Here is a 232,932-nt window from a genome sequence, read left to right as displayed (position 1 = left end):
CATCTGTGAAATGGAGATCCAAATACATACCTGCAAGGTCTTTGAATGGATTAAAAATAATTAGTGCAAAGCACCCAAGAGGAAGTAGGAGCTCACTACATGGATGTAATTAGTAGAAGCAGCCGCTGTAGTTACACAAGTCCAATGTGGACACCAGGTATTACTATGATTATCCTCATTTTACTAGAAACTGAGCCTCTGAGAAGAACCTTCCCCAAGGTTACACAGTGGTGGAGTGGGGACTCAAACCCACGTCTTCTAGCTCTATATCTGCACTGTCCACTAGAATTTTCTGCGAGGGTATACTATATCTGTGCTATCCAAAACAGTAGCCAGTAGCCACATGTGGCTACTAATAAGCACTTGAAATGCGGCTGGTTGAAATTGAGAAATGCTGTAAGTGTAAAACACACACCTGATTTTGATGACTTACTACAAGAAAAAAGAATGTAAAATATCTCAGTAACTTTTATATTTATTACATGTTAAAATGATAATATTTTAGAAATACTGGGTTAAAAGATATGATTAAGGTTTATCTCACCTGCTTCTTTCCTCCCCACTTTTTTTTTTTTTTGGCCACACCCCACGACTTGTGGGATCTTAGTTCCCCAACCAGGGATTGAACCCGTGCCCTCGGCAGTGAAAGCTCGGAGTCCTAACCACTGGACCGCCAGGGAATTTCCTCCACTTTTTAAAAAATGTGGCTACTAAAAAAATTTCAATCACGTCTATGACTCACATCGTGTTTCTATTGGACAGTGGAAACGCTAGAGCTTCTCCAGTAGAACACCTAAGACGAGGAACTGAATATTTTCTAAAAACGCATTTGCAACCCACTGCCCACCAGCCAGGAGCCCTCTGTTCCAGAAGAACGGTCGGAAAACATACCCACCAGAAAGAGACTTCAGGGCCCTCCTCTGAGTGCGATGACCCCTGAGGCTCAGGGTGGGGTGTGACTTTCCCTGGTCTCACAGAGTCAGCGGCACAGCTGTCACCGCGCCCAAGGCTCCTCAGCCTGATCTGGCGGCTCATTCCACCATTCAAGAGTACCTAATGGGGTCTGAAAATCAGTGCTTTCACTTCGGCAAATGGAACCCCGGGCTAATAAAAGAGTCTGAGACCCCGGGTCTTGAAAAGGCCGGATCCCCTGGGATGATTCGCACCCCGGGTCTTGAAAAGGCCGGATCCCCTGGGATGATTCGCTGATGGAGCCAATCTCGAGCTGAGCCCACCGGAGGTGACTTGGGTGCGGGAGCCTCCATGAGCACCTTGGGGCCTAGTTACTCGGAGGGGCGCCTCTTGCTGTAGATGAGGAAGTCCGAGAGGTCATGCCACACGTTGCTGTCCTCGTACAGGTAGGTCATGGAGGACTGCAGAGAGGGCTGCAGCGTGGGCCGGTGGTACTCGAAGAGCCACAGGACCAGCCCCCACAGTAGCCCGGTGAACAACGGGAACGGGTCCCACCTGGGCTCAGGGATGTAGCCCTTCCCCACGCCCAGGCGGCACAGGGCAAACAGGAGGCGTGACATCAGGTACATATTGATCTGAGGGAGGGAATGACAGGGAGGTGGGGGTTACAGGTGGGCCCAGCCACCGGGAACCTTCTGCCACCCTGGGGTGCCACCTGCGCGCCGGGTGACTTGAAACAGTTACGTAGCAGGCATTTCAATGTGACTGTTGATGGCTTTAATTTATTATTCTTTTTCATTAAAAAATCTGAAAAATGAATATATTTCCATGGCTCGAAACTAAAAGGTAGCTCGACAACAAAAAACGCAATCCATAAAAGAAAAAAATTAATAAACTGGATTTCATCAAAACTCAGAATTTTTCCACTGTGAAAGCCCATGTGAAGAGGTAGAAAAGAAAAGCTTGACTGGGAGAAAATATTTACAAACACATATCTGACAAAAACTAGTATCTGGAATATATTTTTAGAAACTCTCAAAGCTCAACAGTGAAGAAACAATCCAGTTAGAAAATGGACAAAAGACACAAACAGTTATTTCACTGAAGAGGTTACACAGAAGGAAAATAGGCACATGTAAAAAGGTTCAACTTCACTAGGCATCAGGGACATGCAAATTAAAACCACAATGAGATAGCACTATACACCTATCAAAATGTCTAAAATTTGAAATGTAATAAACCACATGCCAGCTAGGATGTGAAGAAACTGGATCACGCATATATTCCTGATAGGAATGTAAAACAGTACAATCACTCTGGAAATGCTTCAGCAGTTTCTTATGAAACTAAGTATGTATGTACCATATGACCCAGCAATTGCACTCCTGGGTGTTTACCCCAGAAGTGAAAACTTATGCTCACCAAAAACACGTACAAGAATGTTCTGAGTAGCTGCATGCCTAATAGCCAAAGACTGGAAACAACCCAGATGTTCTTCAACAGGTATATCCATACCATGGAACACTACTCGGCAATGAAAAGGAATGAACAGCTAATACATACAATAACTTGGATGAATTGCCAGGAAATGATGCTGAGTGAAAAAAGCCAATCCTCAAAGGTTACATACTACAATGACTCCATTTATATAACATCTTTTTAAATTGAAGTATAGTTGATTTACAATGTTGTGTTTGTTTCAGGTGTACAGCAAAGTGATTCAGCTATACACACACACATATACATATATATGTATATATATTCTTTTTCAGATTCTTTTCCATTAAAGGTCATTACAAGATATTGAATAGAGTTCCCTGTGCTATACAGTAGGTCCTTGTTGTTTATCTACTTTATACACAGTAGTGTGTATCTGTTAATCCCAAACTCCTAATTTATGCCTCCCCCACCCCTTCCCCTTTGGCAACCATAAGTTTGTTTTCTATGTCTCTGAGTCTGTTTCTGTTTTGTAAATAAGTTCATTTGTATCATTTTTTTAGATTCCACATGTAAGCGACATCATATGGTATTTGCCTTTCTCTGTCTGACTTATTTCACTTAGTATGATAATCTCTAGGTCCATCCATTTTGCTGCAAATGGCATTATTTCGTTCTTTTTTATGGTTGAGTAATATTCCATTGTATATATATATACCACATCTTCTTTATCCATTCATCTGTCAACAGACATTTAGGTTGCTTCCATGTCTTACAAACAGTACTGCTATGAACACTGGGGTGAATGTATCTTTTCAAATTAGAGTTTTCGTCTTTTCCAGATATACACCCAGGAGTGGGATTGCTGGATCATATGGTAATTCTATTTTTAGTTTTTTAAGGAAACTCCATACTGTTCTCCATAGTGGCTGCACCAATTTACATTCCCACCAACAGTGTAGGAAGGTTCCCTTCTCTCCACACCCTCTCCAGCATTTGTTATTTGTAGACTTTTTGATGATGGCCATTCTGACTGGTGTGAAGTGATACCTCACTATAGTTTTGATTTGCATTTCTCTAATAATTAGCGATGTGGAGCATCTTTTCATGTGCCTGTTGGCCATCCGTATGTCTTCTCTGGAGAAATGTCTATCATATAACATTTTTGAAATGACAACATTTTTGAAATGGAGGTCAGAGCAGCTGTTGCCAGGGGTCAGGGAAAGGAGGGGAGAGGGAAGGAGATGGGTGTGTCCAGGATTCCTAGACTTTGGAAGTTCACAGACAAGTGAAATTTCTATCAAAAAAACAAAATTGGGGAAACTTTCCCCAAATACAAAATGCTCATATCCTTAGATTCCACAGTTCCATGTCTAGGAACTTACGGACAGACTAACATAAGTACAGGAAGATGTCTGAACAAAGATGTAGACTGCAGTGTGTGTGTGTGATGGCCAAAAGTTAAGAGCCCCTAAATGTCCATCCAGAGGAGACTGTGAAATCAAGGCTGGTCCATCCCATCAGCCGAGGGCTCTACTGATGTTATAAAGGATAAGGGACTGACAAGAGAGGCCTCCAAGATACACTGACTGTTACATGAAAAAAAACGTAGTATGATCTCAATTGGTGGAAAACTCCTACTATGTACACTGACACAAGCACAGACAAGTTCTGAAAGGCTACACAATACACAGTTAAAGTGATTGTCTATATGTGTATGCATAACTGATACACTTTGCTGTGCAGCAGAAACTAACACAACATTGTAAATCAACTATACTCCAATAAAAATTAATTTTAAAAAAGTGACTATCTCTGGACAGTGGCTGGACAGTTGGTGGGGGACAGGAACTTTCTTTCCAGTTTATTTTCTAATTTTATCATGATGTATCCTAAGCACCCAGAAATGTGCCAGGCACATAGGGGGTGCTTAGTTTGCATTATTTAAAATGTGAAAATAAAATATTATTTTTATAATTTAAGAAATTTGAGGGAGGCAAATTGGAAAGACTGCCAACTTTCGTATTGCCCAAGAAGGATGCTAAAACAGGAGCAGCAGCAACGATTAGCATTCAGTTTCATCACCTCATTAAAAAACAGAACTTTAACCCAGAAAAAAGGGCAAGTTACAGAACCAGAGACAATTCTTTGAATGTATTAAGTTTTGTTTTATGAAAATCTTACTCCAGGGTCATGTTTTTTTCTCACTTCACTGCAGAGTGGTGTTTTGTGTTTTTGTTTTCTTTTGTTTTGTTTTTTCAAATCTTTGCCCCAGAGAGCTGCACACACATTGATTTTGGAAATCATGGAATTCCAACAAGGCACCTGGTTAACAGAGCGGGAAACTGAGGGGGAAGTGACCTTCCCAAGGTCACACAGGGACTGGTGAACCACAGACCCTCGGACATGGAAGGGAACCAAGAGCTTGTCTTCTTTGACTCCCATCCCCAACTCTATACCTGAATCCTGTCCCATGCTCCACCTCCACCCCTCTCCCCAACCCACATCCAGCAGAGGGCCTTTACCTGGCTGTTGATGTTATTGTTGTTTCCAAACACCAGGACGCCCCCAAGGAAGGCAGCCACGAATGAGTGCACCTGGTAGGTCTCGCCCTGGAGGTGGGACTGCAGGGCGCAGAGACCCTTGTAAGTGAACACAAAGCTGGCCAGGTTCCGGGAGTGAGTGTACGTGGCCTGCAGGATAGCCCACAGCTTCTCCCGGAGGCTGCACAAACACAGGGAGCCGCCATGAGTGCAGGCCCAGCCGCCCCCAGGGCACTCACCCACCTGGCACACAAAACTGACCCAGGCAAGGAGCTCATGGGCTGATGCTCATTCAACCCCAGGCCTCTAGGCTCCATCTCCTTGGGGCTGCTCCCTCACTCGATTCCGGCCTTGACTCCAAGCCACTTCCTCCGAGAGGTCTTCCCTGACCACTCTACATAAAAGAACGCCCATCGTATTCTGTTCCCTTACCCAACTTTTCTTTTCTTTCATAGCTCTTATCACCACCTGACATTTATATACTTGCTTATTATCTCCCACCACTCCCACCCCATCCCAATGGAAGCTACCAGAGAGTGGTGTCTACATCTGGCTTGTTCATCCTCAGCCCCCAGTACAAGGCCTGGCACATAGTAGGTGCTCAATAAATATTTTTTTTGGAGTGAATATGTGAAGAAATGAATGAGCGAGTGAGTATGTACTATGTGCTGGATCTGGGGATACAAGTCTGAGAAAAAAGAGATCTGCTTGCTGCCTTCATGAGGTTTATGATCTAATGGGAGAGGGAATTATGAAATGAATAATCACAACACAAAGGTCAAACTTTGACCTTGACAAGACATGATCCTGGGGTGTGAAGAATGAGGAGTCAGTGAGGTCAGGAGGGGAGAGGAGTTGCATCCCAGGGGGTGGATCAGCACGTGCAAAGGTCCCGAGGAGGGACAGAGAATGGGGAGTAAAGGAACAGAGAGAAACCATTAAGGCCTGAGCAGAAAATATGCGGGGCAAAAGCTGTGGGGGAGGGGCGGGGCTATGCTAAGTTTTGTCTTTATCCTGAGAGAAGCGAACATTTAAGTAGGACAGATGATTTGATTTATCTTTAAAAAATCACTAGGGGGCAGTGAGGAGAACCAGGGAGAGGAGCAGACTGTATTCTGGGAGATCAGTTCAGGGCAGGCAAACGCAAGGGCCCTCAAGGCTGGAGAAGGACCTTGAAGTGTGTCTTCTGGGACGTGTGGAAGTCTGCCAGGTGAGTGGAGAGAGCCAGGAGTCAGCTGGCTCTCACCCCATAGGAACATGGGCCCAGCACTGACAGTTCTAAGGCAAGCTGGATTTCCCACTTGTCAAGTGTTGGCACTAATCCTCCCTTCAAAATGTTTCTAGAATCTGAACACCTCTCACCTCCACTGCCACCGTCAAGGTCTGGGCCACCACAGTTACTCAACTGGATTATTGCCACAGCCTCCTACTTTACACCTACTTCTGCCCTTGACCCCTAGCAGCAAACTCTTCACTCTCTCACTATTAAAAGATAAGTCAAATAGTGGCATGTCCCTATACAAATTCTTAAAACAATTTCCTGTTTCCCTTAAAGGAAAAGCCAAACTCCTCTCTATGACCTAAAGCTGGACAGGATGGGCCTAGGTTACCCCTGTGACCTTCCTCTCTTTGTTTTCTCCCCTGCAATCCCTCTGCTGCAGCCTCCTCAAACTCACCAGGCATGATCCCACCTCAGGACCCTTGCACTGGCTGTTCCCTTGGCCTGAAACACTCTTTCCCTTGATACCCACTTGGCCAACTCTTCCATCTCCTTCAAGTCTTTACTTGAATGTCACTTTCTCACTGAGGCCTTCCCTATTTAGTTCTGCAGCCTGCCCCTCCTCCAGCACTCTGGATCCCCTTTCCCTCTTTCCCTGCTCTAATATTTCTTTCCCACAGCCCATACAATTTTCTAACATACCATATACTTTCCTTATTATGTTTATTTTCTGCTACTCCTTGCTAGAATGCAAGCTTTACAAGGGAAGTGATCATTCTCTGTTTCTTTTCACTGCTGTATCTCCAGCACCTAAAAACAGTGTCTGGGGGCTTCCCTGGTGGCGCAGTGGTTGAGAATCTGCCTGCCAATGCAGGGAACACGGGTTCCAGCCCTGGTCCGGGAAGATCCCACATGCTGCGGAGCAACTAAGCCCGTGCGCCACAACTACCAAACCTGTGCTCTAGAGACCGCGAGCCACAACTACTGAGCCAGCACGCCAAAACTATTGAAGCCTGGGCGTCCTAGAGCCCGCGCTCCGCCACAAGAGAAGCCACCGCAATGAGAAGCCTGTGCACTGCAATGAAGAGTAGCCCCTGCTTGCCACAGCTAGAGAAAGCCCACGCGCAGCAACGAAGATCCAGTGCAGCCAAAAATAAATAAATAAAATAAATAAATTTATTAAAAAAAAATAATAATAATCTTTGAGTGTCTGGCACATGCTCAATAAATATTTACTGAATGAATGAATGAGTTCAATTTAAAAAAATGATTCGGAGGGCAAAAACTAAAACAAAAATAAATTTAAAAAAGGAAAAATACAGGGCTTCCCTGGTGACGCAGTGGTTAAGAATCCGCCTGCCAATGCAGGGGACACAGGTTCGAGCCCTGGTCCGGGAAGATCCCACATGCCGCGAAGCAACTAAGCCCGTGCGCCACAACTACTAAGCCTGTGCTCCAGAGTCCACGAGCCACAACTACTGAGCCCATGCGCTGCATCTACTGAAGCCCGCCCGCTCTAGAGCCCGTACCCTGCAACAAGAAAAGCCACTGTGATGAGAAGCCCGCGCGCTGCAACGAAGAGTAGCCCCCACTCGCCTCAACTAGAGAAAGCCCGTGCACAGCAACGAAGACCCAACACAGCCAAAAATAATAAATAAATAAAAATGAATAAATAAATAAAAAGGAAAAATACATAAAGAAAAGATCTTACAGGGACTTCCCCGGTGGTCCAGTGGTTAAGACTCCATGCTTCCACTGCAGGGGACGCAGGTTTGATCCCTGGTGGGGGAACTAAAATCCCGCATGCTGTGCAGCATGGCCCAAAAAAAAAAAAAAAAAAAAACAGAAAAAATCTCGCAAGCTGGATTTGAGTAATAGGGTGTCCACGTGTGATTCTTTTTTTTTTTTTTGGTTGTACCAGGTCTTAGCGGTGGCAGGCGGGCTCCTTAGTTGCAGCATGTGTGCTCCTCAGTTGCGGTTCATGGGCTCCTTAGTTGTGGCCCATGGGTTCCTTAGTTGCAGCTCACTGGCTCCATAGTTGTGGCACATGTGCTCCTTAGTTACAGCCTGCAGCCTCCTTAGTTGTGTCATGCAAACTCTTAGTTGCGGCATGCACGTGGGATCTAGTTCCCTGACCAGAGACTGAACCTGCGTCCCCTGCATTGGAAGGCAGATTCTTAACCACTGAGCCACCAGGGAAGTCCCCCATGTGTGAGTCTTATAAGCTCCAGATGAGGCTACATACATTAAAAACTAGACCACAAAGTGATTTCTGAGAAGTTTCTTGAGGGAAGTTATGGGAGATCAGAGGAAGGCCAAGAAGTCTGAACAAGGGCAGAAGGTAGGTCATGAACAGTTTTCCTGAAAAAGAGATCCTCAGAGAACTGGTATGGGTTGCTAGGAAGGAAATAAAGGTGGGGTGGAAGAGGAAAGGGCATTCCTGGTGAGGGGTACTGCATGAGAAATGTAAGGAGGTAGAACCACATGTGGCACATGAATGAATGGCAGTGAGTCTTGGTGCCAAGGGCACCCCAGGGTGGACGTGGGGGAGTAGGGGGGATGCCCCTGAGGTCAGGCTGCAGAGGGCCTTGAAGGCCACACCTGGAAGCTGGGCTTCTCTGGAGGACAGTGAGGAGCCAGGGGAACTTTCGAGATGGGATAATAGAATCAGACTTGTACTTTAGGAGGTGGTGGTGCAGACAGGTTAGACCCAGCTAGGAAGCTACTGCAACAGTCCTGGCACTGAGGGGTGACCACATTCTCTCCCAGTTTGAAGGGTGTGCAGAGGGGATGGGTACCTGCCACTCCGGAAGAGAAAGGTCATGACCAGTGCGTGAGGGGCCCGGATTTTGACTCCATAGCTGTAGAAACAAAAGAAAACAGTTACTACAGCACCACTGAATCAGTTTCTTTCTGACTCCCTGTGCCCCCTCCCCATCCCTAATCCTGACATCATTTTGGGAGGGAAAATAATGCTGGCTTTCAAGTTAGATCTGGGTTCAAAGTGGGTAGTACAGGGACTTCCCTGGCAGTCCAGTGGTTAAGACTCCTCACTTCCAATGCAGGCAGTGCGGGTTCGATCCCTGGTGTGGGAACTAAGACCCCGCATGCCACATGGTGTGGCCAAAATAAAAAAAACCAAACCAAAGTGGGTAGTACAAAGGAAATAATATTTGGTGCCAAAGCCCTGCCCTGTTTTGCTGTATACACTTGGATAAATCATTTAACATCTCTGAGCCTCCCTTCTCCCATCAGTTAAAAGTATTCTCCATTTCAGAGTTGCTTCTGGCAGTTAAGGACATAGCGCATGTAAAAGTTCCTAATTCAACCAATATTAGTGTCTCTGCCTTTCTTTTTCTTCTTTATTGGACTTCCCCTCGCCCCACCAAGTTCTCCTGCTGTCTGGCCCCAATCTTACCAGGCTACAAGGTCTAAAAATCTTTGGCAGCCTCCTTGAGACAACTGTCATGAGCCCCATATTGTTGTCATATGAGTATCTGTGAGGCTTGCTTGAAACAGCAGAAGACTGAGAGCAAACATGTGTCCATCCACAGAGGGTTACTGGGTAAACAAATAATGGACCCAGCAGTCAGTGGAATGAATACCACACAGCTGTACAAGAACGAGGTGGCTCTATATGTGCTCTATGCTTGGTTAGAGCAAGGTGTGTAAACTTCTCAAAAGTTCTAACTTTTTATGCCTTTTGTGAATATGCTACATAATTTTCAAAAAATAAGTCAAATAAAAAATATGATCAAGTGACAGCAGTGTTACTGTAGTGGTGGCCACACTGAATGGCTTATTTTCTCACTGCCTAGCTGTGGGCAGGGCCCTCATCCTGGCCCCAGCAAGCTCTCTGCCCCACCTCCTCAAAGTCATGTATCTTTCCCCTGAATAAAGAGACCCTCGGCTTCCTCCAGCTGGCCAGGGCTAAAAGGCTCCTTCCTTATACCACAGACACAAGCAGAACAATGCCCCCAACTCCCTACATCTGCTTGGCCCCCTACCCAAACTCCTCAAACTCAGGTGAGTTTACTACCTCTCACAGGATCACTCTGCATCTTGAAAAATGGGATGCTCTGGATTAAAAAGGATTTAAACGATATGCAGGTACAGTGTGATATCCTGGAAGATCCTGGTCTAGACAAACTTGCTATAGAGGACATTTGGGGGACAACTGGAACAATTTGTCTATCAACTGGACAGCAGTCAACATTATAGGATTATGATTAATTTCTTAAATGTAATTACGATAATCTAGCCATATAGGAAAATGCTCTTATTTTCAGAGATGCACATTGATATATTTAGGAGTAGAGCATCAAAATGAGTTACATTTTACACAGTTCATACGTCTCAGTTCTCAGTCATCCAAGTCAGCCTCCCTGAATGGATGGCCTCTCTTGACAAACAGCACATTCTTTTCCACCTCCAGGCCTTTGTTCAAACCATTCCCTCTGCCTGAGATGCCCTTATCACCCACAGCAAATTCCAACTCAACCTTCAAAATGGCACCATCACCTCCTCTGTAAAGCATTCCTGATCATCTGGTATTGTCATGGTAATTTAATCATCAGTCTCCCCACTTTGACTCCAGGTCCTTACAGATGGGCTTGGGCCCACTGATGTTATCTCAGGACCCACCCCACCCTGATCACACCAAAGCAAGACTGATATGATCTGGCCAGACCCAGGGGGAACCACCTTCTCCCTGACTCTGGGTGCCCATGGAAGCCAAGAGCCTGGCATTGAGATCAGGTATCCTTGGGTTTGAATCCTGGCTCTGACCCTGACTAAGTGACTTGACCATGAGCAATGAATCTTCCTCTCTGAGCCACAGTCTTCTCATCCAGAAAATGGGGACAATGGCAATTCCTACCTTGCACATTCATTCATTCAGTAAATATTTGAGAGCCTGCTGGGTACCAGGTACTAGGAATATAGCAAGGAACAAAATAGATTAAACTTTCTGTCCCCATTGTTGCAACAAAAATAGAAATGAGACTTTTCTGATAGACAAGGAAAATAAAGTAACAATGAACAGCCTGGGGAAACAGCATAAACAGGCCTGAAAGAGTTAATCAATCCTAGTTTTATTTTAACTGTTACTAATCTGTAGTGTCTGTAACTAGATTTGTCCTTCACAAAGCTAACCTCTAACATTCTCTGACACTATGTGAATTACATCCTGTACCTATCAGTCCCTAACTCTGTGTTAATTACACACTGCCCCTAACACTCTCTGATTCCCACATGTGAATTACATCCTGCACCTGGTATTTACACTCCCTGCACTCCCTTGTAGCAAATCAACCCTTGTAACCTCTGCATTTCAGAAAGAAGGTCGCAGGCCTACAACCCAGAGGCCAACAGACCCAATTACCAAACAGACTCAATTACCAGGCTGCCTGAGGCCAGCTGTGACTGTTTGGAAATAACGCAAGAAGAAGATAAATGCAAGACCTTAATTACTTTGAGCCTTATCACCTACCAGACCATGAGGCCCGGCTATATAACCTTGCCCTTATCCCCCAGAGAAGGGGGGCACAGTTCTTGAGGTGCTAGCTGGCTGTGTTTCCCCTTTGCCTGGCAAAGAATAAAGCTTCTTCTTTTCCTCCAAATCTCTGTCTGTTTCTGTTTGGTATTGGTGCACTGAGAGCCAAGACTTTTGGCATCACCATGAAGCTCACTTTCCAGTGAGAAAGACAATAGAAAAACAGGATACATAAGTGAACTACTTAGTGTCAGATGGTGGTAAATATTATGGAGAAAAATTCAGTAGGGAAGGAGGTGGGAAGTTCAGGGATGGCTTCATTGAGGAGGTGACAATCAGAGGCCTGAACAAGGTGAAGGAGTGAGCCAGTCAGACATCCATGTGAATAGAACAATAATTACAGCAGCCAACAGTTATATACATACCAGGCACTGTGCTAAGCATTTCACACATACTGACTCAAGCCTCTGACAGTATATAAGTACTATTATCAGCCCCATTTTATAGAAATTGAGGCTTAGAGAGGCTAAAAGACTTGCTCAAGATCACGCAGGTAAGGGGCACCAGGATTCAAACCAAGGTGGTCACATCCACACAATCATGCCATGCTGCCACTAAAATGCCAACTTCAAGAGCATGCAGATCTTCCGTTTGTTCTCTGATGCGTCCCCAGTTCTGGCACAGTAGGCTCTCAATAAATGATAGCTGTTATGCATGAAGTTTAAAGGAAGCTGAGCTCCCGTCCTGGCACCAGCCAGGGGAAATGACCCCAAGACCTCTTCTGCAGGTCTTCAATTTGCTCAGCAAATATTTGCAGCTTCATTTACATCACGACTGAGGCTTATCAGGAGTCCCCTGTGCCAGAAGGGACTTACAAAAGAGAATTGAGAAGCGGCATGAAAGCCCACGCGCAGCTTAATGGAGGGAGCACAGAGAGGCAGGGCCGCCGGCTGGCTAGAGGCCAGAGTCCAGCTTCCCATTAGACCCAAGGGCACACAGCGGCGAAAGAGGGGAAACTGGGCCCAAATGAAGGGAGACGGGCTGCATGGGAGGCAGTCAAGGCAAGAGGTCCAGGTTGCAAAGCACGGAAGACCCAGAAACAGCGTAGTGGGAGCCCCGGCTCAGAAGGCGCTCGGAACCCAAAATCCAGCGCCCACTGCGCCGATATTGGACACCGAGAGACCTAGGGACACACTAGGGCTGCTCAGGGGCGCACAGCGCGGCGGCGCCGGCCCCAGAACCCGCTTCTCCGACCCCATCAGATCTGTCCTTCAGCCCCTGCCCCGCCCCACCGCCCGACTCACACAGCCCCGTTCCGGAAGCCCTTAAGCATGGACAACGCTGCGTGGTAGCGGCGCTTGCGCAACAGTGCGTTGATCGCAAGGAGCAGAGTCCGCAGCTGCGGCGGGGCGGCCATAGTGCGGGCGGCGCGCGGGGTGGCGGGCACCGAGCAGGACGGCCGCCCTGACTGCTCCGGGCTCCTCCTGCTCAACCCTCAGCGCCGGACAGTGCCGGGCAGCGCAGCCGCGTCTTTGCGCCCATAAGATGCGTCTGCTGTCACTCATACAAGGAGAGCCAATCATAGGACTCACTCATCTCACCAGGGGAATGGGACGCAAGCACACTCCCGAATAGCGGTCTGATTGGAAGAGAGGGAGAGCTTGTAATCAGTCACAGTGGGCTCCGCCCGATTCGACTTAAAGAAGGTTAGAAACATGCTCCTGGATTTGTCCAATCAGAAAGCACGTTTCTCTCGGGCTTGGAGAGAGGTGTGTCACCTGGGAGCTTGGAAGGAAGTTTCCTGAAAGAGGAGCTGCCCTCCCTAGAGTTGAGATGGTGGCACTGCGGGGAGCCAGGCCTTATCTTTACACATGACAGTTCTGATTGGTTAACATTGATCATAGCGATCTTCTCAGACCATAAATGCCTTGGCACCCTTTGGGTTTCCATTTATTCTTAAAAACCAAACTCCTTCCCACGGCCAGCCAAGAGAAGGCTCTGTATGATCTGGCCCCTGCTTCCCTCTCTAACCTCATTCCCACACTCTCCCCTCCTCCCGTCACTTGCCTCCTAGGTCACTCCTCTCCAGCAAAACTAGCCTCCTTGCTGTTCCTCGAGCGTGACGCTCCTGCCTCAGCGCCTTTGCACTTCGATTTCCCTGCCTCGTATGCGTCACCGCAAGTTCTTCCCGTAGCTGGCTCCTTCTCAACCTTCAGGTTTCAGCTGAAATGCCACCTCCTCAGAGAGGTCTTCCCAGATATCCCATCTAAAGTAGCACTGCCCACTCTCTGACTCATTACCCTCTTTTATTTCCTTCATAGAACTTTACACTCTTTGAAATTATTTATTTGCTACATGTTCATTGTCCACTGCCCCTACCAGACGGTAAATTCCATGAGGGCAGAAACCTTGTCTGTCTTGTTTTCTGCTGTAACTCCAGTACTTAGCACACGGCTGGTGCCCAACATAGGCTTGCTGAGCAATACAGTTCTGGGTTATCTCCCAGAACATTGAGGGGTGACATTTATGTATGATGTCACTGTGTGGAGTTGTTCCTGGATAACAGTTACACACTGAGTGGTGGCTGTGATTTGTGAGGGTGTCCCCTGGTACATGGGCCATCTGGTATTTATCTGTGACATTATTGCCTGGGTCAGTGTCAGAGGATGTGGTCAGAGGTCAGTGAGGAGGAATTATGCTGGGCCTATTTTATCATTACAACTGGATTTTCTTTTTGCAGGGGGTAATTGTGGACTAATTTATTCAGTTAATCTTCCCCCTGAAAATAGCAACATTAGATAAAATATAAGAATATCCTCTGAAAAACACTGAAATGCTTAAAAGCCTGGGGAATGCTCAGGCCAATTATTAGGTGAAAGCTGGTAACCAGACATTTAACAAGAAGATTGGAATATTGGAGCACCAAAGCTACTTATGACATGAGGGCTTTTGCTAATATTGAACCTGTGGGTTTCAGTTCATCAACCACAGAGGGCAAGAGGGACAGAAGTGAAAGTCTAGGGCCTGTCCAAGGTGGGGAGTCTAATAGAAGAATCTCCTCACATTAGGCTGAGACCCCAAGGGTCTCACCCTCGAGTTTAATGTGATATGAAGCTGCACACTCCACACCACGAGCCCCAAGGGAGTTCAGAAAAGGTTGCCTTGATACTGAGCAGAACAGTTGGAGGAAAAGGAAAGGGGAATATTTTAAAGCTCTTTCTTAGGGAGTTGTGACCATTGATGAGTCCTTTTGTGCCCCAGGGAGTAGAGCCCAGTAGCCCAAGAATTCTCAAGCCATAAACTGGGAACCTAGTTTGAAGTAACAACTGGATTGCCCCTAGTTATCATTGGAAGTGAGTGGAAGTGCCCCCAAAACTTTGACAAAAGCAAATGCAAAGTCTCTCTGAAGAGGGCACATTTATCAATATCTTTGCCTTCAGGGAACCACCACAAATAATTTTTCAAGGTGAGACCAGCACACAGTCAGAGATAACTAGGAACCCAAGACTTCATGAAGAAAAAATAGATACAACAGATGGGAGGAACAGATAAACACAGACTTCAGGTACTGTAATTCACAGCCACAGGTTTTAAAAAATTGTGCCTACAAGATTTAAAGTTAGAAACTAGCTACAGAAAACAGAAAATTATTTTTTTTTAAACATGGAAAATTTGAAAAGGAACCAAACAGAACTTCTAGAAACATCACCTGATACTCCCATGAAGAATCAGTCACCAATCCCTGACACATGGCCGAGCATTAGGAAAGGATATTTCGAAACTATTTGGTTCGGCAAGTACTTCCTGGGTGCACTCTTTTGCTAAGCCCTTTCTCACAGATATTAAGAAATTTCTGCCCTCAGGGAGCCCAGGGTAAAGAGTCACCATATGGGAACACTTACCATTGCCTGGTGCCCCCCCCACCTTTTAAAATACTTTTTCGGCTGCACCTCACAGCATGTGGGATCTTAGTTCCCTGACCAGGGATTGAACCCGCACCCCTGGCATTGGAAGCGCAGAGTCTTAACCACTGGACCGCCAGGGAAGTCCCCTGGTGACCCTTTTTAATTAATTTATTTTCGGCTGTGTTGGGTCTTCGTTTCTGTGCGAGGGCTTTCTCTAGTTGTGGCAAGCGGGGGCCACTCTTCATCGCAGTGCGCGGGCCTCTCACTATCGCGGCCTCTCTTGTTGGGAGCACAGGCTCTAGACGCGCAGGCTCAGTAGTTGTGGCACACGGGCTTAGTTGTTCCGCGGCATGTGGGATCTTCCCAGACCAGGGCTCGAACCCGTGTGCCCTGCATTAGCAGGCAGATTCTCAACCACTGCGCCACCAGGGAAGCCCCCTGGTGATCCTTTTTAATGGTATATAACTCTGAGTTCCTCAGGGTTTGGCCTATTTCTTCACTTTGCCCAGTGAAATTGAATTTATTTATTTAATGAGCACCTACAGATTATTAAGTGTATGTCAGGAGTTGTTTCCTAAGTGCTTTATTAACCATTTCATTCTCATAGCAACCGTATGAGGTAGGTACTATAATTATGCCCACTTAACTGATGGGAACTAAGGCAGAGAAACAAAATAACTTGCTTAAGATGATTTTGCTAATAAGTGATGGATCCCGGATTGGAATTCAGCCCCTTGCTCCAGAATCTTTGATCTTAGCCACTGTATTCATTTGCTAGGGCCTCCATAACAAAATACCATGAACTGGGTGGCTTAAACAACAGACGTTTATTTTCTCACAACTCTGGAGGCTAGAAGTCCAAGATCAAGGTGTCTGTAGGTTTGCTTTCTTTCTTTTTTTTTTTTTTTTGGTTTGCTTTCTTTTGAGGCATCTCTCCTTGGCTTGCAGATGGCTGCCTTCTCACTGTGTCCTCTCATGGTCACCCCTCCGTCTATGTGTACATCCAAATCCCCTCTTCTTTTAAGAACACCCGTCATATTGGATTAAGGCCCACCTATGTGCCCTCACTTAACCTTAATTACCTCTTTAAAGGCCCTCTCTCCAAACACTGTCTGAGTAGTAGGGATTAAGATATCAACATATGAATGGTGGGGGGCACAATTCACCCCATAACAACCACCACACTTTGCTGCCTCCTACCTATACCAATGAACCTAACAAGATGTCAGGGTCCAGCGTTGCTTTGTGTGTCCTTAGTTTCTTCCACTTAAGGCTGGGAGTCTGGTTGAAGCTGCTCATGATTTCTCCCCTCACCATGGAGATGTTAACTTTTCTAGGGTGGCTGGTGCACTCACTGTGAATGGGAACACTGGGCATTTCCCAGACTTTCCTTCTTCCCTGCTTGGCTCCACCCCTGGAATTGCCACATTATTTACCACAGGAGTCTCTGAACTGTGACTGGATTCGGTTCAGTGCCAACGTGCTGGCCCTAAGGGAATGTGACATAGGACTGATAGATTTTGGTGGAGGAAGAGATGGAGGTGAGTGGAAAGTTTGGAGCAGGGGGTAGCCTGTCTGGAGAGCCTGCTGGAGGTAGGGTCTATATCCCTGAAAGCTCATTCAGTTGTTCCATCCGTCAAGTAGTCAGTCAACAAGCATTTCCCATGTTGCCTCTGTGCCAAGCTCTGATGGTTGCCTCCATCCAACCAGAATGGATGAAGCACTTCCGCTTAGAGGGCTCCCTATTGAGGAGGTAGAGAAAAGGGGAACTTCCAATGGCTGAAGAGTATCACATGATAGGGGTAGGGGTGGGAGAACAGCATTTTAGTAAGAGAGAACAGCATGTGCAAAGGCCTGAAGAGCAGATAAAAATCAACATGTGTATATGCAACTGCATGTATCAAAATACAGCCCTGCCCTTCCTTGGACTTACGATGGGGTTACACCTGGATAAACCCATCGATGGTGGAAAATATCATTAAGTCGAAACACCTAACCTAATGAATATCATGGCTAAGCGTAGCCTACCTTAAACGTGCTCAGAACACTTACATTAGTTTACAGTTGGACAAAATCATCTAACACCAAGCCTATTTTATAATAATGTGTTGGATGTCTCATGTAATCTATTGCATACTGCACTAAAGTGAAAAGCAGAATGGTTGTCTGGGAGCAGAACGGTTGTAAGTGTATTGGTTGTTCAGCCTTGTGACTGCACGGTTGACCGGGAGCTGTGGCTCGCTGCCGCTGCCCAGCATCATTACAGATCGCTAGCCTGGGAAAAGATCACAATTCAAAGTTTTTCTACTGAATGCTTATCACTGTCAAACCACTGTAAAGTTAAAAAATCATAAGTTGAGCCATTGCAGGTCAAGAACTGTCTGTACATGGAAAGCTTCCAAGGTCTGGATTAGTGGAATCTTTTAATCCATCACCCTCAGAATAAAACCCACACCCTCTGATACAGTGTCTGGTCCAGAGTAAGGGATGAATAAATACATAATAATAGACATCAGATTGAAAGGGAGGGGAATAATGATTAGAGAATTTCTTGGAGGAATTTGATGCAGAACAGCTCGGGTATCCTATGTGAAGACCAGGCCTCTTCACGGTTATATTTCTGCAAGACCAGTCATGTACAATGTAAAGTAAAAGCAGTAACCAATGTCAAAAAAAGGATCATAAATTATTTTCTCTTTCTACTCAAGAGACTTTAATCAAAGCCCACATCTCTATACTTAATATGAATATATCTGGATGTCAGCCCTTTAGTGGTTACAAAGTTTTTACAAGTAACCTAATGTAATTCTAAATGACACATCATTTTGACTCATACTTAAATTTGTGAGAGTATTACAGCCAGAGAAATAATTGATACTTTAGCCCTTAAAAAAAAAAACAACCCACACCCTCAGAGCGGCCCTGTCTATCTCTCCAACCTCATCCTCCTGTTCCCATACATTGCTTATTATCCTCAGTTGCCCCTTTACAGTCCTCGGCTTCCTTTCATTTTGGCCTCAGAGCCTTTGCACTTGCCCGAGATGATAAAGCTAATAAGCTCTGCCTTTTTGTTCCCTTTTGTCCATCTGATCCCATCTCATTTTTCAGGTCAGCCTCCTCAGAGAGGCCTTCCCTGACCTGTCTAAAGTAGCTTCCCCTCCTCCCAGAAAAAAATACTTAAAGTCATAGAACATGTCTCCTTTTTTTTCTTGCTTATAGCCCATCTCACTTGCATCTCACTATGACTCCATGAAGGCAAGGATTTTTGTCTTTTCATTCATGGCTGCATCCCTAGCATCTAGAACAGTGTCTAGCCTACAATAGGTGCTCAATACCTATTTTTAAGTTAATTAAATGAATGTGAATGTATTAATATATTACTTGAATAATTTAAAAAACATAAGAAAGTTATATTGAGAAACTCTTGCCGAGAAGACATGATGAGAATCTGTGGCCACTGGATCAATGGGGACGTTAAAAGAAGACAGGGAGGAGGGAACTCTGACCTTACTCTTGCCAGACAGGCAATGGGAAGGGGGGCTCGAAGTGGGCCCTGGGTCTCAAAGGTTCCCAGGAAAAGAGGTGGGGCATGGAGTCTGGGAGAGGGGGTGGGTTCTCTGTGGGGGACATTTGCTCAGAGCTAGCTGTGCAAGGGGGGGAATAGGAAGGGGAAGGGTGCTGGTGGTGGGGGGGAGTGGTGTTCAGAACAGGATAGGGGGTTCGTGGTAGAAATGCACCTTTAGGCAGAGGGTCTTTGAGGCAATTTATCAGGAACAGCGGCTAGCAGTGTCCTACAATGACAGTGGAGCTTATTGGAACAGATATATATTTTTTAATTTTAGGAGTTATATATGTAGTGAATATAAGAAAATGAAAACTGTGATTTTTGTGATGGTTGCTTTGGATGAGGCTAAAATAATTATTAAAAAAAAAAAACCAATGAGAATGTTTAGAGTCAACGTGGTAGTCCAGTTGAGGAGGATATGGCTGTGCTCGTGGGAGAGATCATGATTGTTGGCACCTCCATGGTTCCCCTCTCCTTCCCATGCACACCCCAACTCTTCCTTGTGGCCCAAATGTACTTCTTTGAAACTACATCACACCTTAAAATTACACAATTTTTAAGATTTAATGTCTGTTTGCTCCCCCTCACCCCTAACTCCATGAGAAAGGACCACTGTATTCCTGGAGCTATTATAGGACTTGGTACATAGTAAGTCCTCAATGAGGGGCTGATGGAGCATAAAGGAAGATGACAAAGGGGTCTGTGTGTGATGGGGGATCCAAATGAGGGGCAGGAGGATCCCTGAGAGACCTGAAAGGGCTTTCAGTGAGGCTGGGCTGGGGGTTGCTGAGGTGGATATTGGGGGTTTATGTAACAGAAATGGGGTCCCCGAGAGGCAGGGATGAAGGTCTGTGGGAAGAGGAAATGGAGGTTCCTAGAGGGTGGAAATGGGGGGGTTACGTAACAGCCAAGAGGAATCTCTGAGATGATGGGGGATTAAGACCAGGCAGAGATGGGAGTCATGTGAGGAGAGGCTGGTGGCTCCCAATAGGTCGAGATGGTGGTCACTGTGGGAGGGGGAATGAGAAGTTTATGACAAGGGATGGGAATCCATGCTGCACAGCTGGGGCAGGAGTCCTGTATTTGGTGGAGATGGGGGTCCTTGCGACCGAGTTGAGTGGTCCAGGTGAGATGGGAGTGGGGGTTGGTGTTGCAAAGGCGGGGGTACTGTTGTTACCGAATCCAAGCTCGGTCTGCTCGCCGCACGACAGGCCAATGATCGGGAGACGAGGTGCTGAGGCAAGGAATAGCGACTTTATTCAGAAAGCTGGGCACCCGAGAAGATGGCGGACTAACTGTGGTGTGCTCCAAGGACAAAGAACAAGATAAATTCAAAGGGCCAATATTGCCAGAACAAAGAGTTACAGGACTCCTATCACTCTGTCACAGTGCGACCATTGCAATGTCCCAGAGCCCTCCCAAGCTGCATGCCCTGTCCCTTTCCCATCCCATATAAGGAAAGACATTTGCCCCATTTTTCTCCCGCTCAGCACACTGAAAGTATACATACTCTGTCCAGTCAGCAGATGACTTGCAGGTTCCCTGGCTATAAAAACAGACAGGCAACCCATGCTTATTGTCGACTTTCCCTGGCTACCAGGAAGTCAGCCCGCTGTTCTTGCAGCGACCCTTCTCTTTAAGAAACTCTACCTTCCTCACATTCTGCCTTGTGTCTGGAAATTCTTTTCCAACCAGCGCTCGGACCACCACACTAACGTCCCAGAATAGCATCTTATCGGGGTCTGTATGCCAGTTTCTTTTATAGAACAGAGAGGGGGAGGAGGTGAGGAAGTAAAGTAAAAAGGCCATAAGTCTTGCAAACTATCTCATGGCTTGGCCAGAATTGGAGAGGGGATGTGTTAATTTCTTCTTTTCTGTGGCCATTCACAGGTGGGTAGGGTCTGAATGTCTTCCTGTGAGCTGAACAAAGGCACTTTAACATTCAGGCAGAGGGGCAGGGTTCCCCGAGGTAAGCCATTATGTATGCTTACAGCTATAGACAGCATCCTCTTAGTGATGACAGTAACAAAAGCATCCAAAAGCAAAGGTTAAAGTAAAAGATACAGATCCAACATGGAGTCAGATTTTGCTCTTCCCTGTTACACTGTGTACAGTGGGAATATTCAGTCCCTTTTGCAGAGTTGGGGGTCTCAGGCAGTTGGACAGGTCTGTATCACAGAGTTGGAGTCAGGTCCAGAAAACAGGGTTGGGAGGTGCCTGTGTGCAATAGGGATGGGGGTCAGTGCGCAGAGTTAGGGGTTCAAATTGAGACAGGCTGGGACCTGGGACCCTTTGCTGCAATGCTGCAATGCTTGCACCTGGACACACGTCTCCCCGAGCAACAAAATACAAAGAAACTATATGGGACTAAAAATAACTGTGTGCATGCATGCACGGCTGGGGTAAATTCTGGACCCAAAAGATACAAAAAGACAACAAAACCCAACTGCCATTTGTGAAGAACCAGGAACAAAAACTGGGTGTTGGGAGCAAAAGCAGGGTACTGCACATGTCCCCCTGCACACAATACAACCTAAGGGGTGGACGAAACCCCTAAGCCACCCCTCCACCTGACCCCTGGACACACCCCTACCTTCACGCCATATAAGGAACAAGCTTGCCCCCCCTCAGCAAGCAAGCAAGGGAACCTGTCGTTTGCTCTCCCTCCCCCCTGCTGCAGCAAGGGCCCCAATAAAGCCTTGCCTGAATTTCTTATCTGGCCTCTAGTCAACTTCTATTCATTGGGGAAAGCCAAGAACCCTGGTTGGTATCAAAATACTGCAGGGATAGGGGTCCACGTGTCCAATAACTGGGTTATCCAGGTGGGGCTGGGGGAACCCCGGGATGCTGGGGGTCCCACGAGCCATTCCTGGTTTTCTGGGATGGTGGAGGGGCTCCGAGGAGGAAGGAGGGCGCCCCCTAGCGGCTCCGCCGCCGCCGCCGCCGCCGCCACCACGGCTCCCACAATGCTCGCGCAGCCCGGCTTCGGGCTCCAGCAGCGGCGGCTCCAAAATGGCGCAGACGATCTTCGAGGCCCTGGAGGGTGAGCGGCGGCGGGGACTGGGGAGGCGGCTGTTCCGCCTTGCGCCCCCTCCCGCCGTGAACTCGCAGCGCGGGGCCCAGGGCGCGTGGCGCCTGCGGGGCGGAGGGCGCCGGGCCGGAACAGCCAGTGGGGCGGGAGGGCCACGGATGGGAACAGCCGCGGGAGCGGAGGTCGGCAGGGGTGGGGGAGCAGTGAGGCCTGAACAGAAGCGGAGTTGAGGCTCAGTGGTGGTGGGGGGTGCATCTTGGGACCGGAACAGCCGCGGGCGCCTAGGCCCGGCGGCAGCTGCGGCGGCGGGTGGTGGGGGTGGGGTGGTGCGTGCAACCGGACAGGCACAGCGAGAGAGAGAAGGCCCTGGGGGAGAGCACCGAGAGCGGAACAGCCGTGGACGGCTGGCGCAGCGGGAGGGGAGCCTCGGACCGGAACAGCTGCCGCCGCCAGGGCCCGGGCGGCGCGCGGTTGGGCCTGGGGGGCAGTTTTCTGGAGGGAACAGCCGGGGGATGGTGATGCAGGCCAGGCCGGGAACCGCGAGGCGAGCGTGGCTGCACCGCGGACGCGAGGGCTGGGGAGGGCTGCATCCAGGGGGACCGTGGTGCAGCAGCGGCTGCGGGGGCGAGGGGCTGAGCCAGGGGTCCTGACCATTAAGAACTTGTATTGAGCGCCAACTGTGTGCCTCGCGCTCTGACATAGTGTCTTCAGTTCAGACCAGGAAAGGATCGGCGCCACCTGTGTGCAAGGCCAGGCCTTGGACCGAAACCAGCAAACACGGGGTGCCTACTTTGTGCACCATTACGGGGTGCAGAGTATTATAAACCCAGACCAAGAAAGGATGGGTGCCAACGGTGTGGTTGGCCGGGACGCCGAGTTACCAGACCCAAACCAGCAAACAGCGCACCGAGTGGTTGTCCCATGCTCTGCGAGATCCTAGGATGTGAATGGTCCTCAGGATCTGGGAATTGTGAGCTTTGGAGGCAGGTAAATACTGAGAGCCTCCATGTGCACTTGCTAGGAGTTGGAAAGGAAGCCTCAGAGAATTCAGGGCCATGGCACAGAGTTGATGCTGGGGGGATACAGACCCAAGAATGCTCTTGGAAGGATGAGATGAGTATACACATAATTAGAGTGCAAGCTGAAAGTAGGCTGGACCAGTGGTATGTGGCTGAGGCTTTGAGTCCTGCAACTCCCCAGGAGGTCTCAGCTGTGTCTCTTAACATCTTGGAGGATCAGCTCTCTCACCACGAAATGTGTAATCCTCCCCACATCTGGGAAGGTTAAGTTTCAGGAATACTCGTTGGTAAGGGATGTAGAAATTATAGAATTATAGAAAAGGGAAACAGTAAAGATGACCTCAGCTGGTGTTCAGTGCTGTGACGGGTGATGGATGTGGAAGGCCAGGGTCATTGGTGGCTCCCTCTGGGAGGCTAACAGGATGGTGTGAGGCCTGCTTTCTCTCTAGGTTCATGGACTTCCTCAGTGTTTGAATTTTCACTACAAGAATGTGTTCCTGTATTGAGTGATGAAGAAGGTAAAGGAAAAATCAGTTCCTGGGACTGTGTGATGTGCGCTGGGCTAGGAGAAGGGCAGCAGAACTGTGGGGATCCAGAGATGACCCAGGCAGTGGGGACTGCATTTGCAAAGCCCTGTTGGGGAGAGAGGTCTAGGATTCACAGAAGTTCATGTGAGCAGCTAGAGATGAGGCTTCTGAACTTTATCTTGGCATCAGTGTGGAACTAAGAAACGGTTTTCAGCAGGGGAGCTGCACAAGCTAACGTATGTTTTATAAAGTTCACCCTGGCTGCTCTGAGAACAGACAGGAGGGGTCAGAGTGGCCGTGGGGAGGTGAGACCACTGCGGCTGTCCTGCTGGGAACTGATGGTGGCCTGGGCTCTGGGGACAGCTATGGGGATGGAGGAAAAGTGGATCTGAGAAATATTTGGGAGACAGAATAGGCTAGACTTGCTGAAGGACCGGAAATCAGGGTGTGAAGGGAGATAGGTTAAGGGAAGAATCAGGGGGTGCCCCAGGGGCTTTAGCTGGGTGGACAGTGGTGCCCTGTTCTTATTGATGAGGATTACTAGGAGAGGAACAAACTTAGGGATGGGGAATGACACATTTGGTTTGAGTTTTACATAGACAGCATTTTTTTCAAAGACTTAATTTTTTTAGAGCAGTTTTAGGTTTGCACAGTTGAGAGGAGGGTACAGAGACTTTCTGTATACCTTTGATCCTACACATTCATAACCTCCCCTTTAATCAACGTAACTCATCAGAGTGGTACATTTGTTACCAAGGATGAACCTGCATTGACACATCATAACCACCCGAAGTCCATAATTTATCTTAAGTTTCACTCTTGGTGGTGTACATTCTATTGGACAATTGTATAATGACATATATCCATCATTGTAATATTATCATATAGAGTATTTTCACTGACCTAAAAATCCTCTGTGCTCTGCCTATTCATCCCTCCCCCCACCCCCGGCAACCACTAATCTTTTTATTGTCTCCATAGTTTTGACAGGCAGTATTTTTTATTTTATTTAAAAAAAAAATAGTCATTGATTTATTTTGGCTGCACCGGGTTTTAGTTGCAGCATGCAGCATCTTAGTTGCAGCATGCATGTGGGATTTAGCTCCCCCGACCAGGGATCGAACCCGGGCCCCCCGCATTGGGAGCACAGAGTCCTACCCAGGCTGGACCACCAGGGAAGTCCCAATATATTTTTTAAAATAAATTTATTTATTTATTTTTGGCTGCGTTGGGTCTTCATTGCTGCGTGGGCTTTTTCTCCAGTTGCAGGGAGCAGGGGCTACGCTTCATAGCGGTGTGCAGGCTTCTCATTGTGGTGGCTTCTCTTGTTGCGGAGCATGGGCTCTAGGCACGCAGGCTTCAGTAGTTGTGGCTCATGGGCTCTAGACCGCAGGCTCAGTAGTCGTGGTGCACGGGCTTAGTTGCTCCGCGGCATGTGGGATCTTCCCGGACCAGGGCTCGAACCCGTGTCCCCTGCATTGGCAGGCGGATTCTTAACCACTGCGCTACCAGGGAAGCCCCCAATATTTTTTTTAAATTAAACTTTTTATTTTGAAATACTTTTTTTTTCTGTAGATTCACGTGCAGTTGTAGAAATAATACAGAGTGATTCCATTTATCCTTTACTTAGTTTCCCACAATGTAACATCTTGTAAAACTATCCTATAGTATTATAACCAGTCGACATACAGAACAGTTCTATCACTACAAGATGTTGCCCTTTTATGGCTCCACCTACCTCCTTCCCCTGCTCCTCATCCCTGATGTCCGGCAACCACACTAATCTGTTCTCCATTTCTAAAATATTATCATTTCAAGAATGTCATGTAATTGGAATCATAAAGTATATAACCTTTGAGATTGGCTTTTTTCACTCATTGTAATTCCCTGGAGATTCATCCAAGTTGTTGCTTGTGTCAGTAGGTTGCTCCTTTATATTGCTGAGCAGTGCTCCGTGCTATTGATGTACTGCAGTTCGTTTAATTGTTCACCCACCGAAGGACATCTGACTTGTTTCCAGTTTTTTACTATTATGAATAAAACTGCTATGAACATTCACGTACAGATTTGCACACAAATGCTGACATACAGTTTTGCATTAGATGATAGAAGATTTACTGAAGCTCCTTCTGGGGGAGCGTGAACCCCAGGTTTGAAACTCCAGATATTAGGGAGAACTAAATGAGGGCGAGTGAGGATTCTCAGGGAGAGTGTAAGAGGGAGAGGAGAGAGAGCCAGATGGAAGGAACCCTTCAAAAATAGAAACATTTAGGGGATGGACAGGTGAAGAGAGTAAAGGAGGCTGGGAAAGAGCGAGCAGAGAGGTGGGAGAAGACCCAGGAAGGGTGGCGCCCTGGAGCCCGAGAAGGGAGTGTTTCAAAAAAGAATGTCTGATGCTGCCAGGTGGTCTTTGGTGATTCTGGTGGAATCATGGGGGCTTAAGCCCTACTGGAGTGGGTGGAGGAGGATTGGGAGGTGGGCAGAGGAGATGGAGGGTGTAGACAACCCTCATCGGATGCTTGATGTTGAAGGGAGGAGAGATGAGAACATGAGTTCGAGGGAGGCCATTCTAGAGAAACCTAAGTGTGTGTAGCCGCTGCTGGGAAGGAGAAGTTGTGGGCACAGTGTGAGATGGGCCAGCTGGTGGAGAACGGCTTCTGAAGGAGCAGGAGGAGATGGAGAGAAGGGCTGGCCTCAGGAGGCACACAACCTGCATTGTGACAGGGGAAAGTATGGATTCAGTTTGGCTGCAGGAGCTAATGGTTCTAATTGCCTTTCAGTAGAAGCTGGGGCAGGTGTCCAGGTGAGAGGTTGGCTGTGGGAACAGAGAGAAGGAGGCACCCTCTGGGTTACTGGGTGGGGGGAAGGCAGTGTGCCTTGGTGGCCACTTAGATGTGAGGAGGCCTGTCTTCCAGCTGGTGACACGGCTGGACAGTGTGCTACTGAGAACCTCAACAGTGACAACTGGTTGGAAAACATGGACGTAGTCAGCTTCTCAAGAGTCCCCCCGACCACAATCCAGATTACGCTGTTTATTGAGGAACTGAAAAAATAAGCACACCTTGGAAAACAAGACAAGCCCAAGTGCAAACAGATTTGTGGGATTTGTAGGGTGTGGATGGGGAAGACTTAGTAACATGATTTCCAGAGGGGTTTTTGCATTTCGGATTAGACTCAGCCATGAGTAAGAGAGAAGCCCAACCTAGCAGTGGCTTAAACAGGCTAGAAGTTTATTTCTCTCATGTGGGAGTCCAGAAAAAGGCAGTCTAGAGCTGTGACAGTGGCTGTGTTCTACAAGGTCCTCAGAGACCCAGAATCTTTCCAGTCTTTTGCCCTGTAGTGCCCTTGTCCTCATGATCTGGGATGGTGGCTAGAGTTCCCACCATCATCTTCTTGTTCTAGGAAGCAGGATGGAGGATCGGACAAAGAAGGGGGTCACATACCGGGCAGCTTTTAAGAAAACTTCCCCAAAGCTCCTGTTGACCAGAACTTAGACATTCTCTAGCTGCAAGAGTGGCTGGGAAGTGTAATCTTTATTCTGGGGCCATGTTCCCAGACAAAAATCTTGGGTTCTATTCCAATAGAAGTTGGAGAGAAAGCATATCAGGGCACAGACAGACATTTTTGCCATGGGGGCCTTGCAATGGGTCTGGCTTGTAAGGGTGAAGTCAGAGCAGGATGCTGGGCCCACCTTCCAGAAAGGCTGCTTTTCTTTCTTCAGGAATGGACAATCAGACTGTCCTAGCTGTCCAGTCACTGTTGGATGGCCAAGGAGCAGTTCCTGATCCAACAGGCCAGAGCGTCAATGCACCCCCTGCTATCCAGCCACTGGGTGAGTATCTGCTCAGGTTCACCAGTGGGAAGGGTAAGTAGCTTCCTGTGAAAACAGGTGGGGCTGATGAGGGGGTGTGGGAGTGAACTGCCCACTGTGGTTCCCAGGTTGTTCTCTCATGTCTGAAGCCTCTCCCCTTCCTCCCAGCCTGGATCTTCAGGCTCAGACTTTTCTCTGCTTAGCTCTGAGGACAGTCTTTTTCAGTCACTTAGTGAATGTGGGGATCATGACAGAGAATGACTAGGAGCCCCGATGCTTAGCAATGCTTGTACCTTTGACCCAAAGTCATTTCTCAGCTTCCCCTCAATGAGGCTAAGCATGAATCTCTCCAATTTACAGCCCAGGCCCTTGCGACACAGAGAGGGCAAGGAACTTCCTTTAGAACCCTGTGTGAGTCTGTGTGTTCATCCATTCATTCTACAAATATTTTTGAGTACTTGGGAACCATGTTGGGGACAGAGAGACACACACCTGAGTTTGAATCCTTGTTCCCATAGTTTGGCTCTGTGACCTTAGGCAAGTGAGTTAACCTCTCTGTGCCCTCAGTTTCCACATCTGTAAAATGGGGATAATAGTCCTACCTCATAGGAATCTTGTGAGGGTACTTGGGATTCGGTTTTAGCTGTCATAAATAAGAAATGCAAGTTTCTTGTAGTTTGTACAAGATTAAAGTTTATTTCTTTGTTGCATGAAGTCCTGATGACTCAGACCCCTTCTTTCATATGGCTCTGCTGCTCTCAGCATGCGGTCCAAGATGGCTGCTCCAACCTCCCACTTTCATTTCCACACTCCAGCCAACAGGAAGGGAAGAAAGAAGGAAGTAGAAGTCATACCCCTTCCTTTTAGGAGGAAGTTGTGTAGGCAGTATACTTCTCCTCTTCTCCTATTGGTCAGAATTCAGTCACATGACATGTCTAGCTGCAAAAAAGTCTGGGAAATATGGTCTTTAACTAGATGGCCATGTTTCTCACTAAAATTTATATTACTTTTTAAGAAGGAAGAGTGAATATTGAATGACAATTAGACATTTCTGCCACAACATATCAAGAACTTGGTACAGTGCATGGCCTGTGGTGGGCCTTCAATCATGGATGGTGTTAACTGTAGCTAATCATTGATTTAGTTTTTCATGCATTCAGCAGACATCCACTGAAGGCCTCTTATGTGCCCAGAAAATATTGTAGTTATGATGATAAATAAGAGATATTTCCTTCCCTTAGGAAATATGGTGGTGATGGGAAAAATGTGATAAGAGAGGCTTGCCCAGAGGAAGGAATGTGAACACTCTTGAGGAGGGCTTCCTGGAGGAGGTGACGTCTGAGCTGAGCCTTGCAGAATGAGTTGTTCTGAGAGAGGCAGCTTGGCAGGGAGGACAGGGGATGCAAGGGCACTGAGGAGTGTGATCATGCAGCCCATCTGGGGACTGGTGAATAAATTCAGGCAGGATAAAGATTCTGAATGTCTCAACTTTGAAGCGAACCCACCTTACGATTTCCTGATTTCTAATTTTTGATTCCTGGGTGAACCTGGCTGGATATTCCCGCAGGTGCCAGCGTGGTTTGAAAGCTCGTAGGAAGCACAGAGTTGATGCTTGACCCTCACACGTCGAGTCATGGAATGCCGTTAGTTTGCCTTTCTCATGGTCCAGCCACGGGCCTCCCATTCTCACTGTGATGCCCCCTCCTTTTTTCTTGCTTTTTTTCGTTATTTCCCTCCCTCTGCTGCTCTGTGGGCATGACCCCTAGATGATGAGGATGTCTTTCTCTGCGGGAAGTGTAAGAAGCAGTTCAACTCGCTGCCAGCGTTTATGACCCACAAGCGGGAACAGTGCCAGGGGAGTGCCCCGCCCCTGGCCACAGTCTCACTGGCTACCAACAGCATCTACACACCTTCGGCAGCACCCACAGCAGTCCAGCAGGCCCCGCCTCCTGCCAATCGCCAGGTATTTATCCATTCGTTTGTTCATTTATCTAGTCAAGTCTTTCTTGAGTACCCACTGTGTGTCAGCCACTGTGTGGGCACTGGGGGTACAGGGGTGGACAAACAGACCAGGTCACTGCCTTCATGGCATTGAGTGAGATAGATAGTACCCAAACAGATGTGTAGAGATGTACTTTTCCCAGGATAAGTGCAGAGAGATAGGGGATGTCAAGACAGGGATGGGAGGTTTTGCCCTTTTGTATGTGGTGCTCTGGGATGAGCTCTGTGAAGAGGTGACATTTGTGCAGAGACTTAGGGAGGTGAGAAATAGTCATGAAGCTACTTTGGGGACGAATATTCCAGGGGGCCGGATCAGCAAGTGCAAAGGCCCTGAGGCGGAAGTGTGCTGGCTTTATTCCAGGAACAGCAAGGAGGTGAGAGTGGCTAGAGCTGAGTGAGTGAGTGAGGAGGGTGAGAGGTGATAAGGTCAGAGAGGCAATAGGGGGATCCTGGCAAATCGTATCGGTCTGTGGGCTTTTACTCTGCATGAGATGGGAGCCATTGGAGGGTTCTGAGCAGAAGAGGGATATAGTCTGATTTACACTTTAACTAGGTCACTGTAGCTGCTGTAGACAGTAGATTTTGATGGGAGTCAAGAGAGAAATCCAGGAGACTGATTAGGGTGCTACTGTACAAATCCAGACAATGGGTGGTGGTGGCTTGACCAGGATAGTGGCAGTGGAGGTGGAGAGAAGGGGTGAGATTTTTGAAATATTTTGAAGGTGGAGCTGACAGAGCTTGTGGATGGATTGGATGTAGGGTGTGAGATTAAGAGGAGTCAAGGATGGCCAGAGTTGGAGTTGCCATTAACCGAAGTGGGGAAAACAACAAGGAGAAGGTTTTGGGGGGGATGTCAGGAGTTCAGCTGCTCATGTTGAATTTGAGATGCCCATTGGACCTTTAAGTGGAGGCAGTGAAGGTGCAGACAGATATACAAGTCTGGAGGTCACAGGGCAGGCTGGGGGTATCTGGAGAAGCTTGCAGAGTTCTCAGTCAGGAACACAGTTCTGGAGCAAAGACACCCTGGGTGGGAGCTCAGAGGGATTAAAGACTCCTTATAAAGGGGACTGGGCATGTCCCAGGATGCCAGGTCACGGGGTCAGGTTTCCCTCTGGCTTCTTCTTGTCTCCTTATTCCTCTAAAACATTATCTTCACCCATTGTATAGACATAATTCCTGCCATCAAGATAAAAGCGTTCACCTCCAGATCCATAGGACATGTACGTTTAAACTTTTCAAGTTACCATAGACATCTTCTAACACAGAGCAGTCGTTTTCTCACTCCTTGATTATGAGTTTTGTTAGTAGAAAATGTTCCCTCTCCCCCCACTCCCTTTTTTTTTTTTCCGTAGGAGAGAGGGAAATTCTTCCAGTCCTGGGCAAGGAAAAAACTTTAAAACACAGTCGGTTGGTAATGGGCAAACACGAATCCCTCTGCCTAAGTGAGTTGGATGGACATGGAAATGATTTCCCATTTTTTGTCTCAGCCTAATGCATGTGACATTGTAAAAATACATGTCACTGCCTTTCCTGGCCGTGACATGGGGTGTGTCCCTAAACTGCCTGGGTTGTCCTTGCTTGGTTGAGGGCAAGGACATCCTGTTTGAGCAGGAACTCTGGGTTCAGGGGCCCAGTTGCTGCTGTCCCCAGGGGTCCTGCAGACAGACGACTTAGGAAGATGCCAGGAAAGAAAGGCAACAAATAAACAAAACAAAACACGCTTTACATCTACCGACAGGAATAGTCACTGCATGTTTGACACCCTCTTGTAAGGTCTGCCTTTCATCCTTGCTGTTAACCTGAGAGCATATTATTATACTTTCACATGCTTTCTTAAGTACTCACAGGAATTACATAGTAGTATTGTTTTAGATTTTTAAAGATGAGAATATATAATGTACATGTTATTATATAATTTGATTTTCCATGCAATACCTCTTACTTGCTCTCTATAGTATTCTATCCATGACTATATTGTATTTTTTGATCTATTCTCCTATTGATGGACATCAAGGTTACTTCCAGTTTTTCACTATTAGAAACAAGGCTGTGCAGAGTACTCTTTTTCTGTGGACTCCCTGTGGACAGGTGTGAGTGATTCTCTAGGAGAGAGGCCCGGAAGGATTGTTGCTGGGTCACAGGGTATATGCCTTACATGGAGGTGTGACTTATTCTCCTTGTTTGATAGATGAGGAAATGGAGGTTGAGAGAGGTGGAATGACTTTCCCAGGGTCACATGGCAGGGAGAAGTAGCAGAAGTGGAAATAGAATCCAGGTCTGTGGGACTCCAGAACCCAGATCTTTTGCATCATGCCATCTGCTTTCTTCCACAGCCTCAGACATGTTCTTTCTCTCCCTTTCTCTCCCTTCCTCTCTCTCTCTCTCTCTCTCACTGTCCAGATCTCCACGTACATTACCGTGCCCCCATCCCCACTGATCCAGACCCTGGTGCAGGGGAACATCTTGGTAAGCGATGACGTGCTCATGTCTGCCATGTCGGCCTTCACATCCCTGGACCAGCCCATGCCCCAGGGCCCCCCGCCTGTGCAGGTAAGGAGGTGGCCAGTTTCTCACGGGATCTTGATTCTAGGCCTGCATGTTGACTCCTGCAGATTCAGAATCTTGTAGAGAGAAGGGGGCTTGGCCCCAGCTCTCCCTCAAGCTAAGGAGGACTGTCAGCTTCCCCTTGGCCAGCCCTGCTGTGTCTGGGGAAGCTGCCGCATTCAGCTGGGACCCAGAACATGACTTTGGGGTTTCATAGCCACAGTCCAGTTGTTTGGACTCCTATTTTTATTCTTAACAGAAGTGTTCCATGTCCATTAGAAAAACACTAGAAAGTACACAATAGAAAAGTAAAAAAAAAAAATTTTTTTTTTAAAAATTATTCTTAACCTGTAAAGTAGAGAGACATGGCAACTGACTGAATTTACAATTCTTGGTTGGATCCTGTATTGGGTGAGGCATGGGGGAAGTGGTAAAGGCCTTATTGGGACACTTGGGGAGATTAGAATTTGGAGGAATCTGAATTTTTTTTTTTAAATAAATTTATTTATTTATTTATTTATTTTTGGCTGTGTTGGGTCTTCGTTTCTGTGCGAGGGCTTTCTCCAGTTGCAGCGAGCGGGGGCCACTCTTCATCGCGATGCGCGGGCCTCTCACTGTCGCGGCCTCTCGCGTTGCGGAGCACAGGCTCCAGACGCGCAGGCTCAGTAGTTGTGGCTCACGGGCCCAGCCGCTCCACGGCATGTGGGATCTTCCCAGACAAGGGCTCGAACCCGTGTCCCCTGCATCGGCAGGCAGATTCTCAACCACTGCGCCACCAGGGAAGCCCCAGAATCTGAATATTTTATTTTATTTATTTTAAAAAATATTTATTTATTTGGTTGTGCTGGGTCTTTAGTTGCGGCAGATGGGCTCCTTAGTTGAGGCTCGCCAGCTCGTTAGTTGCAGCACATGGGCTCCTAAGTTGTGGCAGGAGGGCTCCTTAGTTGTGGCATGTGAACTCTTAGTTGTGGCATGCATGTGGGATCTAGTTCCCTGACCAGGGATTGAACCCAGGCATCCTGCATTGGGAGCATGGAGTCTTAACCACTGCGCCACCAGGGAAGTCCCAGAATCTGAATATTTTAGATAATAGTATTATATCAATATTCAATTTCCCATGTACGATCATTGAATTGTGGTTATATAGGAGAATGTCCTTGTTCTTAGGAGATGCATCTGAGTACAGTTTTAAGGAATAAAGTGTCGTGATGTCTGTAACTAACTTTCAAGTGGCTTGACAAAGCACAAATATGTGTATGTGTGTGTACACACACACACACACACACACAGACGTTGCAGATGTGGCAAAATGGTAACAACTCGTGAATTAGATGAAGTATAAAGACTGTTCATTGTATTCTTTTTGTAACCTTTCCATAGGTTTGAAACTTTACAGAATAAAAATTGGGAAATCAGGGAATTCCTTGGCGGTCCAGTGGTTAGGACTCCACGTTTTTACTGCCAAGGGCCCGGGTTCAATCCCTAGTTGGGGAACTAAAGTCCCACAAGCCAGACGATGCTGCCAAAAAAAAAAAAAAAGAAAAAATTGGGAAATCAATCAATCAGTCAGTCACCCTTACTCTCTCTACCCAAAGAAAACACTGCCAAAATTTTGGTGTCTGGCTTTCCTGACCTTCGAATGCACATAGAGGGACCTCCCTGGCGTTCCAGTGGGTAAGACTCCACGCTCCCAATGTAGGGGGCCCAGGTTCGATTCCTGGTCAGGGAACTAGATCTCACATCCATGCCGCAACTAAGAGTTCGCATGTCGGGCTTCGCTGGTGGTGCAGTGGTTAAGAATCCGCCTGCCAATGCAGGGGACGTGGGTTCAAGCCCTGGTCTAGGAAGATCCCACATGCCGCAGAGCAACTAAGCCTGTGCGCCACAACTCCTGAAGCCCGCGCACCCTAGAGCCAGTGCTCTGCAACAAGAGAAGCCACCGCAATGAGAAGCCTGTGCACCACAACAAAGAGTGGCTCCCACTCACCGCAACTAGAGAAAGCCCGTGTGCAGCAGTGAAGACCCAATGCAGCCAAGAATAAACAAACAAATAAATAAATAAAAGAGTTCGCATGCCACAGCTAAGGATCCCATGTGCTGCAACTAAGGAGCTGGCAACCCGCAACTAAGAAGCCCTCAAGCTGCAACTAAGAAACCTGCCTGCTGCAACTAAGGAGCCGGCCTGCCACAACTAAGACGGTGCAACCAAATAAAATATTTAAAAAAAAGAAAAGAAAAGAAAGACAGATGTGTATATTTTAAATATATTTATTTAAAAAGCTATTTCTGGGACTTCCCTGGTAGTGCAGGGGTTAAGAATTTGCCTGACAATGCAGAGGACACGGGTTCGAGCCCTGGTCTGGGAAGATCCCACATGCTGTGGAGCAACTAAGCCCGTGCGCCACAACTACTGAGCCTGCTCTCTAGAGCCCGCGAGCCACAGCTACTGAGCCCGTGTGCCACAACTACTGAAGCCTGCGCGCCTAGAGCCCGTGCTCCGCAACAAGAGAAGCCACCGCAATGAGAAGCCCGCGCACCGCAATGAAGAGTAGCCCCTGCTCACCACAACTAGAGAAAGCCCGCGCGCAGCAACAAAGACCCAATGTAGCCAGAAAAAAAAAAGCTATTTCTGGGCTTCCCTCGTGGCACAGTGGTTAAGAATCCACCTGCCAATGCAGGGGACACGGGTTCGAGCCCTGGTCCGGGAAGATTCCACATGCTGTGGAGCAACTAAGCCCGTGCGCCACAACTGCAGAGCCTGCGCCCTAGAACCTGCGAGCCACAACTACCGAGCCCACGCACCTAGAGCCCGTTCTCCACAACAAGAGAAGCCACCGCAATGAGAAGCCCGTGCACTGCAACTAAGAGCGGCCCCCACTTGCCGCAACTAGAGAAAGCCCGTGCGCAGCAACGAAAGACCCAAACGCAGCCAAAAATAAAAATTAAATTAAAAAAAATACGTACATATCTATATATATACACACATCTATATAAATGGGTCAGGCTATATGCACTGTTCTGGAACTTGCTTTTCTTACTTTGCCTTTTGTATAACATCATTCTGTCTCTGTGCCTACAACCCTACATCAGTATTTCCCAAAGTGTTCCTTAGAACTGTGGCTCCTTGGGATTTTCCAATAGAAAAAGGATCCCTGGTCAAACCAGGCTGTGAGGGAGGCATTCTGCCTCTTCCCTTGCTCTGTCCCTGGGTTCTTCCTGCAGTAAAGAAATACTTTTGATTTTGTTACCCCAGATTTTTCTCTAGACATATATGACTATGGAACCCAAGGAACAGCAATGAAGAGAGGCACCCTTTATGAAATATTGATCAGCACCATCACTTTAACAACCGCAAAGGGGTCTGTTCCATTCCATGTGGATGGACCATCCTCTGTTTAGCCAGGCTTCCATGGAAGGACATTTAGGTCATTGCCATTTTTTGCTGTTATAAAAACTACTGGAATACCATCCACGTATGGTTATCTTTGCCCACCTGCTTGATTATTTTTGTAGAATCAATTTCTAGAAGTCATTGGCTGTGTTTCGGGGATCTATGGCCACCAGCACATTTGGTGACTCTCTAGAAAGACTCCCAGAACTCAGGATGGTTGTGCTCACGGCTGTGGTTTATTAGGTAAAAGGATACACAGCAGGATCAGCAAGGGAAGAAGACCCAGCAGCTGAAGTCTGGAGAAAATTGACGTTCTTCCAAGTCTCCAAAATTCTCTCTCTCAGGGAAGTGGCGGGGCTGCATAGGGCACGCATCTTCCTTCAGCAGAAAAGAGCAGCAACACGTGCCTAGTGTTTCTGCCAGGGAAGCACACCTACGACTCTAAGGCCAGGGCTTTTACTGGGGATCGGTCACGTAGGCACCCAGCCACAAACCAAAATTCCGGACCCCGACATGGGAAGGAGGGGTTCACCATAAATTACATTGTTTGTGCAAACAGTCTAGGTGGGTTGTTGTAGGGTCAGTGCCCAGGTGGGCAAAATAGCCTTATCAACCTAAGAAACCTTCTACAAGGCACGTTTTCAGATGCCAATTCAGAGTCAGTCCTACAAGCAAGCCCTTCTAAAGACAACAACATTAGGCCTGCTCTGTGAGCTCATTTCTGCACAAGCTGGGCCATTTTTGCTGACTTTCATGGAGAAAAGGGATAGCAACGCCAGACTGATGGCTCCTCGAATTCTCCCATGACTTTGTTTCCATGCCCCCTCTCAGCCCTGTCCTCTGAGTTGCCTATGAGTGGCTGTTCTTCCCGCATGGCTGGCTAAGGCAAATGTCCTTCCCCACTGATAAATCAGACAGCTGGTATCAAGAGGCTATGACACTTTAATTTTCTCTTCTGATTTCAGAGTAGTCTGAACATGCATTCCGCACCGAGCTACCTCACCCAGCCTCCACCTCCTCCTCCACCCCCTCCACCACTGCCTCCACCTCCACCCCCCCAGCCTCCACCACCCCCATCCCAGAGCCTGGGTCCCTCCGGGCGTCCCAACCCCGGCGGGAATGGCGTGGTGGAGGTGTATAGTGCCACAGCACCCCTGACTGGGAATGGAACGGTGGAGATCCAGGCATTGGGAATGCAGCCCTACCCACCCCTGGAGGTGAGCAGACGCTGGGGCTTGGGGTGAAGGGGGAGAAAGTGGTCATGGTCATCATGGGTAACCTGAACCTTTTCTGAACACCAGCTGTGTGCCAGACACTGCTAGAGATACCGTGGAGGGCAAAACCAGATCGAGCTGTTATACATGTAAATGTAAAATGCAAACCACGAGAAACTGGAATGAAGTAGAGGTTGTAGCAGAAATACAAGCTGCCCTCAGGGAGTGCTCAGGACAGTCAAGAGAATACCTGCCTTTTGGGGAAAGGATTCCAAAAAATTACATATGCGAGTGTCTCATATTTTTTAACAAGCTAGGTATATTGGTTAGCTATAGCTGTGTAGGAAATATCCACCAAACCTCAGTGGTATATAGGAAAAAGTGTTTATTTTTCTCATGTCTACAGTGGTCAGCTTGGCAACTGCTGATCTTGGCTGGGTTCTCCCACATGTCTGGAGGTTGACTGGCGTCCACTGCTCTAGAATGGCCCGGTGTGGGATAAGTCTGGTGGGGTGACCCGGCTCTGCTGCATGCATCTTTCATTCTCCAGCAGTTTAGCCAGGCATGTTCTCACCACAGTGGTGGACGTGCAGTAATGCAAGCAGAAATGCTCAAGACTTCTTGAGGCTTAGGCTTGTAGGTGATACAGTGTCACTTCCGTTGGTCAAAGCAGGTCACAAGGCCAGCTTAGATTTAAGAAGTAGGGAAATAGGTGCCACCTCTTGATGGGAAAAGCTGCAAGTCACACTGTAAAGGGCCTGGGTACTAGAAGAGGTAATGAATTGAGGCCATTCAGTCAATATACAGGCATACCTTGTTTTATTGCACTTTGTAGATGTGCTTTTTTTACAAATTGAAGGTCTGTGGCAACCCTGTGTTAAGCAAGTCTATTAGTGCCATTTTTCCAACAGCATTTGCTGACTTCATGTCTCTGTGTCACATTTTGGTAATCCTTGTAATATTTCAGACTTTTTCATTATTATTATATTTGTCATGGTGATCTGTGATCTTTGATGTTATTACTATGACTCACTGAAGGCACGGGTGATGGTTAGCATTTTTTAGCAATAAAGTCAAAAAGTTTTTTAAATTAAGGTATATACTTTTTTTTTTTTTAGATATAATGCTGTTGCATACTTAACAGGCTACAGGATAGTGTAAGCATAACTTTTATATGCACTGGGAAATCAAAATTTTTGTGTGACTTGCTGTATTGTGATGTTCGCTTTATTGCAGTGGTCTGTAACTGAACCCACAATATCTCCGAGGTGTGCCTGTTCCATAGGTGCCATATTAATTCCCGGCTAAAGAGCTCTGAGCTACAAGCAGTCTACTCTCAAGGCACTAAGAGTTCAGAACCATGCCAGACGCCAGTGCTGGGGGGCATGGTTATGATAGAAAGAGCCTACCTGCACTTGAGGTCACATTATCTCAGACTCACCCTAGAATCCAGCCATATAGACATTCCATGTAAGGTAGCATCTGTATGGAAAGAGAACTAGACCAGTGGGACAATTCCTCCACCAGCCATGTGATGTTATAAGAGCCTGCAGGGGGATTTTCCCTAGCCTGGGGGAATAAAGCAAAAGGACCTTGTTGAATTAAAAAAAAAAAAAATTAAGTCAGTGAGATGCTGAGAGGACGGTGGTGGTCTCATAGGCAGAGGGGGCCAGCATAGGGGTAGCTGCCATTGTTTATTTTCCATGTAGACGAGGGTGCTCTTTGAGGACAGAGCCTGAGTCATCTTTGATTTTGCATCCTTAACACCTGGCAGAGTGCCTGGCCTGTGGTACACCTACAGTAGGTATCTGAAATAGGGTCCTCTGACCTCAGTTTCCTTTCCTCTAGAATGGGAACTCCCCTTGCAGAGCTGTGAGGATAATGAGAGCTAACCCAGTGGCAGTCATGTAATCGCTCAGTAATGACTTGAACGATGAGTGAATTCATTCACTGTGACAGATATTTATTGAGTTCCATATTGGTCAGGAAAATTGAAACCACTCTAGGTATTTCTGGCAAAGGGATTTAATATAGGAAATTAGGTGCTTACAAAGCTGATGGAAGGGCTGGAGGAGCAAAAGTCAGGGTTGCTGAGCACCACTCATTTTCAGGGTCGCTGGTGTTCCTTGGCCCTTAGAACCAGGACACTGCTGCTGCACCCAGAGGTGAGGAAACTGTAGGATTCTGTTGCTGAGGTTCCAGCTGCCCTGCTGTCCTTGGGGCTGGTGCTCAGGAGGGGAACGTAGGGTTCAGCCAGCCACTCCGAAACTCATGACTGCAAGCCCACCTATCTCCCAGCACAGCTGCCAGAGGAGAATGGTTTCTACCTCCCTTCTGCCTTCCAAATCTCATGCAGATGCTTCTCATGGTCAGAACTTAATCTGTGTTCAGAACTGTGTTGGCAAGGATGCTTGGGAATGTGGTTCCCAGCTTCCCACCTCTGCATTTCAGGGGAGAGCATGGGCAGGTGTAGGAATGTTTCCAAGGCCCGACAGACAAGACCCGGCAGAAGCACCTACTGGTGCCATATTAGATGCCCAATACCTACGTAAATGAATTCATTCATTCAACAAATATTTATTGAGCCCCCACCCTGTGCCAAGCATTGCTCTAGGCCTGGGAATAGAGGAAGAAACAAAAGCAAAGCAAAAGTCCCTGCCTTCACGAAACTAGGCAGATAATAGACAAGATAAGTAAGTAAAATGTACAATTTATTAGATAATGATATGTCTAAGGAGAAAAATAAAGCAGAGAAGGATAGGAAGTGGAATTTTGGATAGGCTAGCCCAGGAAGACCAATGAATGGTGAATAGATGAATGAGTAAATGAATTCTTCACACCCCAGTGTCATGATGTAAAGCTTAGTGGTCACTGAGTTTGGGTGGCTCAGAATTCATTGGGTAATTTTCTTGTGGCTTCAGTGTCAATTCTTGGCCGAGGGATGCGTGCTGGTGTGGCATCAGGCAGAGTCGGTTAAGAAGTGGAGTTGCTGGTGAGGGCATAGACCCTTCTGACTTCCTAGTTCTCCTGTGCAAGCAAACTACTACTAATAACAATAATAATGACAATCACAACAGCTAATGTTGATTGGGTACTTACTATATGCCAGGCACTCTTTTAAGCTCTTTACTTGTTAACTCATTTAATCCTCATAACCCCGTGAAAGGGGTGCTATGATTAGCCCCATTTTACAGATGTGGAAACTGAGACAGAAGTTTAAAAGACTTGCCCAAGGTCAGTTAAATGATAAGTGGCAGAGTCAGGATCTGAACCCAGGCAGCCTGGTTCCAAAGCTCCTTCTAGCCTGCTGGCATCATGAAGTTCTAAGAGGTCTTGGGAGTGACTGGGGTGACTGAGCAAGGTGGAAGAGTTAGGATGGTGATGTAGATTGGGGGTGGCTAAGATCAGCCAGGGACACAGTGAGGGTCCCACTGGCTGGGGCAGGTGCTTCCCCTCCCTTCCCAGGGCACTCTTCCTGACTGTGCTGTTCTTATAGGTGCCAAACCAGTGTGTGGAGGCTCCAGTATACCCCACCCCCCAGGTGTACAGCCCTGGCAAACAAGGATTCAAACCGAAAGGACCAAACCCTGCTGCCCCCATGACCAGCGCCACCAGGGGTGCAGTGGCCACCTTTGACTCCCCACCATCGCTGAAGACCCGACGGACCAAAGGTTCCAGTGGACTCCCAGAAGGTGGGCCCACAGCCTGCCATGGCATCTTTCCTCAGCGTGGGCCTATCCACAGGCTGCTTAGTTCCAGTTTTCCCTTTTGTGATAGTTAGGATTAAGTTTGGTTGCATGTGATGGAAAATCCAAAATAAGAGTGACTTCATAATGATAGAATTTTGTTGTTCTGTGCGAACTAAGTCCAGAGGCAGGCAATCTGGAGATCGTGTGCCTATATAATCACCAGGCACCCACATTTCTTCTATCTTTCTGCTCTGCCATCCTAGAACATAGCTTTTGTTCTCAGGGTGCCTCATCATGTAAAATGGCTGCTGGAGATCCAGTCATCAATTTCATATTCCAGGAAGTAAGAAGGATAAAAGAGGAGTCTCCCAGCTCCCAGAAGTTCTGCATGATGCTTTTGCTTACATCTCATTGGTCAACACTTAGTCACTTGACCATATCTAGTTGCAAAGGAAGCTGGGAAATGTCTCTTTTGCCAGGAACATTGATGTTCCCATTATGTAGGAGATTTATGAAGAAAGAAGGAGGGGTGAGTGGTTAATAGGCAGGCAAGCAGTGATGTCTGCCACCCCTTCAGAGATGGTAAACATGGGGTTAGGGGCAATGTCAAAAAGTGGTGGTAGTGGGGAAAGGCAGAGGAATTCAGAATTTTTCAGAGGGTTTCAGTCAACCTTCCTTCCTTTCACAAACGTGTTGAGCATCTGTGTGCTAGGCTTGGTGTCAAAAACTGGAAATCTAGGGACTTCCCTCGTGGTCCCGTGGCTAAGACTCCACACTCCCAATGCAGGGGGACTGGGTTCCATCCCTGGTCAGGGAACTAGGTCCCACATGTCACAACTACGAGTTCGCATGCCGCACCTAAAGATCCTAAATGCCACAGAGAAGATCCCGCATGCCACACCTAAGACCTGGTGCAGCCAAGTAAATAAATAAAATAAATAAATATTAAAACAAACAAACAAACTGGAAATCTAGCATCTTGGGTTATGATTTCCTTACCCTTAATTATTCACAGTTTAATGGGAGAGACAGGGAATAAATTAACTATTTATGGGTCACCCTAGGAAGGAGATTAACAGAGTACTATGAGAATACTGGGGAGAGGCTGGAAAATGATGCTGCCAGTCTATCTGGGGATGAGAAGGAAACAGTCTTGTGACTATCTGAGGGACAAGCATTTTAGGGAAGGGGGAACAGCAGGTGCAAAGGCCCTGAGGTGGGACCATGTTTAAAGTCTTTCAAGGTTAGCAAGGAGTCCGCTGCAGCTGGATGGTAAGAATGATGAGGTTGGAAGGAAGTAGAGGATGCAGAGCCCCATAGGCCACAGCAGAGAGGTTGAATTTTATCCTAGGGCAGAAGGGAGCCTTTGAGGGGTTTGCTCTACTCTCCCAGCCAGAGCGTGTCCTGGGCTTTTCTCCCCCAGGCACTGTGAGAGACTCACCTGTGCTTCTTCCCCTGCCTGTCCACGGGTGTAGATCTCCCAGGGTCTGAGCTGTCTGGCCCAAAGTCCAGGGGGTAGAGTGGCTGGAAGCTGCCCTTGGCGCCTTCAGTTGTGTCCCCAGGCTCACCGTCCCCTTCTTCCCTCTTTGTCTTTTTCTTTGTCAGCTGCAGGGAAGCCAAAGGCTCAGAAACTCAAGTGCTCGTATTGTGACAAGTCATTCACCAAAAACTTCGACCTGCAGCAGCACATCCGAAGGTACCCAGGCATGATGTGGCAGGTGGCTCCTGGGGGGAGGTAGGCTGAGGGATTCACGTGGAAGCAATGCTCCTTTCTCAGCCCCTTCGTCTGGGTGGTGACCAAGGCCCCATCTGGTCTGTCATGGTTCTCAGACCTTCATTCCAGCTCAGGATGATTTTTCCCTTTTCTTTCTCAGGAGCAGTGGGAAGGATCTGTGGGGCATGCCTACTGTGATGGGGAAGGTCCAAGTGGGCTCAGGTGGGGGAGGAATTTACTTGAATGGACAGGGGCTTTGTGGGTGGGAGGCGTGCCTCAGTCTCACTTCTGCAGAAAGGGCTGACCTCGAGGATAGCCATGCTGTGTGAATATGCCTCTACAAGCTCTCTGCTCACTAACCTTGACACCCCTTGTCCCAAGAACCTGCAAGGAGCCCCTCTGGGCCTCAGGTTTTCCCTTGTGAAGTGGAGGGGTGGCCTTGTTCAGTGTTTCTCACAGAGTGGCACATTGGGACATGAGATGATTTTAGGTGGTTTATGGATATTGGTGTTGAAAAGACTTGAAAGACATAGTGAGAAAATTATCTTTTCAATTTCTTTCAGGCAAAGGAGAGAGCCTCAGTTTGGTGTAGTCTGTCTTTAATGCCTCTCATGTACTTGCTCATCTTTTATAACAGAGAGAGAGAGAGAGAGAGAGAGCGCCTGAGATTCCAACCTCGGCGTGCAGCAGCTTCTCTCTAGACCAGGGTCCACCAGCCTGCTGAGATGTTTTACATCACATCATGCTTTTCTCTGGGGGCCGCCTGAGGCTTGGTAGAACGTTTAGCAGCATCCCTGACCTCTAACCATTAGATGCCAGTAGCACCCCTCACTCCTCAGCTGTGACAACCAAAAATGTCTCCAAACATTGCCAGATGTCCCCGGGAGAGCAAAGTCAATCTCTGTTGAAAACCACTGGTCTGCACTAGTGTGTGTCAATAGAACTTTCTGCAAAGAAGGAAAGGCCCCAATAGCCACTGTCCATAGGGTAGCCAGTAAGCATAGGGCTACTGAGTACTTGAAATGTGGCTAGTATGACTGAGAAACTGAGTTTTTAACTTTATTTTGTTTTAATAAGTTTAAATAGTGCCATGTGGTTTGTGTCTACCTTACTGGATGGTGTACCTATAGATCTTAATAATATTGTTTTATAAATAAGTTTTTTGTTATTTTGTGTTTATAAGTGGTTTTCCATATATAATAACAACAGGAAACTTCATTTAAAATTATTAAGTTTTTAAAAAGTACATTGATTTGAAGGAAAATGTTAAATAATGGTACAAGTGCTGTGCTGTGACAGCTAGGATGTCTTCTCCTTCAAAAACCAGAAATCCCTGTTTAAACAATTAGGAAATGTTTTATCTCACAATGTGAGATGGCCACAGAGAAGGTCAGCTCCAGGGCTGGTTGATTCAGCAGCTCAGTAATGTCACCAAGAGCCCAGGGTCTGTCTGCCTCTGGTCTGCCTGCCTCAGCAAGAGGGCTTGTCCTCATGGTGTCAGGATGGTGGCCGGCAGCATCTGGATGCTCTGCCTGGGCCTTCCTGGTGGCTGTGAGCTCCCGGGCTGAGGCCACAGTCCCGTTCCGACACGCGGGCGCTGACAAGCCTTGTGTCTGCAGCCACACTGGTGAGAAGCCCTTCCAGTGCATTGCATGTGGCCGTGCCTTTGCCCAGAAGTCTAATGTCAAGAAACACATGCAGACCCACAAGGTGTGGCCTCCAGGACGCAGCGGTGGCACCGTCTCTCGCAACTCTGTGACTGTACAGGTCATGGCCCTGAACCCCAGCAGGCAAGAGGATGAGGATAGCACAGGTGGGTAGAAGTGGCCGTTGGGCACTGCCCGGCTGGAGCCTCCCTATGCAGCCCTGGGGGTGAGCGGCGCCAGCCACAGGCAGCTAATGTGCAAGCAACATATGCCCACTTTTACATGACCTGCCAGTGGGAACTACCCTACTGCGTTGTTTAGCCATTCTGTGTGTGCCCTCCGAGTTCCTGTGAGCTCTAGAGAAGAAACCATTTCTTTCAAAACTCCTGCAGTGCCTGGCACCAGAGGGTCCACCATTGAGCAGACATTTATGGAGGCCTACTGTGTGTCAGGCCACTGGGCCTACGGACATGAGGTCAGAGGCCCCCGTCCTCAGGGAGGGTGAGGGAAGGGCAACTAAGTAAATGATCGTAATTGGAACAAGGAGCTGGGAGGCATCGTGAGTACAGCTAGGGGTGGCAGTGAGTGCTGTTAACAACCACGGAGAGGTCTAGAGTGTCCAAGGGGAAGGCCTGCGAGGGGAGACTTGAGGCGTAGCTCTTCTGGAATGTTCGTATTCAGTACGCTGGCCCCTGGAACGGCTGTGTCCGTGTGCACCAGCTGAGTGTGAGTGCAGGGCCTCGGGTACAGCATCCAGCCCCGAGCTCGTGGTAGGTGGTGGGGTGAATGCAGGGTAGCCCGCAGGAGGTGCCCTGCGAGTCCTTCCCGAGGGGCGTGGCTCTGTCCTGGCTCTCCCTCTGCCTTTCTCAGTGACTTCCCTCCCTGGCTTTCTCCACAGGGTTGGGCCAGACCCTGTCGAGCGCCCCGCAGCCCCAGGCCTTGCCCACAGCAGGCGAGGAGGAGGGGGACAAGCTGGAGGCCAAGCAGGTGGTCCTCATCGATAGCTCCTACCTGTGCCAGTTCTGCCCCAGTAAGTTCAGTACCTACTTCCAGCTCAAGTCCCACATGACCCAGCATAAGAACGAGCAGGTAGGTGGGTGGCGGGGAGCAGGGGTCGGGGTGGGCGGGCAACAACGACTCTAGTCGTGAGCCTTGACTGCTGCTGCCTAGAAAGGGACAGGAGTGGGCCTCGGCTGCTCTGAGCTACCATGTGACCGTGATGGACCAAGCTTCCCCGTCCGTTCTGCCTGGGTGGGGCCCGCTTACTGGGCCGTTATGGTGCTTGCCCAGGGGAGGAAGCCCACCTCTCAAGGGTCGTATAATGAAGGGACCTGACACAGGAAGCATCCTTACTCCTCTGAGAAGACCTAGGGTCTAAAAACCTACCTATGGGGATTTAAGACTACTGCCTTTTTTTTTTCCATTGAGGCATAATTCATATACCATAAAATTCACCCTTTTAAAGTGTACACTTTAATAGTTTTTAATCTATTCATAATGTTACGCAGCCATCACCCCACTAATTCTAGAACATTTTTATCACCCCAGGAACTTTATACCTGTTAGTAGTCACACCCGCCTACTCCCAGCCCCAGGCAACCACTGATCCGTTTTCTGACTCTATGGATTTGCCTGTTCTGGACATTTAATAATGGAATCATATAGTATGTGGTCTTTTGAGACAATGTTTTTGTTTGTGTTGTAACATGTATCAGTACTTTATTCCTTTTTATTGCTGGATAATATTCTGTTGTATGGATATAGCACATTTTGAATATCCTTTTATCAGTTGATAGACATTTAAGTTGTTTCTACTTTTTGGCTTTTATGACTAATACTTTTGTGGACATCTGTGTACAAGTTTTTGTATGAACATATGTTTTCAATTCTCTTGGGTATAAACCTAGGAGTGGAATTGCTGGGTTATATGGTAACTCTATTCCAGTCTTTATTTTTTTTAAAATAATCTTTATTAGTTATTTTTTTTCTCCTTATAAAGGTATCATATACCCAATGTAATATTAGAAAATTCAGAAAAGTCTGAAGAATATTTAGGTTAACATTTACTATTTATTATATACTGGGTACTCTGCTAAGGGCCTTACATTCAATACTTTATTTACTTCTCATAACAACCTTAGAGATAGGCATTTTCAGTATATCCAGGTGAAGAAACTGAAGCACCGAGAGGTGAAGTGGCCCATCCTAAGTCACACTGCCAGTAAGTGACAGAGTCAGGCTTCAAAGCCAGGTTGGTTTGACTCCAAACCCCATGTCATTAACCACCTTGCAATGTGTCCTCCCATGAATGCAGCCCAAAATGCAGTATGTTTTGTAGATTTTCTGTTTGTTTTTTTTTTTTTAATTATAATTGGGATGTGTACACATATATAATTTTGAAGTATGCTTTTTTCTGAGATAGCTTTTTAAAAGACTTTTTAAAGAATTGTAGGTTCTCAGGAAGCTGCAAAGATGGTATAGAGAGGTCCCTCATACCCTTCAGTCAGTTCCCCTCAATGGTTACTTCTTACATAACCAGAGCACAGTGTCACAAGTAGGAAACTGCCTTTGATATAAAGTGTATGTATAGTTCTTTGTCATTTTATCACCTGTGTAGATTTGAGTAGTCACCACTGCAATCACGATACAGAAGGATTCCATCACCACAGAGCTCCCTTGTGCTGGGTTTTTGTAGTCACACCCACCCTCCTCATCAACATCCCTGGCCTCTGGAAACCACTAAAATTAATCTGTTATCTGTCCTTATAAGTTTGTCATTTTGAGAATGTTGTATATGTGGAATCGTCAAGTATGTGGCCTTCTGAGATTGACTTTTTTCACTCAGTGTAAGTTTTCTTGTGCTTTTTGTTTTTTAATCTAATTTTATATTCTGAGCATTTACTCATGTCACTAGTTTTTAAAAATATTTATTTATTTAATTTTTGGCTGCGTCAGGTCTTAGTGGCGGCGCATGGCTTCTCTCTAGTGGGCTTTTCTCTAGTTGTGGTGTGCGGGTTTTCTCTCTCTAGTTGTGGCGCATGGGCTCCAGAGTGTGTGGGCTCTGTAGTTGCAGCACACGGGCTCTCTAGCTGTGGCTTGCGTGCTCAGCAGTTGCAGCACGCGGGCTTAGTTGCCCCGCCGCGTGTGAGATCTTAGTTCCCCGACCAGGGATCAAACCCATGTCCCCTGCATTGGAAGGCAGATTCTTAACCACTGGACTGCCAGGGAAGTCTCCATGTCACTATTTTAAAGAAAAAACCATAATTTTTAATGGCTACATTTTTTTTTTGGCCATGCCATGTGGCATGCGGAATCTTAGTTCCCTGACCAGGGATCGAACCTGTACCCCCTGCAGTGGAAGCAGTGGAGTCCCAACCACTGGACCACCAGGGAATTCCCAATGGCTACATTTTTTAAAATCCCCTATTATTGAACATTTAGGTTACTTCCTGTGTTTTGCTATTATAAACAAAACTGTGGTGAACATTGTTGTAATCAAATCTTTGTCCACATCTCTGACTTCTTCCTTATGATAGACTCTTTTTTTTTTTTTTTCTTTCGGCTGTGTTGGGTCTTCGCTGCTGCGCACGGGCTTTCTCTAGTTGCAGCGAGCAGGGGCTACTCTTCGTTGCGGTGCATGGGCTTCTCACTGCGGTGGCTTCTCTTGTTGTGGAGCATGGGCTCTAGGGAGCGCAGGCTTCAGTAGTTGTGGTGCACAGGCTCAGTAGTTGTGGTGCACAGGCTTAGTTGCTCTGTGGCATGTGGGATCTTCCCAGACCAGGGATCAAATCCGTGTCCCCTGCAATGGCAGGCAGATTCTTAACCACTGCACCACCAGGGAAGTCCCCTTATGATAGATTCTTAGCAGGGAGATTGATGGAGTTAAGTTAGGATATCTTTGGGGGAAAATCACAGAAAACTTTGACTCAAACTGGCTTAAACAATTAGGAAGTTTGTTATCTCACATAACAAGAAAACCCAAGATAGGGCAGCTCTGGGCCTGAGACAGTCAGTTGACTCAACCCAGCATCAAGGACCCTGTGTCTTTCTAGCTCTTGTCTCCACTATCTCAGGGTGTGGCCTTGTCCCCTGCTGATGGTTTGCCTGTGGTCCTGTGATGGTAGTCACTCTTTCTGGGCAGAAGATCAGACACAGTATTATCCGTGAGCATAAAGGGGTTGTATTTTCTGTGTCTTCTTTAGGAGCAAAGAAACCTTTCCCAGAAGCCTTCTGTAGACCTCTCATTGGTCAGAGCCAGTGCATATGCTCTGTCATTTAGGAATGCATTGTTATGCTGCAAATAATAGATAACAGGCTTACTGGTTAGGGTTTTTTTCCTCTCACATCACAAGAGGTCCATAAGTAGGTAGCATTGGGCTTATATAGCAGGGTTCTCTTGGCTTTCTGCTCTGCCATCTTTAGCATGTGGCTTTCATCTGCAAGGTTGCAGAATGGCTGCTGTACCTCTAGTCATCACATCTATATTCCAGTCAGGACAAATGCAAAAAACAGAGGGGACTTCTCCTAGGAAGCTTTTGCCTTTTTGTTCTGGGAGCGATTCCTTCCCCAAAGACTACTGCCTACTTATCATTGGCAAGAAAGGAGTCACATGGCTGACACTCGATGTAAGGGAGCCGGGGGATCAAATGTTTTAACTTGATTTGGCATCTTGCCACTCTGAGCAAATCAGGATTCACTTTGTTAGGAAGAAAGAGCATGTGGAATTGTATCTGAGTGTGTCATGCAACCCTATGAGGAGTGTGTACTACTTGTCAAAGTATAATTTTCAAAATGTTAAAAAACATCATTCTCATACAAATAACATAGTGAACATGAGTCAGAATTTTACTTAACTCATTAATGAGGGAACTGGGAGGATGACAAAGCCAGTCAAAAGAGGATATGAAACACTGATATCTATACCCATATATAACTATGTCAGTGAAAAAAAGGAATCCTGAAATAAGATTGCTAAGTTAGATACAAATCTGGTTAATGTCCTACAGGGCAACAAAACCTTTGGAGTTATCTTTTCTACATGACAAAAATCATTTACATTGGATCAGTTTTCTACAAGTTGACATTTAACTTTAGAGTCTGGGTCCTAATCAGTAGTAAACAGTCAAAACAAGTCACATCACCCAGAGGGTGAGATGACCCTCAGTGGCTTAACTGCCTTTACCTAACTGCCTGCCAGACAGCAGTTCTCAAAGTGAGGTCCCTGGCCCAGCAGCTTCAGCACCACCTGGGCACTTGGCAGGAATGCACATATTCAGGCCACCCAGACCTGCTGAATCAGATTCGCTGGTAGTGGCATAATCTGTTATTGTGATGCAGGCTCAAGTTGGAGAGCCACTATTCTAGCATGACATTGGAAGGACGTCATGTCATCTTTTCACATCTTTTCAAGACGTTATCATTCCAGGTTTTGGATATTTTTCCTTAAGCATACCCAGACCACACAGAGCCTGTGGGGAGGGTAATGGGGCCATTACCTGGCTGAGAGGAGGGGACCCTCTAATCAAAATAAGACCAGGGCTCCAGCAGCAGGGGAGCAGGGAAACAGCGGTCGGGTCTTCCACAAGCAGTGTTCGAGGTGGATGCCACAGGGCAGGCAGCGGCAGTGGAGCAGCTCTCCTGCCTTCCCTCACCGACCCTGCCTCTTCCCTCAAGGTGTACAAGTGTGTGGTCAAAAGCTGCGCGCAGACATTCCCGAAGCTCGACACGTTTCTGGAGCACATCAAGAGCCACCAGGAGGAGCTGAGCTACCGCTGCCACCTCTGTGGCAAGGACTTCCCCTCGCTGTACGACCTGGGCGTGCATCAGTACTCACACAGCCTCCTGCCCCAGCACAGCCCCAAGAAGGACAGTGCCGTCTACAAGTACGTGCCCTCCCTTTTCCCTCTCCCTGCAGGGAGCCCAGGGATCTGGTCCCTTGGTGGTTCTGACTGCTCAGGACCAGTGGGACATCTCCAAGGGGAATCTGAGGCTCCAGGGTCCAGCCTGGCAGAGTGGGTTCTGTGTCTTGGCACTGAAGGGGGGAAGATGCTGGCCCTCCTTATATCATTCTTCAACTTGGCAGACAGTTATCCTAAAAAAAAAAAAAAAAAATCTTAAAAAAAGGGAAGCCAATCTTTCCTTGTTCATAATGGAAAAAAATTTGTTTTTTTCTAAAGTAAAATATTATGAAAATAGTATTTCATCTGATAGTCTACACAATTTAGGTTGCAGTTGGAATGGTATGCTGATTCTTAAATGAAAAAATGAACAAGTATGTATTTGAAAGCAAAAATCATAAAAATAAGATTAATTTGTTTTATAATCTGTAAAATTTAGGTTAAAGTTGAAGCTATATGCTGATTCTTAGAATGGACAAGGAATGAATCAAATGTAGATTTCATTGGGGGTAGTTTTCTGACAACCCTTTACATTGTTGTAGTTTTCTGTTTCAGTCATAAAGAAGGTCCCTTTGGCAGAAATGATGAAGGGCTCCCTCCGTTTTGCCTCATGCTTTTAGTCCTTAGATCTTCAGATCATTCTCTTTGGAGCCATCGATCCTGTGATCATCCTTGTCATTCTGTTTGGAGCCATAGATCCTGTGATCATCCCTGTAGAGTTTCTCTTCCTCGATTGCTTTCTGGTCCCTCTTCTAAACTCTCATTTGCCGATGGTGTCATCCAGCATCACTTTCATGACTTGGTGGAACCCCTCATTTTTGCTCTGCATTCATTTCGCCGTGCATTTGCCTTATGTCTTTTGGGAGCAGCTGCCTCACAAAACCCAGCACGTAGTGCATGGGGATAGTGAAAAAAAAATTGGAGTGTTTGTCTAGGGACTTCTAGTTCATTAGTGAATATTTTCATGTTAGAATGGCTTTTGCTTCTCTGTACAAACTTGTATCTGCACAGACTTGGCTGATGACCTCTGTTAATGGGGCCTCCCTCTAACTCCTGGGTGAGGCTTCTGGGGTTCAAAAATAAGTAAGTACAGACCTTGTGTTTAGAACGCATGGGCTGCTTAGGGAGACAGGAGTGTATATATTCTTAGGATATACTGTGGTAAAATGCTATCATAGACATATTACCCAAAGTGGGAGGTAAGGCAGTGAAGGTGTCCCAGGAACAATAATATCTGAACTGGGTTTTGAAGGATGAGTAGGAGTTTGTCAGGTAGACAGTGGGTAGTGGGAAGTGCATTCCTAGCAGGAGGAACAGCAGGTGTAGCGATAGAAAATAAAATAGCATGTGGTTTAGAATGACTGTTCTGTAGAATGGAAGTGGGAGGAGATGTTTAGATGGGGCCTGGGAGAGAAAGTGGGGCCAGAGCATGAGGACCTTGTAGAAATCACAAGAGCTTTGAGAAGTTGGCAGGGGGACCGGGGCTCGAGAAATGGGATGTAGGGCAACTGACCCTGGGGGAGATTGGGAAATGGGGCCAGAGAGGCAGGAAAACCAGATGAAGCTCTGACCAGCTAAGGGGTGGAGATTTCTGGATAATGATGAGTAATTCTCATTTGTTCTCAGAGGGCATTGTCTTTTCCTTTTGCCGTTCCAATCTGTGGATATGCTATGAGTCCCTGTAGCTGTGTGGCTCTCTGGAGTGAGATGCAAAATAAAAGGAAGGGAGCAACTACTAGGTGCCTTGGCCTGACTTAGGGACATTGATCCCTGCAATCCTGGGAGGTAGGTTGTATCAGTCAGCTGAGGTGGCTATAACAAAATATTATAGCCACATGAGAGAGAGAGGGCGTCCTTTCTGTCTGGTCTTTTCTTATAAGGGCACTAACCTTATCTGGAGGATCCCACGCTCACGATCTCATCTAAACCTAATCACTACCCAAAGGCGTCATCTGCAAATACCATTACATTGAGGGTCAGGACTTCAACATGCAGATTTTGGAGGGACACAGTTCAGTCCATAGCTGTGGTGTTCTCCCCATTTTGAAGATGAGGACATTGAGGCTCAGAGAGGAGAAGTGACCTGCCCACCAGAGTAACAACGTCCGTACAGAGCTGGGATTCAAACTCTTGTCTTGGACTGTGGAAGCCTCATAGCTCTGGTTTTGGAGTTCGCAGGCTGAGAATTGAGCCCAATGATGGCCCTGTGCCTGCAGTAGATCACTTCTCCCAGGTTCTCTTGCCAAGGTTGGAGTGTCAGAGGCCCCTTGTAGCCATTGGAGCTTCTGGCCCCAAAGTAAGGTGCAGGGAGGCAGGACACCATCTGGATGGCCCAGGGGTGGAATGGTGTAGTGGGTAATGATAAGAGCTCTGGAGCCACCTCCCTGTGCTCAGATCTGAGCTCAGCCGCAAACCTGATGGATGACCTCAGCAAGATATTCAGGCACTCAACTTCAGTCTCCTCACCTGTGAAATGGCGATACGATAGTGCCTACCCTATTGGATTATTTATAAGGATCAAGTAAGATGAGTATGAAGCAGGGTGCCTGGAACATAATAGGTACTCAATAAATATTATTGCTGCGATGTTTATTAATTATATAATTTAAATCTAGGTTTGGTTGCTTGTAACAGGGACCCAAAATAACAGTGGCTTTAACAAGGTGAGAGTTTATTTCTCTCTCATGGTAACATTTGAGTGGGTGTGGTGGTTTCATTCCATTTTCACGGGGGCAGGCCCTGTCAGTCTGGCTGCTCTGCTCCCTTTGGGCCACATTGCCTTGGCCTGCCCGTGGAGTCTCCCCAACTCCCTCAAGTGAATTTCATACATGTCACTATATATGCTGTATGGTTACTTTTTCCTTTTAAAAATAAGATTTTTTTTTTTCTAGTTACAAAAGTCATCCATGTTCAATGCACAGAAATGAATTTTTAGAACAACCCACAAGAAGACAAAAAACAAAACCCTGTTAACCTCTTGGTACATGTCCTTTGGTATATATCTGTAATAAGCATATTTATAGCTATAAATATCACAGGCTATATTTGAGTTAGGTCATCCCAAACACAGTTATTGATTTTGGTGAAAATTCATCACACCTTCTTCCTGTTGCACAACTTCTGACAAACAGTCTAAAATTTAATAGGATCATTCCGTATACTTGGAGTTATCACTTAAAACTATAATGTTTATATCTTTGCACCTCAGCACAAACAGACCTGCCTCACTCTTTTAAACAGCTACTTAGTATTCCATTGTATGTGGATGGGCTGTAATTTATTTAACCCATTCCTTATTGCAGGTTAATTGGGTTATTTCCAGTTTGTCATTATTATAAACAACACTACAGGAACAACTTTGGACATATATCTTTGCTCATTTGTAAATAAGTTCCTAGAAGTGATTTTGCAGGTCAAAGATCAAAGAGGGGTTTAACAAAGATTAATTACCTACTTGAAAAAAATAATTGCTATGTGCATACAATGCAATATTTAAAAACTACGGAAGGGCATAGAGTGAAAAGGAATTCCCTATTCACCCTGACCCACCCCCTCATCCCATAGGCAATTGCTTTCAGGAAGTGTTCTTTTTAAACTTATTTTGACATAATTTTAGACTTCTAGAAAAGTTATAAGAATAGTACAAAGAATTCCCACGTACACCCTTCATCCAGATTTCCCCAATATTACAATACTTACACACTTTATCACATTCTGAGCTTTTTGGGAATAATTTGCAGATATGATGCTCCTTTACCCTTTTTCTGTAGTGTGTATTTTCTAAAAACGAGGATAACCTCTTACATAAGCACAGTGTAGTTATCAAGATCAGGAAGTTAAATCAATACAATTCTGTTACCTAATGTACCTTATTCAAAAATTTGTAATTGTTCCAATAACATCCTTTATAGACAAAGAAAAAAATGTTTTTTCTGGACCAGGATCCAATCCAGTATCCCACATTGTATTTGGTTGTTGTGTCTCTTTAGTCCCCTTTAAGCTGGAACAGTTCTCGTTCTGTCTTTGTCTTTCATGATCTTAATATTTTGGAAGGGTATAAGCCAGTAATTTTGTAAAATGCCCTCAGTTTGGGTTTGTCTGATTTGACCTCAGGGTGGAGCCAGGATTGGCACTTTTGGCAGGAGTATCACAAAGCGACGCTGTGTCTTTCTCAGCGTGCTGTATCAGGAGACACACGACTCTGGTTTGACCCGGTGCTGGGGATGTTACTTTGGGTAACATAGTCAGGGTGGCATTTCTGGCAGGGAGTTTTCATTTAATGGTGTTGTGAAACTGCGTCCTTGCTGCTGGAGCCTGTGCGATTCCTGTCTTCTTCCTCCAACTAGCTCACCAGGTCTCTGCCCTCCTGGTAGCTCTGCTCTCACCCCTCCTGCTCCTTCTTTCTTGCCATCTGGAGGCATTTAGCTTGTGGTTTTCAGGGTGTGGCCTGAGGGGGCGTCCCCGGGGCCCACCACAGGTACAGCCTGACTGCGGGTTTCCCATGTGCCCTGGTGTATAGATGGCAGGGCCCGTGGTTCTGTTTTTAACATGAATTGCCCACCTGCCTCTGGCATTCCTCAGTGGTACTGCATTGTAAACAGACCCATTTGCTGGTGAAGGTTTTGTGTGGGGAGACGGTGGGACCTTTTCCTTAGAGTGGCTTGAGGCCTGAAACTGCTATTTTGCGGGCATGTTAGCGAGTGATGTTTAGAGTAAAGACCATGTCTGTGAGCTTTGCAGTTTATGAGCTGTTTGGCACCAGTGTGTCCTTTGACTCTTGTTATGATCTTAAGAAAAACTGAGGGGCAGGTCCACTTGGAATTCCTACCCCATTTCATGGTTAAGGAAACTGAGGGTCAGAGATGGGAAGGAGCCAGACCTGGATCCTTGTCTGACTTTTTTTTTTTTTTTAATTTTTATTGGAGTATAGTTGATTTACAATGTTGTGTTAATTTCAGGTGTACAACAAAGTGAATCAGTTATACTTATACATCTATCCACTCCTTTTTAGATTCTTTTCCCATATAGGCCATTACAGAGTACTGAGTAGAGTCCCTTGTGCTCCACAGTGGGTCCTTATCTGACTCTTTCATGTAAGAGATTGTCCCTGGTGCTCAGAGCAGGTTATGAACAAGACAAACAAGACAGATATGGTCCTGGCCTCCAGAGCCCACTTACTGGTGGAGGAGACAGAGAAGTAAGCAAATAAATGATTCCAGATAATAATTGCTAAGAAGAAATACAACTGGAGAGCATAATAGGAAGTGGCTGGGGCTGGGCTCTGGGGGGCACCTTGAGACGGGGTGGTCGGGGAGGGTCCCTCTGAGGAGGTGACATTTGAGCTGAGACGTGAAGGCTGAGCAGGTGCTGCCAAGGGGAGGACTCGGGGGAAGAGCGTTCCAGGTCATAAGAACAGCAAGTACAAAGAACCTGAGGTGGGGTCGAGTTTGGTGTGTTCTGGGTGCATTCAGGAGACCGGGGGGCCTGGAGCAGAGGGTGTGAGATGGGCAATGGGGAAAGGTGAAAGCTGAGAGCTGGGACTGAGTCAGGCCAGTAGGGCCTTGTAAGCCAAGGTGGGGATTTTTAAGCAAGGGTGTGACATGGTCTGATTTTGATTTTTTTTTTTAACATCTTTATTGGAGTATAATTGCTTTACAGTGGTGTGTTAGTTTCTGCTTTATAACGAAGTGAATCAGTTATACGTATACATATGTTCCCATAACTCTTCCCTCTTGCGTCTCCCTCCCTCCCACCCTCCCTATCCCACCCCTCTAGGTGGTCACAGAACACTGAGCTGATCTCCCTGTGCTATGCGGCTGCTTCCCACTAGCTATATATTTTACGTTTGGTAGTGTATATATGTCCATGCCATTCTCTCACTTTGTGGCACATATATACAATGGAATATTACTCAGCCATAAAAAGAAACGAAATTGAGTTATTTGTAGTGAGGTGGATGGACCTAGGGTCTGTCATACAGAGTGAAGTAAGTCAGAAAGAGAAAAACAAATACCGTATGCTAACACATATATATGGAATCTAAGAAAAAAAAAAAAAAAGGTCATGAAGAACCTAGGGGCAAGATGGGAATAAAGACACAGACCTACTAGAGAATGGACTTCAGGATATGGGGAGGGGGGAAGGTAAGCTGTGATTTTGATTTTTAAAGCTCCTGCTGGCTCCCCTGTGGAGAATGAATTAGGGCAGGGAGGAGGCTACTGCACGCGTCCGAGCAAGATGGTTTGGATTAGGATGGAGGCAGTGGCAAGCGAGAATTGACCGATTCAAGAATGAATCAGATGTGGGATTTTGCCTCCTGGTGTTGGGGGTGGGGAGTGGCCGGTTCCCACGCCTGCTGGGGCGTCCAGCCCGGCACACACGCTCTCTCACTTCTCTGCTCCTCCCCATGTAGGTGTGTCAAATGCGTCAACAAGTACTCCACCCCCGAGGCGCTGGAGCACCACCTGCAGACCGCCACTCACAACTTCCCCTGCCCACACTGCCAAAAGGTGGGGAACCTTGCCCTTGCTGGCTGGGCGGAAATAGGGGGCGAGAGGTGATGGAGTGAAGACCCCACCGTCTCCTTCTCCCCTCCTGCCTCAGCACACGTGCAGGCCAAGCTTGGGGTTGTCTCCGCAGATGACACTTTGTCTTTGAAGAGCGAGAGCTCTGCCTGGCCTGTCTTACCCGTTGGACGCCACCCGTGGCCATCCCAGGGCTACTGCTGGGCCAGGCGGACCAGGCCGGGCTGACGTGGAGTGAGGCCTCCCCTGGGCCCAGGCCCAGCATCTGAACGGCGGCCTCCAGCTTCCTGATGTCTTATCATCCTTGTTATTACTGGTTCTTCTTTTCAGTGGATCTGGAAGCCCTCACTAAAGCCTGGCCCTTCATATCATCAAATATCCAGGCAGTGTTCCATTTTCCACTTTTCCCAAAAACATAATTTTTGTAAAGTTTGTTTGAATCAGGTCCATATATTGTGATTGGTTGATACGACCAAAGTTTCTGTTAATCTACAGATTCCCCCCCATCGATGCTCCTTTTTTTTTTCTTTTAATGTATTTGTTGAAGAAACTGGGCCATCGGTCCTGTGGAGTTTCCTGAAGTCTGGATTTTGCTGATTGCATCCCCCTGGTGTGTTTAACTGGTTTCTTTGTTCTACTCATTTTCTTACAACCTTACGAGGCAGATTTTCCAGGACAGACAGCCCTGGTTTCACTTCGGCCTCATTGTAGATGTTTCTAATTATATAGCCTAATTTAGGGGTTTGGAATTTGTGGTCTGAATAAAAGTTATCGTGAATTATCAAGAACCATGTGCCAGATGCTGTTCTGAGCATTTTATCTGAACTGACTCATTTAACCCTAGGAGGTAGGCAGATTATTACTACCTCCATTTTATACATGGGGAAACCAAGGCACAGAAAGGTCATCCAGCTAGGAAATGATGGGGCTAGTAAGTTGATGGGTCTGTGTCCTTGACCACTTCTCTATATCAGATGAATGAAAAAATGAATGAATGCTCTTCCTATGCCTGGGGAAGAAGGAGATTTTGCTTTCTGTGTTTTCTGGCTTTTTATTACCTTTCCATTTATTTCTTCAGTTATTTGTTCATTTTTTTATTCATTCCTTTGCTTGTCAGTCATTTGATTCAGGCCCTGTGCTGAGGAATGAAAGCCCCTCTCTGCCCTCTTGGAGATCCCGTACAAGCAAAGGGCTGTGTTTCAATAAGTTAGATGCTGACTTTAAAAATATGGGTGGACATTCAAGGGCGGAATTTGCTTTGCCTGGTGTGGCATTGAGGAGTCAGAGAGGGCTTCACAGAAGCAGTGACCTGAGTTGGGTCTTAAAGGATGAGTAGGAGTTTGTCAGGCTAAGAGAAAGTCTCCCTGGGTAGAAACAACAGCCTGGGCAGAACCTCAGGACAGGCATGTCTTGACTGGGCTTATGGGTGAGTAGTGGGAGCCATGAGGTTCTACTGGCTGAGCTTGACACTGTGGGCCTTGACCCCTAGTGGGCAGAAAGGAAGATGTTTCCGTAAGGGCTGGTAACGAGGGGCCCCTTGAGCTCATAACGCGGTGAGGGCTGGTGAGTCAGACCTGACGCTCACTCCTCTGTCCTGCCAGGTGTTTCCTTGTGAACGCTACCTGCGGCGTCACCTGCCCACCCACGGCAGTGGGGGCAGGTTCAAGTGCCAGGTGTGCAAGAAGTTCTTCCGGCGGGAGCACTACCTCAAACTGCACGCTCACATCCACTCAGGTGGGTACCCTGCCCCCCACCAACTCCTGCTCAGTCCCCCTTCCCCTCCCCCCAGACACCCTCTCTGTTCCCCTTCCCATCCCCCTCTGGCCTTCCTCCCCATCTCCTTCAGCCTTCTTCCTGAGCCCCCTCCTGCCCATCCCCTCCCTCTCTTCATCCCGCCTTCCCATCTCCTTCCTGGCCCCTACCTGCCCCCTCAAGTGAACAAGGGGTTCCCACCAACACTAGAGTGGAGATGAGCCTTGGGAGGTGGGTGGGGGGACTCTTGGCTCTGCCCCTGAGGCCATTCTGAGCCCCTGGGGGTGGGGGCGTTGTGCTCGATGCAAAATTCCCTCCCAAACCTGGATAGAACCCTCTCTCCTTAGTTCCCCAGCTGAGATACATTGACACTTTATTTTCTTTTAAGCTTTAAAATGTTTTTTATTAGTTAAAAAATTCTGTTCTGTTTTATACTGAAAAGGGTCTAAAGATTGAGAAAACCTGAGGAAAAAATCCCTGATAGTACAAAAGCATTCTCCTCAGATGGACAATCCAAATGGTTTTTGATTTTTTTTTTTTTTTTTTACTATGGCCTACGGTAAAAAATACATTTTATATGCAACCCAGGAAACACATACGTACACACAGAATATACTGAAACAGAAGTTTCACAAAACAATATTTTCTATCTGTACAGTTTTAGTTGTTAAAATAACCACCATCAGTTTGTGACTTGGAGTTCCCAGTTTGAAGAGTGATCCTAATTCCCCTCCCCAAAGGTGATCACTGTTAGTGGTCTCATCTGGGACATTCTAGTTTTATTTTACATCTATAGAAAACATGTGCTTACTTTTACACAAACAGGCACATATTATAACTCTACTATGTGCCATTTTTCTTCACTTATCAAGGTACCTTGAAGATGTTCCTAATAGCACCTTCTTTTTCTCAGCTGCATAGTATTCTCCTGCATTTACCATCTTTGATTTAACCATTTCCCTATGGATGGACACTTAAATTATTTTTTCAGCTGTTAGTTTGTATACACAATGCTGTGTGGGTCTCTTGACAAGCTTTTGGGAATATATCTGTAGTGTACATTCCTAGCAGTGGAAATGCTAGGTTAAAATGTATATGCAGTACTGAGTTTTAGTTTGGGATGATGAAAAAGTTCTGGAGATGGATAGTGGTGATGGTAGCACGACAATAAGAATGTACTTAATGCCACTGAAGTGTACACTTAAAGATGGTTAAAATGGTAAATTTTCTGTTACATGTATTTCATATTTATGATAAAAGAAGAAAAAGAAGTAACTTCATTGGCAATTTTGATAGATATTACCAAATTGCTTTCTTTATGGTTTTTAAAATAATCATTATTATTCACAAGTAATACATGCTTTTTGTAAAAATGGAAGCAGTATGGAAGTATGTAAAGTAAAATGTTAAATTCCCCCTTCAAATCTTAATTGCTACTGACAGTTTGGTGTGTACCCTCCCCTACCTTTCTCCCTGCATATTCTGTGTCGATACAAACCCATATGGCCAGGGCTTTTTTGGAGTATGGGGATTGTATTTTTTTCTAACAAAAATGGGACTGTATTAAGCTGTCCTACACTTTTCTTTTCCCCCTAGCAGTATAGCCAGGAGATCTTTCCAGATCAGGAAACAGATCGACCTTGATCTTTTTAATGACTGCAGAACATTCCATTGTAAGGACCAGAATTTCCTCAATCATTGGGTTGACATTTTTCAAAAGTACTTTATTCATCCCAGAGAGGAGAACAGAGAGGAAATAATGGCAGGAAATAAAGCAACCCAGTAATAGCCCTTTTCCAAAGGGCAGTTTCTGACCTCTGACTCCTGTTAGGTGAGAGCTGCTCTCCATGCCACCCCTCACCCCCAGCCCCACGCATGGGTTCTGCAGCAGACGGTCTGGGGCAACTCAGGTGGACTCTGGGTCACACTGCCGGGCTGGAATCTTACTTCCCCCAAACACTAGGTGTAGACCAGGAGCCTCAGTTTTCTCTTCTAGGACTTACCTTATGGTTTGTTGCAAGGATTCAACCAGATAAGGTGTAATTCCCCCCTCCGCTGTGGTGGACCCCACTTCAGTAAATGTCACGGCCATCCACCCAGTCGCCCAGCCCACGCCTTAGATTCTCTCATGCCCCACAGCCAGTCCGTTGGCAAGGGCTGCCGATTCTGCTTTCTGGACATCACCCGTACTTGGCCACTTCCCATTTCTTGTACCAGCCTCCTTCCTGCCTCCACCCTCACGCCCTCAATCTGTTCTCTACACGCAGCCAGAGGGAGCCTGTGAGGCTCTCGAGTCAGATCCTGTCCCTCCTCTGCTCAGCGCCTCTGGTGGCTTCTCATCCGGCTCAGAGTGAAAACCTTGCCTCCCAAGCCCTCCCTCTGGGCCTGGCTGCCTTGCCCACCTCCTCTTCTGCCTCATTCTCCCTCCCCTGCTCCAGCCCGGCCACACGGGCCTCCCCTCAGACACAGGCGGTGCCCCACGTCTCCTCCTGCCTGGGACCCTCACTCCCACATTCCTGCGTGGCTCACTCCCTCACCACCTCAGGTGTTGCCTCGTCAGAGAGGCCCCTCCTGCCCATCCTAACTGAACCAGCCTCCTCTCCTCCTTGGCAAAGCAAAGTCCCGAGGAAAGGGAGAGGCAATATTCCCGCAGGCCACCTCCCTGGAGGAGCTGCTGTCCCCTGATGGAGACCCCTGCGCCCCATATTCACACTCCCTCTCACGGCACCCTCGGTCCCCCATCTGTGTTTCCTCCTGCAGGTGAGAAGCCCTACAAATGCTCGGTGTGTGAGTCCGCGTTCAACCGCAAGGACAAACTGAAGAGACACATGTTGATCCATGAGCCATTCAAGAAATACAAATGCCCCTTCTCGTGAGTAGAGACGGTGGGTGGGAGGGGGCAGGTTTACCCAGCTGTGGGATAGAAGCGGGGGGTCAGGGCCGAGGGCTGCAGGCCCTCTCTCCTTTTGTCCTGTCCTGGGTCCCGCCTGGCTGCTTCACTCCCCATGCTGCTTCCCTGCCCAGCCCTTAGGGTGGATGAGCGAGTCCGTCCTGCCCAGGGCTGGCAGGGCGGCCAGCAAGAGAGTCCTGTGCTGAGTGAGCTCCCCTGACCAGTGTTTTGGATTCTAGGACACACACGGGCTGCAGTAAGGAGTTCAACCGGCCAGACAAGCTGAAGGCTCATATCCTTTCCCACTCCGGTAAGTGGCTCCTGGACGTGCCAGGAGGGTCTGGTTCAGCTCAAGCCCCCTGGGCAGGGACTCCAGAAAGAGCAAACACATCCTGTGAGGCTTATTTTCCCTGCCTGGTACCTTCCAGCCAATAGACTTTTGCCCCGGGGAGCCATGAGCCTGGCCTGTGTTTGGGTCCTCAGGGTGTACGGAGGTGAGTCAGCCACAGTCCCCCAGGCTGAGGAGGAAGCTGACTCAGGAGGAGATGACTGTATATCAGAGAGGCACCCAGTGTGACAGAGGTGGGGTCAGGTGTGGAGGGAGATCCAGTTCTGAGTGGGTCCAAGGTAAGGCCAGGGAGCTTCCTTGGCCCACTCGGCAGAGCGAGGAAGCTGGGGTGTGGAGTAGGGGTCTCCACACCACTCCTCAGTTTCCCGGCGGCTCCACAGAGCTTCTCCTGGGGCTGCTGCTTCCCCAGAGCAGCTTGGCTGGCTTTCCACATACCACTTGGTCTATAGAACAAGGTTTCTCAATATCAACACTATTGATATTTTGGGCTGGATAATTCTTTGTCGTGGGCGGCTGCCCTGTGCACTGTACGATGTTCAGCGGCATCCCTGGCCTGTACCCCACGGTTATGACAACCAAAAATGTCTCCGGGGACAAGCCAAAAGATCCTTGGGGAGTAAAGTCACCCCTGATTAACAACCACTGGTTTGTAAACAGGATCTAGTGGCTAAAGAGAGTGTGAAAACTAAGAGAGTAGATTGAGGACTTGGAGACAGAGGGCCTGGGCTTGATTCTTGGCAGTACCACTGTCCTGCTGGGTGGCCTCGGGCAAGTCACTGCCCCCTCTCTGAGCTGTCATCCCAGGGAGGCTGAGGGGACCATGGCACAGGCTGTGTGTGGGATGGAGTTGACTTCATGGTGGATATGGAGGCACCAGTGATTCATCCAGTGAGTGACTATTGCGAGAATACCATGTGTCAGGCACTGGGGGTGCCATGGGGGAATCAGGCAGAAGCCCACCCTGCCCTCCTGGGGAAGCTTAGCATTTAGTGGCAGAGATCGAAAATGAACAGCAAACAAATAAGTATGTTACACTAAAATATGCTGAGGGCAAAGATGGAAATAAGCAGAGTGAGGGGGCAGAGAAAGAAGGGAAGTGGGTATCAGGGAGGGCTCCCCGGAGGAGGTGACACGAAAGCTGAGTCTGAGAGAGGAGAAGAGCCGGAAATGGCTTCCAGGGTGAGGGAGCAGCAAATGCGAAGCCTTCAGGCAGGGAAGAGACTGGCGGGTGTTTGAGACGAGGAAAGGCGGGCGGGAGGCCTGGAGCTCAGAGAACAAGAGAGGGGAGAGGAAGGGGATGGGTCTGAGAGGTGAAGGGAGTGGCCAGCTGCAGCGACTCTGTGGGAAATTTGGGGAATCACTGGAGGGTTTGGAGCAGGGAGTGTCATGGAGAGGTTTTACCAAGACCGCTCTAGCTGCCCTGTGGGGAATGGTCTGAGATGGCCAGGGTGAGGCAGGCAGACCAGAGAGGAGAGAGATGATGGTGACCTGGCAAAGTTAGTCAAGGTTTAGGGGCTGAGCTTGCTGTTCCAGGCAGAGGGGAAACAGCACAAACAAAGGCCCAGAGGCAGGAGGCTGGCACAGGGTAAGTGGCTGGGAGAAGGTGGGAGATGAGAGTGGAGGGAGCAGGGCCCAGATCACACCCATGCTCGTAGGGCAAGCTGGGGAACTGGGCTTCGTTCCAAGTGCCAGGGCAGCATTGCAGGGTGAAGGGTCTGGGTGCCTCTCACTGCCTTCCCTTTGCTCCCCAGGCATGAAGCTCCACAAGTGCGCCTTGTGCAGCAAGTCCTTCAGCCGCCGTGCCCACCTCGCCGAGCACCAGCGCGCCCACACAGGCAACTACAAGTTCCGCTGTGCCGGCTGCGCCAAGGGCTTTTCCCGCCACAAGTACCTCAAGGACCACCGCTGCCGCCTCGGCCCCCAAAAGGACAAGGACCTGCAAGCCCGGCGGCCCCCCCGGAGGAGGGCAGCCCCCCGCAGCGGCAGCACTGGTGGCCGCAAGGTGGTGACGCCCCTGCCTGACCCGCTGGGGCTGGAGGAGCTGAAGGACACAGGGCCTGGGCCAGTGCCCGAGGCCGCCCCAGGCAAGCCGCCCTTCTCGGAGCCGGATGCCGTGCTGTCCATCGTAGTTGGGGGGACGGTAGGGGGCGAACCTGAGCTGGTGGTGCCCGGGCATGCCGAGGGCCTGGGCTCCAACCTGGCCCTGGCGGAGCTGCAGGCAGGGGCCGAGGGCCCGTGTGCCATGCTTGCTGTGCCTGTCTACATCCAGGCCTCGGAGTGATGGACCCATGGTGTTTGCTCCCACATCCTGCCTGATGCTCACCTTTGGGTCCAGGGCCTCTAGGAGCTGACTAGAGATCCTTCCCAGTGGAAGTGAGCCATTGGTCAAAATCCTTTTGGAACATGCTCTGTAAACCCTGGCCCAGGGCCGCCTCGCTGTGTCCCCTGTCCTTCTGGGAAGCCCTGCAGCATTCTGGGATCTGAGGCAGCTGAGCCTGAATGGCCCAGGGTCTGGCTGGTCCAGGCTGGTGGTCAGGCTGCCCATGAGAGAAGACAGGGCAGTCCCACCCACCCCTCCTCCAGGCTGCCTAGGGGCAGCCTCTAGTTAAGCTGTTCTTCAGGGGCCTGATATGGTTGGAGCCCTTACCTGTTAAACCTTTTCACATGCAGTTCTCCCAGCATCCCCAGATGACTCTGTGATGTAGGCATGTAGGAGGCACTCGAGTGTTGTGGTTAGAGTTCAGCTGTCAGCCAGATCTGGCTTCAGATCCAAGCGCTGACACTTACTTGCTGTGTGACCTTGGATAAGTCACTTGACCTCTCTGAGCCCTGCATTCCTCATCTGTACAATGGGGCTTATGACAGTACTACCTCATAGGGCTGTCATTGGGATCCAGTATGATGAAATGTACAAAGAGTTTAGCATAGAGTTTGGCGTAGTGCCCGGCACTCAGAAAGTGCTCAATAAATATTTTTATCAACATGGCTCAGGCCCTAGCTTTGGCAATTTTCTTAGCCCCTAGGTGGCAGCGTTCCCCCCTCCAAAGCTTGTGCGGGCTGAGGGGTCACTTGGCTCCTCACACAGCTACGCTGCCCCAATTGCCATAGAGAGGTTTGGTGCATCCAGAACAGTTATTTCAGAATATGTCCCATGGAAACCCCTGGAGGAAGGGGTTTATAACTCACTTTTGAAAATGCAGGGTCCTGGGCCTTGCCCTAAAACCCTTTGGAATCAGAAACTCTAACCAGAGTCAGAGGACCCTCTCGAGCAGGCCTCTGGATGGCCATAGGTGCCCCCACATCCAGCATTCCCTTCCCCATCTCCAGCTAGTCCAGGGGGGAAGCAAATTAGGCTCCTGGGAGACAGGGAGGGAGAAAAGGGGCCTTCACCAGTGCTTTCTTATTTGTCTTCACCACCACCGTGCTGGGCCACACTGCCTCAGTTACAGGAGAGGACTCTGAGGCTGAGAAGGAACAGGGCAGGATGCGGGAGGACTGTCGGACTCAATTTGATCACTGAGTTTCCCTGAAGGCTGACATCCCTCAGACATCTGTGTGTGGGCCTGTGGCTGGAACTCAGAGCAAGGTCGAGTTCCCCACATCCTCAGGAAGGGTGTGATGCAGTGGGAGGGGCGAGTGAGGTAGCAGTGCACAGCTGAGAGAGTAAGGCCGGTAAGCGTACCCAGCCCTCAGGAGGGCCAGGGGAGGGGCTGATGGGGACAGGAAGTCTCAGAGGGGGAGGTAACACTCGATCTAGGCGTTGACACAGAGTGTTTGATGGATAGAAGAAGGCATGCCAGGGGGATTGGTTCAAGACGGTGGAGTAGAAGGACGTGCGATCACTCCCTCTTGCGAGAGCACCGGAATCACAACTAACTGCTGAACAAACATTGACAGGAAGACACTGGAACTCAACAAAAAAGATACCCCACATCCAAAGACAAAGGAGAAGGCACAATGAGATGGTAGGAGCGACACAATCACAATAAAATCAAATCCCATAACTGCTGGGTGGGTGACTCACAAACTGGAGAAAACTTATACCACCAAAGTCCACCCACTGGAGTGAAGGTTCTGAGCCCCACGTCAGGCTTCCCAGCCTGGGGGTCCGGCAATGGGAGGAGGAATTCCTAGAGAATCAGACTTTGAAGGCTAGCAAGACTTGATTGCAGGACTTCAACAGGACTGGGGGAAACAGAGACTCCACTCTTGGAGGGCACACACAAAGTAGTGTGTGCATCAGGACCCAGGAGGGAAGGAGCAGTGACCCCACAGGAAACTGAACCAGACCTACCTGCTAGTGTTGGAGGGTCTCCTGCAGAGGTGGGGGGTGGCTGTGGCTCACCATGAGGACAAGGACACTGGCAGCAGAAGTTCTGGGGAGTACTCCTTGGTGTGAGCCCTCCCAGAGTCTGCCATTAGCCCCACCAAAGAGCCGGGTAGGCTCCAGTGTTGGGTCGCCTCAGGCCAAACAACCAACAGGGAGGGAACCCAGCCCCACCTATCAGCAGACAAAGTGGATTAAAGTTTTACTGAGCTCTGCCCACCAGAGCAACACCCAGCTCTACCCACCACCAGTCCCTCCCATCAGGAAACCTGCACAAGCCTCTTAGATAGCCTCATCCACCAGAGGGCAGACAGCAGAAGCAAGAAGAACTACAATCCTGCAGCCTGTGGAACAAAAACCACATTCACAGAAAGACAGACAAGATGAAAAGGCAGAGGGCTATGTAGCAGATGAAGGAACAAGATAAAACCCCAGAAAAACAACTAAATAAAGTGGAGATAGGAAACCTTCCAGAAAAAGAATTCAGAATAATGATAGTGAAGATGATCCAGGCCCTCGGAAAAAGAATGGAGGCAAAGATTGAGAAGATGCAAGAAATGTTTAACAAAGACCTAGAAGAATGAAAGAACAAACACCTAGAAGAATTAAAGAACAAACAAACAGAGATGAACAATACAATAACTGAAATGAAAAATACAATAGAAGGAATCAATAGCAGAAAAACTGAGGCAGAAGAACGGATAAGTGACCTGGAAGACAGAATGGTGTAATTCACTGCCACGGAACAGAGTAAAGAAAAAAGAATCAAAAGAAATGAAGACAGCCTAAGAGACCTCTGGGACAACATTAAACACAACAACATTCACATTATAGGGGTCCCAGAAGGAGAAGAGAGAGAGAAGACCCGAGAAAATATTTGAAGAGATTATAGTCGAAAACTTCCCTAACATGGGAAAGGAAATAGCCACCCAAGTCCAGGAAGTGCAGAGAGTCCCATACAGGATAAAACCAAGGAGAAACATGCTGAGACACATAGTAATCAAACTGACAAAAATTAAAGACAAAGAAAAATTATTGAAAGCAACAAGGGAAAAATGACAAATAACATACAAGGGAACTCCCATAAGGTTAACAGCTGATTTCTCAGCAGAAACTCTACAAGCCAGAAGGGAGTGGCGTGATATATTTAAAGTGATGAAAGGGAAGAACCTACAACCAAGATTACTCTACCCGGCAAGGATCTCATTCAGATTCGACGGAGAAATCAAAACCTTGCTTTACAGACAAGCAAAAGCTAAGAGAATTCAGCACCACCAAACCAGCTCTACAACAAATGCTAAAGGAAATTCTCTAAGTGGGAAACACAAGAAAAGGACCTACAAAAACAAACCCATAACAATTAAGAAAATGGTCATAGGAACATACATATCAAAAATTACCTTAAACGTGAATGGTTTAAATGCTCCAACCAAAAGACACAGGCTCACTGAATGGATACAAAAACAAGACCCATATATATGCTGTCTACAAGAGACCCACTTCAGACCTAGGGACACATACAGACTGAAAGTGAGAGGATGGAAAAAGATATTCCATGCAAATGGAAGTCAAAGACAGCTGGAGTAGCGATACTCATATCAGATAAAATAGATTTTAAAATAAAGAATGTTACAAGAGACAAGGAAGGACACTACATAATGATCAAGGGATCAATCCAAGAAGAAGATATAATAATTATAAATATATATGCACCCAACATAGGAGTACCTCAATACATAAGGCAACTGCTAACAGCTATAAAAGAGGGAATCAACAGTAACACAGTAATAGTGGGGGACTTTAACACCTCACTTACACCAATGGACAGATCATCCAAACAGAAAATTAATAAGGAAACACAAGCTTTAAATGACACAGTAGACCAGATAGATTTAATTGATATTTATAGGACATTCCATCCAAAAACAGAAGATTACACTTTCTTCTCAAGTGCGCACGGAACATTCTCCAGGATAGATCACATCTTGGGTCACAAATCAAGCCTCAGTAAATTTAAGAAAATTGAAATCATATCAAGCATCTTTTCTGACCACAATGCTATGAGATTAGAAATCAATTAGGGGGAGAAAAACGTAAAAAACACAAACACATGGAGGCTAAACAATACGTTACTAAATAACCAAGAGATCACTGAAGAAATCAAAGAGGAAATCAAAAAATACCTAGACACAAATGACAATGAAAACATGACAATCCAAAACCTATGGGATGCAGCAAAAGCAGTTCTAAGAGGGAAGTTTACAGCAATACAAGCCTACCTCAAGAAACAAGAAAAATCTCAAATAAACAATCTAACCTTACACCTAAAGGAACTAGAGAAAGAAGAACAAACAAAACCCAAAGTTAGTAGAAGGAAAGAAATCATAAAGATCAGAGCAGAAATCAATAAAACTAAAAGCTGGTTGTTTGAGAAGATAAAGAACATTGATAAACCATTAGCCAGACTCATCAAGAAAAAGAGGGAGAGGACTCAAATCAATAAAATTAGAAATGATAAAGGAGAAGTTACAACAGACACCGCAGAAATACAAAGCATCCTAAGAGACTGCTATAAGCAACTCTATGCCAATAAAATGGACAACCTGGAAGAAATGGAAAAATTCTTAGAAAGGTATAACGTTCCAAGACTGAACCAGGAAGAAACAGAAAACATGAACAGACCAATCACAAGTTATGAAATTGAAACTGTGATTAAAAATCTTCCAACAAACAAAAGTCCAGGACCAGATGGCTTCACAGGTGAATTCTATCAAACATTTAGAGAAGAGCTAGCACCCATCCTTCTCAAACTCTTCCAAAAAATTGCTGAAGAAGGAACACTCCCAAACTCATTCTACGAGGCCACCATCACCCCAATACCAAAACCAGACAAAGATACTACACAAAAAGAAAATTACAGACCAATACCACTGATGAATATAGACGCAAAAATCCTCAACAAAATACTAGCAAACAGAATCCAATGACACATTAAAAGGATCATACACCATGATCAAGTGGGATTTATCCCAGGGTTGCAAGGATTCTTCAATATATGCAAATCAATCAATGTGATACACCATATTAACAAATTGAAGAATAAAAACCATATGATCATCTCAATAGATGCAGAAAAAGATTTTGACAAAATTCAACACCCATTTATGATAAAGAAAACCTCTCCAGAAAGTGGGCATAGAGGGAACCTACCTCAACATTATAAAGGCCATATATGACAAACCCACAGCAAACATCATTCTCAATGGTGAAACACTGAAAGCATTTCCTCTAAGATCAGGAACAAGACAAGGATGTCCATTCTCGCCACAATTATTCAACATAGTTTTGGAAGTCCTAGCCATGGCAATCAGAGAAGAAAAAGAAAAGGAATACAAATTGGAAAAGAAGAAGTAAAACTGTCACTGTTTGCAGATGACATGATACTATACATAGAAAATCCTAAAGATGCCACCAGAAAACTACTAGAGCTAATCAATGAATTTGATAAAGTTGCAGGATACAAAATTAATGCACAGAAATCTCTTGCATTCCTATACACTAATGATGAAAAATTTGAAAGAGAAATTAAGGAAACACTCCCATTTACCACTGCAACAAAAAGAATAAAATACCTAGGAATAAACCTACCTAGGTAGACAAAAGAGCTGGATACAGAAAACTATAAGACACTGATGAAAGAAATTAGATGATTTAAACAGATGGAGAGATATACCCTGTTCTTGGATTGGAAGAATCAATATTGTGAAAATGACTATACTACCCAAAGCAATCTACAGATTCAATGCAATCCCTATCAAATTACCAATGGCATTTTTTACAGAAGTAGAACAAAAAATCTTAAAATTTGTATGGAGACCCTAAAGACCCCGAATAGCCAAAGCAGTCTTGAGGGAAAAAAATGGAGCTGGAGGAATCAGACTCCCTGACTTCAGACTCTACTACAAAGCTACAGTAAGCAAGACAATATGGTACTGACACAAAAACAGAATATAGATCAATGGAACAGGACAGAAAGCCCAGAGATAAACCGACACACCTATGGTCAACTAATCTATGACAAAGGAGGTAAGGATATACAATGGAGAAAAGACAGTCTCTTCAATAAGTGGTGCTGGGAAAACTGGACCACTACATGTAAAAGAATGAAATTAGAACACTCCCTAACACCATACACAAAAATAAACTCAAAATGGATTCGAGACCTAAATGTAAGACCAGACACTATAAAACTCTTAGAGGAAAACATAGGAAGAACAATCTTTGACATAAATCACAGCAAGATCTTTTTTGATCCATCTCCTAGAGTAATGGAAATAAAAACAAAAATAAACAAATGGGACTTAATGAAACTGAAAAACTTTTGCAAAGCAAAGGAAACTACAAACAAGACGAAAAGACAACCCTCAGAATGGGAGAAAATATTTGCAAACGAATCAACGGACAAAGGATTAATCTCCAAAATATATAAACAGCTCATGCAGCTCAATATTAAAGAAACAAACAACCCAATCCAAAAATGGGCAGAAGACCTAAATAGACATTTCTCCAAAGAAGACATACAGGTGGCCAAGAAGCACATGAAAAGCTGCTCAACATCACTAATTATTAGAGAAATGCAAATCAAAACTACAATGAGGTATCATCTCACACCAGTTAGAGTGGGCATCATCAGAAAATCTACAAACAACAAATGCTGGAGAGGGTGTGGAGAAAAGGGAACCCTCTTGCACTGTTGGTGGGAATGTATATTGATACAGCCACTATGGAGAACAGTATGGAGGTTCCTTAAACAACTAAAAATAGAATTACCATATGACCCAGCAATCTTGCTACTGGGCATATACCCTGAGATAACCATAATTCAAAAAGACACATGCACCCAATGTTCATTGCAGCACTATTTACAATAGCCAGGTCATGGAAGCAACCTAAATGCCCATCGACAGACGAATGGGTAAAGAACATGTGGTACATATATGCAATGGAATATTACTCAGCCATAAAAAGGAATGAAACTGGATCATTTGTAGAGATGTGGATGGATCTAGAGACTGTCATAGAGAGTGAAGTAAGTCAGGAAGAGAAAAACAAATATCGTATATTGACGCATATATGTGGAACCTAGAAAAATGGTACAGATGAACCGGTTTGCTGGGCAGAAATAGAGACACAGATGTAGAGAACAAACGTATGGACAACAAGGGGGGAAAGTGGCGGGGGGTGGTGGTGGTGGGATGAATTGGGAGATTGGGATTGACATATATACACTAATATGTATAAAATGGATAACTAATAAGAACCTGCTGTAAAAAAAAATAAATAAAATTCAAAAACTAAAAAAAAGAAGAAGAAGAAGAAGGCATGCCAAGTAGAGCAGGGCATGAGCAAAGACCTCGAGGTATGACAGTGCTCAAGGTGTGTCGTGTTCTGGGGCTGGTGAATGGTCCAGGGTGACAGAGATTTGGGGGAAGTGGGTAGATCATGATAATCACTAATATGCTTTGAGCCTTCATGTGATTGACACTGTGCTATAAACCTTTTATGTCGTATCACCTCAGCCCCATCAGGTGAGAATTGTCACTTTCCTTATTTTACAGATGAGGAAATGTAGGCACAGAGAGGTAAAGTTTCTTACCCAAACTCACACAGCTAATAAGTCAGAGAGCTGGGATTCAGGCTGAGTGGCCTGACTCCACGTGGCCTTAGCCACTCTGCTCTACTGAAATATGGGTTGATGTCTAATCAGAGAGAGCCTTGGATGTTGGGTTAAGGAATTTTATTCTCTATAATTAATATATTCTCTATAATGGAAGAGTCATGGGTGGCATTAAACATTTTGAAAAAAATTGTAACAGTGATAGTAAAAAATGTTAAAAACCAAATCTCCATCCTAATACAACTATTTAAATTATATTTCTCTTTTCTTCCTGCCAACGTACACATGCATGCACTTACCAGTAATCACGAGGACTAAAGTTTACTAGGCACTTATATCATGCCTGGTGTGTCCTAAGCACTTTAAGGTAGGTGCTACTTTTAATCATATTTTACAGCTGAGATGAGGCAAGGTTAAGCAGCCCAAGTCACACAGCAGTAAGTGACAGAGCCAGGCCCCCAAACAAGGGCCATATCAAGATCAGGTCTAATACTTAACAGATGTGCAGTTGGACTGTGGGGGAGGAGGCTGGGGCACTATTGGGGTTCTCATAGCTGAACGTGTCCCAGGTTGGCAGATGAGAGACTGAGGCCCAGAGAGCGGAAGGCCCATGGTCAAGGGTCACTCAAAGTTGATGACAGAGCTTCTCCAGGACCCCAGAGCCCCTAGATGCAGGACAGGGTGTAGTATAAAGAGGAACTGACCTGGGCATCCAAGGTCCCACAGATTTTGGCATCAGGAAGAGCTGGGTTTGAATCCTGGCTCTGCCTCTTCCCAGCTGTGTAACTGTGGCAAGTCACTTCACCTCTCTGAACCTTGGGGTCCTTATATGTCAAATGGGGAGAATAATAGTACCTACCCAATGAGACTGTTGTTGCAACTGAGGGAGAGAATTCTGGTAAAGCAGAGATCACAAATTGGCAGCCCACAGGTTGATAGACTTTGGCATTCACAATGTTTGAAAAATGAGCCAACATTTAAAAATAATGAAATTGGAGACCTGCAATCATGAAAAGTAAGATTCATTCCTTCTGTGTCAGGAACAAGACCATGGTGCCTGCTATCATGTCTTCAACATTATGTTGGAGGTCTAGCCAAAGGAACAAGGCAAGGAAAATAAATGATGTAAGGATTGGAAAGGAGGAAATAATAGCAAGGATGCTGAAATAATAGTAAGACAAATATATAAAAATTTACTGTGTTCCTATACTCTAGGAGTAATTAGAAAATGTAATTTAAAGTTGGGAGATTTCACATAAAAATCTGGGTTTCTGACTTCTATTGAAAAATGGGGGGAATTCCCTGGTTGTCCAGTGGTTAGGACTCCGACCCTTCACTGTTGAGGGCGTGGGTTCAATCTCTGGTAGGGGAACTAAGATCCTGCAAGGTGCGCGGCGTGGCCACAGAAAAAAAAAAAAAAAAAGATAAAAATGGGATATCTGGTACCATGGGGCAGTAGTCAGGTGGAGCTGGGCTAGCCAGCCCTTTAGGTGAGCACATATATTACATGTGTCTGAAAAGTGGAAAAGCAAGATGGCCAGGCAGGGCCACATGATTTTTCATGTCGCTGGCCCACTTTACTCATTCATCTTATTTATAGACTCTGTGGGTATATGACTTTGAGGAACCCTGTAAATTCTGCTTCCTTTACGTCCAGTCCTCTGTCTGCCTCTAAGCCAGAGCTGCCCTCAGTTTCTCTATCAATAAATGTGGGGAGTTGAGTCATGGTTTTACTGACTGTATACTAAGTGCCACACCCTGTGCTCTGTGCCTTATTTATATGTTACTGAGTCCTCAAGACACCCCTTGGAAGCAAGCTCTCTTATCATGTCCATTTTACAGGTGGGGAAACCAAGGCTCAGAGAGGTATAACAACTTGCCCAAGGACTCACAGCTGGAATGTGTGGAGCTGGGCCTCCAGTCCAGGACTGACAGACTCCAGAACTCCTGCCTAGTCTTAGGATTTCTAAAGCTCTCACCAGCTCTGATGAGATGGTTATTTTTGGAACCACTTCTCTGAGGCTCCAGCCACAGCTCATCTCCTTGGCCACACTACCCTGTCGAGGCCACCAGGCTCTCCTGCATGAATGACCGTATCATCAGCCTTCTCTTTTTTAAAAAATTAATTAATTTTATTTTATTTATTTTTGGCTGCACTGGGTCTTTGTTGCTGTGAACAGGCTTTCTCTAGTTGTGGTGAGTGGGGGCTACTCTTCATTGCACTGCGTGGGCTTCTCATTGCGGTGGCTTCTCTTGTTGCGGAGCACGGGCTCTAGGCGTGCGGGCTCAGTAGATGTGGCACAAGGGCTTAGCTGCTCCGCAGCATGTGGGATCTTCCTGGACCAGGGGTTGAACCCGTGTGCCCTGCATTGGCAGGCGGATTCTTAACCACTGCGCCACCAGGGAAACCTATCAGCCTTCTCTTTGGTCTCCCTGCTTTCTCTATTCCTCCACCATGATCCATTCTCTTGACAGCAGCCCAAAGGATCTCTCTAGAGCCTGGTCAGATTATGCCACTTTCTTGTTTAAAACCCTCCAGTGGGGGCTTCTCTGGTGGCGCAGTGGTTGAGAGTCTGCCTGCCAATGCAGGGGACACGGGTTCGAGCCCTGGTCTGGGAAGATCCCGCATGCCGCGGAGCGACTAGGCCCGTGAGCCACAATTGCTGAGCCTGCGCGTCTGGAGCCTGTGCTCCGCAGCAAGAGAGGCCGCGACAGTGAGAGGCCCGCGCACCGCGATGAAGAGTGGCCCCCACTTGCCGCAACTAGAGAAAGCCCTCGTACAGAAACGAAGACCCAACACAGCCATAAATAAAAAAACAAACAAAAAAAACCCTCCAGTGGCTTCCAATCCTTCCCAGGGTGAAATCTAAAGTTTTCCCTGTAGATTTCAAGGTTCTATGCCATGCAGCCCTCATCTCCTACCACTCTTTTCTTTTTTCTTTAAATTTATTTATTTTGTTTATTTTTTTATTTTTTGGCTGTGTTGGGTCTTTGCTGCCACGCGCGGGCTTTCTCTAGTTGCGGCGAGCAGGGGCAGCTCTTCGTTGCGGTGCGCGGGCTTCTCATTGCGGTGGCTTCTCTTGTTGCGGAGCACGGGCTCTAGGCACGCGGGCTTCAGTAGTTGCGGCACGCGGGTTCAGTAGTTGTGGCTCACGGGCTCTAGAGCGCAGGCTCAGTAGTTGTGGCGCATGGGCTTAGTTGCTCCGTGGCATGTGGGATCTTCCCGGACCAGGGCTCGAACCCGTGTCCCCTGCCTTGGCTGGCGGATTCTTTAACCACTGCACTACCAGGGAAGCCCTCCTACCACTCTTTTCTTATTTCACTCCACTCCAGCCACACCTGCCCCCTAGCTGTTCTTCCATCATATAAACTAGTTCCTACCTCGGGACCTTTGCACTTGCTGTTCCCTCTGTCTAGAATGCTCTTCTCCCAGATTTTTTATGGCTGGCTCCCTCCTTCTATTCACCTTTGTCCAAAAGTCATTTCCTCAGAGAGGTCTTCCCTGGCCAATCTGTCTAAAATAACCCCTACCCACTCCCATCATTCTCTAGTCCCTTAGCCTGCTTCATTTTTATTCATCACCCTTGACGTTATATTAGACGTTTCTTTATTGTCTGTTCCCCTCATTAGAAACCCACAAGGACAAGGACTTTTTTCTGTTTTGTTCACTGATATATCTGCAGTGCCTAGAACTTCCCAGGAATTGCTCGATCAATATTTCTTGAGATATTTTGAACGAACAAGGTCCCCTCCACACATCCTCTCCTCCCACCTCACAGAGGCCAAGGGTAAGTTTCCCCCAGTAAGAATCTGCCACATAGGCTGAGAGAGAATTGGGAGGTAATGTCTGGTTATAAAGGACTCTTTCCTTTGTCTTAAAAGGGAGCTGAGAATATCTGGGACAAATGACAAAGGCGGTGGCTTGGAAGTCTCAGTTGACAGAGCAAGTATCCTGCCTGGCCCAGGAGAACCGGTTGCACCAATTTTATCACCCCTGGGGAGGAAGGAGTGGAGGTGGCAGCTGCAGATGCTCCCAACCCCCAAGGCTGCCAGCAAGTGCCCCGTGGATTCTCAGGACCTGAAGGGTGGTGGTGTCAGGGAGTTTAGTAGATTCTACCTCAGGGTTGGGGGTGACCCCCTACTGGCCAAGGATGGCTGGTGTATGGTCAGGCACAGAACCTGAGGCAGGAGGCCAAGGCCCAACTTCTCTGTATAGAATCACAGAGAGTAAACTGAAGCCCAGAAAGCGAAAGGGTCTTGTCATGGCAAACTGAGTTCAGATCCAGCTCTCCTGACCCCCGGGTCACAGCTACCTCAGTCCATTCATTTATTCACGCAACAAATATTTAATGAGCACCTACTATATGCCAGGCATAGTTCTAGGCATTGGCGGTACACGGTGAACCAAACAGGTAATGATCTGTGGAGTTCCCCTGTAGAGGAAGCAGAAGATAAATAACAAAGTAAATAAGCAAATTATATAATATGTTAGGAGGTGATAAATTACTGTAGAAAAGAGAAAAACTAGAGACAAGTAGAGGTTTGGGGAGTATGGGGTGTGGGGCAGGTTGCAGCATTATTTGGGGTGGCCTGGAAGGCCTCACTAGGAAGGAAACATTTAGGAAAAGACTCAAGGAAGAGGAAATGAGCCATGTGGTTATCTGGGAAACAGCATGTCAGGGAGAGGGCATAGCCCTTGCAAAGCAATGCCCTAAGGTTGGAGGGCCCTGCTGTGTTTGAAGAACAGTAGAGAGGCCAGTGTGGCTGGAGTGAGGAGTTGGAAAGGCAGTGAGGTGACGGGAGGATCATGACACATCATATAGGGACTTGAGGGACATTGAAAGGCCTTTGGCTTTTACTCTGAGGTATGTGGGGAGCCATCGAGGGGACTGTGAGCAGTGGTTCTGACATGTATTTTTTAAAGGACCCCTCAGGCTGCCATTTAGAGAATGTGCTGGAGCGGGTAAGGGTGGAGACAAGAAGGCCAGTGAGGAAGTGTATTAGTTTCCTATTGCTGCTGTAACAAATTACTACAAACTCTGTGGCTTAAAACCACTCAAGTTTATTATCTTTCAGTGTTGGAGGTCAGGGGTCTGGTATGGTTCTCAATGGACTGAGATCAAGTTACTGGCAGGGCTGTGTTCCTTTTGGAGGCTCTTGGGGAAAATCCATTCCCATGCCTTTTCCAGTTTCTAGAAGCCACCTGCATTCCTTGGCTTGTGACCCCTTTCTGGCTTCAAAGCCAGAAAGGTAGCATCTTCCATTCTTTCTCTGACTCTGACCCTTCTGCTTTCTTCTTGTGATTGCATTGGGCCCACCAGGATAATCTCCCCATCTCAAGATCCTTAATTTAATTCTTCTGCAAAGCCCTTTTTGCCACTTAAGATGACATTCTATAGAATGTGGACATCTTTGGAAGGCCAATATTCTGCCTACCACTGGAGGCTACTGCAAAAATCCAGGCAAGAAATGATGGTGAAATGAGTGAGAGTGACAGCAGTGAAGATGGTGAGAAAAGGTGGGGTTCTGGATATATTTTGAGGGTAGAGCCAACAGGATATTCTGAGATTGGATGTGGACCTTTCTTTTCCAGTGGAGGGGGATTTCTAGTCTACCTCTGTGTTGGGCCTGGACCTGGGTGAGGATGTGGGTTTCTCTGGCATGAGGACCAAGGAGTCATCAATCCATTATTGGAACCTATGTGGCTCCCTAGGGCCTGGTGCCTGTTACATGGCCTGCACGTGCTCAGTTGAAGGGATATGAAGTACGTCTTGTAACCCACCATTAGCTCAAGTGCAGGGGTCCCTCCAGGGCACAATCTCCCCCAACTCCCCACTGTACAGGTTCTGCTGGGCCTGACCTATGCCTATTGCTAACTTTGGCCTGTTCCCCAGGAAGGTCACACTTGCTCCCATGTCCATCACACTTTATTTATGTGTTTGTTTCTGTGTGAAACCGAGTCTCCCTGAAACCGAGTTCCCGTACTGAGTTTATGATTAATCTCTCTATCCAAAACTTTATTCCCCTGCTTGTCTCCTCTGACCTCAATCCCTTTTTTGTCCCCTCTGGCCTCAATCCTGTGCTAACTGAACACTAATCAACCAGAGTCAGCTATTGTTGATAACATCATCAATGTACTAAAATTGCTACTATGTCATCATTAACTTACAAGCTCAGGTTGTTTCTCTAGGGCAAGATGAGCCCACAGATCCTCAAGCCATGGACCGCCTGGACAGAGAATTATAAAAAGGAGACCTCCTGATTCCTGAAACTATGATTAAGAAATGTCACAAGACGATGATTTACCCTAGTTCCTTTGTTCTTCCCCCTTAAAACATCCCTAACTCAAAGACCAAGATGAAGTGGATCTGAGACTTGTCTCCCACTCCTTAGCTTGATGCCCTGCAAATAAATCCTTACTTTGCTGCAAATGCCCGCTGTCAGAGTTTGGCTTTCTGCATCATGGGCACACGAGCTCTTGCTCGGTTTCATGTGTATCTCTCTGTCCATTTATTCATTTGGATGTAGGCGGTATAAGCATAGTGGCTAAGCAGGTTGTATTTATAGTAAGAATCCCAGCTCTGCCCCTACAAGCTGTGTGACCTTGGGCAAGCTATTCAACTTCTCTGTTTCTCCAGTATCTAATGTACAAAATTGGGACGATAATAATGCTCATTTCATGCAGTTGTTGTGTGGGCTAAATGAGCTATTTCTTGTAAAATGCTCAGTTTGGTGTCTTGCTTAGAACAAAGTGCTCAATAAAGATTTTCTATTACTTGCTGGGGTATCAGATGCCAGCCGCACTACTTAATAATGGTGTGACCCTGGGCAAGTCATTCAACCTCTCGAAGCTTCTATTTCCTCAGCTGTAATCTGTACCTACCTCATTGAGCTATAGTTGGGATGATTAAATGAGGTATTCTATGTAAGCCATCTGATTCAGCATGAGGGCTCAATAGATGTTATTGACTATTATTCCTGTCATTATTGTTTATTTATTGTGTAAATATATATTGGTTGCATATTCTGTGCCAGGCCCTTTACCTGTATTCTCAATGAATCCTCAGAATGTGGCCTGGTGTGGAAGTTAGTGTCTCTTTCACAGATGGGGAAACCGAGGCAGATGATGCACCTTGCCACATGGCTGAATGGAAGAGCCCCAGTTCTAAACTAGGTTTGTGTGGTAGGCACCAAAACATGTTTTCTTTTTGTTTATGTACAGTATTACATAATTTACAGGCGTACAATATAGTGATTCACAATTTTATAGGTTATACTCCATTTACAGTTATAAAATATTGGCTATATTCCCCATGTTGTACAATATATCTTTTAGCTTATTTTATACATAATAGTTTGTACCTCATAATCCCCTACCCCCAAACATATTTTCTTTTCATTACTTCAACACACTTTTTTTTGAGTTAAAATTCACATAACATAAAATTCACCATTTTAACTACTTAAAGTGTACAATTCAGTGCTTTTTAATTGGGTTGTTTGTGTTTTTTGTTTTTGAGTTGTAATAGCTTTTTTTTTTAAAGATAATTTTATTTATTTTTTTAAAAATATTTATTTATTTTTGGCTGCATTGGGTCTTGGTTGCACGGGATCTTTGTTGTGGCATTCGGGGTCTTTCGTTGCGGTGCGTGGGCTCTTCTTTGGGGCACGCAGGCTTCTCTCTAGTTGTGGCTTGCATGCTCAGTAGTTGCAGCGTGTGGGCTTAGTTGCTCTGCGGCATGTGAGATCTTAGTCCCCCGACCAGGGATCGAACCTGCGTCCCCTGCACTGGAAGGCAGATTCTTAACCACTGGACCACCAGGGAAGTCCCTTTTTAAAAATTGTATTCTGGGGCTTCCCTGGTGACACAGTGGCTAAGAATCTGCCTGCCAATGCAGGGGATACAGGTTTGAGCCCTGGTCCAGGAAGATCCCACATGCCGCGGAGCAACTAAGCCTGTGCACCACAACTACTGAGCCTGCACTCTAGAGCTCGCGAGCCACAACTACTGAGCCCACACGCCACAACTACTGAAGCCCACACGCCTAGAGCCTGTGCTCCGCCACAAGAGAAGCCACCGCAATAGAAGCCCGTGCACCACAACGAAGAGTAGCCCCTGCTCGCCGCCACTAGAGAAAAGCCCGCACGCAGCAACAAAGACACAACACAGCCAAAAATAAAATAAACTAATTTAAAAAAAATTTTAAAAAGTGTATTCTGAATATTAACCCCTTGTCAGGTATGGAATTTGCCAGTATTTTCTCTCATTTTGTGAGTTGCCCTTTCACTTTCTTTTTTTTTTTTTTTTAAATGCCAATGGACATTTTTTTTTTTTTTAATTTTAATTTTATTTATTTATTTATGGCTGTGTTGGGTCTTCGTTTCTGTGCCAGGGCTTTCTCTAGTTGCGGCAAGTGGGGGCTACTCTTCATCGCGGTGCGCGGGCCTCTCACTATCGCGGCCTCTCCTGTTGTGGAGCACAGGCTCTAGATGCGCAGGCTCAGTAGTTGTGGCTCACGGGCCCAGTTGCTCCGCGGCATGTGGGATCTTCCCAGACCAGGGCTCGAATCCGTGTCCCCTGCATTGGCAGGCAGACTCTCAACCACTGCGCCACCAGGGAAGCCCGCCCTTTCACTTTCTTGATAATGGACTTTGGTGCACAAAAGTTTTTAATGTTGGTGAAGTCCAATGTATCTATTTTCTTCTTTTGTTGCTTGTGCTTTTTGTGTCATATTTAAGAAACTGTTGCCTAATTGAAGGTCACAAAGATTTATACCTATGTTTCCTTCTAAGAGTTTTATAGTTTTAGTTCTTACATTTAGGTCTTTGATCCATTTTGAGTCCTTTTTTGTATATGGTGAGAGGTAGGGATATAAATTCATTCTTTTGCATCTGAATATCCAGTTGTCCCAGCACTGTTTGTTGAAAGACTGTTCTTTCCCTATTGAATGGTCTTGGTACTCTTGTTGAAAATCAATTGACCATAGATGTATGGGTTTCTTTCTGGACTCTCAGTTCTATTCCATTGATCTATATATCTATCTTTATGTCAGGGCCACACTGTTTTTGTTTTGTTTTGTCTGGGTTTTGCTGTTGTTTTTGTTGTTTTACTGAGAACTTTTTTTAAATTGAGGTATAGTTGATTTACAATATTGTGTTAGTTTCAGGTGTACAGCATAGTGATTCGGTTATATATTTTTTTCTGATTATATTCCATCATAGGTTATTACAAGATGTTGAATATAATTCCCTGTGCTGTACAGTAAATCCTTGTTGCTTATCTATTTTATGTATAGTAGTTTGTATCTGTTAATGGGGGTGGGCTTTTTTGCATTTTTTATTGAGATATAATTGACATATAACATTATAGTTATCTCTTGCTATCCTCAGGGGATTCGTTCCAGAATCCCCCTCAGATACCAAAATTTGAGGGTGCTCAAGTCCCTTATTATAAAATGGTGTAGTATTTGCATATAACATCCTCTAGTATACTTTAAATCATCTCTAGGTTACTTACAATACCTAATACAATGTAAATGCTATATAAATAGTTGCTGGTGCACAGCAAATTCAAGTTTTGCTTTTTGGAACTTTCTGGATTTTTTTGTTGTTTTTGTTACTATTTTCAAACCTCAGTTGGTTGAATCCATGGATACAGATCCTGCAGATATGGAGGGCTGACTGTATATTAGTTTCAGGTTTACAACATAATGACTCAATATTTGTGTATATTGTGAAACGATCACCACAATAAGTCTGGTTAACATGCGTCACCATATGTAGCTACAAATTGGTTTTTTTGTGTGTGCTGAAGATATTTTTAAGGAGCAATCCCAGATACCCTCCCTCCCCCGAGAAAAAAACCCTCACCTAAATCCGATTCCCCCACATTGCTCTTCATGGGCACCTAGTCCCTCTGAACCACCTGAAACCAAGCCGGTGGCTCACTTTAAATGTCGCTCAGCTTCCGCTCTGAATTGAGGAATGTGTACTTGAACTTTAAAACAGATTCTCTTCTGGAAGGAGAGTCACAGGGCAGCATGCTCAGCAGAGTGACTGCCAGGGCATTGTTTGGGGTAAATAATAACGACCAGATAGCTGCCGCTGGTCATGGCGTGTTCATGAACTTTGGGAGGAGGCTGGAATATTGAGGGCTAGTGCAGGTGTCCCTGTGAACAGGCATATAGAACATGGGACTGAGAGGTGGGCTCCCAGGCTGAACGTGGAGACCCTCAGGGAGATGGTGTCACCAGCACGAGGTGTGGGGATGTGTGTCCCTCTGGTCTGTGAGATCCAGGTGGTCGTGCACCAGATACACAGTGTCACAGTAGGTCAGAGATTCCAACAAGGGAGCCCAGCGAAAGGCATGGCAGGAGGTTGTCCCTACCACTGGGGGCCATCTTGAGAAGGCCAAGTGTGGGTTTTGATGCAGAACCAAAGGTCTGTGTTCCCTGCCAGAATGATGCCTACAAGGTACCATCTGGGTTTTGCCTTTTCCTGAAAGTTCCTGCCACCAGGTGTGCATTTGCTTGTCAAGGAGCAAAACTGTCACCCTGAGCAAGTGGCTAACCCAATCTTACCATCGCCCTCATCCCCAGGGCCAGGCCGTGACTTGGCTTCTCTGCTTGAGCTCCTGGACCACAGGGAGCTTCTCTCTGTTGTGATGAGAGACCCAAGGGTGACTCCTGGGCCCGGTTCCTCTGAGATCCCCCAGTTACCTCCTCCCGCAGTTACCTCCTTCCCCGGTTCTGCCAGCTGTGTTGCAGGGAAAAAAAATAAATAGGGTGCACGAGGATGGTCACATTCCAGGTCTCAGGCGAGTCCCTGGGATGGGCCGCCAGGTGAGGGTCCTTGGCTTCGCTCAGGAAGGAATTCAAGAGTGAGCCCAAGTAGAGGGAAAGCAGATTTCTTTAGAAAGATACACATTCCATTGACAGAATGCAGTCCATCTCAGAAAGTGAGAGTGACCAGGACTACATCGTTTTGATTATTGTAGATTTGCAGTAAGTTTTGAAATTGGGACGTGTGAGTCCTCCAATTTTGTTTTGACTATTCAAGGCCCTTTAAAATTCCATATGAATTTTAAAATGCAGCTTATCCGTTTCTCCAAAAAAAGGCAGCTCATGTTTTTATAGGGGTTGTATTGAATCTGTAGATAAATCTGGGGAGTTTTGTGACCCAACAATAATGTCTTCCAATCCATGAATATGGGATGTCTTTCAACTTATTTAGATGTTTAATTTCTTTCAACAAAGTTTTGTACTTCTCAGTGTACAAGACTTGACTTTATTAGGTTGAACACTTCTCTTCTGTTCCTAGTTTGTTGAGTGTTTTTATCAGGAAAGGGTGTTGGATATATTCTGCTTGGTTTTTACAGCTAAAAATTAGCAAAGTCCTCTGTATTTGACTTGGTATAATTATGTGAGACCAAATCATAATAATTTTTATGGTTCATATTCAAAACCCATTCTTCATAATAGGCTTTATTAATTCAGCTTTTTTTTTACTTTTTTTTTGGCTGCATCACACAGCTGGCAGGATCTTAGCTCCCCAACCAGGGATCGAACCCGGCCCCCTGGCAGTGGAAGTGAAGAGTCCAAATCACTGGACCGCCAGGGAATTACCTCCTTGACATATTTTTAAAGAAAATTACAAATATATGGCAGGGTATCTTTAACCATGTGACCTTGGGCAGTTTCTACTTCTGTGGTTCTCAGTTTCCTCAACTATAACATGGAGATGGTATAGTAATGCTTATTTCATGGGGCTGTGGTGGATGGAAATAAGAGGAGATTTTTGAAGGCAGGGTACTTGGTAAACAAATCAAAACTGCATGCTTCTATGGCTGCTCTTACCAGAGATTTTTTTTTTTTTATTAATTAATGTTTATTTATTTACTTATGGCTGTGTTGGGTCTTCGTTTCTGTGCAAGGGCTTTCTCTAGTTGCGGCAAGCGGGGGCCACTCTTCATCGCGGTGCGCGGGCCTCTCACTATCGCGGCCTCTCTTGTTGTGGAGCGCAAACTCCAGATGCGCAGGCTCAGTAATTGTGGCTCACGGGCCCAGTTGCTCCGCGGCATGTGGGATCCTCCCAGACCAGGGCTCGAACCTGTGTCCCCTGCATTGGCAGGCAGATCCCCAACCGCTGTGCCACCAGGGAAGCCCCAGAGATATTTTAACATTGCAATGTAACGTGTTTAGTTAAGTACATAAGGTATGTAAAGGACACTGACCTTAAGTATAAAAATATAAATTTGTATACACCCATGTGAATACCACTGGATCTTGATACTGAACCTGTCAGCACCCGACAATGGTCATTCTTCCTGGTCTATACTATCCCAGGAGGTAACTACTATTCTGACTCCTATCACCACAAATTATAAATTAGTTCTGCCGGTTTTTGAACTTCGTATAATTGGAATCATACAGGCTTTTGTGTCTAATTTCTTTCAGTCAGCATAATATCTTCAAGTTATTCAAGTTGTTGCAAGTACTGGTAGCTCATTCTTTTCACAAAGTTTTTTTCACAAAGTTTTTAATGAGCTAACACCAGTCGGTCACAGTTTGAAAAGGCTGTGCATTTGCCCAAGAGACCAGAAAAATGAGGACCAGGGAAGCCCAGGGCTCTCCAGTATTGAGCCAATACACCCTGTGGATCTCTACCAAGGCAGTTGAATCCAGGATGGCAGCTACCTTGCCCATGTGTCATTACCTCTCATCCCACACGCTAGGCAGACATCATGAATTTTTTTTTTTTTTGACCACGCTTCGTGGCCTGTGGGATCTTAGTTCCCTGACCAGGGATCGAACCCGCACCTCCTGCATTGAAAGCCCAGAGTCTTAACCGCTGGACTGCCAGGGAAGTCCGCAGACATCATGAATTGATCTCAGAACATTTTTAAGAGATGTCCTGATGCAGACTCAGAATTCTTCTCAACCCAGTAATCCGAGTGACTCACACACCAATTAATTGGGGTTGGTACTAAAGATTAAATCGGAATATTCTGCTATCATATCACCAAGATGTATTTCTGGGCTCCCAGAGTTATGACATGAGGGGCTCTGCTATCATCCCGGCTTACCCCACAGCAATATGAGACTGGTGGTGGTGAGGTCTGCAGAGTCTGACTGTTCATATATTCTTTGGGCCATGGCTCAAACCCAGCAAATGTTTTGCTACCTGTGTGCCTGGTTGCACCATGACTTAGATAAGAGGGGAGAGGCAGATTTCTTAGATATGGAGGGGTTGATGGCTTGATGGAATCCACCTCGTTTTTGTTTTTTATTTTGATAAAAACATTGCAGTGTCTCAATTACAAAACAAACAGAAGTGTGATTTATGTTTCACAAATTCATGCTGCTGTGAATTCTTGACAGTTCTAGTATGTCTCTCACATTTGAAAAATTTCTTCCAACCTGGAAAGTTGGGTGAGATGAACTCTCTCATCCTTTGGGAATAGTTACCTTTAGGTGCAGGCTGGGGTCGTGGCAGATTACAACAACAACGACAAGGACAACATTCAAGGCATATTTTTGTCTATATGTAGATAATAGTCTGGGGAGGAGACTCATATATGTGAAATAATAGAGGAAAAGTTCCATTAAGCTCTCATTTATTTGAAACTCTGTTCCTAAGCAACAGAGTCCAGGAAGGGATAAAAAAGAAGCCAAGTTTTTCTTCATTGGAGAGCACTTCAGAACTGGTTTACTCAGAACTGCTTTACTCTTTGTTTTCATGCAAGGCTAACAAATGCAAACGATTGGAAGCAGCAAATTAGATTGGTGGGCTTGGGCGAAGTATTGGCTACTAGACACAGCCTCAGTGCTAATAGATGGAGAAGTGATTCCTTTTTTTTTTTTTTGGCCACACCGCGCAGCATGTGGGATCTTACTTGCCTGACCAGGGATCTAACCCACGCCCCCTGCATTGGAAGCGCGGAGTCTTAACCATTTGACCACCAAGGAAATCCGGAGAAGTGATTCTTGACAGCAAAAGACAAGGAAAAACAATGAAATGTGATCCCACAACCAGTTGGCCCTTTATAATGCAGGGGCAAAAAAATCCTCAATTCTGCTACTTTTGAAAGTTTTGAGTCTTCTCCCGGTTTAATTGCTATTGTGCATAATGATGACCCAGAATAAAATATACATTTCTGAGCACCTACTGTGCTAGGCCTATGCTAAGTAAGCATCTTACATTCCCTATCTCACACAAGGTTGGAGGTGGTCCTATTGCTATCTCCAGTTTACAGTTTTGGAAAGGGAAGCTCAGAGTAGAGGAAGTAACTGCCCAAGTAAGTATTCAAAGTGGGTTTTGAACCTTTGCAGTCTAGCTTTGCTGTTAGCCTCTACTAGGTTTCGAAGAACGTGTTAGGTGAATACGGAGTAGACAGGCATTGCAGATAGAGAAACAGCATATGCGAAGGCTATTAAGTTAAGCTAGTCAGTCACTCAATTTCTCTGAGTCTTGCTTACTCACCTACAAAAATAGTAACAGTATTATCTCTCATAGGCTTGTGAGAATTAAATGTGATAATGCATGTAAAGCATTTTCCACAATGCCTGGATCATAGAATGTGCATAACGTTAATTACTGTTTTATAAAATATTCTTACTTCTCTTCCTGTTCTTCTACCGCTACAGAACTGGTTCCAAGGAGACTACATTTCCCAGCATGCGACCTCGCCCTTTGACCCTAGCTAGACCTAAAAAGCGCGCCGCCGAGAGCTTTAAGCAGGAAGACTATAGCCTCCCGGCATGCAGCGCGCCACCCTCCGTTAGATTTGAGGGACGGACGGCGCGTTGCCCACCGGGAGTTGTAGTCAGTGGCGTGTTTCCTTGACGCCGGCCGGGCCGGGCGTGGGGGCCTGTGGTAGGTGGCGCGGCCGGGCGCAGCTGCGGGGCGTAGGTGGCGGAGAGGCCTGCGGCGGCAGGGAGCGGCGGAGCGGGGAGCGGGGAGCGGGGAGAAGGCGCCGGAGCCGAGCCGAGCCGGAGCGGGCGGCGCAGGCCGGCACGGCGAGCAGCAACCATGTCGGTGTTCGGGAAGCTGTTCGGGGCTGGAGGGGGTAAGGCCGGCAAGGGCGGCCCGACCCCCCAGGAGGCCATCCAGAGGCTTCGGGACACGGAGGAGATGCTAAGTAAGAAGCAGGAATTCCTGGAGAAGAAGATCGAGCAGGAGCTGACAGCCGCCAAGAAGCACGGCACCAAAAACAAGCGCGGTGAGTCGGCCCGGCCCCCTCAGACTCCTCTGGCCCGGACTCCACCTTCGTGAGACTTGCCCCAGTGTTTGCTCAGGTTCTGGAACTCTTATCCCGTCAGACTCCCTTCCTTGCCTTTCCCGGTCCGGGACCCCTCCCCGTCTGACTCCCTTCAGTGTCTCCCGGAGCCCTGGACTCCTCCATCGTCAGACTGCTATTTCAGCCGTCTCGTCTCAGGCTCTCCCCATTCTGCCAGGCCCTTTCGACTCTAATTTCACAGCACTTCTTCCTCCGCCCTCACTCTATTCGTTTCTCTTCCGCCTTTTCCTCCTTCTTCTGGCCTGCCCTCACCCACCTTCCCAGATACTGCCGCCGCCTCCTTGGCTCATTTCTGCCCTCCATCCTGACACTTGTGTCCTTCCTGGTCCCACCCCTACCCTCTCCCGACCCCTCTATGGAGTCCATGAGCAGTCCTTGGTCCCTCCCCATCCCCCTGACTCAGAATTCTTCTTAAGAAGCCGCCTGGATGGAGAGAAAAAGGGACTGGGGGAGAGAAGACTCCCTGGTTCGGGCTCTATTCACTTGCTGAGTGAGCTTGAGCAAGTTCCTTTTCTTCTTAAGCCTCATTTTCCCCATCCGTCAGCCGGGCTTTGGCCTCCATGAGGCCTAAGGTGCCTTCCAGCCCTGTGATTCACTTCTTGTTGCCTTATCAGAGTTTCACGTAGCGCAAGCCTTTACCCGGTGACTCACCGCTTCCCAGTCCCTGTGTACCAGAAATAAGGATTCCATTCCTCCTTTGGCCCCGACTCCTCCCCCAGTCCCCACTGTGGTTCAGGGCAGGGATATTGAACTCTGAGGCACTTTACTTACTGTTGTATGGCTTTCTGGGCAAGTGCTTTGTATTCTTCTTAAGTGAGGTGAATGTGAAAACGCTTTAGTAACTGTAAAGCAATTCAGGAATATTTGATTTTTCTCGTTGTTATGGCAATATGAGAGTGAGCCATAGCGTAACAGCCCTCCCCCTGAGAAGGAGGAAAGGTGAGAGGGGTTTAGGAGCTTTTCAAACAAGTATTTAACTCAGAAGTCCGCAAGTCACTAGCTGTGTGACCTTGAGCTAGTGAATTTCCCTCTGAAAGGAAGATATGGATTTACAGTGCCCAGTATACAGTAGGGGTTAAATAGATGTTTTCTTCATTTTAACAAAAGCACAAAATAACCCATCCTGAGGATGCTCCTTTGCTGATAGTCAGTGGATACTCTGGACATTCTTTTTGGGGGCTTACTGCATGCACTATATTCACAGGGTGAACAAAATGCAGCTTCCACCCTAATGAGGGAGAAGACAGAGAAATAAATGAAGAAAATTTTGTCTAGTGATGAAAAGTGCTAAAAAAAAAATTGGATGGGGAGTGATGGGGTGGGAAGGGGTGTCACTTTAGATAGGGTGGTCAGGGGAAGTCCTCTTCGAAAAGGTCAAGTTTGAACTGAACCTTGAGAACTTACCAGCTCTGTAGAAATCTAGGGGAGAAGCCTTCCAGGCAAGCAGACAGCATAGAAAAATGCCCGGAGGTTGGCCTCTTTTAAGAAACAGAAGACCTCTGTTTCTGGAATGTAGTGATTGAAGAGGAGAGTGGTATAAAATAAGTGGGTGTGGGGTGGACTTTGAACCTCCTGGTAAAGAGTTTAGATTTTATTCCAAGTGGATGGAAAGCTGTTGGAGGGTGTGACGCGTGTCCTTATCATTCACATAGTTTTAAAAACACCATCTGGCCTCTCTTTGGAAAGTAGACCTGTGGGGGGTGAGAATGGGAGCTGGGAGACCAGTGAGGACACAGGCAGCCATGCATTTGTGGCCTGGAGTCCAGTTGTAGCTCTGGAGATGGAGAGCAGGGTTAGATTTTGCTGTCTCTGGCATTTTTCTGTGATGACTCTCCCTCAGTCAGGATCCTCTGTTGTTCACAGAGGTAATTTAGAGTCAGTGTTTTGACCAGGCTGCATTTGGGGAATGCTTTGCCCATTGCCGGGTGGAGGAGGGCATCAGTTTACATCATCTCCGAACTGAGAGAGCAATTCTCCTGTGGTCTTTTGGTCTGGAGCAGTTTTGTTTCTACCGTTTTAGAGGTGATTAATTGGCTTTCAAGAGGCTTGGAGAGAGGCTGCCAGCAGACTGTGGAGGACCAATCTCAGCTAGTTGTAATAACTTTTTGGAAAGCAGTCTGTCTTCTTGAGTTTGCTTGAGAGGACAGGAGCTACTGCCCTTCTTTTTAGTGTCCTCTCGGGGAAGGTCTTATTTGCTTATAGGAATAGTGCTCAGAGGTGTTAACACCACAACATACCATTCATTTAGTTACTTACTGACTTGAGCTGTGCTGGGACTTGGAGGATCAGAGATGAAAATAACACTGTGCCTGCCCTCCAGGGACTCAGGATTGGAAGTGTGTGTATGGTGGGTTTTTTTGTTTGTTTTGTTTTGTTTGTTTGTTTTTTGAGTTTGTGTGAGAGAGAGAGAGAAAGAGAGAAGGAGGAGAAGGAGGAGGAGGGAGGAGGAAGAAAGGGAAGGAAACATACCAGTCAGTGCTGAAACATGAGTGTGTACGTGGGGCTCAGGCTGCAGAGGAGAATATTCTTGTCTGGAGGGGAAAGGGCAAAGGTGGCTTGGCTGAGGAAGGAGATGTGAAGTGGGTCAGCAAGGAGTTTGGGGAGCCCTGAGTGAGAGCATCTCCTGGTGGGAGTCTGTGGGGCAGGACAGCAGATGGTTAACACTGGGGAGTGACCTGTAGCCTTTAGACTTTGACCTGGAGATGGTGAGGAGCATAGGCTGTCTTAAAGCAGAAGAGACAGACCAGCTTGGATTTCTGAAAGAGCACTGCAGCAGTAGCAATAAAGGAAGGAGTGTCAGCTGACCAAGAAGGGACTGGAGGCAGGAATCCAGTAAGGGATATGGGTAGAATCTCATGGACAGTGCACTTGAGCTGTAGCTTTGTCACTAGCTGTGTGTCTTGGGCAGGTTACTCTGTACCTCAGATTCCTCCTCTGTAAATAGGGGTACTAGTATCTACCTTATTAGATTAAATTATGTTATGCATGCAAAGTTCTTAGTAGAATGCCTGCCATATGGTAAGTGTTCAATAAATGGTTGCCATTATCATTATTACAAGGAGACTCTTCAGGTGGGAACAAAGGGCCTAGAGTAGAAGCATGGAAAACTAGATGAGAAGTAATACATATCAGAGACTTTTCTGAAGGAGAATCAGAAGAAGGTTGGTGATTGGTCAGAATTGTGGGCAAGATGAAGGAGAGGGAGGAGTTGAAGACAATTCCCAAGTTTACAGCTTGGACAATGGGTGGATGGTGATGCCATTAACCAACTTCAGAAACTCAGAGGAGGAGCAATTCTTCATAATTGTGAGTCCTTTGAAGTTTGTACAACTCCTTTTTTCTTAGGAGTCTCATGATATCCACCGAGACTTTGAGCTCCATGAGGCAGGATGTGATAGTCATGTTCATTGCTGTGTCCCCTGTATCTAGCACGGTGCTGGCATGTAGCTAATGCTCAGTAAGTATTTATTAAATGATTGCAAACAGTCTTGGGGGTATGTTCTGTTATTCACATTGTCCGGAGAGGAAAATGAGGCTGGAGAGAGGATGTAACTTGACTCAGAGACCAGTTCTTCTGGTGGCTGTGGGCATCTTGTGTTTTGTTTACTCCCATGATGGCTGAAGGCATCATCATGACCTTTGTCATCACTCAGATCATTAAACACCCACCTGTGCAAGGTGTGGTGCTGAGTCGGGGGGAAAAAGAAGTGAGACAGGACTAGGTCCTGCCCTGTGAAGTGTGTAGCCAAATGTGGATGCTATTTTTGTGACGTAGATGTTGGAAAGATGATAAATTGTCCTTTGAAACAAACCTCTGCTGCTCAAGTAGATTATTTGCATCAGGCAGGTGTGTTCCAGGCAGTGGTTTCAGGTAGGGGCCTAGAGCAAAATTTGGATTGCATATTTTTTCCAAATTTCTTTTTGTTTCCTTTAGCGATGTATTCATTCTTAAGCATGTGGCAGGCTCTTAAACTGTGTCCTAGGTCCCATGCTCAGTGCCTGGAGCTTAGTGCTGGGAATATAGAGAAACCAGACACAGGCCCTGCCATCCAAGGCACTTAAATATTGTCATTTTTCCTTTACTATCAAGTGGAAATAATATTCATCTCACATGACTGTGGTGAGGATTAACTAAGATAATATTCAATATATGAAAGAGTGTGGCACATTGTGGATATTGAGTAAGTATACTTTTTTCCTTTTCTGATAAAGTTATTGTTGATCAAACCTCTTTGGTCAAGTGGAAAAGTTCTTTCACTGAGAAATAGATGGGAACCAGGAATGCAGTATAGGTGAACTGACGAAAATCTCCCCAGCTTAGGTCTTTTTTGGTACCTTTCCAAACAGTGCCCAGTTGGTGTTCTCCTTAAGAAAGGTGATCATATATCAAAGATTATTTTCTTCTTAAGGCATTGTAACTAGTTATGAAATATCTACCCTAGGTGGTTCAGATTTCCCTGTTTTCCCATTTTAATAAAGATGAAACCAGGTTGTAGAAAGGATCATATTTTAGTTTAACAAGAGAATTGTGTGAGATTGGAAAATGGAGATTGGATATCTCACCCTCAACTGGTATATTTCTGTTGAGTTTATGAATGCAAATCAGTTCATTTACAGGTTAATTTAGGTTCAGTTGAAAATGTCTGATGGATGCAGAGAGGCCAGACGCTCATGGGAAATATATCTTCATTAAGTCCTGCTTATTGCTGGAGCCGGGGTGGCTCTCTCATGTTTAATAAAGTTGCTCTAAAATGTTAACACATGGGAAGACATCTTAATAAGTTAAATTTATAGTGAATGTGGCTTTTTGGTTCTCTGCAATCAAGGTGTCAGGTTGAAAAGCACAGCATCTTAATGGTGCGTGTACCAGCAGTATCTCCTATCCCAGAGGCCCGGGGATGGAAAACCCGAAACCCACCCAGGGAACTGAGCAATGAGGATTTCCCTTGGTGATGCTTAAGTTTCTTGTTTAAAGAGCTGGTTGGCCAGATTGGCTTTGGTTTACTTCTGAAGACAGATGGAGTGTCAGAGAAGCCTATGCGTTGGCTGTCCAAACATGCTGGCGCCTCTGATTCAAATTACAAAATCTTTTTTTGCCCCATTTGGCAGGAAGATTAAATATTCTTAAGTGCCTGCCAGTAGGTTTCTAATGTGATTTGAAATTCAGGATAGATTTTGTTTGGAAGTTTAGCTAAATGTGAGGACCTGTGAGCTAGACTGTTTTGCTCAGGGAAGTTCTGAGTTGCCCTGCGTTGGGTTTGAGTGTGGAGAACGAGGTTCTGGAGAAGAGCCTGTGAAGATGTGTGTGAGCCATATACCTCTGGGGCAGAAAGCCAGGACCTGATTTGTTTACAGTGGTCCAGAGCCCTGAGATGGAGCTAGGGTCTACTGGGAGGAGGGGGTGGAGTTCTTGGGGCCTTGAGGGATTCCTTTGGGTAGGAAAGGTTTGTGAAAACTTGGTCCTCTTGCTCTGCCACTGTCTTTGAAAAAGTGAGAGAGAGGATATCCAAAAACAACAACTTTATATTGGTCACTTTGAGAATGGATGGTTATAATTAGAAGGAAAATTTGAGCATAGCAGCAGAAAACGACAACAGACCTAGCTGGATATAGTACTGGCCTGTTTTTTAAGGTGTTTGGCTTAAGTCAGCAGATGTTTGTTCAGTTCCTTCTAGGAGGAGGGCAGCATGATGGTGTAAGTAGAAGATTCCCAGTTTGAGTGGCAGCTTCACCACTCACCAGCAATGCCTTGGCAGTTATCCTCTGAGTTTGTTTCCCCATCTATAAAAAGGCAGTAATAACAATACTTCTTAGGGTTCTTGTGAGGATACGGAATAAGGTGATATGTACAGAATGCATACCAGAGTGCCCGGCACAGAGGAGGCACGTAAATGTTTCCTTGGTTTCCCAGGTATAGTCTTAGGCACAATAAGGGATATAAAGATGGATAAGACACTACAAGGGCTTACAGTTCAGTGAAGATGACACACACATGTACAAGTAACTGATGAAAGGCAAACTATGTACAAATGAAGTGTTAGAGGAAAATACAGCAGGAAGAGATTAATTCATCTCTGAGGGGTGGCAGGTTCATCTCACCCAGTCACCCATCCAGTGCCCAGATTCCCTTTGCAGTATTCCTGCCAAGTGATTAACCTCTGATTGAACCTCTCTGCTGATAGGATTTGTATTAGGTGCTCTATCCTCCCACGCTACAGCATAGTCTGTCTTTGGACAGCTCTGACTATGAAATCACCTTTCTTATTTGGAACTGAGATCTGTCTTCCTGTAGTGCCTACCTCTGGTACAGGTTGGGGTGGTAGCTCTGTAGGGAAACAGTTTGGGCTGGAGGAAAGAATGTGGGATCTGGAGTTAGAAGGTTCACGGGCAGATCCCAGCTCTGACACTAGACAGTGGTGAACTGTTTTCTTCAACTGGGAAAACAGGTTGCTAATTCTGCCTCTTGGGGCCACAGAGAACAGGTCTAATCCCCCTTTGGGAAGACAGATCAAGGAAAATGGGGCTTACGTCTCAACAGGTCTTCTCTGTTCCATTGACGGTTCCTTGCCTGGTGTTTCTGTTCTTTCCTTGTTACCCTCCTCTGGGTGGGCTCCTGTTCATCAGTTTTGCTCTTAAGGTGTGGAGTGGGCAGAGCTGACCATTCTGAATATGCCGGCTGAGGTCTGAGCAGCACAGCCCAGCACACACAGGACTAGCCGTTTGTTAGGAATTAATTTGGTTCTGTGTGCTGTAAGGCCCTGATAATTCCCATATCACTGACACAGTTGTTTTTTTTTTTTTGTTTTAAACAATTACACTTCCCTGTGGCCTTTCATTGGTGAAGGAATGAGCATCTAGGAGCGCCTGAAGTTTGTTTGGTCCTTCTTAAGGAGTCTTAGCTGAAGGATTGAATGATTTAAGTTCTTAACAAGAGCATCTGGCTGGCTTGATTCACCCATAGCTTCTATTTCTAGTTGTCCCTCCTCCCTCTTCCTTACATGGCAAAGCTGGCGGGAGGGCTTATTTGAGGGATGCGGGAAAGCTACACATCTTCATGGTCCTGGATGTTTAGCTGAAAAGATTAGTGGAATGGTATGGTAGAAAAGTCTCTGGGTTTGGGATCAGAAGCCCTGAGTTCACATTCCACCTCTGCTTGCTAGTGGAAGTCTCCTCCTGTCTCTGAGCATCAGCTGCTTCAGCTGCAAGAACAGGATGCACTATTTACTATACAACTTTGCTACTCATACAGAGAACAAACAGGTGGTTGCCAGAGGGCAGGGGTATGGGAGGCATGAGTGAAATAGGTGAGGGAGATTAAGAGGTACAAACTTTTAGTTATAAAAATAAATGAGTCAGTCAGAGGAAATGTACCGCATGGGGAATATAGTCAGTAATATTGTAATAACTTTGTGTAGTGACAGATGATAACTAGGCTTATCATGGTGATCATTTTGTAACATATCGAAATATTGAATCACTGTATATGCACCTGGAACTAATATAGTGTTGTAGGTCAATTATACTTCAATTAAAAAAACAAAAAGCAGCACAGCATTATAAATTAACTATACTTCAATTTTTAAAAAGGTTAAAAACAACAGCAATAACAACAAAACTTGGCCACTCAAAGTGTGGTCTGTGGGAACATTGTGAAATTGTTAGAAATGCAGACTCTCAAGCCCCACCCAGACTTACTGAAGCAGAACCTGCATTTTTATGAGATCTCCAGGTGGTTTGTATGCACATTAAAGAGACAGTTCTCTATAGTTATTGTAGGGGTTACATGAGAATGTTGGGCATTTTTCATAGGTCCATGCCAGTATTCTTTCCTGGACACTCAGGGATGCTGTCTACCTGGCTAATTTGCTCACTCATTTTGTGGCTCAAAGATTGAACTCTTATCCAGCTCAGCCTATTCCCAGATACCTTCAGTAATCTGATGAGGCCACAGAATGGTTGGAGAATTCAGTGGAAGTCTTCCTTCCTTCCCTTGAAAAAGAACTTGAGGGACTTCCCTGGAGGTGCAGTGGTTAAGACTCCACGCTCCCAATGCAGGGGGCCCGGGTTCGATCCCTGGTCAGGGAACTAGATTCCATGTGCATGCTGCAACTAAGAGTTCACATGCCGCAACTAAAGAGCCCACGTGCTGCAACTAAGGAGCCCGTGAGCCGCAACTAAGGAGTCCGCCTGCCACAACTAAGACCTGGTGCAACCAAATAAATAAATAAATATTAAAAAAAGAAAAAGAAAAAGAACTTGAACACATGTCCTCCTGATGGGGTAGCAGCCTTCTTCATGAAAGAAGCCAGCCATCTAGATAATTGGCATGCATTCAGTAAAGCTGTTGGTCATGAGGACCCACTGGTTGTCAGGCACCAACAACTCTGGTGATAGGTTAGGGGTAGTTCACATCCTCAGGGAGCACCACTGCCTGGTGGGGTGGTGAAGAAAGAATTTTCACCCAGTGAGCTTGTGTAGAGTGCCATAAGGACCCCAGGTGAGGAGATAACTCCACCTGGAGTGGGCTAGGAAGTGAATTTTTTAAAGTCATATCTTTTTCCACCAGAAATTATTTTTCAGTGAGTTCTGATTTCTTGGTTCAGTGGCTTTGTGACTGTTTCCTGTTCTGTTTATATGGCATTGATACTGTTATGATCCACCAGTTTTCTGCATCAGGAGGAACAGATGTTCTCTGAGTGCCTGTTCTGTGTTAGGAGCCATCTGAGATGCCATGTGGATTTCCAGGCAGTGAAAAAGACACAGCCTGGCGCAGTGGATCCTACTGTTGGACAGATCTGTGGCTCTCTCAGAGGAAAAAGTTATCCTGACTAAACAGCCCATACATTTTCTGACTGGAGTCTTAGAACCATCCTAGGTAAAGTGTTTCTTTCAGGAGTGTTTCTTTATGGATAAAGTCAAGCTAGAAAATGCAAGGAGTTTCTCAGCTAGGGGAGAGGGAGTGAGGTGGGATGGTGAAACAGGAAATTTCATCATCAAACTTGCCCTATTTAATTCTGTAAAATGACATTTTTCTGGATTTTAAGGTGGTAGTGAATTTTTGAGCAGGATTCCTAATTGGGTTAAAACCCGGCAAAGAGCTCTGTCATCTCCTTTTCACCCTCAAAACCAACCAAACAAACCAAAAAACAAAACAAAACAAAACAAAACACCCCAGGATCAAGCACCAGGTTGCTTAGGATGCTTGCCCTGGAGCTTGAGGCACAGCACAACCTGCTGAGGAAAGTTTTCTCCTGTTGAACAATCAGGGCAGTTGAGTTTGCTCAGAGCCATGAGGCTCTGTGTGTCCCAAAGCAGGAGTTCAGACATTTACCCAGTCAGTGTTTTCTGCTGAAGTGTGAGGCCCTGCCTTACACTCCTGCTTCCTGGAGGCCCAACTCCTGGTGGGGGGATAAACCTCGGAGAGCAGTAATTAAAGTCCAAAATTGGCCATTAGTGCCAACCGCAAGAACACCCTAAATGTAGCTTGGTGGAGATTTGAGTTGGGGAGATTTGCCCCAGTTTAGGGTTGGGGATGACAGTGTGACCTTTTGCGTTAGGCCTTAAAGGAGTCGGCAGTGACCGGGTGGGGAGAGGTGGGGGTTGGGTGCGAGCACTTCCTGTTTGGTACAGGCACCACCTCAGCTCTAGAGTTACAACTGGAAGTTGCAGAAGAACTTTTGCTCTCTTCTAGCTGTGTTGAGTAAAGAGTAGCGTGTATTTGAGGGAAGGGGTTTTGAAACGAATTTGGATATTGTACACTTTCAGGACTCTGACGTTGAGATCCCAATAGACATTTGCATTTCATTTTGCATTTCAGATGGTCCATTTTAAAAGAGGGTTGCTAGAAATGTTTGCTTCCTTCATGCACCCATTTGATAAATATATATTAACTTGAGGTGTGTGCCAGATACTGTCCTAGTTTACTGGGGACATGCAGGTGGAGACAGGTCATTGCCTCTGAGGTGCTCATAATCTAGCTAGAGTGACAGACAAGTAAACAGATACAATCAAGGTACAGTATGATCTGTTCTAGAAGCATATTCAGACTTCAGAGAATAGGATATGCAGTGGAGGGAGTCAAAATAGCTCTGTGTGTGTGTGTTACTTGAATCTGTGTTTTGTTAAATAGTTATTTTGGAGAGTGGTAGAATGTTAAAGCAGTAGGGAACTCAAAATGTGTGAGTGCTTGAAACTTTGAATTAATAGGAAAAGTTTTGAGAAGGAAAACCAGGAACATGGGGATATATGCAGTACCTTTAAAAAGTACTTTATTTGAATCAGAAGCCCCTTTGGTGGGGACATAAGAATGGATAAATGTTTAACTTAGTCTAGTCATAAAATAATTAGCTTTAGAATATTAAATTTAAAGTGCAGCTTATTCTGATGATTATTACTTTGCTTTACAATTTGCTTTACAGTTGTCTTACTTCCTACAAAAGGAAGTAGGAACTAATAAACCTGAGGAGTGGGTTCTTTACTGTCTGCTAAAGCAGGAACTGTAAGTTCTTTGTTTGTAATCTGTGTAAGGCTTGTAACATGTATAAGACCTGATAGTTGTAAAAGCAAACACAAGACTTGCACACGTGTGTAGCGGCTGCTGTTCTCTGCAGAGGTTTGAAGAGGAGTTGCTACTCAGATGAGGCCACCTGAAAGGCTCCCCATTTGGGTGAGGAGTTTGATCAGCTCAGTGTCCCCAGAACTCATTAGACTAGTTTCTTAATTTTCCATCAGCTGGATCAGTTGCTTTCACCTCTCCAGAGCATTTTCTCCTTTTAGAATCTTGCACAAGGGCAGTAATTGGTTGCAGATTGCTTAGAAGATTTGGGTGTTGAGCTGTAGTGGGTGCTGATAGCCCTCTGTGGCCATAGCCAAAGAGGGAGCTGGTATCAGCCTGGCATTCAGCTTGTTGCTCTTAGGAGGCAGGGCCGAAGGGCTGGCGGCTGCTGACTACTCTTTTTTTTTTTCTGGCCTCATCACGAGGCATTCGGGATCTTAGTTCCCAACCAGAGATCGAACACGTGCCCCTGCAGTGGAAGCGCGGAGTCCTAACCACTGGACCACCAGGGAAGTTCCTGACAACCCTTCTTATGCTTAGATTTTAGAGATAATTTTGGAGGTGTAAAGGACAAATAGCATTGTAGAAAACACCCTTTCTTAAGTTATTTTCATCATTCTAAAAAAGTATTTTGAAGCAAAAAAATTTTTTTCAGGACAAAAATCTTCAGAAAATGAAAATATTCCCCCCCATCTTTGGGAAATGCCATGCACTTTACAAACTTGATCACGTTTGATCTTTTCAACAACCTCATGTATTAAGTGGTATTATTCCCCCCATTCCCCCATTTTAGAGATGAGAAAGCTGAGGTTCAGATTACTTGAGTCACTGGGCTGACCCAGGAGCCTTGTGCATCCTGAGGTGGGCTGCATCACGGTGGGCTCTAGTATCTTTGGTGTTCCATAGGGCCAGGACTCCATAACCTGGAGTGCTTATAACTCACCCGTGGACAAAATCTTGTTATTGGAAATTAATTTTTACAATATTCCCTCCGGAGTATGAGCACCTGTTATTCTGCAGGAGAGTACTTCACATTTGTGCTGGGTTCTGTGGCTTCCAAAACACTTTCACATCCATGATCTTATTTTGAAACTCAGAGAAGCTTTAAAAGGCAGATGGGGCAAAGTGATTTTAACCCACTTTGCCGAGGAGGAAACTAAGGCTCAAAGCAATTAAGTGGTTTCCCTAGGGTCTGAGCCAAGGCTAGCCTTCATTAGGCTCCAAGTCTAGTGCTTTCCTGCCACATCGTGCACCATTCAGGCTCCCTCTTATTTATGCTCAATCTCGAAAGGCTGTGTGTCAGTAATGGGTATGGGTTGGGTGGAGGAGGATAAGGTTTCAGGTTCTTAGAGTGACTGAATCATCTTATACGCAGTGGGACTAGTGCCAGAGAGAAGATGGAGAGGAGGCTGTTCGTACGTGTCTGGAATGGTTTGAGAGCCCTTATTCACTGTGTTCGTTCATTCACAGTCCGCTACAACATGGGCACTGTGCATTCCCCAGCCTTTATTTTACAGCAGTAAGCTTCTTTTCTCAGCAGTCTCTAGAGCAGTGTTTCTCAGCCTCGGCACTATTGACAGTTTGGGTTGGATAATTGTTTGTGGTGGGGAGCTGTCCTGTGCATTGCAGGATGGTTAGCAGCACCCTTGGCCTCTACTCACTAGATGTCCATAGCACCCCCTGATCCCCCAGTTGTGACAACCAAAAATGTCTCCAAAAACTGCTAAATGTCCCCTGGGGGCCAAAAGCTCCTAGGGTTGAGGACCACTATTCTAGGGTTGCTGAAGCCACACAGGTACAGCTCTAGAGCTTCAGAGGCTGGCCTAAGGGTAAGGGATCTTAAAGAGCAGAGCTGGGAGGACCTGTTAGAGTGCTTTTTTTTATTTTTGTTTTTTAATTTATTTTATTGAAGTATAGTTGATTTACAATGTTGTGTTAATTTCTGCTGTACAGCAAAGTGATTCATACATATATATATATATACATTCTTTTTCATATTCTTTTCCATTATGGTTTATCACAGGATATTGATTGTAGTTCCCTGTGCTATACAGTAGGACCTTGTTGTTTACCCGTTCTCTATATAATAGTTTGCATCTGCTAATCCCTAACCTGATAATCTCTAGGTCTATCCATGTAGCTGCAAATGGCATTATTTCATTCTTTTTTATGGCTGAGTAGTATTCCATTGTGTGTGTGTGTGTGTGTGTGTGTGTGTGTGTGTGTGTGTGTGTGTGTGTGTGTGTATCTCACATATTCTTTATCCATTTATCTGTCGATGGACATTTAGGTTGTTTCCATGTCTTGCCTATTGTAAATAGTGCCTCTGTGAACATAGGGGTGCATGTATCTTTTTTTTTTCCCTTAATTTTTATTGAAATATAGTTGATTTACAATGTTGTGTTAGTTTCAGGTGTATAGCAAAGTGAATCAGTTATACATATACATATATCCACTCTTTTTTAGATTCTTATCCCATATAGGCCATTACAGAGTATTGAGTAGAGTTCCCTGTGCTATACAGTAGGTCCTTATTAGTTATCTATTTTATATATAGTAGTCTGTATATTGTATCTTTTTGAATTATAGTTTTGTCTGAATATATGCCCAGGAGTGGGATTGCTGAATTATATGGTAATTCTATTTTTAGTCTTTTGAGGAGCCTCCATACTGTTCTCCATAGTGGCTGCATCAATTTACATTCCCACCAACGGTGTAGGAGGGTTCCCTTTTCTCCACACCCTCTCCAGCATTTATTTGTAGATTTTTTAATGATGGTCATTCTGACCAGTGTGAGGTAGTACCTCATTGTAGTTTCATTTGCATTTCCTGTTAGAGTGCTTTTAATCCTACCTTTTTGTTGTTCTGCTGAGGAAACCAAGGTCTAGAGATAGCTCAGGGCATCCTGGCTCTGCTTTCTGGGAGTGTAACTAGTAATAGTGTCCAGACCTGAATCCTTCCTACCCAAGACTTCTTTCATCATCCCAGAGGCCCTCAGTCTTCTCAGGTTGGAGGACCCTTATCTAGATCCAAAAAATATTTGGTACGATCATGTGATAATAGTTGTGGTTTTAGTACCCATTAATTGAGAGGTACATTATTGCGTTCAACCAGTATTTACTGAATACCCACTATTTTGTGTCTTCGTCCTAGGACTGTGTCTGACATGAACAGTAGTACGTGGTCAAGTGGCAGTTGTTTTTGTTATTGTGCAATATATTCATCATTTAGTGCAGGCGGTGCTGGGTCGGCGCATTCACAGAGCAGTGGAGTGATAACTGTGAACCCCATGGGCTCACAATCATAGACTGGGAACCAGTTGATGAATTATACCATGAGATTTGAGAGAACAACAGGCCTAAAACTCCAGGCTTTTCTTGAAACCATGAACTGTCACCACACTTGAGATGGAAGTCTCCACACTCTGTGGAAATAAAAAGCCAACAGGCTACTCAGAGTCCTCACTGTAGCTCTCTCAACAGCTATACACTGGGGCATTTGTGATACAAGAAGAGGCATTTGGCTGGAAACAGCTTTAGGTTCCTAGCATTAGTTGGTAAATGGTGCATGGGTCTAAGGGGAGTTTAAAATAATGGCCTTGAACTTGAGAATCTGTGTTTCCAAAGCCTCTCATCTCGAGGCACTCAGCTTCTCTGACAAGGACTATTACTCTTATTTCAGAGATAAGAGGCAGAGAGGCCAGGCCACACAAATAGTCCCTGAAAGAGAGCCAGCTACTCTAAGGTTTAGGAGCTGGGACTCTAGTTGGCATCCCAGGATGGAGCTCTTTGTTTCTGTCCGATGATGGTGGAAAAGGACAAGGGTTGTTAGATTAAGTCCCACCCAATGTGGCCAACATTTTGAGTGCCTGCTGTGAAAGACTCCATGTGAAGGGACTGTATAGGACACAGCTGAATGGGGTACAGATGAACGGGATTTGGGACAGAGGAGGGGGTCAAGGTCATTCCAGGCAGAGGGGATTGTGGGAGCCAAGGTACTGAGATTAGTGTACACTGTGTATATATGGGAGGGGTGGGAGCATTATGGGGTGTGGGAGAGGGGCGGTGGTGGCTCAGGTGGAGTAAGAGTTGGAAAGGTAAGCTGTGGCCTCCCTAAGAAGGCACTGGATGCCAAGCTGAGGAATCTGTCTTAGGCTCAATTTAGTGAGGCACATACCAGATAGACACAGTCTGTCTAGAGAGCAGTGTGCTGGGGACCAGCAGCCATCTTTCTGCAGCACCCGGTGAGGTTTCCCATTGGTAGGCTTTCTACCCATTATTACTTGAAGGAATGAGGTAGGTATAGGGGCTGTTTCCTTATAAGGGAAGACACATGGCTCACCACCCTTTTTCTCATTACTTCTTCCTGGTTCCCCTTCTGCTTTTTCCGAAGGCCAGCACATCCTGGACAGCTGGGTAGAGGCAGAGTAGCAACTTTTTTCCACTCTGAGAGTATCTCAGATTACATGCCGAAGGTAAGCAGGCAAATAAATATTTCCGACCTAAACCAGCTTGACCCAGCCTCATCAGGTCCTTTGCTGCCTCATATTGGGCATTTCACCCTCAGCTGCCTGGCTGGCTCACTCAATTAGTTGTGATTTTTGTGGTTATTTAATCTTTCCTTTGTTTATCTTTGAGCCAAGAGAGAACTAGTTACTCTCTTTGCTGATGACAAGGACCTCTGTTTCTGAGGCCATACGTTTCAGGTTCAGCCTGGGCTCTCCTATCCTAATCACAGGAATCTGAACTAACTCTTTTTTTCCTCCCTGTTTCCTGAGCTCCCGGCCTCCTGTTATCTTGCCTGTTCCCTGGGCGCTCCCTGCATGCAGGTTGGTTGAACAGAGCCCTAGGACTTAGAGCAGCCTGGTCCTAGTTGTGACTCTGTCCACTGGTATCTTTGGGCAAGTGCCTGCCCAACTCTGGGCATTTGTTTTCTCACAATAAAATGAGAAGGGCAGATTAAAAGAATGCTAAGATTCCTTCCTGCTCTAACATTCTCTGAGTCAACAAGTGCCATATTACAGTGATCTGCCAGAGAAGCAGGTGTTGCTCCAAGCAGTTTTGCTGTGTAAAAAGATGGAGTAGCTCAGCATTCATTTTGTCTGTTAACGCTTTGGGTACATCCCTGCTCATTGTAAAAGTCGGGGAAGCCACAGACTATTTTGTAGAAAGTGCTGGACATTTTCCATTTTGATTCCCTGGTTCAGAGGCCAGAGCTGAATAATGGTTTTTAGCTGCTCCCCTGAGCCTCCATCCAGGTGAACAGCACAGATGCTGGAGGGCATCTCCTCGTTTGGATCAGTAGCCTGTCTCTGACTAGACTGCCAGCCTTTTGGCAAATCAGAGACACAGATTTCTGCTGGGGCTGAGCAGGTTCAAACCCTGCTGGACAAAAACTCAGCACTGACCAGTTAAACATACCGGGGGTGCTTCCTTGTGGTAGGACTTGACTTCCTCACCGACCCACCTTTGGGGACACAGGGGATTTGTCTCCTGTGTGAGGGGAGTGGAGAAAGGAACCAGCTACTAAGGGCTGGCCTGACTTGAGTCATTTTAATTAAATCTACTCTTTAGGATGGCAGTTGTAGATGTAGTTGTAGTCTTAGGGAGAGCCATGGCCTTCTCTGCAAAGGCCTCCTGTGCTTAGTGTAAATCTGGCACCACCACGAGTGGCTAAGTCTCTTAGGGATATGTAAGACATTTACCCACCTGGTTCTAAATTAAGGCCTTTAAAACTTCAAGTGTCTACTAGTGCCCATTAAAACAGTTCTGTCCCTTTTATTAACTTTCACATTACATTCCTGTCTCCTAAACAGTTCTGGAAAATCACACAACTTTAGAGCTCATCTGTCCTGTGTACAGAGGGAAATCCCAGGTCCAGAGAGGTTGGTGACCTATTAAAAGTGACACAGCTCATGAAAGCCAACCTGGGACTGGAACCCATAGCTCCTATCGCCTCATTCCAGTGAGTTGTGCCTCACTGCTTCTCAACAAATGCTGCGGTGGCATGTTCCCAGCCCTGCCAGAATGGTTTTGAAAATAAAATTAAAGTTGCCATGAAAGAAAGCCGGCTGACAGGAGAGATGGAGTAGACAGCTACTATTTTAGAGGGTTGTTTTCTTTTGAGTTATAACTGGCTGTTGGTGGTTTTGTGGGCTGCCTGGAGGATCCAGACCTCAGGGTCTTTTTGTTGCTACATTCCTGACACTCTGTGTAACCAGGCTGTCTTTCTCTGCCTCGCAGGATCCTCCTGTGCAAGGGGTCTGAATGATTCCTACTTCTGGCCCATTTTACAGGACTCTGGAGGGCTAGGAAGTCTATAAAGAGATCTAGGAAAGAGTTGGCACATAAATAGCAATTTTTGGTGCTTCCTGAGTTTTTCTTCTTTTCAAGTTATTGAGGTATAACTTGTTTATGGTAAAGCAGACAAGTCTTAATTAGACAGCTTTGTGAATTTTTACAAACGTAACCACCGCCCAGATCAAGATATTGGACACTTCCAGCTCTCTAGCAGTCTTGATTTTTATAGTATCTCAGGACTTGAGAAGAGAGTGGTATTTGTCTACTCTGGCCTCTTTAAGAATCTCAGAGGCCATTATATTTTCCTTCTGTTACTCATTCAACGTATGTTTCCTAAACACCTAGTAGTGCAGGGTTCTGTGCTGGGAGTACAGAAACGGGTAAGTGTTGGCCTGTCTTGGCTCACAACCTGTCAGGGAGTATGACTAGAATCCAAGGGAGAAAGAGAAGGGCTGTGAGAGGCAGCTTGGAGGAGAGAGGCTGCCTCTTGCTGGGAGAGGAGAGGATGTGTGTATTTATGTAGACACACAATTTTCCCCACTTCCCTCACTAGAAATACAGGAAAGGGGCCGGATTATGGACTTTCAGTCTCTTCTCGGCCAGTTGTTTGCATTCTCAGGCCATGCTGGGAACTTGGAGAGGTGCAGGCCCAGCTGAAAATCCACATCTATGGGGTTTGCTCAGCATTGCCTTCTCTGCTGGGAAGCAGGGGAGAGCTCGGCAGTGTGGAGGAAAGCAAAACCAAGAGGCACTCCCCGCTCCACTTCTTTGGCCCCCAGGCTCTTAGGAGCTGACCTCCCTTCTCTCTTGGGTTTTAAGACTCATAAGGCTACAGGTCTTATGTGAGTTAATTTTGGCCTGAATTTCTCTGCCCCCCTTGGTTGAATAGTTAAAACACAGAAATTTTCTGTCTCTTAAGTGAAAACAGACCCAAGACGGACTTGTCTGATTTTTTTCATGTGTGAGAAGCAAGTTTTTGTTTTGTTTTAATTACTAATAAAGGCATATGGCTCTGGTTGGTAGGAGGGGAGAAGGCCATTCCAAAGTAGACACAAGGTGATTCCTTTCTTTAAATTTAGAGTCTCCTGAAGTAGTGAAGCAATACCTGAGACAAGGTCATCATGAAGAGATAACACGCCAGGACATCTGAACATGACAGAGCTATATCTTGGTCCATGTGTAAATGGTAGCGAGGAAAGAAAGAGGGGCAGATGCCTTAGTCTGGCTGAACCTTGTTCAGAATCTGATGAGTTACTGTATCTTGGAAACATAAGAGACTTAGATCATCTGGGTCTGTTCCCCACCCTCATTTTACAGATGGAGAAACTAAAACTTTGATTTGACCAGAGCTGGAACCAGAACCAGGTCTCATATCTGGTGGACTACAAAGATGTTCTGGAGGACTGAGTGCTCAGCAGGATTTGGAAGGAAGCTTCGCTGGGAGAGAGTGGTGGTGAGGCAGTGAACAGAGTGGCCCGTGCATTGCATGGTTCCCCATATTTGGAGCAGGAGAACCAAAGTGCCAAGGCGGATGGGGAGGTGAGAGTGGAGAGGCAGGGAAGGCGGCCAGTCATCTGAGGGGAGGACCTGGGAGCCCCACAGCAAGGGGGCTTGGGGGCTGCTGTGGCCGTGATTAAGGATATTAACTGGCTGGAGAATCTTTAGTGTTTATCCTCCTTTTTGTTTTCTAATTGACTACTTGGGGACACTTGAGGTACATATTGCTTTCCTTGATAGGAAGCCTGCTTTTTGACATTCCTTTCTTTACATTCTTTAATAAATAAGCAGAATATAGTCTAGTACTGTTGTGTATTGTTTAAGGGAATAGAGGTGATTTTCAGTTTCTGCTAATTCTGTGCACTTTGGAGTTAGTCCTCCACTTTTATTATTCTCACTCACATATATGGTTATAAGCTACAGTGTTCAAGAGGGAAGACCAGATAGCAAGCTCATGAACCCATCTGGGGGTTTTTTTGGTGGTAAATTATATATAACATAAAATTTACCATTTAAACCATTTTTTAAAAATTTATTTATTAATGGCTGTGTTGGGTCTTCGTTGCTGTGCGCGGGCTTTCTCTGGTTGCGGCGAGCGGGGGCTACTCCTCATTGCAGTGCGCGGCTTCTCATTGCGGTGGCTTCTCTCGTTGTGGAGCGCGGGCTCTAGGCATGCGGGCTTCAGTATTTGTGGCACACGGGCTCAGTAGTTGTGGCTCGCGGGCTCTAGAACGCAGGCTCAGTAGTTGTGGTGCACAGGCTTAGTTGCTCCGCGGCATGTGGGATCTTCCCGGACCAGGGATCGAACCCGTGTCTCCTGCATTGGCAGGCAGATTCTTAACCACTGCGCCACCAGGGAAGTCCCCATTTAAACCATTTGTAAGTGTACTATTTTGTGGCATTAAGTACATTCACATTGTTGTGCCTGATCTGTTTTTACTCTTTGAATTTTGGGGGACCCGGATTAACCATTGAGCAGAAAGGTGCTTAAATTTGATGTCTGCCGTTAAGAGAAGCTATTTGTCCTCTCTGAGCCTGTGTCCTCATCTGTAAAATGGGAGGAGTAATAATAAGGGCTCTGGAGTCAGAAAAACTGGGTTTGAATTCAGGCTCCATTACTTTCTAATTGCAATCTTGGGGAAGTTACTTAGCTTTCTGAGTCTCAGTTTCTACTCTGTCCATTTTGAAGGGGAAAGGAATGAAGATTTATTGAGCATCCACTATTATGTATTGTGCTACACAGGTATCTTGCATGTGCTGCCTTATTGCCCCGTGAGATGCAGATGTGATTTTACACATACGGACTGTGAGTCTCAGAGAGGTTAAGTGACTTGCCCAAGGTCAGCCACTTAATAAGTCTTGGGAAAAGCCTTTTAGGGGTGACTGTTATGGTACTTTCTGAAATGGGATTTTTTTTTTTTTCCCTCATATAAATTCTGATTCAGTTAATGTTTGCTGAGCCTCTCTCAGGTGATAGGCATGGTAGTTCATGCCAGGATATTGTCTTATTACCATTTTATTTAATTATTTAAAAAAAATTTTTGGCCGCACCGGGCGGCATGCAGGGTCTTACTTCCCCAACCAGGGATCAAACCCGCGCCCCCTGCAGTGGAACTTCGGAGTCTTAACCACTGGACTGCCCGGGAAGTCCCAACCGTTTTATAAATGAGGAAATTAAGGCTCACCCAGATTGTAAACAATAAAGCCAGCATATGGACCCAAGTCTGCCTGACTCCTACATTATGGTACCTCAGGATTACCTGATTGTGGCCCAGTTGTTTGAAGCAGTTGTTGATAAAAATGAATTTCATTCCAGCATTAGAATTTGGCTAGTCCCAAGAAGTTAATTGCAGTGAGATTTGACTTGAATCACAAAATAATAAAAGGCATTGGAGTCGGGGGGTGTTATAAGGAAGAGGCCTTCCTAGCCATTATTAGCATATCTGTTCAGAAGCTTTGCAAAGAACAGAAATAGAGAAGCTATCATTCTTTTTATTATATTCTCAGGCGGTCAGAGCCAGGAACAGATTCCTTCTTTCCTCTCGCATTGACCCTGGAGGTAGACCTGTGGAGATCTGGCAAGGATAAAAATCTCATTAGAGCTCTCTCCCAGAGTTGTCAGGATCTCAGGCTGTTGTTGGGGATTTTTAGTCCATTGAGGTAGTTTTCGAACTTTTTTAGCAGCTAGACATGGTTCAAATAAACTCTTGTGGAGAAGCAATGATGGCAGGTCCTTGGGCAGTTTAAACCCTTCTGGCTTGGTAGAAAATGTTTGGTTGTTTGAAGAACCTCTAAAACATTTTCCTTAAGCCCAGGGGTCCTTGAAAACCACTGGCTGAGACAGAGTGACTGACCAGACTGTAGACATCGCTTCCCCCTCATTCATTCAAATGACGCTTGGGCTTGAATACCTCATCTGTGTCAGGGACTGTGCCCAGGAAGTTCACTCGGCTGTCTAGGGGGATGTCAGCTACAGCACGGTGTTAGTGTTTTCGGGCACTTCAGTGAGGGCCTGTGCAGGAGCACGCAGGGGAAGGGGCCTAGCCTGGCCTGGGGGAGTGGTGTGATCAAGAAGCTACTGCCTGGGCAGCCCTGCAAGACCAGGGGAAGGTAGCCAGATGAAGCATGAGAAGAGCATCTGGGGAGAACGGGAAGCCTAATGAGGCTGCAGAGGATGAAAGTCGGTATAGTGTCTTCTTGGCAGGGTAGTGAAATGTTAAAGTCTGTGTTTAGAAAGACCACTGGTGGACTACCCTGGTGGCGCAGTGGTTAAGAATCTGCCTGCCAGTGCAGGGGATACGGGTTCGAGCCCTGGTCCAGGAAGATTCCACATGCCGCGGAACAACTAAGCCCGTGCGCCACAACTACTGAGTCTGCGCTCTAGAGCCCACGAGCCACAACTACTGAAGCCCGCGCGCCTAGAGCCTGTGCTCTGCAACAAGAGAAGCCACCGCAACGAGAAGCCCGCGCACTGCAACAAAGAGTAGCACCCACTCGCTGCAACTAGAGAAAAGCCTGGACACAGCAACGAAGACCCAATGCAGTGAAAAATAAATGAATAAATAAGTTTAAAAGAAAACAAACAAAAGAAAGACCACTGGTGACAAGTGGAGAAGGGACCGGAGAGGGCAACCCCTAACCCCATCACACACTCCCCTCCCCCTCCTTTCCCCAGCTCACACACCGCAGTCCGCAGCCTAGTGAGCAAGCACCCAACACAGTCCCCTTGCCCCCAAGAACACACACCCAGCTGACCCCACAGGGCCCTACCCTGGACACAGTCCTCTTGCTCTTGGGTCCTCATTGCTCCAGCTGCTGGGAGGGGCCTTCCCTCGGTGTGCTGAGGAGCTAGAAGCTGCGGCTTAGGCCGATGATCTGTGTGTGGGTAGAGAGGCTTTTTGAGCCCTTAAGGAGGGAGAGTCTGAAGTTGCCTTTCATGTTCCAGCCTTGATCCGGGTCTGCCAGAATTGAGAGGTGTGACAAATGGTTACAGGAGAGGAGGTGGGGATTGCTGACCACCTAGCTTCTCAGGGAGAATGAGTGTAGAAATAAGAGGCAGGAAACAGGACTTTAGCCGAACTCCCACCTTATCCCCCTGACCTAGGTGGCTGGCAGGGTGCATGTAGGGGAGGAAATGGCCCTGTCCTCTTGAGATGCACTTCAGCTTCACTTTCCTTTTGTTCTGAGCCTCAGAACCTTCCCTGTATGCATCTCCCCACCATGGGACAGGATCTGTGACTGGGAAGAAAAGGAAACAGAGAGGTTCTCATCCTGGGAGGTAGGGTGACCTTATATCATCCAAATCAGGACACTTATGAGAGGAGAAGCAGATGCCATTAATATTTACTCTGGTACAGCAGATAAAAACTGGGACTGTCCCGCAAAACCAGGATGTATGGTCACACTACTGAGAACTTGGGGTAACCCAGTTCACACACACACAAAAAAAGTTGCTGAGGGCAGAGGATAGCTAGAAGAAAATGTCAATTCTGTTGTTATCTTTCTAGAGGCAGTAAGATCTGTGCAGAGGCTGTTGCAGTGGTAAAGGCATGGAGGAAATTCAGGGCAGCTGGGTTGGGAGATGGAAATAGTAAGGAAGTTGACCTGCAGAACTTGGTGGACCAATCAAGAACTCCTGATAGGTCCAGGAGGTTCTGGCTTTGGGAATATCTGTCTCCTTTTGCTCTAACTCCCTCATTCTTAACTCGTTGGGGGTCATGGATCCTTTTGAAAATCCAGTAAGTGCTTCAGAAAACTACACATATAGTACATAGGAAATGTTGCATTGTCGTGTTAGGGATTCTGGAACCCAGGTTGAGAATCCCTGCTCCAGATTCTCTCCCCTGCCATTTTTCTGTTCTACCTCATTTCCTGAAATGGCCAGTTTGGTTTTAGTTGCAGGTGAAGGGGGACTTGTTGACCCATGACTGTGGGAAAGGGCAGGGTGGAGCTGGTCTCTTTCTGCTGATTAATTGATTTACTGACTGACTTCTCGTGAGTCTGGGCCATGGCCACAGGCTGCTCTGGCTTATAGCCTTGGATCCTGGGGGTAAAAGAATCGCTACCTCCTTCTACCCCCATTTCTCTCCTCTGGAATCTCCTAGCAGATTTTGGAGAAGGAATCTGATTGGCTGCTTGGGTCATGTGCTCATGACTAGACCAATCACTTATGGAGGAGGGGCTGTTCTGCAGCCCAGCTTGCATCACAAGCCTACTCCACCCCTATGGCCAGGGAGGCAGGGTCTGTGTGCAAAGGCTTGGAGTTTGAGGGGGTTGGTCCTTAGGAAAACAATTGCCCCTGCACTTTTCTCCTTGTCCCTGGTAGAGCTCACTGCTCCTGCTCATCCATTCTTTCCCAGCCCCGGTAGGGCCTGTGGAAAAGGACTGGAGACCTGGTTTCTGGTCCTAGGCCCACCCCTCCACCAGGCTTTGGCTCAGCGGGGGTTTACTGAGCACTTACTCTGTGCCTGAACCTCCCTGGGCCTTAGTTTCCTCCTCTGTACAAACAAGGTTGGATTTATTCCCCAAGAGTGTGTTTGTCCAGCCAACCATCCCTCACTGAGCACCTACTGTGTACCAAGGATGCTGAGATAGAGAGACACAGTCCATCCTCCCAGGAGCTCGCATTCTAGTTAAATTACAGGCAGTGTGAAGATGGAGATATACGATAGGGTTCCAGGACTCTGAGGTTCTGTGCCCAGATTTTTTGTGGACTAAGGCAAGATTGTCTTTTTCCAGAAAGGCGCCAGCTTCCTGTGGCTCCTCTTGCCCTCCATCCCTTGCTGCCATTTGGGTAAGGAAGGTGGTTTGTCTTTACAACCCTCTCATGTGTCTCTGATTCTAAAAGGAGAGGAGGCTGGTTTGGTTTTCTCTCTTACTTTGGAGAAACCCTGAAAAGTGTGTTTCTGCTGGCATTCCCCCCCCACCACTTCCCCACTAAAGACCCCAGCCCCCAGACCTCTGTTGTCATCTGAGTTGCCAGGGTGCTGTCATGGTTGCTCAGGCAGAAGGGGGCTCTTGTTGGCATGGATTCAGCTGGAAGCAGAGGAAGAAAAGACAGCTGGAAAAGAAACATTTCATTCCAGCCTGGGAAAGGAAACCAAGGGCAGGCTCTGCTTCCCGTCTGTTGCAGCCAAGAACCTGGTCAACCCAAGTAAGCCCTGGACCTGGTGGGTACTGGGAGGAGCTCAGTCAATGCCTTCACTCCACTGCGGTACCAGACCACAGTGGCAGTGCCGGGCATTGTTAAGTTGTTCTTAGTAAATGTTTGCTGTTTTAAATAGAACTGCCTTTTCATATCTGCGGATGGGGAAGAAATTGGCTGTTTTATTTAAGTTACTTTTTTTTGTTTGTTTTGATTAGATAGTCATGTAAAGGGTGCATAATTTTTAAAGTGCCTCCTCTGCCCCAGCCATTCAGTGTCCCTTCATGAGGCAACCGATTAAAAAGCCCAGAGATAGTCTCTGCAAATTACAGACATATACCTATATATTTTCCTGACACACATGCAGAAATGGTAGCAATCAGGTTACCTTTGAATCCTGTGCTCTTTACAGTTTTGTAAGAAATTACTTAGATTTGACCCACCCAGAAGTCCTTGAACTTCTTTGTCTTCGTCGTATGGATTTAGAGGACGTTAATTCAAATTTCAGGCACTAATTTGAATTTTGAAGTTCATATCTCCACAGAAAGACCTGCTGAGAATGGTCTTTCCCTTCCTGCCTCATCTTCTCTCCCCTGAGTCACTAGTTTCTCTGAGAAATGATATCTCAGTCACCTGATTGCCCCTGCTGGGAGCCTGGAAGTCATTCCTGACTCCTCCATTTCCTTCCCCTGTATAGTCAAACAAGTGATATAGGCCCATGGAGTCTTCCCTCCTGGTATCTCTCAAGTTCATCCTCCCCTGGTCAGCCCCGCTGCTGTGGCCTTAGTTTAGGCCCTTAAATCCAGACCCTCTGGGTTATTGTAGTGGGTTGCCAGTCCTTTTTCTCCACAGCAGCCAGGGGGCTTTGTGAAGGGCAGATCTGATCACGCTCCTGGCCTGCTTCAAATTTTTCACTGGCTTCCCTCTAACTCTGGGATATTAACAAGACATAAAGCCTGTTCTTGCCTTTCTCTCTTGGGCTTTTCTACTTCCTCCCTCCCTCATTCTCTCCTGCCCTCTGTTCTTCCTGCCTGGGATAGGTCCCTCTTGGCTATCTCTTATCATTCTTTAAAACGTGTAATAACTCCAAACGTTAGGTTCTCCTCTTTGGGGCACCCACAGTTCCCTGTGCTTACCTCTCATCGTATCGCATTGTCCATCTGTCTGCTGGTTTGTGAGCGCCTTCAGCCTTGGGGCTGTATCATTTTTGTCCCTGCTTTTGTAGCAAAGTGTCATGAGCAAAGTGTAATTCCTCATATAGTAGAAGGAGCATGGATTTGGGTTGTACAAGGTATTTGTCATTGTAAGTTGTCAGAATATTGGCATGAAGTTGTTTGTAATATTCCCTTCTTTTCCTTTTAGTATCTGTGGAATCTGTAGTGATGTTACACCTATCATTCCTGATAGTAGTAATTTTTTTTTTTTTTCTGATCAGTCTGGCTAGAAGTTCAATTTTATTCATCTTCTCAAAGAGCCAGATTTTTGTTTCATTGACCTCTATTGTTTCTGTTTTCTATTTTATTTATTTAATTTTTATTGAGATATAATTGACATATAACATTGTATTAGTTTTAGGTGTACAGCAGACTGATTAGTGTGTGTATATGATCACCACAATAAGTGGTGACCCAATAAATGATCACTATAATAAGTGTAGTTAACATCTATCTATTTTCTATTTTATTGATTTTCACTTTGATCCTCATTCCCTTTCTTCGGGTTTTCATTTGTTCTTCTTTTTCCGGTTTCTTTAGGTGGAAGCTAAAGTCACTGATTTGAAGTCTTTCTTCTTTTCTATTATAGGCATTTAGTGCTATAAAATTTTCCCTTTGTGCTTTAATGGCATCCCACAAATCTTGATATGTTGTGTTTTCATTTTCATTCAGTTCAAAATACTTTGTAATTTCTCGTTTTATTTCTTTTTGGACCCATGGGTTATTTGGCAATATGTTATTTAGTTTCCAAATACTTGGGGATTTTCCAGAGATCTTCTTTTTATGATTTCTCATTTAATTTTATTGTGGTCAGATAACATATTTTGTGTGACTTAAATCCTTTTAAATTTATTGAGACTTGTATTATGGCCCAAAATTTGATCCATCTTGGTAAATGTTTTGTTATACACATGAACAGAATGAGTATTCTGCTGTTTGTAGTGGAGTGCTTTACAAATGTCAGTTAGGTCAAGTTTGTTAATTTTATGTTGTTCAAGCCTTCAATATCCTTACTGATTTCCTGTCTACTCATTCTATCAGTTGTTGAAGAGGGGTATTGAAATCTGACAGAAATGGTGATTGTGGATTTGTCTATTTCTCCTGGCAGTTCTATCCATTTTTGCTTCATGTATTTTAAAACTCTGTTATTAGGTATGTAAACATTTACAGTTGTTATATCCTCCTGATAAATGGATCCTTTATCGTTATAAAATGACCTTTTTTGTCCCTGGAAATATTATTTGCTTGTCTGATATATTAATATAGCCACTTGAACTTTCTTTTTAGTAGTGTAACCAAGGTGTATCTTTTTCCATCCTTTTAGTTTTAGCCTGTTTGTCTTTATAGTTGAAGTATATTCCTTGTAGGCACCATATAGTTGGATCTTTTTACTTTATATTTTATTTTAAAAAATAAATATATTTATTTATGTATTTTTGGCTGTGTTGGGTCTTCGTTGCTGCGCACAGGCTTTCTCTAGATGTGGCGAGCAGGAGCTCCTCTTCTTTGCGGAGCGCAGGCTTCTCATTGTGGTGTCTTCTCTTGTTGTGGAGCACAGGCTCCAGGCGCGTGGCTTCAGTAGTTGTGGCACGCGGGTTCAGTAGTTGTGGCACACGGGCTTAGTTGCTCAGGAAGGAAGGACCAGGAAGTCCCTTGAGCAGTTTTATTATGATGTGCTTTGGTATAGTTTTCTCATGCTCAGGGTTTGTTGAGCTTCTTGGATCTGTGGGTTTTTGGGTTTTATCAAATTGGAAAAATTTTGGCTATTATTTCTTGAAATATTTTTTAATTTACTCTTCTCCTTTGGGGACTCCAGTTACACTTACAGAGGCTGCTTGCAGCCATCCCACAGCTCACTGAGCTCTTTTCATTTTTAAAATTATTTTTTTTCGGGACTTCCCTGGTGGCGCAGAGGTTAAGAATCCACCTGCCAATGCAGGGGACACGGGCTCGATCCCTGGTCTGGGAAGATCGCATGTGCTGCGGAGCAACTAGCCTGTGCACCACAACTACTGAGCCTGCGCTCTGGAGCCCCCGAGCCACAACTGCTGAGCCCGCATGCCACAACTACTGAAGCCTGCATGCCTAGATCCCGTGCTCTGCAACAAGAGAAGCCACTGCAATGAGAAGCCCGCACATTGCAGTGAAGAGTAGCCCCCACTCTCCGCAACTAGAGAAAGCCCATGAGCAGCAATGAAGACCCAACACAGCCATAAATAAATAAATAAATAAATAAATAAATAAATAATTTTTCCTATGTTTCATTTTTGGATAGTTTCTATTGCTATGTCTTCAAGTTTACAAATCTTTTCTTCTGCAGTTCTATTATGCTGTTAATCCCATCCAATAATTTTAATGTCTGGAAGCCAATTTGAATCTTTTTAAAAAATATATCTTCTGTAGGTCTCCTTAACTTTAGTCTTTGCTAAGTCTGACATCTGTATTAGTTCTAGGCTACTTGCAACTGATTGATTTTTCTCTGCATTATGGATAGTGTTCATCTGCTTCTTTGCAGGTAACTTTTGATTCAATGTCAAATATTGTAAATTTTACCTTGTTGGGTATTGGATATTTCTGTATTCCTATAAATATTCTCAAGCTTTGTTTGGGCATAGTTTCCTTGGTAACAGTTTGTCCTTTTGGGTCTTGCTTTTAAGATTTGTTAGGTGGGCCCACAGCAATGTTTATCTTGTATAAGGCTAGTTATTTCCTGCTGTTGAGACAAGACCCTTCTGAATACTCTAAAGTCCTCAAAGTCCTGTGAATTATGACTTTTCCAGTATGGCTAAGGAGCAGGCACTATATCTAGCCCCATGTGAACACCTACCTGGTACTGTTTTCTCTAATCCTTTCAAGTGGTTCTTTCCCTGGCCACAGGTAGTTTCTTCATACACACGTACTGATAAGTATTCTACTGAATACTTGATGGGGGACCCTCTGCAGATCTCTAGAGTTTGCTCTCTCTCTGCAGCTCTCTCCTCTCTGGTACTCTCTCCTGTGAACTCTAGCAGTTTTGGTCTCCCCAGACTTTCAACTCTTATCTCTTCAACTCAGGAAGTCTGCCAGGTTCTGCCTGGGTTTTCTCTCCTTGCACTGAAGTCTGGAAACTCAAAGCAATAAACTGGGGCAATTGTAGGGCTCACTTTGTTTATTTCTTTTTTTTCTTTTTTTAAATTAATTTATTTATTTGTTTTTGGCTGCATTGGGTCTTCCCCAAGAAGTTGGCTGCGTGGGCGTTCTCTAGTTGTGGTGAGCGGGGGCTACTCTTCGTTGCGGTGTGCGGGCTTCTCATTGCGGTGGCTTCTCTTGTTGTACAGCACAGGTTCTAGGTGCCCGGGCTTCAGGAGTTGTGGCTCGTGGGTTCTAGAACACAGGCTTAATAGTTGTGGCGCACGGGCTTAGTTGCTCCACAGCACGTGGGATCTTCCCGGACCAGGGCTCGAACCCGTGTCCCCTGCACTGGCAGGCAGATTCTTAACCACTGCACCACCAGGGAAGCCCCACCTTGTTTATTTCTCATCTCCCAGAATTGCTGTCCTTTTTTGCCTGATGTCCAGTGTCTTGAAAACCATTGTTTCATTTCTTTTAGGTGGGGAGGTAGATCCATTCCCTACCATTCTTCTTGGCTAGAAGCAGGAGTGTGGATTTGAGTCTGCCAGTTATTCACAAGCTTTGAGAGTTTAGCAAGTTACTTAATCTCTCCAGCCTCCAGTCTCCTCATCCATAAATGGGCTAAAAAGACTAATTCCTTACTGTGAGGATTAAATGAAGGAATAAAATACAAGGCTCTGAACAGGTGTTAGCTCAGGTTAGTATATGAAAAAAGAATGCAGGGCCAAGATTTGAGCTCCATGCAACTATTAGAAATTGAGAAGAGGAGGGAAAGAATCTAGAAAAAAAAAAAAAAAAAGCCAAGAAGAAATCGTTGTAGAGGCTGGGGAACCTCAGGCTAAGGGTGTCTCCCCAGAGGCTGGCAGAAGAGAGGAATTTCCGAGAGAGGATGTCAGCAGTCCTAGAACTTATAAAGAGATGGAGGATGAGGGCATTGGGGCCTGCAGTCTAACTGCAGTTACCTCTTCTCCCTGAATGACATTTGTGATTGATATTTGTGGCTAATGTTTGATCTGGGTGTTACTTCCTCCACCCAGCTAGAGCAGCAGAGTTCAGAGGCTGGAAGTGATCTCTGATTTTTCTAACTCAGTTTGTGAAAAAGAGATACTACTAATTTCATTGGACAGGAAAAACTTGATTATGTGAAATACTCGGGAAATGTATTGATGTTAATTACATTTTCGGATCACACAGGGTCAATCAGAAACAACCTTTTGTGTTTGTTTCAACCAATCACTGGAAATCTTAGAACTGTATAGGTTCACATATTGTTAGAGCTGGAGGAAGACCTTAGGAGGGAAATGATACACTCTTCTCATATCCTTGATGACGAGTCTGAAGCCCTAAGAAATGAGGGGCCTTGCTAAGTGATGTAATTTGGTCTTGGCAGAGTTAGATCTAAAAGCCGAATCCAGGAGCACAGGACCTGGGTTGCAGGTTCTGTCTAGTCAGAGGTCTCCCTAGAAGTAGTGGAAGGAGCATTGTCCAGGGTCAGGGCACCTGGCTTGGATTCTTCCTTGGCCATTACCTCTAACCATGTGACCTTGAGCAAGTTGTTGAACGTTTGGGGCTTCCATTGCCTGTCTTTAAATTGGGCATGACCTTAACTGCCTGAAGGCAAGGGGTTGTCTTCCAGAACTAAGATGTTGCGGGGTGGTCAGGTGTGAGGTGGTGGGTAGTGGTGGGTGTGGAGGTGAATTGGAGAGTATGTGCCCCTTCAAAAAGCACTGCTGCTACTTAGCTCCACTCGATTGTTGCCAGACAGCAGTGTGGGCTCAGTGTTGCCGGAAAATCTGCATTTTCAAAAGGAAGCCCAAAATCTGGATTTTTGTGTGAAATGTGCATTCAAATCAAATTTATGCATTAAGACGTGGGACAACTAAGACAAATCTGTGGACTGTATGGGTGCGCAGTTTTAGTCCCTGATAGCTGTTTAAACAAAATTCTGTGACCTGGTTGCCATACAGGAAAGAACCTTGCCTTAGATCCCAGAACATAGGCTATCTGACTGTGGCCCTCAAAAACCAAGGGCAGATCACTTTCCTTCCTGGGATCCTAGTTCCCCAGCCTGGCCTCGAGTTACCCTTATCACAAGGAGGTACTTCCTGGATGCCTGCTGTTTCCAGGAAGTGGAACACCTCCTCTTCCTGCCCAAATTGAACCCAGCTGCAGCAGAGCTGTGGGAAGCCATCATCTGCCCTTTCGGGGACAAGAAGATGCAGTCACACAGGCCTTTGCAGTATTCCCCTGGGAGAGCCTGACTCCCCTTGGCCATTTTCTTTTCCTCCTTATGGCCCAGGCCACTCCCACTGGCCCACTCTGGAATCATCTGCTGTTTACTCTGGGTCACTGCCACCTCTCTCCAAATGTAGTCACAGCAGAGGTCCCAGAGGAGGTCCCAGACTCGCTGTCCCTTAAACAAGCCCTGGACCCTTTGGTTTTAGAGTTCTAGGCATTCCAGTTGGGGTTAACGCAGAAAAAGAGTGGACAAGTGACAGGAGTTTGAGAAACCTTACCAAGTTCTTGTAGCTGTGGTCTCTGGGTCTTCTAGAATACAGTGGGGAGGTCATTTTAGGTCTCGGAAAAGATCTGGAGGCCATTACGGGGAGAGAGGACAGAGGGCCCAGCCCACTGGCCTCAGAAGAAATGACAGGGCAACGCTGGACTTTCTGGAATACGCCCCCTTCCCTATCTCAGTGCTGTTCGGCTCTTGAGAACCTTAAGAAGCTTGTGGTCTAGGGAAGAGATAGGGCAAGCACGAGGAAAGAAGACATTTATTCTTTAAAACAAGAACAAAAGCCTCCCTACAAACTCCCTAACTATGTAGAATTGTCATCCCAAATGCAGAGGGGTTGATTAAATGGTTGGATTTTATCACGTGTACGTCTAACCAATTTAAAATCCACTAGAATTTTGTTGTTGTTGTTAGTCAGAGGCTTTTACTGCCTACTCTCATGGATTACCGATTACTTGAGAGTTTCTGGGCAGACTGAGCTGCCCCTTGGATGCCTTTGGTGCTAGACTGCTGGCCTGTAGAATCTGTTGGGTGGGGAAGCACAGAGGCTCTCAGAAGCCCAGACTCAGGCAGAAACAGGCCAGCTGGTGCAGGGTAGATGTTCCTTCATGGAGCAAGAACATGCCCTTTACAGGTAGGCAGCCTGGCACTGATCCCATGCTTGCCACTGCTTAACTGTATGACTTGGGCAGGCGATAAACTCTTTGAACCTCAATTTCCCCATCTTGAGATGGGACACTGCAGAACCTACCACGTAGGGTAGGATTTTTTGGGGGGACCAGTGAGCACATAAAGCACAAGCCATGGTGCCTGGCATCCAAGAAGCCCCCCATAGGTGTTAGCTGCTGTTATATATTTCTCTCCACTGTGCCTCAGCTGTATACTCTTTCTTGGAGGGACACGCTGGGCTGGGAGAGGGACAGGAAGATACAGAGCTCCTCAGAGAGAATGTCAGACACGGGCAAGGAAAGAGAGAGGCAGAAAAGGAAAATACTCACGTTTATCGAGTATTTTCAGAGATTATCTTTCTCACCTGTCCTTGGGGTAGCTATATCACTCCCATTTTCCATTTGATGAAGAGGTGAAATAATTTACCCCAGGCCAGTGTGACCCAGGGCCAGGATTCTGACACCAAGCCCTGTGCTCTTTTCTCTGTGCCCCAGTGCTGGTACGAGTCAACCAGGACAGAGGTTGATGGAGCTTGTGTTGGGTACATAATCAAGGTGGTTTTAAATTGTTTTTTCCCCAAGCTGTTTTGGGGGTGGTGGTGGCACGGGGAGTCGTAGTGCTATTGGTTCTTTTTCTACTAAAATAGGCTCTGAGAAGTCCTGCAGGTAGTAATACCAGTGACCAACATGAACTGAACACGTATGCATGTCTGGCCCAGTGCCAGGAGCTTCACATACATGTCTCATTTTAATCCTCACAGTAACTATGAGGTGGGTTTTATTATTACCTGAGGATTAGTGAGGTTAAGTAATTTGCTTAGGGTTCACTTGATAGTGCAGCTGAAACTCACAGCTGGACAACTGGACTCCGTAAATGACCATTGTAATTTGATGTGAGCCTGCATTTCCTAAGCTTATTTGACTGTGTCTTATCTTGCCTTTACCTTTCTTTACAGAACATACTTTCTGTTTGCTGTTTAAATGATTTTGAAGCAGTTTGTTAGATTGTTAATTGAGTGGGGCTTATTTCTTTCATCTCTGTCCATGTTAAACAGTTAAGGGGCTTTTTTCTTTCTCTCTAGAATTTTCCCTCGCAGGGAGTACTATACTCCCTGTGTGTTTGCTGATGAAGTCAGCCAGGGTTTCAGGCTCTGCTTTCCTGGTCATACACAAGTACTTATTTTATCATTGCTAAATGGAGTGTATTAGCTCCAGGCCATGGAGAGCAAATTAGGGGAACTGGGAGATACAACACAGAGAAGGAGGCTGCTCTGAAAAATGCTGTCTGCACCTCTAGCCTGAACTCTCCAGCTGTGGGGGAATAAACACAGCAGTGTCAGGGACAGCATTCTAAGGCTTTGGCAGGATGAGACCCTCTTTTCCACAGGTGAGCCTGGGACACTGAGTGCCGATGAACACAAAATCGACTCTGTCTGGGCATTTTGGTTTTGGAGACCTTTCTGTAGGTTCCTGGCACTTTTATACAAGGTAGAGAAATGAGAGCCCAGTCCTGCCCCCGCCTTCTGAAACTACAGGCAGGACCAGCAGCACCCATTCTGGGGAGAGTCCTTTGGAACCAGGCAGACCAGCAGCTCTTTTCCGTTCGTTTTTCTTTTTCTTCTAAATGGGGACTTAGGAGAGCATATCAGGTAGCTTTCCAGTTCTTTGATGTGTTAGCATGAGCTTTTATTTTATTTTATTTTTATTTTTTATTTATTTTTGGCTGCGTTGGGTCTTCATTGCTGCGCGCGGGCTTTCTTTAGTTGTGGTGAGCGGGGGCTACTCTTTGTTGCGGTCCAGGGGCTTCTCATTGTGGTGGCTTCTCTTTTTGCGGAGCAGGGGCTCTAGGCGCACGAGCTTCAGTAGTTGTGGTGCCGAGGGCTCAGTAGTTGTGGCTCATGGGCTCTAGAGCGCAGGCTCAGTAGTTGTGGTGCACGGGCTTAGTTGCTCCGCGGCATGTGGGATCTTCCCGGACCAGGGATCGAACCCGTGTCCCCTGCATTGGCAGGTGGATTCTTAACCACTGCACCACCAGGGAAATCCCAGCGGGAGCTTTTAAATGGGGTTTGCAAAAGGCAGAGTTTATGATTGGATGAAAGAGCATTAGGAGACTGTTTTCCTTATGCAGGGGGAACTATTGATTTATTTATAGCGACTTAATTTGTAGGTAACAGAGTTGAGGTGGTAGAAAGAGCCCTGGGCTGCAGACCTGGGTTCTAGTCCTGATTCTTCCTCTAACTCACTGCGGGATCCTTGCAGGCCTAGTCACCTTTTCTGGGCATCATTTTTTCTCAGTTTCTAATGAGATGGGTTGGACTTCGGGATCTCCGAGAGTCCTTCAAGCCCCCTCTGCCTTTGATGCCAAGTATGTAACTCTCATTTGGTCAGGGTTTGGCAGGACATCCAGTGCCATGTGGTGCAGGGATGCTTACTGATAACCGTCCCTGCAGGAGGATGGGCTTCTTTGACATTGGTGGTGAACTTTGTAGTTTTGACTTTAGGTCTTTTCTTGCCCATACACAGGGCAGATGACAGGTGACCCCAGCAAAGCGACTACTGGCTTGAGGGCCAGGTGTGGTTCTCCTGGCTGAGGGCACACTGAACATCTGAGGTTTATTCATGGGCACAGTGAGCAAGGAGCATCTGACTGATTGCTGGAGGTGGGCAAAGCAGGGCTCCCTCAGCTTCACCGGCTCCCTGCCCTCCAGTAGCTCTGCCGTGACCAAGCTGCTGAAGGTTCTTCTGAATTCTCACTTAGCGTTGCATTTGTGGGTAGGTGTCCCCTGGAGTGTGTTTGTGTTTTCTATGTAGTTCATGCTGAGAGTGGGAAAGAACCAGCGCTCTCCTCCTCTCCCAACCCTTGGACCTTCTGCTGCATGAATTCAGATGTAGAATCTTGAGTCTTTGAAAGGACTCTAGACATCTTCATTCATTCAGTGAGAGGATATTACTGGACCCTCCTTCTCCCCAATGCCTGAATCTCAATGTATTAGTCGTTAGTGTACAGTTATGAGATCTTTGCATCTGTTGAGATGCCCTGGGCTGATGTCCTCTATTCTGAATGCCCCCAGATCAGGGCAGGCAAACTTGCCCTCCTCAGCAACTCTTCAAAGATAAGTCTTAAGTCTGCCTTTGCCGAGGAAAAAGGAATGTGCTACCTAGTTGTACCGAACTGATGCATTCTTTGAAAATGGTTTCTGTACCAGTCACTAACAGATGCCTTGCAGAAGGAGTTTCTGGTCCTGGGTGAATGTCTTCCACTGGTCTCTCTGCTTCTTAGGGTATCTCTTCTGTATTTTTTCTTCAAATAGCTGTTTAGAGTTTCTAATGAAGCAGCTGTCTGGAGACCAATGTTTATTTCAACATGGTTGGAGTTGTTTTTGCTTCAGCTTTCAGAGCCAATAAAGCTGGTTATTAGATTCTGTAATTGCTGCTGTAATTACTCTCTTGGAACCAGCAAAGGCGTAATTAAATATGGAGATTCCAAGGACTATTTTTTTCCATCTAAAAGCAACCTTTTAAACTTCTGTTGGCCTGGGTTAGATTTCAGTTGTTAAAGCATTGTGTTTATGAATGATACAGCGGCGGGGGGTGGGGGGGGGAGGTGGCGGGTAGGGGGGTGGTGGCGGGTTCTTTGGCAGAAAAGGGATTTCTTTGGACACCTTCTTTGAATATTTGGTTTAGATGAACTCCTTGTTAACCCAGTACTTGTTTTTATTTTTTTTTCATTCCCCCCACCAGTTTTATTGAGATATAATTGACATATAACATTATATTATTTTTAGGTGTACAGCGTAATGATTTAATGTATGTATATATTGTGAAATGATTATCAAAATACATTCAGTTAACATGCATCACCTCACATGATGACATTTTTTTTAAACCTTGTATTGAGAACTCAGTACTTGTTTTTTTAAACCAACCATCAGGAATTTGGAGAAGTGTAAGGCAAGATACTAAGAGCTAGCACATATTTTTGAAAAACATTGGGTCTGGCCCTTTAGGCTTTGGCTATATACAGAAGCAAATTTTTGTGGTCAGCAATAAGATAGGGATGGGGGCTGTTTACTTGAAGTGGAATGGTCTCCAGGAAGAGAGGCATTTTTACGCATTTAGCTTGCCCTAAGTTATACTTCACCAGTGTGCCACATGTTTGTAAGATACGGGGTGGTTCAAGGGCTCTGAATATGTTTACACATATTCTCGCAGCCCAAAGGCTGACCCCATGTCTAATTTCAGGGTTACTCTACTCATGAACCATGTATGGAAAGGGGGAAACGAATCACGTACCCTTTCACTTTGGGGTTCTCAACTAGCTGAGAAATACACACAGGATTTTGATTGGGGTAAACAAATGGACTGTCTCTGCCAGAAGCGGTCCTGGAGAGTTCACTGCAAGGAGCGGAAGAGACCGTGTGAACCCTGCAGGCAGGAAGGGGAGCCCTGGAGGGCCAGGCTGTTCACTCAGAACCTTTTCCTCCCCTCAGACAGGGCACACCTCATGGCGAGCATACAGGGGGAAGGGTGGGCCCTTGCAAAAATTCCTGTTTTATGGACCAGGACGAATGCAGGGAAAGAATGCTGCCCAATGACTGTTTTAGCCAGTGTTTCAATGAGATGTTCTTTTCTCCATTGAGTAAGAGGTACACAGGAGATAAAATATGGGTGTACCCCACATGAGGAGCCCTGCAGAGTATATGAAAAACTTAAAAAAACAGGTGAAATTGGAGATTCAGTTTAATATATATTAAGCACTTGCTGTGTACCAGTCATTGTGCTGGATGATGGTTTGTAAAGATGAATAATATAAACATTATTTCATTCATGGGGGACTCTTGCTTACCTCCCTGGTATGTTTGGGTGTTTGCTTCCAGATAATTTATTGCTTGGGGGATTTTAGCAGCGGGGTGTAGATCAGAGAAATGCCAGATTGGCATGCAAGGAGTCACTGCCAATTGAAAATGTACTCAAGCAAAAGTTAAAGCTGTTCTAAACCTATGATGTTAACAGGCAAGGAATGGTTTTAAAAATCAGAACATAGCTAACTGTATAAAATCAAGGCTCCCGCTACACTCAGGACACTGAGAAGCAAGGCAAATGTCATCTTGTTGTTCGTTCTTGAGAACTGTCCCAGTGTCACTTGCCATCATCCCGAGCCCATGTGGGAAGAGCAGAGGCCTGGGGGTTTATACAGACTAGTGGTTGAGCCTTCCCCTCCTCTCATAACAGCAGGATGAACCACTCCACCTTTCTTTTTTTTTTTTAATTTGTTTATTTTATGTATTTACTTTTGACTGCGTTGGGTCTTGATTGCTGCTCGAGGGCTTTCTCTAGTTGCGGCTAGCGGGGGCTACTCTTCGTTGCAGCGCATGGGCTTCTCATTGCAGTGGCTTCTCTTGTTGCGGAGCATGGGCTCTTAGGCACGTGGGCTTCAGTAGTTGCGGCGCGTGGGCTCAGTTAGTTGTGGCTCTCGGACTCTAGAGCACAGGCTTAGTAGTTGTGGCACACGGGTTTAGTTGCTCTGTGGCATGTGGGATCTTCCTGGACCAGGGCTCGAACCTGTGTCCCCTGCATTGGCAGGCGGATTCTTAACCACTGCGCCACCGGGAAGTCCCACTCCACCTTTCTGATCCCCAGTCTTGTTGGTGTGGATCTGGATCTGTGCCCCTGGACCATGCGGGAGGATTGAATGAGGAGGCGGGCAAGACTGCAGCAGCCGCCCTGCTTGCTTATCATGCAGCTGGCGCTCAGAACACCTATTGAATCTTGACTGGTGAACAAGTTGTTATAGGCTGGGCTATGCTGTGGGTGTTAGGGGAGGCTGAGGAGGACCTGGAAAAGGAGTTAAGTGTGGGACATTGGCCTCAGAAGGCTTGAGAATCTCTTGTTGATTAGGGTGTGACTAAGTCGGTTTCTGTGGAAAAGCAACACAGTATCAGCGAAGTCAGGAGGAAGCAGCCCCAGGCCCTGAGCATTTGCATACCAGGACTCTCCCCGGATGCCTTCCCTGTGCCATGACGGTCAATGGCAAAGGGATTCGGAATTGGTGCTGGGGCTCCCGGAACCAGACTTGTGGTGAGAATCCCAGTCCCTTGCCTCCCGTGGGGCCTTGCAGGCCACATTAAACCACGTGGAGGCTTTGTCCTGTGGGCAGAGGGAGCTGTTGTGGGTTCTTAAGCAAAGGAATGGCATGGTTGAATATGTACTCCCTCTTCTGTGATCCCACAGTTCCCTGGACGCTCCCTGCTGCACTGGATGGTGCCTCCAGGGCAGGGTCCTGTCTTTTTCATTCACTGGGAGGCATAACAGTTAGCATGGCAGCCCATGGACTTTGGAGTTCCATACCTGGCTTAATCCCCTCTCTGCTGCCTACCACCTGGTAACCTGAGTTACAGAACCTCTCTGAACCTGTTTCCTCATCTTCTAAGAAGGATGGTCATTTCTACCTTAAAGGGTCGCTGTTGTGAGGTACTTACCTGGCAGGCATGGCTTAATACTAGCAGAAGGTGAAGATGTTCAGTAAAGGGTCTTGAGGACCCCTGGGTGTGTCTGCAGGTTGGATTTTTTGGAGTCATAGGCCATCTGGCCATTCATACCAGAATGAGGAAGATAGCAGGTTGAATGGTTTTTCAGCTTTTAATGAGGCACATTTCATTGTTCTTCAGATTTTTAGCAGTGTTTCTTTAGCCTGCTTTATCCTTTGGCTGGAGGAATTTTCCTGGTGGTTTTTGTCTGCTGCTTTTATTTTTAAATTTATTTATTTATTTCTGCATCAGGTCTTCATTGCTGCACGCGAGCTTTCTCTAGTTATGGTGAGCAGGGGCTACTCTTCATTGTGGTGCACGGGCTTCATGGGCTTCTCATTGCGGTGGCTTCACTTGTTGCGGGGCACGGGCTCTAGGCGCACGGGCTTCAGTAGTTGTGGCTCCTGGGCTCTAGAGTGCAGGCTTAGTAGTTGTGGCACACAGGCTTCGTTGCTCCGTGGCATGTGGGATCTTCCCAGCCCAGGGCTCGAACCCGTGTCCCCTGCATTTAGGGCAGGCGGATTCTTAACCACTGCACCACCAGGGAAGCCCTTGTCTGCTGCTTTTAAAGGAACTATGGACTGCTTACATGCAAGCCAAGGCCCTATTCCCTTGACAAATGATTCTCAGGGTGCTATCCTAGGCTAACAGGGAGTTTTAGTGGAAGGAGTACGTGACCTGTTCAGGTGACATATGGAGAAACCACAGCCCTGTTGGGGAGGTGATTGACTGTTGCCTACAGCCTGCAGGAGGTGGCTTTGGTATGGAGCTGGGGGGCACGAGTGCATGGGTGCATATGTGTCTACATATGTATGTGAGGCTAGTGCTGTCCAGGCCAAGGCAGGTGCCGGCAGCCCATTCCTTCTGCTTGATTCTGTGCAGAGCCTCCTTCCTGGCTTTGATGCCCAGCTAAGATGTGTGCTAAAGATGCTTTTCAGTGTAAAGAGGGGAACTAAAATAGTAAGGGGAGGGAAGCCTGGGTTTTGACTCGGGAGATGTGGTTTGGCCCTTGCTCTGCTACCAACTCATCTTGATCAAATTGCTTGCCCTGACTGAACCTTAAAACAAGATTATCTCCTATAGCCTTAACACACCAGGAGGCTGAGAGTGATGATGGCATTGATTTGACCAAATGGTCAGACTCTAGATTAGTCCCTGACAGGGAGTTCTGTCTTTATTTCACTTGTGCTGTGCTTTCTATGATAGGGAATGCTATAGTTATCATCTTCAGGCATGGGGCTTTTTGCTTTTGTTGAATACATTTCCAGAAGGAAATTACTGGGTCAGAGGGCAGGAACAATATTATGGCTGTTGCTGTGTGTTGCCATGTTACTTTTCAGAAACATTATAACAATTTACAGTTGTCGGCTGTGTGTGAGATAGCATTTTAACCCCCAATGATCCAGTATTTGCTATAGTCGTTATTATTTTGTAATTTAGTTGACATAAAATGATACTTCAAAGCTGCTTTATAATAATTAGAGCTGCTGGTTTTTTGGGTGTGCACTATGTTTAATGTTGTGCTAAGTGTTTCTGTTATGTTATCTCATTCACAGTGAACCTATCAGGGAGGCTAAGTAGCTTACCAAGTCTGAGAGCTGGGGTTTGAACCTAAGGCAATTTGACTTCCAAGCACATTCTTTTTCTGGGTGTCCTCCATGCTTTGATTTGTGTGTGTGCAGTTACCAAAGAGTGTGAACTTTTGCTTATGTGCCTGGCTGCATTTTGAGGTCTGTGAATTTTGTATAATTTTCTTTTTTTTACAATTTATTTTTCGCTGCGTTGGGTCTTTGTTGCTGCGCACGGGCTTTTTTCAGTTGTGGCGAGAAGGGGCTACTCTTCGTTGCGGTGCACGGGCTTCTCATTGCGGTGGCTTCTCTTGTTGCAGAGCACGGGCTCTAGGCACACGGGCTTCAGTAGTTACAGCATGCGGGCTCAGTAGTTGCGGCACGTGGGCCCTAGAGTACACGGGCTTCAGTAGTTGTGGTGAGTGGGCTTAGTTGCTCTGTGGCATATGGGATCTTCCCGGACCAGGGATCGAACCCGTGTCCCCTGCATTGGCAGGTGGATTCTTAACCACTGTGCCACCAGGGAAGTCCCTTGTATAGTTTCCTTAGAAAACTGAATGTGCTTTTTGTGTAGGAGAGATTATTAGCCCTCTGTTATAGTGGAAGCAGAAACTGAAGTGCATCCATCACAGTTAGGGAGAAGACTCAGTGAACTCTAGGACATTGCCCTGTGTCTGGGCTCTCTGAAACCCTGTTTTCTTCCCCCTGTGCAGCTGCCCTCCAGGCACTGAAGCGCAAGAAGAGGTATGAAAAGCAGCTGGCACAGATCGATGGCACACTGTCAACCATCGAGTTCCAGCGAGAGGCCCTGGAGAATGCTAACACCAACACCGAGGTGCTCAAGAACATGGGCTATGCCGCCAAAGCCATGAAGGCTGCCCACGACAACATGTACGTGGCCACCCACTGGTGGAGGGGGGCACCCATGTGGAAGGGCAGTGCTGGCCCTGGAGTGCCTCAGTCCCGGGCCATGGCCTTGGGCAGACCCCTTGACTTATCCATTCAAGCACCTGAGTTTGTTTTAATTTGCATTCTTTTTTGGAACTCCTTCTAAAATGGATTATGTGCCCTGCTGCCCTCGGAAGCAGATCTCATGGAATGAAACAGTGTTTTCTGAGTAATTCAGGGTTATTGGGATGAATATAGAGTTTCAAGCTGGAAAGGTCCTTAGAAGGTTCTCTCACCCAAGCCTCTGATCATCAAGGTGGGGAAGTTTGTCCCAGGGAGGGGAGGTGACTTGCCCTGGGTTTGTGTAAACTTGGATAGAACTGGGATTAGAATCAATGCCCGTGACTTTCGCCTCATGCTGTCAGGGGTCCTGAAAAATGTGGTACATTTGAGGGCTTTAACTCCCTCTCTTCTTAGGTCTGTTTTTGATGGAATTTTCTGCCTCCCCCCTTGCTCTTGGGCTTTGGCTATCATGTTGACAGTGTTCTTGACCTCAGCATTCCTTCCTTTATGTGGCTACTTCTCATATACAGTGGCCTAAGAAACTAGATAACCGAGCTTGTTATATTTGTAATTAAAGGCCAGGGTAACACTAGGCTCCAAATGAGGACCTCTCCCAAACAGAACAAAATTCTGCATTTGTTTTAGTGCTTGAACTTGGCATCGTATATTTGGGGGTGCTTGGAGCACTTTTTTGCTTCCTTTGGGTACTCAGCCGCGCTGTAGAACAGGGACTGGCCAAATGCAGCCTGTGGGCCTGCTGCCAATTTTTGTGAATAAAATTTTATTGAAACACAGTTGTGTCCATTAATACATATTGTCTGTGGCTGCTTTTGTGGCACATGGCAGGGTTGAATTTTTGTGACAGAGATCGTATGGCCCACAAGTTCTAAAATATTTACTGTTTGGCCCTTTACAGAAAAAGTTTGCTGATCCCTGTTCTAGAAGTGTGGGATTGCAGGAAAAGTAGCCTTCAAATAACTGAGCTATCGTCTGAGGGGATGTTCACTGGACTGAGCTTCCTGAGTGAGGCCCATGTCTGTTTCATGTCCATGTTCTCCAAGATGCCTGGCGCACAGCACGTCTCAGTGAATACTGTGCATGCCTTGAAGTATACATGTGCATATTACATTGATTAATTGTAAGTTTATATGATTGACAGTGTATAGAAAATAATTCTGCATTGTTTGCTTTTCCTTTGGGGCCTAGTAGAGGAGCCATAAGTGGATCTGTGTAGATGGGAAGGGCCTGTCAAATGGCGTGGCTCTGTTTTATGATTTGTGATTTTACCTCCCCTGGTGCAGAGTTGCCCTTGGGCTTGAAGAGCTACTGGCCCAGGAGTTCAAGTCCCAGGGTCTCATCTAACGTGTTTACCAGCTTGCATGAGAGACCCTGACAATGGCACCTGACTCTGCCAAGCCTTATTTCCTTAGGGTGTTGGACTAGGCGATGTCTAAGGATGCTTCCATCTTCTTGATTCTGTGATCCTCTATTTTAAAGAGGAGGAGGAAGACAAAGTAAAGACAAAAAAGGAATTCCTCAGAGGGAGTAATTGTGGGGCTGGGGCTGGGCAGCAGATTGCGGGGAGCGGGGCTTCTGCTTCTGCCTCCCAGGCCCTCTTTACACAGACTGTCTGACATGACATCTGTCTGTTTCATTTAAAGGGACATCGATAAAGTTGATGAGTTAATGCAGGACATTGCTGACCAGCAGGAACTTGCAGAAGAGATTTCAACAGCTATTTCAAAACCTGTAGGGTTTGGAGAAGAGTTTGACGAGGTGAGTGGTTTCATGCAGATCACACAGGCTTCACAGATGATTTCTGGGCTGCCTCTGATGTGCTCTTGAAGCCTCTCTGGCAAGGAATATGTGGTTTGGAAATCACCAGTTCTCGTCCCTCCAGAGACTTGAACATAGACATGGTACTAACCCTCCCTAATTCTGGGTTTTGAGGGCTGCTTTCACTGTTTGGGGAGCTTAGGTGGAGTAAAGGAACCTTTGTTGGGACCCCTCAGCAGACTTCAGGTCAGTATTGTTTTCAACAAGTAGTTACCTGCACCTTTCCGTGGTGAGTCCTGGGCTCAGAGCTGGGGCAGCTGAGGTCACCATGCCCTGGAGAAGTTTACAGGATTTGCCCTCAGACCACTCTGATGTGAGATAAAGGTGAAGCCAAAGAAGGAACATTTATACCTGATCCCCCCTGAAGGATCCATCTGGAACTTGGCCACCTACCAATTTCTGCTGTGGCAATTAGAACGTTGGGTCTGTTAGGTTTTTAAAATACAGTTACAGGCCCTGTACCTCATTCTGCCTTAGACTTGAGTCCACTGAAGGTCAGGCTCTCTTCATCAAACCTAATTCTTTGTGCTGATTCCCACTGTATAGCTGAGGAAACAGCCTGTGGCTCTTACCCTTGGCTCCCAGCACCAGGGTTTTCATGTTTTCAGACTGGAGTTTGAGGGACTAGTCAAGTTTATTTCAATTCAGCAGACATTCCTGAACATTCACTCAGTGCGCCCAGTTCTGAGATAAAGAAATGGGAATGATAAAATACAATCCCTTTTCTCAGGATGCTCACCGCCTGGTGCAGGGACCCCAGACGTAGACAGCAATAATAGCTCGTAGTGTGTTCACCGGTAGAAGTATGTTTAGGATGTTTGAGTCACAGAGTGTGGACCTGGAGTTCATCTCCCCTCTGACCTTCTCAGAGGGGCTGTGGGGCTTTTAAAAAATGAGCCATCCCCTGAGCCATCAGCTAAGAGGTACCCCTGGAGGGGCTGGGATTCCCAGGTTGTCTCTCATTTTTGTGTTTGCTTTTACCAGGATGAGCTCATGGCAGAATTAGAAGAACTAGAACAGGAGGAACTAGACAAGAATTTGCTGGAAATCAGTGGACCGGAAACAGTCCCTCTACCAAATGTTCCCTCTATATCCCTACCATCAAAACCCAGTGAGTACTTCTTAGCCACAGTCATGACATACCCATGACCCACGTGGTGGGTAATCTTGTGGTTGGTTGGCTTCAGTTTGGGTCCTGAGTTGCCCAGAGTTGAGAACCAGATAGGATCTGTTGTGACAGCTCTAAAGACAGTGTCACCTGCTCTTTCCTAGTTTCTCTGTAGAGCAGGGTTTCTTAACCTTGGCACTGTTGACATAGCCAGACCGTTCTTTGGGTGGGGACTGGGAGGGGGCCCTGTCCCGTGCTCTGTGGATGTCTAGCAGCACCCATGGCCTCTACCCACTAGATGCCAGTAGCATCCCCCTCCCCAAGTTTTTTTTTTTTTTTTTTTAATTAATAGCTACTTTATTTATTTATTTATTTATTTATTTATTTATTTTGGCTGTGTTGGGTCTTCGTTTCTGTGCGAGGGCTTTCTCTAGTTGCGGCAAGCGGGGGCCACTCTTCATCGCGGTGCGCCGGCCTTTCACTATCCCGGCCCCTCCCGTTGCGGGGCACAGGCTCCAGACGCGCAGGCTCAGTAGTTGTGGCTCACGGGCCCAGTTGCTCCGCGGCATGTGGGATCTTCCCAGACCAGGGCTCGAACCCGTGTCCCCTGCATTAGCAGGCAGATTCTCAACCACTGCGCCACCAGGGAAGCCCCCCTCCCCAAGTTTTGACAACCAAAAATGTCACCGGCTTTTGCCAGATGTTGGGGGGTGGGGCGGGTCACAGCCGGTTGAGAACCATTATTGTAGAATGACTTTCCCTGTGTCACCAAACAAGGGGAGAGTTTGACAGCTCTTGCTCCCCATCTAGTACCCTGTGCTGTGCACACCTGTAAAAGCCGGGGCCTCAGAGGTTGCCACGGTAGGAAGGAAACAGCTTTGGCTTTTTTAGAAACCTGGTTCTATAAAACCTTCACTTCCTTCTTCCTTGCCCACACCCCCCGCCGCCCCGCACTGTTTCACCCTTGGGTAGAAGTATTCCACACAGAGCTTCTAGAAAAGGTGAAGCTGCTTGATTTGGCATGGAGGGAGAGGCCAGGGAGCGGGGTGTGACCAGGTGTGTCACCTCACTCTTCCACAGATCAAGGGGAAGTGGCCCCTCTAGTCGAGTCCGCTGCCCGGGATGGGGTGTGGGCGGAGGGGGTCCGGAGGCTGTCCAGCAAGCTGCCGGCAGTGTATAGAGGTGGCTCAAGCCCTTGAGGTGGAAGGGGGTGGCGGGCGGGGATTAGAGCTCTTCCGGGGTCCTTCCCGCTCTCCCCCACCTTGCATGCTCTGGGACTGAGGCCACGCATGGAGCCTGATGGACTCTCAGTGTAGAGTTCTCCCCGCTTTGTCTGGCTCCGGTGTGGGGGGAGGGGAGGTGCTGGGGAAGGTGTGCCTGGTTATCTGGAGTTGCATGTTGCAGCTTTTAGGCGCAGAGAAGCAGTCTGCTGAGAGCCTGGAGGTGAGGCTGGCTGCAGGGGCGGGGCTGTTCTGTAGACGCAGTGTAGCGCAGCCCTGGCATCCAGCCAGAGTGTGTGGCGAACACTGCAGCCAGCCTTCCTAAACTAAACAGCTCTTCCTCTCTTCACACAGCCAAGAAGAAGGAAGAGGAGGACGACGACATGAAGGAATTGGAGAGCTGGGCTGGATCCATTTAACTGGTCCAGCGCCGGGCTGGGCCCAGACAGACTCTGGTGGCCTGCGAGGCGGGCAGGCACGTGCGTGTGTGGGGCAGGCAGGCCGTGGTGCAGGCAGGTTCCATCGCTCTCGAATCTCCCTGCAAAGCAGTAGGGCTGCATCACCGCTCACTCTGCATAGCATGGTCTGCACCCAGCGGTACGGGTTGGGGGGAGGGGGTGGGGGGCTGGGAGGTGCCTGCTGTTTATAATGTTGAATTTCTGTAAAATAAACTGTATTTGCAAATCCAACATTGAGCTTCTGGACTACGCTAACTCCACTGCTGAGCCTCAATGGAAAGGGTCGACCGTTTGCAGTTGAAATGATCTGGAAATGCAGCCTCTGTCCTTTTATGTCAGCTGACTTGTCGCACATCTCTTTGTAAGACTTGTATGGTACTGACAGAAGAGTCATTTTTTTAAAGCCATAGGCTTTTCCTTGTCCTTGGTTGTAATAATGCATCTGATTTTGGTTTCCTCAAGAGCTGTATTTCTGTCCATCACGTGTGTACGGGCCCCTGTGTTTCCCACTCTGTCGCACTCCTTTCTCCCACTCGCCTGGTCTTTTTGGAGTTTGTGACACTGATTTGAAATGGCTGGTGTTCTTTTGAGAGCGTGTGAGATTGTTAGAGTTAAATTCCAGCTATACATTTTTCTAACATAGCTCTAAGGTCCTTGTTGCTGTTTGTGATAACTGAGAGATAACTCATTGGAAACATGTGCATACATTTATATTCAGATGAAGTTATGGTTTGCACCGTCTATTAAATATCTTGATTAATTTTCATACTTTGCCATTGTGTTTAATCAGTCTGTCGTTTGCTTTGGGGGTTGGCCCTTTCCAGGCCAGCGTGGTATCCAGTGGAGTCTGTAGAAACATGGAAGACTTGAGCATGATGTGTATCAACAATTTGAACCAAGAGCAGAGTGTGTCTTACTAGAAATGTGTTTAGGTTCCAGAAACCATGGATCTGTGACCTTCACCTTGCTTGGGGACCCTCTGGGCATAGTTCAGGAGTGAGTTGGTTCTTGTGTGGCTCCAGGGTCTTCCCTAGTTCTCCGTCAGCATCCATGGGCAATGCCAGCAGGACAACAGACCCTCCACCTGTTGGAAACATTGGTGTGCCCACTGACTAGGCCCATCTGGTGCCTTTCCTGTGGGGTGGAAGCGTAGGGCAGTGACTGAGAATCTAGCTCACAAGTCCTAGTCTCAGGTCTGCTGTGACTTGCCCTGTGACTTTGACCCGGCCTCTTCCACTGTCTCTAGTTTTCTTTAGTCTTATACTACCTTAAGAATCTGATGAACACTGTGGACCCTCTCCTTCAGAAAAGTGGATCTATGCCTATTCATCCCTAATTCTGCATGCAAATTGGCAGAATTGAGAGGATTGCCCTCCAGTACCCATCCCCAAACCTCTTGAGATTAAAACCAACCTGATAAACAAGGTCCTACTGTATAGCACAGGGAATTATATTCAATATCCTGGGATAAACCATAATGGAAAAGAATATAAAAAAGAATAGTATATATGTGTATAACTGAGTCACTTTGCTGTACAGCAGAAATTAACACAACACTGTAAATCAACTATACTTCAATAAAAAAATAAATAAGAAAAAAAGAGAAGTCAAAAAAAAAAAGAGGCAACCTGAGTTCACAGTTAAACACGCCATCGCTCACTGGGTTCCAAGCTGTCCACCTGCCCTGGATCACATTTTCCCATGTGTGAAACAGCAGGGCGGGACCAGATCATTTCAGATGTCCTGTCTGAGAAGCTGCTCCTGCCCTGCCCCTCACCCCTCACTGGTCCTCCTCCCAGGGCTGCCACACTTAGAATCAGGACTTGACCACAGTAGCTTGAAAATTCATGACTTGTCTGCGTGTTGGGTCTGGACGTTCTCAGAAGTTCTTTCCACCTCAACAAGAATCTAGTGGCAACGTTTGCTGCCAGATTCCATCTTCTCAGCCTGCAGTTGGTGGTCCGAAGGCATCATTTGGTGTGGGAAATGTAGAGTGGACATTACGCTCTTCTTGTCAACTGCCTCAGGGGCTTCTCACCCCAGGAATAGGTGAGGGGAGCTGGCACATCCAAGCATCCAGCTCTGGCAGGCCTGAAGCTAATTCTTGGACAGTGTCTGGGGCTCCTCTGAGAAGTAGCTGCTTAATCCTACTAGATGTGGGCTTCGTGCCGGGCCTGTGGGATGCACTGTTCAGTAATGCCCAGTCCCTTTCCTGCTCTCTGGAGGTTCTCAGGCTGGAGAGAGAAGCGACCGTATCAGGATTCCTTTGCTACAAGCTACAGAAGATTCAACTGATATAAGCAGTAAAGACATTTACTTATCCATGCAAAACTTATTTATTGAGCACCTCCTGTTGCCAGGCACTGTCCAAGGCACTGGGAGTATATGCAGCAGACCAAGGCCCTGCCCTCAAGATGTTTATATTCTAATAATCTCAGGACAAGACGTCTTAGGTTTGGGACTTCCCTGGAGGTCCAGTGGTTGACTCTGTGCTTCCACTGCAGGGGGCATGGGTTCGATCCCTGGTTGGGGAACCAACATCCCACGTGCCATGCAGCGTGGCCACACACACACACAAAGTCTTATGTTGGCCGGGGGTTTGGATGGGGGCGGTGGGGGCATGGGGGGAGTCTGGATTTGTAGCAGTGGCTCAACCGTGTCCTCAAGGACCAGGTTCTTTGTATCCTTCTGCTCTGCTCCCCATGAACATTAGCTTTTCCTTATCTGGCTTGCTGCCTCTTGGTCATGAGATGGTCCTTTATCACACACCCAGGGGCTAGAAGCAGGAGGGTCAGCACTAGCCAGATTTTCTTTCACCTCTGCCCAGGTTAGCAGGAGGCAAACCTTTCCCAGAAGACTCTACACAAACTACCCCTGTGTCTCATGGGCCATAACTGTCACATGGCCACTTCTTGCTGCAAAGGTATCTGGGAAAGTGGGGACCAGACAAAGGGGTCCAATCAGGATCCTCCACTTGGGGTGGGGTTGGGGGCCTCCCTTCCCGGAGCCCATTACTGCCCACTTGATATCTGGACTAAACTGGGTTTCTCCAGAAACCCAGGAAGGAAGACGAGGGGATGGTTGCTGAGTAGGTGGCATCAAGTATCTGCCTTGGAGGCAGATACCAAAAACCAGACAGATGGGAGATTACGTGCTTCAGTTTCTTCTAAAAAGCAGATTGGATCCTGACGTGTTCCTTTCAAACCCCTCAATCTGCCTCCACCCTCTCTTCTGTGGTTGGAAAACTAAAGGTATATTGGAATTGCCCAGGGAACTTGTTAAAAATTCAGTCTCCTGGGCCCCATCCCCAGAGGTGGGTGGGGACCCCTTGGGTGATTCTGATGTAAGTGGGCTGGGGCTACACTTTGGAGCACTCAAGTGGACGGGATAAGGCAGAATGGCTTACATGGCCCCTCCAGTGACCTGCCCCTGTTTCACCTCCCCCTGTGTCTCCCCTTCATGCAGGCTCCAGCCCCCGGGCCTTCCTCTGCACACATCCCGCCTTGTCCTGCGTGGGCTTGCTGCTTCCTCTGCTCCCACCTCCCCCCCGGCTCTTGTGATTCCCCACTCACTCCCCAGACAGTGAGGTCACTTCATTTCCTGCCTCCTGGATCTCCTTGGCACAGGTCAGGTACTCAAGGGCGTTTGTGTGAATGATGTGTGCGGTCAGAGAGGACTGCCTAGCCAGGACGGGGTGGAATTTGCACTTGGGCTTGTGTGCCTGTGAGGGATGGGGAGTTCTAGACTCAGGGGAGCTTGTGAAGGGAGACGAGGGGGCAGGGAGCTGAGGGGCTGCCTCAGGAGGATTTGACTCCAGGAAGGGCTTGCTTGGGAAGAGGTGGGAGGTAGAAGTGGAGAGGTTGGGGCTGGACAGGGATCTGGAGTGTCTGAGAGTAAGGAGTCTACGCAGTCCTTAAGAATCAGGCAGGGAAGGGAGAAAGGAAGGAGGGGCGGGAGGGCAAGGGGAAAGGAGGAAAGAAAATCAGTTGCTCAGGCAATGATTTGGGGGCCAGAGGAGGGGTAGAGAAGAAGCTTTCTAGGCTGCCTCCCATTTCCCTTAGTGAAGTGAGTGTAGCATTTTTAGAAGCAGCGGTACCGTGGAGTAAAATTCTGGACACTGGGTGGGTGTGTGGACAGACCACCGCAGCAGCAGGCCAAGGTATACAGACACCAAGAGCACAGGGCTCTGGAGTCCGGCGCACAAGCTTCAGATCCTGCCGCTTGCAGTGCCCAGGGACTGTGTGAGCCTGGGGAGGTGACCTCACGCCTCAACCTCAGTTTTTCTCGTCTGTAAAATGCAGGTCATAACACACCTGCCTGTATTAGTTTCCTAGGGCTGGTGTAACAAATGACCACAAGCTAGGTGCTTAAAACAATAGAAATTTATTCTCTTACAGTTCAAGAGGTCAGAAGTACAAAATCGAGGTATCAGCAGGGCCACGCTTCCTCCAGAGGCCTAGGGAGGATCCTTCCTCATCTCTTCAATCTTCAGGTAGCTCCTAGCATTCCTTGGCTTATAGCTGCATCACTCTAATCTCTGCCTCCATCTTCACATGGCCTTCTTCCCTGTCTCTGTGTGTCCTTTTCTGTCACTCACAAGGACACTTGTCATCACGTTAGGGTCCACCCTAATTCAATGTGATCTCATCTTGACCCTTAACTACATCTGCAAAGACCCTATTTCCAAATGAAGTCACATTGTGACGTTCCATGTGGACATTAATTTAGGGGACACTATTCACCCACTGTGCTGCCTCATACAGCTGTGAGATCATGGCCTGTAAAGCACCCAGCAGGGTTTTGGAAGCTCTGTGAGGTATTACAAGCCCCATTTGCTAGATGTGAAAACCAAGGCTTAGAGAAGCTTTGGGTTTCACCGCTAATAAGTGACAGAGAGAAGAAGCTAATGAATTTCTTGTGCTATGAAGGCCATTCATTCAACAACTGTACTTTGGGCACCTTTGTGCCAGCTCTCACAAAGCTCTTGGTGGGAAAATTAGGCCATCGCCATCCTCCTCTTCATCACCATTGCCAGCACAGGCTGGATAATCAATGCAGTGAAACCAGTTGAGAAGGGGGCACCTGACCCAGGAGGGCTTGTGGGAGGAAGCACTCTCTCAGCCAAGAATGAGGGGTGCTAAGGACTCAGCAAAGGAAAAGATGTGAAAGACAGGGAGCCAGGAGGATAGTTTTCAAGAGCATGTGCAAAGGCCTGGAGGCCACCTTGGGCTTGCTCGTGGGTCTGAGCAGGACAATGACACAGAATCAATAGACCTTTCGTAAGTATTTATGAAATGAATTACAGATGAGGAAACTGAGGTGCCAAGGCATTTCAAGTCCTATAGCAAGTACAGGCAGAGCTAAAAGACATGAACTTGACTTGAGTCCCCGTCTCCCCATCCAGGTCTCTTCCTGTCTGCCCTGGGTACCCACCTTGCAGAAACAGCTTCCTTCCTTCCTGCTAAGCTGCATCCTAGCCTTACCCAATAAACAGAGGAAGCAGATGGAGCTAGGATAGAAGCATAAATCTTTGGGTCCCGCAGCCCAGACTCTGCACCCATCCCAGGCTAGATTTCCGTGAGGCTCAGGCTAAACTGGACCCAAATTCCCACTGGGCAACTTGGGCCGCAGTAGGGGAAAGCAGACGTGTGTTCTCCTGCTCACAGTGATGTTACTTGATGTTACTTGCCTGGACTTTTTGGTTTTCAACAAGAATAACAGTCTCGAAAGAATGGCAAACATTAAGGGAGCATTTACTAAGACCAGGTGCTTAATCTGCTTCATCTCATTTAATCCACACAAGAACTGTTTCAGGGCTGGACCACTCATTGTCCTATTTTACAGCTGAGAAAATAGGCTCAGAGGGATAAAGTGACTGGCCCAAGGTCACAGAGCTGGCGAGCTGCGGAGCCACAAGAATCCAGACCCCAAGCCCTTCCCTGCCATGTTGGTGGGAGAGGGGTAGGTTCGCAGGGACTCCCCTGTCTCCTTTAGAAAGTGCCACTCTGAATGTGACCAAGTGCTGAGGTCCAAAGAGGAGGCCAACTCTCTCGGAAATCTTCCTACTGAGAGTAGAAAGGCCATAGGCAACAGGATCTAGAATCATCCAGGTGACCTGGAATGGAGCTGTGGGGTCGGAATCATACAAGTGGAATTGGGCTCCTAGCTCCTTCCACAAGGGGCTTTGAGGATGGGACTCCTTTGGGGCTGGTTTGCCCTTCCCACCCTGAGGCCCCACCTCTTTTCCCCCAAACCGTCTCACCAGTACTACCTCTGTTTCCTTCTCTTCCTCCTCCACTTGGGCAGCTATGGGGGGGACACTTGGTTCCCTTGCAGAAAGTGTGGACAGGGATCCCGTGGTATATTCGATGGCATTTCCGCTTATCTATTGCTTCACAATAAACCACCCTGAAACTTAGTTGTGAAAAGCAACTGTTTCATTATGTTCACGGATTCTGTGGTCAGAAATTCAGAAAGGGCCCAATGGGGATGACTTGTCTCTGTTCCATGGTAATTGGGGCTTCACCTGCAAAGCCCCGGAGGCTGGTGACGTCAACAGCTGGACCGCCTGGAGGCCTCTTCAGTGGCATGGTATGTGTGGCTTCTCCATGTGGCTCGAGCCTCCTCACAGCATGCAGGCCTCAATGTAGTCCGAGCTCAGGGCTCTAAGAGTAGTTGTCCTGTGGAGGTGCCTCACCTTTATGACCTAGTCTTGGAAGTCACACGGAGTCACATCACTGTGTTTTACTGATTACCAATGAATTGCAGACCCACCCAGGTTCAAGGGGAGGGGAACTCCACCACCCAATGAGGGCAGGCTTAGTTCTAAAAGAGCATGAGGGAGGGTGGGATAAATTGGGAGCTTGGCATTGACATATACACACTATGATATATAAAATAGATAACTAATAAGGACCTACTGTATAGCACAGGGAACTCTGCTCAATACTCTGTTATGGCCTATATGGGAGAAGAACCTAAAAAAGAGCGGATATTGTATATGGATAACTGATTCATACTGAAGGGTTAACTGAACTGAACTGAACTGAAGGGTTAACTCGTCAGCCTTCAGGGCAAATGTGCACGGAGAATCTCCAGGGGGCGTTTTCCAAACTTCTCGATCTGGGTGTAGTTTCCACCGAACACTTTTTGGGAAACTCTGCTACCACTCCATCCAGTAGGCGGTGTGATGCTGTGGCGCAGTGCAGGAGCCCCGGCCCCCAAAGAGAGTGGGGTCCTTCCCGCCCCCTCCTCCCCGGTTTGAGGGACCTACGCTGCCGCGCGCCCGGGTGCCTGCAGGTGGCGCCATCTCCCAGGAAGTGAGGCACCGAGCTCCGCTGGAACCTCTGGGAGGGGATGGGCTCTTCCCGGGTGGTCTGCGCCCTTGGAGGGAAGGGCGAGAGGAGGTGGGGTGGGGGAGGTGGGATGGGCATGGGCTTAGAATCCCCCCCACCCCAGCCATCCCCACCTGCCTGCTTTCTGGGGTCTGATGAGAGAGACGGACGCGGGGATACTGGGGTTGGTGGGTGGGTGGGGGCATTATAACCACAACAATCGTAATAATAATAATAATCTACTGAGCCCCAGGGACCGGGCGGGCGAGGAGGTGCGGCAGGTGTGCGCTGCTCCCTCGTCCTCTAGGAGCTCGCTCTGTAGGTCCCTGCCCTCGCCCAGGAGTCCTGTAAAGGAGGTCAGCCCTGTGAGTGACACCTCCTCCTTGGGCTTGGCCTCCACGTGGGAAGGCGGGTATGGGTCCCAGGCCCGGGACTTCAGTTCTTGACCTGAAGCTGGACCCGCACGCTCCCACCTCAGGCGAACTCTGACTTGTAATGTTTGCTGATTTCCATGGTGTAAATACTCCCACCAAGGCCAATTTCAAGCTACCAACAAGACAACAAAATTCCTCAAAATTGAAAAATTGGCTCTCCGAGATGGTACAAGCCCGCTCCAGCACACCAGTGCAAAAATGTTTATGACTCTGAGTGTTTAAGAAAGATTCTTTCTCTGCTTTGGTCAGGACCCTCTATGTAATTTGCCGGGGCCATGCAACATGAAAATATGGGGCCCCTTGTTCAAAAATTATTAACAATTTCAAGACAGTGACAGCAGAGTATTAAAGCAAGTGTGGGGCCCTTCTGGGTGAGGGCCCTGTGCGGTTGCACAGGTTGCACACCGACGAAGATGCCCTGGCTCTGGTCCAGGCCACCAGCATCGCGTGCTTCTCGCTGCCTCCTCACTGGCTTCCCTGTCTCCCTGATCCCCTACGAACCATTCTCCACTCAGCTGCCAGGGGTACCTCTTAATATCTATGCCAGGTGTTGTAGCTTCCCTGCCTGCCTCTTATCCTTAAGAGTGGAGAGGCCCTTCTGCCTGGCCTGCTTCTCCCACCCCTGGCTCCCCAGCTCCATATTCTCATAACTCCACACAAGTCCCGCCTCACTCTCATCACCTTAGAGGCATTACATTTACTTGTCTGATGTCTGTCTCTCCCTCCATACCCTAAGTTCCATGAGGGCAGAGGCCACTGTATTCTTGTGCTCAGCACCACTGTATGCCTGCACTTAGTAGGTCTCCATACTTGCTAGCTGAATAAATGAATTAATTGATGAAAAGGATAATTGGACCAGGACAGGGGTTTTCCAATTTTTTTGGTAACAGAATCGTTTAGTCCAATGAGGGTAGCCCATTATATGATAAAAGTGTAGCTGGCTGCTTTGCCTGCTGTGGGGCAGTGGGTGGGACCAGAGCCCTGACCTTGGGTCCCACAAGGTCATGTCTCTGCAGAACAATGAGAGCTCAATGGATCTGGTTTGGTGACAATATTGCCACTTTCCTTTTCTTCCTACATTTAACCTTAGCCAACCCCTAGTGGTTAATGTTAAGATCTGTTCATAACAGCCAGACTCTGAACTCTTAGCTGTCACATTGGTTATAAATCCGGGTGATGTTCCCATGAAGAGGGGAGAGGAAGTCACCGAGGCTGCCTCTTCTGAGCACCTACTGGACCGCCAGGAAAGGTGGGCTGGGTGTCAGTGGGCGGAGCCTGCCTTCTCCCTGTCCCAGGCCATGCAGATCCCTCTTGGCCACCTCTCAGCTCTCAGCACAGCGGCTGGGGTGTCACGAGCAGAGGATTGGGTGTCCTCTGGGGAGGATGCTCATGGTGAGCACAGGGGCAGGGCCACAGCCCCATCTGTCAGGGGACCAGCCAGCCTCGGCCCACTCTGCTGTCATCCTGGCCTCATGTTGGTCATAAAGTGACCTTCCATGGCCAGAGGCTATGTGCTCCCTCTCACTGGTCCCTAAGCTCAATTTAACACCAGCCAGCATTTATTAAGCACTTACTGGGTGCTCAGTGTGCTGCTAAGGGCCTTGTGCATTTTATTTCCATCAGTCCTCACAATAACCCTAGGAGTGGCTGTTATTATGTCCCCCATTTTACAGATGAGAAAATGGAGGCTCAGAGAGGGGGATTGACGTGGCCAAGGTCACACAGTGGGCGAGTCAAACTGTCTACCCACTCTGACCCGGGCCACTGAGCCACAGACTGGCCCTTTGTCTCCTTCCCCTCTGTATGTGTCTTCTCCTGTCTCTTATGAGACACTTGTCATTGGATTTAGGGCCCACTTGGGTAATCGAAGGGGGATATCATCTTAAGATCCTTCACTTAATTACAACTGCAAAGACCCTTTTCCCAAAGAGGGTCACATTCATAGGTTCTGGGGGTTTGGATGTGGACATATCTTTTGGGGAACCACCCTTCACCCTACTATGGGGTGTGGTCACAGTCCTTTCACCTTCACAGATGCCCTGCCAGAGACAAGAAAGTGGGAAGCAGAGAATTCCTCTAAGGACAGTGCCATGTGCAGTAAGCTCAATAAATGTGAACCCAGGGAATTCCCTGGGGGTCTGGTGGTTAGGACTCCATACTTTCACTGCCGAGGGCTTGGGTTCGATCCCTGGTTGGGGAACTAAGATCTCACGTTGGGGAACCAAGATCCCACAAGTGCGGCATGCCGCCCCCCCCAAAAAATGTGAACCCAACAAAAGAACTCGAGCACGGGGAGGAAAAAGCCACTGGGAGAGCCTGCCCCTTTGGGCCTTATCTTGGAGAGGGTCAAGCTGGCCCTCTGTGGGCCGGGGCAGAGGTGCACCCTCAGCTCCAAGGCCTGTCTCCGGGCCGAGCCCTGGGCAGGTGGGCATCTCTGCAACCCGTTCTGGCAGAGCACTACCCAGAAACATATTTTACCCATAAATGGGCCAATTAAGAAGGCAAATGTTTTCAAACAGGAGGATTTATTGGCATAGAATGTGCCATCTCTCCGAGTGGGAGGAGTGGGTGTGCGTGAGGAGCCATCTGGAGGGGAGTTATTTATCATATTTATTTAGTTACGAGTTGCTGGTTTGGAACTGGCAGGGCTTCATTAGGTGTGAGCGTGGATCCCTGGGAGGGTGCACAGATTCGGGAGGCTCTGGGAACACACGTGGGTCTGTGTCTGTGCAGACACATATGTCTTTGTGCCTGAGCGCATGTGTCCACGTGCCTGCATGTGTGTGTTCTCATGCACGCTCATGTGTGCACACCCCTTGATCACATTCTTCTTTATCTGTGCACACACATGTCTCTGGGTGTGCAGAGGCAGGTACACCATGAGTGTAAATGGCCTGCGTGCATGCTCTGGTGTACATGTGTACATGAATGTGCCTGTGTGCTCGTGGGCGTGTGCACTCTTCTTTGCACGTGGATGTGTGTGTGGCCTTGTGTACACAAACCCTTGTCACAGGCCTGTCATGCCTGTCTAACTCAACTTCTGTCACCATTAGACGTTGCTGATCACGCTCTCCTTAAAAGTCTCTTCTCTGGCAACGCCCCCTGTCGCTCTCCCTGTCTGATCACTCTCTCCCTGTGTCCCTCTTCTCTTCTCCCTCTAGGCCAGGGATTGCCAGCAGGTCCTGTGAATGAGAGAAGAGGGTCTGGCCTGGGTTAGGCTTTTGATGTAGACTCATTCTGCATACTAAAGGCAAAGGAATTGTCTTGGCGTCTGCAAAGATATATGCTCTCCTCTTTTACTTGAAACACTGAACTCTGACTCTCTGAGACTACCCTTTATGATAAAGGTGTGGGGTGTAGAAATCATTGCAAGTGCAATTATAACTGACAACAGAACTACTTAGCCTCAGATTCTATGAGACGATAGGGAAGGGTGGGGTCTGTGGTGAATTCTTAGCTACTTAACTTCTTAGCTACTTCTCAGCAATGGTTGCTCTTAGGGAGTTCTAGCCCATGTTGCCAGATCTTCTGATTTTCCAAGAGAAGACAAAGATTTGTATTTCTAACTGAGCATGGCTTGCTTTTTAACGTTGGCTCAAAGATATTTTAAACACTGTGCAGGTCAAACTGAACTTGTGTGTGGGATGGATGAAGCCCACGCCGCTCATTTGTAGCCTCTCACCCACACTCTCCTAGGTGAGCCCTGCTGCCCTGTGGCTTTAGGGATCATTGCCAAGCTGACAACCAACAGCTGTGCCTCTAAGTTGGGCCCAGACCCACACCTAGGCCAGACCCCCTCCTCCCGGGCTCCGGTCTTGTGAGTGCCAAGAGCCCAGCATGTCCACAGTGCAATGCAGCATCGTCCCCCTGGCCTGTGTCTCCCTTGGGACAGCCCCACCATCAGCCCTGCACACTGGAATCTGGACATCATCCTTGGGTCCTCTCCTCCCCTCAGCCTCCTTGGGCATCCAATCCAATCAGTCGCCCAGTCCTGCTGACTGTGCCTTCATGACAGTCTCTCCAACTCCATCATCTCTCGCCCTGATGACTGTGACAGCCACTCAGGCATCTCCCGGCTTCTGACTCCTGCCTCCCAGTCCCTTCCCCACCCAGCAAGGTCCGTGAAACTCTGTGTCATCTGATCCCTGCCCATAACTCTAGCCTTGTCCTTTTCCTCTCACTGTTGGCACTTTAAGCTGCAGCAATACCAAACTGCTTTTATTTTATTGATTGCCTCTTGCCTTTGTACATACTGTTTTCTCTTTGTGTAATTCCTTCCCAGGGCCCTCCTCTTCCCCTAGCTAACTCCTCTTCATCCTTTGAGACCCCACAGGAGGTGCCCTTTGCAAAAGTGTGATAATAAATCTCACCTCACGGAACTGTTCTCAGGATTCCATGAAATAGTGCCTAGCACAAAACCTGGCACACAGGCGGTGCCTAGTTGATGTGAGTGCCTCCACGGGCTGCTGCTTACTGTGGGAGGGGACGGTTTGGCCCCTGGACAGGTGCGCTCCCGGTCTTTTCCAGGCTTGGACCCTATATAACATCAGTCACAGAACTTCACCAGCACGTGGATTTTTCCAATCAGCCTTCTCCCATTAAATGGGCATTTTAATATTTTCATTGGACATACATTAGTCCCAGAGAATTCTGATTTTTACCACCCGTGTCTTAGAGTGTGGCGTTCTGGGCTGTAAAGATATAATCAGCTCTCATAAGAGACGGTTTCTTGAGTCTTAAGGGGGGGCCAGCATGGCAGCGGCGTGATTGGAACTCTAAGCGTCTCAAGTGACTGTCTCAAGTTCCCAGAGCCACAATTCAATCAGCTGCTGCAAACGGGAATTCAACAACGAGGATTAAAAAGACGGGAGATGATGAAAATGAGAAAAAGGAAACATTCAAGAGGGAATGGAATTTTGAAGTCATTTGATGGAAGTTTTTAAAATGAACAATATCAGCTCCCAAAGTACGTCTTTCCCACCCAGCTGAAGGGGAGAAGGGTTTCCTTTCTGGGATCCTGAAAAACCCTTTCAAGGCTTCTTCTTTTTTTCCCCTTACTCCCTCCTTCCCTTCCTCCTTTTTCTCCTTCCTTCTTTTCACAAATGTTTCCTGAGCACCTACTACATGCCAGGCACCACATTATGCACTGAGGGAATAACAACAGATCGGGCAGATGTTGTCCCTGCTCTTGTGGTATTTACAACCCTCCCCTACTGTTAGGCACTGGGGTTGTTTCCAGTTTTTTATAATTGCAGATAACAGCGCAGTGAATAATTTTGCACACGTACCAGTGTGAGGCGTGGAACAGAGTTTCCTTCCTGTTGCCCCAACAATGGTGGCTGAGACCAAAGCTATAGGCAAAGGTATCAAGTATCTCACATTCTAAAGAGTGCAGTTAAAATTGAGACCAGACATACCCTTCAGGGCTTATGAAAGTCCAGCAAGTTCTGTTATCCCAACTGCCCCGCCCACCCCACCAGCCCCTAACCCCTTGTCCTGTCTCTATAAGCAGAAAATCAGTGAGAGACAGAGAGAAGAGAATTATTGGATTGTAAGTTGTCGGCCCTGGGGGTGGGATGGGGGGTTAGCGGCTTCTCTCGGTGGAGGGGTGAGGGGATCTCCAAAGGGAGCCCTTGCAGAGATGGAGCCCATCAGAAGGGCAAACAGGCATCTCGTGCCACGTTGAGGTGTATGGGGGGTTTCTGCTTAGACGGTCACCTGGCTTCTCTGCCCTGGGCAAGATATAGGCAGCTAGGGAAGAGCTGCACAGAGGAGGCTGTGGTCGGGTTGTGGACCCCGAGGGGGTGGCTGGAGCTGTGGGCTGGGACAGGGACTCAGGGGCAGCGGCAGGTCTGGGATGGGCTGCCAGGGGTGGGAGCTGAGGGGTGGAAGGGCCAGAGCCACGTCCCACGTCAGTATCCCTGAGGATTGCAGACCTGCACCCACCCAGGGACCCAGGGCATGGCTGGGGAGCATTTTCACAAACACTCTTCCTCCCCCTGGCCCTCTTCCCCTGGAAGCTGTCTCTGCTTGCTCTCTCGCTCCCCTCATACCCTCCAGGCTGGGACCCCCCCAGGGTCCCACCACCTCAGCACCAGCCCCTCTGGCCTGTCCCTGCCTGGGGTGTGTCTCTCTCTGGTTGACAGTGAGGGCTTTGTCCCCTTGTTTGCCCCTCATTCACCGCTGCACCCCAGCACCTGGCACAGGGCTGGTAAACAGCGACCACTCACTGTGTACTTGAGGGAGGCACCTTGTTGGAGGAGCATCGAGTCGAGGGAAGCTGCTGGCTCAGGTCCGTGGGGCTGGAGGACGCCCATCCTCTGCCTGCGTCTTTATTATCCCTTCTCTCCTCTTTATGCCTAACCCTAGCCTGGCTTTCCCTTTACAATCGAATAAATAAATGTTCGTCCTCAGAGAGAGCTTTCCTCTGGACGGTGCTCCGAAGAATTGGAAACACTCCCAGCCCACGTTTACAGCAAAAGGAGCCATGGTGTTGCAGGAAGGGGGCCCCTTCCAGGGCCCAAGAGTGGGCTCTTGTCTAACACTCAGAAATGAATTGTCCGAGGAGACACACGTGCTGACAAAGCAAGAGACTTTATAGGGTAGGGGCGCCCGGGAGGAGAGCAGGAGGGTAAGGGAACCCAGGAGGACTGCTCTGCCACGTGGCTCACAGTCTCGGGTTTTATGGTGATGGGATTAGTTTCCGGGTTGTCTCTGGCCAATCATTCTGACTCAGGGTCCTTCCTGGTGGTGCACGCATCGCTCAGCCAAGATGGATTCCAGCGAGGAGGATTCTGGGAGGTTGGTAGGACATATGGACTGGAGTCTCCTCTCTCCTTTTGACCTTTCCCGAATTCTTCTGGTCGGTGTTAGCTTGTTAGTTCCACCTTCCTTACCAGGCCCTCCCGTTGTAAGATAACTCATGCAAATGGTTACTATCTTGCCCGGCCAGGGCGGGCGGTTTCGGTCAGTGGTTCCCCTAACACTAGCATCATCAAAACAGGATTTTAATCATCTGTATCTCTGTCTCTCTCACTAGACTGGGCACTCGCTGAGGGCAGGGACAGTCTGACTCAGTGCTGGGTCCCCAGCACACATTAGGTGCTCACCCCATGTTTTGTACGGAGTTGCTGAGTGGTCAAACCAGGTTGGAAGGTGTGACAGACGTGACGAAGTGCAGAGGGTCTAGCGACGTGGTAGGTATGGGTCTTGAGGATGGGAACATAGGTAGAGAAATGGAGAGAGGGAAGGGTGACCAGAGAGTGGGCACAGCATGGGTAAAAGCATGGCGGCAGGAAATAGCTGAGGCAAGCAGGGCACTTGCGCAGTTCGGTTGCTGCCACAGCCTAAAGCTCCAGGCTCGGAGTCGTGAGTGAGAAGGCTGGAGGGACCCAGGACCTCTGAGTCAAGGGTGTTGATGCCAAGTGAGGGTTGTGGATGTTGTCCTGAGGTCCTCGGAGCCAGTGAAGTGTTGCAGCAGCAGGAGGGAGGACAGGATCAGATGTTGTGTTTAGAAACCTCACTCTGTGTGCAATGACCAGGGAGGGGATGAGCCATGACAGGGGCCTGAACTGGGGCGGGGGGGCCAGCAGACCTGGAGAGCAGGGGACAGACTCAAGCGAGATTCCAGAGGTAGAATCGATGGGGTTGGACATTGGAGTGGGAGGGGAGGCCAGGGCGGCCCCCAGGACCCTGGCTTGCGCAGCTGGGGTTGGGGTTGAGGGATGGGAGCAGCTGTGGCCCCTGCACAGGAGGCGGGATGTCTGCGGGGTGCTCAGGAGGCCTCAGCACCCGTGGTCAGGAGGAAGGTCTGGGGGCCACTAAGACAGACAGAACCCCCAGGAGGAGTGTGGCTTTACCCCAGGCTTACTGCTCCTCTCATAAATTAATCATCAACATTATGGAAAATATAAATATTTATTTTTATATTTAAATACAAGATAAATACATTTAAAAATTTTTAATTTGGATTCAGAAACATTTCAAATAAAGAACAAGAACAGGCATGATATAGCAGCCAGTTATACGCTGCTTTTTCCCAAATATAGTTAAATTAAAACAAACAAAAAACCTTCTCTGTGCTCCCCCTGCCACCTCCATCCCACTCCCCAGAGAGTAACTGGTGTTTGTCCGAAGGGGATTTTCAGTTGTTTGCTGTGGAGTGGGTGATATAAACCCTCCCTTCCGCACCGTGCAGAGATTTTAGTGCTCACGGTGATATTTTAGAGTAAACACTTTTGTGGAAACAAGAAGAGGCTCCTGGGCCTGTGTCACCTGGGGGGGGGGGGGTGGCCCAGAGCCAGAGAAGATGAGGCAGCCTGACATCTAGATTACACAGTCGCCCTGAGAGCCGTGTACTGTTGTTCCCATTGTATGGAGACGGAGACTGAGGCTCAGAGAGGTGACTTGCCTAAGGCCATGAAGCTAAGAAGTGTCTGAACTGGGATTCAAAGCCAGCACTACCTGGCTCCAGAGCCCAGGTTCTTACCCATATTTATAGGTGAAAACAAAGACCAAGTTTGTTTTATACATCAGGATCCAGAGGGATCCCAGAGCTCTTGTGGCCATTTCACAGATGGAGAGACTGAGCCCTGAGAGCAGCCATTCAGCAAGTCCACAGCAGAACGGGGAGTAGAACTCAGGCCTGCTGCCCCTGAGTCTGACGTTCTCACCATCAGCCATCCCTCAGGGGGAAGGGAGGATTGAGTGGCGCAGAGGAAGTGGCTGGAAGGAAGGAAAGATGCCAGTTTGACAGGACCAGTGTTTGAAATGTTGTGCAGTGAGGGTTTCAGAACCTTCCCCATGGTGTTGCACATGATCCCCCCCGCCCCCCTCCCCCCACCAGGTCCTACATCACCCACTTGGTCCTCTGTGAGACTACAGCTTCTGCTGGGAGCCGGTGGCCAAACCAGTGTCTTTGTTGCAGATGAGGGAGTGAGCTCTTCCATGAAGAATCATGCCCTTCACCTTGTCCCCTGCATTTTATGCCACCATGTAAAATTTGCCATTAATTCCTCAGAATAAGATGTAGTGGCTGTTAATTTTTGATGCCTGGGAAGTAGCCAGCTGAATGCTTTTTTATGCCTGAAACTATTTTCCACCATTAGGAAAGTGTAATAAAAAGTTTTCTTTCTCTCTTTGATTTTATTTTTTAATTAGGCCAGAGGGTTTTGGTGGTTCTGCCGTCAGAGCTATGGCCAGCAGCTGGGAGCCTAGGAAGTAACTGAGAAAGGACACAAACATTCACTCCTCAAACGCCATCCCCACAGCCAAGCCTCGCCTCTCTGAAAACCCAAATCGTATTAAACCTCACATCTTCACCGTTTTTCCAGAAAGGGTGTTTGTGAGAGAAACTTGCAAAAAGTTTCTATTCTCTGCTTCTTAAATTTTCTTCTTTAAAGCTTCCCTTTGGATCGATCAAGTTTTCTTTATTTAGCTATTTTCATCTATTTGTTTGGAAGTTATATATGTTATTTTTATTCTGTTTCATGTATCTTTTGCAGCATAAGTCATCCCACATGAGTGGCTTAAAACAACAATTTATTATCAATTCTTTTGCTTTGCGTGACTGGGGCATTGAGACAGCTAAAGGGTCCAAAACAACCTCACTCACATGACTGGCAATTTGTGTTGGCTGCTGGCTGGGAGCTTGATTGAGGCTGTTGGTTGGGTGCCTTGGTTCTTCTCTACTGGTCCTTTCCACATTATTGCTTGAAATTCCTCACAGTATGGCTGCTGGATTTCAAGAAGGAATGTTCCAATAGCTGTAGATATCTTAAGGTCCAGCTTGGAAGTTACCAGTATTACTTCTGTATTCTTTTGAACAAAACAAATTATAAAGCCAGCCCAGATTCAAAGGGTGGGAAAACAGACTGCATTTTGCAATGGTAGGAGTTCAAAAGAATTTGTGTCCATCTTTAATTCTGGTCAATCTAAACATTATTTTAGAGGCTACACTTGAATTTCATACTTGTACTTAACATTACAGATTTCTAACAAAATCCAAAATTGGTAAAAAAAAAAAAAAAAGTCTCAGAATGCATTGCCTTCCTTCCAAATACCCTCTTCCCAGCTCCTTTGTTATTGTTGTTTAGTATTCTGGTTCCATCTTATTTATAAAACCTGAGAGTTTAAGTATAATTTTTTTACAATAAAAACTTATTTAGATTTACCATCATGTTTTACCAAAAGCTTTGCTGACCATTTCACCTTGCATTCCACCTCTCCCTCATGGGTTCATCTTCCTTCTTGTCAAAGTGCACCTTTTAATAATTCTTTCCGTGAGAACCTGCGAGTAGTAAACTATTAATCTTGTATGTCTGAAAATATCTTTACTTTGGTCTCACTCTCTAATGGTGGTTTAGCTAGGTATAGAATTCTAGGGTAAGTATTTTTTCACTGTGTTTAGAGATATTATTCCACTCTTTTCAGGTTCCAATGGTTGCTGATTAAAAGTCTGCTTGTTTAATTGTTGCTTCTTTGAAGGGGATCTGTCTTTTTCCCTTCTCTGGCAGCTTTAAAGTTTTCCTTTTTATTCTTAATATTGTTCACTGCAGTAAAGGGTGGATTTGTTTTTAATTATCCCCCTTTGAACTCTATGAAGACTCAGATCTTTCTTCAATTCTGAAAAATACATATATATTATATTTTCATATATTTCCTCTCCCACGTTCTCTTTATTGTCTCTTATAGGAATTCCTAATAGTTGCATGATGTATTGTCTCATTTCATCCTCCATTTTATTTTATTTATTTATTTTTGGCTGCGTTGGGTCTTTGTTGCTGCGTGTGGGCTTTCTCTCTAGTTGTGGTGAGTGGTGGCTACTCTTCATTGCGGTGCACGGGCTTCTCCTTGTGGTGGCTTCTCTTGTTGCGGAGCACAGGCTCTAGGCACACGGGCTTCAGTAGTTGCAGCACGCAGGCTCAGTAGTTGCAGTGCGCGGGCTCTAGGGTGCATGGGCTTCAGTAGTTGTGGTGCGTAGGCTCAGTAGTTGTGGCGCACAAGCTTAGTTGCTCTGCGACATGTGGGATCTTCTCAGACCAGGGATCGAACCTGTGTCCCCTGCATTGGCAGTCGGATTCTTAACCACTGTGCCACCAGGGAAGTCCCATCCTCCATTTTAACTTATCTTTTTTTTTTTTTGGCTGCTCCACGTGGCTTGCGGGATCTTAGTTCCCCAACCAGGGGTCGAACCCGGTCCCATGGCAGTGAAAACACCGAGATCTAACCATTGGATGATCAGGGGATTCCCTAACTTATCTTTCATATTTCACATCTCTTTATTTCTCTCTGTGTTATATTCTGGGTGATGGTCTCAGAATACCTAGATCTGCTAGGTAACAGCTGTGCCCAGACTACTGTCAAACCCATCTATGGAGTTTATTTTAATTTCAGTTTATCTTAGATAACTTTTTTCCTTCCATGGCCCAGGGTAAGAAATTTACTTCTAGGCTGTAGTGCAGGGTTATTTGGCGGTTTTTATCCAGTCACCATTCAAGGAAGAAATAGCTCATTTCCAACTTCTACTTAATATAGGGAGCCTAGTTCCCGCTCCTGGCCTCTCACAGAGTCTAGAGCTTCATCTTCCACCCTCACAGAGACGTTAAAACCCCAGCTCTTTGCAACTGGAAGTCCAGATACGGCAGCCCTGGGCTGATGTGGGGGCTCCATGAAACTGCCAGGAACTCATTCACCTTTTTTTAATTATTTTATTTTATTTTTTAAAAATTTATGGCTGTGTTGGGTCTTCATTTCTGTGCGAGGGTGTTCTCTAGTTGCGGCGAGCGGGGGCCACTCTTCATCGCGGTGCGCGGGCCTCTCACTGTCGCGGCCTCTCTTGTTGCGGAGCACAGGCTCCAGACACGCAGTCTCAGCAGTTGTGGCTCACGGGCTCAGTTGCCCCGCGGCATGTGGGATCTTCCCAGACCAGGGCTCGAACCCGTGTCCCCTGCATTGGCAGGTGGATTCTCAACCACTGCGCCACCAGGGAAGCCCTCACTCACCTTCGATTTTCCCACCCCATCACCTCAGAGGATGGTGTTTACCCTCTTGTTCCACTTCCAGGCACCCCATCTTTGAAATGCCCACTGTGGCTTCTGTCTCACCTCATTGTCCAGAACCGCATCACATGGTGGCCCCTACCTGCACGGGGAGCTGGAGGAGTGAGTGTTTTGGTGGTACTTTTTCCTTCCCACCATGAAACAATCGCGGTTCTCTTAGGACGGTAGTAGAGCAGGCGGGTGTGGAGCTGCTAACTTGTAAGGTCTGCCAGGCAGAACGTCATCCTCGTTTAGGTGAGGAAGCTCCGAGCGGTGTGGTGATTTACACAGCTCAGATTCAACTGTTCTGAGCCTGTGTTCTTTCTGCTGAGCCCTCCCCACTCTCACCCTGCTCTGACTCAGGGATCCTGGCCTGGATCTTGGCTGCTGGGTTTTCCCTGGTCACAGTGCACTGGCCGTGCATGATGGATGGGGAGGGAGCCTCATTAAACACAGGGTGTTTTTGGTTCCCAAAGCCCACAGGACCAGCAGGGCCTGGGGATCTGGGAGCAGGGAAGCTGAACAGGACTCCATCTGTCCTGTTCCCTCCCTCCCCCAGCTCTTGCTCAGACAGGCATTTGTCACATGGCAAGCGGGCAGCCTCAGTCACTTCATCTCTCAGCAATTAGGGGGCTGCACATGGGAAGAATAATGCTGGCCACTGGAGAGGGAGAGGGAGTGGGGGGTTATCAGGGCCAGCAGGGCTGGGTGGAGCTCAGGGTTGGACATTCACATCTCTTCTGAGAGGAAAGGAGCTGGCTGACACCTCCCTGCCCCTCAGTGGAGGCCTCCTTATCTCCACCTTCTGGTTTTTATACCACCTGTCCCTCCCCACCCAACCCCAACCTCTCTGATTGTCCCTCCCCTCCTCGAACTCCCCCCACCTGCCCTGGGTCAGTAGCCATGCGCTTTGCTTGGATAATCACATCTGCTTCCTCAGTGCTGCTCTCCCAGTGCTGGTCTTCCCCCGTAAACCACCCTCTGCACTGGCCCCTTACAAGTCTGGTCAGATCGCAGTCATCTCCTCCCCTTCTTTTACATCCTTCTATGGCTCCCTACTGCCTGCATAATAAGCAGTAAACTCAGCCCTGCCGACCTCAGCTCTCGTTCCTCATCCTCTGTACTCTTGCTATGTTTGCTATTCAATTTTTTGCAATGGGTTATTGTGACGCTGGAAATATATATTTGGTCTTCATCCGGTTCCTGGCACAGAGCTCCGAAAACTCTTAGGATTTTCTAAGTGATAAGCGCAATAATGGTGTCTTTTATTATTCATACCAAGCCCCTTTCAACCACACCTGAGTTTACTATATTAATGAGGTGACATTTTGGAAAGTCCCACAGGTCACCAGAAAGATCAAGTGATTAGAGAGCTGGAAGTTAAACTCTATGAAAACTCTTGAATAACAGGATTTGATGATCTTCCGGGTTGGTGAACACATTCACATGTCAGGAGGGAGGCCAGTTCCGTGGGGACAGAAGCTCCTGCACTCAGGACCCTTCTGGGCCTCTCTCTATGTACTTCTTCATCTTGACTCTTCATCTGTATCCTTTATAATATCCTTCATAATAAACTGGCAAACACAAGTAAATGTTTCTCTGAGCCACTCTAGCAAATTAATCAAACCTGAGGAGGGAGTCATGGGACCCTCCATTTTATGGCCAGTTGGTGAGAAGCACAGGTGACAACCTGAACTTGAGATTGGTGTCTAAAGCAGGGGCAGCCTTGTGGGACTGAGCCTGTGGGATCTGACACTGTCTCTAGGTAGATAGTGTCAGAGTTGAGCTAAATTGTAGGACACCGGCCAGTGTCCACTGAGAATTGCTAGGTGGTGTTGGAAAAACACTCCAGAGTTATACAATTACAGGTTTCACAAATCAAATTAAAAAGGCCACAGTGAAAAAAGTCTCACTGTCACATCTTTCTCAACTACCCAGTTCTCATCACCCGCCATATTGTTTAGTTTCTTGTGTCTCTTTCCAGAGTTTCTTTGTGTAAACATAAAAAAACCCAAATAAGTAGTCCTATTTGTCTCCCCACCTCCCATCTTTTTACACAAATGGTAGCTTTGGGCAATGCATCGTCAAGTCACAGATCCAGTGGCCCTGCAGAAGGCTGGAAACACCTGAGCCCACTGGAGACACCTGACTACCTCATGCAGAACTAGCACTTTGGGCTCCCAGGGACACAATCATATTGGATTAGGAGCCCACTCTACCCCAGTGCGACTTCATCTTAATTACATCTGCAAGGAACCTATTTCCAAATAAGGTCACATTTTGAGGAGCTGGGGATTGGGACTTCAACATGTCTTTTTTTGTAGGGGACACAGTGTAACCCGTAATATCAACTCTGTCTTGTCCCTGGGGAAGATGTGTCTTTAAACAGAGTCATAATGGGGAATAAGGATATTTCAAAGCAAATAAGAAAAAAGGATTTGAAAGTGAACATTCTTGCCCCAGTTTTGCTTCTCCGTGTCTCTGTTTTACTGGACAGTCTGAGCTCATCTGGGTACAGAGCTGAGTGGCTTTATTCTTCTACAGCTGCTGTCAGTGGTGCTGTGTGGACTCTCCCTTCCCTGTCCCTTCACGATACCTCAGGCAGGTCCCATGGGCTGCTGGTCACCTTGGAGTGTGAGGAAGTCCCAGCCGGTCTGGCCCGGTTTAACACTGCCCCCTGCCCCCCGTCTCTGAGTTAATGCTCTTGTCCTCAAACTCAGGTTTGACCAGGGAGGGTTGTGGGGAGAGGATGCAGGTTTGGCAGGAGGAGGGAGAGGTTAAAGTGTCTCTTATCTAACAGCTTCCTGTTGAGGTTCCCTACTGGTAGCCGGTGCCCTTTCTCAGGCCATCCCTGACTGGCCCCCAGGGACTTCTGTGTCATTGGTGTGCAATGATGGCTCTCACATGGGATGCAGGTGGATGTCCCGTGATGTCCCTCAAGGCAAGCTCTGACTGCCTTCTTTTGTCTTCTGTCCTGGGTCCTATTGCCAATTCTGGGGTAACAGGAAAAGTCATACCTAACAACCTGTGACATCTGTCGTTCTGTCCATCCTCTATAATCTGAAGGCCCCAGACAAGATGAAGGGCTAAGCATGTAGGACAAACTACTGAGAAATCCATGTTCATTGATGGCTCCTCTGTGTCACCTCTGTGCCAGGTGCTTGTCACCACAGCTCCACTGGATCCTCTAGCTGTGAGTTCCATGAGGGTCCTGTAGCCATGGGACTGGGCCTGGAAGCTGGCACATAGTAGGTGCTGAATAAATACCTGTTAAGAGGGTGACTGTGGTGGCTTCAGTGGTTGTCCTAGGGTTTACAATACACATCTTTAATTTGTCAGAGTCTGCCTTTAAATAATATTATACTTTACATGTGTAAAGACCTTACAGCAATGTATTCTTGCTTCCTTGCCTTCCTTTGTGTTACTCTTGTTACGCACTTTATTTTTACAAATACTACAAATGCATAATATATTTTTATTGTTTTGCTTTAGATGGTCAAATATCTTTTAGAATAATTAAAATTCTGAAACAATAAATTTTGTATTTGCCTTCATTTATGCCATTTCTAACACTTCTCATTTCTTTGCGTAGATACAAGCTTCTTTCTGGTATCAAACTACTTCTGCCTGAGGAACTTCCTTTAATACATCTTATAGTGCAGGGCTGTTGGTAATTAATTCTCTGACTCTGTTTGACTGAAGAGGGCTTATATTTCTTTCTCACTTTTTAAAATAATTTATTTATTTATTTATTTATTTATTTTTGGCTGTGTTGGGTCTTTTGCTGCGTGTGGGCTTTCTCTAGTTGTGGTGAGTGGGGGTTACTCTTCGTTGCAGTGTGCGGGCTTCTCATTGTCATGGCTTCTCTTGTTGCGGAGCATGGGCTCTATGCGCACAAGCTTCAGTAGTTGTGGCATGTGGGCTCAGAAGTTGTGGCTTGCGGGCTCTGTAGTTGTGGCTTGCAGGCTCTAGGGCTCAGGCTCAGTAGTTGTGGCGCACGGGCTTAGTTGCTCCACAGCATGTGGGATCTTCCCGGGCCAGGACTTGAACACGTGTCTCTTGCACTGGCAGGCAGATTCTTAACCACTGCGCCACCAGGGAAGCCCTCTTTCTCACTTTTGAAAGATGTTTTTCCTGGGCATAGAATGTTGGGTTCACAGTTTTTTGTTTTTGTTTTTCTTTCAGCTCTTTAAAGATGTCACTCCACTCCAAACTTAAAAGAAGAAAGTTTCTTCAGCACTTTAAAGATATCTGCTCTGCATAGTTTCTGATAAGAAATCTGCTGTAATTCTTATTTTTATTCCTCCGAATGTAATGTGCCTTATTTTTATCCTTTGACTGCCTTCAAGATTTCAATATTTTCTCTTTATTTTGGTTTTCATTAGTTTGAATATAACGTGTCCAGGGTTGTATGTTCTTGTTTGTCTGTTTTCTCCCCCCTTCCTTTCTTCTTTCCTTCCTTCCTTCTTTTCTTTCTTCCTTTCTTTTTGGTTTTGTTTAATGTTCTCTGTACTTCTTGGATCTGTGGTTTGGTGTCCACCATTAATTTTGGAAAATTCTCAGCCATTTATCTCTTCAAGTATTTCTTCTGACCCATTCTCTTTCTCTTCTCCTACTGGGATTCTGATTACACGTGTGTTATATTGTCCCATATTCCATAATATCCCATGATATTGTCCCAAAGCTTTTGAATGCCTGCTTTGGTTTCTTCCCAACTCTTTTTTTCTTTTTGTGTTTTAATTTGGGTAATTTCTACTGGCCTGTCTTTAAGTCTGCTGATTCTTTCTTTGTCTGTGTTAAATCTACTAATATGCCCATCTAAGATAATTTTTGTTTCTGTGCCTTTTATTTATAGCATTTCCATTAGATATTTTTCTTATAGTTTCCACCTCTCTGTGGAAATTTTCCATCTGTTCATGCATATTGTCTACTTTTTCCACTAGAGACTTGAACATAGTAATCATAGTTATTTAAGTCATAGTTGTTTATCCTTGTGTGATTAGTTCCAATATCTGTGCTGTATCTGAGTCTGGTTGTTGATTGCTTTGTCTCTCTTTTTTGTGTGTGTGATATTTTAATAGTTTATTCAAGAAAGAACAGCTTTGTAGAAAAATAAACCTTATCTAAGGTCCCAGGATGGGGATTTAAGCAAAATTCATCCACATTATAACAGTTTTGTTAGCATCTCAGTCTCCAAAGACATTATTCACCAAATAACTTCCCTTTTAGTGAGATACAAAAAACTGAACATGCACATACAATCACACAAGTGCATGTACAAGAAAATTCAGTTACGGATTCAGAACACTGTAACCAGCTTTTCAGACCCTGTTATCTCTATTTTTGTTTCTTTCAGCTATTTGCTCCACTTTTATCTTTCTGCATTTCCCCACATTACTTAAGAGAGTATACATTACACACATATACATATCAATATATACACATACATATATACATATATGTATATACATACACACATTCATATATAATATATTTATATTTTCTTTTTTCTTCACAGTTGATGCTGTGATATTAGTTTTATATTAGGTAGTTGTAGATATATTCCTTTTATCATCAGAAAAAAAGTTTATGTGCAAAATCTTCAAGTGTTGCCCATGTGAAAAACAGTAGTGGGAATTCCCTGGTGGGCCAGTGGTCGGGACCCTGTGCTTTCACTATCGGCGGCACAGGTTTAATCTCTGGCTGGGGAACTAAGCTACCACAAGGTGTGGCCAAAAAATAAAAATAAAAACAAGAAAACTGATAGCATAGAGGAAGTAGGATCCATTTGACAATGCAAAGTAAAACTCTCAGCTATCCAGATCCCCAAAGGGGTCTGAAATCCGTATGTCTCAGACCCCATCAGTCTGGGGCACATTGGAGGTAGTTCATGATTTCACTGGCTGTGCCTTCTACCCAATATTGTGGCGTTTCTGGCCCTTTCCAAACCCCTGGAGGGTCTCATGTGTTGCCCACACACAGTGCTTTCAGCTACCAGGGAATGGCTGTTTATTAGTACTCCGCTCCCTAGGAGTACTAATAAACACACTTCACAGGCCTGCAGGTAGTTGGCAGTGTGGAGAAACATGGAGGAATGGAGGACGTGGGCCAGAGGGCAGTAAGAACAACAGTTTCTCAGAATGCCCCTTCTCTCATTCAGTCACCACTCTCCTCAACCTTCTTTTGTAGGTGCTCCTTTTCCTTTTTTTTTGTTTTTGTTTTTGTTTTTTTGGCTGCATTGGGTCTTCATTGGTGCACGTGGGCTTTCTCTAGTTGCAGTGAACAGGGCCTACTCTTCGTTGTGGTGTGCAAGCTCTAGGCGCGTGGGCTTCAGTAGTTGTGGCGTGTGGGCTCAGTAGTTGTGGCTCGCAGGCTCTAGAGTGCAGGCTCATTAGTTGTGGTGCATGGGCTTAGTTGCTCTGCGGCATGTGGGATCTTCCCGGACCAGCGCTATAATCCGTGTCCCCTGCATTGGCAGGTGGATTCTTAACCATTGCGCCACCAGGGAAGTCCCTCCCTTTTCTTTAAGTGAGTTTTCTTCTCCAGGAACCCTGGAGTCCTCTCCACGGGCCTTTTTTGTCATGATCACATAAGCTCTGAGCCCTAGGTCAGGCCCAGCTGGGGTTTAAGCTAAGGCTCCTATGACATTTTCTAATTGGTTGAGTTGCAAATAGTTAAACATGTATTCACTCCAAACTCCAGAACTTCACACTCTAGAGGCCCCCCTTTGGACATGCTGCCTTTCCCCTTCCACGCAGGTCCTCTGATTGCTTTGTCTCTTGACTGTATGTTACTTTCTCTTGCTTCCTGTGTGTCTTCTAATTTTTTGTTGAAAACTGGACATCATGTGTAGGACAGTAGAGGTTGTAGGAAGTGGTATTTATGCCTAGAAATGCCTTTTCTTTTACCAGGTCTTTAGCATAGAGGGTTGAGTCAACATGGGCAGGAGTTGAGCTTCTCTTCAGTGCACTACAGGCTTCCAATTCCTCTAGCATTGCTTTGTGTTTAGGGTGGGAACTGGGTTGCTGGAGGGTTTTATTCCCAATGATCCTGCTCCACCCTCAGCTTTATTTTTTATTTTATTTTTTAAATAAACTTATTTATTTTATTTATTTATTTTTGGGTGTGTTGGGTCTTCGTTGCTGCGTGTGGGCTTTCTCTAGTTGAGGTGAGCGGGGGCTACTCTTCGTTGCAGTGCGTGGGCTTCTCATTGCGGTGGCTTCTCTCGTTGTAGAGCATGGGCTTTAGGTGCGTGGGCTTCAGTAGTTGCGGCACGCGGGCTGAGTAGTTGTGGCTCACAGGCTGTAGAGCACAGGCTCAGTAGTTGTGGCACACAGGCTTAGTTGCTCTGCGACATGTGGGATCTTCCCGGACCAGGGATCGAACCCGTATCCCCTGCATTGGCAGGCGGATTCTCAACCGCTGTGCCACTAGGGAAGCCCCCACCCTCAGCTTTAGACTTTGCCTACAACCCTGCGCCTCAAAGAGGCTCTCCTCTGTGCTCTTGTCCCACCCTTCCAGCTGTAACCCACTGCTGTCTGTTACTGGGTACTTGTTAGCCTGAGGGTAGAAGGTGCGTGTGGGAGACTGTCCTGATACTGCTTCAGTCTTAGGCAGGTACTGTGTCCCTGGGTCTCTGGGTGGGGCCTTGTTCATGATCCAGCCCCTTCCTCATATAAGGATTTTTCTAGTTTTTTCCTCAGCTGCCACGGGCGATGAGGGCAACAGGATCTGCTGTCCTTCCCCCAGTGTCGCATGGCTTTTCCTCCAGCAGTGGCTGCTGCTCCCCTCCTCTAGGCCTGCACCACCAGACAGGCTTTCTCTGACCTCTCACCCCACCCCCACCCTTCCTTACAGCACCCAGTGCAGTCTGCAGAGAAGAGCCTTCGAGTGGGTGCAAATTCTCTCATACCAGCCCACACTCAGCCTTAGCAGCTGGTTTAAAATTTTATTTGAATTCTCACCAGTTTGTATGACACCTGGCGTCTGCCCCCGGTAAGCAAGGGCTCGTGTCCCGTCTTCCTTGGAGGTGCCTGTGTTTCTTTAGATTTCAGACAAGTTGATTGCTCTGTGATCTCAGCTTTCTGATAGGTTTGAGAAAAACTATAAAATGCAGATTATCTGGCTTTTTCTTGTTGTAAAGATGGAAGTGATACTCTTTCCAGCTTTCTATGTCCTAAGCGGAAGCTGAAAGAAAAACGGGGACAGTTTTAAACTGTGTCCGTACGTTCTTTGAAGGCAATGGGAGTAACTCTGCATGGCTTCTGAGACTGTGATTAAAGGGCAGCACACTTCCACTCTGCTCACTGGAAGGCTTGCCCTGGAGTTCTGAACTGCCATGTGGAGATCACTGGGCTGTGAGGAAGCCCAGACCACAGGGATGGGCCACTTGTGAGCAGTCCAGTTGAAAGTCCCAGGGTTCGGCCAGCAGCCAACATGAATCTCCAGAGGTGTGAGCGATGATGACACCTCCAGTTCCCAGCCTCCTATCTTCCCAGCCGAACCATGGACATCCTGGAGCAGAGAAAAACCATGCCCACCGTGCCCTGTCTGAATTCCTGATCCATGAAATCTATGAGCCTAAGCAAGTAATTGTAGGCCAGTAAGTTTGGGGGTAGCTTGTTACACAGCAGTAGTAACCAGAGCATAACTCATCATCACAGGCTTATTTATTCATTCACTGAGTGCCCTGGGCCTGATGCTGAGGATGTGGAGACAAAGGAGGCCCCAAGCCGCTATCCTTTCAGGGCTCACAGTCTAATGGGGAGGCAGACAAGAGGTGAGGGCTGTGACGGGAGTGCAGGGGACTCTGTGGGGCCCAGAGCCGAGGCCCTTGACACAGCCTGCAGTGGGGGGAGGGAGGGCAAAGAAAGCTTTCTGGACAAGGTGACTCCAAAGCTGAGACCCAAACGGTGAAGAATAAAGTGCAGGAAAGAGAGAATGAGGATGAGAATAACTTGGGCTGAAAGGCCATCAGGCAAGAGATGTGGCACTTTGGAGGGACCTGCCACAAACTTGATATGGCTGAATGAGAGGGTGAGGGTTTGCGAGGCAAAAGATGAGGTGAGATTTCTGCATCTGCAACCTAAAGAGGTGCCAATTAAACCCACGTATTTACGGATGGGGGAACTGAGGCTCAGAGCAGTGACTTGCCCAAGGTCCCGCGGGATGCAGTAGAGCTAGAATTAGAACCCACGTTGGCCTGACTCCCAAGGCAGCATGAGCCACCTCTTCACACTTCTGAGAGAGACTGGGGGGATGGAGGCTCAGACATGGAGTTGTGGAGTGTCTAAGCCTTGGCAGTGCCTGCTATTTGCTACTTTATGACTCCCCGTCTGAGTTGGGGGGTGGTAGGCAGAGAAAGGATGGAGACAGATGACAGCTGGAAGGGGTACCTGAAGGGCAAGGTGGGCCTTGCTGCCACTCTGAATGTGCTCGATCAACTCTAACTAAAATTGGTGCCTGCATGATTCTCAGCTGTTGTATTGACATGTCATGCCTTGGAGGCCAAATCAGCCCCTAATCTAACTGGATGCCTTATTTCTGACCGTAAAGAAACCTAGGGAGATCAATAATAATAAGAGGGACATTCAGAGCAGTGCGTTGCCTCTTTGGAAACATGAAGGGAGTTTCTTCCAAATCTGCCAGGGAGCAGCCAAGGACAGGTGGGTGAGCAAATGGACATGATGGCTCTGTCTGTTTAACTGTCTTGGCACATCAAACAGCCATTCATAGTCCCCACTGCCAGTCTGAGGAACAGGGGAGAACAGAAATACACTCAGACTGCTCTGCGGGGCCCAGCTGTCATCATTAGAGATAGCAGCCATCTAGTGTATTAAGTTGGATCATTAACTAATTGTTGATAAAGGGCATCTGATGGGTACCAACTATTTTTGTGGCCTGGGAGGAAAACCAGGGACTTCGTGAAATCCTGGAATCTTTGTCACAAATCATTTGGTCATCTATTTACAAGGTCCTTGTAAAGCTTTGGTTCATTTTTTTTTTTAATTAATTAATTTATTTTTGGCTGCGTTGGGTCTTTGTTGCTGCACGCGGGCTTTCTCTAGTTGCAGCGAACGGGGGCTACTCTTCGTTGTGGTGCGTGGGTTTCTCACTGAGGTGGCTTCTCTTGTTGCGGAGCGTGGGCTCTAGGCGTGCGGGCGGGCTTCGGTAGTTGTGGCATGCGGGATCAGTAGTTGTGGCTCGCAAGCTCTAGAGCGCAGGCTCAGTAGTTGTGGCGCACGGGCTTAGTTGCTCCATGGCATGTGGGATCTTCCCAGACCAGGGCTCAAACCCGTGTCCCCTGCATTGGCAGGTGGATTCTTAAGCACTGTGCCACCAGGGAAGTCCAGCTTTGGTTCTTTTGATGGATATAAAGTAGGTTGGAGCTAGGAGATCCCTCCCTATGATCTACTGATTTAGGGTCTAAAGTTTAGATTAATGGTTTTATTTCATGTGATAAATCTTATCCCGTGGTAGTGTTGTGTTGAGAAGGATTCTGAGGTTCTTTCCAGCCTTAGCAGGAAAGAATACTGCCATTGACAGATGTGTCTAGGCTGGGACCCAAGGGGCTTTGAGCCCGGGGCCCGAAGTTTGTAACTAGCAGGAGACTTGGGCCCAGGGACCCCTAATTCAAAGATCTTTTAGAACAGAAATACCTGGCTCTCAATTTTAAGTTGCTTCCTGATTTGGATTTTAACATCTCCATTATCACAAAACCCCCTCAGTAAAGCCTGGTTACACATGACTATCTGTGTTCAAGGTGTTTTGGCGGGGGGGATGAGGGGGCTGTGTCTGGTCATGGGGTGATGCTGAAAAGAGGGAAGTCTGCAGCCAGAGGGAGGGGCGCTTGGTCCCTCTGGATATTTTTGCAGGGTCCAGGCCATATTTTCAAGACTCCTATTAAAAAGCCCCACTTGATCTTGAAGAAGGTCCTTTAACAAGGTGCATTTCCCACTCCTAGAGTAAAGGAACTTCTTGTTTTCAAATGTTAAATCATTCTCAGGTGAGCTGTTGGAACTCATTATTAATTCAGAGGCTTCAGCTCTGGGTAAAAGTGTTGCTGGGAGTCATTCCAGCAGAAATCACCAGACGGGTGGATGTTTTACTATCTGAACTTTGCCCGGGGGCAGAGGTGGAGGAAAGAAAGAAGGAGGCTAACACATACTAAGCACCTACTGTGTGCAGCTTCTGTGCCAGGAGCTTTAGAACTCTACTCATCTTCACCCAAACCTTTGGAGAGAAGAAAGTTGAGGTTAAGAGAGGTTAAATGACTTGACCAAAGTACACAACTAGTATGTGGTGGAGCCAGAATTTCATCCTGGGACTGTCTGATATCAAGACCTGATGACACTAACTCTTAAGAGAAACGACAGATGACCTATAAGAAAGAAGAAGTGGAAATAATTGTTTAATGTATACAGAGTTTCAGTTTTGCAAGATGAAAAACGTTCTGGAAATGGATGGTCATGATGGTTGCACAACAGTGCGAATGTACTTAATGCCACTAAATCGTACACCTCAAAGTGCTTTAAAAGGTAAATTTTATGCTATGTATATTATTATGGACTGTTTGTGTTCCCCCCAAATTCATATGTTGAAGTCCCTAACCTTCAATGTGATGGTATTTGGAGGGGGTGAGGCCTTTGGGAAGTAACTAAGTTTAGATAAGGTCATGAGGTTGGGGCCCTCATGATGGGATTAGTGTCCCTGTAAGACAAGATGCCAGAGAGCTTGCTTCCTCTCTCTTTCTCTGCCATGGGAGGATACAGCAAGAAGGCAACTGTCTGCAAGCCAGGGAGAAGGTCTTCATCAAGGAACCAAATCTGTCGGTACCTTGATGTTGGACTTCCAGACCTGAAGAACTGTGAGAAATAGATTTCTTTTTCTAAAAATTAATTAATTAATTAATTTAATTTTTGGCTGCATTGGGTCCTCTTTGCTGAACGCGGGCTTTCTCTAGTTGTGGTGAGTGGAGGCTACTCTTGATTGTGGTGCACGGGCTTCTCGTTGCGGTGGCTTCTCTTGTTTTGGAGCACGGGCTCTAGGTGCGTGAGCTTCAGTAGGTGTGGCATGCAGGTTCTAGAGTGCAGGCTCAGTAGGTGTGGCGCATGGGCTTAGTTGCTCTGCGGTATGTGGGACCTTCCCGGACCAGGGCTGGAACCCATGTCCCCTGCACTGGCAGGCGGATTCTTAACCACTGCACCACCAAGGAAGCCCGAGAAATAGATTTCTGCTGTTTAAACCACACAGTCTATGATATTTTGTTATGTCAGCCCAAGCTGAATAATATATATATTTATTTTAATATGTATATTTTATCTTAAAAAAAAAGAGAGAGAGAGAGAAAGGAAGGAAGGGAGGAAGCAAGAAGGAATGTCACTAGGTTAGGAAGTAACAGCCCTAGATTTAAGTCTGAGCTCTGCCATGAACTGGCTGTGTGACCTCAGACAAATGGCCTGATTGCTCTGTTTCTTCAACTATGGCTGGTGATGCTGAAAGTTTGGCCTCTGCACTGGTGCCAAATCGAATCTCAGAGACAAGAGTTTTGGGTGAAGTAGAAAAGAATAACTTTATTGCTTTGTCAGGCAAAGAGGGACACAGTGGGCTCGTGCCCCTCAAAAGCTGTGTGTCTCAACCAGGGGGCATTTGGTGAGGAATTTTATAGTAATGGTTCTAGGGTGGACTTGCTGATAAGGATCAGGGTGTGTGCAGGGCCTGCACTCCTTTAATCTGGTCTCAGGCGGTCTCCTAATAAGCATTTCTTGTTCCTTTAATCTGGCCTCAGGTGGTTTCCTGATGAGCTTCTCTGGAATGAAGAAGGCTGACATCTTCTATTTGTTGGGGGTTTTAGTTCTGTAAAGGAGCTCAAAGATATTGTTATGTGTATCCCTTGAGGTGGAACCAGGACCCTGCCCCGAGGCTGCACTATTGTTTCTTGGCTGCTCCTCCCTTGTTTCTGCATCCCCTCCCTTCCTTGATTAGCAACTGTTCGAATCTGGAGTCTATTGCCTATAAACAAGAAACGGGGCAGAAAGTCTTCCGTGCCCAGGAGCCCCACAGGGTCCTGCTTGGTTTCAATGGGAGGCAGGCCTACCTGTACTGGACGCTGACTCTTTGGATGTCCAGTATTCCTACTTCCTTCTGGAATCTGTACCTCCATTCTTCCAGGAATTCCCTTTCCTCTCTGGTCTAACTTTGTGGTTCTAGCTGGAACCCATGCTTTTATATAGTCTGTCTCCTTGGTCACAGCTGAGTAGCCCAATTACTGGTGGCATCGGATCCAAGCTGGGCCAGAGTCCTTTAATCAGTAATGGAATGAATCCGCTCCTCTCTCTGGTGTGAGAAGAGAGGGAGGGGATCTTGGTGACCATGGTAGTATCTGAAGTGAGAGAGAAGGAATCTGATACATTGAGAAGCAGAGAAGAGGGTGGTTAAGGGAATCCTAGTGGCTTTCAGTCCCAGGTACCAGGTACTGGGAGGTACAGGTATGTCCCTCTTCAGCCTGAGGTCTGGTTTGTTACTCCATCTTTGCATTCCATGAGCTGATCAGTCCACCTTTCTCTTAAGGTGGTCCGGGTTCTTCAGAGGAACAGAACCAATAAGATATATAGATATAGATATATATGAGAGAGAGGGATTTATTATAGGAACTGGTTCCCACAGTTGTAGCTGAGAAGTTCCAGGAACCAGGAGAGCTTGTGATGTAATTCAGTCCAAATCTGAAGGCCTGAGAACTGAGGAGGTGGAGTGGCTGATGGTATGAGTACCAGTGTGTCTGACTGCCTGAGAACCAGGAGTGCTCTTGTGTTAGGGCAGAGAAAGGGTAAATGTACTCTACCTCCCTCTTTTTGTTCTATCCAGGCTCACCACGCTGGGAAGGGCCATCTGCTTTACTCAGTTCACCAATTCAAATGCTAATCACTCCCAGAAACACCCTGACAGACACACCCAGAAACTGTTTTATTGGCTATCTGGGCATCCCCTAGTTCAGTAAAGTTGACACATAAAACTAACTGTCATAGCCAGTGTGGACTGGGCTTCTGTTACTTATTCTGGATGATACACTTACTGTTACCTGAAAAACTGGGTTTGCCTCTTGGTGGCTGTCAAGCCAAAAGACACAGCCAAGGCAGAGATCGGGAGAAGGAAGGACTTATTACTTGCAGCCAGTAAGGAGAACAGCGGGGATCTTTCCCAAAGCAGTGTCTCCCTGAGCAGCAAAACTGGGGAAGTTTTAAGCAAAGGGTACACGCATGAAGGGGCTTGAGCAGAGACGAACTCAGCACAGGTTTGGGGCCAAGGTTGACAGAGTCCAAGCTTTAGTTGATTGAAGTCACGAGGGTCAACATCGTCATTCCATCCTCCACCTGGGTGGGGGCCTTAGTCCCTGCAGAGCGCAAAGACTGTGTCAGATTGTTAGGTATATCCCAAGAGGAGGAACCAAGATTCTGTTTTATCACTGACCTATTGTTTCTTGACTGCTTTTCCTTTGTTCCTGCATTCCCTGACTTCCCTTGAAATCATTGATTACTGAGACTTGTTCAAGGGCAAGCATTGTGGCCAGCCTTAGATCACAAAATGGCTTAGGACAAAAATAGCTTCTGTTATGTCAAGAAAGCCATGCCTGTTTCTCTTTCTCTGGGGACCCCCTACCCTATCTACTTACATTACTGGCTATGGCTGAGGGGGAATGTGAGGGCCTGGGGAGGGGGTGAGGGGGAAGTTCTGGCTCAACTGTAGTGCACTGTGCCTATTTGCTGGGACCTTCTCTGTTCTTATGGAGCCATAGCCATACTGAAACCGTGCACCTCAGATTGGGACTTGGACCCATGTGGCCGGGACTCGAACTCGGCAAAACCCAGATTGGGACCTGAGCCCACGCAGCTGGGACTCAAACCCGGCCAATGAGAGACAAAGTGATAGGTAAGAAGTGTATTTATTTAGAGAGAAACACACTCCACAGATAGAGTGTGGGTCATCTCAGAGGTGGGAAAGGCTCCAGGGTAGGGGGTTGTCAGTTTTCATAGGAGTGGGTAATTGCATAGGCTAATGAGTGGGAGGAGTATTCCAGCTATTTCAGGAAGGGGTGGGGATTTCCAGGAATTGGGCCACCACCCACATTTTGATCCTTATAGTCGGTCTTGGAACTGTCATGGCGCCTGTGGGTGTGTCATTTAGCTTGCTGATGTGAGCTTGCTGATACATGGGCTCAGGGCCTAGTGGAAAAAGTCAACTTGTCCGCCATCTTGGATCCATTTGGTTCTAATCAGTTTATGTCATGTCCTCAGGTTATGTCATTCTTTCAAAGGTTGTGCCTGCCTCCTTCCCTCCTGTTTTATTCCCCTCTCAGAGATTTTACTTCCATATTCTTATGGGAAGCAGAAGGGCAATGGTCCGTCTTCTGTAACTGCTTCAAGGATGAGTAGGGGTGTCGACCCTGCCTGTCAGGGAGTAAAAATCTCTGGATGCCTGATCTAGGGGCCCCAGGGGCAGGACAGCTCCTTGTTTTAAGTCAGTATGGGCTGGAATCCTCGCGTAGCCATCATCTTGGTGTGGAACGGTTGTAACTGTTTCCATAACCTTTCTATGAATCTCCTTGATGATGAAGCACTTTTCGTAACAGCATCAGAGTACAAAAATATCTATAAATGACAAAAGACTTAAAGCCATGGTTAAACATCTGATTACAGTGTAATCGATAAAGAAACTTGGTTACAATAACCAGAATTACAGATGATTACATTTAACTTAACATACCAAATGACCCTAGTTAAATATTTCTCTTTAAGATACCTCAGCGGCCCTCTAAAGTACCCCAAAGTTAGCTGGAAATCAAAAGAAACTTAATTAAAATTTGATATTTGGGAAGTTTGTCAGAAAGTTTTAAAACACTTGGTCAAATAAGATCATATCACTGTGAGACAATAATTATTCCTCAACCAAAGTTACAAAAGATCTCAAAAGCAAATACAAGTCGCTTAAAGGCAAAGAAACTCATGCAATCTGTTGTCAAAAGTAGCATTTCAAGAATACTTTAGAAGGAGAAAGCAAATCCAGTTCTAGCCCATTCCTAAGAAAATCCATTTACCCAACTAAATTCAATCCAACCTTAGAAAATCCTGATCATGCATAACTCTTTTCATTCTTCATACCTTCTTTTACTAAAAACACATATCTTACTTTTCTTAAAAGTTTTTTTCACATTGAGTTACTTTTCTTGTTGACAAATTTGTAACAGATAGAATAAAGTCTTTTTGACCTCTAATAAACCTAGGTACAACAGAAGTATTATACTTAACTTGGATGACTCTAACTTGTCTGTATTAATCAAACCAACAAGCTAAATCCACCTTCAATACCAGATATCAGTTTAGTACTGAATATTTTCCAGATGACATGAACCTGAAATTCATTCTGACCAGATTATTTTCTATTTCTGAGTATTTTATAAGCGCTTAATTTTTTTAAAAAGCCAATTAGGTAGAGCTCCTTTACGAATTCATTTTTGGCAATATCATACACCTACAACACACATATAGATACATATGAACACACAAACAAACACAGAGGCCTCATAGTTCCCATTCCAAAATTTCAGCCCTGAGTCAGGTACAACATAAAAGCCATCAGTTACAAGGGGTTGGATTCAAACTGGGCTTCTAGCAGATGAAACAAATCAAGGTCACCTACCTGGATGGCTAAACCCTTTTTACTAGTGTTTATAGAAAAGACACTTAAGATTTCTATTTATCCTTGACAAGTTCTAAATTACTGTACCCTCTTTTTAAAATTTAAAAAGATGGCAGAGATAAGGGTTCCTGCGAAGACCAGACAGGACATTTGCATCTCAAAGGTACAGGCACGTTCCTCCTAGGATGACTTTGTTTCCCCTTTGTTAATATTTACAAGCCTCTTAAGATAAATAGGGAGGGTTTGGGGAGTGGTAAAAGGATTGGTGGGTTTTGGATTATTTTTGGAGCCACACCTCTGGTCCTGTAAAGACTACACGTGTAAAACAAGGACAGTTTTGTTTTCTTTTTCAAAGAACTGGGTGGTTGCCTCTATGATATTGAAGGACTGACATACCCATTCACCTATGTTGGAAAGTTTTACTTTTCCTCATTTAGCTTAGGGGAGAAGGCCTCTTCCAAAATTCCTATCAAGCTTTGAATATCAGCTATGGTCAGTTTAGTCAGAAAAGTGGCCTCCTATTTTGGTAATCTACTTACAAACATTTCTGAGGATCTTCCATAGGTTTAAGAAATTTGTACCTTATATTTAGACACTATATAACCCTTTTTACTTAATAATCACTGTCTGGATATCTTTGGCCAAGCCCAGAACCTCGATATTGCACATTCCAGGGTCTACTAAGGCTTCTGTTTTAGCTTCAGATTTTATCTGTTCCTTTTTGCTTTTTGTTAGAACCGTTTGGTGATGAGGGTGGTTCCCTTGCCCCTCGAGAAACAGAGTAGCCCCTTATTTAGTTAACAAATCTCTTCCCTTTAAAGGGATGGGACAGTCAGGCACAAACAGAAAGGAATGTAAAAACAGCTGGCCATTGATCTTGCACAAAAGGAGTTCCAGGAAAGTGTACCCCTGTCTCTTTCCTGACAATCCCATTATGTATTCCTTATGATTGCTAAGGTTTCCAATCCTTTGGGTTAAGACCAAGAAGGTTGTACCAGTGTCTATAAGAAATTCTATCAAGTGGCCTGCCACATCAATGACCACCTGAGGCTTGACATTAGTTATATAGATGGTACCTCTAGGCAGAGCCACTTTCGGCCTTGGGCCCCTTCAGTCTTCTGATTGCAAAACCATCAATGGCCGAGGGACCCGTCTCGCTCTCTGGCATCTGGGGCATTCCCTTTTCCAATGCCCTGGCTGTTTGCAAAGGGCACATCGATCACAATCCTCCCTCCAATGCCCCTTTTGTCCATACAGGGTACACTGGCCTTGTATGGGTACCCATGGGCCTTATGGTCTGCCAGGGCCAGATGGGCCCAGAAAAGCCAGCTTCCCCTTTGGTGGTCTGTGAGCGGACAAAGCCACTGCAATCATTTGGGCCTTTTTCATATTTCTCTGGGTGCGTTCAGCCTTTTTGGCCATATCCCTGTTACTGAAAACCAAATAAGCCAATTGGAACAAATTATTCATTGAAGTCTGAGGACCAGCAGTTGCTTTCTGAATTTTTCACCTGAAGTCTGGGGCAGACTGGGCTATGAAATGCATAGCCAAAAGGGGCCTGTACCTCGGGGGAGGAGGGATCCACGTTCGTGCAGGATCCATGGCCCTGTAGGATGGGTCAGTTAAAATGTCCTCTGTGTCTTTCCTAGAGTTATCCCTCTGACCTACACATGCCTTAAATTCCTTTTGGGTTCCATTGCCTAGATACAAGGCCATGAAAATTTGAACATAGGGTACTTCACTCCATTTTAAATTTCCTAACTCATATTGTGGCCAAACCTGATTATATAGCCTAAGTTTTTTCCTTTTAATTCCTGTTGTCCAAATCTTTCCCAGTCCTGGAGTATATGACGCAGGGGGTACTGGTTGGGATTGATGCAGCCTGACCCATTTCAGACAAGCCTGAGGTGACGTCTCTAACTCCCGAGCTATCCAAAATTCCACTCTTAAGTCAAAATCCACCACGCAATTTAGTCAAGATTTGCACTTACAATTTTAGATGATATCCCTTCCAAGGTAGTCTCCCAACCAGGTGTTACTGCCCAAAAAGTCTTAAAGAAACGGCACAGAAGACATCCCCAATGGTGTTGACTATGAGCGGGAGTTGGTCTAGCTATAAGTTGGGAATAAAGGGTCAGCATTTGTAAGGGTCAGAGGGAGGGGAGTAAAAGCATTAAAAGTACACCTTGGTGGTCACACAGATCTTCTTGGATTAACAGAAGAAAGAAAGAAAGAAATAGAGCAGGAATGAACAAGAATGCAAGACTAGGAGAAAAACCTCAGAGTCAAGGAGAAGAGTATAGAGATTAACAGTTCTGTCCTGGACCTGCTGTTGGATGTGCATAAGTACACGGGGTTGACCCGCCAGTCAAAAATGAGCAGACATCAGCAGAGCGTCCTACCCAGTATGCCTGGCTTGCGGCGTCCCACAGGCCTCTTTAGCACCAAGACCTAACTCTCAACGTCTTCTTATCACTGTGCCTTCGTGGTCCCCAGCTGAAACCGTGCACCTCAGATTGGGACTTGAGTCCAAGTGCCGGAACTCGAACCCAGCCAAAACTCACAGTCTTCCAACTGAGATCACACACCTGGTTTCAGGACTTAATGAAGCTCAGGTTTTTGATGTCTCATCGCAGAAAGAATTCAGTGAGAGACAAAGTGATGGGTAAGAAGTGGATTTATTTAGAGAGAAACACACTCCACAGAGTGTGGGCCATCTCAGAAGGTGAGAAATGCACCAGGGTAGGGGGTTGTCAGTTTTTATAGGAGTGGGTAATTTCATAGGCTAATGAGTGGGAGGAGCATTCCAGCTATTTTAGGAAGGGGTGGGAATTTCCAGGAATTGGGCCACCACCCACTTTTTGATTCTTATAGTCGGTCTTGGAACTGTCATGGCGCCTGTGGGTGTGTCATTTAGTTTGCTGATTGAGCATATACTGAGGCCCAAGGTCTAGTGGAAAAGGTCGACTTGTCTGCCATCTTGGACCCATTTGTTTCTAATCAGTTTATGTCATGTCCTCGGGTTATGTCATTCTTTCTAAGGTTGTGCCCTGCCCCCTTCCCACCTGTTTCAATACCCACCCTGTCCCTGAGGCCCAGGCTTCAAATGAACACACCCTTTGCACAGGGGGAAGTTGAGGCAGGGCAGAGTAATACTGCTCACCCTCAAAAATACCTGCTGCTGAAACCTACCCAGCAAGTTTAAGAGTCCGCACTCAGAGCCCCTCTCTAGCCAGCTGAGACTCCAGGATGGAAAGCCTAAAGCACAAATGGGCATCCCAGGTCATTGCTGCTCCCAGGCTGGGACCTGCGAGGACCCTGATCCTCCAATCAAGTTTCCCTGTCTGAGCAAAAACACCTCCTTGGCCACCTTGCCCCACTGACTGAGATTCTGCCACTGTCACCCACACTTCCCCAGCTTCTAGGCTGGAATGTTCCTCATCTATTCTAATCCTCCTTCAGACACTTGAATCTCTTCTATGACACTGTTGACAAGGAATCATCCTGTCTCTGCTTGAATACCCCTGGCCACGAGGCACTTCCTCTCTCCTGGAACAGCCTGCTCCACCAGAGGACAGCTCTGTCTCTCCGAGGTTCTCCTTACATTCATAGCTGTCATCTGTCTCTCTAAGGCCACCTCCTGCCCCCAGTCCTGGGTCTGCCCCCAGGGATCATCCAGAAGTGATCTGTTCCTCCCACATCTCTACTCCCACAAGGATAAATTGTTCCTTATAGGACAAGGTATCTGTCATTTCTTTTTTTTAAATTCCCTTTTTAGAATATGCCCCCCCCCCTTTTTTTTTAAAGTAGAAAAGTAATCCATGTGCATTATGGAAGGTTTGGGAAATTTATAGCAAAGTAGAAAGAAGATAAAAATTACCTATAATTTCACTTCCAAGAAACAACCACTATTACCTTTTACTTCTGTCTTTCCTATTCATTTTTTTCCCATAATTGAGTGCATAGTGAATATACAATATCCTCACACTATTGAAAAAGCTCCTGGACTTCTCTTGTGGTGCAGTGGTTGAGAATCCGCCTGCCAATGCAGGGGACATGGGTTCGATCCCTGGTCCAGGAAGATACCACATGCCGCGGAGCAACTAAGCCCGTGCACCACAACTACTGAGCCTGTGCTCTAGAGCCCGCGAGCCACAGCTACTGAGCCTGCGTGCTGCAATTACTGAAGCCCGTGCACCTAGAGCCGTGCTCCACAACAAGAGAAGACACCGCAATGAGAAGCCCGTGCACCCCAGCAAAGAGTAGCCACGGCTCGCCGCAACTAGAGAAAGCCCACGTGCAGCAACGAAGACCCAATGCAGCCAAAAATAAATAAATAAAATAAATTTATTAAAAAAAAAAAGGAAAAAGCTCCTTACAAACATGGTTTTTACTTTTTTTTCCCCCAGTGTTTGGTTGTTATTTTTTTTTTTTTAAACATCTTTATTGGAGTATAATTGCTTTACAATGGTGTGTTAGTTTCTGCTTTATAACAAAGTGAATCAGCTATACATATACATATAACCCCATATCTCCTCCCTCTTGCATCTCCCTCCCACCCTCCCTATCCCACCCCTCTAGGTGGTCACAAAGCACTGCTGATCTCCCTGTGCTATGCAGCGGCTTCCCACTAGCTATCTATTTTACATTTGGTAGTATATGTAAGTCCATGCCACTCTCACTTTGTCCCAGCTTACCCTTCCCCCTCCCCACATCCTCAAGTCCATTCTCTACGTCTGAGTCTTTATTCCTGTCCTGCCCCTAGGTGCTTCAGAACCTTTTTTTTTTTTTTTAGATTCCATATATATGTGTTAGCATATGGTATTTTTCTCTTTCTGACTTACTTCACTCTCTATGAGAGACTCTAGGTCCATCCACCTCACTACATGATTTTTACTTTTAGTTATTGAGTAATACACCATTGTCTAAGCAATTTACTGATCATTCCCAATTACACATTTGGGTTGCTTTACAGTTTTTACTATTACATCACAATGCTGTGATTAAACAAACCTTGTGTGTAAAGTCTTTTTACTGTATTTCAAATTATTTCCTTAGACTCACATCCTAGAAGTGTAACTACTGGGTCCGGGGGTTGTAAACATTTTAGAGATGAATATTCCCATTTTTGGGGACATTAAAATTTTTGATGAAATGATTAATGCAGATTAATAAACATATTGACCTCAATATGTCAAACTGATAGCCAGACTATAAAAATGTACTCAGTGTCCTTTTTTTTTTTTTTTTTTTAATTAATTAATTAATTGATTAATTTTATTTATGGCTGTATTGGGTCTTCGTTTCTGTGCGAGGGCTTTCTCTAGTTGTGGCAAGTGGGGGCCACTCTTCATCGCGGTGCGCAGACCTCTCACTGTCTTGGCCTCTCCTATCGCGGAGCACAGGCTCCAGACGCGCAGGCTCAGTAGTTGTGGCTCACGGGCCCAGCTGCTCCGTGGCATGTGGGATCTTCCCAGACCAGGGCTCGAACCCGTGTCCCCTGCATTGGCAGGCAGATTCTCAACCACTGCGCCACCAGGGAAGCCCCTCAGTGTCCTTTTGTAAATTTTTTTTTTTTTTGCCTCCTAGCTTATGGGATCCTAGTTCCCCGACCAGGGATTGAAACCTGGGTGTTCAGCAGTGAAAGCTCGGAGTCCTAACCATTGGACCGCCACGGAATTCCCTCCTTTTATAAATTTTTATCATTTGTTTTCAATTTTTTACAAAGAGCCCTTACCGTAATGTCACTTGTGTCCTACCATTCACGTAACAGCGGTAGAGATCCCAAGGGTAGCATCTAGGACTGAGATGCCCGGAGAAGGACAGAAGGGGAAGGCAGAAAAATCTTCTCAAAAAGACCTGTAAGAGCAATCCATTTTTTTAAAACCAATTTTTACTCCTGTTAACATTGTATAAGAGTGTCCACTATATGTACCCTTTCCAACATTGTGTTACTTATTTAAAATATTTGCAAACTTGATGGGTAAAAATGAATACTACATTTTTTTATTTTCTTCAAATTTCTTATGTTTTAGTAGGACTGAACTTTTTTTTTTTTTTTTTTGGCTGCGCTGGGTCTTCGTAGCTGCGTGGTCTTTCTCTAGCTGCGGCAAGTGGGGGCTACTCTTCGTTGTAGTGCGCGGGCTTCTCATTGCGGTGGCTTCTCTTGTTGCAGAGCATGTGCTCTAGGCTTCAGTACTCGGGCTCAGTAGTTGTGGCACACGGGCTTAGTTGCTCCGCGGCATGTGGGATCTTCCCGGACCAACGCTCGAACCTGTGTCCCCTGCATTGGCAGGCGGATTCTTAACCACTGCGCCACCAGGGAAGCCCAGGACTGAACATTTTTAATCTAATATTTATTGGCCACTGTATTTTTTTCTTGGATACACTGTGAATGCTCTTTGTCCATTTATCTATTGGGGTCTTGGTGTTTCACTTGTTGATTTGTAAGAACTCTCTCTATACGAGGGATGTTTCTGCTGCCAACATCCCAATTTGTTGTTTGCCTATATGTTTCATTTGTGAGTTGTTTCTGTGGAGGTGGTTTAACTTTCATGAATCAAATGGATCAAAATCGATCAAATCGATCAAAAAATCACCTTTGTGATTTTTTTTCCCCACTGCTTTTGAATTTAGGACATCTTTCCCCATTTGATGAATATTCATTTCTATTTTCTCCTAAGTTTTAAATGTTTGATTGCTGAGTAACTGTATTCTACCTGGAATTTATTTTTGTATACATTTTGAGGAGAGGATCTAAGTGGATCTTTTTTAAAATTTTCCAAATATTAAGCCAATTACACACAAAATGGTTTGGGATTCTCACGCCAGCTTCATCACCCATGGAACAAGTCCAAGTGATTTCTTCTCTCTCTGAAAGTGTGGGGACCAGCACAGGAACAGGTAATTTAAAAATTATTTATTTATTTATTTACTTATTTATTTATTTATTTGGCTGTGCCGGGTCTTAGTTGCAGCACATGGGATCTTCGTTGCGGCACGTGGGATCTAGTTCCCTGACCAGGGATTGAACCCGGGCCCCCTGCATTGGGAGCGTGGAGCCTTAACCTCTGGACCACCAGGGACGTCCCAATAATGTTTGAAAAATAGAATGAAAGCCCAAGCTAAATACTTTTCAAAGCTTCTTAAAACAACTCTGAGGAGATTTATTGTCATCCCCATGTTACAGATGAGAAAACTGAGGCTCAGCTTGCCTAAGGTGACACAGCTAGTCTGATCCAGCATTCGAACCCAGATTGTTTGGCTACTATTACAGGTCTATGCTCTCAGGTTTGACATTTTCTAGACTTGGGAGTGAATATCTGGTGGATGCTTCCCATGGAGTGGACATTGTTGGTGTCCCACCAAACCCCCTCAGGTCTGCCTTTCCCATTTCTGCGTGTCCATCCCCAGCTTCTGGGTGCTTTCTTCTGGTAGGACTCCTGTGAGACTTTCATCAACGGATTGCCCTTGGGCTACTAGAGCCATTCACCAGCACGTGCAGGGACCTAGAAGTGTCTGGGAGTTTTTCCCCTGGGTGGCCCTTGGCCTTAGACCACCTGGTGCAGGAGTGTGAAAGCCCAGCTCCCATGCCTCCAGGTGCAAACTCTGAGGTGTCACTTACATTCCTCAGCTCCCGGTGGGATCAGGCTGACGCTGAGACTCTCCTGAAATCCCACTCTTGCTTGCCCTTCTCTCCTCCCTGCCTTCCTTCCTCATACCCTGTCCAGTTCCTGTACGAACACTTCCTTAACAAGCCACTTGCATGTGAATCCTTGTCTTTGGAGCTGCTTCTAAGACAGTCCTCTATGAAGTGGATAAGTGGCTCTAGAAACATTTAACGTCCAGAGGCAAAGCAGAATGTGAGTGTGTGACACTTTCTCCAGTTCATGCTTGGGGAGGCCTGGACCCCCACTCTTGGATGGATGCCCTAAATCAATATGGCTTCAACTTCTCAGATAGTCTTTATGTTTTAATAGGAAAGTATAACCCAATGTATTTACTTTTTACATTTAAAAATTATGTTAAAACTTATGTACAGTTGGATTCACTCTTTTTTTTTTGGTGTTTAGTCTAAGAGTTTAAAAAAAATGCACAGAACTGGCAATCACCACCACAGCCGAGATAGAGAACAGTTCCATCATCCCCACCAGATTCCCTCAGTAGCCCCTTGTAGTCAAACCCTTCCCTCCGCCTCAACCACCGGCAACCACTAATCTGTTCTCCATCACCATTGGCTTGCCTTTTCCAGAATGTCTGATAAATGGGATCACACCATAGGTAACTATTTGTGTCTGTTCTTTCACTTAACACAGCGCATTTGAGATTCATCCAAGTTGTTGCAGGTATGAATCTCTTGTTGCTTCTTTGTGCTGCATCCATTGTGTGTCTGTACTACAGTTGGTTTATCCAGTCCTCAACTGCGGACATTTGGGTTGTTTCCAGTTTTCCATGATTATAAATAAAACTGATAGAAACCTTTGCATATGGGTCCTTGGTTTAATGTAGGCTTTCATTTCACTTGGGTAAATACCAAGGAGTGGGATTTCTGGGTAGTTTGATAAGTGTATGTTTAACTTTGTAAGAAATGGTCTAAGTGTTTTCCAGAGCGGCTGCACCGTTTTACATCACCACCAGCGTGTGAGAGTTCCTATTGCTCAACGTCCTCACCAACTTGGTATTATCAGGGTTTGTTTTGTTTTGTTTATTTTTTCCCATTCGACTAGGTGTGTGGCCTTGAATTTTTAAATCAGGTCAATTGGGTCATGTCATTCCTCTACTTAAACCCTCCAATGGCTCTTATCACACTTAGAATAAAATCCAAACCCTTCCTTGGCCTCCAGGGCCCTTCTTCTTCTTCTTTTTTTTTTAAAAAAATTTTTTTTGGAGTATAGTTGCTTTACAATGTTGTGTTAGTTTCTACTGCACAGCAAAGTGAATCAGCTATATGCATACATATATCCCCTGTTTTTTGGATTTCTTTCCCATTTAGGTCAACACAGAGCATTGAGTAGAGTTCCCTGTGCTATACGGTAGGTTCTCCAGAACCCTTCTTGACCAGCTCCTGACAGCCCCTCTGGTCCTTCTTCCACTGCTCTCTCTCTCCAGCCATACCGGGCCCTGTGCTGTTCCTGAGACATGCCACGATGCCCCCACCTCAGGGTCTTGGCTTTTGCTGGTTCCCTTCTGGAATGTTCTTTCCTCAGATTTTCACAAGGGCAGCCTCCTTCCTGACATTCTGGTACCAGATCTAAGCCCCCTCTGCAGAGGGCCTTTTCTGGTCCCCCCCACCTATTATTGCCCACACCTTACTCCCACCTTCAAGAAACTCTCCATGTTACCTGGTTTTATTTTTTTCATGTCTCTCATGTGAAATTAATTCAAGCTATTTATTATTTTAATTTTTTTCTCTTCTCTCTCTCTTTTAAAAGTTTGTTTTAACCGAGGTATAATATGCATATGGTAAAGCACACACATTTCAAGTGTACAGCTCAGTGAATTTTTATAGATGTATACAAATAACCACTTCCCATATCAGGACATAGAATGTTACCCACACTCTAGAAATCTCCCTCTGCCTCTTCTCCCTAAAAGTAATCACTATCCTAATTTCTATCTGATTTGTCATAGGTGCATTTTGCCTGCTTTTGAACTTCCTATTAATGGAATCAGATGGTTTGCACTCTTTTTGTCCAAATTCTTTCATCTATCTCTGTCTGTGAGATTCATCCATGTTTTTGCATGTGGATGCACGCAACAGCAGTTTGTTCTTCTTTATTGTAATAAAGTATTCCATTATATAAATAGACCACAATTTATTTACCCATTCTGCTGATGACGAACCTGATGGTTGTTCCTGATTTGGAGCTATTGAGTAACAAACACTGCTATGAACATTTTTATGCATATCTTTTGGCAGATATGCACTCATGTCTCTTGGGTTATGCCTGGGAGTGGAATTGCTAGATCATAGGGTAAGCATATGCTTATCAGCTCTTTATTCTTTTACTTGTTTATATTATTTTTCTCCCATTAGACTCTAAATTTCGTGAAGGTAGGAAACAAGCCTGTCTTGTTCATCATTGTATTCCCAACCTGTAGCACAGTGCCTGGCACATCAAAGGTGCTCAATAAAAATTTGTTAAATAAATGAAAGAAAAAACATAAGCTACTATCAGCTCAAAGTAAGTATGGTGGAGCCAGGACTAGATCCAAATGCTCCTGACTTCCACCTTCCACAAGCTGACTCGGAAGGAGACACAGCGGCAGGTGCTCGGTTAATTTCAGCATCCTGTTATTCTTTGAAGAAAAAGCAGCTCCCTCTCCCTCTCTTGGCCTCCATTGTCACAGCTTGAAATATTCTTTTGATTATGAGAACATTTCCCATTAAGTGTGTGTCTCCAGCTTCCCCCCCCCCCACCCCGGCCCAGTATTTATGAGCTCATAACTCCAGGATCTGTCACAATCAGTGTTGCAAAAGTGTATCTGAATGTAATGAAATAATTCGATGAGAAAAGTGGCAAGGAGACAGTTGGAATTTTCTCTTGCCTTACAAACCATCCCCAGGGGATGGGTGTATATAACTCAGCTCCTTCCTTAATTAAGTAAAACATTTTAAGGAAAAAACAAATTAATTACCACTTCATGGCACCACCCCAGCCAATTACCCAAACAGTTCACGTTCCATAAACCTTGCCTGAATTTAGAACTAATTATTGCTCTTTTGGTTTGTTTATACTTCCCAGTATGGCAAAGGTCTGTATTAAAAATGGGTGGTGTGGGATAGTTTTTTCCTCCACTTTCAAGATGATGTAAATTGTCATAAGGATCAGGAAGTAAGTCTTTTCTTTTTTTTTTTTAAAGCTGAAAACACAGGGGATGTAGAATGTAGAGCACCCAGAGGGGGAAATAGAAATGATCTTGGGGTATCACTGGGGTGGTGGGGCGAAGCCCATAGGGCACAGAATATGTGGGGTCTTAGCCTGGATCAGTCCCTGACTTGCCATGTAATGTTGGGCAGGAACTGGACATCTCTGGTCTCTACCTGGGCTGGTTGAGCATCTTCCATCCAGCCACCTGCCTCCCTCGCCTCCTGGCAAGTGATCCCAATAGGAGAGGAGAATCCTATTATCTCTCAGCTATTGTTCAACCTGACCTGATGTCCTTCCTAACTCTCCTGCCTGCTTGCTCTGACCTCACCATTGCCCACTGGGCCTGACCCATTCTTGTCTTTGATCCAGACAGGTCCCTGTGGCCAGAGCATCTGTTGACTAACTCTTCACCTATTCGCATTTAAAAGTGACCCTGCCTCATCCTGGCCTCCTGCATCTGGCTACCTTCTGATTGGTCCAGTTGCCTGATGGATCAGGCTGCCCAGGCCTGGTCTTGGCTCTTTAGGGGTGTGTGTGGGAGTGGGGTTCTCAATGGCATCAAGCACAATTGGTCCTGGGTTGCCCCCTTTAGCTGTGAGTCTTGTTCTAAGTCCAGAGCCATGTGCCAGCTCCTTGTGGATAGAAAGCCAAGCCCTAACATTCCTTTGCTTCTGCCACTTTTCTCAGATGTGTGGCTGTGTACACTGTAGGCACTCAATCAGTGCTGAGCCACCATCTGAATTTTAGTGAAAGACATGGATAACCAGAAAGAAACAACAATCTAACTCTTCAAAACATTTTTATTAAGGTATGAGTTATGCACAATAAAGTGCATACATTATAAATGTACAACCCAATGAATCTTTACTTTGTGTACATTCATGTAATTCTCATCTAGGTCAAAAAACAGGATATTTCCAGCCCCCCAGACATTTCCCTCTCAGTCAATACCCTTCAAAGGTAACCATTATCCTGACTTCTATCACCACAGATTAATTTTTTCTGTTCTTAAATTTCATATAAATGCAGTCACCTGGTATCTAGATTTTTTGTGTGTCTGGCCTCTTTCACTCATCTGCTTTGTCTATGAGATTCATCCTTTGTGCATAGAGCAGTATTCTTTTTTTAAATAAATTTATTTATTTATTTTTGGCTGTGTTGAGTCTTCCGTGCTGCACGCGGGATCTCTCCAGTTGCGGCGAGCGGGGGCTACTCTTTTTTGCGGTGCGCGGGCTTCTCATTGCGGTGGCTTCTCTTGTTGCAGAGCACGGGCTCTAGGCGCGTGGGCTTCAGTAGTTGTGGCACGTGGGCTCAGTAGTTGTGGCGCACAGGCTTAGCTGCTCCGCGGCATGTGGGATCTTCTAGAACCAGGGAATGAACCCTTGTCCCCTGCACTGGCAGGAGGATTCTTAACCACTGCGCCACCAGGGAAGTCCCTATAGCAGTATTCTTGAGCTCTTTTTTAGATTAAAAATTTAAAAGATGACTACTCTAGTGATTGATTACTGGTTGTTGGTATCTAGTTTGACAGTATGCTGTCCTTTTAAAAAATAACCAAATGCCAAGATATTTGTGGATCTGATACTGATATGATAGTATGCACTCCCACCCCCTCAAAAAAAAGAGGAATAATTTAGTTCTTGAGAGTACTCAAGTACATTCAAGTTCCAAATGGAGCAGGGATGAGTTTGATTGGAGGTGTCTGACCACATCTATCCCCTCTTGAGAACTTTCCAAGGCATCTTCTTGTTGTTTTCATTCTCATTTCCTGGGTTATTAGAGAGGTTGAGAATCTTTTCTTAGAATCATTTGTCACCAATGTTCCCTTACATCCTGTAAGGACCCTCTCTGGAGAACTGGGGGAGTTGGGAGGCTGGAGGCTGCTCCCTCCAGGTCATGTGTGAGGGGGTGGGAATGACCTGGATGTCCCTTTGGGGTAGCCCCCAAAAGGGCCACTCACCCCCTGAGTCAAGGAAAATCCGTGGGGAGAGTCAGCCTCCTTTCAGGCCAGACTCAGGCATTGTCTGTCCCCACGGAACCCTCAGTTTTAACCCCCACTTTTAGCCCCAAGAGCACGTTAGCAATCGATGCCTGGGGCCACACTGGAGGCTCTGATTCAGCAAGTCTGGGGTGGGTCAGGAATCTGATATTTTAAAGCTCCCCAAGTGATTCCAAGAATAAGGTGGTGCTGGACTGCCTGAATTTGAATTCCAGCTCTGTCTGTTATCACTGTGACCTCAGGCAGATGACTTCCCTTAATATCCTCATCTGTACAATGAGGATAATAGCAGTGTTGGGGAAAAAAATGCATTAGCGCACTAATGTTTGTAAAGTACTTAGAAGAGTACTCAAAAAAGAGTTGGCCACCGCCGCTGCCACCACCATCATCATCATGTATGGCAGCACTAATGCTTTACCAACTCTTTCACTTTACACATGGGGAAACTGAGGACCAGAGAGGGGCACGGGCTTCTCTAAGGTCACACAGTGAGTCACAGGTGGTGCAGGGACCAGAAGGCCACTACTTTCTCCCCTTGGGGCTGTGTTCCCTCGCCTGCCCACGTAGCCATAGCCGGAGTGCCATCCTGCCCAAAGTCCCAACAACACACTGCACACTGGGGGCGGGTGTGGCAGCTATAGTCTGCAGGGTAGGAGCTTTCTGAAGGTTTACGGAACTGGGAGAGGGCATCTGCCTTCCACCCACCACGGCATTCCCCTTTCCTCCTCTTCACCCTTCAAGGGAACCAGCTTTTCCTCCTCTTTTTGGGATGAGAGGGCTGGTAAGACCTGAGCCACCTTTGGATTTCTAAAGAAATGACACATATCTTGCCACCATTATTAAACCACTTTGTCCCCGCCACGCCATTCTAGAACCACACTGTCCCCCCTCCCCCCACCAAGCTACTGTACTAAATCACAGACCAAATTGGGTCACATCCTTGCTTAAAACCCTCCAAGGTATGTATGAATAAAGAAAATGCAGTATATACACACAGTGGAATATTATTCAGCCTTCAAAAGGAAGAAAAACCTGTCACATGATAGAATACAGATGAAGCTTGTGGACATGATACTGAGTGAAATAAGTCTGTCACAAAAGGACAAAGACTGTGTGATTCCACTTATATGAGATCTCTCAGGTAGTCAGGCTCATAGAAACAGAGTAGAGTTGGGGTTGCCCGGTGGTTGGGGGAGGGGAAAATGGGGTTTTGTTGTTTGATGGGTATAGAGTTTCAGTTTTGCAAGATGAAAACGTTTTAGAGATTTGTTTGCACAACAGTGTAAATATATAACACCACTAAACTGTATACTTAAAAGTGGTTAAGATGGTAAATTTTATGTTTCATGGGTTTTTTTCTGCCACAATTAAAACAACAACAACAGCCCTTCAAGGCTCCCCCATAGCCTTTAGGGTGAACCTAGACCCCTTTGCCTGGCCTCCTGGGCCCTCTGCACCATCATCAGACCCTCCTTTGTAGCCACCTTCCACCTGTCCCCACTGTACTCTCTGCCCCACCAAGCTCTTCAGCTTTCCCCAAAGCTCACACTCGCTCACCAACCAGCTTTTCCCTGGCTGTTTTCTCTGCCTGGAATGTCCTTCCCCTCAGCTGTCAGCCTTTTGAAATTCTAATCATCCTTCAAGAACCAGCTCAAGGGAATTCCCTGGTTGGCCAGTGGTTAGGACTTGCACTGTCATTGCTGAGGGCGAGGGTTCAATCACTGGTTGGGGAACTAAGATCCCGCAAGCCATGTGGTGAGGCCAAAAAAAAAAAAGAACCAGCTCAAATGTATCCTCTTCTGTGAAAGTTTCCCTTAACCCCTCTCCTCCAGGGAGAATGATGCCCAGAGTGTGTGTCCCCGTCACTTTTAATATCACCACCACCATCACCACCACCTAGCTACTATTGAACGATTGCTTAATGTCTGCTGAGCACTGGGTCAAATAAGCTATATGCATCAGTATCTCAGTTAATTTTCTGATAACCCTCTATCATTCCATTTTACAGATGAGGAAACTAAGGCTCAGAGAGGGAGAGTAACATGCCCAAGATCACACAGCTCATAATTTATGGCACTGAGATTTAAACCTTCCTAAATCCAGAGAAAAGCTTTTAACCACTCAAATCTACTCCCCATATACAACCAAATTATTGCCTTGTCAATATATTGTTTATTTTTCTGTTTTTCCAATTAGGGGAGGGTTGTGCCTTTGTCATCTTGCCTCCCCTGCACCATGTCTGGCCCAGGGCCTGGCACAGAGCGGGAGCTCATTTCGTGGGAGTTTCACCCTATAACCTCCTGTAAGTCAGTGTTGATGCTAGTTCCCTTAATTCTACCACTTCTATTTCCCCTCCAGGAACTGGCAGATGGGCGATGGCAAAAGAAGCATCCCCACCGATCAATAAATAATAATGTTGGTGAATTTAAAATAAGAATCTGGATTATTAAAGTTACAAATCTTTGGTCTTTATACCTTTAATAAAACATGCATCTATTAATAATGGATACTGATTCTGGCCTGCTTATGCTGAAAAGGGGAAAAAAAATGACCAGTCAAAAAATGCTAATATTTTTTTCTCCTTACCCAGCTTAGCTGCCAACTGCTTCCCTGACAAATTGCTCATCATTTAAAAAGGTTTAAAATCTTTAACAGCACGAAAGGGAAACTAAAGATGGGATGTTCAGCCTTGTGGGCCCTCAGTAAGAGATCATTCCTTCTGGAGACATCTCTCTCCTGGGGTGTAGTGGACCCACCTCTGCTGGCTCCTCATTTGTCCTCTGGCTGCCCTTTCTCAGGCTCACTTTTTTTCTCCAACCTCTTCCCTGGGCCCCTCCCTTCCTCTCCCCATCCCTCACCTCCCCTCCCCTGCCTTCCCTTCTTCTCTCTTAACTCCCTTACCCTGAGTGACCTCACACACTCCTGTGACCACTAGTCATTTTGCATGAAAGGTAGTCACTCAATAGGAGAGAAAGTCAAAGAAGTAACAAGGGGACTGATCATGTGGGGCCTTTGTAAGACCATGTCGGCCACGTGAGTACTTTGGCTTTTACTCCAAGCATGATGGTGCCACTGCAGGAGCAGAGGAAGACACCATAGGACCTATGGCTTGAAAGAAATATCTGTGGAGGTTGTAATTAAAATAGACTGGAGGGTGATAAGGGCAGAAGCAGGAAAACCATTTAGGAGAGATGATGTCATAATCCAGGCAAGAGATGATGACAGTTTGGAATAGAGTAGAAGCAGTAAGGAGGTGAGAAGTAGTTGGGTACAGGATATATTTTAAAGATAGAGGTGATAGGATCTGCTGATGGATTGGAGGGGGCTGTGAAAAAAGAGGAAGGATTCAAGGATGTCCCCAAGGTTTTTGGCTTGAGCAAATAAAAGGTGGGAGTTTTCATTTTCTGAGATAAAGAAGGCTGTGGGTGGAGCAGGCTTGGGGACAACAGATTTAGTCTCGAATGTGTTTAGTTTGAGATGCCTGTTCAACATAATGTTATGGATTGAATTGTGTCACCTTAAAATCCATATGTTGGGGATTCCGTGGTGGCGCAGTGGTTGAGAATCTGCCTGCCAATGCAGGGGACACGGGTTCGAGCCCTGGTCTGGGAAGATCCCACCTGCCACGGAGCAACTAGGCCCGTGAGCCACAACTACTGAGCCTGCGCGTCTGGAGCCTGTGCCCCGCAACAAGAGAGGCCGCGACAGTGAGAGGCCTGCGCACCGCGATGAAGAGTGGCCCCCGCTCGCCTCAACTAGAGAAAGCCCTCGCACAGAAACGAAGACCCAACACAGCCAAAAATAAATAAATAAATAAATTAATTTAAAAAAAAATCCATATGTTGAAGCCCTCACCCCCAATTGGAGTTAGGGTCTTTAAGGAGGTAATTAAGGTTAAATGAGGTATAAAAGGTAGGGCCCTAATCTGGTAGACTGGTGTCCTTATAGGAAGAGACTCCTAGCGGTCTCTCCCTCTCTAGGTACACACAGATGAAAGGCCATGTGAGGACACAGTATGGAGGTAACTATCTGCAACCAAGAAGAGAGGTCTCACCAGAAACCAACCCTGCTGGCACCTTGATCTTGGATTTCCAGCCTCCAGAACTGTAAGAAAATAAATGTCTGTTGTTTTAACCACCCAGTCTGTGGCATCTTGTTATGGCAGCCTGAGCTGACTAATACAGATGTCTAAAAAGAAATGTGAAATTGGCAGTTGGACATATGGGTCCAAGTTCAAGGAGAAAGGTCCAGGCTACAGGTATAAATTTGGACGTTATTATCAGAAAGATGGTATTTAAAGTCATGAGACTATATGAGATTGCTGGTGGAGATAGTATGACAGAGATGAGAACATGACAAAGGACCAGGCCCTCTGACCTTCCTCTGTTTAGAGGTTGGGGAGATGAGGAGGAATCAGCGAAAGAAGACTGAGGAGTGGCCAGTGGTATAGGAGAAAATCAAGAAAGTAAAAAAGGTTCTGGGAGCCAAATGAAGAAAGGATTTTAAAGAGAAGAGAGTGTCCATCTATGTCCAGTGCTGCTGACGGGATAAATAAAGGGAGAACTGAGGACTGACCATTTGATTTAGCAACATGGAGGTCACTGGTGACCTTGATAAAAGCATTTGATTTAGCTTTGGGTGGGTGCCCTGGAGGTGAAAGCAAAAAGGAAACCCAATGTACTCAATAACTCTCATTATCTTCCAGAAAGAAATCTACCAGTTGTTTAAGACACCCCAAATTTTTCTGGGAATTTTTCATGCGAGTTCTTACAAAGGGGGCATTGGATAATGTAATGAATCTTGTCAACAATAGTTGAAGGTATTTTCTTCTCTCGCTTCTGACAATTTGACCCAGGTGCAAGTGGTAACCTTATGTATCCATCCCAGTCCAATTATGAAGGGTCTCAGAGTGAAATGTGTATGGAGAAACTTCACATGTCAACGCACCAAAGGGGCACAGGGGAGGAAGTGACTAACTCTGCCTTGGGACTTGGGAAAGAGGAGATGCTATTGAGATGGGCTTTGAGAAGATAAATAGAAATTCCTAAAGGGAAAAAGAGGACAAATGACATTTTATGCACATGAAACAGCTTGTGCTAATTCTAGCATGTACTTTCACTGAAAAATTATTTCTTTTTTTCTCTGTTTTTATGACTGTTTCTCTCCCTCTCTCTTTCTGTCACACCTCTGTATTCACAAACACAGCAGGCAACTGTTAGAACTCTTGTTTGCAAATGACAGAAAACTCACCTCTGAGTGGCTTAAACTAATAAAGGAAACATTTTGGTTCATGTAAATGAAAAGTCCAAGGGTAAATTTAAGATGTCGCTAAACTCAGGGGCCCAAACAATGGTACTCATGCTTCGTCTCTCTCCATCAGAGGCTCAGCCTCTCCAGCCAGAGGCTCAGCCTTGCTCTGTGCTGGATAACCATTCACACCGAACATAGTGCCAAGTTAGCTGCCAACAATCCCAGGCCTAAATCATCCCAATGGAACTGAATGGAGAACCTCTCTCTCTCCATTGTGACTCATTGGCTCTAATGGTGTCAGGTGACCATCCCTGAACAAATCATTGTGGTCAGAAGATTGAGATGCTCTGATTGCTATAGCTGAGACCCAGGCCCACCCCTAGCGCCAAGGAATCAACTCTGCCTAAAGCACAGGGACTGAGAACTGGGAGGGAGAGCTCTCCTAAAGGAAAAACTTGTTGCCAAAGAAAGTTGAATGGACCTTTAGCCATGAAAGCTTTGTATGTCCACTTCCATGGAGTGGGCTGCTGAGGGTCTCGCTGAGATACTAGAATCCTACCTATCGTGGGAATCCTTAGAACTTGGCGGTTGAATAGCCCTCAGAGCAGTAGAGCTGCAGGAAGACTGACCTCTGAGGCACAAGAAAAGGAGAAGCTGAGAAATGTAGCTGGTCCAGGGCCTACAGGTTATCCACGCTTCTCACTGGGCAGATGAGAATAGGAGATCAGAGAGGGTGAGGAACTTGTCTGAGGCCACAGCAAATTGAAGCAGAGCTGGGATTCAAAGCCAGCTGGTGTGAAGGCCAGAACCAGGCTCTGTCTGTGTGTCTGGCAGCTGTCACATTCATTAGTTCCCTGACATCTCTTTGTTTCCTTGTATATTTTTACAAGGTTGTTAATTACCAGCCATAAAGCTCAGCAAACATTTTGATAGGCTTTAAAAGCTCATGAAAACAACATTACATTTTAAGGCATGGTTTCCTAATTAATCTAATTAACTGTCAGCCTCACATCCTGCTGGTTTCCAGACAAGGCGAGCTGTGCCTCTTAGCTTCCGATTCAGCCCACAGGGATGGGGCTGTGGGCTTTCACAGCCACAATCTCCATGCCAGGAAACTAGTCAACCTGTTGTCTGAAGCAGTGTCTAGATGCTCAGCATTGTGTTGATTTATTTTCCCTGATGATCTATTTCTAGGACATATGCACAGTGGTTTGGAGATGCCCCAGATTAAAGCAAGTATGTGGATGACTGGCCACCTCAGCTTAGCACCATCCTAGAAGGGCAAAATACAGACACATTTGGTGCCTTCCCCAGTGATGTCCCCTTTCTCATTCACAGTCCTGGCCATGCAGCCCTGCTTCCCCCCAACAGCTGGATGGACTGAGATGGACACCTGACCCAAAGATGGTTCAGTCACTTCTGACCTGTGGCCTGGTACGAAAAGATGAGCTGGGCCAACTAAAGGCAACACTGGGGATGGAGAAACAGAACCAGGGAAGGGTGTATTACTTTACTACGGCTGCCATAACAAAGTACCACAGGCTGGGTGGCTTAAACAACAGAAATTTATGTCTCAAGGTTCTGGTGGCTAAAAGTTTAAGAACCAAGGTGCTGGCAGGGTTGATTCCTCCTGAGGTTCTTGCTGCTTGGTTTGTAAACAGTTGCCTCCTCTCTGTGTTCTCACATGGTCTTTTCTGTGTGTGTCTGCATCCCTGGAGACTCTCTGTGTGTCCAATTTCCTCTTCTAATAAGGACACCACCAGTCAGATTGGATTAGGGCTCACCCTAACAGCCTCATTTTAACTTAATCACCTCTTTAAAGACCCTTTCTCCAAATACAGTCACTTTTGGAAGTTCTGGGGGTTAGGCTTCAACATACGAATTTTGGAAGGACATTATTCAGCCCATAACAAAGGGCAAGAACTAGTTAGTGATGAAAATTCACATAGTATCTGGGCTGGGGCAAGGGGGCAACCACTGCCAGTGTACTGCCCATAACTGTGAGGCCCCCTGCTGGACACTCTGGACACTGCTTACTACAAACACTTGGGACCTGCCACCTTCCGCCTGAGGGCTTTTATCTGGCTGCTTTCTGCTGAGGGCACAGTCACCTGTATGCATGGAAAGTTGAGGTGCCAGAGGGTTAATGCCCGTGGAGCAGCCCTCCATCAACGACTAATGGACGTCACGGGGAGGGGGGATGAATACCTCAGCTCCCTAGCCCTTTGGGTGGGAAAACTTTGACCCATGTTCTACACCATTTCTAGAGCTCCCTGGAAGGATCAGCAGTAACTGGCACCTTTCCTTTCCTTTCCTTGGCCTGTCCCACTCCCCAACCAGTATTTCCCAGGATAAACTCCCAAATAAACTACTTGTATCTGAATCTTTGTCTCAAGGTCTACTTCTGAGGGAACCCAAACAAAGTTACGTGGCATGCAGACATAATGTGGGAAAAGAAGCAGAGGAAGCTGGCCAGAGGGCAGGGAAGAGAGAAAGATTGGACCCCAAGAGAGGGAAAGGGTTCCTGTGTTCTCGAGGCTCTAGTTCTCTCCCTGTGAGCACTGCCCTGCATTTCTCCTCCTTGGCTTTCCAGGTAGCCTTATAAATTAGGATGTTAGGTATTCTGGAACATAAAATGATTTAGCACCATCCAGGTGCAGCACATTCTCTTGGACTCCTCCAGAAACTTCCCCCTAAAATATGCAATTACATTGCGAGTCGATACCTCTTGCTCTGGGGAAAGGTGCCACAAAGGATGTTCTGTGGTTCCATAAATATGCCCCTCAAAGTAGACCTTTGATTTTCAGAGCTGAAGCTGGGGATGAATTGGGCAAATTTGCATATGGGTCAGAAGCTACATGGGAGGGTCAGGAATCAAGACTCCTACACCCTTTCCTTTTGAGATTAAACATGATCACAACTTTTCTGGTTGATTGGGATGAGTCCAGTTGAGATTCCTGAAAGAAACAACATAAAGACCCACAGGGAAAATGACTATAAATGTAAAGGGAGTCTGCACTGGTGACCAGTGTTCAACACCAGTGCTTGTTCCAGCAAGTTTTGAAGCTGATGCTAGGGAAGATACCTAGTTTCTGATCCTTTAAGTGGAAAAACCAGGTCTTGTTAATTATAGTCTCCCATATTTTCCCCTCTGCTTAGGACCTTCCTGTAGAAATTCACTAGACTTCTCAACATTGGGTGGGAGAGTATGTGGGGTTTATACTACATTGCCTGTAGGGGAGAGAGGAAGGAATAGAAGCCAGTAGGGGCAGGGTCTAGAATCAGAAAGGAGTGGATGGGAGAATTTGGCTTCTGTGCTAGAGGGGTTCTCAACGTAGGGTGCCACAGTCACAGAGGAAGTGTGCCCCAGGTGATAAGGGAAGTCTCAGAAGCAGGATCAAGCCCTTGGGTCAGGGATAGCATGATAAATATAATGACATTGATGGTGAACAGGATAATCGTCATAACATCTCCTGTTAATAGGTGAGAAAACTTCACCATTCTCAGCGGGGCTGAGTGTCAGGTCCAAAGAGTAAAATCAGACACTGAAAAATATGATTCAATGGGCAGAAAGTAGGATGACCGAGAACAGACTGGGAAATGGAGTCCTATTTGGGTGAAGATGAGCTGTTTGGGACCAAGCCCGTGAACAGTTTGAGGGTGTCAGAAGCCAGCTTGGGAGTGGGGTAGCTCTGAGAAAGGGCTAGTTCTGGTGGCCTGAGGCCAACAGGGTTGAGCAGGATTGTCCTTCTCGTGGCTTCTATCCTTCACCATCCAGAACTCCCTGGCCCCCATCCTGCTTCACACTCCCCAGATGGATTTTTTTTTTACATCAATAAAAAATAGTTTTTATTGAAGAAGTGCAAATACAGAGAAATAAGCAGAGGAAAAATTAGCCTTGCCACTTTTACTCTTCTGTTTTGACCTTGCTATTTTGTCCCAGCCATTTAACCTGAGACTTTGATGAAACATAATATTCTTGTTCTGAGCCTATTAAATCCTTGAAATCAGAATTATACAAAAGAGTAACAATATTTGTTGAAAATTTATTTTATTAAGACATTTTAATTCCTTGGTCAATTTTTTTAAAAGACAGCACAGTAAAAAAAAAATCTAGTTTTTCCACTTTTTAAAAAATATTTATTTAGTTATTTATTTGGCTGCATCGGGTCTCAGTTGCGGCACATGGGATCTTTGGTGCGGCGCGCGGGCTTCTCTCTAGTTGTGGTGTGTGGGCTCAGGCACGTGGGATCTTAGTTCCCTGACCAGGGATCAAACCTGCGTCCTCTGCATTGGAAGGTGGATTCTTAACCACTGGACCACTAGGGAAGTCCCTAGTTTATCCACTTTTGTTTTTAAATCACTGAACTTATTTCCAACAAAATCAATTATTTTATGCAAATGATACTTTTATTCATATCATGTCATATTGACTATAGATTCTAGTATTTTAAGTTTTGTTTGAGTGTCATTATTTTTACAATCAACTTTCCTGACACATTATGTATTTCAAAAAAATTTTTCCCAGTTTTCTAGAGATATAATTCATATAAGGCACTGTATAATTTTAAGGTATAGAGCATAATGATTTAATTTACATATATTGTGAAATGATGACCACAATAAGTTTAGTGCACATTCGTCAGCTCATGGAGATTTTTTTTAACGGAAAAGAAAAACAAAAGGTTTTTTTTGTGTGATGAAAACTCAGGATTTACCTTCCTCCCCAGATGGATTTAAATTGATACACTCAAAACTGCAAAACTAGGGCGGGTTTTCCCTCCCTTCTGTCTACTCACCTTCAAGAATTTAATGAGCTTGTCTAGGTTAAAATGTTTTATTCAAGCGCAATGCCAGCGGTATCACTGAGGAAGTAAATCCTAAACTAATAGAAGTTGAGTGTAATGTAAAATAGCAGTTAATCTCTGTCGCAGAGAGAGTAAGAAAAATTAACAAACTGCTGTTCAAATATTTATTAGCAGGAGAGACTGGACAGATATCATTATTCTGTGACTGGGGGCAATTGAAACTTAAGGAATTATCTTGTCCTTACATGGGGAGGGTTAGAGGACCAGAGCCATCCCTGGGGGGTGGGGAAGGGTGACGCCTGTGGTAGGTCAGAATGGGAGGCAATGTCTCCAGAGGCTTCTTCTCCCCTTTCCTCGCTAAAATCGGATTGTGGATGTTGATCCTGACATGACAGGCACCAGCTCACCTCTGACACAGGTAGGGAGGTTCCCCTCTGCCATCCAGGGGGCTCAGTCCTGAACCTCAGCCTTGACCCTCCTCCTGTTGCCGTGCCTCTGTATTCCCTTCAATCACCCCCTCTTTTTGACAGCCTTGGCATTTCTTGACCACTCTGGATTTTTCCCCACAAGTGCTGGGCCTCTCTCCCACGGGAGTCACAAATCACCTGTCCTCTCCCATTAGTCCCGCACCTAAGACCTAGATAAAGTGACTATAAAGGCTGGCACCTGGAAGAAGAGCTCCAGACTTTCCAGCTGCTGGAGATTGCCTCCAAAGATGGCCACCAACAATGCCTCCCAGCCTTGGACTCACATGTTGCTCCTCCCCGTCAAGAGGTGGTACCGTTCCTCCCCCCTGGAATCTGGGCTGGCCTTGTGACTTGGCTTTGACTTGCTGCTGCCATTTCCACACCTAGCCCTTAAGGGAACCTGGCAACTTCTGCTCTCTTGGAGCCCTGAGCCACTGAGAAAGAAGTCTAACTAACCTGCTGAAAAGTGAAGCCCAGCCACCTCAGCTGCCATCTTGAATGTTCGAGTCCCAGCTGAATTCATGAGTGACCCCAGCAAACATGTCATGGAAGAACTGCCCGGGTGTGTCTGGCCAACCCTTGGAATCATAAGAAATAGTAAATCGTTGTTTTAAGCCACTAAGGCTTGCAATGGCTGTGAAATAGTGATAGATATTTGAGACACCAGTCCTTCGAGGAATGAAGTCTGGCTTCCCCCTGACATTTTGCATGATGCAAACTATACTTTGCCAACTTCAGGACCCCTGTTGACACACGTGTTGGACACCCTGATGCTGGCCACCTGCCAGGGCTATTCTGTTGCCCTGCCCATCAAACTCCAAGCCCAAGCTCATTGGTTATTCAATAAACACTGATTATACCTAAAGCTAGATTCGAGCCCTGTTTGGCCACTGAGAATTCAGAGACACACTCCCAGCATTCAAAGAGTTCACAGGCCAAAGGGGAGATAGGCAGGAAGATAACATGTTAAAATTCAGGGTGCAGGGACTTCCCTCGTGGTCCAGTGGGTGAGACTCTGTGTTCCCAATGCAGGGGGCCCGGGTTTGATCCCTGGTCAGGGAACTAGATCCCGCATGCATACCGCAACTAAGAGTTCTCATGCTGCAACTAAGAAGCCCGCATGCCGCAACTAAGAAGCCCGCATGCCGCAACTAAGACTTGGCACAGCCTAAATAAATAAATAAATAAATATAAAATAAAATAAAATAAAATTCAGGGTGCAAAGTGCTGAAATAGTAGCAGGACATAGTACCGTGAGAGTATGAGAGGTGGGGGGTGGAGGAGGAGCAGTCACGCCCAGGTAGACTTCACAGGGAGGAGTTTTTGAGTGATCAGTGGGGAGTTCTCCAGGAGGGTCATTTCCAGGTCACTGTGTTTCTGAGCTGTCCCCTGTGGCCCTTCTCAATGCCACTGCCTGTCCTACCACCCCTGGGCCTCCCACATCTCACCCGTGCAAGCTCTGCTCTCACCAGGGCTGGGCTCTACAGCTGGTGGAGGATTTTAAGTAGGAGAATGACATGACGGCTGATGTTAGGAGTGGACTGGGAGGAACCAGAGACTGGGCCAGAGACAGGAGCTCAGTGACAGGGCAGGTGGAGTGGTTAAGGTGAGAGAATCATGGTGGAAAGGGGAGAGAGACCTTGCCTAGGATGGAGAGCCTAGGACTCAGAGGTCCAAAGTCCCAAAGTCCAATGACTCCCAATCCAGAGCTCATTCCACTGGTGAGCAAATGAAGAGTAATTTGTAAAGTGAAAAGTACACATGAGTATGTGGAGATAGGTACAAGAATGTCCTTGGTAGCTTTGTTTGTGATGACAAGAAGTTGGAAAGAATTTAAATGTTTATCAATAGCAAAATAGCTATATAAATTATGGTACATTTTTACAAAGGAATATTACAGAGGAGCTAAAAGGAATGAACTTAGCTCTATATAGCAACATGGGTAAGTCTTGCAAACATGTTGTTGCATAAAAAAGTCCCATAATCACATATACATTAAAAAAAAAAACACTTATTTACTAAAAACACAAGCAACATTGCATATTTTCTATGGGTTTCTATAAAATACGTAAGTGTACTTTTAAAAGGTCTGGAAGCCACCTGCCAAGTTCAATATTAGGAAAGGGGACATGGACCAGGATTCTGGGAGGTGTACAAAGAAAGCTTGTGCTTTACTTATAATGTTCTGTTAAAAAAAACGGAAATTCCCTGGTGGTCCAGTGGTTAGGACTGTGTGCTAGGACTCTGGGCTTTCACTGCCAAGGGCCTGGTTGGATCCCTGGTCGGGGAATGAAGATCCCGCAAGTCTCGTGGAGTGGGCACAAAAAAAAAAAAAAAAAAAAAAAAGAGCAAGAGAGCAATGGTTCAATTAAAACTGATATTATTAAATATTAATTAAAAATTGAAAATAATGAATTAAGAATTTGATTCATGAGCATTGTTCCTCCTCCTGAATTATCAGCTCAAACCTGTACTCTCTGATCCCTCACAGAAGCTGAGGCTCCTGGGTGCCCCTTTATTCTGTGTCAGGCTCCGAGTGGTGGGAGTGTCACTGAAGAAAGGAGGGGACAAGGATGTACTGAACCCCCTCTGCCCGACATGCTCTGTGACCGATCTTGCATCACTGCATCATCACAGCAACCCTACGGGGTGGGTATGACTACTCTCATGTACAGATGAGGCATGAGAGGCTCCAAAAGGTCAAATAAGCAGCTCAGTTCACACAGCATTCAAGTGGAAGGTTTGAACCCAGGTCTGTCTTATTCCAAAAGCCATACCCTCTCCTCTGTACCCAGGAACAAGGTGATGGACAGGCACAGAATCACTTGGGAGCTTTCAAAGCACACAGGTACCCAGATCCCACCCTCAGAGATTCTCAAGTAATTGATCTGGGCTTTTTTTTTTTTAAAAAAAAGGTGATTCTATGTTCTGCCAGACTTGAGGACACTGCTTTAACTGGAGGCCAGCTCATTCCCCCTGGATCAGTCATCATGGGTGACCCTCCAACTGTGCCCTGTGTTACTAAAGTACTGTCCTTCTGGACAATGACTTTGTGAGAAGCAAATGTTTATTAAACGCTGGGATGCATCTTTGAAAGGTAGCTTGCAAAGCCAGTGTCAAATTTTGGTTCTAAATCTCTCACTGTCTTTTGTTAGGGAATGTGAGATGTATTCTTCGAGAAAAAAATTACCCTATGAAATAAATAAACCACCAGTAATAATTTAATAAATTTTAAAGTCAGCGTTTCCCAGACTCAGGCATTTGGGAGCTGCCTTCATATTTGCCATATGTGTGTATCGCCACTGCGAATTTACTTGCTATTTTACTTTAAATCAACTCCCATTTTATAAAACTGAAAACTTTTATTATAAACGATAACTGTATATCATCACTAAAAATGAAAACCAAAAATACTTGTGATAAACACATAACTATTAAAAATAAAACATGATTACTTTTTGTCCTTCCTAAAATGATCTCATATACCACCATTGATATATGTCCCGTATTTTGGGAAACAGTTATAAATATTAAATTTAAAAGATTGGGAATTCTCTGGCAGTCCAGTGGTTAGGACTCTGCGTTTCCACTTCAGGGGGCCCGGGTTCAATCCCTGGTTGGGGAACTAAGATCCCGCAAGCAACACAGCACAGCCAAAAATCAATCAATCAATCAATCAATCAAAGATTAAAACTTTTGCATGAACTCTTTTTTTTTTTTTTTAAAGATTGATTGATTGATTGATTACTATGTTGGGTCTTCGTTTCTGTGCTAGGGCTTTCTCTAGTTGCGGCAAGCGGGGGCCACTCTTCATCGCGGTGCGCGGGCCTCTCACTATCGTGGCCTCTCTTGTTGCGGAGCACAGGCTCCAGACGCGCAGGCTCAGTAGTTGTGGCTCACGGGCCTAGTTGCTCCGCGGCATGTGGGATCTTCCCAGACCAGGGCTCGAACCCGTGTCCCCTGCATTAGCAGGCAGATTCTCAACCACTGCGCCACCAGGGAAGCCCTGCATGAACTCTTAATGAATCTCTCAACTGGATTATTGCATCTCTCACTTGGGTTATTGCAGTATCCTCTTATCCTTCCTGTTTGTACCCTCACCACCCCCTACCCGTCCCCCCCCATCTATTTTCCTCCCAGCAGCCAGAGCGATCCTTTAAAAATGTATATCAGATCTTGTCATCTGTGCACCCAAACCCCTCCAGTGGCTCTCAACTCATTCAGAGTAAAAGCAATAGAACTTTCTATGGCCTATATCTTTGCAACTTAAAGTGTGGTCCGTGGACCAGCAGCATCAGTATCACCTTGGAGCTGTTTAGAAATGCAGACTCTCAGATCCCATCCTAGATCTGCTGAATCTGCATTTTAACAAGATCCTCAGGTGATTCATATACACTTTGAAGTTTGAGAAGGACTGACCTAAGTGATCCTACAAGATTTCCCTTCCTCTAGAACTGGATGGAGCCCTTAGAAGTCGTTGAGTTTACTAGTCTTTAAACTTATTTCAAATGAAATCTGACAAAAAGTCCTGTATTGAAACAGATAAAAGGGAACAACATCTGAGGTCTCTATGCAGATGTCCTGGGGGTCCCCCCTCCTTGTGTTAGTCTTGTGTGTGTGTTTTTTTCTTTTAATGAATCTATTTATTTATTTATTTTTGGCTGCGTTGGGGTCTTTGTTGCTGCGCACAGGCTTTCTCTTGTTGCGCTGAGCGGGGGCTATTCTTCGTTGCGGTGCGCGGGCTTCTTATTGCGGTGGCTTCTCTAGTCGCGGAACACAGGCTTTAGGTGCGCGGGCTTCAGTAGTTGTGGCACTCAGGCTCGGTAGTTGTGGCTCTCGGGGTCTAGAGCTCAGGCTCAGTAGTTACGGCGCACGGGCTTAGTTGCTCCGCGGCATGTGGGATCTTCCCAGACCAGGGCTCGAACCCGTGTCCCCTGCATTGGTAGGCAGATTCTTAACCCCTGCGCCACCAGGGAAATCCTCTTGTGTGTTTTTCCAACACCACCAAGCAATTCTCCAATTCTCAGTGGATGCTGACTGATGTCCTACAAATTTAGCTCAATTCTGACGCTATCTTCCTGGAGACAGGGAAAGATGGCACAGGTTAAGGGCTCAGTCTCCCAAGATTGTCCTCCTACCCCCAATTCAGATGCTGATCAAAAGTCCAGGTTGTCACCTGGTACTTTTGACTGACCAGCTATAAATCGAGGTTCCCATGACCCCTCCTCAGGTTCGATTAATTTGCTAGAGTAGCTCACAGAACTCAGGCAACCAGTTTACTTACTAGATTACTGGTTTATTACAAAGGATATTAATGGATACGAATGAGCATCCAAATGCAAGAGATGCATAGGGCAAGGTTTGTGGGGAAGGGGCTTGGAGCTTCCGTGCTCTCTCTGAGCGAGCACCTCACGTGTTCTCTCGCAGCACCTCCACGTGTTCACCAACCCAGAACCTTATTGAACCCTGTCCTTTTGGGTTTTTATGGAGGCTTCAGTACATGGGTGCAATTGATTAAATCATTGTTAATTGGTGATTAAACTCAAAGCTCCAACTCATCTCCCTTCCCTGGAGGTCATGGGAGGTGGGACTGAAAGTATCAATCCTCTATTTCAGGTTGGTTCCCCTGGCTACAAGCCGTCATCCTTAAGGGCTTTCCAAAAGTCACCTCATTCATTAACATAAACTCAGGTGTAGCTGAAAGGGGCTTGTTATGAATATCAAAAGATGCTCCTTTTGGGAGTTCCCTGGTGGCCTAGTGGTTATGATTCCCGGCTTTTACTGCCGGGGGCCAAGTTCAATCCCTGGCTTGGGGAACAGAGATCCCGCAAGCCGCGCGGCGGGGCCAAAAAAAAAAAAGACGCTCCTTTCACCTTATAGCTCTTGTCACTTAGGAAATTCCAAAGGTTTAGGAGCTCTGTGCCAGAAAGAGGGATGAAGACCAAATATATATTTCTTACTATAAAGCACAATATCACAGTTAGTGACAGAAAAAGTGAACCCAGAGAGGGGATGTCCCTTCCCCATATAACCCAACACTCAAAAATAACTGACATAAATATGCTAGGGTTGGGCTTCCCTGGTGGTACAGTGGTTAAGAATCTGCCTGCCAATGCAGGGGACATAGGTTCGAGCCCTGGTCCGGGAAGATCCCACATGCCGCAGAGCAGCTAAGCCTGTGCACCACAACTACTGAGCCTGCACTGTAGAGCCTGCGAGCCACAACTACTTAGCCCGCATGCCACAGCTACAGAAGCCAGTGCATCTAGAGCCCGTGCTCCGCCACAAGAGAAGTCACCGCAATGAGAAGTCCACGCACCACAACGAAGAGTAGCCCCTGCTCGCGGCAACTAGAGAAAGCCCAGACACAGCAAAAAAGACCCAACCCAGCCAAAAATAAATGAATAAATAAATAAATTTATAAAAAAAAAATGCTAGGGTTGCTTTTCTCTTTGGAACAACTTGAAGGCCTAAAGAGAAAACATGGATGGCCACGGCCTAATTGAATGTTCTGTGGAGGGAGAACTCTCCTGGTCTCTGCAAAATCCCTTCCAGAACAAGGAGCCAGGGAAGCCCAAGTTCTCTGTCTGATCAGATTCACGGGAAACCAGAGGGGCCAGTTTCAAGGCTTTCAGGTGCTGGGAGAAAGCTTGTTATTTTATAAGCAGTCTGTGCTTACTGCTCTCTACCGACAGATGTTAGAGCTCTTCCTTGAGAGAGAATTGCTCTTCTGTTTGGGAAAGTATTTCAAGAGACCTATTGATTATGCAGATGACACCTGCTGAGGGTCCAGCCTTGCTGTTCTGCTGTCAGTGACTAAGCACCAGGGATTTGCACTTTTATCTAAGTATTGTCTTTTGTATTTGTCTCATATCTTTGCCTATTATCAACCCTTATTTAGCACTTTGTTTTAACGGATTTTTGTACCTCACATACAGAGGGGAGACGGAGAAGAGAGAATTTGGCAACAGGCCAGGGCGAAAAAAGTCAGGTACCCAAGAGGATGTGCCCAGGAGGGGGACATTGGCCACAGCCATGTCTAATGCTCGATTTAAACACATTGTTCATTCTGTGATGACACCTCCTTTTCTTTGTTCTGTTAAACACAAGACAACAGGCCCCAAATGGAGTTGCTTATGCTAAGCCCCAGGTCTCCAAACCTAGAATTAACCTAATTACAGTTTTGACTCTCCCAGGAGTGGAATCTTAACTCAGTCAATCAGGAATCACCTGATCAGCACTAGTTAGGTAACCTGCCTGACAGACGCCTGCCATCCCCTAAAGGAAAGTGACCTTGCCATAACCAACCCACTTTTTGCCTAGTATAAGTTTCTTGTTCCTGCTCCCTTCTGCCTATAAAATTCTTTCATTTCATACAGCTCCTCAGAGCTCCTTTCTGTCTGCTAGATGGGATGCTGCCAGATCCATGAATCATTGAATAAAGCCAATAAGATCTTTAAAATTTACTCAGTTGAATTTTGTTTTTTGTTTTTTTTAAATTATTTATTTATTTGTTTGTTTTTTTAATTTTTGGCTGTGTTGGGTCTTGTTGCTGTGCGCAGGCTTTCTCTAGTGGCGGTGAGCGGGGGCTAGTCTTCGTTGTGGTGCGTGGATTTCTCATTGCGGTGGCTTTTCTTGTTGCGGAGCACAGACTGTAGGTGCGTGGGCTTCAGTAGTTGTGGCACGTGGGCTCAGTAGCTGTGGCTCGCGGGCTGTAGAGCACAGGCTCAGTAGTTTTGGCATACCGGCTTAGTGGCTCCGCCGTGTGTGGGATCTTCTGGGACCAGCGATTGAACCCATGTCCCCTGCATTGGCAGGCGGATTCTTAACCACTGCACCACCAGGGAAGCCCCGAATTTTGTTTTTTAACAGTTCCCAAATCTTCAGTATCAGTTGTTACCTCAGCAATGAGTTGAAGTGTGGCTCCCCTAAAAAGACATGTTCACATCCTAATCCACAGAACTTGTGAAGGTGACCTAATGGGAAAAAGGTTTTTTTTTGTTTTGTTTTATCCTGTTTTTTATTTTTTATTTTATTTTATTTTATTTTTTTTAACATCTTTATTGGAATATAATTGCTTTACAATGGTGTGTTAGTTTCTGCTTTATAACAAAGTGAATCAGTTATACATATACATATGTTCCCGGAAAAAGGTTTTTGCAGGTGTAATTAAGGATTTTGAGATGAAATTATCCTGGATCATTGGAGTGAGCCCTAAATCCAATGATCGGTATCTTTATAAGAAGACACAGGAGAGGAGATAACAGAGGAGAAGGCAAGAAGATGGAGATGGAGATGGAGGCAGAGGCTGGAGTGATGTGGCCACAAGCCAGGAATTCCTGGGGCTGCCAGAAGCTGGAAGAGCCTAAAGCCTTTGGAAAGAGTAAGGTCCTGATAACACCTTGATTTTGGACTTCTGGCCTCTAGAACTGTGAGAGTAAATTTCTGTTGTTTTAAGGCACCAAGTTGATGGTGATTTTCTAAGGCAACCCTAGGGAAGAAATACAATCTCCAATGGCTTTGCGTTGGTGGAGCTTTGGGCATGAAGGAGCTTTGGGAATACACAGGACATTAATGAGAATGATGTTTCACTGAAGTTTTCATGGGAGACAGAGAAGGGGGTTTGCCTCTCAAGTCACAGAGCAGGCACTCATTAGAATTCCTGGTCTGTACCCTCCCACACTGCATCTTTCCTTCTCTTCTCCTTCAATAATTGTCTGAAATCCCCCTATTTTTCAAGCTATTCAGCCCTCTTCTCAGCTGAACATAAGTGCCACAGTTATCTGCCTAGCGATTATATCTGCCTCCTCACGTGAGCCCTCAGAAGTCTCATTTTCTGAGTCATTTTCTCCTTCTTACAACCAATGGGGTCTTTCCTAAGGCATGAGGTATGAAAGGAACCCAAGAGGAAGGAGGCTAGAAAGAGAATTGTCTTCACTGACAATCTCCAGTCTTGGGATGGGCTCCTCCTGATGCACCTCTTTGGGCTTCTCACTGTCTCCACACTCCCCACTCCCCACCCAGTAGCTCTATCTAGAAACTAATGAGGTATAAACAAACACCTGGAATACACAGAATAAACCTCAGTGTTTCCTGTTATTTAATATTTATGGAACGGAATAAAACAGTGGATGCTGTGAGGTGTAAACAGGCCCTTGGATGCATGGGGCTGCTCTCCATTTCAGGCAATCCGGAAAGGAGTGAAGCAATACCATGCAACCAGGGGTAATTGCTCCAGCAGCACCTCGTGGTCATCATGCAATGCACTGTAGCCCCACAGCTTTCAAATTTGTCTCCACCCTGTGTCTGGTTCTTAGCAGGGGCTCAGTGAATGTGTCAAGCTGAACTGTGACTCTGGTTTCCACACACAGCTAGCTCCCACTCAGTACTGCCCTGAGACCCAGGCAAGCATGGGCTCCTGCTCCAGCCTCACACCTCAGGGGCCCTGCACTTTGGAATGCCTTTCTCAAAGGAAGCCCCCTTTTGGTGTCTGAGACGGGATGGGGCTAGCAGTAGTATTCAGGTCTGGTGCCCTAAGCCCAGACCTGGTTCTACGTTAAGTCCTAATTGCCAGAAACACACCTGAAATTTTTCTAAGAATACCTCTGGGGGCTAGGACTGGCTAGGGTGGGCAGTACCATCTGCATGGGTCTCCCTGAGCCTGAACTGGGGTCCACGTGGGTTTCTGTCCTACTTTGCCCCTTCAAAGTGGTCTGTAACCCTCTACCCTACTTGTGGAGTTGACCAGATGACCTGAGGGGCTCCAGGATCGTGCCTGTGGGGTGGTCCTGGGGCCTCGCAGCGGGACCTGCTTCAGGAGGGTGGCATAGGAGCAGAAAACTCTCTCTGGCTGGTGTGGTATTTCTTTTGTGGTAGCACATGAGATTGAGTTTCTAGAATGATGCTGACACACAGAGTTTGAGTGACTCACAAGAGATGCAGGGGGGGTTTGGAGCTCTGGGCTATTAATGGCCTACCACTGACCCTCAGGCCTGACCCATATACATGGGCCTGGGCAGTGGCTCTCACACATCTGTGTTCAGACCATAGTGCTACCTCTGGTCTGCAGCACCCATGGCTGCAGGGTGGCAACAGGTGTCCTTACCCTGTGCACTTTCTGCTCTTGGACTCCAACCTTTCCGCAGGCCTTGAGTCAGGTGTCAGACAGTCCTCTGGGTGTGGCTGTGCCTACTCATTGTTCTGCAGTGTCCACGGGCCTATCAGTGTCCTTTCTTGCCTCTGAGTGATAAAGCAAGTCCTGCTCTTCTGGGGTGGCCTTAGGCTATGCTGGATGAGGACAAACAGTCTCTGCATGTATGGATCTGTTCTTGCTCCACCCATGGGCTCCTCATCTATGCTCCCCACTGGTAGTGGGGTGTAGTAGGCAGGAGTGAGGTCAACACTGAAACAGATCCCATTTTAGGAATGCAGTGATTGGGGCCCAAAGTGTTCAAGAGAAGACATGGTTACAAGACGTGTTGCTCTATACGAACAACTAAAAATTCCAAATAGTAAATTTAACATGACCAGAAAATGAATGATCATTCACAGATTCTCCATACTCTGGGTAAGACTTCTATCGGTGGTCATCATCAAGGAAGCACGAACTTTGAGAGTCAATGGAAGCCAGTATTCAGTGGCAGCGCAAGGGATGATGCAGCCCCATGAGTAATGGTGTAACCATCATTAAATAAAAGGTATTAGGGAAATGCAGAGGCAAGAAGATCTGTATTGTTTCAATGTAAACAGAGACTGAAGAACACGGCATTGCAAACAATAATAGTGTTACTGCCTTTTTCTCAGAGTGGGAGATAGGACATTAGCCCAGAACAGCACATTTGACAGTAAAGTACAGAAAGCGATGGGTACCACAAAGAATCTTCATGTGCACATACGTATCTCTTCTGTACCCATAAATAAATCTCAATAAATCACTATACCTCACACAGGCCCAGGAATTTTATAATTCTAATCAAATTATTTACATAAGCAGGGGGCTCCCCAAAACATATTTGTCCAGGGTCCCATGCACCCTAGGGACAGTGCTGTTCCCACTTTCAGATACAGTGTCTTCCTTGAGCTCACGGATGGACCCCACATCCATTCATCCTTCTTCTAGTATTCACACCCCAATTTTCCTCGGAGAAAACACTCTGCCCCATAATCAGTCCATAGGGAATCTGATGAAACTGAAATCACTCTCCACTCTGGGGGTGAGATTCCTCACTCATCACATCTAGTTCTTCTGGCCCCAACAATGGTTCCTGGGTGGGCATGTGGCCCAGTCAAAGCCAATGAGATACAGTGAGATTTTTACTTGGGATTCTGGGAAAGAGACTCTCTCTTTTCTGCAGTACATGCAATCTAAAAACGCATAAGAGCTGCATCTGCTGCTGCCATCTTGTTAGCACATGAGGCCTGGAACTTAAGCCAGCAACTGAAGAGGCACAAGGAAGGGGTGGAGGGAACTAGGAGCTGGTGAGTTCACCTGATCTTCTGATCAAGCTGCACCTGAAGCCAGACACCCTTGGATTATGAGCCAATAACATCCCCTTTTGCATAAGTAGTTTTAGTTGGATTTCCTATTATTTGCAGCCAGATTAAAACCGACTAGATTATTGCAACCAGATTATCGCATCTGAGGGCAGTTGCCTTTATTGCCCTTAAGCCAATGTCTTTTCAATTCCTTTTTTTTTTGGCTACCTAACAAAGAACGGCTCATGAGATATCCACCAACCTCTGCCCAGTTCCTATTCTTGCCTCCTCTCTGCCCTATAACTGAGGCCTCTTGACATCTACTGCAGGCTCAGCCTTTCTCCAATTACCAAGGAAAATCCTGCTCTGAGTTGGAGGGGCCAATAACTCTAGCCCCAGTACTGGCTCGAATGAGCCATTCTCTCCCATCCCATAGCCTGCCCAGCTTTTTCAGTTTATAACCAGATTCGCTACTCACCAAGCTCTAGGGTCTCAGTACAAGTCATGTGCTTGGGATTTTTAAACTGGAATAATCAGAATGACCCACTTTGCCAGCTTGCAGACATAAATATGACCATTTTTTCTTGATTTTTCACTCATTTGAGTCCTCACATGCCCACATTTGTAAAACCCAAATCTTCCTTTTCAGGCCTCCCCTGATCCCTGGATTTTCAAAGCCTAGGGGACAATTTGGGCTTAGGGCATCAGTAAAGTTCTGTAGGGAACTAGGAGGAAGTCTGATCAGTTCACTATAGCCATTGCTCCTCACTGCCACACGGTGTGGCTGAAGACAGGTTCTGTGTAGTCCCCTGGATGCTTCTCCGTAGGTAATGGATGTCCTTGCTGGGTTCCTGCACAGGTCACAGTAGCGCCCCGTTTGGGCTTCTTCATAGCATTTATCACATTTTAATTACATATTTGTTTACCTACTCATTGTCCGACTCCCCCATAGTGTATGGACATTCCAGGGGTGCAGTTTCCATATCTGCTTTATTCACTACTGCACTACTGTATTTAGAGCAGAATAGGTGCTTATTAAATATTGCTTAAGTCAATGTAAGAATGAAGAAATGCATGCATGCATGCATGAACGAATAAATGAAATGAAGTTTCTGAAGCAATGGAGAGACAAGACAGAGAAAGGTAGTTTCCAGAGACAGAATCTGGACCTACCCCTTGGGAGATAAACGGCAAACACTTGGCACATATGCTTCCACTCCCCACCCTTTTGTCCTTGGAGTCACTAATCAATCACGTCTTCTTTCTTTCCTACTGAAGCTAAAGACAGTTTCTGAATCCTCAGTACAGTAGTCCAGCCATCTCCCATAATGAATGGGGGAGGCAGACAAAAATGAAACTTTTTGCCATGCTTTCCCTGTGGTAATAGGATACAAGAGAAAGTTCTCATGCTGGCAGTTTTAAAATATAGCCCCCAAATTCTTTGATACTCCCCCTAGTGAATGATGGGGTCTATGTCCCCTTCCCTTGTGTCTGGGCTCTGTGAATGCTTGATTAATGAATATGGTAGAAATGATGTTGTATCAGTTTCCAGGCACAGGCCTTAAGAAACTGGCAGCCTCCACTTTCTGTCTCTTGGAAATCTCTTTCTTGAAACACTGCCACCATGCTGTGAGGAAGCCCAAGCAGCTTTGAGAAGAGTCCTACATGGAGAAGAACTGGCAGCCAGCACCAACATGCCAATCACATGGGTGAGCCATCTTGGAAAGGGACCCATCAGCCTCAGGGAGCTGTCTCAGCTGACATTGCATAAGCAAAGATGAGCTCTCCCTCCTGAACCTTGCCCAAACTGTATGCTCATGAGAAAAATAAATGGTTTCTGTCTAAAGCCACTAAGTTTGGAGTGTTATGTTATTCAGCAGTTGTAACTGGGACACTTATGAAACTTCAGCCTCAATTCTTCTCCTATGCTTCAGTCCCTATAATCAAGTTTGACTCAGTGACCCTGCTTCACATGCCAAGTCCCCTTCTAGACTGGCATTGTTTTTTAATTTTATTTTACTTTTTATTTAAATTAAAACATAGTTGATTTATAATGTTGTGTTAGTTTCAGGTGTACAGCAAAGTGATTCATATATATATGAATATATATATTTATGTATACTCTTTTTCAGATACTTTTCCCTTGTAGGTTATTACAAAATATTGAGTATAGTTCCCTGTGCTATACAGTAGTAACTACTATATATGTTACTACTATAGTAACATATATAGTAGTATGTATATGTTAATCCCAAACTCCTAATTTATCCCTCCCCCACTTTCCTTTTTGGTAACCATAAGTTTGTTTTCTATGTCTGTGGGTCTATTTCTGTTTTGCACATAAGTTCATTTGTATCTTTTTTTTTTTTTTTTAGATTCCACATATAAGTGATAGCATATGATATTTGTCTTTCTCTGTCTGGCTTACTTCACTTAGTATGATAATCTCTAGGTCCACCCATGTTGCTGCAAATGGCATTATTTCATTCTTTATGGCTGAGTAGTATTCCATTATATATATGTATATATGTGTGTGTGTGTATATATCTATATCTATAACTCTCTATCTATCTATCTGTCTGTTTATCTATCTATCTATCTATCTATCTATCTATCTATCTATCTATATCTTCCATGTCTTGGTTATCGTAAACAGTGCTCCAATGAACATAGGGGTGCATTTATCTTTCCAAATTATGGTTTTCTCCAAATATATGCCCAGTAGTGGGATTGTTGGGTCGTATGGTAGTTCTACTTTTAGTTTTTTAAGGAACCTCCATACTGTTCTCCATGTATCAACTTACATTCCCACCAACAGTGCATGATGTTTCCCTTTTCTCCATACCCTCTCCAGCATTTATTGCTTGTAGATTTTTTGATGATGGCCATTCTGTCTGGTGCGAGGAGACACCTCATTGTAGTTTTGATTTGCATTTCTCTAATAATTAGCGATGCTGAGCATCTTTTCATGTGCCTGTTGGCCGTCTGTAGTGGACCTGCATTCTGGAGAGGCAGCTTCATCCTATCCCAGCCATGGAGGGGGTGGGGGACTTATTCTGCTCCTTATGTCTCCCGTCCTGTAGGAGGATTGCTTAGCCTGTGGCCCACCTGGCCTCTCTGGCAGCCCATGCTGAGACCTTGGATGTTTCATGATAGACTGTGGCTTTTGAACTTGGGAATGAAATGTGGGTGTTATTTCAAGCCAGTTTCCAGCCCTTTCATTCCCATGGCTGTATTTGTCAACACCTGAGCAGAGAACTTAGAAGAACTTAGCAGAGGTTGTTTGTCGGTTGGGGAAGCTGTGTGCCATGTCCAATTCACTGCTTCCCTGTCATGCCCTGTCACTCTTCCTGGATGCAGACTCCTGACTTGGAGGAACCATCTCTGAAGCCTCTGTTAAGTGCTTCTGAAACATGTTTAGATGCCGTTTAGCCGCTTGGATGAGCCAGTGACTGCCTCACTAACCTGACAAACTGTTGCCAACAACTTGCTTGCTTCCCTCCTCCTGGCACTGGGCACCAGCAGCCTCCTCGCCTTGAAGATACTTTGAATTTTAGGAGGCTAAGGGAGCCTGGCTTTGGAGCTGGACAGATGTTAATTCAAATTCCAGCTTCATGATGTGAATGTCTCACATTCCTGTGAACTTGGGCAGGGAATGTCACCTCCTTCATCCTGGGTTTTCATATCTGTTCATGGATATAATGCCAGCCTCACAAAGTGGCTATGAGGAGTCAGTAAGCTAAGGCACACAACCCATATTTTAACTATTAATCAGCCTCTTGAGATTGACCCAAGATGGGTTCAAATCTCCCACTTGCCCTTCTATGCAGGTTAATGCTTGTTCAGGACTTAGAACAGTACCTGTTCGAAAGTGCTAAAGAAAGTCCTGTGAATTTTATGGGCCACTTTTGTGCACCTCTGACTCCAGGCTTCTGGTACATCTGCCTAGAAAGGTGGTGAGGTTCAGTGTTGAGTGTGGACTCTGGGCACAAACTTCCTGGGTCTGAATCTTGGCTCCAATTCTTACTCTAAGTGTGATCTTGGGCTAGTTAACCTCTCTGGGCCTCAGTTTCCTCATCTGTAAAATGGAGATGATAAGAACACCTACCTTTCAAGGTTGTTATAAAGATGGAGTAAATCACTGTATATAAAGCGCTCAGAACAGACACCGTGCTGTATAAGCGATTATGATTCTGCACTATGTTTATCAGATGTAAAGTCTCACCCCTTCCTTAATTCCTGTACATAAACTCCAACTCAAAAATTTTTGTGTGAGTATTGCAGAGCTTACAAAAAACATTTGGGTGCGACGGGCAAAGGAGGAATCTATTGCTTGTTACAAAACAACTTCAAGTTGTCTTTAGACATGGCAGTTCCTAAGCTTCAGCCACGCCTCCCGTGACAACCCCTCACCATGTCACCCCATATGGTCTCCATCCTCTCACCTTCTCTCTGGCTCCTTGTTTCTCTCCCTCCAACTACCTCCATTTCTTCTTCTCAGCCTTCTACCTGGGATTGCCTTCCTCACCCCTGTTCAAATTCTTCTCCCTCTTGTACACAAAATGACTCTTCTCTCCTTAGCCTTTACTTCTTGTACAAGAAACATCCAACACCCTCTAAAGTGCTCAGCAGAACACAAATGGGGACTTCCATTCAACTGGCCCCCTTCTTGGAAGACGGTTTGATTCATAAAAAGAAATGCTATGTCATGATGTAAGGATGTAAAGACTATGATAGATTCAGTGTAAATTATACAGGTTCAATTATTAGATAAAATTTATATGTATTATTTTACATTTACCCTATTATCCTTCTTACTTCCTTTCTCAGTAGACTTGGGCTCTCACTGCACCAGGGAAAAAGAGCCACAGCTGAATGGGAAGAAAAACCAAAGAAGTTAATTCCTAAAGATCCAAGTCCTGGTGATTAAAAGGTAATTTATACAGAATTTTCAAGGGTAATTTTGGCAACAGGTAATTTTCTCCTTGTAGTGTTGAAGTTAGGACATGACCCCCACACGAGACAGAAATCTACAGCATAGTAAGTGTTGGTGGCCTTTCCTAGAAGAAAGAGAATCAGGCTTTTAGTAGAGCAAAAGAATAAAAGTGAACGTGAAATCTTTGCGCAATTATTTGAAAGAGAGAACTCTGATTTGGCAATATGGCAAGTTTATGTGGACCCTTGTTCCAGCTGCAAACACAGAGAAATGCTGGATAGAAATCTTAAAACATATCTTTTTTTTTTTTTTAAAATTTATTTATTTATTTGGCTGCACCAGATCTTCGTTGCGGCATGCGGGATCTTTTTTAGTCGCAGGATCTTTTAGTTGTGGGATCTTTTAGTTGGGGCATGCGGGATCTAGTTCCCTGACCAGGGATCAAACCCGGGCCCCCTACAGTGGGAGCGCAGAGTCTTAACCACTGGACCACCAGGGAAGTCCCAAAACGTATCTCTTTAATATACACCTGAGTTTAGAAGGAGAAAAGGGAAATCCTTAAGTGCCCGAAAATAAGTGTGATCTTAAAGCAAGCACAGTCAACTCTCAGCTGATATTGCAGCAGCCCCCAGGGGACATCCATGGACTTCAAGGACTAGGGACAGAGGTTTTAATATCCATGCAGGTCAGGAGATGTGGCCTTGGGGCCCTGTGAAACAGTGATCTGGAGCTAAGACCCTTTCCATTCAAAGCAGGAGCCTGGAAGGACTGTCCTCCCTGTGAAAAGGAGATCAGAGGTCCTCCAGCTCAGAACCAGAAATAGGCCTGGGGACAGGACAGGTGACTAGGGTGGGAATACAGACACAATGGGGCAGGACACAACCCCATTTGTCAGTGTGTGAGCATGGATAGGGGAAAATTGACGCTGAGTCTCAGAGTACAAGATTGAATAATAATAATGAGAATAACAGTGGCCATTTACTGTGCACCTACTATGTTCTGCATACCTCATATTTAATTCTCGCAACAACTTGATGAGTTAGGTGCTACTGATGTTGCTACTGGAAGGCTGAGTTTTTGGATTTGGACAACTTCGAGGTGAGAAGGTGGTTGCCTACTGTTCCAGCTTGGGGAGGGCTTTTGCAGGCTAGTAGAGACACATTCTGGAGATAATTTCTCAACCTAGTGGTTTTTAAACTGTGCCTGGTGGAAGTTCAGGGGCTGCCTTAGGCAGCAAGGGGAGGGTTTATTCTGGGAGGCTTTGCTGTACCCATCCCCCCTTCAACCAGAGCAGTTCCCACTGATGTCTCTTTTACATATTGTGCTTCTTCCTCATGAGATTTGCTTCACCGAAAGGGTTCTGTAGCAAAAAACAATAAAAAGAAACTACAACAAAATAAAAGAAAAAAAATTAAAAAGGGACAATCAGGTGAGGTATCTAATTGCTATCACACAGCTGTCCCTCACCCTCACAGAATCCCATGATGCTCATATGTTGTTAGCCCTTGTTTTGCTGTCGCTGGACTGTAAGCTTGCAGAGGCTTTGTTCTCTGTGGTTTCCCCAGTGTCTGGCCAGAGGAGATCCTCCATAAATGTGGAAAAAGAAATTATGCCAGGATTTCCACTCCCTTGGCTGACCCAGGAAACCTGCCTGGTAGAGACTTGGAAGTGGGGCTCTGTCCACAGGGTGTAGGCTGCTTTTTGCCCCTGGGAGCCCCTCCCATAGCAAAAGAAGAATAAAGGTCCATTTCCTGTTCATTATATTTACCTAAAAGGGAAGACATTCTCTGCCTCTGGAAAATCCTTAATTGCGGCTTTATAAAGAGCCTCCACATGCAGAAAAGGGGGAGAAATTAATTGGTCTTCCAGGGAGCAGCTGAACTGAGGTCTGGTAATTGAATTTCACAATGGATGCCTCCCTCTGGGTGGCCTGTGTGTGATCTGGAATGGATATTTGAAGTTTTCCTCAAATAGGAGCTCTGGGCTCCTCAAGGTTTACATTTTTCAGTGGGTATTACTCATTTACACTTTCATCTCAAACAAGATGAAGGGAAATTTACATCATCTTACAAATTCTAAAATGACAGAAGGGAAAGACAAAGGGGTAGGGGAATCTGTCTTCATCTTGAGATGCATTTGGCAAATCCTTTGCAAAGGCTGGAAGAGCCAGTTCAGAGAATAAATTATTACTCAAATGCAGGCTGCCTCAGAGTGAAGCTGCAACCCAGCTAGCAGGTACCAGAGCTTGGGGACTTTGTTCCGAAATGAAAGGTGATAGGTGAGATCGGGAGAGGCAAGGAACACACCAGGGCATGATGATAATTGATACCTTGAACTTGTAGATATATACTGAGATGCCCCACTGAAGATTTAACTAGCACAGTGACCTGATAAGGACTTGATTTGTGTGTTTTCTGTCTCAACAAAACAGTTACCAGCAAATCACCGTGTCCTTGGTAAGGATGTACAAGGCAACCCACCAACCACTGCCACCACCAGGGTGGGTATCAGATATTTTGGGTTTCTAAAGTCTAGGTCAGCGCTAGAAATATAAAGTATATTTCTAGAAATATAAAGTATATTTCTAGAAATATATAGAATAAATAGAAATATAATATGAACCACAAATGCAAGCCACGTAAGTAATTTAAAATACAATTTATATTTAAAATCTTTTATTTATTTTTATTTACTTTTTTATTGAAGTATAGTTGATTTACAATATTGTGTTAGTTTCAGGTGTACAGCATAGTGATTCAGTTTTTTTGCAGATTATATTCCATTATAGGTTATTATAAGATATTGGGTATACAGTAAATCCTTGTTGCTTATCTATTGCATGTATAGTAGTTTGTGTTGGTTAATCTCCTACCCTTAATTTTTCCCTCCTCCCCATCTTTTATTTTTCATTTATATGATTTCTTATTTTATACTAAGTCTTTTAATCAATGTGTGTTTTAGCTTAGAGTACATCTCAATTCACACTAGATGCATTTCAAGTGCTCAATAGCCCCTTGTGGCAAGTGGCTACAAATTGGACTGTGCAGATATAGCTCTTCTTATAGGCAGTGAAGGCAAGGAGTAGAATGAACACTTTGTGATTCAAGGGTTACAAAGGGAACTGAAGAGGATTCCGGGTTAAGAAAGTTGATTGAAATGTCCTAATAGTTTGCTCCTTTTCTAATACTTAAGAAGATGAGCAAAAAATAATAAAAGCAGAAAAAAAAAGCCAAAACAATAACCTGGCAAACTGAACAAAACTGATAACTGTTGTGAGGTGAATTGTGACTCCCAAAATTCATATGTTGAAGTTCTAACCCCTAGGACCTCAGAATGTGACCTCATTTGGAGACAGGGTCTTCACAGAGGTAATCAAGTTAAAATGAGGTCATTAGTGTGGGCCCTAATCCAGTAATGATTGATGTCCTTATACATAAGGGAAATTTGACAGAGACAAGCCTAGAAGGAAGACCAGATGAGGAGACAGAGGCAGAAGACAGCCCACTACAGGCCAGGAGAGAGACCTTGAACAAATGGTTCAGGGACAACTAAACATCCATGTGCAAAAGAATGAAGTTAGATCCTACTTCACACCAGGTACAAAAATTAACTCAAAATGTATGAAACATCCAAATATAAGAGCTAAAACTATAAAACTCTTAGAAAGAAAATAGGTGAAAATCTTCATAACTTTGGTTTAAGCAGTAGTTTCTGATATATAACATCAAAAGCACAAAAAACAAAAGGAAAAATAGATAACTTGGACTTAGACAAAATTTTAAAACTTTTGTGCCGTAATAGTATGGGAAAAGACAACCTACAGAATGGAAGAAAATATTTGTAAATCATGCATCTGATGAGTCTAGTATCCAGAATACATAAAGAATTCTTACAACTCAACAATTTTAAAAGCCCAGTTAAAAAATAGTCAGGGACTTCCCTGGTGGTCCAGTGGTTAAGAATCCACCTTCCAATGCAGGGGACTCAGGTTTGATCCCTGGTTGGGGAACTAGGATCCAACATGCCATGGGACAACTAAGCCCACGCGCTGCAACTACTGAGCACGCAAGCCACAACTACAGAGCCCACACTCCTCAGCTACTGAGCCCACGCAGCACAATGAAGAACCCATGCGCTGCAACTAAGAACCCTACACAGCCAAAAATAAAATAAATAAATATTTTTTTTAAATGGGCAAAGTATTTGAATAAACATTTCTCCAAAGAAGAAATACAAATTGCTAAGAAGCACATGAAAAGATGCTCAACACCATTAGTTATTAGGAAATGCAAAACAAAACCACAGTGAGATACTACTTCACACCTAATAGAATGGCTATAAAAGAAAGGGAAAAAATGGCTAATAAGTGTTGGGATGGATGGGGAGAAATTGGAACCCTCATCCATTGCTGATGGGAATGTAAAATGGTGCAGCCACTTTGGAACAATCTAGTAGTTCCTCAAAAGGTTAAACCTAAAGCTATCATATGACCTAGCAATTCCACTCATAGGTTTCAACCAAGATAATTAAAAACATGTTCATACTAAAACTTGTACACAAATGTTTATGGCAACATTATTCATCATAGCCCTAGAGTGGAAACAACCCAAATGTCCATCAACTGATGAATGGATAAACAAATTATTGTATATCCATACAATGGAATATTATTCAACCATAAAAAGGAATAATGTACTGAAACATGATACAACATGGATGAACCTTGAAAACATTATGATAAATGAAAGAAGCCAACCACAAAAGGGCACATAATGTAAGATTCCATTTATATAAAATGTTCAGAATAGGCAAATCCATAGACACAGAAAATAGTTCATGATTGCTAGGGGCTAGGGAGGTGGGGAGGGAAGGAATGAAAAGTGACTGCTTCTACAAATAATAAATGCTGGAGAGGGTGTGGAGAAAAGGGAACCCTCTTATACTGCCGATAGAAATGTAAATTAGTGCAGCCACTGTGGAAAACAGTATGGAGGTTCCTTAAAAAACTAAAAATAGAGTTGCCATATGATGGAGCAATCCCACTCCTGGGCATATACCCAGACAAAACTATAATTCAAAAAGATACGTGCACCCCTATGTTGATAGCAGCACCATCCACAATAGCCAAGACATGGAAACAACCTAAATGTCCATCAACAGATTAATGGATAAAGACAATGTGGTATATATATACAAAGGATTATTACTCAGCCATCAAAAAGAATGAAATAATGTCATTTGCAGCAAGATGGATGGACCTAGAGATTATCATACTAAGTGAAGCAAGTCATAAAGAGAAAGACAAGCACCATATGATATCATTTATATGTGGAATCTAAAATATGACACAAATGAATATATCTATGAAACAGAAACAGACTCAGCAGACAAAGAGAACAGGTCTGTGGTTGCCAAGGAGGGAAGGGAAGGATTGGGAGTTTGGTATTAGTAGATGCAAACTATTACGTATAGGATGGATAAATAACAAGGTCCTACTGTATAGCACAGGGAACTATATTCAATATCCTGTGATAAACCATAATGGAAAAGAATATGAAAAAGGATATATATATATATATATGTATAACTGAGTCACTTTGCTGTATAGCAGAAATTAACACAACACTGTAAATCAACTATACTTCAATAAAATTAAAAAGGAAAAAGAAAGTGACTGCTAATGGGTACAGGATTTCTTTGGGGGTGATGAAAATGTTCTGAAATTAGTGGGGGTGCTTGCACAATTTGGTAAATATACTAAAGCCCACTAAATTGTACACTTTAAGGTGGTAAATTTTATGATATATGGCTTATAGCAAAAAATATATATAAATGCCTAAAAGAAATTCATGAGACATTGTTAGCACACAATAAAACTGATAAAAATCTGTAAATTGTAGAATAATTTTATTTAAAAATTGTAAAAATAAATTGTAAAAAAATATATATAAATAACAAAAACTGGGAGGTAAAAAGAAGTAAGAGTGCTCATCATTTTTCAAAGTGGGGAGATAGAAAAAACTGAAACATATAATTTAAAATAAAAACATAATGACCACAACTTTAATGTTTTTGTAATCTCTCCTTTGTAAATTTAGAGAGATATTTTAAGAAATGATCTCTTGAAATAAAGAAACTTTATTTGGCTTTCAACAATCCCTTTAGTTTCTCTCCAGTTCCTTTTTCTTCTAGTAAATTATAACATAAATGTAATACTTTTAAATTAAAAATTGAATCTATAATATAATCCCATTTTAATAAAATATTTCTATCTCATCTTCCTAATTTTACAATGGCATAGAAAGATGTTTCAAATAATGTTCATCTCTTGTAATTTCTAGACCACAGAATTTGGTGTGGTTTTTATTTCTACTTTCACATTCACCTTTTTCTGCTTTATTGGAATTCTTCATAATAGGGTGGAATAATTTTCCCAAAACAATAGAGTTAATTTTCTAAATGGCTGCAAGAAAATACACCAAGATATGCATCCATCTCTACCCTGATCACAGACACTGGAAAATTAGCAAAGTGAGAAGAGTTTTTTTCACTGCTCATGTAATTTATAAAACCAGCTTACCACTGGTGTCAGTGCCTGTAACAATTTATACAGGTAACCCAGATGTACCCTAGAGTCTCTCACTGTGGGTGATCTTGGTAAGATTGATTCAGATTCCTGGTCCACAGTCTGTAGATCCACAAAGTACTCTGCAAGAGTCTGGACACTCCAGGGGTCCACGTGCTCAGTAACATCCACCTCTGGGGCCTGGTTCTGGCATGAATCTGTGACCCAGATGTGAAACTCAGTCACACACACAGACAAATAAACCACCCAAATCACAAAAAGCATTCATGGGTAAAATTAAATTTTTTTTCTATGTTGGTAAAAAATTTAAATACAGAAAAGAACACAGAGTAATCTAACAAACACCCATGCCCTCCAACTCTCAGAATTTAATGATATCATTTTATAGATTTTACTTCTGATTTTGTAAATCTAGTAGGGTTAAAAGTGAAATCTCCTATGTACACTTCCCTCCTCAGAAGAATTCACCATCAGAAATTTGGTGTCTGACCTTCCAAATCTTGTTTTCATATTTTCACTGCATATACTGTGTCCATAAATGCTTATAACATTGTTTTGTGTGATTTTAAGATATACAAAAATGGTATCATACTTTATTTTCTGCAACTTCCTTTTTCATGCAATAATGTGTTTTTAGATCTGTCTTTGATGATATATATAGATAGATGTAAATATATGTGTAGTTCATTCATATTAACTGTTTTATAGTGTTTCATTGTATGAATATTTACAAATTCATCTATCTAAAGCTCTACTTATAGACAATTAAGGTTTTTCAAAATTTCCTCTATTACAGAAAATGCTGCAAAGGGCAAACATTCTTGTACATGTTTCCTGGTACACATGTACAAGTATTTCTCTATAAAAATCTAGAGGTGGGATTGCTGGTCAAAGGGCATGCGCATTTTGTACTGTGCTAGGTAAATAATACTACCAAATTGCTCTCCAAAGTAGATGTCCTGGTTTACACCTCCACTAGCAGAGTGGGAGGGTTCCTGTTTCTAAAGATTGGATAGCATGCAAATAAACAAAGAAATGGTTACATCAGTGAAATGCAAAGAAGTTCAAAATAACTATTAGGCTCATCTGTGCTTAAATGTCCTTCTGCTACCCCATCTCCATGCATACAGACCCACACCCAGTAGGGGATTCCACCTGCTGCTTCTACCCATATTGTTCCCAGTCACATACCATCACGCTGACAACTTTCTCCTCCTTATCTACTTTTTATGCCTCCACCCCCAGTCTCATCTTTCTACCTGCTTCACTGGGGCAAAAAAAATAGATTCCTTCCATTTTCTCATGGAAAGTTGCTTAATCATCCCTTGTGTTGCTTGTGGCCTGATACTCTTGCCCCAGTTTTACTTTCTATATTATCAAGATGGTTTCTCAAGTGCAGTTCCCTCTTGTATCAGTTAAGAATTGCTACATAACTAACAAACCCATCCAAAATTTAACTGGCTTAAAACAACAGTATTTATTAGCTCATGATTCTCTGGGTCAGCAATTTGGGCTGGGCTCAGCTAGGTAGTATTGCTAGTCTTGGCTAAGTTCATTCATACATTGTGGTCAGGTAGGTGCCTCTGCTTCTGGGGGATGGTTGGCTGTTGGTTGGGGAATAGCTATGACTTGGCCGCATGTCTTTTATGCTCCAGCAGGCTAGCTTGGGCTTGTTCTTATGGTAGTGGCAGGCTCCAAGGGTGAGAGCAGAAGCATGCAAGACTTCTGGAGGCTCAGGTTCAGAACTGGTACAGTATCACTTCTGCCTCATTCTATTGACCAAAACAAGTCACAAGGCCAGCCTAGCTAGATTCAAGGAGTGGAGAAATAGACCCTATCTCTTGATTGGAGAAGCTGCAAAGTCACATTCCAATGGGCGTGGACACAAGGTGTGTGTGTGTGTGTGTGTGTGTGTGTGTGCACGCGCACTCGCACGCATGGAGGATTTCAGGTTGAGTTCTCTGGGAAGGAAACTCTGAGATGGAGATTAGCATGCAGGGAGTTATTTGGGGAGTGCTCTTGGGATCAACACCTGTGGAAGAGAGAGGAAGGAATAGGATGGAGCAGAGGGAGAAGTCAAACTATGATGTCAGAACAAAAGCCTCAGTTGATTCCATGGGGGACTCTGAAGCTAGGATAAGTCTTCAAAGTTGTCCTGAATGGGGGCAAAGGGACCAGGTATCTATGCTCCCAAGTGGATCAATCATTGTATACAGGCTGCCTCAAAAAGGCAGCTGCCAAGGAAATTCTCAAAGAAGGCTTACAGCTAAGGGTCACCTGCCAACAGTACTCCCAGCAGCTGGTGGAACAAGTCCTTCATTCTTCAAGGGGGGGTGGTGTGTCTGTGTGGAATATCAGAGTCCACAATACTGCCACATCTCCCTAAGAATTGTGGTGCTAATTTTTTTTGATAACACAGTTGTCTCTTGTTATATATGTATACATTAAACATTTGTAATCGTGTTAAATGTGCTGTCTTAACTGTACACAGATTTTATTATATGGTCACAATGCTAAATGTCACTCCTTTGAGCTCAGTCTTCATAGTGTCATTGCTCACTCAAAACTTTAAGGAATAAGGAGAAACTTTGCTTTTTCCACTAGAAAGTTAGGCAAGAACAATTTCAAACCATGCTGGCAATGGAGTCACCAAAATGTAATTAAGGCAGAGATGTGATGTTCTTTTCAGTAGCAGGAGAGCGAGGCTAAGATCTGGGTCACAGAGAGATGATCACTCAAAGGGGAACATGGGAAGCAGGGATGGGAATTTGCTGGAGAATCAAGTTGTGAGAGGAAGAAGAGAATGAGTGAGGCACTAAAGGATAAATAAAAAGCTCCATCAGAGCAGCTCTTGAGATCTGAGCAGATATTTTATGCCTTAGAAGGGCAAGTTGTTCCGTATGGAAAAATTCCAGAGGAGTCACCAAGACAGGATTTGGGGAGCTGGATGGAGAATTGTTTCCACCTGCAGCAAAGGAGAATCCCTGTGAATCCCTGTGACCACATAGGAAAGTCTCTGCTTTTTGGATACAAAAGGCGTTGACTTTTATATGGAGGCTGACATAGCGGCAAACTTACAGGACAGGCCAAAAAGGAGGAAATTACAGAGTGGTCAGCAGCAAGGCCTGAGAGACCCACAGAATGTCAGGGCCTCTCAATTTAAAGTGGAGAAAACAGTTCAAATTGATTAAGTGATAGGACCAAGATCACACCATGGGTTTTTGGCTATTCTCTTTATTCTCCAGATCTAGCCTTCACCCTCCCCCCCGAGGCATGCTGTGCCCCAGCAGCTCACCTCTATGGACTATGTCAGCTGGATCCTCTACTCTCTGGCTTCCTGTTGGGCTTGCCCAATGGGAGGCACCTACAGAAGACTGGAGGATGGAAGGAAAGAGAAATGAAGTTTATTTATTTCCCCAGCTCCCTCCTCACTGGGGACACAGACTGGAACCATTCTAGAAAACCCTCTCCTACAACTCCAGCTCTTTCCACATTCCCATAAGCACCCCCTCTCCTTGCCCCTTCAAGCCTGGAGTCATAACGCCCCCTCTAATGGTTGCAATCTCTGAGGTGTTTCCCCATCCTTTACCAGTTTCCCTTAACCCTTCTTGCACCTTTATAAATTCTTCTTTATTCTCCTTGATTCCATTTGAGTGTGCCACCTCTTTCCTAATGCAACCCTGAATGATGTATCACTTGGGTCAGCCGGTTTAAAAGTCTTCATGCACAGTTGTCCCTTTTGGCTGCTCAGACTCAGAAACCCATACTTATGTCTGGAGAATTTCCCACCAATATGAGTCTTAGTGGGAAGTAGAGCTCACTTCCTGATGTAGAATGTGGAAATGCTAGTTACTTGCTTTCCCAGGCTCCCTTGCAACTAGGGTTTGGGCATGGAACCTAGGCTTAGGCATTTAGAGGTACACACTATACTTTGATTGAGGAGCCAGTGACATGAAGACACAGAGACAATGGAGAAGCCCAATCTGGTGATAGTGGCCACAGAAGCAGCAATATTCTGTCTCTGGGGCAGCCCAGGCAGTAGGGCCAGTGGCAGTCCCTAGCGTGAGGTGTGAAGCTTTAGCAGGGTTAAAGGGAAGCTGAAAGGTCTGACATTCTGTGGTAGGGGCAGCCCTGTGCTTCTGCCACCAGACTAGCCCTGTGCTTCTGCCACCGTGGTGGCCATTCTGGTTCTCCAGCCTTCCCAGCAATGCTGAAAGCTCTCCGGTGTCTATTTCACTGATTCAGCTTCTGCTGAAATCTACCAGAGTCAGTTTCTGTTGCTTGCATTTATGAATTCCAACTGGTGGAGGTTTCCTTGTGTGGAGTGCATCCACGCTTCACAAGGAACCAGAAAACAGCCAGGGGCCATGGCAGCCGCTCTCTGCCTCCCACTCTTACCTTAGTTTCTCCCACTCTCTCTGTGCATCTGCCACGTCCTTCTCCAGCTGTGGCTTTGTCTTAATTCATGAGAAGACAGTATGGTCTATTGGTTGGGAAGAACCCACTTTGAGGCCAGAATGCTTGGGTTTGAATCCCAGATGTATTTCTTACTAACTGTGAGGCTTTGGTCAAGTTACTGCACCTCTTTCCTCTTCTGTACAATGATCATAGTAGGGTCTTCTTGTTTTGAGGACTAAATAAGATAATATATGTAAAGCCCTCACCAAGCTACTTGGTTCATAACAACCATCAATAATTGTTGCTATTGTTATCTTCACCAGCAGCATTATTATCATCACCATGATTCAAGGGCCTTACAGAGACTAATTAGAGCAGATATCTTAAACTCCAGTTCCAAAAGGAGCCAGGCAAGCAACAGGAATAAGTGATGTGGAGCCGTGTGTAAAATCACACTGGGGCAAGGTGGGGACTATGGAATATGGAAGATTGTGTGCCTGTCTAGAGGGAACAGCCACTTCTCACCAGCAGCCATTTATTGCCACGTGGAATTGTGAGCCCAGTGATGCCCAACTTTCCACTGTTTCAAGAGAAGCCAGAAATCCAGATCTTTATGGGAAGCCTGATGTTTCCAATATCAAAAAAACACTAGATAGGACAAACAAAACACTCCCCGGGCCATTATGGGCTGTAGATGTCACTTTGTGTGTTCTGAATGCAAATCTCTGGGTCTAGTTGAAATTCTCAGGGAGAGGATCTGGTTGGGTCAGGTTTAGATCACTGACTCAATCAGCTATGGCCATGGTCCACTGCCCACCCAGCAGGGAATGTGCTTAAAACTTTCTGAGAAGCAGGTGTGGGCAAGAATGTGGTGATGAGCTCATTTCAGAGAAGAGAAGCAAGGACTGAGGAGGTTCCCCAAGAGTTGCTTCTCTGTGGATGCCAGGGACACTGAAGGCAAATGCATCAGGAGTGTGATAAGCCCCAGTAACTGCAAACTTAAGATGGGGGCTTATTTATCTTATATAAAAATGTGTCTGGTGGAAGCAGAATAGGGCTGGTACAAAGGCTCAGATATAGCCACGTGATTCCAGATTCCTTCGATCTTTCTACACCTCCATCTTAGCATGTAGGCTTTCATTTTCATGCTTGTTACCTCATGGCTGCAAGATGGCTGCAGCTGTGACCATCATGCCTATTTTCCAGGCAGAGACAAAAGGAATCGAGAAGTGAGGGACGGTCCTTATGTAAGGATTTCCCACAAAGTCCCAGTATAGTTCTTCTTCCATTTCATTGGCCAGAACTGACTCTTATACCTGTACCTAGCCACAAGGAAATAGGGAAGGTGAATATTTTTAGCTTGGTACCTTGCAGCCCCAAACAATATCAGGGTTCTGTTCATTGGGAACAAGGAGAAAATAGACCTCAGGTAAGCAATCAGCAGCCTCTGCCACCTCCTCCGTATAGGTACTATGTACCCAGACCTTGGCTAAGCACTGGACACAACAGGCTGAAAGCCACAGCCTGCACAGCAGAAAGATACAGAAATGGTTGTGAAACCCAATGCAGCTGGGCCTGGATCCAAAGAGAGAAAAATCAGCCTCTGGTTCCTTACAGCTTGGCCCCACCAGGGCCCAAGCATGGTGGGAAGAATGTGTGATTAACACCAGCAGCAGTTTCAGGAGGCACCCAAGAGATGTTCCAGAGAGAAATATGTAACCGGCACATCTGGTTTATAATGTGTATTAATCCCTGACATGTAACTTGAGTAATATATGTAAAGCAAAAAGTCCAAGTGCTGATTTAGGAAGCTTATTAACCCTGTCAGCAGAATTCATGTTCTATTTGCACAGTGCTCTGGGTCCAGCATCTCATCTAGGGCAGCAGGAAGGAGAAGGCTTTCTGATGGATGCCAGCTGATGGCAGAGGCCTCACGCTGATGGGGATGGGGCATCAGTCAAGTGCTTGGAGCCCCTAGTAAGGGATGACAGGAGCTCATCTTGGCAAGGAGGACTATGGAACTAGACCAAGTTCCAGCTGGAGCTAGGGCCAGATCCATCCTCACCCCTCAAAAAGGAAGAAATCTAGAAAACTGAGGGCTTGGGGGTTCAAAGCCAGCTCTGCCACTTTTTCACCATGTGAATTTACGTAAGTTGCTTCAGCTCTTTGAGCTTCAATTTCCCCATCTGTAAATGGGAATCATAATTTAATCATAATCATAATCATAACTTATCTCATAGGATTGTTGTGAGGTTTGGATAAAAACAAAAAATGACAACAAACCAACAAAGTACTGAGCATTAACTGTAGGCCAGTAATATTCCAAGTGTTTACATATATTATCTCATTGAATCTTCACAGCAACCTCATGAGGTAGATACTATTCTGATTCCCAATTGATAGTTGAAGAAAATGAGGCACAGAGAGGTGAAGTAACTGGCTCAAGGGCACACGGCTAGTGACTGGCAGAGCTGAGGTTCAAATCCAGACAGCCTGGCCCCTAAGCACACGCACTGAGATGCTTCAACAGACTGCTATATTTTGTGTGAAGCACTCAGTAAAGGGTAATTCTCGGGAGTTCCCTGGCAGTCCAGTGGTTAGGACTCGGTGCTTTCACCGCCATAGCCTTGGGTTCAATCGCTGGTCAGGGAACTAAGATCCTGCAAGCTGTGAGGCCAAAAAAAAAAGGGGTGGTGGTGATTCTCTAGGCCAGTGACGTTCAATAGACCTTCCTATGATGATGGAAATGTTTTGTAATTCTGTAGTGTCCGATAACAGTAGCCACTAGCCACAGATGGCTACTGAGCTAGCTTGATTAAGGATCTGAATTTTAATTTAATTTAATTTTAATTAATTTAAGGTTAAGTACTCACTTGTGGCTAGTGGCTACTGTGTGGGACATGGAGCTCTAGGCTTCCCCACCCACTCAGCCCTGCTGGTGGGGTTTAACCCCTTACATCTGTTAGAACCTCAGGGAGATTAGTGGCTTGCCTGGTAGGGGTCCAGTAATAGGGTTGTGTGAGCTGAACAAGGAGAGTGATGGTTCAGTCCTTTGCAGTGCCAGTTAGAACATGCTCTGGGCGTCACCATTCATAACACTGCTCCTTTAAGAGAATGGGGGCTCAAGATCCCAAGCCTTCCAGAGAGCCCCTTAGCTGTAAGCTCCAGGATCCTAGACACTGTCCCAGTCAGTAAGATAATATAACAATCATGGTCCCTACCCTCCTGGAATTGGCAGTCTAGTGGGGGAGAAGGATATTAAGCAAATGACCACTCAATTAATTATGTAATAACAATTAATTAAACTCACACCTGAGTGTATGCCAATGTCACAAATGATAAAATGGCAGTTAGAGAAAGTGCCTTGGGAACCCTCAACAGAGAGCAATTAATTGTGTATGGGGCTTTAGGAGATGGATTGGTCAGAAAAGCATCCAAAGGAAGGGAACCTTGAATTTGGTCTTAAGGGGTTGGAGATTGTAAGGATGAATTGTGCAGGAAGGGCATTCCAGCCAGAAGGAACAGCATGAGCAAAGGCACAGAGGTGTGATAGTACTTCAAGTGTTCAGATAAAAGAGAACATCATGATTCAAGGGATGGTGAGAGAGGATGAGCCTGGGAAGATCAGCTGGGGACCACATTGTGAAATGTCTTAAATGTCATGCTGGGCTGCTGTTCTTTTTTTTTTTTTTTTTTTATAAATTTATTTATTTATTTATTTTTGCTGTGTTGGGTCTTCGTTTCTGTGTGAGGGCTTTCTCTAGTTGCGGCAAGTGGGGGCCACTCTTCATCGCGGTGCGCGGGCCTCTCACCATCGCGGCCTCTGTTGTTGCGGAGAACAGGCTCCAGACACGCAGGCTCAGTAGTTGTGGCTCACGGGCCCAGTTGCTCCGCGGCATACGGGATCTTCCCAGACCAGGGCTCGAACCCGTGTCTCCTGCATTGGCAGGCAGATTCTCAACCACTGCGCCACCAGGGAAGCCCCTGGGCTGCTGTTCTTTATCTAGGGGTGAAAAAGCTTTCTCAGCAGAGGTGAACAGTTAGATTTGTTTCAGAAGGCAGGTTATGCTGCACTGAAGAATGTGGAGTTCTGCTGTTCTCTAGATGGGCAAAGTCTTTCCAGTCTCTCCAATTCTACCTTTGGCCCTTCTAATCCACTCTCCACACAGCAGCTAGAAGAATCTTCTTTTTTAAAAATATTTATTTATTCATTTATTTTGGCTGTGCTGGGTCTTAGTTGTGACACGTGGGATCTTCATTGCAGCATGTGGGCTCATAGTTGAGGCATGCGGGCTTCTTAGTTGCAGCACACATGCGGGTTCCCCAACCTGGGATCGAACCCAGGCCCCCTGCACTGGGAGTGCGGAGTCTTACCCGCTGGACCACCAGGGAAATCCCTAGAAGGATCTTTTTTGTTGTTTGTTTTTCTTGTTTTTCATATGGTTCAAAAGCTAAAAAAGCCAACATTATCAAAATGTCTATACTTCTCCCACCCTCCCCCTTCCCCATCCACCTCTCCCCACCCTCAGGGATTCCTCAGGGAATCACTTGAATTAGTTCTGTGTGTATCCTTCCAGATTTCTCTATGCATGCAAATACTCTCTTCTGATCCTTTTTTTCTTTCACTTAACAGTGAGATCTTTTCACATCAGTAAAGAAAGCTTTCCCATTCTCTCTCTCTCTTTTAATATAAAACATTTATAGATTTACATGGAAGTATAAGAAATAATACTGAGAGATTCCATGTCCCATTTGTCCAGTTTCCCCAAATGGTGACATCTTGCAAAACTGTGGTGCAATATCACAACCAGCATATTGACATTGACGCAGTTAACATATAGAACAGTTCCACCTCCACAATGATCGTGTGTGTTGCCCTTTTACAGTCACACCACCTCCTTCTCCTCATCTTCCCTTGCTCCTGGCAAACAGTAATCTGTTCCTCACATCTATAATTTTGTCATTTGAAGAATGCTGTACAAAAGGAATCATACAGTATGTAACCTATTGGGATTGACCTTTTAACTCAGCTTAATTCCTGGAGATTCATCCAGGCTGATGCGTGTATCAATAGTCTGTTCCTTCGCTGACTAGTATGCCATGAAATGGACATACCACAGCTCTTTTGATCATTCACCCATTGAAAGGCATCTGGGCTGTTTCCAGTTTGGGGCTCTTACAAACAGTTTGGATTGTATGATAGTTGCGTGTTTAGTTTTTTTTTTTTTTGATGTGGACCTCTTTTTTTTTAAGTCTTTATTTAATTTGTTACAATATTGCTTCTGTTTTATGTTTTGGTTTTTTGGTCACAAGGCATGTGGGATCCTAGCTTCCCCAACCAGGGATCGAACCCGCACCACCCGCAATGGAAGGCGAAGTCTTAACCACTGGACTGCCAGGGAGGTCCCTGCATGTTTAGTTTGATAAGCAACTACCAAAATGATTTTCCGAGTAGCTGTACCATTTTACATTTCCACCAACAATGTAGGAATGATCCGGTTTCTCTGCATCCTCACCAGCATTTGCCATTGTCACTATTTTTCATTTTAGCTATTCTGATAGGCATGTAGTATTATCTCATTATGGTTTTGACTTACAGTTCCTTATGGCTAATGATGTTGAACATCTTTCGTGTGCTTATTTGCCTTCTGTTTATCTTCTTTGGTGAAAAGTTTATTCATGACTTTTGCCCATTTTCTAATTGGGTTTTTTTTTTTTTACTGTTGTGTATTGAGATTATTTATATGTTCTAGATAATCCCTTGTCAGATATGTGGATTGCAACAAGTTTCTCCCAGTCTGTAGCTTGTCCCTTCATCCTCTTTTTTGTTGTTTTTAATTTAATTAATTAATTAATTAATTTTTTATTTATGACCGTGTTGGGTCTTCGTTTCTGCAAGAGGGCTTTCTCTAGTTGTGGCAAGTGGGGGCCACTCTTCATCGCGGTGCGCGGGCCTCTCACTATCATGGCCTCTCTTGTTGCGGAGCACAGGCTCCAGACGTGCAGGCTCAGTAATTGTGGCTCACGGGCCCAGTTGCTCCGCGGCATGTGGGATCTTCCCAGACCAGGGCTCGAACCTGTGTCCCCTGCATTGGCAGGCAGATTCTCAACCACTGCACCACCAGGGAAGCCCCCTTCATCCTCTTATTGTTAAAAGGAGCAGAGCAAAAGTTTTTAATGTCCAATTTATCAGTTTTACCTTTTATGGATCATGCTGTTAGTGTCACATCTAAGAACTCTTTGCTTAGCTCTAGACCCCTGTATTAGTTTGCTAGGGCTGTCACAACAAAGTACCACAAACTAGGTGGTTTAAACAACAGAAATTTATTTTCTCATAATTCTGGAGGCTAGAAGTATGAAATCAAGGTGTTGGCAGGATTAATTTCTTCTGAGGACTCTCTCCTTGGCTTATAGGTGGCCATCTTCTCCCTGTGTCTTCACATGGTCTCTCCTCTGTGTGAGCATGTGTCCTAATCTCCTCTTCTTATAAGGACACCAATCATATTGGATTAGGACCCATCCTAATGACCTCTCCTAGGGGTTGCTCTTGGAGCCCTGAGCCACTGTGTAAGAAGTTTGACTACCTTGAATCTGCCATGCTATAAGGAAGCCCAAGCAACATAGAGGAGCCATGTGTAGGTGCTGTGGTCAAGTCCTTACTGAGCCCAGCCTTTGAATAATCCCAGCCTAACTTATACATACTTTTAGCCTTGTTTACTTATATTTTTATGTTAATCTATTTTTTTGTTTAAATATAAAGGAGTTCACAGACTTCATTCCTGTGTAGTGCATTGGGACAACTAACATTCATGAGAGATGACTCATGTCAGGAGCTGTGAAGGGTCTGAGAGTTTACCCTGCTTACAAGCTGAGAAGCTAGACTGCTTCATGGGTGCTAGCAGAAGACAGAGTTCTGGGGCAGAACCAGGGACTATATTACTTACAGAGAAAGAGCAGCCAGATTGTCAGGCATACTCTGATTTCCCATGTCTCCCAAGTCCCAAGGAGGTGATACAGGTGGGCCTGCACACACAGTGAGTTGTGTTATAGGAGAAGAATACTGAGCTTGGAGAATCTACCGCTTCTACGCTGAGCAGTAACTAGTCAGCTCTTTGTCTGGGGAAGACATTACTTCATCCGTTAAGGTTGCTTGCTACAAACACAGTCCTGAGAAATGGCCTGAGTAGAAGGCAGTCAGGGCCTTGCGTTCTTGGCATATCCAGCAAGAATGTGCATGGAAGCTTAGGGCCCACGGTTTGTTGGGAGAAGTGGATTGCCTCTCCCAACAAACCACATCCATGGATATGCTGACCACAAACTCCATGCCCTGGATCAGATAGGCTTAGTTGTGCTGTGAGGTCCCAGAGCTAAAACTTCACCATTCTCTCCCCAACTCCTGATTCCACTTAAACCAGTAATAATAAATGGTAAAAGATTTGCTCACATCAGGAGTTTAACTTTTATTAGTAAAACAACCCAAATGTTGCCAGTCTTCACTAGTTTGCCTGTTCAAGGGAAATCACATTGTGTTCTATCAATTAGTTATTGCTCTAGTAATGCCACATAACAATCAACCTTAAAATCTAGGCGGTATACAACAGCATTTAGCTTTGGGTTATGAGTTTCCTGGTAGCTGGGTGGTTCTGCTGCATGTATGTCTCATTCTCCTCCTAGAACCAGCGGGCTAACCAGAACTTTTTTCTCTCCTGATGATGGCTGAATGGCAAGAGAGGGTGCCCAACTGCACAAGCATATTTTAAGCCCATTGGCCAAAGCAAGTCGCATGGCCAAGCCCAGAGTCAAGGGGTGAGGAAGTATACTCCATCCACAGAGGTAGAGGGGAGGGAGGGAGATACTCCTGACAACAGTCTAATCTATCATCTATCAAAAGCCCGTGGTATCTCTTCTCAGCATTTTTTACTCATATAGGACCTCAAGCCCTCAAGCCCTCCTCCATAATTTCCCTTCAATCCCAAAGTATTAAAGAACAATTAACCCTCAAATGATGACTATTCATACAATGAGCTCCTCCCCCACCTCCCAGAACAGAGCTTTAGAAAAACTTACACTCCTTTTTCTCAATTAACTAACATTTCTTCCCAATAATAAAAAAGAAATAAAACATTGATTCCAAGTTTACTTCTCTAAGCTCCCTCCTCTGCCCACCAGGCTGGGGCCTGCTCTTGGATTGACAAATAACCCCAGTGCTTTATGTTCGAGCTTTTACATGCACATGAGGCCTTCTGTTTGAGAGGAGATACGAATTGTGCAATTCCTCATAAAGAATGGATCTGTTCTAGTTTTTATGGTTATATAAGGTTATAAAAGGTAATAAATTAATTTAGAAATGATTCAGGAAAGAGAGAGAGAATAAGAGTCAGAATAATAGCTAAAGTGTATATTTTCTTTGCTGCCTTATATAGTGAAAGAGAATACACCGAGGGTCTGGGCTTTACAAAGAGGTTAAATAATAAGTATCTGACACAGAGTATTGTGTTATAACAATATATTTTCCTCAAGGTCTTTTTCCCCTTTATCCCTGGTGTGTGTGTGTGTGAGAGAAAAGAAGAATTAAGCAGGGGTATATGTATTCCTAGGAGTCCCCGGAAGGTATTTCCTATATGCAGTCATCTCTGTGTTCCTCTTCCTCTCTCTCCAGCCCCTGCCTGTGAACATCTGTTGCCTGGGAGGCCCTTTGAAAACTCCTCATCTTTTCCATTGCTGAGGATATCTGTATTAGTCAAAGATTCTTTGCTAGAAGTGATAGAAACCCAACTCTAACTACTTTGAGCATGAAAAGGGGATTTATTGGCTCACATAACCAAATCATGGATCGTACAGAGTGGAGCTGACCCCAGCAATGACTGGATTTAGACATCCAGTCTAAAATGCCGTCAGGCTTTTCTCTCTCTCTTCTCTCTTGCTCGTTGGAGTCATCCCTGCCTCTCACAGATGGTCGTTCTCTATATGGAGGGGAATGTGGCCTCTGGCAACTCCAGAATCATAGCCTTCCAGCTTTAGCAACTCCTGGAGGATAGAGAACATTTCCTCAGCTCTGGTGTGAAAAATTCCAGATGTCTCTAACTGGTCTGGCTCATGGCTCCATTTCCAGAATAAAAGTGGGGAACACTAGCATGGCCATTGGGAAAATCATTAGGAACCATGAAACCACATTAATTTGTATGAAGTGCAGTGCTCCTTATGAGAATTATAAAGTTGGTTCTAAGCCCTTTCTCCAATCTGCTCCTTAGAAGGCCCAACTGTATAATGGCTGGGGGTGGGGCAATCTGGGAAAACTTCCCACATAGATGCCCTGTGACCTTGCCATAAAGCAACACACTATCCCAGGAGGCAGCTCCCTCTCACGCTCTCTTTGGGGGCCCTCTAGGTTTTGTCTCTGTGGGTCAGTGGGTAGGTCAGGTTCAATTCCTCCAGGGTAGCTGGCCTGGGATGTGAAACTGGACAGCAGTTGCCCATATCTTTGGAGCAGTGTTGCTGGGAAACATGATCGCCCACTGTCCCTGGGCCCCTGGAAGGGCTGGAGACCAGTGGCTTCACTGCAATTTTGACTCCATTTAAAGCGTGGGGCATTCCAACCTTGACAAGCCTTGGTCTTACAAGCCTTGGGACTCACAAGCCTTGAGTTCTAGAGCTGGCTCTCACTGATCAGTTCCCTTCTGTCATCCCTTTGCCTCTTCTTCAAGCTCTCCCCAAGCATATCTCCACTTACCCAGAAGCCTTAGTGAGCAATGCAGAATATTCTGAAGATTAGCCCTTTGTCAAAAGATTGGCACTTAACTATACATTTATTTATTTTAAATTAGACTAAAATGCTTAAGGTACGTATGCATCATATGTTATGATTAATCCACATTTGAACTAATATTTTTGATGCACTGATCAAATATCTGTTTCGATAACATGAGATAAAAGAGCTTCTACTATATTTGTTTATTATCTATCATCCCCCAATAAAATATATAATGGATATGACATTTAAAAAATATTAAATGGATGATGTCTTAGGGTTCCCTGAGATGCAGACCTTGGGTCCAGAATTTGAGACCAACTAGTTTATTTGGGGGATGATCCCTGGAAATACCGATAGTGGAGTGGGGAGGGAGGCAGAGAAGGAAAGCCTGTGAATAAATCATGTGTGATCAAATAATTTACCACTGTGGGCAACTGAAGCCTTATCCCACTGGGGAACTCTGGGAGGCAATTAAGAACACCCCTCAGAGTTATTCCATACAATGGGTGAGGACAATTGTGTAGCCATCAACTCCCCATTGGTCATTGGTTTAAGGGTATTTTTGTGGACATTACATCACTAGTACTTCTGCCTTGTCCAGTGCACAGGCCAAGCATGCTCCTGTGGCCAGGTCTTTTGGGTCATAGCTGCAGTAATCATTCTTGGAGCATGGGTGGGGTGCTGAGGAGATATGGGTGGGGCTCTGGCAGTTGGCTACAGAAGGGTTTTCCTTCCTCTAAACCAAGATATCCTGGGGTTTCCCACCCTACCACTGAATCAGTGGGGAGGGGAGGGTGGTCCACATATAGGTCCATGTGCTGTCCCCTGGCCTCTTAGGTAACAGTCCAAGGACAGCACAAGGATCCATATGTGGACTGGCCAACACCCAGACACCATCCTGAGTAGAGGAAGGGGTGAAGGCACAGAAAGATGAACATTTTTCTCAAAAGATACTAAGCACTAACTTATGTGAGATGGTTTTAAACGGGAAGAGACTAAGTTACTGTTAATAATCAGGTTTATATTTTTCTCTCTCAATAATAGATAGGGGAGGCACAAGAAAAAAAAAACCTGTCACTTATAAAAAATAAAGAACCTATACTTTTATTGCACCTATGAGTTGTAGAGAGTAGATTTCAATCCTCCCACAAATATGATCTCCATGAGGACGGGGCCTTTACCTGCTTTGATCGTTGCCATATTCATAGCTCATAGCACTGTGCCTGGCATATAAGATGCTGAACAAATATTTGTTGAATGAATGTGTGCTCTATATTTCCCTACCAGTGGCCCCTTCCCTTCTGAGATCCAAGCCATTTAATTTCAATTATTTTATTGCAACTTCACCCAGAGCTGGGCAGGAGTGCTGGTATTTTCTCTCAGACAGTTAAGCACTTTAGTAGAGAGCCAGGGTATGAGGGGTAGCTCTCTGCACCCCACACAAGCCCAGCTGGACTCATAGAGAATGGTGAGGCTGTCAGAGCACAGGCTGGTAACTGATGGCCTGCGTGTGTCCCTTCAATTTAATGCCCTCTTACTTAATACAAGTAATGTCTGGGTTGTCCCTTGCTGCCGCTACATTTCTGTCTCCAAGGCTCATTGCGATCAGGGATGAACAGATCTCCTCAGACCCCTTAGTCCCCACAGTCATGGAGTAGAGCTGGATTCCTGGCCCATCACTGCCCTCTCAGCTGGATGAACTTGGGTGAGTTGTGTTCCCTCTCTGAGCCTCAGATTCTTCATCTGGATAGGGCAGCGGCCTTGAGGATGGCTCTAGGCTTTTCCTTCTGCAAAGCCTTGCCTCATAGTGAAAACATATGTGACTCTTCAACATGGCAGACCACTAGAGAACAAACGTATGGACACCAAGGGGGGAAAGTGGCGGGGAGGGGTGGTGGTGTGATGAACTGGGAGATCGGGATTGACATGTACACACTAATATGTATAAAATAGATAACTAATAAGAACCTGCTGTATAAAAAATAAATAAAATAAAATTCAAAGACAAAAAAGAAAGAAAAATTCCAGTAAGAAAAACAAAAAAACCCAACATGGCAGGCAGGCCACACACTTCTTCACCCACAGGGATTCCCTTAATGATGTGGGTCTGGAGTCAGCCAGACTTGGGTCCAAATCCTAGGTTCAGCCACCTCTTTCTGTCTGTATGGCTTTAGACAAGTCACTTAACATCTATGAGCTGCACTCTTTTTTTCTAATTAAACACACACACACACACACAGATGCCAGACACTGTCCTAAGACTGCAGAGTTCGAATCCTGAATCTAGTGCTGGCTAGCTATATGACCTTGCAAATCTCTTAACCTCTCTGACCCTGTTTCCTCATCTTTCATGTGGGAATAAAAGTGTTTTCCTCCAGGTTTGCTGTAGGAAGTAACTGAGTTTATATATGTGAAGTGCTTAGAACTCTGCCAGCAACATAGCGAGCAAGGATAAATGTTTGCTGTTATTATGGCTACCCATCTCGCTGAAATTTTACAACCCATTCTGGGAAGAAGTTTGAATTTCTCCACTTCTAAACTGAGGGTGATAACACCCGCAGCATAACCACCCATGGTTATGATTATGAAAAGTAACATAGGCAAAATAACAATAGCTAATATTTATTGAGTATTGCAGTGAACCAGGTATTATACTGTGTGAGTCAGAAATGTGCTTGACAGCAAGTAGCATAGATGAAAAGTAACTGTGGCACATACATTTTATGGAGCTTTATTTATCTAACATTAGAAGTCTGGAGAAATCCAGGCTCTTTCCATCTTTCTGCTTTAACATTCTTATCAAGTCAACCTCTGTTCCCAAGATTTCAAGATGGCTGCTGTTCCTCTGTCCATCACGTCTCTGTTCCAGGCAGAACATGAGGGGAAGCGCAAAAGGCTGAAGAATGTCAGTTGAGCCTGTCTTTTTAAAAAAACTTTTCTGGGACTTCCCTGGCAGTCCAGTGGCTAAGACTCCACGTTCCCAATGCAGGGGCCCTGGGTTTGATCCCTGGTCAGGGAACTAGATCCTGCATGCTGCAGCTAAGACCCGACGCAGCCAAATAAATAAATATTAAAAAAAACTTTTCTGGTAAGTAACACCAAGCAACTTCCACTTGCATATCATTGGCCAAAACTCTGTCATCTGGGTTGTTCGTGCAACCTTACCTGCTAGGAAGCCTAGAACACCAAGCCAGCCTTCATGGCAAGGGAGGTTGTAAAGAATTTGGGGGTAGCCAATTCACAGTATCTGCCAAATATAAATTTTCTTATTTAATCCCCACCAAAGCCTTGAGAAACTGGAAACATTATGATTTCTGTTTTACAGATGAGTAAACTGAGGCCAGGAGAGGGACAAGCCCAAGGATACATAGCTTACAAGTGTCAGAGCCAGGATTCAAACCCAGGTGTGTATGACTGGAGGGTCTGGGCTCTTCACCACTAGGTGATGCTATAAAGAGTCTACCACAATGCCTGACACAAAGTAGGGCTTAATATGTGTTACTTCCCTTCCACTTTTGGCCCTCCATGAGGCCCTGTCAACTTCAGGCATTTGAGGCTGGATCTCTGCACCCCTTTCCCTATAGTCAGAAGGGTGAGAGGGCTGGATTCCATGGAGAGAAAGATGGTGGCCACACCCAAGGTTTCCCTGTTACTCAGCCTCTATGACCTGAGTGGGATAGAAGGAGCTGCTCTGTGTGTGTAGGGCAGAGGAGGATAGGTAGGAATACTTCTTTGATGCCAGTGTAAACTCTGGAAGGACATTTTGAAATTATGTGGTCAAAAGGTTTCAAAACAGCAGCCTGAAGGCTAAATGGATGTAATTTTTGGTCCTACACAACATTAAAAAAAATTCAATTGAATTCATAATATTTTAACGTTGGAAAACTTTGCTTCATAACCTATATTTCCTGTCTCTCTAAGGAAAACATAACCAGGCGATCTGGCCATGCTGGGCCCAGCTGGAGCTGGGTAGCCACGACCTCCCTTAGATGGGCATGCGCTCACCCACTAACACAGCTCCCCCCCGCACCCCGCCGCCTGTTTCCCTTGTCTGTTATCTCCCAGGTCCTGTGAACTTCTGAGTTTGTTTCTCTCTCACTGAACCATTGGAAAGACTGAGGCTCAGAGGGGGAAGCAGAAGCAGTTTGAGTTGTCTAAGCTCATACAGCGAAGCAACAGCCAACTTCAAACTGGGCCACTGTGACTCCCAGGCCAATGCTCCTTCTCCACAACACTCCCTTCTGCTGCTGTTTATAAGTTTTTTTCATGCGCAGTGGGAAATACTGTAGAAGGAGCTGATTACGAAGCGGATGAGCGTGGCAACTCTGCCTCTGCTTGGCTGGGGC

The 232,932-nt window shown here is 45.9% G+C and overlaps 3 protein-coding genes across 6 annotated transcripts; 2 read left to right on the top strand and 1 right to left on the bottom strand.

Annotated features, from left to right (window-relative positions):
- Positions 1-455: 455 nt before the first annotated feature.
- Positions 456-13,170, bottom strand: PXMP4 (peroxisomal membrane protein 4). Of its 2 annotated transcripts, XM_082358940.1 has the most exons (4): positions 12,910-13,140; positions 8,910-8,972; positions 4,875-5,073; positions 456-1,547 (listed from the first exon to the last, which is right to left on the bottom strand). In XM_082358940.1, the coding sequence occupies exons 1-4, from the start codon at positions 13,020-13,022 to the stop codon at positions 1,284-1,286; spliced, it is 639 nt and encodes a 212-aa protein (XP_082215066.1). In that variant the 5' UTR covers positions 13,023-13,140; the 3' UTR covers positions 456-1,283. The 2 variants fall into 2 exon arrangements, with proteins under 2 accessions (XP_082215066.1, XP_082215067.1); XM_082358941.1 differs by lacking the exon at positions 4,875-5,073 and having other exon boundaries at positions 1,384-1,547; positions 12,910-13,170.
- A 3,255-nt stretch (positions 13,171-16,425) lies between these two features.
- ZNF341 (zinc finger protein 341) lies at positions 16,426-72,799 on the top strand. Of its 2 annotated transcripts, none has more exons than XM_082358807.1 (15): positions 16,426-22,118; positions 27,374-27,484; positions 29,230-29,426; positions 31,865-32,014; positions 36,365-36,616; positions 40,110-40,305; positions 41,908-41,998; positions 43,636-43,829; positions 44,561-44,751; positions 49,336-49,544; positions 55,972-56,068; positions 57,685-57,817; positions 60,596-60,707; positions 60,965-61,035; positions 62,826-72,799. In XM_082358807.1, exons 1-15 carry the CDS (start codon positions 21,920-21,922, stop codon positions 63,353-63,355), a joined length of 2,733 nt encoding a protein of 910 aa, XP_082214933.1. In that variant the 5' UTR covers positions 16,426-21,919; the 3' UTR covers positions 63,356-72,799. The 2 variants fall into 2 exon arrangements, with proteins under 2 accessions (XP_082214933.1, XP_082214934.1); XM_082358808.1 differs by lacking the exon at positions 16,426-22,118 and adding an exon at positions 22,740-23,643.
- A 13,121-nt stretch (positions 72,800-85,920) lies between these two features.
- On the top strand, positions 85,921-132,313 carry CHMP4B (charged multivesicular body protein 4B). Of its 2 annotated transcripts, XM_082358935.1 has the most exons (5): positions 85,935-86,298; positions 126,688-126,865; positions 128,587-128,701; positions 129,746-129,872; positions 131,444-132,313. In XM_082358935.1, the coding sequence occupies exons 1-5, from the start codon at positions 86,109-86,111 to the stop codon at positions 131,506-131,508; spliced, it is 675 nt and encodes a 224-aa protein (XP_082215061.1). In that variant the 5' UTR covers positions 85,935-86,108; the 3' UTR covers positions 131,509-132,313. The 2 variants fall into 2 exon arrangements, with proteins under 2 accessions (XP_082215062.1, XP_082215061.1); XM_082358936.1 differs by lacking the exons at positions 129,746-129,872; positions 131,444-132,313 and adding an exon at positions 127,842-128,063 and having other exon boundaries at positions 85,921-86,298.
- Positions 132,314-232,932: the final 100,619 nt, after the last annotated feature.

Source organism: Balaenoptera borealis (genome assembly GCF_965194805.1).
Source record: "Balaenoptera borealis genome assembly, chromosome: 16".
Taxonomy (NCBI): domain Eukaryota; kingdom Metazoa; phylum Chordata; class Mammalia; order Artiodactyla; family Balaenopteridae; genus Balaenoptera; species Balaenoptera borealis.
Note: the sequence above shows the minus strand (reverse complement) of the source record. Positions and strands in the feature narration are given on the sequence as shown.

Excerpts from the sequence above, each read along its gene's own strand:
- PXMP4 (XM_082358940.1), bottom strand. The coding sequence starts at position 13,022 with ATGGCCGCCCCGCCGCAGCTGCGGACTCTGCTCCTTGCGATCAACGCA. Across the intron at positions 5,074-8,909 it reads TTTCTCTTCCGGAGTGGCAG|CCTCCGGGAGAAGCTGTGGG; the intron begins GTACCCATCCCC and ends GTGTTTGTGCAG. Across the intron at positions 1,548-4,874 it reads ACAATAACATCAACAGCCAG|ATCAATATGTACCTGATGTC; the intron begins GTAAAGGCCCTC and ends TCCCTCCCTCAG.
- ZNF341 (XM_082358807.1), top strand. The coding sequence starts at position 21,920 with ATGCTGGGGGTCCCACGAGCCATTCCTGGTTTTCTGGGATGGTGGAGG. Across the intron at positions 41,999-43,635 it reads CTGCAGCAGCACATCCGAAG|CCACACTGGTGAGAAGCCCT; the intron begins GTACCCAGGCAT and ends TTGTGTCTGCAG. Across the intron at positions 43,830-44,560 it reads AGAGGATGAGGATAGCACAG|GGTTGGGCCAGACCCTGTCG; the intron begins GTGGGTAGAAGT and ends CTTTCTCCACAG.
- CHMP4B (XM_082358935.1), top strand. The coding sequence starts at position 86,109 with ATGTCGGTGTTCGGGAAGCTGTTCGGGGCTGGAGGGGGTAAGGCCGGC. Across the intron at positions 86,299-126,687 it reads CGGCACCAAAAACAAGCGCG|CTGCCCTCCAGGCACTGAAG; the intron begins GTGAGTCGGCCC and ends CCCCCTGTGCAG. Across the intron at positions 129,873-131,443 it reads ATCCCTACCATCAAAACCCA|CCAAGAAGAAGGAAGAGGAG; the intron begins GTGAGTACTTCT and ends CTCTTCACACAG.